General features: G+C 38.8%; 2 protein-coding genes across 2 annotated transcripts; both read left to right on the top strand.

The window, feature by feature from the left end:
* The first annotated feature begins 43010 nt into the window (after positions 1–43010).
* PURB (purine rich element binding protein B) lies at positions 43011–51952 on the top strand. Its single transcript, XM_053717814.1, has one exon. The coding sequence runs from the start codon at positions 43221–43223 to the stop codon at positions 44202–44204; it is 984 nt and encodes a 327-aa protein (XP_053573789.1). The 5' UTR covers positions 43011–43220; the 3' UTR covers positions 44205–51952.
* Positions 51953–105704: 53752 nt separating this feature from the next.
* Positions 105705–251050, top strand: LOC128664570 (histone H2A.V-like). The gene is made up of 7 exons (XM_053719388.1): positions 105705–105729; positions 112138–112287; positions 112370–112446; positions 232530–232595; positions 240250–240363; positions 240512–240641; positions 250934–251050. The coding sequence occupies exons 1-7, from the start codon at positions 105705–105707 to the stop codon at positions 250993–250995; spliced, it is 624 nt and encodes a 207-aa protein (XP_053575363.1). The 3' UTR covers positions 250996–251050.
* Positions 251051–288358: the final 37308 nt, after the last annotated feature.

Here is a 288358-nt window from a genome sequence, read left to right as displayed (position 1 = left end):
CAAGGTACCCATTTTATATTGGGGTACCTTGCATTCCTATTGGCTGAAAATGTCAAATCAGCCAATAGGATTAGAGCTACTTAAATCCTATTGGCTATTCAAATCAAATAATGCAATCCACTGTGTGGTGTAGAGTACACATAGGAATAACCTTTGTAAATAAACTAAGCTTTTGTGCAACCTGTGTCACGTTTTAGCAATGAATTCCATATCATATGCTCTTTTCTTTTTTAATTTGGTATGATCTTTACAAATGTCATCCACCATAAATGTGTTTATATATTTAATGAAAATAAAACTAGGTTGCAATATACATTTACTATTGTTATCTTGTTTTTGCTGTAAAATACTGTGTTTTTGTATAAAGCCCCAAACTCCCTAGAAAGTCCAAGTCTGATTCTGTAACTTAAAGGGACTCTGAACCCACATTTTTTCTTTTGTGATTCAGATAGAGCATGCAAACTTAAGTAACTTTCTTATTTACTCCTATTATCAATTTATCTTCATTCTCTTACTTTCCTTATTTGAAAAAGAAGGCATCTAAACTATTTTTTTGGTTCAGTACCATGGAAAGCACTTGTTTATTGGTGGGTGAATTTATCCACCAATCAGCAAGAACAACACAGTGTGTTCACCAAAAATGGGCCGGCATCTAAACTTACATTCTTGCTTTTCAAATAAAGATACCAAGAGAATGAAGAGAATTTGATAATAGGAGTAAATTAGAAAGTTGCTTAAAATTGCATGCTCTGTCTGAATCACGAAAGAAAAAATTTGGGTTCAGTGTCCCTTTAAGCATGCTGTAAAATACTGCATATTGAAACAAAAAAGTACTACACAGTAGAGCATTAAATAAAATAATTGATAGCTAGCCCTAATTGGCCACAATCAAGGGAAATAAGATAAATATACTCATCTGAGTTTACAAGTAGTTTGTTAGCACAATGTGTCACCATTATCATTTTACTTTGTTGAGTATAACGTACACAAAAGCTTCAGATACTATGGGTGTGTTTAAATTGTTAGTGTTTACTGTAAGATGTGAAGCATTAAATTAATAGCTTGATGTTTAAAGAACAGTAAACACCATGTAATGACAACATTTATCTTCCAATAGAGTCTGATCGTTATTAGAACAGATTTTTAACCCCATGTTTGCTGCAATTGTTTTTCCATGTTCAACCTCCACTTAACACTTTTCCTAATTTGTACATTAGTTTCAGATTCTAATTATCAGTAGAGATTGAGGTACAAGAATACTTCTCTTTACAACGCTTTGCAGTGATTCGCTAATACAGAGCTAGTACAAACTGAAGTCCAACTTCCAAGGCTTTTGAAACAGTACTCGATTGCGAGAAAGGCGAGTGCTGTCATTTTGTTTTGCGTAGTTTAGTCAGTTTACAGCATTGAAGTGCACTCTGTACGGAGCTTGAAGCTCTGTGTTTCTGGCGAGCCTTCAAAACTTCCTTGCTCCGCTTTAAGGCGGTTTTCGCTTTACAGTGATGCTCTGGTCCCCAACCTGCTGTATTAGGGCTAGATAACGAGTGGAGAGCTATTTTGAGGTCCTGCTTATGCGTTAACTTCGCTAGACAGAGGCTTTTTGCGCATGTCGGGTTGCATTCGCATTACAAGTTGAAAGAAGAAACAGTATAAGAGTAAAAACTTGATGCTGGCAAAAAGTTGAACTTTGAATATATTACAGGCACCTCATTTATGTTTATAATGCTATATAGTTTAACTGTTAGGGAGTTTATTATTTATAAAGGTAGTTATTCCAAATGAAAAAGAAAATACTTTACTGAATTTCTTAATGAATGCATATATTTCAATGTAGTGTTTTATTATGATATACATTAATAAATATAATAGTTTCAAATAAAATAAATAAGAAATCAAGTAAAATTATATGCTATTGTGAAATTAACTTCTTGTATTTTCCTCCTAAGTTATAAAATTGTTTATGTCTTATGGCCACTCTCAATGGCGCTAATATTCTATTTGTGTTTTAGCTCAAGGTTATAGAATTGTTGATTTTTTTTGTTAATTACTCATGATGTAATGCCAAAGGATTGTTTAAAAGGGGGCAGAAAATATTATCTGAACCAAAATGCTGTCAGGACTGTCTGGTATGGTATAATATTTATTTATATGCAAGCATAATTAAAGTATTGTAACTCTGTAACATTGGAATCTTATTTTTATATTTTCATTGTATTTATTTAGCAAAATACATTTTTCTTTTTGTAATATTATACTGCATATTTGCACAAATATATATATACAGTTGTGCTCATAAGTTTGCATACCCTGGTAGAATTTATGATTTCTTGGCCATTTTTCAGAGAATATGAATGATAACACAAAAACTTTTCTTTCACTCATAGTTAGTGTTTGGCTGAAGCCATTTATTATCAATCAACTGTGTTTACCCTTTTTAAATCATAATGACAACAGAAACTACCCAAATGACCCTGATCAAAAGTTTACATACCCTGGGGATTTTGGCCTGATAACATGCACAAAAGTGGACACAAAGGGGTTTGAATGGCTATTAAAGGTAACCATCCTCACCTGTGATCTGTTTTCTTGTAATTAGTGTGTGTATAAAAGGTCAATGAGTTTCTGGACTCCTGACAGACCCTTGCATCGTTCATGCACTGCTGCACTGACGATTCTGGATTCTGAGTCATGGGGAAGGCAAAAGAATTGTCAAAGGATCTGCGGGAAAAGGTAGTTGAACTGTATAAAACAGGAAAGGGATATAAAAAGATATCCAAGGAATTGAGAATGCAAATCAGCAGTGTTCAAACTCTAATAAAGAAGTGGAAAATGTCAGGTAGACCAACTAAAATTTCAGCCATAACTGCCAGGAAAATTGTTCCGGGTGCATAGACAAAACCACAAATAACTTCAGGTGAAATACAGGACATGTGGTGTGGCTGTTTCAAGATGCACAATAAGGAGGCACTTGAAGAAAGATAGGCTGCATGGTCGAGTCGCCAGAAGAAAGCCATTACTACGCAAATGCCACAAAGTATCCCCCTTACAATATGCCAATTAGAACAGATACAAGACTCAAACCTTCTGGCACAGTCATTTGGAGTGATGAGACCAAAATTGAGCTTTTTGACCACAACCATAAACGCTACATTTGGAGAGGAGTCAACAAGGCCTATGATGAAAGGCACACCATTCCTACTGTGATACACGGAGGTGGATCACTGATGTTTTGGGGATGTGTGAGCTACAAAGGCACAGGAAATTTGTTCCCTTTCCTGTTTTATACAGTTCAACTACCTTTTTCCCACAGATCCTTTGACAATTCTTTTTCTTTCCCCATGACTCATAATCCAGAAACGTCAGTGCAGCACTGGATGAAAGATGCAAGGGTCTGTCAGGAGTCCAGAAACTCATTGACCTTTTATACACACACACTAATTACAAGCAAACAGATCACAGGTGAAGATAGTTGCCTTTAATATCCATTCAAACCCCTTTGTGTCAACTTGTGTGCATGTTATCAGGCCAAAATCACCAGGATATGTAAACTTTTTATCAGGGTATATTGGTAGTTTCTGTGGTCATTATGATTCAAAAAGGGTAAACACAGTTGATTGATAATAAATGGCTTCAGCAAAACACTAACCATGAGTGAAAGAAAAGTTTTTGTGTTATCATTCATATTCTCTAAAAATGGCAAAGAAGTCATAAATTCTGCCAGGGTATGTAAACTTATGAGCACAACTGTATATTTAGACATGTGTATGTATGTATTTTAAAGCCATTTGCATGCATATCTTTGACCCCTTATAAATTTGTAATGCATTTTGTTTTAAAATGTTTTATCAGAAGTGTTAATATGAGTGTAACTGTTCTGTTAAATATATTTTTTATGTGTTTTGTGTAACTTTTTGGTATTTTAAGGTGAGCTAACCTGACAGGCGTTAAATTCGAACGCGTTTACTTTCAACATGTAATACGCGGCTATTTCTGTTGTGCACAAAAAGCTGAGAAATACCCCATATTGCTTGTGTGATACAGTTAGTACGTCACTCGTAATCTAGCCTTTAGCGGGGTATTCCAGTATTCTCCTGCATGTCAGCCACCATAGTTGGCACTAGAGATGAGGATGGGACTGCTTCTGACACGCTCCAAATTAAAAGAATTGGGACATTTGTACAGGTTTACTGTATTACTTTAGGTGATTAGCAGCATTAGGCCACATTTCAGCCTTTAGTCCAACAGGCAGTGCTATTTGCATTCTCCATGGTCCCTCTCCAACTGTAATTTCTCAAAAATCATTCTTCTTGTGATACACTAATTCACTTGCAGTAGATCCCTTCCTAGCAAATGTAGAAAAAGAGCAGGCACTACTTGGTGTGTTAAAAATAAAAAATACAATATTTATTCAGTTTCCTTAAAAGAAACTGGTACAAAAAACACACCAGACATATGGTGGACAAACAGAAAAGAGGGACAAACTGTTGTGGTTTTGTAATGCGCCTTTTCATATGCGGGGGAGGTTTCATCTGCCTGTTTCTGCTTTTCTAACCTCATCAACAATTCTAAACTGGGACCTTCTAACTTCCTGCACCTCCTCCTAGTTCAGCAGCCATACTGAGTCCCTAGTGGAAGCTCAGTAGAACACACAATCTCACAGGTGCAGCATTCACAGTGAAAAGTAGGGAACGTCCCTTTCCAAGGCACAGTGATCTCAAGGTGTCATAATCGGAGACCAATCGGAACCTTGTAGTGGGGTTTAAAAGGACATTCACTTACCACAGCCTATTACTCTTGAAAAAGCCGGGGTGCCACCGGCAAAACGCGTTGAGGACTTTTGGCTGTACCAGGCATCCGTAGATGAAGACGTAAGGCGGTCTGGTGACGTAGTTTGACAGTGTCATCATTATCCACTTTGCCGGGAACTTTTGAATATTGTATCCTGACGAACGCCTTCTCTCTGTTGTTGCCATCTGCTTTTTTTGGTGAAGTCGTTCACTTTGTGCTGTTTTATGCTGTTTTATTACTTACTTCTAGTGAGTTCATTACTAGCGTGTGTGTCACTGTACAATAAATATACCTCTACCTTGAATCGGATGTGCGCTGTCTCTTTCTCTGTTGCAGTCTTGGTGTTTGTCCGTGGACGAGAAACCTCCGGATTCATGTACAGCTGCACTCCGTTTTGATTCAAGCTTGTCTTCCCTTTGCTCCGTGGGACATTATTGTGGAAGAACCTTCTGATCTCTTTCTACCATACTCCTTGATTCACGTAAGCTGTTTAAGTTAAACTAAGCAGTGCAGCCTTCTATTATTCTTTTTATATGGTTCACATTAATCACACTCTATACGGCCTGCCATATCACATTTGTAACACATTTGGTCCTTGAACCAATCTTATTGACCATATGAATAAGCCATGACTTTCAAAGGTCTGCAGAACATTCAATAAGCAATTCCATAACGTTAATATACAAATTAGGATTGCTATCACCAATACTGGGTGAATTATCCAACTTAGCATCTTGAGTAGCTGATGGCAAATATCCCATAAAAATATCATACCAATGATGTTGTGTTGCTGTTTCAAGATTTGAGCCTATTTTAACTAAATCCTGTCCAATTATAGTTGTGTATATAACTTGATGTTGCAAAGTCTGATTCAATAATTTGATATGTGTCTTTACCAATTCTGATCTACTCATGATGTAGTGTAATGCTGAAAAAGATAAATTCCAATTGGGAACCACCATTATATTTGGTAGCCACAGGGAACTCACATTTATATGAAGTTCTGGATGTAATATGTAGGTCCTATTTTTCCATTTAAAAATAGTAAGATTAGATATACATCCAGTAAAAGGTAATTGCATATGAGGTATCACCCCCTCATTAGTAACTATACATAGTGTTTGTGAAGCTATTTCAATCAACATTTTCCATTGTACAGGTATATAGTATTTTGCAATAAACATGGTTCATATAGTCTGGAATGGACAGTACATACCAATCCTATCATCTATTCACATAAATTTAAATCATGTGTTAAATTATTAGTATCAATATGGGTACCTTTAAACCGAGGCATACAATATGCACATCATAAAATCATAGGTAAAGCTATCAATTTGCACATAATATCTATGTCGGTTATATTATATAATTGTACATTTCCTTTACATACTGTATTATTAAAATTGATTTAAGCACTTTCCAACTTTATCCACATGTTGGAATTTTTTATGTTCAATAATTGTTTTTCCATAATCCTAAATTACCAGTCATCAATCAAATTTGAGCAGCATTTTTTTGTTGGATTTGATTTAATGATTTAATACTACCCACTGTCCAATGAATAAAGGAAGATAAATTATGAGTTCAATCCTCCCCCAATAAGTCGTGGGATTAACTAAATCCAATACATCAAAACTAATATCTAATTGTATTGTTGTGTCTTAAAAGAATTAGGCATCCATCTAGCTTGATGTCTTAAAGCCTTTTTCATGCCTTGTCCCACTTTATGTAATCTATTTTCTAAAGTTTATATATTAAATCAATTCAGTATTCCTGCAATTATACCGTATGATCCTAACAAGGTATCATACCATGCCCTTCGGGTTCGTATTTTACACTCCACTTGTTGGTGGAAATCGAACGTCTACATCTACAAAGGTCTTTTGTACATTTAATCCAACCTTTCTACAAGTTGAGGGTATCCTTATAATTTTTCCTGGATCAATAACTGTACTATTCTTATTAATTAAAATAATATATTGTGCCCATAAATTTCGATTACTAATTTTGGAAGCACACACAAGTATTCCCTTGGTATACTTATAAGGTCTGTGGAACTATTTTGTGCTAATGTTTGTATAGTTTGTATTCTTTCTTGGACAGTTGTCCATATATACCCCAAATCAAATCCAGCACAGCGTATTGAAGTCAAATTTTGGATATGTATAGTTCCGGTATCATCATATAAACAGTAATTCGGTTGATACTTTTGTCCTGATAGGGGAGTCCAAAGATATCCTGGATTAACAGTCACATTGGCTATATTACAAAATGTGTTGCCATCACAAGTGCAAATATCCTGTTGTCAAATTAGATTTCGATTCACCCATCCCCACCTAACAGTTTGACTTTTTTTCTGTACAATCTCTTCTCCTGGTGTTACGGTTTGTGCCCCAAAAAGCTTTTCAAAAAAACTTATAGCTAGCGCTCCAACACCAGGAGCAAGTATAATATGGAAGTTATCAAAACTAAAGTACAATATATATATATATATATATATATATATATATATATAAAAGAGAGAAATTTCCAGTCTCCAATCTAACTGTCCGTTTATGCAAGTCACGATAATAATCTTATTATGTTATGTTAACCCCTAGTAGCGATCGCCCATAGCACTTCCTTATCAACAAACAGAAGAATAACAGTCCCTAATCAGGTGTACCAGGTATTAACAAATGCCTCCTATTAACTTATATAGCTGGTATGGGTCTTATTATTATAATTGAACTTCCATAGCCTTAATGAAAAGTTACCCGCTATGCGGTTATGCCCACTTACCGCTCATACAAAGGAGATATATATATATATATATATATATATATATATATATTAAACTACTTTTTCTTTTACAAAGATATGACGAGTCCACGGATTTCATCCTTACTTGTGGGATATTAACCTCCTGCTAACAGGAAGTGGCAAAGACAAGAGCACCACAGCAGAGCTGTATATATAGCCCCTCCCCTTCCCCTCCACCCCCAATCATTCTCTTTGCCTGTGTTATACTAGGAAGACATGGTAAAGTGAGGTGTTAGTTTTAGTTTCTTCAATCAAGAAGTTTTTTATTTTAAATGGTACCGGTGTGTACTATTTTCCTCAGGGGGATATGGAAGAAGATTTCTGCCCTGAGGTTTGATGATCTTAGCATTTGTAACTAAGATCCACGCTGGTTCCCACAAGACTTCTGAAGGTAACCATGAGACATCTTCAGTGTGGAGACCTGTTTCATGCTACAAGCAGCATTAAGGTGGAGACTTGGTGTATCACAACTGGCTGGCATTATTTCCCTGTATGGGAATGGGGTAAGCAGTAAAACCTATTTTAATAAGAGGGGTGTTACTGGAGTCCCTATTTTATATTTATCATTAGTTGATTTTTGGGCATTATGTGACATGGGAGACAATATAAAAAACAATGTTTTATGTTTTTTATTTTTGGCTCTTAAAACTTATTGGTTTTATGCTTGAGGGTTATATTGTGTGTGTATTTTTACTTTAGTGCAAAACTGCATTTCCATGCGGTGTTGTTTGGGCCTACTCCAACTTTTGACCTTAATTGGCGGAGCCTATTTTGGCGCAATTTCTTCAGGCTTAGCAGCAGCAAACAGTAACTCGGTGGCTCCTGGACTGTGTAGCTGGAAACTTGATTCGAAGTACCCTGGGGGCAGGTAGGCGCCACAGCAGAGCTGTGGCGAGGTGCAGAGTGTATTTTTATCTATCTTTTGACTACATGTTGATATAAGTACTTCTAAAGCCTTATTTCTGCCCTTGCTTCTGGGTGCAGTAATTTTTGGATTAACCAACGATATTAAGTTAAATTTGGGAATAATTTAAGATTTTTTGTGCATTTTGGAAAAATTGTAAACTTTTTCTGTTCTTAAAGGCACAGTACACGTTTTTTCTAATGTTTATTTTATGCTATAAATAAGTGTTTAAACGACTTTTGTGGTATTACTAGTCTGTTCAACATGTCTGACATTGAGGTTTCTCATTGTTCTATGTGTTTAGAAGCTATTGTGCAACCCCCTCTAACATTGTGTAACTTTTGTACTGAAAGGACTTTACAATGTAAAAAGCATATTTTAAATAAAGTAAGTGTGCCTAGGGATGATTCTGAATCTGAAGAGAATCAGGATATGCCATCCAATTCTCCCCAAGTGTCACAACCTTTTATGCCCACACAAGCGACGCCTAGTACTTCTAGTGCGTCTAATTCCTTTACTCTGCAGGAGATGGCTGCAGTTAAGTCAACTACCCTTACAGAGGTATTGTATAAATTACCAGTGTTGCAGGGTAAACGCAGTAGGTCAAGTATTTATGTAAATACTGAATCCACTGATGCTTTATTAGCTATTTCCGATGTTCCCTCACAGTGCTCTGAGTTGGGGATTAGGGAATTACTGTCTGAGGGTGAAATTTCTGATTCAGGGAATGTTTTGCCTCAGACAGATTTGGATGCTATGTCATTTAAATTTAATCTTGAACACCTCTGCCTGTTGCTTAGGGAGGTTTTAGCGACTCTGGATGATTGTGATCCTATTGTGATTCCTCAAGAGAAATTGTGTAAAATGGATAAATAATTGGAAGTTCCTACTTACACTGATGTTTTTCCGGTTCCTAAGAGAATTTCGGAAATTATTAGTAAGGAATGGGATAGACCAGGCATACCGTTTTCTCCCTCTCCTAATTTTAAGAAAATGTTTCCTATATCAGATACCATTCGGGACTCATGGCAAGCGGTCCCTAAGGTAGAGGGAGCTATATCTTCCCTAGCTAAGCGTACTACTATACCTTTGAGGATAGTTGTGCATTCAAGGATCCTATGGATAAGAAATTAGAGGATCTACTAAAGAAATTATTTGTTAATCAGGGATTTCTTTTACAACCTACGGCTTGCATTGTTCCAGTAACTACTGCAGCAGCTTTTTGGTTTGAGGCTCCATTAGATGACATTCTAGATAGAATTAAGGCTCTTAAGCTAGCTAATTCTTTTATTACTGATGCCGCTTTTCAAATTGCTAAATTAGCAGCAAAAAATGCAGGATTTGCTATTTTAGCACGAAGAGCATTTTGGCTCAAATCTTTGTCTGCTGATGTGTCATCAAAACATAAGCTTTTAGCTATTCCCTTTAAAGGTAAGACACTTTTTGGGCCAGAATTGAAGGAGATCATTTCTGATATTACAGGAGGTAAGGGCCATGCCCTACCTCAGGATAGGTCGGTTAAAATGAGGGGTAAACAGAATAATTTTCGTTCCTTTCGGAACTTTAAAGGAGGACCCCCCGCTTCTTCTTCTTCCACAAAGCAGCATGAAGGGGTGGCGCCGATCCAGGACCGGATCTAGTAGGGGGCAGACTTTCTTTCTTTGCTCAGGCTTGGGCAAGTGATGTTCAGGATTCCTGGGCACTAGAAATAGTGACCCACGGTTATCAATTGGAATTCAAGGATTTTCTTCCAAGAGGGAGATTTCATCTTTCAAAATTATCTGCAAACCAGATAAAGAGAGAGGCGTTCTTAGGCTGTGTAAAAGACCTTTTTACTATGGGAGTAATCTGTCCTGTTCCAAAATTGGAACAGGGACAGGGGTTTTACTCAAACCTATTTGTGGTCCCCAAAAAAGAGGGAACGTTCAGACCCATTTTGGACCTCAAGTGTCTAAACAAATTTCTAAGAGTTCCATCATTCAAAATGGAGACAATTTGAACGATTTTGCCAGTGATCCAGGAGGGTCAATATATGACTACCATGGATTTGAAGGATGCTTACCTTCATATTCCAATCCACAAAGATCATCATCGGTTTCTAAGGTTTGCCTTCTTGAACAAACATTATCAGTTTGTGGCTCTTCCTTTCAGGTTTGCCACAGCACCCAGAATCTTCATAATAGTTCTAGGGTCTCTTTTGGCGGTTCTCAGACCGCAAGGGATAGCGGTGGCGCCTTATCTGGGCGATATTCTGATTCAGGCATCAACATATCATCTGACAAAATCTCACACGGACACAGTGTTGTCTTTTCTGAGAACTCACGGCTGGAAGGTGAACATAGAGAAGAGTTCACGTGTTCAACAGACAAGGGTTCCTTTTCTGGGAACTCTGATAGACTCTGTAGCCATGAAAGTATTTCTGACGGAGGTCAGAAAATCAAAGATTTTGAATACTTGCCGAGCTCTTCTGTCCATTCCTCAGCCATCAGTGGCTCAGTGTATGGAGGTAATCGGATTAATGGTAGCGACAATGGACATCGTTCCGTTTGCTCGCTTTCATCTCAGACCACTGCAACTGTGCATGCTTGGTCAGTGGAATGGGGATTATGCAGATTTATCTCCAAAGATAATTCTGGATCAAGAGACCAGAAACTCTCTTCTTTGGTGGTTGTCGCCAGATCATCTGTCCCAGGGGACTTGTTTCCGCAGACCCTCGTGGGTGATAGTGACAACAGATGCCAGCCTTCTGGGCTAGGGTGCAGTTTGGAACTCCCTGAAGGCTCAGGGTGTTTGGACTCAGGTGGAGTCTCTACTTCCAATCAATATTTTAGAACTGAGAGCAATATTCAATGCGCTTCAGGCGTGGCCTCAGTTGGCTTCGGCCAAATTCATCAGATTCCAGTTCGACAACATAACGACTGTGGCATATGTCAATCATCAGGGGGGAACAAGGAGTTCCTTAGCGATGATAGAAGTATCCAAGATAATCAGTTGGGCAGAGGCCCACTCTTGTCATCTGTCAGCGATCTACATCCCAGGGGTAGAGAACTGGGAAGCAGATTTTCTAAGTCAACAGACTTTTCATCCAGGGGAGTGGGAACTTCACCCGGAGGTATTTGCCTCATTGATTCTCAGATGGGGCAGACCGGAATTGGTTTTGATGGCATCTCGTCAGAATGCCAAGCTTCCAAGATATGGATCCCGGTCAAGGGATCCTCAGGCCGAACTGATAGATGCCTTGGCAGTACCTTGGTTGTTCAGCCTAGCTTATGTGTTTCCGCCGTTTCCTCTCCTCCCACGCGTAATTTCTCGAATCAAACAGGAGAGAGCTTCAGTGATCCTGATAGCGCCTGCGTGGCCACGCAGGACTTGGTATGCGGATCTAGTGGACATGTCCTCTCTGCCACTGTGGAAACTTCAGTTGAGACAGGATCTTCTCATTCAAGGTCCTTTCCAACATCCAAATCTAATTTTTCTGCAACTGACTGTGTGGAGATTGAACGCTTGATTTATCGAAGCGAGGATTCTCTGGTTCAGTTATCAATACTTTGATACAGGCTAGAAAGCCTGTCACTAGAAAAATCTATCATAAGATATGGCGTAAATATCTTTTTGGTGTGAATCCAAGGGTTACTCATGGAGTAAAGTTAGGATTTCTAGGATTTTGCCTTTTCTCCAAGAAGGATTGGAGAAAGGGTTATCAGCAAGTTCCTTGAAGGGACAAATTTCAGCTTTGTCAATTCTGTTTCAAACATTTGGCAAATGTATCAGATGTTCAGTCTTTTTGTCAGGCTCTATATAGAATTAAGCCTGTATTTAGACCTATTGCTCCTCCCTGGAGTTTGAATTTAGCTCTTCGAGTTCTGCAAGGGGTTCTGTTTAAACCTATGCATTCCATAGATATTAAACTATTATCTTGGAAAGTTCTGTTTTTGGTAGCTATTTCTTCTGCTCAAAGAGTTTCTGAGCTTTCAGCATTACAGTGTGATTCGCCTTATCTCATATTTCATTCTGATAAGGTGGTTTTTACGTACCAAACCTGGGTTCCTTCCTAAGGTTGTTTCAAATAAGAATATTAATCAGGAAATTGTTGTTCCTTCCTTGTGTCCTAATCCTTCTTGAAAGAAGGAGCGTCTGTTACATAACTTGGACGTGGTCCGTGCCTTAAAGTTTTACTTACAGGCAACTAAGGATTTCCGTCAATCATCTTCATTATTCATTGTTTATTCTGGAAAGCGTAGGGGTCAGAAAGCTACGGCTACCTCTCTTTCTTTTTGGCTGAGAAGCATCATCCGCCTGGCATATGAGACTGCTGGACAGCAGCCTCCTGAATGAATTACGGCTCATTCTTCTAGGGCTGTAGCTTCCACATGGGCTTTTAAAAACGTGCATCTGTGGAACAGATTTGTAAGTCCCTTCACACTTTTTCCAAATTTTGCTTCTTCTGAGGCTATCTTTGGGAGAAAGATTCTTCAAGCAGTGGTGCCTTCCGTTTAGGTTCCTGTCTTGTCCCTCCCTTTCATCCGTGTCCTATTGCTTTGGTATTGGTTTCCCACAAGTAAGGATGAAATCCGTGGACTCATCATATCTTTGTAAAAGAAAACAAAATTTATGCTTACCTGATAAATTACTTTCTTTTACGATATGACGAGTCCACGGCCCACCCTGTTCTTTTTAAGACAGTTTTTCTTTATATTGTTTGTAAACTTCAGTCACCTCTGCACCTTTTTAGGCTTTCCTTTTTCTTTTCCTATACCTTTGGCCGAATGACTGAGGGTGAAGAGGAAGGGGAGGGGCTATATATACAGCTCTGCTGTGGTGCTCTTTGCCACTTTCTGTTAGCAGGAGGTTAATATCCCACAAGTAAGGATGAAATCCGTGGACTCGTCATATCGTAAAAGAAAGTAATTTATCAGGTAAGCATAAATTTTGTTTTTTTAATATTATTCTGGGTACCCCTGTTTCTTGGGTAATTAATTAATTGCATATGCTTAACCTTATATGACCAATCAATGTGTGGTTGTTTTTTCTTTTTTTGACTATTATCTTTTTTGCACATGATCACGAATTAATTAATTATATAATATTTACCAGTATCCCTAGTAGTGTTTATTTGTACCTTCCCACATACCTTGTGGAAGGAAGCAGATGCACAGTGGAACGGTCTATAGTTCTGTGTAATTCTGTGTTTACAGAGAATGTCACGTGATCGTAGTTCTCCAATGCCTGATAGGCTGCTGTACTCACGTGATTGAAAATTGAATAACTTGGCCGTCCAATAACTATACTATACTATAGAACTATAGACCGCTCCACTGTGCATCTGCTTTCTTCCACAAGGTATTTCACAAGACCTGGGGGTCTATTTATCAAAGCATCAATCTCAGTGCATTCACCAGCGTCAATACGCTCGCCAGACATCGCTGACATGGATCTGAATACGATACCCTTATTTATAAAAAAAGCCGTCAAAAACACGCGCGCCAAGTACGGTGCGAAGAGTATCGGACTAGTGTTAACTAACAGTCATCAATGTCACAGTTATTCGGGTTTTTCCCAACTTTATTTATACCATTTCATTACTGTCCATGAACAAGCACATTTCTTTAAAGCTAATCTTTTATTTTTCAACTGTTAATGTCCAAGAAATAGCTACATTTATATCTCAACAAACAATATCTCTTAGAAAGTTATTTTTATATTTATTTGTTATACAAAAAAATCTGTTATATGATACTTTCACATAAATTTATGTGTATTTGTATTTCTAGGAGTCATGATATGCTTTTATCTCATTTTTTTTTATAAATGATTATTAATGCTAGAATTTGTACATATATATTTGCACATACTTATATATATATATATATATATATATATATATATATATGTGTGTGTGTGTGTGTGTGTGTGTGTGTGTTATGTCAGAAATCTTTTGACATATTTACAGGTCCCTAAATTCATTTTTTTTCTCTAAACAATGCTGTCTTTCATATCTCTGTGTTTATTTATACCACTATTGTAAATGTATTATTATTCTGAGCAGGAATAATTGCAAATATAACATGTAATCAGAGTATCATATGTAATTATTTGCAATCAATGTATATTTTAAGAGCTGGGCCAGTTTTCTCTCTGTACCCGTGTAACCCCTCCTGATAGCAATCTAGTTTTAAAAACCACCCCTTCACAGGTGTTATAAAATGGGCTGGCATATAAAATGACATTTCTTAATGAAAAATAAATTCAAGAGAAGGAAGAAATACACTGAAAATAGCATGACAGTAAAGAGGTGATTTTAATTTCTGCTGTATCTGAATAATGACAGTTTAATGTTAGGTGGGCTATCCCTTTGAGCTATCAGATTAAGATTATATTATTATTAACGCCGTAACATAAAACTCTTAACTAAAGTGCTAAAAGTACACTAACACCCATAAACTACCTATTAACCCCTGAACCGAGCCCCCCCCCACATCGCAAACACTTAACTAAAATGTTTAACCCCTAATCTGCCAACCGGACATCGCCGCCACTTTAATATATATATTAACCCCTAAACCGCCGCACTCCCACCTCGCAAACACTAGTTAAATTTTATTAACCCCTAATCTGCCGGCCCTAACGTTGCCGACACCTACCTACATTTATTAACCCTTAATCTGCTGCCCCCAACATCGCCGCTACTATATTAAATGTATTAACCCCTAAATCTAAATCTAACCATAACACCCCCCTAACTTAAATATAATTTAAAAAAATAAAAATAAAATTACTACAATTAATTAAATTATTCCTATTTAAAACTAAATACTTACCTGTAAAATAAACCCTAAGGCCTAGATTTAGAGTTGGGCGGTAGCCGTCAAAACCAGCGTTAGAGGGTCCTAACGCTGGTTTTTACCGCCCGCTGGTATTTGGAGTTAGTCAGGAAAGGGTCTAACGCTCACTTTGCAGCCGCGACTTTTCCATACCGCAGATCCCCCTACGCCATTTGCGTATCCTATCTTTTCAATGGGATCTTTCTAACGCCGGTATTTAGAGTCTTGGCTGAAGTGAGCATTAGAAATCTAACGACAAAACTCCAGCCGCAGTAAAAAGTCAGTAGTTAAGAGCTTTCTGGGCTAACGCCTGTTTATAAAGCTCTTAACTACTGTGCTCTAAAGTACACTAACACCCATAAACTACCTATACACTCCTAAACCGAGGTCCCCCACATCACCGCCACTCTATTAAAAAATTTTAACCCCTAATCTGCCGCTCCGTACACCGCCGCCAGCTACGTTATCCCTATGTACCCCTAATCTGCTGCCCCTAACATCGCCGACCACTATGTTATATTTATTAACCCCTAATCTGCCGCCCCCGCTATCGCTGACAGCTGCATATTATTATTAACCCCTAATCTGCCGCTCTGTACACCGACGCAACCTACATTATCCCTATGTACCCCTAATCTGCTGCCCCTAACACCGCCGACCCCAATATTATATTTATTAACCCCTAATCTGCCACCCCCAACGTCGCCTCCACCTACCTACAATTATTAACCCCTAATCTGCCGACCGGATCTCACTGCTACTCTAATAAATGTATTAACCCCTAAAGCTAAGTCTAACCCTAACCCTAACACCCCCCTAAGTTAAATATAATTTAAATCTAACGAAATAAATTAACTCATTAAATAACTTATTCCTATTTAAAGCTAAATACTTACCTGTAAAATAAACCCTAATATAGCTACAATATAAATTATAATTGTATTGTAGCTATTTTAGGATTAATATTTATTTTACAGGCAACTTTGTAATTATATTAACCAGGTACAATAGCTATTAAATAGTTAATAACTATTTAATAGTTACCTAGTTAAAATAATTACAAAATTACCTGTAAAATAAATCCTAACCTAAGTTACAATTAAACCTAACACTACACTATCAATAAATTAATTAAATACAATACCTACAATTATCTACAATTAAACCTAACACTACACTATCAATAAATTAATTAAATACAATACCTACAAATAAATACAATTAAATAAACTAACTAAAGTACAAAAAATAAAAAAATATTTACAAACATTAGAAAAATATTACAACAATTTTAAACTAATTACATCTACTCTAAGCACCCAAATAAAATAACAAAGCCCCCCAAAATAAAAAATGCCCTACCCTATTCTAAATTAAAAAAGTTCAAAGCTCTTTTACCTTACCAGCCCTGAAAAGGGCCCTTTGCGGGGCATGCCCCAAAGAATTCAGCTCTTTTGCCTGTAAAAAAAACACATACAGTACCCCCCCCCCAACATTACAACCCACCACCCACATACCCCTAATCTAACCCAAACCCCCCTTAAATAAACCTAACACTAAGCCCCTGAAGATCTTCCTACCTTATCTTCACCTCGCCGGGTATCACACCGATCCGTCCTGGTTCCGATGTCTTGATCCAAGCCGAAGCGGGGGGCTGAAGATGTCCATGATCCGGCTGAAGTCTTCATCCAAGCGGGAGCTGAAGAGGTCCATGATCCGACTGAAGTCTTCTATCAACGGCATCTTCAATCTTCTTTCTTCCGGATCCATGTTCATCCAGCTGACGCGGAACATCCATCTTCACCGACGACTTCCCGATGAATGACGGTTCCTTTAAGGGACGTCATCCAAGATGGCATCCCTCGAATTCCGATTGGCTGATAGGATTCTATCAGCCAATCGGAATTAAGGTAGGAAAATTCTGATTGGCTGATGGAATCAGCCAATCAGAATCAAGTTCAATCCGATTGGCTGATCCGATCAGCCAATCAGATTGAGCTTGCATTCTATTGGCTGTTCCGATCAGCCAATAGAATGCGAGCTCAATCCGATTGGCTGATCCGATCAGCCAATCAGATTGAGCTCGCATTCTATTGGCTGTTCCGATCAGCCAATAGAATGCGAGCTCAATCTGATTGGCTGATCGTATCAGCCAATCGGATTGAACTTGATTCTGATTGGCTGATTCCATCAGCCAATCAGAATTTTCCTACCTTAATTCCGATTAACTGATAGAATCCTATCAGCCAATCGGCATTCGAGGGACGCCATCTTGGATGACGTCCCTTAAAGGAACCGTCATTCGTCGGGAAGTCGTCGGTGAAGATGGATGGATCTGCGCTGGAGGTCTTGAAGATCAGCCGGTCGTCATTGGATTGAAGAACATAGAAGATGCGGCTTGGATGAAGATGTTTGCCGGTCCGGATGTCCTCTTCTGCCCGCTTGGATCAAGACTTCAGCCGGAGGATGGACGTCACTCATCAGCCCCCGCTTGGGCTTGGATCAAGATTTCGGAGGCTTGGATCAAGACTTCGGTGGACAGATCGGTGAACCTGGCATGGTGAAGATAAGGTAGGAAGATCTTCAGGGGCTTAGTGTTAGGTTTATTTAAGGGGGGTTTGGGTTAGATTAGGGGTATGTGGGTGGTGGGTTGTAATGTTGGGGGGGTATTGTGTGTTTTTTTTACAGGCAAAAGGGCTGAATTATTTGGGGCATGCCCCGCAAATGGCCCTTTTCAGGGCTGGTAAGGTAAAAGAGCTTTGAACTTTTTTAATTTAGAATAGGGTAGGGCATTTTTTTATTTTGGGGGTCTTTGTTATTTTATTAGGGGTCTTAGAGTAGGTGTAATTAGTTTAAAATTGTTGTAATATTTTTCTAATGTTTGTAAATATTTTTTGTAACTTAGTTCTTTTTTATTTTTTGTACTTTAGTTAGTTTATTTAATTGTAGTTACGGTATTTGTAGGTATTGTATTTAATTAATTTATTGATAGTGTAGGTTTAATTGTAACTTAGGTTAGGATTTATTTTACAGGTAATTTTGTAATTATTTTTAGCTATTGTACCTGGTTAAAATAAATGCAAAGTTGCCTGTAAAATAAATATTAATCCTAAAATAGCTACAATATAATTATAATTTATATTGTAGCTATATTAGGATTTATTTTACAGGTAAGTATTTAGCTTTAAATAGGAATAATTTATTTAATAAGAGTTAATTTATTTCGTTAGATTTAAATTATATTTAACTTAGGGGGGTGTTAGTGTTAGACTTAGCTTTAGGGGTTAATACATTTATTATAGTAGCGGTGAGCTCCGGTCGGCAGATTAGAGGTTAATTATTGTAGGTAGCTGGCGGCGACGTTGTGGGGGGCAGATTAGGGGTTAATAAATATAATATAGGGGTCGGCGGTGTTATGGGCAGCAGATTAGGGGTACATAACTATAATGTATGTTGCGGCGGTGTACGGAGCGGCAGATTAGGGGTTAATAATAATATGCAGGTGTCAGCGATAGCGGGGGCGGCAGATTAGAGGTTAATAAGTGTAAGGTTAGGGGTGTTTAGACTCGGGGTACATGTTAGGGTGTTAGGTGCAGACTTAAGAAGTGTTTCCCCATATGAAACAATGGGGCTGCGTTAGGAGCTGAACGCTGCTTTTTTGCAGGTGTTAGGTTTTTTTTCAGCTCAAACAGCCCCATTGTTTCCTATGGGGGAATCGTGCACAAGCACGTTTTTGAAGCTGGCCGCGTCCGTAAGCACCACTGGTATCGAGAGTTGCAGTGGCGGTAAATATGCTCTACGCTCCCTTTTTGGAGCCTAACACAGCCCTTCTGTGAACTCTAAATACCAGCGGTATTTAAAAGGTGCGGGAGAAAAAAAGCCAGCGTAGCTAACGCACCCCTTTGGCCGCAGAACTCTAAATCTAGCCGTAAGATAGCTACAATATAACTAATAGTTACATTGTAGCTATCTCAGGGTTTATTTTTATTTTACATGCAACTTTGTATTTAATTTACCTAGGTACAATAGTTATTAAATAGTTAACTATTTAATAACTACCTAGCTAAAATAAGTACAAATTTACCTGTAAAATAAACCCTAACCTAAGTTACAATTACACCTAACACTACACTATAATTAAATGAATTACCTAAACTAACTACAATTAAATAAAATAAACTAAATTACGAAATAAACAAACACTAAATTACAGAAAATAAAAAAGAAATTACAAATTTTTAAACTAATTACACCTAATCCCCCTAATAAAATAAAAAAGCCCCCCAAAATAAAAAAATTCCCTACCCTATACTAAATTACAAATAGCCCTTAAAAGGGCTTTTTGCTGGGCATTGCCCCAAAGTAATCAGCTCTTTTACCTGTAAAAAAAAATACAATACCACCCTAACATTAAAACCCACCACCCACACACCCAACCCTACTCTAAACCCCACCGAATCCCCCCTTAATAAAACCTAACACTAACCCCTTGAAGATCACCCTACCTTGAGACGTCTTCACCCAGCCGGGCAGAAGTGGACCTCCAGAGGGGCAGAAGTCTTCATCCGATCCGGCCAGAAGAGGACATCCAGACCAGCAGAAGTCTTCATCCAGGCAGCATCTTCTATCTTCTTCCATCCGGAGCGGGTCCATCTTGAAGACATCTGACGCGGAGCATCCTCTTCCATCCGACGGCGACTGAAGAATGAAGGTTCCTTGAAGTGACGTCATCCAAGATGGCATCCCTTCAATTCCGATTGGCTGATAGAATCCTATCATCCTATTGGAATTAAGGTAGGAAAAATCCTATTGGCTGATGCAATCATCCAATAGAATTGAGCTCACATTCTATTGGCTGATTGGAACAGCCAATAGAATGCGAGCTCAATCCTATTGGCTGATTGGATCAGCCAATAGGATTGAACTTCAATTCTATTGGCTGATTGCATCAGCCAATAGAATTTTTCCTACCTTAATTACGATTGGCTGATAGGATTCTATCAGCCAATCGGAATTGAAGGGACGCCATCTTGGATGACGTCACTTAAAGGAACATTCATTCTTCAGTTGCCATCGGATGGAAGAGGATGCTCCGCATCGGATGTCTTCAAGATGGACCCGCTCCGCTCCGGATGGAAGAAGATAGAAGATGCCACCTAGATGAAGACTTCAGCCGGTCTGGATGTCCTCTTCTGGCCGGATCGGATGAAGACTTCTGTCCCACTGGAGGTCCACTTGTGCCCAGTTGGGTGAAGACGGCTCAAGGTAGGGTGCTCTTCAAAGGGGTAGTGTTAGGTTTTATTAAAGGGGGATTGGGTGGGTTTTAGAGTAGGGTTGGGTGTGTGGGTGGTGGGTTTTAATGTTGGGGGGTATTGTATATTTTTTTTACAGGTAAAAGAGCTGATTACTTTGGGGCAATGCACCACAAAAAGCCCTTTTAAGGGCTATTTGTAATTTAGTATAGGGTAGGGAATTTTTTTATTTTGGGGGGCTTTTTTATTTTATTAGGGGGATTAGATTAGGTGTAATTAGTTTAAAAATGTGTCATTTTTTTATTTTCTGTAATTTAGTGTTTGTTATTTTTCGTAATTTAGTTTATTTAATTTAATTGTAATTAACTGTAGTTAGTTTAGGCAATTAATTTAATTATAGTATAGTGTTAGGTGTAATTGTAACTTAGGTTAGGGTTTATTTTACAGGTAAATTTGTACTTATTTTAGCTAGATAGTTTATAAATAGTTAATAACTATTTAAAAACTATTGTACCTAGTTAAATTAAATACAAAGTTGCCTGTAAAATAAAAATAAACCCTGAGATAGCTACAATGTAACTATTAGTTATATTGTAGCTATCTTAGGGTTTATTTTATAGGTAAGAATTTAGTTTTAAATAGGAATAATTTAGTTAATTATAGTAAATTTATTTAGATGTGTTTAAATTATATTTAAGTTAGGGGGTGTTAGGGTTAGACTTAGGTTTAGGGGTTAATACATTTATTATAGTGGCGGCGACGTTGGCGGTGGCAGATTAGGGGTTAATAAATTTAATATAGTTGCGGCGACTTGGGGGGGGGCAGATTAGGGGTTAATAAATAAAATGTAGGGTTCGGTGATGTTGGGGGCATCAGATTAGGGGTTCATAAGTATAATGTAGGTGGCAGCGGTGTCCGGAGCGGCAGATTAGGGGTTAATAATATAATGTAGGTGGCGACGATGTCGGGGGCGGCAGATTAGGGGTTAATAAGTGTAAGATTAGGGGTGTTAAGACTCGGGTTCAGGTTAGGGTGTTAGGTGTAAACGTAAATTTTCTTTCCCTATAGGAAACAATGGGCCTCCGTTAGGAGCTTTACGCTGCTTTTTTGCAGGTGTTAGTTTTTTTTTCAGCCAGCTCAACCCCATTGTTTCCTATGGGGAAATCGTGCACAAGCACATTTTACCTGCTTACTGCTACCGTAAGCAGCGCTGGTATTGAGGTGAGATGTGGAGCTAAATTTTGCTCAACGCTCAATTTTCTGAGGCTAACGCCGGCTTGCAGAAAACTCGTAATACCAGCGTTGTCTTAAGTGAGCAGTGAGAAAAAAAGGAGCGATAGCACCGCACAGCCTTACCGACAAAAACTTGTAATCTAGACGATTTCTCCTTGATAATAATAAGCACCTATAACTCCTCCTAGTACTGATATACACCTCATAGCTAAGCTAGATCTTGAGGCTAATTGTCCATAGTGTTCAGGAGGTATCTGGCATCCTATTCCAGTTTTAACTATGCATCTAAGAATGAGCCTTTCTGGCTTTATACACACTTCCAATACACTATAATGAGAGCACCTGAGCAACTGGGTAGGGTGCTAGAAACCATGAAGATGGTTAGTCCTCCTTTAAATACAAATGTTTCTGCACACCTTACAAAATTATTTTATTAATATTACTTCTTAGGGGTGCAAGCAACCAATCAAATAATTACACAAAATAGAATACTGCCGCATATCCCCTTCTATATTATCAAAACATTTTAAATATTGCAAAATAAAAATAAAAAAAAATCACCTAAGCTCATATTTTGCTTAAACCAGTCACTAACTTACAAGGTGTCCCAATGTGGACTGGTCCTAACAATGCAATGTGATGCCTTTCTGGGCTGTAACATTCCTGCTTTAACCATATATTTCCTGATTTTAACTTTACTAACTTTCCCTTTTCGTTTTTTATATTTAGTAGCTACTACCTTCATCGCAGCTACTTCAGCTACATGTTGATAAGTACTCAACTTATCTGAAAGCAACCTATTTTTGCTTTGCGCTACCATAATATTACCCTCTAATTTAGCAATGTGTACTTCTAATTTTAAATTACACTTACGCCAATCTTCTTCTTTCTTATGTTGTTCCCTATATGCTGTACACACTATCCATAGCCTCTGTGCTAAAGTGGGCTGTTCTTTTCCTCTCTCAACAGGCACTTCCTCTAATGTTTTAACTGCATCAACAAGATTAGCTTCTTTAAGAGTTTTCTCATTGTTCACACAACCACGCTCCTTTAGCTAAATCATGTGCCACATCATTATACGGTGAATCATCCACCCGGGAATAGTAACATCTTTGACAACGTTAATTTTTTCTTTAAACATCATTACCCCTAAATAAAATGTTATTTTGTGAATAAGTTCGTTATTTATTTATGATTTAACAGCATAACACCCGCAACCAACACGGGTATTTCAACAGTCAAATACTTAAATACCCCAAACTCGTCGCCAAAGGCATGCACATTGCCCAAGGCAGATTATTAGTGAAAATAAGTTAACCATGTAACCATTGCTAATCACTAACAGGTAAAATCACTGCCTAACTCCATATACCTTCCATGTAGGCTTCTCCCTTGTATGTGTGATGACTGCTGCTCATAAACTGTGTGTACTCTGCACACAGTCTGCCCTCTATTTTTTTTATTTTTGAGCAATGTGTACAAACAAATGTGTGCGCGCATTTGAGGAGGTACAAAATTAGCTATGCACCTATCTCACAGTAAAATACAGATAAAAGTTACTCAATCATATAAAAATGCACACACTTACTCATAAATACATTACAAACACTCACACACTCTGTCATACACTCATACACACTCACACACATATACACTCAGACACACATATACACTCAAACCTACACACACATACACACTCTCACATACAACCTACACATACATATATACACACTCTCTAACACACACACACTTAGATCAGCGATGTTGGGGGGTAAGGGGGGATTCTACAGTGCAGAAAATATAAACAAAAATATAAAAAATAATTGCCTTAAATATGACTGTCTGTCAGTACCTAAGATGGTGGTGACAAGTGGATGTAAAGGGAGAGAAGAGAGCTGCTTGGGAGGGATCGAGTAGGGATCAGAGGGTGGGAAGTGCCAGGTGGAAGGGTAATCTCTACACTAAAGCTAAAATTAACCTTACAAGTTACCTGATTAACCCCTCCACTGCTAGGAATAACAGAAGTGTGGTGTGCAGCTTTTACCAAAAAGAAATGGCAAAGCCATATATGTCTATTTCAGAACAAAGGGGATCCCAGAGAAGCTTTTACAATCATTTGTGCCATGATTGCACAAGTGATATGTAAATAATTTCAGTGAGAAACCCAAAGTTTGTGAAAATGTTAACTTTTTTTTTAATGATCACATTTGGCGGGGAAATGGTGGCATGCAATATACAAAAATGGACTTAAATCAATACCTTGAGTTGCATACAAAGAAAGAAGCGCTCTACCAGGAACAAACAGCAGCTCAATAGCTTGTTCTATGGCGAGTTACCACCTAGGAGCAGCCTCTTTTAGTCCAGTTGTGCTTTTCACAGAGCAAAACTTTCCTGAAGAATATCAGTCTGATCCCACTGAGCCCCAAAATACCAGGCATTTCTCCTCCAAAAAAGATTTTCTGGGGCTGTCATGTTCCTTGTTCAGAGGAGATTTGCCTGATATTTCGGGGCTGGACTGACCTTACTCAGTGAGAACAGACTGTAGGAAGAGCCACAAACTGGTAATGCTTTTCCAGAAAAGAGAATCTCAGACATTGATAATGTTCTGGGTGGATAGGGATGTGAAGGTAAGCATCCTGTAAATCTATTGGGGACATAAAGTGACCTTGCTGAACAAAAGGCAGAATAGTCCGAATAGTTTCCATTTTGAAAGTTGGAATTCTTACAAACTTGTTTAGAGTTTTCAGAATTTTCCTTTTCGGCACAATGAAGAGATTTGAATAAAACCCAATCCCTTGTTACTGTTAAAGGCACTGGAACAATTACTCCCATTTTTCCTAGGTCTGAAACACATTTTAGAAAAGCTTGGGCCTTATAGGATGTTTTGGAATATGGGTGAGAAAAAATGTCACCATGGGAGGACGATTTTTGAATCCAATTCGATACCCCTGAGAAATTATGTATTGAATCCAGGGATTTTGGACAGATTCTAACCAAAATTCTTGAAAAAGTTTTAATCTGCCCCCCACCAGAATTACTGGATTGGGGGCTGCACCTTCATGAGGCCTCAGAGGCTGGATTAGGTTTCCAATTTGAAGAACGTCTCCAGACTGAGCCAGAGTATTTAGAGGGAGGGACAGTTTTCTGTTCTTTGTTCTGATGAAAGGAACAAAAACGTTTGGGAACCTTAAATTTCCTCTTAGGCTTTTTGCCTTGAGGAAGGAACACTCTCTTACCTCCAGTATTAGTCAAAATAACAGATTCCAGTTGAGGTCCAAATTAATTATTTCCTTGAAATGAGATAGTAATCTGGTCTTAGATACCATATGAGCATTCCATGATTTAAGCCATAAAGCTCTTCTGGAAAGAATAGCTAAGACATAGTTTTAATATTGATTTTCATGATATCAAATACTGCATCACAAATTTCTATCTACAGGGTCTTTAAAGGAAGTACTGTTGATTGACAACAGTTTTATACACTGAATTTAAACGATTACAGGGTCTATCATCAGAAGGTTTAGTTTCTTCAATACCTAAAGTAACTAAGACTTCTTTTAAAAGAGAATGAATGTGCTCAATTTTAACAAAAAAAGAGGAAATATCAGGTTCTGTATCTGATAAGGGATCCTCAGAATCAGAGGAATCCTCATCATTAGAGGATACTTCAGTATTTTGTTGATCAGTGCATATATTACTTGCAGAAAAAGTCCAGCACTCGCTCACAAGCTCTCAGCTAAGATTAAAAGCAAAACTGGAAGAGTCAGTTACCGCATTTGGCCAAATGGGACAAGCCCAGGTACCACGTCAAGGTCTCTTCCAAAAACCTGGGTGCCTAATACAGACACACAAATGAAGCCACGCACACAAATGTAAGCTCTTAATCAAACAAACTGGGAACTGAGCCTGTTTAGGGGTCATGGGATGTGTACCCGTTCCGGTCTGAGTGTGCTGTCCCCTTTTCCTTATTTTGCATATGCCTAGAGTGATTACATAAGTCTGTGAACACTGACATGTTCCCAGTTTGTCTGTTTTCTAATTTTCCCTATGGACAGACACCCAGGCAGGCCCGGGGTTAACTGCCTGTGACTCTGGAAATAGTGTAGCTTTAAGAGAGTGCTATAGCACCAAAAGCTGAGCCTGTTTAGGGGTCATGGTATGTGTACCCGGTCCGACTGAGAGTGCTGTCCCCTTTTCCTTGTTTTGCATATGCCTAGGGTGATTACATAAGTCTGTGAACCCTGACTTGTTCCCAGTTTGTTTGATTAAGAGCTTGCATGTGTGTGCATGGCTGCATTTGTGTGGCTGTATTAGGGACCCAGGTTTTTGGAAGAGACCTTGACATGGTACCTGGGCTTGTCCCATTTGGCAAAATGCGGTAACTGACTCTTCCAGTTTTGCTTTTAATCTTAGCTGAGAGCTTGTGAGCGAGTGCTGGACTTTTTCTGTGTGTTGCATTGTCTGTTTTGTAATTTTCCCTATGGACCTGCACCCAGGCAGGCCCGGGGTTAACTGCCCGTGACTCTGGAAATAGTGTAGCTTTAAGAGAGTGCTATAACACCAAAATCTGAGCCTGTTTAGGGGTCATGGGATGTGTACCCGGTCCGGTCTGAGAGTGCTGTCCCCTTTTCCTTGTTTTGCATATGCCTAGGGTAATGACAAAAGTCTGTGAACCCTGACTTGTTCCCAGTTTGTTTGATTAAGAGCTTGCATTTGTTTGTGTGGCTGCATTTGTGTGGCTGTATTAGGGACCCAGGTTTTTGGAAGAGACCATGACATGGTACCTGGGCTTGTCCCATTTGGCAAAATGCGGTAACTGACTCTTCCAGTTTTGCTTTTAATCTTAGTTGAGAGCTTATGAGCGAGTGCTGGACTTTTTCTGTGTGTTGCATTGTCTGTTTTCTAATTTTCCATATGGACCTGCACCCAGGTAGGTCCAGGGTTAACTGCCTGTGACTCTGGAAATAGTGTAGCTTTAAGAGAGTGCTATAGCACCAAAAGCTGAGCCTGTTTAGGGGTCTTGGGATGTGTACCCAGTCCGGTCTGAGAGTGCTGTCCCCTTTTCCTTTTAGTGCATATGTTACTAGTAGAAGGTAATACCAGAACTGACCTCTTACTTTTATTTGAAGGCGGTAGTGCAGTCAGGGCCTTCTCAATGGCAGTAGCAATAAACGTTTTCATTGCTGGGGGTACACTATCTGCATCCATCTGTATGGGAGAAACAGTTGGTGTACACATGGAAACATCATTAGATTGATCGGTATGCGATAAAAATTCTAAACATGAGTCACATAAATGAGCTGGAGAAGCTACTTTAGTAGTTTTACAATAAGCACACAGCTTTGGTAGAAAAGAGTTTAGTCAGCTCAGTTTCTATGGTAACTTCAGGGACAGGATAGTGCTTCGCCATTATGGTAAAAAAATTAAAAAAATGAAAATATGCAAAAAAGTATTAATATAATTCCCTTATTGTAAAATAATAAGCAAGCTTTGAGGTATGGAAAATATTGCTTTAAAAAAACATTTGCTAATACCACCTTAAAAACATATGTAATTTACAAAATTGCTATGTGAAGAAAAGAGTATCAAACAAAAAACATCTAGCTGATATGAAGCCCTTGATGTGTTTGAGGGCACACGGTAAAGAGGGGGCTGGTCTTTTAATGAAAATTTTTGGCGTCAATTTTTTGGTGCCAAAATGTTGCTGCAAAATTAAAAGCGCGCAGAATAATGACATCACAAAAAGACTGATATACTGTGTAACACGGCGAGCGTGCACGTGAGAAAAAAGTATAGAATCAGGTAAGGTGCCAAAAAAACAGCTCTTAAAAAGCCGGTACTTTTGGTGAATTTAATTTTTTTGTTATATTGTTTTTATTGAGGTAACAATGCCATACATGCAACAAAATATAAGACATTATAATGGCAACATGCCTAGATACATTTGTCAATTTTCAGATATCTAATACATAGACATGTCCTAGATGCTGTAATCAACCCTGAGTTCTTAAAACAGGAGGTTAGACCTCTTTTGTGTACTAACCTTTTAACATGAGGAAATAATTTTCTAACAAGCATAACATATGAGACCTATATTTCATGTAGCAAGTCTAACGAGAAATGAGTAGGTCTCTAGGTATTCACAAAATATATAAATCAGATTATAGTTAAATTGTATGTAAGCAATAACAATACTACATACCATATTTTCCCCCCTAAGTTCTAGAGAGCTAATGGAATCTTTTCTGCCTCCTATGCAGCTAGGCCCCCTCCAATCCAGCATACACAACAGCTAGTAGCACCCCCCGGAGGGGCCCAGAGTAGATCCAGGGTACAGGAAGACGTTGGGGCAGCAATAAGCTAATAACATTATGAAAAGCAATTTCCACTTACTGGATATTTATCCGAGGCAACAGAGCAAGTATATTAGTAAGGAACAGAAAAAAAAATCTGCTGGCCGCAAACTCTCTCAACTAGGTATCAGTGTGTTTGCCCTACTTGTCCTCTTCTTTCCCACTCCTCAGATCACCTATACCAATCCATGAAGTCCCAACCGGCCCTCAGATTTAAAGGAATATTCTTCCATTTTGCGAATATATTCAATTATCTCTCACACCATTTGGAACGAGATCAGGGAGGTTCCCAGCCAGTTTCTTGCAATGGCCAATTTTGTGGCCAGCAGAATTATAATGCACAGTATTCTGTCTGGTTGAGTCAGATTCCCCAGTCCTAAAAGGAAAAGGGCAGTGTCAGGTGTCAGTCTGCAGACTAGGCCTAGTTGAGCCAATACCCTAGCCACTTGGTCCCACGCTGTTCTCACTTTACTACAACTCCATCAAATATGTAAGTGGGACCCCTTCTGTCCACATCTCCTCCAGCACATGGCTGACTTCTGAGGAAACATTTTATGTAGTTGGACCGGGACCCTATGCCAGCACAACATTAACCTAATAAACAGTTCCAATAAAGTAACACAATGAATTGCGGTTTTTGTAATTTGTATGGCTTTCTGCCATTCTAGTTAAGTGTGAGCCTGCCCCATTTCCCGTTCCCAGTCCAAAACATGCCACGTCTTTGCAAACGTCTCCGAATCCAACAGTACCTGATAGTGAAACGTTAAAGCTTTACGGAAAGGTTTACCAGCAAGCCATCTACTTTCCCACTGTGTCAAGTCTCTAGGTTGGTCCTTCTGAAACCCCCAGGCCAAGATCATGGACCTTAGTCTGTAATATTCAAAATTATATTTCCTGGGAATGTCCCCGTTTAAAAGCCCCAAGGCTGAAACCACCAATTTCCCTGCTACATATAAATCTTGGATTTTTTTTATCCCCTACGAGGTCCACCCTCGTGGGTGAGAATCTGGAAGACAAAGTAGCAGTGCCTTAACAGAGTGAGCGGGGGGCTGGGTGAAATGGGGGGGGGGGAACCGGGATTGTGATTTAATTGTGATTTTATTATAAATTACTATAACACCTTAATTTTTCATTAAAAAAATTATTTAACACTGCAGAATCTTTAGACATACATATATATATATATATATATATATATATATAAATACACGAAGACAAAAGATGCACTCACAGGGCTTTCACAAGAAAAACAATTTAATGTTGGAACATTTTCGGGGTTCACAACCCCTTCATCAGCATGAACCCCGAAAACGTTCCAACATTAAATAGTTTTTCTTGTGAAAGCCCTGTGAGTGCATATTTTGTCTACGTATGCACTATCATTCTTGCACCCAGGCTGCTGACTACCCGGAGGGCTGAGCTGGAAGTCGTTTTTGTGTTTTTATATATATATATATATATATATATATATATATATATTATATTAGATGGGTAAGGGAGAAATACTATTAGTTAATCCAGAAGACTCGTAGGTGTCTGTTGGATAGAGTAACCCTTTATAGGGAATATTAGTGCAGACCCTTAAAAATATATATGTCAAAACTGGAAAGAGAGAAAAAGTAGGTGCACAATAAACAACTACTTACAAGACAGGGATTTCAGCACACAAAAAAAATGTATTCTTTAAAAAGACGTTATAGCAAGTATACTCAAGATGACTGCAGTGTACAGAATCTCAAGTGCATACATCATGAGGCAAAAGTACCAAATAAACCAGTAAATGAACCGTTATAGCATCATATAATATTGTGTTAGTACCATACGATACCAATGGTCAGCAGTACCTGTGAACACAGATAGTTAAAATGCAAAATTCATAAACATAGCAACACCTCCACTAGAGGATGGCTTCGCAATTATAGCGAAAAAATGGGCCACCATAGTGATCCTTGAGGATCTATGGCTGTTTAGAAAATTAAATGCAAGTACTAATATCCAGTATTCACTGTTGTAAACATGTAGATATAGATAGAAACATAATAAACATAGGTAAACATCAATGTAAAATAGTAAATGCAGACCACAGATTTAAGAAAACAGCACCTCCACCAGAGGGTAACTTCGCTTCTTTGGCTAAATACTGGTTACCAGGGTGATCCGTGAGGATCTATGCTTATTTACTTATGACTATTCACAACCTATATACATGCCTTTAAGATGCTTAAATTCTTTTACATCTTATTATATGTACCCTGACTAAGAGCGTGTACAACACCTGTTTCAGAGGGCACCACTAAATAATTATAGTATCCGGTGTTATGAAAGTACTACATTTATAGGATCTATGTACACTCCCCAAAATATAGTCAGGGTACTATCATTACCAGGGAAAATAACAGCTTGAAGGACAAATACAGATGTCAAATGTCAATTCCCATATACACAGTTGTTGTGAGTAAAAGTATTACATGACAGTCCAGCGTTTAGGAGAGTTAGGTAGTGCACATATAAAAGCAATATAGGATCCACCTTAAATCAATGACGGTAAGTATTGGTATTTACCACTTCCAACGCAAAAGTCCTCTGTCTTGTAAAGCCCCGCTGGGAAAAAGGATAAGCTAAAAAAAAAAAATTCCACTCGGCAAACGGAGGAAAACAAACTTCTGTAAAAAACACTTTTGGCAGATTCATGAAGGACACATGGAATACCCCACAAGCACAAAGATGCTTTAATTATATCTGTGTTTTCCGTTGCACATTTTGTCCGCTGTAAACCAAACGATCATTCAGGTAAAGTGCTGAGCCACCCGCTCAAGACACGTCACACGCGTTTCACCCCCTACATGACTGATCGATCATAGGGGCTTCCTCAGGGCAAACGTTCATTGGAGGAACGTCAAAGCTGTTCCTAAAAAGGCCTTGGCTGAGTTTGATTCGCTCATCCTGATATTAAACATCCAATTACTATTGTTCATTGGGTCATACCCCTGATTAGAAAAGGTGAAAATGTGAGTATTTAAATCAAATACAAAAGGAAAGTAAAGACAAAATAAATATGAACAATATACATGACTAACAAAAATGTTAACACCAGTTCATTGCAAAGTCAAATCATTCAATTTAAAATACCAGGTGTGCTAGTCTCAGGTTCCCCTCTGGCCACGGTCCCATAGCACTGGGCAAGGAATAGGAGAGAATACATTATACCAATCAAATAATTTCTCCCAATTTTTAAAGAAATACTGCAAACTCAAACTTTTCATTGAGTCCAAATGGTACTACCGTATTTAGCTTATACATCCAAGCTGTCTCCTTTATGAGGAGAATATTGTCAATATTCCCCCCTCTCCCATATAGGGAGCAACATTCGATACCAATCACTTTTAAGCCACTTGGAGAACAGGAATATGTAGAGAAAAATGCAGCGATACGCTGCTCTTAATCTCACCATCAAGGACATCCTTAATATTATCCCTTTGTTCAGTTACTCTATCTTTTAGCATGCGCCTGGTTTTGCCCACATAAAAAAACAGGCAGCTGCAGGACAGGAGGTAAATAACATTTTCGGTTTTACAATTTATAAATTGTCTTATCGGATACGTTTGAGAACCAGTAGAAAAGTGTTTTGTGCGCACTATCGCCTAGATTTCAAGTTTTGTCGGTAAAAACTTGCGGTGCTAACGTGCCTTTTTTTTCCAGCGCACACTTTAAACAACGCTGGTATTACAAGTTTTCTGAATGGCTGCGTTAGCCTCAGAAAAGTGAGCGTTAAGTAAATTTAGCGCCACTTCTACCTGTAATACCAACGTTGCTTACGGTAGCGGTAAGCTGGCAAAACGTGCTCATGCACGATTTCCCCATAGGAAACAATGTGGCTGAGCTGGCTGAAAAAAAAACTAACACCTGCAAAAAAGCAGCGTTCAGCTCCTAACACAGCCCCATTGTTTCCTATGGGAAAACACTTTCTAAGTCTACAACTAACACCCTAACATGAACCCTAAGTCTAAACACCCCTAACCTTACACTTATTAACCCCTAATCTGCCGCCCGACATCGTCGCCACCTGCATTATACTATTAACCCCTAATCTGCCTCTCCGGACACCGCCGCCACCTACATTATCCCTATGAACCCTTAATCTGCTGCCCCTAACATCGCCGACACCTATATTATATTTATTAACCCCTAATCTGCCGCCCCCAACGTCGTTGCCACCTACCTACAATTATTAAACCCTAATCTGCCGCCCCCAACGTCGCTGCTACTATATTAAATGTATTAACCCCTAAACCTAAGTCTAACCCTAACCCTAACACTCCCTAACTTAAATCTATTTTTAATAAATTTAAATAAAATTTCTATAATTAAATAAATTAATCCTATTTAAAACTAAATACTTACCTATAAAATAAACCCTAATATAGCTACAATATAACTAATAGTTACATTGTAGCTATTTTAGGATTTATATTTATTTTACAGGAAACTTTGTATTTATTTTAACTAGGTACAATAGCTATTAAATAGTTAATAACTATTTAATAGCTACCTAGTTAAAATAATTACAAAATTACCTGTAAAATAAATCCTAACCTAAGTTACAAATACACCTAACACTACACTATCAATAAATTAATTAAATATATTAAATACAATTATCTAACATAAAATACAATTAAATAAACTAAAGTATAGTACAAAAAAAAGCAAACACTAAATTACAAAAAATAAAAAAATATTACAAGAAGTTTAATCTAATTACACCTAATCTAAGCCCCCTAATAAAATAAAAAAGCCCCTCAAAATAATAAAATTTCCTACCCTATACTAAATTACAAAGTAATCAGCTCCTTTACCAGCCCTTAAAAGAGCTTTTTGCGGGGCATTGCCCCAAAGTAATCAGCTCTTTTACCTGTAAAAAAAGAAATACAATACCCCCCTAACATTACAACCCACCACCCACACACCCTTACTCTAAAACCAACCTGACCCCCCCCCTTAAAAAAACCTAACACTACCCCATTGAAGATCACCCTACATTGAGCCGTGTTCACCCAGCCGGGCACCGATGGGACAGAAGAGGACATCCGGACCGGCAGAAGTCTTCATCCTATCTGGGCAGAAGAGGACATCCAGACCGGCAGAAGTCTTCATCCAGGCAGCATCTTCTATCTTCATCCTTCCGGAGCGGAGGGGAGCCATCTTCTATCCAGCCGACGCGGAGCCATCCTCTTCAATCGAAGTCCTAACGCAGAATGAAGGTTCCTTTAAATGACGTCATCCAAACAAACTTGTTTGTTTATAAAGCAAATCATCTCCCTTTTCTTTTCTGGCCCTGTTTAGCGCATAGTTCAGATTTCTCTTGGAGTAGCCTCTATTCTCAAATCTACTGTACATATCGACAGCATGAGTATCAAATTTAGACTTACTTTAGCTATTCTTTCTCAGATGTAGGAATTGCCTTACCGGAATTCCTTGTATAAGCGATTTTGGGTGATGGCTAGATGCTTCCAAAATGCTGTTAGTGGCTGTACTTTTACGGAAGATCTCAGTCACCAGAGAGTTGCCTTCTTTTTTAATTTTAATATCAAGAAAGGATAACTCTTGTGAATCATACTCAAATATTATTAAAATGTTAAATTAATTTTTGTTGAGATTCACTAGTGCCCCTCCAAAGGAGGAACATGTTGTCAACATAGCGCAGCCAAATAAGAACATGTTTCTCTATCCAATCCTGTAGTTCATCAAAAACCACCAGGATCTCCCATAGTCCTAGATGCAGGCAAGCATAAGATGGAGCACAGATGGCCCCCATTGCAGTTCCTCTGATCTGTTTAAAGAATTTTTGGTCAAACTCGAATACATTATTTGTTAAAACAAACTCCAAGAGGTCCAAAACAAAGTTAGTGTGTTTTTGGAAGGGTGCACCTCTACTATCTAAAAAGTATTTGGCTGCTCTTAAACCAATCTAGTGAGGAATGGATGAGTAGAGACCCTCTACATCAAGGGATACTAATAATGTATCCCGTTCAACATCCAGACCATCCAATTTCCTCAGGAGATCACTAGTGTCTTTTACATAGGATGTTAGTCTGGGGAGGAATAGTTTTAGAAAAGTATCCACATAATTTCCCAGGTTCTCTGTAATGCCCCCAATGCCAGAAATTATTGGCCGCCCTGGGGGGCCCCCTCATATTTTTGTGGAGTTTAGGTATACAGTAAAAAAAAACTCTGGGAAATTTAGTGTAAAGATAATTAAATTATTTTTTAGCAATAATCCCTTCTTTTCTAGCTTTATTCAGAAGGTGCAAGAGTTCAGCTTGTACTCTTGTTATTGGATTAGACTGGAGCGGAAGGTACTGAGCTTTATTGCGCAATTGTCTCTTTACTTCATTTACATAATTTTTTTCATTCATTACCACTAAATTCCCTCCTTTATCCGCCTGTTTAATTATGATGCCAGTCTTATTTACTAATTCAGAGAGTGCAAATCTTTTCCTGCGGGTAAGGTTATCCTTTGTGATTTTATCAAATTAAATTTTGTTAATTTCCTTTTCTACCTCTTTCACAAAAAGTTGTACGGCTGGAACAAGTGCCAAAGCCGGCATGAATTCAGATTTCCTTTTTAAGCCAGATTGTATCTTGGCGGGTATTTCGGGTTGACTCCCTACTTCAAGAATCTGATAAGAGGGAGTTGGGACAATAGTGGGTTCATTTTCGTACAAAAAATGGACCAGAGTATATACAGTTTCCAAGTCCTCTTTATCAAGGGTCATTTCTTTTGGAACATCTAAAATATTTTTTGTTTTTACCTTGCTTTACATGTGATAAAACGACTTTACGTGCAAATATCTTTTATAACCATGAATTTATCTAGACCATTTGTTGGACAAAAGGAAAATCCTTTTTTCAACAGATTATTGTGTGCGGTGTTTAGGAGAAAAGAGGACAAGTTAACTATTTGGAGTTCATCATTTATCCCTTTTGGGGGGGTCACCTAAAATCCCCCTCTGTAGTCCCTCCTTGTTCTCATCCTCATCTCTCCTCCCCTTCTCATATTCCTTACTCTCCTTTGATATCTGCCTCTCTCTCTGATCTCTGATGTCCCCTCTAGGGGATCTATTTTTGTTCCTATTTCTTTTCCTTCCTCCACGTTTCCTTTCTTTTTTACCATAGCTCTGATAACCTTGTTTTTCTATTTAGATTATCCTTCAAAATCAGAGCCATCGGTACCTGAGTCATAGGAATTTCTATTTAAGAAATAAGTGTAGACTTGATTTTTCTTGTAATCATCCTGATCTCTTCCTAATTTTCTATAATTTCTTTGTTTAATTTCTTGTTGTAATTTAGACACTATTGTCTTAGTCTCATCATTTAGTTTGCTAAACTTAGAGTCACTTTTAAAAGTATTTACAATTTTCAAAGCTTCATCTATTTCCACTCTAATTTTATCCAGTTTTCTAATATCTCATATTTACCATCTATTGCATTAAATCTAGAGAACATTCACACAATCTAGTATTCCAATCGTATTTTTACTATCTGTGTTCACAGGTACTGCTGACCACTTGTATCTTATGGCACTAACACGATATTATATGATGCTATAATGGTTCAATTACTGGTTTATTTGGTACTTTTACCTCATGATGTATGCACTTGAGATTCTGTACACTACAGTCACCTTGACTATACTTGCTATAACGTCTTTTTGAAGAAGAAAAAAAAAATTGTGTGCTGAAATCCCTGTTTTGCACCTACTTTTTCTCTCTTTCAAGTTTTGACACACACACACATTATATATATATATATATATATATATATATATATATATATATATATATATATATATATATATATATATATATATATATAATCTTCAAAAAAACAGGAACCAGCCAGGATTTTTTCAAAAACAGGGGTCAAAATGTATTGACGTTTCGGGGAGTGAACCTCCCCTTCCTCAGAACATAAAGTGTACAAGCACACTGCACCTTAAATAAGCAAACAAATACAAAAACACCTCCCCCTTCCTGTTCAGAAAGAGCGCCAAAATCACACTACTTCCGGTTTAACATGCATGACCCGGAAGTGCTACATCAAATTATTTCAGTGTTCATAGTAACAATAGTGCCATAAAAATAAAAATAAATGCCCACACACTATGTATACATTCTGTGTCTCTTCATTGTATCCTTAACATATTTTAACAGTCTCATCACATATAAATATCGTCAACCATAGTGTGCATCATGACGATATGTGTTTACCCACGCCCGGAAGTTAAACAACCACTTCCGGTATACCGTGACTAACATTCTCTGTGCCTTTCTTCTAATTAACATATTAATCAAATGTGATGCCTTAATGTGATCTAATCCATGTGTCAATAGAGTCATAATCATCGTAATAGACCACGCTCACATCGTTGATGCCTACCTCTGTGTTCTCCTATGCTTACGTGTCCTGAGACCGCCACCGGAAGTAACCTCACTTCCGGTTCCGGTCATTACGCGTTACTCATGTTACAATGTCAAGCATGACATGTAGTGTTAATTTGATATATCATAGCCTGAACAGGTACCTTATATTTCACTCATACAAACAGGGTGTTAACTGCAACCATAGTGATAAAACAAAAAGCCAATCTATACATAGGAACCTTAAGTATTGGTTTACACATATAGTTACATGTGCTTACCAGACATATATTTGATAACCATATGTTTCATATTTACTTTGTTTCCATACATCTGAATGCCCTTAAATCTTACTACCACTGTAATTAACTGTTGCTAGAGATGAGAATACTCAGGCTGTCCCCATGCGTATAGTTAATAACCGCCACCATACATGCAGGTCTCAGGCAGAAAGACAAAGGGGAACGGCATGAGCCACAATGTGATCCCTGTCGTCCCCCACTTGCCCCTCAATCCACTCCATCACACTACCCCACCCTCCGGTGGGAGAGTGTACATGGAGGTCCCCGTACACAACCTACAGGTGACAGCAATCACCAACACAGAGAACACCAGCCCTCTCAATCCCACAAACACCATCATATTATATCAGAGTACCATAGTCTGGTGAAGAGTTCAGTCCTTTCGGATATAAAGTCCCCAATCGGAACATCCACTGAGCCTCCCGTCTCAGCAGTAGTTTGTTTCAGTCCCCTCCTCTCATTGGTTTGGGGATATCGTCGATCAAGATCAATCTTATTGCAGCTATTGAATGTTTCGCTGCTACCCAGTGGCGTGCCACCGGTTGATCCGCTTCTCCTTTCTTTAGAGCTGCTCTGATGACTGAGTGATGGTTTGCCATCCTCTCCCGTATGGTTCCTTGGGTCTTTCCCACATAATGTAGTCCACAAGGGCAGATGATCAAATAAACCACGAACGTCGTAGTACATGTTATGGGGAAGTTGATTGTATATACTTTATTTCCATGTGGATGGTTGAATTTCTTGGTTTCTATTATAGCACTACATGTGGTTCAATTCGAGCATCAGTAACAGCCCTTCTTGGTGTAAAACCGATCTCTGTCAGTGTAGCTTTTTATCGGATCTGAAATGATCAAAAGATCCCTTAGATTTGCGTTTCGTCTGTACCCAACCAGCGGACGTGCATTATCTACAAACTTCAGTTCTGGGTCTGAGAGCATGATGTGCCAGTTCTCTCTCAGTGTCTGTCCAACTTTAGAGGTGTTGGGGGCAAAGGTGGTTGTAAAGATGATTTTAGTTCACGCAGGGGCAGATAATGGAACATAATGATATCATCATCACTTTAAGTTTGCATACCCTTAATGAACATGAAAGGAGCCTGCTGAACAAGGGGCTGTCCTTTGTTCCTAACAAAAGGGTTAACAAACTTGATTTCATGGTGGATATGCATAGATTCTCGAGACAACTAAAGGTTAAGGAATTTTTTCAGGACCATGAGAAACCAGTTGGTAGAGGGTTTCACACTACAGGGAGTGAATCTAAATTTGAGCCTCAAAATTGTAGTTCCAATATTAAAACATTTGTTCGAATGGTACAGGAACAGGAACTAGAAAGATTTCCATCTATAAGATAGAAGGACAATTTGACTAGGAATCAACGAGAAGCAATCCAGAGTCTACGGAATGACAATACTTTGGTGATCCGCCCTGCTGACAAGGGCGGCACCATAGTGCTGTTAGACTATGTTGATTATCCTGAAGATATTCTATCACAACTTCAAGATTCAAATACGTACTTGAAATTGACCTTTGACCCCACTGACAAATTCAAGACACAATTGCAGGGCCTGGTGGATTCAGGGGTATCGCATGGGTATCTTACAGAGTCACTGGGCAGGCAGTTGGTGACTGCCTCCCCAGTGATTCCCATTTTATACATGATACCCAAGATACATAAGTCCTTGGACAAACCACCGGGCCGTCCAATCGTCTCTGCGCGTGACTCTCTTCTATAGCCGGTAGCACAGTATGTTGATTTCTTACTTCAACCGGTTGTACAAGATACGAAAGCCTTCCTTCTAGACTCCAGTGAGTTACTGAGATTATTAAAAGAGGTCCGTATAGAGAAAGATAATTTACTTGTAGTGTTAGACGTCAATAGTTTGTATACCATTATACCCCATCGGGTTGGTTTAGACACCTTGAAGGAACAATTGGTAGCTTCAAACAAATATGTTGGTCCGCCTATTGAGTACCTGCTTGAGTTGGCAGAATTCTGCCTATCAAAGAATTATTTTAAATTTGAGAAATCATTTTTTCTCCAAATAGCAGGCACGGCGATGGGGTCAAACATGGCAGGTTTATGGCAGGTTTTGAGAATCACCATTTATGGCAGGTTTTGAGAATCACCATTTGCGGAGCATCGATGTACCTCCGATAATTTTTTATAAGAGGTACATCGATGACATTTTTCTGATTTGGAGAGGGGACACGGACAGTCTGCAACAGTGGTACCACAGATTTAACAACACAGACACAACAGTTAGGTTCAAGATGACGATTAGTGATCAGCAAATAGAGTTTTTGGACCTTTTGATCATCAAAGATGTGTTGGGATTGCAGACATCACTGTATTCAAAGCCGACTGACCGCAATTCTTTGTTAATGGCTCATAGTTGTCATCCCCCCTCATTGTTGAGAGGTATCATCAAGTCCCAGTATATTAGGGCTATTAGGAACAATTCTAATAGAGAGATGGGGGTGTCACAGGTACTTGAGATGCAACATAGATTTGCCCAAAGGGGGTATCTGGCTGGTACCCTGGATGAAGTCAAGACACAGACACAGAACATGACACAGGAATCACTCTTAAATAAAGATGAAAAACTACAGGACCCTGTAACTAAAATCATCTTTACAACCACCTTTGCCCCCAACACCTCTAAAGTTGGACAGACACTGAGAGAGAACAGGCACATCATGCTCTCAGACCCGAAACTGAAGTTTGTACATAATGCACGTCCGCTGGTTGGGTACAGACAAAACACAAATCTAAGGGATCTTTTGGTCATTTCGGATCCGATAAAAAGCTACACTGACAGAGATCGGTTTTACACCAAGAAGGGCTGTTACCGATGCCCGAATTGCACCACATGTAGTGCTTTAATAGCAACCAGGAAATCCAACCATCCACATGGAAATAAAGTATATACAATCAACTTCCCCATAACATGTACCACGACGTTTGTGGTTTATTTGATCATCTACCCTTGTGGACTACATTATGTGGGAAAGACCCAAGGAACCATACAGGAGAGGATGGCGAACCATCGTTCAGTCATCAGAGCAGCTCTAAAGAAAGGAGAAGCGGATCAACCGATGGCACGCCACTGGGTAACAGCGAAACATTCAATAGCTGCAATAAGATTGATCTTGATCGACCATATCCCCAAACCAACTAGAGGAGGGGACAGAAACAAACTACTGCTGAGACGGGAGGCTCAGTGGATGCTCCGATTGGGGACTTTACATCTGAAAGGACTGAACTCTCCACCAGACTATGGTGCTCTGATATAATATGATGGTGTTTGTGGGATTGAGAGGGCTGGTGTTCTCCGTTTGTGTTGGTGATTGCTGTCACCTGTAGGTTGTGTACGGGGACCACCGTGTACACTCTCCCACCGGAGGGTGGGGTAGTGTGCTGGAGTGGATTGAGGGGCAAGTGGGGGACAACAGGGATCACATTGTGGCTCATGCCGTTCCCCTTTGTCTTTCTGCCTGAGACCTGCATGTATGGTGGCGGTTATTAACTATACGCATGGGGACAGCCTGAGTATTCTCATCTCTAGCAACAGTGAATAACAGTGGTAGTAAGATTTAAGGGCATTCTGATTTATGGAATCTGGTAAACACATGTAACTATAGGTGTAAACCAATACTTAAGTGCATTATGTAGACTAAGGTAGAGAAATATGTACACAGTGTGTCATTGGGACACAAGTAGATGTGTAATAGCCCTTAGTGAATATTTAATTCACATGGTATGGGCTGACTAAGGTTCCTATGTATAGATTGGCTTTTTGTTTTATCAATATGGTTGCAGTTAACACCCTGTTTGTATGAGTGAAATATAAGGTACCTGTTCAGGCTATGATATATCAAATTAACACTACATGGCATGCTTGACATTGTAACATGAGTAACGCGTAATGACCGGAACCGGAAGTGATGTTACTTCCGGTGGCGGTCTCAGGACACGTAAGCGTAGGAGAACACGGAGGTAGGCATCAACAATGTGAGCGTGGTCTATTACGATGATCATGACTCTATTGACACATGTATTAGATCACATTAAGGCATCAAATTTGATTAATATGTTAATTAGAAGAAAGGCACAGAGAATGTTAGTCACGGTATACCGGAAGTGGTTGTTTAACTTCCGGGTGTGGGTAAACACATATCGTCATGATGCACACTATGGTTGACGATGTTTATATGTGATGAGAATGTTAAAATATGTTAAGGATACAATGAAGAGACGCAGAATGTATACATAGTGTGTGGGCATTTATTTTTATTTTTATGGCACTATTGTTACTATGATATGTACACTGATGTAGGACTTCCGGGTCATGCATGTTAAACCGGAAGTAGTGTGATTTTGGCGCTCTTTCTGAACAGGAAGGAGTTGGTGTTTTTGTCTTTGTTTGCTTATTTAAGGTGCAGTGTGCTTGTACACTTTATGTTCTGAGGAAGGGGAGGTTCACTCCCCGAAATGTCAATAAATTTTGGCCCCTGTTTTTGAAAAAATGCTGGCTGGTTCCTGTTTTTTTGAAGATTGTTTACTACACAGAACCTTCAGGTGGTTGGCTCATGGAGGGCGGATTCACATTGTGTGTTTTATATATATATATATATACATACACACACACACACACACATATACAGTATATATATATATATATATATATATATATATATATATATATATATATAGTAGCAAAAACTTGCACTCGCTGGACTTTTTCAAACGCAAAAAACTTTTGATGTAACGTTTCGGAGACAAAGTGTCCCCTTCCTCAGACTGGTCTGAGGAAGGGGATACTTTGTCTTCGAAACGTTACATTAAAAGTTTTTTGCGTTTGAAAAAGTCCAGCGAGTGCAAGTTTTTGCTACTACTATCTAAAACCCACTAGCACCCTGGCTGTTGAAATTTGAAGTGAGAGTGCTCATCTTGGTACTATATATATATATATATATATATATATATATATAACCACTAGAATGTTTAGAAACCGGGAGGGGAATTAAAAAAACAACTGCACAGCAGTTAAATGTCGGTCACGGTGGCTGGCTTCTTCACTGAGTGATTAGGGATTACTCTACTGCAGAGGCGCTAAGGTTGGATTGCTAAAGTCAGTGCACGTCAGCAACCCCTTTAACCCCCATAAGCACCCCTCTGTAACCTACATAAGCCCCATCAGCTTCCACTGTAACCCCCAATAGCACCCCCTATGTAACCTACATAAGCCCCATCAGCTCCAACTGTAACCCCCCCAAAAAAGCACCCCCCTTTAACATCATAAGCACCGCCTGTAACCACCATCAGCCCCCAACCCACATAAGTCCCAGCACACCGCCCTCCCTGTAACCCGCATCAGCCACAGCGCTCCACGGTAAGTCGGCTCAAAGTCGCAAGGCGGGCACGGCAATTTTGCGGCGCGCAATGGAGCAATTTGGAACAGCTGATTTTAGGAGGATGGGCCTCTTGCACATGCGGAGTGACGTCACCGGAAGTGACGGGGTTCCAAATTACGAAGAGTTTGACAATTCGACACGACACCAGCCCTTCTGTACGTCATAGGTGACGTCAAAGGGGGCTGGTCTAAAAATCACATACTTTCTTGGTTTTAAAACCACTGCGATTAATCGCGGTTTTAAATTGCATATGCGATTAATTGTGCAGCCCTATCCCATACATTTATTTTAATCTATATGGATTTCAATAAAATTATTTAGAATTCAAATATAACATATGCCTACTTTTTGTTTGGTTATTGTTATTAAAAAAAGATGCAATCAAGAATAAAAAGGCTAGAATGTTACTCTAATATACCATTATAAAAACGTTGAAAATATGCACTGTATTTATTTATCAATCACTTCTAGTTCCAGAAATGTATCTGGTAAATAAAAAACTTTTTTTTTTTTTTTACTTTGAATAACTTAATCACCATTCTTCATGGTGAAATACTGCCTTACTATGCTTACTCTTTTATATTCGTATATAGTAAATGTGAAATAAAGGGTGATAATATGAGCATATTCTGCTACTTGCCCATATCTAAGATGGTGAGAGAAACCTAAAGATTTCAGAAGCGCTTTCCCGCATTTTGCCGTCATGATGAAACGCGTTCGCAGGAAGAGGAGTGGTTGGTTTTGGAGAGAGAGAGGAAAGAAGAGGGGGTGAGACAAGTGGAGGAGGGCGAAGGAAGGAGAGCGGGTGAGAGAGGCAGGTGCGGGCCATATCTAGGAGGTAGCCCGCGGGGAAGGTGCCCCGGGGCCTGAAAAGAAAGAAAGGAAGTCGATAATAGTCTGTGAGAGATACCCACAGTGTGAGGAGAAGATGGCGGACGGTGATAGCGGCAGTGAGAGAGGAGGCAGCAGTGGAGGAGGGGGAGGCCCAGGCGGTTTTCCGCAACACATGTCCCGGGATCAAGAAACCCAAGAGCTGGCCTCTAAACGCCTGGACATCCAGAACAAGCGCTTCTACCTTGATGTCAAGCAGAATGCCAAGGGCCGCTTCATCAAGATCGCAGAGGTCGGAGCCGGGGGCTCAAAAAGTCGCCTCACTCTCTCTATGGCTGTGGCTGCAGAATTCCGCGACTACCTAGGTGACTTTATCGAGCATTATGCCCAGCTAGGTCCCAGCAGTCCAGAGCAAATCGCCCAGTCTTCTGGGGAGGATGGATCCGGGGCAGGTGGACCACGTAGGGCCTTGAAAAGTGAGTTCTTGGTGAGGGAGAACCGCAAATATTACCTGGACCTCAAAGAAAACCAGCGCGGCCGCTTCCTACGCATCCGCCAGACCATCAATCGAGGCCCCGGCTTCAGTGGAGGAGCTGGAGGTGGCGCCGGGCTGCAGAGTGGTCAAACCATTGCCTTGCCCGCTCAAGGACTTATTGAATTTCGAGATGCCCTAGCCAAGCTGATCGATGACTACGGAGGGGAAGAGGACGAGCTGGGAGTGGGGCTGGGCCCCGGCAGCGGCGGAGGAGGTAGCGGGGGTCTCTATGGGGAGCTCCCCGAGGGCACGTCCATCACCGTGGACTCTAAACGATTCTTCTTTGATGTTGGCTGCAACAAATATGGCGTGTTCCTACGAGTGAGTGAAGTTAAGCCCAGCTATCGCAACTCCATCACCGTACCCCTCAAGGCTTGGGGCAAGTTTGGAGGAGCCTTTTGTCGCTACGCCGAGGAGATGAAGGAGATCCAGGAAAGGCAGCGGGACAAGCTGTATGACAGAAGAGGGCCGGGGGAAAGAGGTGGCGGCCTGGGACCCGGTGGAGGGGGGGAAGATTCTGAGACAGAGGATGTAGACGATGATTGAACGGAGGAGAGGAGGCAGAGGAGAGAGGTGGGGTGCGGGAGGGAGGTCAGTAACATACACATATAGACATAGTAACACGAAGGGTGCAGGGGGCATATGTGGGGTGTCATCAGACTCCAGGTGACAGTGCATGATACATCTTACTTTACAGAATCTAATGACATTAGGACATTATACACTAGATGGGGTGAATTTTGCAGTAACTGGGCTTTGGACCGGATTCCTCTATTGAAACATAACATTGACAAGCAAATATTTCCAGTTTTTAACTGGATCATAGAATGTTGCCTGTTTTATTCATTTTATGATTTAGTAATTTACTTGGAAAGTAAGATTTATTCTTTTCTCTGCAGTTAGGTTTGCCATTAAGCTAATTTGTTTTACATGCACACTTTTAATTAAGAAAAACACCAGCCAATTTTTTAAAATATATAAGGGGTTCCTATATGCTTGTTTCAGAAATGTAATATTCTGTGTGTAGATTTATTGGAGTATTATGGTGTTGTCATAAGTCACCTGGAGCCACAGTCTTACTACATATGAAATACTGTTCGGCCTGTAGTGCATTGCTTAGCATATATACACATGCTGTGTAATACAGTCCAAGCCTTTCTTGCAGAGAACTCACAGGAGATGAGGATATATACATTTTAAGGGGTGGCATTTACAGAAGCCAGCATTCATTCAGGATGGAAAGAATAGCCAGAATAGTTGGTATGCAGAAAGTGATTGCAAGCATATACAACTGTCATCATATTACAAAATAAAAAATAGCCCAAGGTGCAAGTTTCACTTACAGGATGCACATGTCTGAAGAATAAGTTACAGTGAATGTAAAGTTTCATCAAGTAGTGCCCGTTTTTTTTAAAAATACTATTAAAAACAGGGGTACTTTCATTTATGAAACTTTACATTACACCATATTTGTAGAAACACCTCTTCGTCTTGATAGCCGCTACAGTGCTTCGCCAGCCCGTCGCAAGCCTCTTCCTTCGTCAGAAATGACGATTCCGGCCTTCCTCCAATCACGGCGTTGCTTTAGGTAATGCTTCCCCCGGGGGGGGGGCATAATTGGAGGATGCCGGAATCATCATTGCTGACGTAGGAAGAGGCTTGCGACGGGCTGCAGCGGCATTCAAGACGAAGAGGTAAGTATTTCTACAAATATGGTGCAATGTAACGTTTCATCAATGAAAGTGCCCCTGTTTTTTATAGTATTTTAAAAACCGGGCACTACTTGATGAAACTTTACATTCACTTTAACAGGGAATGTGACAAAGATAGATGAAAGTAAATAAGGAATATCTGGGGAGGTCTCATTCCTTTCTCCCCTGCCTCCCTTGCTATCAGTTCTTCAGTTAGGGGAGTTTGCAGTGATACCCTTAAAGTGAAAAGATCCAAAGTTCTGTTCCTACCAAGCTCTGCTGTTGAGATAACCCATTCCTAAAGCACAAGGAAAGTTCATGGATTGATTTCAGATTGCTTTCATGTTCAGTGATAGGACCAGCTACCATTCCTAACAGAACTGGGATTCAAGCCAATTGTGGATTAATTGCGACTGCCATAAGTGAAATCTCAATACCAGCACTAACAAAGTAAGATAATTGCTCTTCAGAAAGAAGAAATTAAGAGAATACTGATTTAATCATAATACCTAATTTTGGACAGACAACGCTGAAACCCTTTTAAGGAAGATAAGAAGAACACTAAGGTTCTGCCTCATTCAAATGGACAATTTTCCTATAAGATTTATTCTCAGGTCCATGATAATCTAAAACAGGCTTTTTAGTAATAAAAAGATCTGAATTCAGTTCTCAGTACCTCTGAGGGTTATGGTGCCCCTAACCTACTCCTTGGCTAAAGTTGGCCGGAAAAAAACTTGAACCTATAGCAGTACAAGTTATGAAGATGGAGAAAAGTACTTCTTATAACAATCAGGCTTTCATCTAAGCAAAATGTTACAAATTGACTTATTGGCCACAATGATAGTCTTTCCTCAAAATACAATTTGAGGTCCTGTATTTTTAATATGAATTATCAGCAAATGGTTTTAACTATAGTGAATAGCTCCCTTAGATCTTTTAAAACAGAAATAAATCCTTTGAGGACAGGGTTGCATGACTATTGCGTATCTCTACCCCAAAAGAGTTTTAATTAAATATTTTAACTTTTTATCTGTGCACATATATTTGCTTTAATATTGTTTTCTCTGAAAATCAGAGGCATACTGTGGTTTAGTCACTAATGTTCTCAAACACCAGTGGAATTAGGTGGTTCCATAAAGGGGGAAAGCATTTTAACAACGTTGTTAGGGTTGTGAAACCAAGGAGCTGAAATGTTTGGTTTGCTTTTTTCTTCCACATAAGCTGCCTTTTTAGAACATACACCATTGTCTAAATTTCAATATTTAAACATTAATTATTGAATGTTCTGGAAGGCTTTTATCATGGCTAATGGTTTGAAGTTGAGAGAAAAGTTTCTGTCATAGAGGGGAGGCCACCTTGTTAGTGTTTAGTTCTATGCAGAGCAATTTATTGCAGGCTGCTGTAAAATGGGTGATGTGCAAACGTTTTGGTGATTTTTATTTGCTGCTGCTTTAAATTTTAGCCACTTCTGAGTCCCCAAGTGGTGTTTTTTTAACTAAATGGGAGCAATAGTATTTCTTGATGTTTTTATCACATCACTATATTGTACTGTATTTTTGTAACTAAGGCAGCTGTATAGCGTGTGTCCTGCTGTATCAAACTTTTATGTGTTTTTTTTTTCTTCTTCCTGTTTATGGCAGAGATTGAGAACTCAATTATTCATACCTACAACACATTTAGCCCATGCAGGGTTTACATACAATTTTCACAACTTTTATCATTAGTACAGAAATGCAAACAGTGGTATGTTTATTCCTATGTTCTCTTGTAAATACAATGCAGTAATTGCTTCTCAACTTACTCTGCCATTTGGTCTGAGTAACCAACACCTTACTTTGGGGTTGTAAATGTTTATCCAGACCTGCCTCTATCTTGCTGAGGCACATACAATTCAGTGCAGTGGCTTGCTGTTATATATAAGCTAAAATTAGAACTCTATAAAATATTAAGAAGTGAAGCATACATATCCCCACTGCCATATAACATTAGTTATTTTTGTTAAGGAAAGTCTTATGAATTTGGTTCTGTCGGTCTTTAAAATGGCAATACTTTTTGTGATCTACTTTATTATAAAATGGTAGAGAACTGAAAGTCAAAATCTGTAAATTAAGCCAAATTTTTGTTTTGTTTAAGTTACCAAACCAATATTAGAATGTTAATACTGAAGTAGCTGTTATGCAAAATGTGGCACATCCATAACGGGTCTTGAGAATTTCCAGGAGCCAGGAAGCCCATAGTTTTTAGGCGTAGTCTGCTCATGTTCATGGATAAAATAATTCCCTGTAACCCTAAAGTGTGTAATTGGCTATTTTATTTTTTTTAAAGGGATACTAAACCCAAATTGTTTTCTTTCATGATTCAGATAGAGTGTGCTATTTAAAGCAACTTTCTAATCTACTATTATCAATTTTTCTTTTTCATTCTAACTTTATTTGAAAAAGTAGTAATGTAAGCTTAAGAGCAGGCCCATTTTTGGTTCAGCACCTTGCTGATTGGTGGCTAAATGTAGCAAACCAATCAGCAAGCTCTACCCATGATCTGAACCAAAAATGGGCCATCTCCTAACCTTACATTTCTGCTTTTTCAAATAAAGATAGCAAGAGAACAAAGAAAAAATAATAGAAATTAGAAAGTTGCTTAAAATTGCATGCTCTATCTGAATCGAAAGAAGAAGAAACAATTTGGTTTAGTATCCCTTTAATATCAATATAATTTGTCAACACCTGATCTAATATATAAATGTAAGACCTGGTTTCCTAAAAACAAAAACTGACAAATCTGGTGCAGATGTGGAAATTGTAAGACACTTCTGCCTTTAAACACAATTCAAATAGCATAAATGGCAGGTTTCCTATTGTTTGTGAAGAGGCATTTTTCTTGGTAAATTAGAACAAGTAACCTCTTCACTGTAACATAAGCAAACCCTGGGTACAGTTATCTCCTATTTTTTTGGCCATGAAAGACAATAAAGGTCACATGACCCTGTGATCAAAGCTGGTTGTTTTTTTCAGCAAATATAATGCAATATTTTATTCTGACTTAAGGAACTGTTCAACAAACTTCAATTCACTTTCTTTAGTAGCTTCTCCATCAATTCAAATGTTTGTATAAAGAAATCGGAAAACGCAAATCTCAACTGTACATGTTGTATAGCTTCTTTAAAAATATATATGTGTACATATATATAAATATATCTGTATATAGATATACAGGGAGTGATGGTAATCTGAGTGTGTTTTAAAGATGTGCTCAGTTTCCTTCAGGTAGTAACTGTGGGTTTGTTTTTCAACCCCAATGAAGTCCTTTTAGAATATTATATCAACTCCCAGAGTCCAATTCCATATTGAAACTTTCAGCTGTCTTTACACGCTGGGATTGTGGGGATCATGAGAGATTGCATTCTGGATATTTGTAACACTTAAACCAAAGTATCCTGATACACGCCAAACAGCATTTTTCAGTTTCTAAATAGATTGTCAGACTGTAATCCTAATTCAGGGTTATTTTGGTTGTCCCACTACATATTCATGAATGAGCCTATCACTTGTCCCTCCTTAGTCTTGCTTTTACACAAGATGTTTTCTGAATTTGTGATGGTCAATTCCCCTGTGGGCTTGTAATAATTGCTCCTCACTTAATGCAGAATAATCAATCCCCTACCACGTATTCTCACCAAGCAAAGACTTATAAACTTCTGGACGTTCTTGTACTTTAAATATGTAAATTACATTTTTCTTAAAGTGCGTTTAAAGGAGTAGAATGTGCATTTTGCACATAATTTATAAATGGAGTGCAACATTCATTGGCCTTGTATCCACCATTTTTATTGTTACTAGTTGGATGGAGTAATCTAGTAGTGTGCAAATACATGTAAAACTAGGAACTGCCCACAATTGTGACCCCTCATGTTTAATATAATTATTCTTTCCAAAGATTTTCTATGAGACCATATCCTCAGAGGATGACAAAGTAGATATGACTAAAACCTTGTGTAATAAACCTGGTATAAAACATCTTGGTCATTCAACTCATAGAGGTATGAGAAAAAATAAACAGGATCTATTTTTATATACAGAGTATACATCTACAGTAATTCCTCATGGGTTACAAAATGCTTTGCCCTCATCTGTGTCTTATGGTCTTCTTAAAGTTGGTTTGAATGCCAAAGCAGAAAGAGAAGTAACTGAACCTATAAATCTTATATATTTTTTTTCACTTCATAATAAAATATAATTTGCTTTATATTTTCACTTTGAGAGGTCAAGTATTTTGCACAAAGCTGAGGTTCAGTATTTCAAATAAATGGGTGTAATCTTTTTACTAGATTTGTTCTATAATTTTCAGTCAAACACTAAATCTATTTTAAGAGAAGATTCCACATAAGATTTTATTTGCTGTACCCCTTGTAAACCCAAACAAATGTTAGCGAATGAACATTACATATAGTGATGGATGCGTTTATGCATTTTGTTTTTAATACTTTAATTTTTTTTTCTTCCTTTTTTTTTTTTTTTTTTTTTTTTTTTTTACACTTTGCTAAACAACTTTATTTTTAATGTAATCACACAACCTGTTCTAGTATAGAAAACAAGAATAATGATGGTTTTTATTAAATATTTTATCGTGGAAAGATCTCTTTAAAACTTTCTAAACCATTTATATTTCTTGTTTTGAACAGGTGTTAGATATGCTACAGAGATTATGCAAGATGAAAAAAATTCTAAAGTAGTTTATCTCAAAACTAAAAGCTTGAGACTAAAACAGGCTATATATTTATATGGATTTAAACATTTTAATATAAGCTAACTGGGAACATGTTACAACTTCGTACACACAAAGGGACCTGTCACACACACAGGTTAATGCATCTTTTTTCCCCCCTTAAATTACAACATAAAGAAGACCTACCGTATTTAAACCATTTTGTTTTTATATTCTGCAGTTCTGCAAAAAAAAACCATCTACTACTAAATTGTGGTATTGGCCTTTGGGCTACATTACTTTATACTAAATAAAATATGGCAAGTATAACTGATAAACTGTATTATTTTAGCCAATCTGTTAAAGGGCCATAATACCCAAATGTTTAAACACTTGAAAGTGATGCAGCATAGCTATAAAAAGCTGACTAGAAAATATCACCTGAACATCTCTATGTAAAAAAGAAAGATATTTTACCTCAAAAGTTCCTCAGTAGCCACCTCCCATTGTAAAGGATTTCTAAGCAGCATATTAGTCTGTCTGTCCCGGGACAACTGAAGGGATGAGCATCGTGAACTCTCATATTATTTCACCACTCAGGTAAAGGAAGCTTACTATGAAATCTCATGAGAGTTAAGTCAAATCTCATGAGATCACAGTAAGAGTTCATGACCTCAGCACTGCTGATGTTGATTGGCTGCTGTTCATTTTTTTTAATTTTTTTTACCTGCAGCTGGGAGCAGTTGAGTATAACGTTTTACACAGAACTTACTCTGCTGAGCTGAGGAGATTGTGAGGTAAAATATCTTCCTTTTTTACATAGAGATTCTCAGGTGATATTTTCCTGTCAGCTTTTTACAGTTATACTGCATCAGTTTCAAGTGATTTAGCATATGAGTATTATGTCCCTTTAAACACTCAAGTGCGTGTACAAAACTTGGGCAACGATACTGTTAAAATATGTTGTGCAAACTTCAACCACCACAACTGCAGCATATAAAGAAACTTGTTTGACCTCTTTGTACTGTCAAGGCAAGGTTTTATAATGATGCATGGTTTTTATGTCCCTTTTAAACTGCAGAAATGTTGGCAGTTAAGATTATAGTATAATGTAGGTTTGTGTATATAATGATCATTTATTTTATGTGAAGATTCCAATCTAGAGACTTTTGGTTCAGAGGAAGGATACTTGCAGTAAATGCATAACGTTTGGGGTGTTTGAGTGCACATGCAACATGGAATTTCTTTAAAAAATAAATAAATTACAAATGCATTTCTGCTCTAGGCATTTAACCAGTTTATTCTTCAAAGACATTTATGATACCTAAAAATAACTATATTAAAATATATTTTTATTTCCTTTAAAAGCACTTTAAACCATACAATTACCAGCCTGTGGAATCCTTTGTGCTTCATTAGGGTTATGGTTGGTAGCTTTTCCCTCTGCCTTCAATTATGCCAGCTGACAAGGGCACCAGTTTCAGTATTTCCCAGCTCTTCTCAGGACACACACCATCATTTGGGTATAAACAAATAGCCACACCCTGGTATAGTGTATGCTTTTAGTAATATATTGGTTATCCTTGATATGTGATCCTGCCCATTGCATCCACGAAAGGAGAGCTGAGAAAATGTTTGTCCCCCTGCTTATTAAAAGCAAAATAGCCAGCTACCAGGCATGGCACTGCTGTTTCTAAAAGGTCAGGTCCTGGATATACCACTACCTTACTAGCGGGGGGTGATAAAAAGAACATTCAGTGAAACTGTAAAATTCATGTCAGCACTCCTTACAATAACAGATTTTTGCAAATTGAGTTTTACAATCTATATATTTAAAAAAAATAAAATGTATGTTTGTAACAAATAAAGTATGCTGAAAATTGAATGAAAACTTATTTAAAATTTGTCTGACTCTTGTTTATTGTAAAATACTTTGATTCTTTTTGGTCTTCTGATTTTGTAGTTTAATCAAACATGGAACCTCAAAGAACTTTATATTACACTCAACACGTTTCTTTCATGTATATGAACACTAAACATTTCAATAATATATTTTTTATGATAAAAAAAAAAAGTCTTACCTTGGAGTTTAACTTACAGGAAGAGTGTGTATGCATAGCTGATCAGTGGGATATAAATTGAATGGCTGATAATGTTCCCACATCTCTATTGGCGAACAATGGCATGCTCCACAGGATAGCATAGATCTGTTCCTCAAAAAAAGTATTTTCCTTAGCCCTTACTCAATTCTTAATCATGCAGTGAGATTATTCTGAACATAGCAGAGAAAATAAGTTTTTTAAAAGGACATTGCTAGATAGAATGTGTCCAGAGCTGGAGTACAATATTCAGATGTATTTTTTAAGATTTATATTGTTTGTTTTAAAGGATAATTTACCCAAAGAAAATTTTGATAATAAAAGTAAATTGGAACGTAGAGTGCCGTATGGCTCGCACAGCTATTGGATAAGAGATGGAAATGCCACCTCATGGGGATGGTGGGCGGCTAGAGGGGGTTATTTTAATAGAACAATTAAAATAAAGGCAAGTGTTACCTCATAATCACTTAAAAATTGTGTATTAAGGTCCATGTTATTTATTCCATAGATACAGGTTAACGCTAACTTTTACCATCACTTTAAAACGGCACAATGTACATTACTCAAAAAATATGTATTCAAACAATATAATTATATCTGCATATTACAGGGTTAATTGTTGCTTTCAATGCATCCAATTATTTAGTGTTTAAAGGGACATGAACACATTTTTTCTTTTATAGTTCAGATAGAGAACACAATTTTAAAACGTTTCCAGTTTATTTCTATTATCAAATTTGCTTTGTTCTCATGTTTCTTGTTGAAGGGATATCTAGAATAGGTAGTGAGCATATTTCTGGAGCACTAAATGTCAGAAAATGTTGATGCTATTGCATAATATTACTAAACTGCAGACACTTGCACACACCTAAACTTACCGTCCTGCTTTTCAACAAAGGCTAACAGGAAAACAAAATTTGATGATAGAATTAAAATGGAAATTGTTTAAAATTGTATGTTCTATCTGAATCATGAAAGAAAAAAAATTGAGGTTTTATGTCCATTTAAAGAGGTATGGGATAACCATGAGCTTATTTTAAATTGTCTTTAGTTTTTTAACACTCTCAAATATCAAACTAATCATACAAACATAATGAGATCTAAAGATTGTATAGACAGCATAAGGTAAATCAGGACCTTAAAGGGCCACTTCATTTTTTTGATATCCTTATTTGAAGAAAAAGCAATGCACATGGGTGAGCCAATCACATGAGGCTTCTATGTGCAGCAACCAATCAGCAGCTACTGAGCATATCTAGATATGCTTTTCAGCAAAAGAATATCAAGAGAATAAAACAAATTAGATAATAGAAGTAAATTAGAAAGATGTTTAAAAATGCATTATCTTTCTAAATCATGAAAGAAAAAATGTGGGTATCATGGCCCTTTAACGCACCACAGTTGTCTTGAAATTTCCTTTTTTGTTTAATAGACAGTTGAAAGTGTGTAATACTTTTTTGGCTAAGTTCTGTGCTGGTCTGATTATGCCAGCTGTTCATATATCCACCTGTTTCCACACCAGCTGATGTCAAAGCCCTGCCTTGTGTTGAAGGGGGGAGGCCTCTAGAAATAAAGTTAAAAATTCAGTGTCCGTTGCATTATAGTGCACTCGAATGTTACGTGGAACTATTATAATTTAAATAATACATATTTGAAACATTTCTAAATTTATCACAGCCCTTCTGATTTCAATATACAACTTAAAAAAGCTCAAAATGATTAATGAAATTGGGATGGTAATATAGTATAAAAAGTTATTTCTAGAACCCTGAGTTTAGTGGTATTACATTTAGTGTTTGTTTGGCAAAATTGTTTTTATTTATTGTCCAAGGGGAATTAAAGTGACAAGAAGCTTGAGAATGAATCTCATAGTTTAAAGGACCAGTCAACACAGTAGATTTGCATAATCAACAAATGCAAGATAACAAGACAATACAATAGCATTTATTCTGAATTTCAAATAAGTAGTAGATTTTTTTCTAACAAATTTCAAAGTTACGTATATTTCCACTCCCCCTGTACCATGTGATAGCGTTCAGCCAATCACAAATGTATATACGTATATTCAGTGAATTCTTGCACATGCTCAGTAGGAGCTGGTGACTCAAAAAGTGTAAATATAAAATAATGTGCACATTTTTTTTAATGGAAGTAAATTGGAAAGTTGTTTAAAATCACAGGCTGTATCTGAATCATGAAAATTTAATTTGACCTGAGTGTCCCTTTAAGTAAAATAAAACTTTTTTTTTTTCCTGTTTTTGATGTAAAATACGTCTGAAATTTGTGCTTTTTCCACTTCTTCCCAGAGAGCCTTAAACTGAAAAAGACAGTCTACTTAAAAGATTTATTTTTAAAAATAATTACCCATTCCTCCGTTTTGCATAACCAACACTATATTAATACACATTTTTTACCATTGTGATTACCTTGTGTCTAAGCCTCTGCTGACTGCCCCTTTAGCTCAGTTCTTTTGACAGAAAAGCTTTTTAAGCCAATCGGTGCTGACTCATAACTCTACAGTAGTAAGCACAATGTTATCTATATGGCACACATGGACTAGCATGGTCTAACTGAATAACTCAAAATTCACTGAGATAAGAGGCGGCCTGCAATGGCTTAGAAATCAGTTTATGGCCTACCCAAGTTTAGCTTTTAACAAAGAGAACAAAGCAAATTTGATGATTAAAGTAAATTGGAAAGTTACATTTTGTAATACATTTGTACTGTAAAAATATTTATATTTAAAAGGGATTTGAAAAAAAAATATTATTTCATGATTGAGACAGGGCATACCATTTTTAATAACTCTCCAGTACTATTTGCTTCATTCTCTTGGTATCCTTTGTTGAAGAAGCAATGCACTACTGGGAGCTAGCTAAGCACATTAAGTGTGCTAATAAGAGGCATATAGATGCAGCCACGAATCAGCAGTTTGCTCCCAGTAGTGCATTTCTGCTCCTGTGTATGCTTTTTAACAAAATATACGAGAGAATGAAGTAAATTAGATCAAAGAAGTAAATAGGAAAGTTGTTCAAAATTGCATGCGCTAACTGAATCATAAAAGAGTATTTAATGCTATTTCACAAGAAACTATGATTATCTTTGATACAACTTATGTATCTAATGAGTTACTCAATATTTTATACAATTATACCCTCCTCCCCCCCCCCCCAAACTATTAAGGTTCTTAATTTGTATCTCCTAGCTGTTGGTTTATAAATATGCACTTATTGTTTTCTCGCCAATATCCACAAACTCTATAAACATGACCTTAAAATACAGGAAATGCTGTGTAATGTGTGACATAAAGCGATGGTGCCACAATTGCCTTAACCCTTTCATCTCCCTGGGGCTGCAGTTTTGTGTAAGCTGTGATACGTAGGTGGTACATATAATAGGATACTTCCGCACTCAGTGTGCTGTCACGCTGCTATGTGCAGGCACAGTTGCTGTGAAAGCTTTTGAGAAAGCAGTAATGTGCTAGTGTGCAGCTACAGAGATACATAATGCAGGTGGTACATGTTTAAAAAAACTTCTACCGTATTATCTGCCAACATCACCGGCAATCCCATTGAAACCTTGGGAGTGCCGACCAATAAGATACCAAAGATCAAGGCCTCTAGTGCTGTGGATCGCTAAAAATAGCTTCAGATCCCCCATTCATGACAACTGCATCGTCAGACACTCACAGCTCATGCATCAAAGAGCTCTCATTGTTATCCCACCCCTTTACTATCACTCAAGGCTGACGATCACCTGTCCTTAGTTATTGGCTTTATTAACACAAGTGCTTTCCCATATGCGCACTCTCCCCTTATTCACTGAATACCAGAAAACATCCCACCTTTATAAAGTTTTGTGATTACAATTAAAGGGACAGTCTACACCAGAATTGTTATTGTTTAAAAAGATAGGTAACACCTTTACTATCCATTCCCCAGCTTTGCACAACCAATATTGTTATATTAATATACTTTATAACCTTTAAATCTTTAAATTGTTACCTGTTTCTTAGCCACTACAGATAGGGTTGCCACCTCGGCCATGTTTTCCTGGACACTTATGCTTTATACATGCTGCAGGGTGTGAGGGGAGGAACATGTATTGTGTTTCTGTACAGCACTATATCTATTCCTCCCTGCACACCCTGCAGCATGTATAACTTTTAAGCGTTCTGTATTTTAAGGGACGGGTGGCAACCCTAACTACAGACCGCCTCTTATCACATGCTTTTTTATTAGCTTTTTACAACAGGGAGTGCTATTTCATGTGAGCCATATAGATAACATTGTGCTCACACCGGTGGTTTGTGGCAGACACTGCACTAATTGGATAAAATGCAAGTCAATAGATAATAAATAAAAAGTCATGTGATCAGGGCTGTCAGAAGAGGCTTAGCTATAAGGAAATCACAGAGGTAAAAAGTGTATTAATATAACAGCGTGGGTTATGCAAAACAAGGGAATGGGTAATAAAGGCATTATCTATCTTTTTAAACAATACAAATGTTGGAGTAGACTGTCCTTTTAAGTCTTGGGGTGTACAAGCCCTGATACATAAAAAAAAAGCTGAATTTATCCTGGGGGGAAAAAATCAAATGAAAGCTGAATTGGTGCTGAAAAACTATTTATAGTCTCCCTGTGTAAATCTACACTCAGGAACTCTTAAGGTTGCCACCTCAGCCATGTTTTCTTGGATGAGTTACACATGCTGCAGAGCATGCTGGGATGATCATGAATAATGCACTATTCATATGATGTCTAGAGCAGTGATTTTCAACCTTTTTTTTGCCGTGGCACACTTTTTTACATTTAAAAATCCTGCGGCACACCACCATCCCAAAATTTTACAAAATCACACATTGTATATATAAAAGTTATTTCACAAAAGGCAAGCACTCGCTGGTATTTTTTCAAACAACAGTATTTACAGTATGGACGGGCGGATGCCCGAAAACGTTCACTGATTTGCTGTACAGTAAATACTGTTTGTTGTTTGAAAAAATACCAGCGAGTGCTTGCCTTTTATGAAATAACTTCTCTATGTATGGATTAGGTGGGCACCCTGGGAGTTGGTACGTTATGAGTGTGCTGGGTTCTCCTGGACTAGGGTATATATAGTCATCATCTCACTCAAAATAAAAAAACGTCCCAGAATAAAAAACAAGCAAAATTTTTAAAAAAATATCACACTGTTGTCAGTCTGCCGTGGCACACCTGAGGATCTCTCAGGGCACACTAGTGTGCCACGGCACACTGGTTGAAAAACACTGGTCTAGAGCAGTGTTTTTCAACCAGTGTGCCGAGAGAGATCCTCAGGTGTGCCACGGCAGACTGACAACAGTGTGACATATTTTTTAAACTTTGCTTGTTTTTTACTCCCAGTGCAGGGGTAGTTTGTAGGAGGCATGGCATAACAGCACAATACATACAGTATGTGTGTGTTTGTGTGTATGTGTATATATATATGCTGAATTAGGCTACAATGTGTGATTTTTTTTTAAATTTTGGGATGGTGGTGTGCCACAGGATTTTTTAATGTAAAAAAGTGTGCCACGGCAAAAAAAAAGGTTAAATATCACTGGTCTAGAGGCATGTGCAGCTCATAACTCTACAGGAAAACATGGCTTATGTATTAACACAGGGACAAAGTGGCCTATCTATCATGAAAATGATGTCTGACCTCCAGTGGTAACATTTCTAAAACTCCTGGCACTGAGGGGTTATAAGGAGTATTTATTAAAGAGATAAAGGAATTGAACACATGATTGAGCCTAAATATACCAACTGTTATGTGTAATTTGTCACAGATTGAGTTTTTAATATATTGCGGGCTTCACTCCCCTTCTTTTCTCTCCTGTGTATGTGTGCTGGGAGTAACAGTGACAGCTGCAGACCTGTGCACATACGCAGCTGCAACAGATAGAACGCTATACTAAGACACCTAGATACTGCCTTATAAGATGAAGCAATGGTGAATGTTTTAAGTCTGCAACCTCTCACCTAACTACATATAATGTAGATATAAGGGGAAACCAGATCACACTAAATCCATGGAGTAACCTCACTCACCTGCTGCATGCCAATCACACAAAGCCCTCGTTTGATAGTTAATGAGTTTGATTGGCAGCAACAATTATGCAGTGTGGAAGGAGAGTTATGACAAAATACATGCATCCCTATATATTTTGTGTGTTAACATTTTTCAAGTGGGGGGGCAATGCAACAAGTATCTTTTACTTGTGGACTAATGATAAATTTGATTAATACATAGTCATACTTGTATAAAATGTTTTAGTAGCACGTCCCCCAATAAACTACATATAGACGATTCTACGGATCCACTGATTCCACGCACTCACGCAGCAGGCTAATCCTCTGACACTGATCTGCCAAGCAGGGATTCTCCGTAGAGTGTCTGAAAAATGAGATACAAGAATGAGAGGTATGGTAGTATTATCCCCCGAATATACTAATCATCTCTCCCAAGCTGTAGGATAAGCTCATTAGAAACAACAAAAAGGTGTCCTCCCACCCTTAAACAGACACAACCACCAGGAGTTTTCCTACCCTTAAAGGGACACTGAACCCAATTTTTTTTCTTTTGTGATTCAGGTAGAGGATGCAATTTTAAGTAACTTTCTAATTTACTCCTATTATCAAATTTTCTTCATTCTCTTGGTATCTTTATTTGAAAAGCAAGAATGTAAGTTAAAATGTCGGCCCATTTTTGGTGAACAACCTGGGTTGTTCTTGCTGGTTGGTGGATAAATTCACCCACCAATAAACAAATGCTGTCCAGTGGTCTGAACCAACAATTGGCTGGCTCCTTAGCTTAGATTCCTTCTTTTTCAAATAAAGATAGCAAGAGAACGAAGAAAAATTGATAATAGTAAATTAGAAAATTGCTTAAAAATTCATGCTCTATCTGAATCATGAAAGGAAAAATGTGGGTTCAGTGTCCCTTTAAGCAAACCCACCAGACACTCAACAAGTCTTATAGGCAACTTCCTGGCTCTCCTCTAACCTTACTCACATACATAGATTTCCCCTTTACAACTATGTGCACATGCCTTGTTGATATCTTTTATAGTGTTCATGCATATATTTTATGTACATTATATATTTATGTTATTGAACTGTTTTTAGAAGCTGCTCACATTTAAGCAGCATTTTTCAGTGAGAAACCCAAACATATTATATAATGTTTTAAGCAGACTCAAACTATACCATTATTTTATGTATATATCATGACATGTAAGAACTCAACAACAAAACGTGAGAAAAAAATGTATATTTTCATTAAGTGTTGTTGTTGATCCGACAATTTTCAGCAGACAGGTACTGCATTTATTGTTATTAATGCCAGACACTGCTGCAGAAGTGTCTACGGATTCAAAAGATATATAAATTGATGTGCCTACGCTTTTAGTGCTCTGGACTGGACCATTGAGTTTCTCATGGTGGTCTAAACAGCTCAATACCCTTGGAGTTGATTAGCTGGAGTAATGCAGCAAGTTTCATACTGCTGCAAATATCTACAATTCATCAGAACTCCATACTGGCTACTGCGGTAGATAATGATGGCTACAACTATTTTAATTGAGGAATTGAATATGCAACTCTGTGAATACCGAACAGCATTAACAGCAGAACTGTGCACCGCTTAACATCCCCTCAGTCAAAGTCACAACTATAGACCCATGCAGGAATTCTTCTGTGCATTGTGGAATTGACAACGCTCTAGGGCTCCATCGGTTATAGCTTGAACATAATAATGTTCAACCATATCCAGAAATGAAAGGTTTAACAAACACAGTGGAGCTTCCCACTTCTGACATACCTCTGTACAGCAGGGACATTATTTAAACGCCTAGTTCCCTGCTTGTGAACAGACCCAGGGACCAAAAACCAGCAAGGTACAATATAGGGAAGAGCTTTCATTCCAGATTTCCCTGAAACTTCATAGGTTCTGGACTGCTGGTAACTATGGAAAATTCACAAGCTTTGGATCCTATCTCAACCCCAAAAGAGCTGGTATAGGTTAAACCTTTCATAAAACCAAAGGTCAGTTTAATTATTTGGAAGCTGTCTAAATTATTAGCCACCTTGCTATTTATTTTACTGCACCTATGATTGTGGCTAGGAATATTCACCTATCTAATATTAATGATGGCCATCTGGACTGAGCCTCAGAAATGTTTTGTTTTCCGGTTATTTCATAGTTATTTAATTGTCATGTCTGGTTTATGTGTGGGGTTCTTATAACTTGTTGAATATTGTTGAAAGGTATACTTGAAAACTGCAAATGTTGTGCTTTAAGACTTTACACAGTTAAGTTAAATGGATTTGTTAACTATTTTCATGCTGGGACCTCTTACTATTTACAGTACCCAACTGCAATCTCTCCATCTAATGCTTCATGTTTTAGTTTATAGCCCTCATTGTCTTAAAGGGACACTCAAGTCCAAGGACGCCATCAGGGGGTGAATAGGGTAACTCCTGTCAGGGGCCCAGTGGGCCAGGCGGGCCCATAAGGCAAGCACAACTTTTTTTTTTTTTACATTTCGGCAGCCACTAGAGAGTGCTATTGAGCATGGAAAATGTCATTGCAAGGAGTAAAGCATTAGCATTTGAGAGGATTTCTCAGTGTGCACTAAACCACTATGCACAGTGTGAGACAGACTTGGCACTTCAGTTTGTACAGTGCATGCCTGAGTCAGACGGCAGATCACTTTCATTTGCAGAGTAGGTAGGACTTTCTTAGTAAAAGTGTTTTATTTATTTGTGCAATTTTGGATTGTAACTTCAGTGTGGTAGTTGTATGGTGGGGCCAGGGGTCCATACAAACACTTTTTTTTTACAATATGCAGCAGTGTATTTATGATTATTTGACAATAATGTAGAAATTCTATATTTAAAACCATGCAGAAATGTTTCCTCTTCAATACATAAATGGTAGGTGCCCTTTTGACTAGGGTTGCCAGGTGTCCTTCAAAAAAATACTGGACAGTCAAAGAGATAACCGGTGGGGGGGCACGGAGGGGTACACAGGGTTTAAAGTGTCAGTAGGGTCTTGTGCCAGAAAAAAGGCACACACATTATCTTAAAGTTATTTTATATATATATATATATATATATATATATATATATATATATATATATATATACACATATATAAACACACATACTGTATATACAAAATATACAGTATAAATATATATATAGTATATATATTAGTCATGTGACATTATAGGCAATAACTATATACATATTTATAGATAGATATATTTTGTATAAATACTTTGCACAATAAAGTGAGAAGTGTTCAAGAAATCCAGAGTTTCTGCACTTTGTATTGCATATTTATACACATAAACACAAATTTATAGAGTGTATATGTGTAGCTCTTTGTCATTTTGCCGCAGGGTTTAACTGCACTTTGCACTTTGCCCTTTGCTCAACCCTGCATCACATGGTAGTGAGAGCCAATCAGAGGCTGGCAGTTTTTCAGAGACTTCCTGTGAGGAGAGTTTAGTCAGAGCTGTTCAGGGCTGCTGAAAGATTGTGTGTGATTCTGCCTGGGATGATAAAGGCTGCATCCAGGACCCTGCATGCTGTGATCACTCAGCCTGATGTCACAGTAAGAAGCAGCTACAGTAGGACTAGAGTGAGCTGTCATTTCAGACTGTCAGCACTTAAGTGGAAAAGCAAGCAGCAGAGAAAGCAGCCAGACATTTTCTAGAACATTCTACAGGAGGATTCAGGTAGTGGAACAGTTAAAGTTATCCCTCACACTAAACAGATATCTGAAACTTACTAAGGGCTCCAACGTGCACCACCACTTAGCAGTGTATTTTGGGAAAAAGGGTACCCTGCAAAGTGTGGGACTGTTATGATATTTATATGTTGTTCTATTTGCATTTAAATATATTCTGTGTTACTTTATTATCTGCTTCTGTTTATTATTGCATGTTGTGGGGAACTCATTGTCTCAGTGTTGTGGGTTCCCTGAGAATTGTTATCACTGAGTGGAGGCACTGTACGTTACATTAATCAAGATGTCCCAGACTCCCTACTCCAGCAGAAACTTAGGTCATTCCTGTGAAGCCACAGCGTCAAAGGTGACCGTCCAACCTGTATAATTCTCACCAAAGATAGATAAGGAAGGGGTTACAGATGGAGGCAACGCTGAGATGAACTGGGACAGTAAGACGTGTTTAAGCAAGACCCCTGTTCCATCACCCAGAGATGTTAGAGAGTGGGCTAGAATAATGAGGGTTCCTCCCCAGAAGGTTGTGGCTGTGCAAACTCCTATTGGACTCAGCAGGAGGAAGTTTATAGATGCCCTAAAACTGATCCCTGGGTTGGAAAACCCTGCCATAGTTCAGGCTAAGAAAACAGGAACTCATGGTGTGACCCTTGTTCAGGGGGACCGGGATATAAATCCAGAAAAAGGAACAACTAGAATCCCTATACCTGGAGCAGACCCTAAAGGGTGCCTGATAGTATACCCAGAAGGAGATTCTGACCACGCGGAGGGTGATGATTCTGACCTGATATTTCAAAATAGTGACAGTGAGTCTGAAGATGATTTAAATGTAAATGATTCTGAAGGCAGTTCTATAGTAAGTGAAAGGAGACTAAAGAATGATTCTCCTAAGCAAGAGATTTCTTCTCCCATAACAAATGTACTTAAACAATTAGCGGTGGAACTGACCCAAGCTCAACACATTCACAATTACAAGAGATTGAAGATTTTCTCTGGGATGGACCCTACTCCTGTTGGAGAAGAGTGCTTCAAATCCTGGAGAGACACTACTTTGCAGCTTCTTAGAGAATGGGCTTGTTCTGAGGATGTGAAACGACAAAGGCTCATAGAAGGTTTAAAAGGTCCGGCCTTAGATCTGGTAAGGCACCATCAAATTATCCATCCTCAAGCTTCTGCATCACAGCTCCTTCAAATTATAATGACTGCATATGCAGAGGAAGAAGATGAGTTTGAGTTGAGAGAACGATATGCAAATACAATTCAAGTAAAAGGTGAAAAAGGTGAAACAGCTGCAAGTATCAGAGTTGGACCCAAGCCACTGGTATCACTTATGGTCGAGGGCATCCCAGCTTCTGCATTGCTAGACACTGGATCCCAGGTGACCATTATCTTCAGATCATTTTATGATGCTCACCTACGTCACTTACCTATTGCCACAGCTAAAGATGTCAGTTTATGGGGGCTAGGTTCACAAGCCTGTACAGTAGAAGGAGTAGTCAGAGTGCAGATTGTCATCCCACAACTGAACACTGGAAAGACTTGCTCCATGGATGTGGAGGCTCTGTTGTGCCCTACCCCTAATAATCAAGTTTCTCCATTCTCCTGGGAACCAATACTAGTATGGTTCGAAACTTGTTTAGATCCTACTTGCAAGAGGTAGGAAATGTATCCATTAATCAGATGGCTGAATTGGAGCCTGCCCTAAGACACGAATGTCACAAATTAGCTCAAGAATCACTGACTGGGCAGTTCCATTACTGGGGCCCCCAGCCTTTGACTTTACGACCTGGAGAAATTAAATCTGTTAAAGCTGTGCCCACCTTACAGGAGGGTATGATTAATTGTGCACAGATCTACTGTGTAGAATCTATTCCTGAAGAGGACATTCGAAAGGGCTGGATGATAATGCCTGAAGTCAAGGATTGGCAGAAAGGCACAACAGGCATTTTTGCTGTAACTGTCTGTAATCTGTCCCCAAGAGATGTCCATATTGATCATTGTCAAGAATTGGGAATCCTTCACCTTTTAGAGGAAATAACCCCTATTTCTGCCCTTCCCATAGAACCAGCAGTCAACTCATCAGGAGAATTGGAGTTTGATTTTGAAGACTCAAGTTTACCATTTGAATGGAAAGAGAGATTGCTTAAAGCTCTAAAAACCAGAAGAGGAGTTTTCTTAACTAAAGACATGGATGTAGGGTGTTGCAAGAGTGCACAACACACCATAAGATTGACGGACTCTGCTCCCTTTCATGAGAGGTCTCGACGTATAGTACCACGAGATGTGGAGGATGTGAGAAACATCTTGCAAGAAATGGAAGATACTGGCATTATCAAAGAATCTAGAAGTCCCTATGCTTCTCCCATTGTAGTGGTGAGGAAAAAGAATGGCTCTGTGCGATTGTGTATAGACTATCGAACTTTAAATAAACGAACAATTCCTGACCAGTATACACTACCCCAAATAGAAGATCTACTAAATGCTCTATCTGGTAGCAAATGGTTTAGTGTATTGGATCTCCGCTCTGGATATTATCAAGTTCCCATGAAAAAAGAAGACCAAGAGAAAACAGCATTCATCTGCCCTTTGGGTTTCTACCAGTTTACCCGTATGCCACAAGGGATTACCGGGGCCCCAGCAACTTTCCAGAGATTAATGGAAAAGACCCTTGGGGACCTTAGTCCAAGAGAGTGCCTTGTTTATCTGGATGATATAATAATTTTTGGAAGAACCCCTGAAGAACACAAAAATCGGTTGCTGAGGGTGTTAGATCGATTGCAAGCTGAAGGTCTGAAGTTATCAGTTGACAAATGCAAATTTGCAAGAAGCTCAGTGACTTATGTTGGACATATAGTTTCTGCAGAAGGTGTGGCCATAGACCCAGCAAAAATAGAAGCAGTGGTAAATTGGCCAAGACCAAAGAATATTGAAGAGCTACGTTCATTCTTGGGGTTCTGCGGTTACTACCGTCGTTTTGTAGAAGGTTATTCCAAGATAGCTAGAAGTCTTCACAATCTTCTGAAATTGGAGCCTGGAGAGAATGCCAAGCAGTAGAGCCTGCATTTCAAGAAACCCATAGGAGATAAGTGGACTAATTCCTGTGAAGAGGCTTTTCAACTACTTAAAAGTAAGATGACTGAATCTCCTGTACTGGCATATGCAGATCTTGAGAAACCATTTGTGCTTCATGTAGATGCCAGCATGGAAGGGCTTGGAGGCATTCTCCACCAGGCACATCCTGAGGGGCTGAGGCCTGTTGCCTACATTAGTCTGAGCTTGTCTAAAGCTGAAAAGAATTACCCAGTGCATAAACTAGAATTTCTGGCATTGAAGTGGGCTATCGTAGATAAACTACATGATTACCTGTATGGTGCAGAATTTGAGGTGAGGACCGACAACAATCCCCTCACCTATATCTTGACCAGAGCTAAACTAGATGCCACTGGACATCGCTGGCTTGCAGCTTTGTCCTACTATAGCTTCTTATTGAAATACAAGCCTGGATCTACTAATGTGGGAGCTGATGCTTTATCTCGGAGACCTGGACTTCCTCCAGAGACAGATAAAGAAGATTGGATTGAAATTCCTGGCCCTGGAGTAAGGGCATTGTGTCAGACCTCTATCACTGAAGATGGGTGGGTTAACTTTTCTGAATTGAGATGCATCAACTCACTCAGTTGTAGTGCTGAGGCAGTTCCAGAGGCTATGTGTTACCCAGTTAACCTACCCCAGTGGACAAGCATCAGTAATGAGGATAAACAACAAACTCAAGCTCAAGACCCAGCAGTGGGCCCCTTATTAAAAGCTGTTAAGAATGGGTGCCAAAAATACTTGAACTGTTTACCTGCTGAGTTGCAACAACTATTCAAGAGAGAATGGAGCCATTTCCGTATTGAGAAGGGACTTCTCTATAGGCTCATTCAATATCATGATCACCCAGGACGAAGACAGTTGGTATTACCAGAAAAGTATAGAGGAATGGTACTAAGATCCTTGCATGACCAACATGGACACCTGGGGGTGGACAAAACTTTTGGATTGATGCAAGATCGTTTCTTCTGGCCAAAAATGAGAGAGTCTGTGGAGAGGCATTGTCATAATTGCCGAAGGTGTATTCAGAGGAAAACTCTACCTACCCGAGCTGCACCAATGGGCCACCTAAAGAGCTCTGGCCCCATGGATCTAGTCTGTATGGATTTTCTGTGTATTGAGACTGATTCAGCAGGAGTAGGAAATGTACTGGTAGTGACTGATCATTTCACCAGGTATGCTCAAGCTTACCCTACTAAAGACCAGAAAGCCATCACAGTTGCCAAAGTGCTATGGCAGAACTTTTTCATTCACTACGGGTTACCTAGCCAATTCATTCTGATCAGGGTCATGACTTTGAAAGCCGACTCATAAAATAACTTTTGAAACTGCTAAACATTGAAAAGTCCAGAACTACCCCTTACCATCCTGAAGGGGATGCTCTTCCTGAAAGGTTCAACCGTACCCTGTTGGACATGTTAGGGACCCTTAACGATACAGAGGAAAGAACCTGGAGTAGGCATGTTGAAGCCATGGTTCACTCATACAATTGTACAAGACATGAATCTACAGGATATTCTCCTTATTACTTGCTTTTTGGTCGAGAAGCAAGGCTTCCAATAGATCTTCAGTTTGATGTCTCTTCTGATGGAATGGCCCATATCCCACATTACCAATATGTTTGCAACTTGAAACAGAGTCTACAAAGAGCCTATGACCTGGCAGAGAAGGCTAGTTCCCGGATTAACGAAAATAACAAAAGACGTTATGACGCTAAAGTCAGGCATAGTGAAATTCAGCCAGGAGATAAGGTACTTCTTAAAAACCTAGGTATTATTGGAAAACACAAACTCGCTGACCGGTGGAAAGGCACCCTTTTTGAAGTGGTTTCCAAGCTTCCAGGACTTCCTGTATACAAAATAAAAGGGCCTGAAGGCCGAATTAAGGCATGACATCGAAATCATTTGTTACCTGTTGGTCAACCGGAAGTGAAGGAAGCAGATAATTCTAGTGAAGGAAACCATGACAATTCAGGTTTAGATCAAGAGTGGTTGACACCTCCTGATGCTCAGCCAGAAGCTTTTGACCCTCCTGTTGCTTCTCCTCAGTCAGATCTTAATCCTGAAAGCCCCAACTTCATCCCTAGATCTACTGACACAGATGCACATTCTATGGGGAGACCTGGGCCTCAAGCTATAGCACCTTTTCCAAACAGAGCAGTGAGAAGATTTACATCTGGAGGAATTCAACAGTTGCCACAAAGAGACTCAAGAGGAAGTCAAAGACATAGGCGTCCACCAAGATTATTCACTTATGACCGAGTAGGGGAACCCACATACTGGCAAGAGTCCCACTCCAAGGTCATACAAGTATTACATGCCCTTGACACCTTGAATACATTGTTAGGTACAGGAACACAGCTGTATTAGATTAGTTGTTACTTGTGCCAGAGTGATGTTTAATTATTTAATGTATCTGCCCTGCCAGTGGAAGGCAGGAATTTTACAGGGGGGAGAATGTAGCCCTTTGTCATTTTCCTGCAGGGATTAACTGCACTTTGCCCTTTGCTCAACCCTGCATCACATGGTAGTGAGAGCCAATCAGAGGCTGGCAGTTTTTCAGAGACTTCCTGTGAGGAGAGTTTAGTCAGAGCTGTTCAGGGCTGCTGAAAGATTGTGTGTGATTCTGCCTGGGATGATAAAGGCTGCATCCAGGACCCTGCATGCTGTGATCACTCAGCCTGATGTCACAGTAAGAAGCAGCTACAGTAGGACTAGAGTGAGCTGTCATTTCAGACTGTCAGCACTTAAGTGGAAAAGAAAGCAGCAGAGAAAGCAGCCAGACCTTTTCTAGAACATTCTACAGGAGGATTCAGGTAGTGGAACAGTTACAGTTATCCCTCACACTAAACAGATATCTGAAACTTACTAAGGGCCCCAACGTGCACCACCACAAGGGACTTTACTTAGCAGTGTATTTTGGAAAAAGGGTACCCTGCAAAGTGTGGGACTGTTATGTTATTTATATGTTGTTCTATTTGCATTTAAATATATTCTGTGTTACTTTATTATCTGCTTCTGTTTATTATTGCATGTTGTGGGGAACTCATTGTCTCAGTGTTGTGGGTTCCCTGAGAATTGTTATCACTGAGTGGAGGCACTGTACGTTACATTAATCAAGATGTCCCAGACTCCCTACTCCAGCGGAGACTTAGGTCATTCCTGTGAAGCCACAGCGTCAAAGGTGACCGTCCAACCTGTATCATTCTCACCAAAGATAGATAAGGAAGGGGTTACATATGTATTAATATATATACTGTATATATAGTGTTTTTTATATCTAGATATATAAAATCAGTTACAATATATTTCATTATTCACAAAATATAGTTGGTTAAAGCTTTAAAATAAAATCATAGATAACACATTTATTCACTAATAAAACATGGATTGTAAGTTCTTATGGTTGTACAGTACTCTTCTCATATTCTTCCACTGTGAACTGTTTTGTGTTTTCATGTATCGTTTAATACTGTGTACAATTATTTTGCATGTATTTTTTTTTCCTGCACAGCGATACATATGGCAAGAACTTTACAAGCAAATAATATATAACTACCTCAGAAAACATTTTCGTTTAGGAACCCGGCGCCCGCAGGGAACTTGAGCAAGTGTGTCAGCGTGGGTCTTCTCGCTGATGTGAGTATGTGACGTCACATGCGTGATCACGTGACACCCGTCACAGTCACAGCAGCACGCACAGGATGCGTTGTAGTCCGGGGTCCTGACCCAGCTAAGCAGGCTATTAGGGGTGCCCCATGCTGGTTGTGGGTGCAGGAAGTGGAACACGGGCTGGGTGTAGGTTGGGTACACTACAGACGGATGCGGCCAGACCAATAAAAATATTGATACACATGGATTCTTAAGAGCTGCCTGTGTCCAGTTTTTTTGAATACAGATTACTGGGCAGAAACCTAAAATACCGTGCTGTCCGGTCAAATACCGGACACCTGGCAACCCTACTTTTGACAGATATGATTTTTTTAAATGTATATATATAAGATTGCACAGTGTTTGAAATGAGACAGTTACTGTTCAGGTTACACTACAGCTGACTTCATTTTGAAATACTTACAAACAAGCCTAAATCCTGCATTTAACCAGATCTAATGGTATGAAACTGCTTACCACAGCTTATGGTTCCACCAAGACCATATAGAGTACAGCATTTTCAAAATCCATAAGTACAGCTGAAAGATGGGAACATTTGTACACCAGAAGTGGTGCTCTTGGTTGGGGAAAATGGGGGAAACAAAACCCCAAAACATATGACAACCCTTCAAAAGTATGTTTCTTCATCTACCCATTCTAACAGATCATTAATGTACAATTATGAATTCACAGAAGTATTTTTGTTTGCACATTTACAAATATGATTCTTTAAAAAGTGATCTCTTAAAGGACCAGTCAACACAGTAGATTTGCATACTCAACAAATGCAAGATAACAAGACAATGCAATAACACTTAGTCTGAACTTCAAATGAGTAGTAGATTTTTTTTCTGACAATTTTAAAGTTATGTCTTTTTCCACTCCCCCTGTACCATGTGACAGTCATCAGCCAATCACAAATGCATACATGTACCATGTGATAGCCAACAGCCATTCACAAATGCATACACACTTATTCTTGCACATGCTCAGTAAGAGCTGGTGACTCAAAACGTTTAAATATAAAAAGACTGTGCACATTTTGTTAATGGCAGTAACATAGTAACATAGTAGATAAGGTTGAAAAAAGACTGAAGTCCATCGAGTTCAACCTATACAAATCTAAAATACTTACAAAAAGCTCCAATTAAGCTTAAATAACCCCATTAAAATGTGACCCATTTAATACTAGCAATCATATCCATGAATTTTGTTTATATATAGAAATTTATCCAGACTATTTTTAAATGTATCTATGGTATTGGCATTCACTACCTCCTTTGGTAATGAGTTCCACAATTTTATTGCTCTTACAGTGAAAAAACGTTTCAGTTGCAGGAGATTAAATCTCCTTTCCTCCAACCTTAAATTATGACCTCCTGTCAGAAACAATTTTCTTGGAATAAACAGAGCTTCTGCCATCTCTGTATATGGGCCTTGAATATATTTATATAAAGTAATCATGTCACCTCTCAAGCGCCTTTTTTCTAAAGAGAACAGACCTAGTTTGGCTAGCCTCTCCTCATAGGTTAATTTCTCCAATCCCCTTATTAGCTTTGTGGCCCTTCTCTGAACTTTTTCTAGTTCTGCAATATCTTTTTTAGCAATCGGTCCCCAGAACTGCACTCCAAACTCAAGGTGAGGTCTTACCAGGGCTTTATATAATGACAGAATTATGCTTTCCTCCCTTGAATCAATGCCTCTTTTAATACATGCTAGTATCTTATTAGCATTTGAAGCCGCTGCCCTGCATTGTGCACTCATCTTTAGCTTGTTATCTATTACTACTCCTAAATCCCTTTCCTCCTGTGTTTGGCTAAGTCTTGTCCCATTTAAAAAATACGTAGCCTGCTTATTTTTACTTCCAAAATGTAGAACCTTACATTTTTCCATATTAAATCTCATTTTCCATTCACTTGCCCATAGTTCTAATTTTAGCAAATCCCTTTGTAAAGAGAGTTCGTCCTGCTCTGACCTAATGACCTTACTTAACTTAGTATCATCTGCAAAAATAGAGCTGTCGCTATTTAATCCTTGCTCTAAGTCATTTATAAAAATATTAACAAGAACAGGGCCCAGTACTGATCCCTGGGGGACGCCACTGATTACCTTTGTCCAATCTGAGCATGATCCATTTACTACTACTCGTTGCTCCCTATCTTTTATCCAGTTATTTATCCATGAGCTAACATTTTCAGCTATTCCCAGTCCCTTAATTTTGTGCATTAATCTCTCATGTGGCACTGTATCAAATGCCTTTGCAAAATCTAAGTACACTGCTCAAAAAAATAAAGGGAACACTAAAATAACACATCCTAGATCTGAATGAATAAAATATTCTAATTAAATACTTTGTTCTTTACATAGTTGAATGTGCTGACAACAAAATCACACAAAAATTAAAAAATGGAAATCAAAATTTTCAACCCATGGAGGTCTGGATTTGGAGTCACACTCAAAATTAAAGTGGAAAAACACACTACAGGCAGATCCAACTTTGATGTAATGTCCTTAAAACAAGTCAAAATGAGGCTCAGTAGTGTGTGTGGCCTCCACGTGCCTGTATGACCTCCCTACAACGCCTGTGCATGCTCCTGATGAGGTGGCGGATGGTCTCCTGAGGGATCTCCTCCCAGACCTGGACTAAAGCATCCACCAACTCCTGGACAGTCTGTGGTGCAAAGTGAAGTTGGTGGATGGAGCGAGACATGATGTCCCAGATGTGCTCAATTGGATTCAGGTCTGGGGAACGGGAGGGCCAGTCCATAGCATCAATGCCTTCGTCTTGCAGGAACTGCTGACACACTCCAGCCACATGAGGTCTAGCATTGTCTTGCATTAGGAGGAACCCAGGGCCAACCGCACCAGCATATGGTCTCACAAGGGGTCTGAGGATCTCATCTTGATACCTAATGGCAGTCAGGCTACCTCTGGCGAGCACATGGAGGGCTGTTCGGCCCCTCAAAGAAATGCCACCCCACACCATTACTGACCCACTGCCAAACTGGCCATGCTGGAGGATGTTGCAGGCAGCAGAACGTTCTCCACGGCGTCTCCAGACTGTCACGTCTGTCAAATGTGCTCAGTGTGCCCCTGCTTTCATCTGTGAAGAGCACAGGGCGCCAGTGGCGAATTTGCCAATCTTGGTGTTCTCTGGCAAATGTCAAACGTCCTGCACGGTGTTGGACTGTAAGCACAACCCCCACCTGTTGACGTTGGGTCCTCATACCACCCTCATGGAGTCTGTTTCTGACCGTTTGAGCAGACACATGCACATTTGTGGCCTGCTGGAGGTCATTTTGCAGGGCTCTGTCAGTGCTCCTCCTGTTCCTTCTTGCACAAAGGCGGAGGTAGTGGTCCTGCTGCTGGGTTGTTGCCCTCCTACGGCCTCCTCCACGTCTCCTGATGTACTGGCCTGTCTCCTGGTAGAGCCTCCATGCTCTGGACACTACGCTGACAGACACAGCAATCCTTCTTGCCACAACTCGCACTGATGTGCCATCCTGGATGAGCTGCACTACCTTAGCCACTTGTGTGGGTTGTAGACTCCGTCTCATGCTACCACTAGAGTGCAAGCACCAGCAGCATTCAAAAGTGACCATAACATCAGCCAGAAAGCATAGGAACTGAGAAGTGGTCTGTGGTCACCACCTGCAGAACCACTCCTTTATTGGGGGTGTCTTGCTAATTGCCTATAATTTCCACCTGTTGTCTATCCCATTTGCACAACAGCATGTGACATTGATTGTCACTCAGTGTTGCTTCCTAAGTGGACAGTTTGATTTCACAGAAGTGTGATTGACTTGGAGATACATTGTGTTGTTTAAGTGTTCCCTTTATTTTTTTGAGCAGTGTATATCACATCAACTGATTCCCCTTTATCTATATTTTTACTTACTTCCTCGTAGAATCTAATTAGATTAGTTTGACATGATCTATTTCTCCTAAAGCCATGCTGATTAGAACTCATAATCTTGTTTACACGAATATGCTCATCAATATAATCCCTTATAATCCCTTCAAATATCTTCCCCACTATTGATGTCAGACTAACTGGTCCATAGCTTCCTGGATCATCCCTGCTTCCCTTTTTGAAGAGTGGTACCACATCAGCTTTACGCCGATCCTGGGGTACCATGCCTGAGGATAATGAGTCTTGAAAAATTAAGAGTAAAGGTTTGTCTATAACATTGCTAAGTTCCCTTAATACCCTTGGGTGTATTCCATCTGGGCCTGGAGTTTTATTTACCTCAATATTTTCCAGTTTTTTCCTGATATCCTCTAAACAAAACCCAGTTAGTGGTATGGACTGGCATGTTCTATTCTGTTCCAAAGTATCATTCAATGGTTCCTCTCTTGTGTATACTGAAGAAAAAAACTGGTTTAGTACCTCAGCCTTCTCCCTGTCATTATTTATCATGCTACCCTCCACGCATTTTAATGTACCTATATTATCCTTCTTAGATTTTTTGCTATTTATGTACTTAAAGAACCTTTTAGGGTTAGACTTAGAATTCTTGGCAATTAATTTTTCATTTTCAATTTTGGCTAATTTGATTGCTTTTTTGCATGCTTTGTTACATTCCTTATAAATATTGTATGCTGAGTCTGTACTATTTTCTTTTAATAATTTAAATGCCCTACGTTTTTTCCTAATTTCTCTTAACACATTTTTATTTAGCCATAACGGCTTAGTTTTTTATTTTTATTTTTATAACCATATGGTATGTGTTGATATGTATATTTATTTAACACATTTTTAAATATTATCCATTTATCCTCTGTATTTTTATTAGAAAATACATTGTCCCAATTTATATTATTTAATGATTTCCTAAAATCGTTGAATTTTGCTTTCTTGAAATTAAACGTCTTAGTTAAGCCTTTAAAACACTGCATATGAAAAGAGATTTCAAATGTGACCATGTTATGATCACTGTTACCCAAATGTTCTTTAACTTCTATGTTTGATATTATATCTGTATTGTTTGATAACACTAAATCCAATATAGCTTTACTCCTAGTTGGCTCCTCTATTAATTGTGACAAGAAGTTATCCCTGAGAACATTTAAAAATCTATCCCCCTTAGCTGAATTTCTAGTTTCATTTGCCCAGTTTATATCAGGGTCGTTAAAATCTCCCATAATTACAGCACTGTTATTAGCAGCCTTACCTATTTGGATAAGTAGTTGAGTTTCCTCTGGGTCACTAATGTTGGGAGGCTTGTAGCATGTTCCTAGTAATATTTTTTTAGGATGTTTCCCCCCACTCTTTATTTCAACCCACAGGGTCTCTACATTGTCACTTGTATCATAAATATCTTCCCTTATTGTAGGTTTAAGGTTAGGTTTAATATACATGCAGATTCCTCCACCCCTTTTGTTATTCCTGTCCCTCCTAAATAATGTATACCCCTCTAAGTTAACTGCCCAGTCATTGGAAAGTTGTTTAAAATGGCATGCTCTATCTGAAAAATGGCAATGTGCAGAAATGTCACCTCCTGTGAGTGTTTCTGTGGGTGTCTGTGTTTATGCCTTTGTGCTTTTGTTGGTGCCTCTATGAGCGTGTATGTATTTTTTTTCTGTGGGTCTCTCTATGAGGGTTTGTGTGTCTGTCTGTGCATTTTCTGTGGATGTCTCTGTAAGGGTGTGTGTGTATGTATGTGTTTGTGTGTTTTCTGTGGATGTCTGTGAGTATGTATGTCTTTGTGTGTTTTCTGAGGCTGTATCTGTAGGTGTTTCCTTGGGTGTATGTGCAAGTTTGAGTTTGTGTGTGTGTGTCCATTGTCTGTTCCTTTTTAGGACATTTTGACCATACTACTGATTATTCACATCTTTCTACAGACTTTGAACCTAATGAGACCTTTCCGGAAGTCACCAATCTACTACTTAAGCTTTAAATGATTGTTTAGGCAGTTCAGGGACCTTCCTTTCAGCCACTGCATGCTGTTGTCATCATATAGTTGGCATCTTCCTTGACAAAAGGGGGGGGGGGGGCGCTGATAAATGGTTAAGTAAGGGGCCCCAAAATTTCTAGTGGCGGCCCTGCTCAAGTCACAATTAAACTTTTATGCTTCAGATAAAGTATGCAATTTAAACAACTTTCCAATTTCCTTCCATTAACAAAATCTGCACAGTCTTTTTATATTTAAACTTTCTGAGTCACCAGCTCCTGCTGAGCATGTGCAAGAGTTCACAGAATAAACGTATATGCATTTGTGATTGGCTGATGGCTGTCATATGATACAGGAGGAGTGGGAATAGACATAACTTTGAAATGTGTCAGAAAACAATATACTACTCATTTGAAGTTCAGACTAAGTGCTATTGCATTCTCTTTTTATCATGCATTTGTTGATTATGCAAATCTTCTGTATTTACTGGTCCTTTAATACAATATTAAATATTTCTGTGTAATGTTGAAGCTAGCACCATATAAAGCATATACATTTATTTCAATATGCAGGTACCCTTCTATGCTGCATTAACGTATTCAAAGGTCCAAAAGTGGCCCAGACCTGCTCCAAGACCTCCTTAAAGGTCCAAGAGTGACCTCTTTATTCATATTAGGTCGATTATAATGCAACATTATACTTATTATTTCTTTACTACTTTTATAATTGGTTTTGGAGCTATTTATATTAAAGGGGCAGTCTAGTCAAAATTAAACTGTCATGATTCAGATAGGGCATGCAATTTTAAACAACTTTGCAATTTACTTTATTTATCAAAGTTGCTTTGCTCTCTTGGTATTCTTTGTTGAAAGCTAAAACTTAGATAGGGTTATATGCTAATTTCTATGCCCTTTAAAAGACCAGTCAACACATTAGATTTGCATAATCAACAAATGCAAGATAACAAGACAATGCAATAGCACTTAGTCTGAACTTCAAATGAGTAGTAGATTTTTTCATAACAAATTTCAAAGTTATGTATATTTCCCCTCCCCCTGTACCACGTGATAGCAATCAGCCAATCACAAATGCATATACGTATGGATCTGGTGACTCAAAAATTGTTAATATAAAAGACTGTGCACATTTTTTTTTAATGGAAGTAAATTGGAAAGTTGTTTAAAATGACATGCTGTATCTGAATCATGAAAATGTAATTTAACCTGAGTGTCCCTTTAAGCACGCTTCTTATCTCAGGGCATATTGACAATTTTTTATAGCTAGACAGCACTAGTCCATGTGTGTCATTTAGATAACATTGTGCTGAACTAAACCAAGGGGGCAGTATGCAGATGCTTAGAAACAAGGTAAACACAGAGGTAAAAAGTATATTAATATTGCAGTGTTAGTTATGCAAAACTGGGGAATGGGTAATAAAGGGATTATCTTTTTAAACAATAACAATTCTGGAGTAGACTGTCCCTTTAAAGGAGTGTACTGCAGCTCCCTGCACTTTTGTCTTCTCTATCAGGAAAACTCCAGAATCTTTACTAAAAAAACTTGGATATATTTAGAGAGCTTATTGTTGTAACAGATAAGTACAATATTTTGACCTTTTATGTATTTGTATAAATTACTCTTTTACAATGTGAGGGTTTCTCTAATCTCATAATCTGTAACTGTAATGATAGTGAATAATGCATACTGTTCTCCCTTTATTTGTAATTGTTGTTTTTATTTCCTCAATAAAAATATGAATAAAAAATATAATAAAGAAGGTTGTAAGCAATTGTGTATATCTGGGGGTTTTCCTAAACATTTTAGTTAAACGAAGAAGCAGTTATCCTTATGTAAATAAGGGCCTTTGGGTATCATTATATAACGTTGATGTGCACATAAGGGGTTCCATGAGACTGTACTCAAATAAATGCACATTTATTCACGCCAGATGATCACCTGGCTATTCAAACTTATGCAGGGGCTTTTTTTTTTTTTTTTTTTTAAAAAAGGAGCTTCTGAGATTTAAAACCCCCTCATAATATATATATATATAGCTAGCAATGAGCTTGCAAGAGAGTGCCAGACTTTATATTGTGTTAATAATTTTGTTTAGTAAATTTCCCTATGGGCTTTGCACCCATGCTTGTCTGGGGTTAACTGCCTAAGTCCCTGAAAGCTATGCAGCTGTCTGTGAGCTCTGGGCTGTGAGGTTTGCAGGGTTATATTTATATATACACACACACACACACACACACATATATATATATATATATATATATATATATATATATATATATACACATACACAGTATCTCACAAAAGTGAGTACACCCCTCACATTTTCATGTGACAACAATGAAGAAATCATTAACCCCTAAACTACTGGAATGCTATACTGATACTATATATATACTGATACTATATATACTCTGCTTGTATGACTACTCTGCTTGCTTAAACCCTGAACTACTGGATTGCTACTTTGTTGCTGAACTCTGCCAGTCTGATCATTCTATTGGTTTACCCCTGAACTGCTATACTGCTGGATATCCTTTTGTTGCTGACTCCGGCCTGTTCCCGGTCCTTCTATTGGTTTACCCCTGAGCTGCCATACTTCTGGATTACCTTTAATTTGCCGCTAATTACTGCCCTGCTTGCTGTGAGTACTGCTTACCTCATTTTACCAACTCTCTCTCTGCTCAGGGATATTTCCTATCATTCCACTTGACGCCTGGATAAGTAGACTACTGGACAAGTTTGGTCTGATAGTGGAATATCTCACGAGCATTACATCAAGTGTTCCCTAAAGACTCTACTATTCAGGGATGCATACAACCTACTCTAACCTTTCTAACTCCATTGCTTTCCCCTTGAACCCCTTAGAATGTAAGTCTATGAGCCCAGCTGTTTGTAGATTTCCTTCATAAGAGCCGACTACAACAGCACAACTCTCCGCAGGGCCCTCTACCCATCTGATCCCTATAAATGTATATGCCTATGTTTATAGCGCTGCAGAATCTGTTGGCGCTCTACAAGTACCTGATAATAATAATAATTCTTTAGCAGCGTGCATAGCAGAATTTAAGGACGATTCCAAACCTACTTTTGTCTTATGTTTATCTTCACCTTGGCAGGCTCAGACTACTCTGCTTGATTGACTACTCTGCTTGCCTTAATCCCTGAACTCCTGGATTGCTATACTGATACTGAACTCTTGCTTGTTTGACTAATTTGCTTGCCTTAACCCCTGAACTACTGGATTGCACTTCTCTGCCAATCCCTTCACTGGCTTCCTCTTGCCTCTATGATTAAACATAAAATCCTCACTCTGACATACAAAGCTCTCAACTGCACTGCTCCCCCCTACATTTCAGAACTTGTCTCCAGATACTCTCCCTCCCGTCCCCTTCGATCAGCTCAGGATCTCCTCCTCTCTTGTTACTTCCTCACATTCACGTTTACAGGACTTCTCCAGACTGGCCCCCATCTTGTGGAATTCCCTGCCTCGCTCCATAAGACTCTCCCCTAGTTTTAACAGCTTCAAGCACTCCCTAAAAACTCTACTATTCAGGGATGCATACAACGAACACTAACCTTTCCTAACGCCATTGCTTTCCCCTTGAACCCCTTAGAATGTAAGCCTATGGGCCCAGCTGTTTACAGATCGCTTCATAAGAGCCGACTACAACATGGAAACTCTCGGCAGGGCACTCTACCCACTTGACCCCTACAAAAGCTATCCTGTACACCGACTATGTTTACAGCGCTGCGGAATCTGTTGGCGCTCTACAAATACCTGATAATAATAATAAAATTGCTATACTGATACTGAACTCTGTTTGACTACTCTGCTTGCCTTAACCCCTGAACTACTGGATTGCTAAACTGATACTGTACTCTGCTTGTTTTACTACTCTGTTTGCCTTAACCCCTGAACTACTGGATTACTAAACTGATACTGAACTCTGCTTGTTTGACTACTCTGCTTGCCTTAACCCCTGAAATACTGTATTGCTATACTGATACTGAACTCTGCTTGTTTGACTACTCTGCTTGCCTTAACCCCTAAACTACTGGAATGCTATACTGATAATATACTCTGCTTGTATGACTACTCTGCTTGCTTAAACCCTGAACTACTGCATTGCTACTTTGTTGCTGAACTCTGCCATTCTGATCATTCTATTGGTTTACCCCTGAACTGCTATACTGCTGGATATCCTTTTGTTGCTGACTCCTGTCTGTTCCCGGTCCTTCTACTGGTTTACCCCTGAACTGCCATACTTCTGGATTACCTTTAAATTGCCGCTAATTACTGCCCTGCCTGCTGTGAGTACTGCTTACCTCATTTTACAAACTCTCTCTCTGCTCTGGGATATTTCCTATCATTCCACTTGACGCCGGGATAAGTAGACTACTGGCCAAGTTTGGTCTGATAGTGGAATATCTCACGAGCATTACATCAAGTGCTCCCTAAAAACTCTACTATTCAGGGATGCATACAACCTATTCTAACCTTTTCTAACTCTATTGCTTTCCCCTTGAACCCCTTAGAATGTAAGCCTATGAGCCCAGCTGTTTGTAGATTTCCTTCATAAGAGCCTACTACAACAGCGCAACTCTCCGCAGGGCCCTCTACCCATCTGATCCCTATAAATGTAATCTTGTATACTGCCTATGTTTATAGCGCTGCAGAATCTGTTGGCGCTCTACAAGTACCTGATAATAATAATAATTCTTTAGCAGCGTGCATAGCAGAATTTAAGGACGATTCCAAACCTACTTTTGTCTTATGTTTATCTTCACCTTGGCAGGCTCAGACTACTCTGCTTGATTGACTACTCTGCTTGCCTTAACCCCTGAACTACTGGATTGCACTTCTCTGCCAATCCCTTCACTGGCTTCCTCTTGCCTCTATGATTAAACATAAAATCCTCACTCTGACATACAAAGCTCTCAACTGCACTGCTCCCCCCTACATTTCAGAACTTGTCTCCAGATACTCTCCCTCCCGTCCCCTTTTATCAGCTCAGGATCTCCTCCTCTCTTGTTACTTCCTCACATTCACGATTACAGGACTTCTCCAGACTGGCCCCCATCTTGTGGAATTCCCTGCCTCGCTCCATAAGACTCTCCCCTAGTTTTAAAAGCTTCAAGCACTCCCTAAAAACTCTACTATTCAGGGATGCATACAACGAACACTAACCTTTCCTAACGCCATTGCTTTCCCCTTGAACCCCTTAGAATGTAAGCCTATGGGCCCAGCTGTTTACAGATCGCTTCATAAGAGCCGACTACAACATGGAAACTCTCGGCAGGGCACTCTACCCACTTGACCCCTACAAAAGCTATCCTGTACACCGACTATGTTTACAGCGCTGCGGAATCTGTTGGCGCTCTACAAATACCTGATAATAATAATTATAATAAAATTGCTATACTGATACTGAACTCTGTTTGACTACTCTGCTTGCCTTAACCCCTGAACTACTGGATTGCTAAACTGATACTGTACTCTGCTTGTTTGACTACTCTGTTTGCCTTAACCCCTGAACTACTGGATTACTAAACTGATACTGAACTCTGCTTGTTTGACTACTCTGCTTGCCTTAACCCCTAAACTACTGGAATGCTATACTGATAATATACTCTGCTTGTATGACTACTCTGCTTGCTTAAACCCTGAACTACTGCATTGCTACTTTGTTGCTGAACTCTGCCATTCTGATCATTCTATTGGTTTACCCCTGAACTGCTATACTGCTGGATATCCTTTTGTTGCTGACTCCTGTCTGTTCCCGGTCCTTCTATTGGTTTACCCCTGAACTGCCATACGTCTGGATTTCCTTTAAATTGCCGCTAATTACTGCCCTGCCTGCTGTGAGTACTGCTTACCTCATTTTACAAACTCTCTCTCTGCTCTGGGATATTTCCTATCATTCCACTTGACGCCGGGATAAGTAGACTACTGGCCAAGTTTGGTCTGATAGTGGAATATCTCACGAGCATTACATCAAGTGCTCCCTAAAAACTCTACTATTCAGGGATGCATACAACCTATTCTAACCTTTTCTAACTCTATTGCTTTCCCCTTGAACCCCTTAGAATGTAAGCCTATGAGCCCAGCTGTTTGTAGATTTCCTTCATAAGAGCCGACTACAACAGCGCAACTCTCGGCAGGGCCCTCTACCCATCTGATCCCTATAAATGTTATCTTTTATACTGCCTATGTTTATAGCGCTGCAGAATCTGTTGGCGCTCTACAAGTACCTGATAATAATAATAATAATTCTTTAGCAGCGTGCATAGCAGAATTTAAGGACGATTCCAAACCCACTTTTGTCTTATGTTTATCTTCACCTTGGCAGGCTCAGACTATTTGAACAACAACAACAAAAAATTATTTGAAAGGTACTTTTAAATACTGGCTACCAGAGACTACTGCAATTGTATTGCAGCCCTTTCTTGCAATTATAGGGTTAATTGGTCAACAAATTATAGCTACCTGGGCTATGTGGGTTATGTGGGAGGGGCTGTAACTCTGTGATTCACTGGTCATTTAATCATTGAAGTGCAACTCTTGCAGTAGTGAAAACCTCACATTATCAGTACTAGACTGACAGTTATGTACACTTGGGAAGCACTCGTATTCCTTACGGGCTATATAAGTATAGAGCAATGTGATTATGACAGAGCTACGCTATTTTAAAATCTAACCTTTTATTAGGATAATTTAAAAACTAGAAAACACACACACATTTACAAAAACACAAGTGAGTATAAGCTGGTAGAACAATGATTGTAATACAGTCTAAAAGAATAACTGGGGTGGTTATTATTATTATTATTATTATTATTATTATTATCGGTTATTTGTAGAGCGCCAGCAGATGGTTATGCAGATACAGACCTAGGATGTAGATATTAATCCATGGCCTTTAGCATAAGTTATATTATGCAGGTCTACTCATCTATGTATGAGATACAATGGTTACGCTGCAGGTAAGAGGTTGTATTCCACTTGTCGCTTCACAACAGTGTTGGATGGTAGCAGTATTTAGAATATTACGTAGCTTATCAAATAACTTGTTATTATCATATCCTTTTTGCTACTAGTTGGTTTTTGAGCATGATATTGAGCTATATTACCGCTATTATCATTGGTTTGTTTACTGCTTAACTAGCACTCTCCCACTTTGAGGGAGATATGGGGGCTGTCACCGGCTCCTACCCCGGCGATCGGGCCTGCATAGTGACAGGCATCGCCAGGGCTTCACGTTAATGTGGTGACATCACGCACAATGACGTGATGACGTCACAGTGCAACTTTATTTAACATAAGAGATAAACGTCCTGTTACGTCTTATGTACCCTATAATAATTAAAACAATAATCACACAACAACAGGTTTTGGGCTAAAGACCGGTCACGGTCACGTTTATTACAAAAATAAACCTCTTAATTTAGGCTATGTAAATATTCCAATTTAGGCAACTTAATAATAGCAATAACAAAGAACTGTATAAAGTTCTTAACAAACTGGTGGCGGCAATGAACTAGCTAGTTTAACCCCTACTGACAGACAGCCAGGGTCCTACACGGTGCTTGCAGCGCTGCACAGATTGCACGTGCCCAATTGGCAGAGAGAGAAAGCTGTTAGCTGGTAGAGCTATTTGGCCTATGATTCGTAGGGGGGAGTAATCCCTAGGTCGGCACCTAGCGGGCGTCGCCTCCCCCATCCTAGGGCATCACTCTTCTCTCTCCCTGCCCGCTCTCTGGGCCCTGACCGACCGCCAGCTAGGGCATATCAACCAGCCTAGTAAGGCGACCTCCTCAAACGAGTTGTAAAAACACGCCTGAAACAGGTGGAAGGCTATAATTAAAGCCTGGGCTTAGAGGGCTAGTTCACATAAACCTACCCACGCCAGGGAAACCCTAACCATTACCACTACGAGCCGCCACCTCTTCATCCAGGGGTGGGCGGGGAAAGCTCCCTTGAAGTCTGGAACCAGGAACAAAGAGGGCCGGATCCACTGCAGCCAGGACCTATAAAGGTAAGCAGAAACACCCACCCCCACACTTGCAACAATGTAACTGACCTAGTGCCTTCCAGACTTCAACTTAGTTATCCCTTAATTTTGTTACAGGCCCACTAGAGGGCCCTCCACGTTCATAAGAGATAAACTTCCTATTATGTCTTATGTACCCTATACTGATTAAAACAATAATCACACAACAACAGGTTTTGGGCTAAAGACCGGTCACGGTCACGTTTATTACAAAAATAAACCTCTTAATTTAGGCTATGTAAATATGCCAATTTAGGCAACTTAATAATAATAGCAATAACAAAGAACTATATAAAGTTCTTAACAAACTGGTGGCGGCAATGAACTAGCTAGTTTAACCCCTACTGACAGACGGCCAGGGTCCTACACGGTGCTTGCAGCACTGCACGGATTGCACGTGCCCAATTGGCAGAGAGAGAAAGCTGTAAGCTGGTAGAGCTCTTTGGCCTACGATTCGTAGGGGGGAGTAACCCCTAGGTCGGCACCTAGCGTGCGTCGCCTCCCCCATCCTAGGGCATCACTCTTCTCTCTCCCTGCCCGCTCTCTGGGCCCTGACCGCTTGCCACAAGAGTCAACCGCATCTTGCCGCCACAACTGACAAGCTCCTGTAACACAATAACTTCTTTTTATTATTATTTTTTATTTTTTTTAAACTATAGAGAGAAGAGCCTTACGTATATCCCCAAGGAAAATGTCCAAGCCCATATCTGTGAGATGGACGCCATCAGGGCGATAGAGAGCCTTGTTGTCAGCCGTCAAAGCATTGTGCCTAATGGCAAAACCGCCTAACGCCGTGACCATTCTCCCCATTTCCCTGTTCAGCTTCTTCTTCACATTGTATGCTGCCCTCTGTGTAACAATGTACCTCCAACACAGTTGTGCAACTATGTTGGACCACCCAATCTTTACATTCTTGAGCCATGCGCACACCCAACGTAGGTCCGAAGCCATTTTCCTAATCAAATCCAAAACTGGAACTGACCCCATGTCATTCCCCCCTAGGTGCAGCACAATAATGTGAGGTTGCCCCCACCTCCTATGAGCATCTTGAAGAATGACCGGCAACTCGTCCCATGTTAAACCCCTGTATCCTAGCCACGGAATGCTAGCTCTGGATGAGGGAAATCCCAATTGCTGCCCGTCTGGCAAACGCAGAGCCCTGATGGACGCCCAATGAACGAATGAGTGCCCTACTATCCAAACGCGCATCATGGGGGGGTTCGTGCCTGAAATAACATAGTATAATAAGCTGAGCCAAAAAGCTAACCTCTTGAAGCATAGATTTCACCAACCCCCTATGCCCCAACCAACGTTAGCACTGAGACCTCCCCCTGTTCAAAACCTTAGCCCTAATGCGGAGTGTCCCCTAACGGACGGATATACAACTTAAATCTGCCTGATTTCCACCGCCCTAACCTCTTGATATCCGACTCAGAGGACCCACTGCTAGCCGCACTCGTGGCTGCCCCAATCCTAAATGAATGGGGCGCAATTTTTGCCGGGTCAAGGCCCACTGCCGACACTGCCCTAGCTAGTACCTTCTTGAATTGAAATACCGACAGCGATGAGCCGTCCTCGTGTATGAATAATTGCGGCGGACCCTGTGGTCTCACTGGACAATATTCCTCGAAACTCCTTACTGGGCAACATTCTTGGAATTCGTGCCTTTGCAGCGAGAGCCAGGCTCCCCTACCTTCTTGATCCGTTGTGGACCTAGGGACTAGCAGTAACAACCCATTCTCAGCTGGCCATACATGCTCCCATTTGATACCTCCATCTGCCACTATCCTTGAGGAAGCCATCAATTCCCCTACTCTTAATACCCCTGCCAGGGCAAAAGAGAAAGCCGCCTGAAAGAGCAAACTTTGTACGCTGATGAGCACAGTGACTGCAGTGTCCCCACCAGCTCACGCAATCTCACCGGCGTGATGGGTTCCCTATGGTCCTTATGGCGCGGGGACAAACGCCCCCACCCTTTCAGGACCTGCCTCACCAGGAATGTACTCGAGCGGTCTGCTATCCCGAACGTTTTGTTAAAGAACAAGAGAGCGGCCAACCTACCCTGCACAGCCAATCTAGACACCCCCTGTCTACGCAAGCATGCCAACCAATCAAGAACATGTACCTGTGTCGCCGATTGGACCTGGAACCCTTGCTGGGTGGCAAAGCTGACCCAAGCCTTCCAGTGGTTTTCGTAAGTAGTCCATGTCTTAGGTGCCAAAGAAGTCCTCTCTAAGGGGATGACACTTTCCCAGCTCCCACCATCTGCCAAAGAAAAGGGGGGCAAATTAGACCCGATTGCGCGGCTGTCGGCGCAACCTTTCTAAACAGCTCCCAATTAAACCTATACAGAGCGTCTGCCACTACATTTTTCACGCCTGGCACATGCCTAACCGTAAAGCTAATATTTAACTGTAAGCAGCGCAACACTAGGTGCCTCAAGTAAGTGACCACCCTCGGGGACGATGCTGACAAATGGTTTATGGCATATACCACACTCATGTTGTCAGACAGAAATTACAACCTGATTAGCCAATTTGTGCCCCCACAGCTGGATTGCCACTGCGATTGGAAAAAGTTCCAATAGGGTCAGGTTCTTAGTCAAACCTGCCCCAACCCAATCTGCCGGCCAAGGAGCCGCGCTTCATTCGCCATTTAAGTAAGCACCGTAACCAAAAACCCCCACAGTGTCCGTAAATAGGTGCAGTGTTTGGTTCGAAATTGGGTCTTTCCTCCATAGGCAGACCCCATTGAATTTTCTCAGAAATTCTTCCCAAAGTTTGAGGTCCTCCCTCATCTCGGTAGATACCCTAATCCTAGCTCTATGTCCTCTAGGACCCTGCAGCTGACTCTCCAGCCACCTATTGAAGATTCTACCCATCGGTATTGCCCGCCCCGCGAAATTCAGCAACCCCAGCAGGGACTGTAATTCCTTTATAGAAATGGATTCAGCGTTAACCACGGACAAAACCACCTGCAACAGGTGGTCAACCTTGTCCCGAGGAAGCCTGCAGACAGCAGCCCGCGTATCTATTTCAATACCCAGAAAAGTCAGACACGTACAAGGGCCTTGCATTTTCTCATTCGCCAAAGGCACCCCAAATCTCCCCATCATGTCCTGCATGATCACCATCATGCAGGCACATTCCTCAGAATCGGCCTCTCCCACCAGCAAAAAGTCATGCAGGTAGTGGGCCATGGCCCCACCCCTTTTGTATTACCCAGTGTAAAAAGGAGCTGAAACTTTCGAAAAGCGCGCACGATAGCGAGCACCCCATGGGCAGACATTTGTCCACATAGAATGCCCCGTCCATCTTCATGCCCATGAGCCTGAACATGGACGGGTGCAGGGGCAGCAGCCGAAATGCAGACTCTATGTCCAGCTTTGCCATTAGCGCCCCCTCTCCTTTGCCCCTGACGATCACCAAAGCATCGTCAAAGGACTGGTAGTGTACTGAGCTCATTTCCGGGTCAATGGCGTCATTTACAGACGGCCCTTTCAGAAAGGACACACTGCAAAAATAAAAGAGATTGGGGAGAACTCTGCGCAGAAGAACACCCCCTGAGGGGGACCCTGCCATCCTCTCCTGTTCTCCCATCCCACACATACCCAGAGCAACAGCCACTGCCCTGCGAATCACATCTTCATTCACACCCTGGCATTGGCTCTGAGCCGGAATGACCACATCCCCAGATGACCAACAGCATGCCCTTGTGCACCAGCATTCATTGAATCCACAACCCTGTTTGCAAAAATGCAGGCCCCCACAGATGCGTCTCTAAAATGCATGCCCTCTTGTTCTTGCGCATTTATTCCCATGCGCCTCCCCTTACCAGCACTGCTGACAAGCATCTCTTCATTCCCCCTTGCTGCCCCCCTCCCCCCCCGGAGTCTTACCCTTAGCCTTCCTGCCCTCTCCCTCCCCTCCTATCAGGAGCGCGGTCGCGACCGACTCCTGCTCCTAGCTCCGGTTCTCTGCGTGTCTCTGCCACGCTCCTCCCCACTGGATGACTCATCCTGGGAGGAAGCGCGCATATGTGAACTGGAAGGGGCGGGGCCTATACCCAATTGAGGCCTAGGAGGACCGGAGGCCACGGGGCCCATACTGTTTACCCCACCGGCTCCAAACCCACTTGCACTAGCCATGCACGCCGGGGACAAGGTCTCCATAAATGCCTGGGACAGCACAAGCACGGATTGGATGGCTACCAGGGGTAAGGCCTGCAGCTGCTGCCAAGACGTTTCCCCGGCAGCAGCTGCAGCAAATGACGGCCCTTCAGTATCAGGGGAGTCATGAGGTGCTTCAGATGAATGAGAAGGGTGGGGGGGAATAAGGAAATCAGAGGCATGCTGCGACCTGGTAGTGGGCCCCAGGGCAACATGATCCCCAACCATCTGGCCATCTAGCACTGAAAGGGGGGCCTGGGGGACCCCTAGATCACCTGGGGCATAGTCTGGGCCGAAATCCATAGGAGGTGACTGGGGTCCAGGGTCTGGTGGCAGGTCCTGGAGGCCCAATTTACATTACTTCTAACTGCCTGCATGAGGGCTACCCGGGGCCTAGCTGGGGGGGTAGGGGCTACCACATCTTCAATGTCTGATGCTCCGCTTCCTCTTGCAGATCCCCGCATGCCCAGAACCTTCTGCACGACCTTGCGATACCGTTTAGGTGGCACAGACTTTCTCCTAGAGCGCTGCATCACTGGATCTCGATCACACAGGAAAGCTCCCTTGAAGTCTGGAACCAGGAACAAAGAGGGCCGGATCCACTGCAGCCAGGACCTATAAAGGTAAGCAGAAACACCCGCCCCCACACTTGCAACAATGTAACTGACCTAGTGCCTTCCAGACTTCAACTCAGTTATCCCTTAATTTTGTTACAGGCCCACTAGAGGGCCCTCCAAGTCCATTAACAATGTTAAATATAGGAGCAGGGGTCATGCTGCTTAGAAGCCTGTATCTCAGGCATCTAAGCAGCTACAGACCCCCAAGACCCACCGTTGGAAAGGTAATCGCCTAACCTTTCCAACAGTGTAAGTATTGAGGATCTGAAATAAAACAAAAAAAGTTTAAAAAAAATATTTTTAAAAATATAAAATAAAAAAAACCTTTAAAAAAAACCTTAGCACCCAGGTGGGAAAGTGCTTAGCACTCAAAGAATTAAATAGTATAAATATATTTGACTGTTGGAGTATTATATGCTGCAGTGACTAACTTTCAGCATACTAACTGCTCTCAGTAAGATGCTACTCAGGAGACCTACATAACCAACCCGTACTCGTAAGTAGACAAAAATTGCTCTTGTAAGCTACATAAGCCGAAAATTGTATTTTAAGTAACAGGTGGACGGGCGCACACATCTGCAGCAGTAATGTTTTGCCACTTGCTGGCTTTCTCTTCTTTTCTTGCAGTAGTGAGTCTGCTTTCACTTGTATTTTAGTTTACAATGATTTGCTTTTAACTACTTTTTCACATGTACATAGCATTGCATTTAAATATAATGCAGTAGTGAGTCTGCTAACAAGGTGAGGTTGCTGAAGACTGAGCACAGTAACACAAGGTAGTTATACTGCATCAGCAAGGTCTATACCAGGCAGAAATTTAAAAGCAGACAGAAATTTCCATATGTGCTGTCCAAGATTTTCTGAAGAAGCATAAAGAAACGGGCAACATTAAAGGGATTTTCTATTCAAAAATAAGCTTTCATGATTCTGATAGCGCATGCAATGTTAAGCAACTTTCTTATTTACTCCTATTATCATTATTATTATTCATACAAAAATGAATGTAAAAATTCCATTAATATTCAGTAAAACAAAACCAATACCGAATAGCACGGGCAACAATATTCGAAAAACAACTCAAAATAATTATTCTCCCTTTATCATTGTAAAGTAGATGCAATATACATAGAGCCTTCTTAGTTTCAGGTAAGTCTGAGTTTTGTATGGCAGCTCCCATTCTCTACCCTATCACAATGCAGCAGAGGTTTTGGATTCAACGTGAGATACTTCAGTCTGAAGCTCCTGACACTAATATAATGGCTATGAGCCAATCATCAGTCAGCTAATGTATCTGTCTTACGATGTGTTGTGAGCTGAGCAATCCTTAGAACAATCAAACCTACTTATGAGACAGAACCAATGAGAGATGATGCTGTGTGTGTTTACCCATCACTAAAGTTCTTAAGTTTGCTAAATCTGTACTTGGATACCCTGAACCCTGTTCCTCAATTCCAGCTGTTAAGAGCTCCTAAAGGACCAGTAAAATGCAGTGATCAGCCCAGGAAGGGAAATGCTTTTATGTCATTAAACTAAAAATAAAGTTATCATGCATATAAAAGAGCAGCAAACAGGATAACATATTCATTTTGCACAACAATATAAGTTAGAGATGTTTGAATTGATGTTGAAATTAAAAGGACATTGATTGTTATGTACAACTAATACTCAAGGATCAGTTACTAATTGATATGGACAAGTCTAGAAGATCTATGGAGGGATAGTTCCACATACATAAAAAGGATGTGTAACCAAGCACAAGAACCTACATGTTGGCAGCATTATCAATCTGCATCACATGACTTGCAGGCATACTCCCATGTGCACTGCACACTGGTTGATATCACAGAAAGTCCTTTGATATCCCAAGCCCTTTCCACTATACATAAGGTAAATTTAACAGAACATAAAAGTATAGAGGAGCTGTATAAATTATTGGAGGAAATGCTCCTTGAACTAAATTGCATATCAATCAAGCTAATGCTCTTATCAATAATCTGCTTAAATTGGCACTTTGGGGTGTTGTAGAGGCACAATCTAAAGCAGACAAGGGATAGCATGTTGGGGCTTTAAATTATTGCATAATATTGACTTTTATAACTATTTAAAGGAACAACAAAGTCAAAATTAAACTATCATGATTTAGATAGAGCATTGTTAAATAAATTTCCAATTCACTTCTATTATTAGAAAGTGTACTTTCTTTTTATATGCACGCTTTGTGAGGCATTAGCTCCTACTGAGCATATGCAAGAGTTCACAATATATGTGTATATGCATTTTGTAATTGGCTAACTTTGAAATTTGTCAAAAAAATATTTATTACTCATTTCAAATTAATTTGAAAGGGTTTTTGCATTGTCTATTTATTATGCATTTGTTGATAATGCAATGCTACCGTATTTAATTGTCCTTTAACATCCAGTTAGATAGCTACATTGCTTACAGAACTTCCAAAACTGCAAATTACCTAACGGCTAGATTTAGAGTTCGGCGGTAAAAGGGCTGTTAACGCTCCGCGGGTTTTTTTCTGGCCGCACCATAAATTTAACTCTGGTATCGAGAGTTCAAACAAATGCTGCGTTAGGCTCCAAAAAAGGAGCGTAGAGCATATTTAGCGCAAATGCAACTCTCGATACCAGAGTTGCTTACGGACGCGGCCGGCCTCAAAAACGTGCTCGTGCACGATTCTCCCATAGGAAACAATGGGGCTGTTTGAGCTGAAAAAAAACCTAACACCTGCAAAAAAGCAGCGTTCAGCTCCTAACGCAGCCCCATTGTTTCCTATGGGGAAACACTTCCTACGTCTGCACCTAACACTCTAACATGTACCCCGAGTCTAAACACCCCTAGCCTTACACTTATTAACCCCTAATCTGCCGCCCCCGCTATCGCTGACCCCTGCATTACACTTTTAACCCCTAATCTGCCGCTCCGTAAACCGCCGCCACCTACGTTATCCCTATGTACCCCTAATCTGCTGCCCTAACATCGCCGACCCCTATGTTATATTTATTAACCCCTAATCTGCCCCCCACAACGTCGCCGACACCTACCTACACTTATTAACCCCTAATCTGCCGAGCGGACCTGAGCGCTACTATAATAAAGTTATTAACCCCTAATCCGCCTCACTAACCCTATCATAAATAGTATTAACCCCTAATCTGCCCTCCCTAACATCGCCGACACCTACCTTCAATTATTAACCCCTAATCTGCCGACCGGAGCTCACCGCTATTCTAATAAATGTATTAACCCCTAAAGCTAATTCTAACCCTAACACTAACACCCCCCTAAGTTAAATATAATTTTTATCTAACGAAATAAATTAACTCTTATTAAATAAATGATTCCTATTTAAAGCTAAATACTTACCTGTAAAATAAATCCTAATATAGCTACAATATAAATTACATTTATATTATAGCTATTTTAGGATTAATATTTATTTTACAGGTAACTTTGTATTTATTTTAACCAGGTACAATAGCTATTAAATAGTTAAGAACTATTTAATAGTTACCTAGTTAAAATAATTACAAATTTACCTGTAAAATAAATCCTAACCTAAGATATAATTAAACCTAACACTACCCTATCAATAAAATAATTAAATAAACTACCTACAATTACCTACAATTAACCTAACACTACACTATCAATAAATTAATTAAACACAATTGCTACAAATAAATACAATTAAATAAACTATCTAAAGTACAAAAAATAAAAAAGAACTAAGTTACAGAAAATAAAAAAATATTTACAAACATAAGAAAAATATTACAACAATTTTAAACTAATTACACCTACTCTAAGCCCCCTAATAAAATAACAAAGACCCCCAAAATAAAAAATTCCCTACCCTATTCTAAAATACAAAAATTACAAGCTCTTTTACCTTACCAGCCCTGAACAGGGCCCTTTGCGGGGCATGCCCCAAGAAGTTCAGCTCTTTTGCCTGTAAAAAAAAACATACAATACCCCCCCCCCAACATTACAACCCACCACCCACATACCCCTAATCTAACCCAAACCCCCTTAAATAAACCTAACACTAATCCCCTGAAGATCTTCCTACCTTGTCTTCACCATCCAGGTATCACCGATCCGTCCTGGCTCCAAGATCTTCATCCAACCCAAGCGGGGGTTGGCGATCCATAATCCGGTGCTCCAAAGTCTTCCTCCTATCCGGCAAGAAGAGGACATCCGGACCGGCAAACATCTTCTCCAAGCGGCATCTTCTATGTTCTTCCATCCGATGACGACCGGCTCCATCTTGAAGACCTCCAGCGCGGATCCATCCTCTTCTTCCGACGACTAGACGACGAATGACGGTTCCTTTAAGGGACGTCATCCAAGATGGCGTCCCTCGAATTCCGATTGGCTGATAGGATTCTATCAGCCAATCGGAATTAAGGTAGGAATTTTCTGATTGGCTGATGGAATCAGCCAATCAGAATCAAGTTCAATCCGATTGGCTGATCCAATCAGCCAATCAGATTGAGCTCGCATTCTATTGGCTGATCGGAACAGCCAATAGAATGCGAGCTCAATCTGATTGGCTGATTGGATCAGCCAATCGGATTGAACTTGATTCTGATTGGCTGATTCCATCAGCCAATCAGAAAATTCCTACCTTAATTCCGATTGGCTGATAGAATCCTATCAGCCAATCGGAATTCGAGGGACGCCATCTTGGATGACGTCCCTTAAAGGAACCGTCATTCGTCGTCTAGTCGTCGGAAGAAGAGGATGGATCCGCGCTGGAGGTCTTCAAGATGGAGCCGGTCGTCATCGGATGGAAGAACATAGAAGATGCCGCTTGGAGAAGATGTTTGCCGGTCCGGATGTCCTCTTCTTGCCGGATAGGAGGAAGACTTTGGAGCACCGGATTATGGATCGCCAACCCCCGCTTGGGTTGGATGAAGATCTTGGAGCCAGGACGGATCGGTGATACCTGGATGGTGAAGACAAGGTAGGAAGATCTTCAGGGGATTAGTGTTAGGTTTATTTAAGGGGGTTTGGGTTAGATTAGGGGTATGTGGGTGGTGGGTTGTAATGTTGGGGGGGGGTATTGTATGTTTTTTTTTACAGGCAAAAGAGCTGAACTTCTTGGGGCATGCCCCGCAAAGGGCCCTGTTCAGGGCTGGTAAGGTAAAAGAGCTTGTAATTTTTGTATTTTAGAATAGGGTAGGGAATTTTTTATTTTGGGGGTCTTTGTTATTTTATTAGGGGGCTTAGAGTAGGTGTAATTAGTTTAAAATTGTTGTAATATTTTTCTTATGTTTGTAAATATTTTTTTATTTTCTGTAACTTAGTTCTTTTTTATTTTTTGTACTTTAGATAGTTTATTTAATTGTATTTATTTGTAGCAATTGTGTTTAATTAATTTATTGATAGTGTAGTGTTAGGTTAATTGTAGGTAATTGTAGGTAGTTTATTTAATTATTTTATTGATAGGGTAGTGTTAGGTTTAATTATATCTTAGGTTAGGATTTATTTTACAGGTAAATTTGTAATTATTTTAACTAGGTAACTATTAAATAGTTCTTAACTATTTAATAGCTATTGTACCTGGTTAAAATAAATACAAAGTTACCTGTAAAATAAATATTAATCCTAAAATAGCTATAATATAAATGTAATTTATATTGTAGCTATATTAGGATTTATTTTACAGGTAAGTATTTAGCTTTAAATAGGAATCATTTATTTAATAAGAGTTAATTTATTTCGTTAGATAAAAATTATATTTAACTTAGGGGGGTGTTAGTGTTAGGGTTAGACTTAGCTTTAGGGGTTAATACATTTATTAGAATAGCGGTGAGCTCCGGTCGGCAGATTAGGGGTTAATAATTGAAGGTAGGTGTCGGCGATGTTAGGGAGGGCAGATTAGGGGTTAATACTATTTATGATAGGGTTAGTGAGGTGGATTAGGGGTTAATAACTTTATTATAGTAGCGCTCAGGTCCGCTCGGCAGATTAGGGGTTAATAAGTGTAGGTAGGTGTCGGCGACGTTGTGGGGGGCAGATTAGGGGTTAATAAATATAACATAGGGGTCGGCGATGTTAGGGGCAGAAGATTAGGGGTACATAGGGATAACGTAGGTGGCGGCGCTTTGCGGTCGGAAGATTAGGGGTTAATTATTTTAAGTAGCTTGCGGCGACGTTGTGGGGGGCAAGTTAGGGGTTAATAAATATAATATAGGGGTCGGCGGGGTTAGGGGCAGCAGATTAGGGGTACATAAGTATAACGTAGGTGGCGGTCGGCAGATTAGGGGTTAAAAATTTTAATCGAGTGGCGGCGATGTGGGGGGACCTCGGTTTAGGGGTACATAGGTAGTTTATGGGTGTTAGTGTATTTTAGGGTACAGTAGTTAAGAGCTTTATAAACCGGCGTTAGCCAGAAAGCTCTTAACTCCTGCTTTTTTCAGGCGGCTGGAATCTTGTCGTTAGAGCTCTAACGCTCACTGCAGAAACGACTCTAAATACCAGCGTTAGAAAGATCCCATTGAAAAGATAGGCTACGCAAATGGCGTAGGGGGATCTGCGGTATGGAAAAGTCGCGGCTGTAAAGTGAGCGTTAGACCCTTTAATCACTGACTCCAAATACCAGCGGGCGGCCAAAACCAGCGTTAGGAGCCTCTAACGCTGGTTTTGACGGCTACCGCCGAACTCTAAATCTAGGCCTAGGTTTCCCAACTTTGAGACCTATACAGGTGGCCCTCGTTTTACAACGGTTCAATTTACACCGTTTCAGAATAACAACCTTTTTTTCCAGTCATGTGACTGCTATTGAAAAGCATTGAGAAGCAGTGCATTTATTAAAATAGCCAGTAGGGGGAGCTGTCCGCTTGTGTTGCAGCAAAGCCAAGCAAGCTGAAATTAATCAGTTTAACCAGACCTGAGCTATCGAGCAGATTTCAAAGGAACAAGATCTTCCTGTCTATAAATCAGTCCAGATTAGAATGCATAGAAAGAACTGTTTGCAGAAAAATGCAAGTGAAGTCTGTGTTGTGTGATTATATTATTAGGTTTATAATGCTGTTTAACAAATGTTTTTGTTCATTTAACTTCGTTTAATTATATATTCTGTGTTTTATTAGGTTTATAATGCTGTTTAGAATTTAAAGTCTTCATTTCAAAGCTTTAAAAATAATGTATTAGGTGTTATTTATGACAATTTTGAGAGTGGCCTGGAACCTATCTTCCTCACTTCCCATTGACTTACATTATAAACTGGGTTTCAATTTACAACAGTTTCGATTTACAACCATTCCTTCTGGAACCTAACCCCGGCGTAAACTGAGGGCTACCTGTATTCAGATATGTAAGGTGCCTTTACTACAGAATTTACTAGACAATTCAGATCTCATGGACAAAACACATCAATTTAAAATTAAATATGAAGGGGACAAAATAAACACTGCGGAAGATTAGTTTCAGCACAATTTCTTTTTGACACTTGATAATGTATTGTGTCATAAAACCCTAACTGAGAATAAGTACTTTAGACGTAACTTTGTTGCCTTACTGAAGTATTGCTCCCCTATACACATTTTCTTAGGGATCCTTTCCAACAGTGAACATGGATCACTATGGGCTATATTGCAAGTGGAGTGCAAAAATAGTAGCACTTTTGTGCCCTAACACCGCTCAAGTGAAATCAATAGCTCTTTTATTTTTTAGCTCATGTTACAATAGATTTTGATGGAGCACACTGAAAAACTCAAGTTGACTATCACTCTGGCGCTAAGCCAAAGGTCAAGTAGTGGAGTTCTTCACTAACTTTTAAAATATGGTTTTCTATTGAGATATACATTTAAATCACTGCATAAATACATACTTACATAAATGACAAGTTAAACACCTTATCATATACCATATCCCCTTAAATGGACAGTCTAGTTGAAATAAAAATTTCATGATACAGATAGGGCATACAATTTTAAACAACTTTCCAATTTACTTTTATCATCAAATTTGCTTTGTTCTCATGGTATTCTTTGTTGAAAGCTAAACCTATGCTAGACAACGCTATTTCATATGAGCCATATAGATTACATTCTGCTCACTCCTGTGGAGTTACTTATGTGAGGGCACTGATTGGCTAAAATGCAAGTCTGTCAAAAGAACTGAGATAAGGGGGCAGTCTGCAGATGCTTAGATACAAGGTAATCACATAGGTAAAACATATATTAATATAACAGTGTTGGTTGTGCAAAACTGGGGAGGGGTAATAAAGGGATTATCTATCTTTTTAAAGAAAATTATGGAGTAGACTGTCAATTTAACTCAAACATTTTTTTCAATATTACACCTTTATTTTGTATTTAATATGTATAAATATAAGCAAAATACTTTATTTGAAGATTTTATACATGTATTTTCTTCTGCATATATTCAAACAAGTGAAACAATTTAGATAAAATAAGTCAATTGGAACATTGTTTAACATTGTATTCTCTATCTGAATCATGAGCAATAATAGTGCACCCTGCAATATCCATTCAAATGTCAGCTACATTAAGATTCTCTGGTTTAACTTTTTACCATTGAGTACAAAAAAAGGGGAGCAACACTAAGAGTAGCAATTAGGGTATCTACTACAGGATATATAGGCCTCTAGTTATCAACGTGTCTACTTACCTGCCTTCGTCGGCCCCAATACGCCTGCCTAAGCTCGCCTCACATCGCCGCCGCAGACCTGAATACGTTTGCCAAAGTTATCAATAAAGCTGTCAAAAAGCTGCGCACCAAGTACGGGGCGATGAGGAGCGGACTGTGATAGTTATCAGTCATCTGATCTCACTGCTCTTCGGCTTTTTGACAGCTTTATTGACAAGCTGTCACTAAGCACCCAAACTAACTACACTGTTCTACCCCCTATACCGGTGCCCCCGGAGCTCCCCGCAACTAAATAAAGTTATTAACCCCTAAACCGCCGCTCCTGGACACCGCCCCAACTATAATAAATGTATTAACCCCTAAACCACCGCTCCCGGAGCCCACCGCCACCTACATAATACCTAGTAACCCCTATCCTGCCCCCCTATACCGCCCCCACCTATAATAAATTTATTAACCCCTATCCTGCCGATCCCGGACCCCGCCGCAACTAAATAAATTGTTTAACCCCTAAACCGCCGCTCCCGGACCCCGCCGCCACCTATATTAAACTTATTAACCCCTATCCTGCCCCCCCTACACCGTCGCCACCTATAACAAATTTATTAACCCCTATCCTGCCCCCCCCTTTACCGCCACAACCTATAATACATATATTAACCCCTATCCTGCCCCCCCTACACTGCCGCCACTATAATAAAATTATTAACCCCTAAACCTAAGTCTAACCCTAACCCTAACACCCCCCTAACTTAAATATTAATTAAATACATCTAAATAAATTTAACTCTTATTAAATTAATTATTCCTATTTAAAACTAAATACCTTTAAAATAAACCCTAATATAGCTACAATATAAATAATAATTATATTGTAGCTATCTTAGGATTTATTTTTATTTTACAGGCAACTTTCAATTTATTTTAACTAGGTACAATAGCTATTAAATAGTTATTAACTATTTAATAGCTACCTAGTTAAAATAAAGAGAAATTTATCTGTAAAATAAAAACTAACCTAAGTAACAATTACACCTAACACTACACTATACTTAAATAAGTTAATCCTATTTAAAACTAAATACTTACCTGTAAAATAAACCCTAAGATAGCTACAATGTAATTAATAATTACATAGTAGCTATTTTAGGATTTATATTTATTTTACAGGTAACTTTGTATTTATTTTAGCTAGTTAGAATAGTTATTAAATAGTTATTAACTATTTAATAACTACCTAGCTAAAAGAAATACAAAATTACCTGTAAAATAAATCCTAACCTAATTTACAATTAAACCTAACACTACACTATCATTAAATTAATTAAATAAATTACCTACAAATAACTACAATTAAATACAATTAAATAAACTAACTAAAGTACAAAAAATAAAAAAAGCTAAGTTACAAAAAAATAAAAAAAATAAGTTACAAACATTTCAAAAATATTACAACAATTTTAAGCTACTTACACCTAATCTAAGCCCCCTAATAAAATAACAAATCCCCAAAATAAAAAAAATCCCTACCCTATTCTAAATTAAAAAATTAACAGCTCAATTACCTTACCAGCCCTTAAAAGGGCCTTTTGCGGGGCATGCCCCAAATAAAACAGCTCTTTTGCCTGTAAAATAAAAATACAACCCCCCCAACATTAAAATCCACCACCCACACACCCCTACTCTAACCCAAACCCCCTTAAATAAACCTAACACTACCCCCCTGAAGATCATCCTACCTTTAGCCGTCTTCAGCCAGCCGACCACCGATGGAACCGAAGAGGAGATCCGGAGCGGCAGAAGTCATCATCCAAGGGGCGCTGAAGAAGTCTTCCATCTGATTGAAGTCATCATCCAGGAGGCGTCTTCAATCTTCATCCATCCGGAGCGGAGCGGAGCCATCTTCAGACGAGCCTGCGCGGAGCCATCTTCTTCCACCGATGACTGAACGACGAATGACGGTTCCTTTAAGTGACGTCATCCATGATGGCGTCCCTCGAATTCCGATTGGCTGATAGGATTCTATCAGCCAATCGGAATTAAGGTAGGAAAAATCTGATTGGCTGATCCAATCAGCCAATCAGATTGAGCTTGCATTCTATTGGCTGTTCCGATCAATAGAATGCAAGCTCAATCTGATTGGCTGATTGGATCAGCCAATCAGATTTTTCCTACCTTAATTCCGATTGGCTGATAGAATCCTATCAGCCAATCGGAATTCGAGGGACGCCATCTTGGATGACGTCACTTAAAGGAACCGTCATTCGTCGTTCAGTCGTTGGTGGAAGAAGATGGCTCCGCGTAGGCTCGTCTGAAGATGGCTCCGCTCCGGATGGATGAAGATTGAAGACGCCGTCTGGATGATGACTTCAATCGGATGGAAGACTTCTTCAGCGCCCCTCGGATGATGACTTCTGCTGCTCCGGATCTCCTCTTCGGTTCCATCGGTGGTCGGCTGGCTGAAGACGGCTAAAGGTAGGATGATCTTCAGGGGGGTAGTGTTAGGTTTATTTAATGGGGGTTTGGGTTAGATTAGGGGTATGTGGGTGGTGGGTTTTAATGTTGGGGGGGTTGTATTTTTTTTTACAGGCAAAAGAGCTGAATTCTTTGGGGCATGCCCCGCAAAAGGCCCTTTTAAGGGCTGGTAAGGTAATTGAGCTGTTTTTACTTTTTAATGTAGAATAGGGTAGGGAATTTTTTTATTTTGGGGGATTTGTTATTTTATTAGGGGGCTTAGATTAGGTGTAAGTAGCTTAAAATTGTTGTAATATTTTTGAAATGTTTGTAACTTATTTTTTTTTATTTTTTGTAACTTATTTTTTTTTTATTTTTTGTACTTTAGTTAGTTTATTTAATTGTATTTAATTGTAGTTATTTGTAGGTAATTTATTTAATTAATTTAATGATAGTGTAGTGTTAGGTTTAATTGTAACTTAGGTTAGAATTTATTTTACAGGTAATTTTGTATTTCTTTTAGCTAGGTAGTTATTAAATAGTTAATAACTATTTAATAACTATTCTAACTAGCTAAAATAAATACAACGTTACCTGTAAAATAAATATGAATCCTAAAATAGCTACAATATAATTATTATTTATATTGTAGCTATATTATGGTTTATTTTAAAGGTAAGTATTTAGTTTTAAATAGGAATAATTTAGTTAATAAGAGTTATAATATTTAGATTTATTTAATTAATATTTAAGTTAGGGGAGTGTTAGGGTTAGGGTTAGACTTAGGTTTAGGGGTTAATAATTTTATTACAGTTGCGGCGGTATAGGGGGGCAGGATAGGGGTTAATAAATGTATTATAGGTGGCGACGGTGTAGGGGGGGCAGATTAGGGGTTAATAAGTTTAATATAGGTTGCGGCGGGGTCCGGAAGCGGCGGGTTAGGGGTTAAACAATTTATTTAGTTGCGGCGGGGTCCGGGATCGGCAGGATAGGGGTTAATAAATTTATTATAGTGACAGCGGTGTAGGGGGGCAGGATAGGGGTTACTAGGTATTATGTAGGTGGCGGTGGGCTCCGGGAGCAGCGGTTTAGGGGTTAATATATTTATTATAGTTGTGGCGGTATCCGGGAGCGGCGGTTTAGGGGTTAATAACTTTATTTAGTTGCGGCGGTGTAGGGGGGAACAGATTAGGGGTTAATATGTATAATGTAGCTTGCGGTGGGCTCCAGGAGCGGCGGTTTAGGGGTTAAACACTTTATTTAGTTGCGGCGGTGTAGGGGGGGCAGATTAGGGGTGTTTAGACTCGAGGTACATGTTAGGGTGTTAGGTGCAGACATCTCCCATAGGAATCAATGGGATGTCGGGCAGTAGCCAACATGAACTTTCGCTATGGTCAGACTCCCATTGATTCCTATGGGATCCGCCGCCTCCAGGGCGGCGGTTTGAAAACCAGGTATGCTGGGCCGGAAAAGTGCCGAGCGTACCTGCTAGTTTTTTGATAACTAGCAAAAGTAGTCAGATTGTGCCAAACTTGTGTGCGGAACATCTGGAGTGACGTAAGAATCGATCTGTGTCGGACTGAGTCCGGCGGATCGAAGCTTACGTCACAAAATTCTACTTTTGCCGGTGTAAAGGGCTTGATAACTTAGGCGAATCAGCCTCGCCACAAATACGCTGCGGAATTCCAGCGTATTTGAGGTTGACGGCTTGATAACTAGAGGCCATAGTATTAATGGGGACCAAATAACTTGGTCTTAATAAACATAGATGCAAGTTGGTGGTCAATGCACTATAAGGCTAATACAGTGTATGAACAGTGTAAGATGTCTACATCCAGTGTAGAATATCTAGGAACCTATGTATACAGTACCATAAGAGACAACTGAATAGGGTAAAAACAATATGTTTATTTTGAACGCTCTTATCACAAAAAAAAACAGTGTTTATGAGATCCGTATCCTCTACAAATAAAATAAAAAATGCAGGTCTATAACAATATTATACAGACCAAGTGGTTAAAAAAAACAGAAGTCTGAAAAAATCTGAAAAAATATAGGCGAGATGTAAATATGTATGTATACATATACAGCTCTTAAAAAAGGGAAAAGTAAAAAGTGTCCAAGTGCTCATCCGTGATGAATACTGCAGTCCAGAGTAAGGGAAATAGTGATTTAGCGATATTGGAGTACCTTATCACCACTAGGATGTGTGAAAATTTCAATGTCCTGTGTGTCAACCTGTTAGCCGGTATAGCTGCGTAATCACACAGACATCTGTTGCTGGAACGTTGAATGTGTTCCTGTGTGTGGGAAGGGAGTTACTTAAAGGGCCATGATACCCAAATGTTGAAACACTTGAAAGTGATGCAGAATAGCTGTAAAAAGCTGACTAGAAAATATCACCTGAACATCTTTATGTAAAAAAGAAAGATGTTTTACCACAAAATGTCCTAAGTATTGACACCCCATTGTAAAGGACTTTAAAGTGAATGTAAATTTTTCGATATTAAATTTAACCTACTTGTTCACAATATTATATATATTCAAACCGCAATAATATTTTTTTTAAATAAATAATGTTTATATATTTTTTTCAATTCTAACTTATCTACGTTCTAAGCAGTGAACTCCTCCCAACCGTCTTGTTCCTGTATTTCCCCTGCATCATTTCAATCTTTACTGCCCACTCTATGACGTTGGTTTGAAGCTCGTTCACGATGAGGGGTTATATTTGCGCATGCGTTTAAAATTTGGATGACAATAAGCGCATGCGTACAGCACTCAATACGCTCTAAACCTCGGCACCTATAATAATTGATTAGATATTCGTATTGCGCATGCACGAATCGCGGACGAGCATTTTCTATGCAACGTCATTGAGTAGTTCACGCATGCGCAGTTACGTAGCGAACAACCGGCCTGACGCCCCTGGGGTGAAAAAAAGATTACGAAAGAAAAGTGTCAATCAAAAAACAAATGTGGGACCAAAATGGCAGGCGGAGGAATCGCCGATAAGAATAGCAAGTAAAACAATATATATTTACTTTTCAAATGAGATTTTAAAATTATGATGAATGAAACTATTTATTTTGGCAATTAAACACTTTGATGAAGAGCAAGTAGGTTGACTTTACATGCACTTTAAGCAGCAAATCAGTGTGCCTGTCCAGGGACAGACAAGGGAGTGAGCCTCATACACACTCATGTTATTTCCCTATACAGTTTAAGGAAGTTTACTATGAAATCTCATGAGAGTTAAGTAAAATCTCATGAGATCACAAACATGGTTGGTAAATCTTGTGACTTCTTTACCAGAAAGGTAAAAACAACAACAAGGTACTTTTTCTCTGCATATGTCAATACCAAGCAATGTTCTGCTAGCCTCATATAAGGTAATTTGCGTTTAATACTAATCGCACCAAGCCACCAACTGCACACTGCAACTGTCAGGTATGTAATATAGATTATATAATAAAGGTTATATTCTCAAAAGGTGTGTGCCTTATAGAAGCATAATAACTTCTTATTGGTGCATACCCATATTCAATTCAGTCAAACAAAAAATTACCAGATAGAGATTAGGATCTCAAAGTCTAGAGATACCTTTAAATAACAGGGAAAAGAGCATTCTTTTGTTTAATAAAAAAAAAACTATTTTATTTTATTTATTTCTACAGTTTAAAAATCAAGGACTGAAACCAAAAAGAATGTTGCAGATGCAGTAAAGGTTATTACTCATTTTTACATTCAAAACCAACCATATACAGTTAGACCATAAGATAGCATATATGTCTCCTTGTTATAACTATAGAGTCCACTACCCTTATCAGGAACAAAAAAAGTGTGCACACAAAAAGACACTGTTCATTTCAAAGTGGCCAGTGCTGGTACACAGTTAGAGAAAAAAGAGATTTCATTCACAGCGTATTTATTTAGTGTTAAACAGGAGCAAGTTTCTGTTCATACATGCAGTTATTTTTCAGTTCATATGTCAGCTTAGCTGTTGTTAATATTTAGATTTTAGTAAGTGCTTGCAACAAAGCATGTCCTGTGATAGGGAGTGTTACCTTCCGCAACTTGGCTTGTAGGTGCTTCTCAGTCCACCGCTTTAGCGGAGACAGAATGTGTTGTGTCCTACCTTGTTTACAGCCTTCGCTCCCTCCACTGCCTCTGCACTTTCCTGGGACAGACCGCGGCTTCTTGCCCTCCTTTGGGTCTTCCACAACACTTTTTGCAACGCTTCTTGTTAAAGTCAAGGATAGCTCCTTTCTGTTCAAAACTTCTGTGACTCGTCTCATGCAAACTGCATATGGTCTTTCAAGTTCAAACAAACCAGCCAACATGCGTTTCACCCATAATCCTTTGCAAAATAGGCTTCATCAGGGCAGTCATTCATTGAGTATGCCATTCTTTTATCAGGCTTGCTCAGCCTCTCTTTACTTACTGGCATTTAAGGTGGACTGTTATTATTACCATATACTTCACTTATTTCATTAGTCTTAATCCTTATTCATACAAATATATCATTGGCTTTCATACACTGGCATTCACACTGTATATACACAGTCATATCTACATATTTACATCTTAGTTTGGGAGATGAAACTCAACTTGGTCTACTTCTTATTTACCAGGGTATAGCTTATACAGAAAGAAAGTGTACTGTGAATCTACATTTCAATACTTGCATATATGGTTACACACCTTTTCATATAATAATACACATTTTCTAGAATTCTGTTTCTATGTACATATCTATTTTCATAATTTTTAAATATACATTCTTTAGTTGTTAGTAGAAACGGACTTCCGTCCCAGTACAATATTTCTTACATTTTCATATTTTATTTTTACACACATTTTTTTATAAATATATAGCCCAAGCAGGTTTTCAATATCAAGATAGGCCTCAGGTGGTTAGGTGGATATATCCTCCTTCACTCATCACAAGAATGATCTTTTATTTATTATTGATGTTACTAAAGTTTTAAAAGTATACATCCATTTAGTTTATTTTTGTAGCAGGCATTTATCATTGCCACCACCTCTTCCAGATGTTATTCCTCTATCAATACCAATAAACTTAATTAATTCTGGATTTGATTCATGGTACTCCAAAATATGCTTTGCCACACTTGTGTCCTTAGAGGACGTAATATCATCTCTATGTTCTCTTATACAATCCTTGATTTGTCTCTTAGTTTTTCCAGCGTAATAATTTGGACACAAACAATAGAGAAGATATACCACCAAAATTTCAGAAACTGTGCAAAAACTGAACAAAACTGCTAAAGTCAATAAAAGGTCTTTGCTATCAACAGTAGGACCTTGCATATAACATGAGAAATAAACAATGACAAAATAGAAATAAACAATAATATAGGAAAAGCGTAATCAGAATAAACAAATAACCATAGATACAGTATGAATGTTCATGTTGAAAGCTCTCAACCTACTCCAGCCCTGGAGGTACACGAGGGGCCAGGACATTGAGAGAGGAAAGTAAGTCTCCAGAATACGAACAATGTAATAGAGTAAGGGGGACAGATGTTCATGAGAACAGGAAGGCAGCTTTGATTGTCCCGCTTCTGTATGATAGAGACACCAACATATGAGGCAGGTATACACTTGTCTGTAGATGTACTCACACTGGCTGTCGGCAGGCACAGGTCACACTCTGGGTAGCCGGCCGCACTCCCCCAAATGCCAAACCACAACCCGTTCTGAGCACGCTCCTCTTCCACGACATCCCACCATATCAGCAGCTCCTCCGCCCTGCAGGTCATCATTCGCTTCCCCTGAAGCTGTCACTACTACAGCTGGGCTGCAACTCTGAAGGGCCTGGATAGTGGGGTTTCTCAGGTCACAACTCCGCTCACCCCGCTTCAAGTCATCATCCGATGATTTAGTCGGCTGTAAACAGGTAGGTAAGTTGGAAGACAATCGCCCAGGGGCTGTCGTCAAATTCAAAGCTGTGCCAATTGTTTTTTTGTTAGGCTTCAGTTCCTCTCGCGTCGCATCCACAGAGAATATGTCATCCAGCCTCTTGCAAAATTCTCTCTCAAACTCCTCCATAAGAGTCAGCAGGGCAATTGATAATTTCTCCATGATAGTAGATGAGAGGCACCAAAATAAATGGAAAATAGCACACACTCTATGTCTGCTTTACCGACGTACCAGGGAGTTGTTGAGAATAGATCTGTACAAAGGCCGCCACTTTAGGTCCAACGGCCCAGGTCAGTCTGCGAGAGGTGGAGAGCAGTAAAAGACATATATATATGTTTAGTACATGTTCATAAGTCCAAAATACTCAATTGCAGGATATGATGGTAGGGTATACTGATGATAATTAGCAGATTATCATTCACTCTTTTGCACTTCTAATTTTTCAGCCCGACATGGCTGCTGTCCAGACACGCGCCCCCTATTTTTCCTCTTTATTCTTTATTTACTTGGTTAATTAAAAAATATATATCATGGAATTACTCCAATTCTTTGAGCTTCTCATATAAAAAAAATCTAAAATGCCAAATTGTATATAAAGTGGGAAAAGTATAGAGTTACACTTAGTTGTATCTGTGTTTTGATATTTTCCCTAATTTTTCTCTGTATATTTATTGTCTGTCTTTATATTAATATATTAGTATGAATATGTATTCTCATAATTTATTATACATAGCATAATGCATTGAGGTCTAGTTCTGCGTTAAGGCCTGAAGGGTGTAGATTGTCAAATTGATTTATTAATCTTGCTTAATTTAGAAGAAGGGTTTGTTCGAAATCCCCCCTTTCTGCCGTCTGATTTTACTTTCTTTATTCCCCAGAATACCATGTCTTTAATATTTATTTTGTGGACTTCACTAACATGTCTATATAGAACTATATAGAACTGTCTATGTTTTCCCTTTTTCCATCTGCCAGATGTGTTCTCTAATTTTGTCTTTCAGTTGTCTGCTCGTTTGGCCTAAATATTGTAGACAACATGAGCATTGTAACATTTCTGTCTATACACCTAATAGTGTCTTTTATTGTAAAGGTTTTTTTTGGTGTTGGTCATTTCCACTGTTTTTGTTTTCTGGCTCAATTTGCAAGATTTGCAGTCTGCACAAGGGGGGGGGGGCTAGAATACTTTTAAGGTTCCTCGCTTTTCTGTAGATGAACTTGTGTTTGGGGTTCAGTAATTTGCCTATTAGGGGATCTTCTTTGACAAGATGCCAATGTTTGGATATGATATTGGTGATTGCTTTATGGTCAGTACTGTAACTCGTTAAAAATGTGACCTCCCATTCATTATTGGTGTGGTTTAGTCTCTTTTTCTTTACAACACCCTCCCTTTTTTGGTCTTTACTGGTCAATAACTCTTGTCTTTTCATAGACTGTACTCTCTGGATAGTGTTGTCTATCTTGATTGTGTCGTAGCTCCTTTCTCTCAAAAGTATTGATTGGGTGTCAAATTCGGTTATCTCAGTGCAATTCCTTCTTAGCCACATGAATTGGCCTTTGGGTATATTTTCTTTCCAGATGCTTAGATGACAGCTATCTGAGACGATATAGTTGTTTGAATCTGTGGTTTTTTTTTTAAATGTCTTAGTTTTCAGGCTATCATCTTCTAAATAAACTTTAATGTCCAAAAATGTATCTTTTGGCTACTGTAGGTGAAGTTTAGACCAAATTTGTTATGTGAAGTTTAGACCAAATGTGTTATATATTAAAGGGTTAACATTGTGAGCCGTATATAAGAGGTAACCTTAGAGCCAATCAGATACTCTTGATAAAGGCTCCTTGAGCTGAAATGCGTAGAGAACCCTGATTGGCTCAATTTTGAATTTTACTAGCTGACTAAATAGAGGAAGGCAAAGACTTTATCTCGAGGAACAGAGTGATGAGATTCACCACAACCACCAACACTGGCTGAATTTGGAGACATTAAAGGGATAGTAAACACCAAGGCCTAGATTTAGAGTTCGGCGGTAAAAGGGCTGTTAACGCTCCGCGGGTTTTTTTCTGGCCGCACCATAAATTTAACTCTGGTATCGAGAGTTCAAACAAATGCTGCGTTAGGCTCCAAAAAAGGAGCGTAGAGCATTTTTACCGCAAATGCAACTCTCGATACCAGAGTTGCTTACGGACGCGGCCGGCATCAAAAACGTGCTCGTGCACGATTCTCCCATAGGAAACAATGGGGCTGTTTGAGCTGAAAAAAAACCTAACACCTGCAAAAAAGCAGCGTTCAGCTCCTAACGCAGCCCCATTGTTTCCTATGGGGAAACACTTCCTACGTCTGCACCTAACACCCTAACATGTACCCCGAGTCTAAACACCCCTAACCTTACACTTATTAACCCCTAATCTGCCGCCCCCGCTATCGCTGACCCCTGCATTACACTTTTAACCCCTAATCTGCCGCTCCGTAAACCGCCGCCACCTACGTTATCCCTATGTACCCCTAATCTGCTGCCCCTAACACCGCCGACCCCTGTATTATATCTATTAACCCCTAACTTGCCCCCCACAACGTCGCCGCAAGCTACTTAAAATAATTAACCCCTAATCTGCCCTCCCTAACATCGCCGACACCTAACTTCAATTATTAACCCCTAATCTGCCGACCGGAGCTCACCGCTATTCTAATAAATGTATTAACCCCTAAAGCTAAGTCTAACCCTAACACTAACACCCCCCTAAGTTAAATATAATTTTTATCTAACGAAATAAATTAACTCTTATTAAATAAATAATTCCTATTTAAAGCTAAATACTTACCTGTAAAATACATCCTAATATAGCTACAATATAAATTATAATTATATTGTAGCTATTTTAGGATTAATATTTATTTTACAGGCAACTTTGTAATTATTTTAACCAGGTACAATAGCTATTAAATAGTTAAGAACTATTTAATAGTTACCTAGTTAAAATAATTACAAATTTACCTGTAAAATAAATCCTAACCTAAGATATAATTAAACCTAACACTATACTATCAATAAAATAATTAAATAAACTACCTACAATTACCTACAATTAACCTAACACTACACTATCAATAAATTAATTAAACACAATTGCTACAAATAAATAAAATTAAATAAACTATCTAAAGTACAAAAAATAAAAAAGAACTAAGTTACAGAAAATAATAAAATATTTACAAACATAAGAAAAATATTACAACAATTTTAAACTAATTACACCTACTCTAAGCCCCCTAATAAAATAACAAAGCCCCCCAAAATAAAAAATTCCCTACCCTATTCTAAAATACAAATATTACAAGCTCTTTTACCTTACCAGCCCTGAACAGGGCCCTTTGCGGGGCATGCCCCAAGAATTTCAGCTCTTTTGCCTGTAAAAAAAAACATACAATACCCCAACCCACCACCCACATACCCCTAATCTAACCCAAACCCCCCTTAAATAAACCTAACACTACCCCCCTGATGATCTTCCTACCTTGTCTTCACCATGCCAGGTTCACCGATCCGTCCTGGCTCCAAGATCTTCATCCACCCCAAGCGGGGGCTAGACATCCACTGAAGAAGTCCAGAAGAGGGTCCAAAGTCTTCCTCCTATCCGGCAAGAAGAGGACATCCGGACCGGCAAACATCTTCTCCAAGCGGCATCTTCTATCTTCTTCCATCCGATGACGACCGGCTCCATCTTGAAGACGTCCAGCGCGGATCCATCCTCTTCTTCCGACGACTAGACGACGAATGACGGTTCCTTTAAGGGACGTCATCCAAGATGGCGTCCCTCGAATTCCGATTGGCTGATAGGATTCTATCAGCCAATCGGAATTAAGGTAGGAATTTTCTGATTGGCTGATGGAATCAGCCAATCAGAATCAAGTTCAATCCGATTGGCTGATCCAATCAGCCAATCAGATTGAGCTCGCATTCTATTGGCTGTTCCGATCAGCCAATAGAATGCGAGCTCAATCTGATTGGCTGATTGGATCAGCCAATCGGATTGAACTATATTCTGATTGGCTGATTCCATCAGCCAATCAGAAAATTCCTACCTTAATTCCGATTGGCTGATAGAATCCTATCAGCCAATCGGAATTCGAGGGACGCCATCTTGGATGACGTCATTTAAAGGAACCGTCATTCGTCGTCTAGTCGTCGGAAGAAGAGGATGGATCCGCGCTGGACGTCTTCAAGATGGAGCCGGTCGTCATCGGATGGAAGAAGATAGAAGATGCCGCTTGGAGAAGATGTTTGCCGGTCCGGATGTCCTCTTCTTGCCGGATAGGAGGAAGACTTTGGACCCTCTTCTGGACTTCTTCAGTGGATGTCTAGCCCCCGCTTGGGGTGGATGAAGATCTTGGAGCCAGGACGGATCGGTGAACCTGGTATGGTGAAGACAAGGTAGGAAGATCTTCAGGGGCTTAGTGTTAGGTTTATTTAAGGGGGGTTTGGGTTAGATTAGGGGTATGTGGGTGGTGGGTTGTAATGTTGGGGGGGGGGTATTGTATGTTTTTTTTTACAGGCAAAAGAGCTGAAATTCTTGGGGCATGCCCCGCAAAGGGCCCTGTTCAGGGCTGGTAAGGTAAAAGAGCTTGTAATATTTGTATTTTAGAATAGGGTAGGGAATTTTTTATTTTGGGGGGCTTTGTTATTTTATTAGGGGGCTTAGAGTAGGTGTAATTAGTTTAAAATTGTTGTAATATTTTTCTTATGTTTGTAAATATTTTATTATTTTCTGTAACTTAGTTCTTTTTTATTTTTTGTACTTTAGATAGTTTATTTAATTTTATTTATTTGTAGCAATTGTGTTTAATTAATTTATTGATAGTGTAGTGTTAGGTTAATTGTAGGTAATTGTAGGTAGTTTATTTAATTATTTTATTGATAGGGTAGTGTTAGGTTTAATTATATCTTAGGTTAGGATTTATTTTACAGGTAAATTTGTAATTATTTTAACTAGGTAACTATTAAATAGTTCTTAACTATTTAATAGCTATTGTACCTGGTTAAAATAATTACAAAGTTGCCTGTAAAATAAATATTAATCCTAAAATAGCTATAATATAATTATAATTTATATTGTAGCTATATTAGGATTTATTTTACAGGTAAGTATTTAGCTTTAAATAGGAATTATTTATTTAATAAGAGTTAATTTATTTCGTTAGATAAAAATTATATTTAACTTAGGGGGGTGTTAGTGTTAGGGTTAGACTTAGCTTTAGGGGTTAATACATTTATTAGAATAGCGGTGAGCTCCGGTCGGCAGATTAGGGGTTAATAATTGAAGTTAGGTGTCGGCGATGTTAGGGAGGGCAGATTAGGGGTTAATACTATTTATGATAGGGTTAGTGAGGCGGATTAGGGGTTAATAACTTTATTATAGTAGCGCTCAGGTCCGCTCGGCAGATTAGGGGTTAATAAGTGTAGGCAGGTGTCGGCGACGTTGTGGGGGGCAGATTAGGGGTTAATAAATATAACATAGGGGTCGGCGATGTTAGGGGTAGCAGATTAGGGGTACATAGGGATAACGTAGGTGGCGGCGATTTGCGGTCGGAAGATTAGGGGTTAATTATTTTAAGTAGCTTGCGGCGACGTTGTGGGGGGCAAGTTAGGGGTTAATAGATATAATACAGGGGTCGGCGGTGTTAGGGGCAGCAGATTAGGGGTACATAAGTATAACGTAGGTGGCGGTCGGCAGATTAGGGGTTAAAAATTTTAATCGAGTGGCGGCGATGTGGGGGGACCTCGGTTTAGGGGTACATAGGTAGTTTATGGGTGTTAGTGTACTTTAGGGTACAGTAGTTAAGAGCTTTAGAAACCGGCGTTAGCCAGAAAGCTCTTAACTCCTGCTATTTTCAGGCGGCTGGAATCTTGTCGTTAGAGCTCTAACGCTCACTGCAGAAACGACTCTAAATACCAGCGTTAGAAAGATCCCATTGAAAAGATAGGCTACGCAAATGGCGTAGGGGGATCTGCGGTATGGAAAAGTCGCGGCTGAAAAGTGAGCGTTAGACCCTTTCCTGACTGACTCCAAATACCAGCGGGCGCCCAAAACCAGCGTTAGGAGCCTCTAACGCTGGTTTTGACGGCTACCGCCGAACTCTAAATCTAGGCCCAAAAATGTAATTGTTTAAAAAGATAGATAATCCCTTTATTTACCATTCCCCAGTTTTGCATAACCAACACTGTTATAGAAATATACTTTTTACCTCTGTAATTTCCTTGTATCTAAGCTTGTGAAGCCTCCTTATTTCAGATCTTTTGACAGACTTGCATTTCAGGCAATTAGTGCTGACTCTTAAATAACTTCACATGCATGAGCACAGTGTTATCTATATGAAACACATGAACTAACAACCTCTAGCTGTGAAAAACTGTCAAATGCATTCAGATGAAAGGCGGCCTTCAAGGGCTTAGAAATGAACATAGGAGCCTACCTAGGTTTAGCTTTCAACTAAGAATAACAAGACAAAGAAATCAATAACAAAGAAAATTTGATGCTAAAAGTAAATTAGAAAGTTGTTTAAAATTACATGCCCTATCTGAATCATGAAAGTTTCATTTGAACTTTACTATCCCTTTAAGTAACTCCCTTCCCACACACATGAACACATTCAATGATCCAGCCACAGATGTCAGTGTGATCACGCAGCTATACCAACTGACAGGCTGACACACAGGACATTGAAATTCTCACACATCACTCGTCTAGTGGTGATAAGGTACTCCAATATCGTTATATCACTATTTCACTTACTCTGGACTGCAGTATCCATCACTATAAGGATACAATCACGTACATATGCATATTCAGTTGGAGAATATAACTGATTTTCACCTGGGAATCCACACGGATGAGTACTTGGACACTTTTTTCTTTTCCCTTATTTAAGTGCTGGCTATATTTACATCTCTTTCAGATTTCTGATTTTTAACTACTTGGTCCGTATAATATTGTTATAGACCTGCATTTTATATTTTATTTGTAGAGGATCCAGATCTCATAATTACTGTTTTTATTGTGAGAAGAGCGTTCAAAATAAATATATTTTTTTAACCCTATTCAGTTGTCTCTTATGGTACTGTATACATAGATTCCTAGATATTCTACACTGGATGAAGACATTTTACACTGTATTTATTCATACACTGTATTAGCCTTATAGTGCATTGACCACCCACTTGCATCTATGTTTATTAAGACCTAGTTATTTGGTCCCCATTAATACTATATATCCTGTAGTAGATACCCTAATTGCTACTCTTAGTGCTGCTCCCCTTTCTTTGTACTCTTTGTTTTGATATTAACCCTTAGGGAGATAAGGTTTTTTTTGGAAGTCCCAGCTACATTAGGCATATAGTGTGAGTTAGAACCTTTTTACCATTCACTTGGAATTCCAGATTGTGCACTATTCTTAGAGCACCCCGCGCATCAGTTCTCTTTATTTAACTTAAAGGGACATAAAACCAAATATTTTTTTCTTTGGTGATTCAGCCAGAGCAAACAAAAAAAAAGAAAAAAGTTTCCAATTTACTTCTATTATCAAATTTGCTTTGTTCTCATGGTATTTTTTGTTGAAGAGATAACTAGGTAGGCAGCGAGCACATGTCTTGAGCACTACAACGCAGGAAAAAGTGCTGTTTTATGTCATAATTTTTTCTTTTCCAGGTAACATCAAACACTTATTGCTGTCTCTCCAAGGTTTGATTGTACATGGCTGGACCTTCAAGAGCACTGGTAGTCCTGAGACCGCCACTGATCCATTCAGCATTGCTAGGTGCCTCTCATCTGAAACAGTTGAACAGTTGAAAGTAAAATGTTAGTGCTCAAGTTAAAGCCTTGGACATCCTAATATCTAAAGGTTTGTTAGCACAGACACACTAAATCGCTCACCTAATAGACTCCTATAGGACACGCTCCAAAACTCAGGTACCGACTTTCACTCATGCGCTAAACCAAAGGTGCACTAATCTGAAGGTGCGTTAAAAAAATTAAATAGTTTTATTCTTTACACAGTTTGAAATGATATATATATATATATATATATATATACTGTATATATGCAGTATATATATATATATATATATATATATATATATATATATATGTACTGTGTATATATATATATATATATATATATATATACAGTATATATACAAATAGATATTTTTTATATAATAAAACTGTTAGATTGTGGTATATGACAAGGTGTTGGTTTGGGAAGGGTTTAAAGGTTTACATATTGGTGTGTGGATTTGTTTGTATATATTATTATTCTTTATTTATAAAACACCAACAGATTCCACACATATATGTGCATGTGTCGGTATAAGTGTATGTACAAACATAAGCATACACACATGCAAAACCCACACACATAATTATTAAGGTTGCCAACCCTCTTTATTTCCAGGGATCTCTTTTATTTGCCCACACTTTCATACAGTCTCCGATGGTCCCTTATTTATATGCTCTTAGAGCATTTTTCTCCCTTATTTTTTACATTTAATATTGTTCTCTTGTCAGTGTAATATATTTACTCCCACTGTGTCTTAAAGGGATACTGAACCCAAATGTTTTCTTTCATAATTCAGATAGAGCATGCAATTTTAATTAACTTTCTAATTTACCCCTTTTATCAATTATTCTTCATTCTCTTGGTATCTTTATTTGAAAAAGCAGGAATGTAAGTTTACGGACCTGCCCATCTTTGGTTCAGCACCTGGGTAGCGCTTGTTGATTAGTGGCAAAATGTAACCACCAATCAGTAAGTACTACCCAGGTGCTGAACCAAAAATGGGCCGGCTCCTAAGCTTACAAATAGAAAGTTGCTTAAAATTGCTTGCTCTATCTGAATCATGAAAGAAGAAAAAAATTGGGTTCTGTATCCCTTTAAATGAGAAATAGAATTAAGGGATTTGCTAAAAATTGTTGAATGTATTAAGCTAGACAGTGTGAATGAAGAGGATTTGAATGAAGATTTTTTTTGTATATTGAGTATAACACATTTCCACAATATTTGTTGTGCACCCTGTGCTATCAATAGAGCTCCACTTGTAATCTGGGTGATAATCTTTTATGGCCTTTTTATGTTGATCTGTTTCTGGATCAGTTATTTTTTTGCTTTGTATTTAATACTCGCTTATTATGCCTATGGGTTACATGGGCCTTTAAAGTTTAAGATAAGATTAATATTTTTTTAACTCTTCCTGCAACTGGTTTGTTCCAGACCAGTCCACTACAGGACATCCAGATATATATGTCTCCAACAGAGTTGGCAGCACACAAAATACTGGAAAATATCTAGGTGACTGGGCACGATGGTAGGTCGGGTCACAGAATGCCCCTTCAAAAGCTCCCACTCTTGATCGAACCATTTATATTTTTACAACTGAGCAGTCATTTCACCCCATTGGCTGCCAGTAACATACAAATCAATCATTTGTCCTCTTTGGTTGCCAGTAACACATGTAGGCAGAAGTGATTTTACCCCCTTGACTAACCCTACTTTTCCTGCTCCCTATTTGTAATGCATTGAGGCATAGGAAGTCTTCTAAATTTATCTCAAACTATTTTTGTAAAGATTTAACTGGACTGTCCAGTTGCATACTGAATACCTGGCAACCCTAGTCTCCGGGTCTATCATGCTAAAAAAATATAACTTAATATTATAAAAACACAAAGAAAACCAATCATTTCTACAAGCTAAACCAGAGATATAAACAAATCCTCATAACTACAGATTTAAAACGGATACCCAGCTACATGCTTGAAGTGAAGACACAAACACAAGTTTGTATGCTGTTTCATGAAAGATCCTTAGACACTGGCCAACCTGTACATTAGTACAGTGATATGTGATATTTATTTTATATCCTTTGTTTGTATTTTTAGCAGCACGTTTGGACAGTAGGTTAACCCTTTTGTGCCGGGGTTAACGTGTGTACATCGGAACAGTTGTTCCGATGTAATCAAACTGAAATCTCATGATCGTGCACGTGATCACGAGATTTCAATGATGGGATCGCATCAGGGGGGCGTCCCTATGATGCTAGGCACACCCCCCAGACTGCAATCCCATCAGGGAAGCGCCAGTGGCTTCAAGAAAGCCAAGCGGTTAGGACATTGTATTCCGTCATTTGCCGCTAAAGCCAAGCAAAATTCTGACGGAATACAACGCCCTAACGGCGTTAAAAGGTAATAAAGCAGCTATACCTGGTCAAGGGGTTTAAAGTTTACATATTCAGTTCAGAAATGGCTGGAACAAATCACAATTTGGACTCCTAAGGGTATGTACTAAGTCTGATACTTTGTATAAAAACTTTACAGTAACTCGTTGCACAGATTCCATTTTGTGGCAACCAGGATTATTTTATATGTTGACATCACATTGTTTTGTTTTTGGAGTGATTTTGTGTTTAGTGATTTTTTAAATTGCAAGGCATTTAGGATTATTTTAAAATATTTGTGGTGTCATATTTTTTGCAAAATTAATGTATATTGCAAAGGTTGTTCCCCCCCCCCCTGCAAATAAAACACTTAAAGTGATGGTAAACTTTCCTCTTTGTATAAACAGATCCAGAATGCTAGTTATATTTAAGATGCAGTTTAACCCTTTAAGCCAATAGGACGTATATATGTCATGCGGTACTTTGGCTTTCGTACCTCATAACGTATATATACGTCAGAGCTGCAGGAAGCTCCAGCAGTCTCGTCTGTAAAGTTACAGCCACGAGCTGGAGTTCCTGAGCGCCAGGCATCTGCCTGCATATGGAACTGGAGCACGATCAGTGCTCCAGTTCCATATGAAGGCAAATGCCAGATCTAAGTGTGTCACCATCTGTAACGCTCATCTGTTTGTGCCAGCAGGAGGTGTGGCAGGGAAACTGGGAGGCGGGTGGGCTGTCCAGCAGCGGAGGGGGGAGGAAGTTGGAATGGCCCTACACTGCAGAAAAATAAATAAGGGAGAGGGAGGGATGGGGAACTACACTACATAAAAAAATGTGGGGTGGGGGGCCCTAGACAACGATCCTTTTACAATTATTTGTGCCATGTTTGCACAAGCAGTATGTAAATCAAAAATCAAAGGTTTTTTTTTCCTGGGGGGATTATTTTATATGAATGAATTTGGCTGTGAAATGTAGGCATGAAATATACCAAAATAGGGCCAGCAAATGCAGCTTAAATATCAAATACATATCAGATCTAATCACAGCAACAACAACCCTTTTTAGAGTGGAGCTTTGGGAACATGTTATTTCAGTTTGTAATGCTGATTTGATGTGGCACATTTCTAGCTCCTGTTTAGTGCGTTAAAGCGATGGTAAATCGAAGCATTTAACAAACGCTAGGATTTACCATCACTAAAAATAATGAGATCATTTATTAAAAAAAGGGTGCTAAACTCACCCTGTCTCTTCTTCAATGAGGTGACTTTAAACCAATACCGTGCATGTCATCTGACAGTGTTCCGTATGCTAGCACGGCTATTGGTTTAGCAGTGGAATTGTCAACTCATTGGTAGATGAGCTCTGTCCGGGGGGCGGCTTTAGGCTCTGACATTACAGCTGCTGTGGCACAGACAGGGTGAGTTTAACACCCTTTTTTAATAAATGATCATATAAACTCAACATTATTTTTTAGTGATGGTAAATCCTAGCGTTTGTTAGATTTACTATTACTTTAATGGAGGCTTATTAACTGCAGATCACTATACATTAATGCACTTCTGTAACATGAACTGTAGCCAGCAACAGTCGGCTATTTATAGCACCTGGGCCCTACTAATATGAGGAATCCTAACTTTAGCCCTGAATTAACCATCTTGGTTTTAATTACATGTAATTGTGCCCTTGGAAATCCCTGCACCTGTCCCTACTCTGTTACTATGTGTATGTCCTCAGAGCCCTGAGACAGCCAGTAAAGATAAATAACAGTCTGCTAATTAGATTTTAGCACTGACAACAGGGTCTGATTTATCTCTGTGGAGCACTTAGGCCAGGGGTTGCAAACCTTTTTTAGAGCATGTACTGAAATCAACAATCATTTTCCAGAATATTTTCTTGATTTCCCGAGGTAATGTAAAAAAACAGATATTCATTTATTATTAGTATATCTGTATTTTATAAGGCACGAGAAGTAAAATGAAACAATTAGTAACAGTAATGAGTGAGCAATACCGACATCCTACATGAATTTTACTGTGCGCCCACATTTTAGTCTTTTATGTGAGAAATTGAGCGCTCCTGTGATATAACACATACAGATGTTAGCTTGCCCTAGACTATCACTTGATCGATACAAAATTACTTTGGACTAATATGAAAGCAAAAAAAGAAGTGCTATTGCTTGCACTCAAGTGATGTAGATGCACAGTAGTGCTAATATTTTTGTGCTTCACTTAGTATTTTATTTTTGCAATGCAGCACTTGCAAATGTTTTATACTAAGAGCTACAATGAAAAGTTCTGCGTACATAAAAAATGTTTTATATGAACAATATTTAACAGAATTTAAAGGGCCATTATCATGATAAAATGAAAATCTGTAATAAGAGTGACTCTGCAAAGCCCCTTGTGAGGCGAACTCTAGCTTTGCAATATCACTAGTGATACAATTACATGCTCTAATACATTAAAGAATTTCATTTTATCACTATACTGGCCCTTTAAGCCCTGCATTGCAAGAGGTTAGCATACAGAATTTATTTTATATATACATAGTATATATCAGCAGTTATTGTATGCACACTTTTGCAATGCTGCTCTTAAAGGGACATTAAACACTAAATGCAATTTAAAACGCATAGTATCGAGGTCATTCCCCACCTCCCTCTAGTCATGGGTGCCGTCCATCTTTCACTATATTCCAGTGCTTTTGTTTGCACATGTGTAGCATCTCTTCTTCAGAATGATACCTGGGGCCTGATCCGATATGCAGCTTCGCCTGCAAAAGCCGGCAACGCCAAATTTTGCGCTGGTTTGGTATCCTATATACAGCATAACCTAGAAGTTACGCTCGTATATTTCACCCTTCGGCCGTAGATTTTTGGCACATAGAGTGATATACCAAACCCGCGCAGTTTGGTATCCAATATAAAGCGTAAGGACTTACGTGGTGAAAATGGAGAAATCTTACTCCATTTTCACCTCACCACAAAATGCAGGTGTAGTAAGCCTTACGCTGAGAATTGGAGCCCCGTAACTCCCTAAACTACCTGCAAAATAAAACCTAACACCTAACGCATGCGCAATGTCTATCTACCTGTCAACCGCAATCCCCCGCCGCAATCCCTAATAAAGTGTTTAACCCCTAAACCGCCGCTCCCGGACCCCGCCGCCACCTATATTATATGTATTACCCCCTAATCTGACCCCCCTACACCGCCGCCACCTATATTATATGTATTACCCCCTAATATGATCCCCCTACACCACCGCCACCTATTTTAAATATATTACTCCCTAATATGATCCCCCTACATCGCCGCCAGCTACATTAAATATATTAACCCCTAATCTAATCCCCCTACACCGCCGCCACCTATTTTAAATATATTACCCCCTAATATGATCCCCCTACACCCCCGCCAGCTACATTAAATATATTAACCCCTAATCTAATCCCCCTACACCGCCGCCACCAATTTTAAATATATTACCCCCTAATATGACCCCCCTACACCGCCGCCAGCTACATTAAATATATTATCCCCTAATCTGAGCCCCCTACACTGCCGCCACCTATTTTAAATATATTAACCCCTAAACCTAAGTCTAACACCCCCTAACTTAATTATTATTGAAATAAATCTAAATAATATTAATATTAACTAAATTATTCCTATTCAAAACTAAATACTTACCTATAAAATAAACCCTAAGATAGCTACAATATAATTAATAATTACATTGTAGCTATTTTAGGGTTTATATTTATTTTACAGGTAACTTTGTATTTATTTTAACTAGGTACAATAGCTATTAAATAGTTAATAATTATTTAATAGCTACCTAGTTAAAATATTTACCAAATTACCTGTAAAATAAATCCTAACCTAAGTTACCATTACACCTAACACTACACTATCAATAAATTAATTAAATAAACTACAATTATCTAAACTAAAATACAATTAAATACACTAAACTATATTACAAAAACCCCCACTAAATTACAAAAAATAAAAAAAGATTACAAGAATTTTAAGCTAATTACACCTAATCTAAGCCCCCTAATAAAATAAAAAAGCCCCCCAAAATAATAAAATTTCCCTACCCTTAACTAAATTACAAAAGTAATCAGCTCTATTACCAGCCCTTAAAAGGGCCTTTTGCGGGGCATTGCCCCAAAGTAATCAGCTCTTTTACCTGTAAAAAAAAGAACAACCCCCCTCCCATTACAACCCACCACCCATGCACCCCTACTCTAAAACCCACCCGATCCCCCCTTAAAAAAACCTAAGTCTAACACCCAAGTGCTAATTACCTGTCCTGAAGACCGGCGGAGAAGGTCCTGTTCCAGGCGGTGAAGTCTTCTTCCAAGCGGCGACATCTTCTTCTTCCAGGAACCAGCCGTTGCGGAGCGGAGGAGTTGAAGACCGATGACCGTGGAGCTGAATACTGTCCACTCTGGAACTGAAGACCGGCGATGCTGGAACTGAAGATCGGCGACGCTGTCACACGTGATGCAAAATAGCACAACCTCTGCATGGCCTTAGTCAGGAAAATCATCAGTCCCGATATTCAAAACATCAATAGCCCGACAAGAAACTTCCCAGTTTGCAGTCTGTCAATATATTCCAAACTGAAGCTTAACCACAAAGTACTGATGAGTGGCATTGTGTCTGCCTTAGGAAATAATAGGGATCACGGCTTCAACAATTGTCCACCGCCACTCATCTGCACTACAAGGGGGGGGGGCTGTATTTAAAGTGGTCCCATACAGCACAGACAGTGCGTTCACCGAACAAAAAAAGAGGTTTCTGTGTAGCAACACTTTAAATAATACATACCTAACCTTACTTTTACTAAACCTACTCTACCTGCCTCACACTGAAAAATCTTGCCACTGAAAAGCTGGTGAGACAAATATGACTGAAAACCTGTACCTAACATGCAGGGCAGCCCTTGAACTATCGCACTACTGGCGATGTTTCCCCATTAAAATGCAGGTTGGAATGCCCAGCAAACTCCCACCAAACGCCTATCTCTACGTCATGTCTGTGATCTACCTTACTAATAAAGACAAAAAAATAAATCTTATTAAAACTGTAGGAGCTATGTCGATACATGCATATACAATGGTTCATGTATTTACATGTTCTTGTGTAATGCATATTATTTTTATTATTGCATTGAATTTAAATAGCTGTCTTTTTTTGCGTTTTTTTTTTTGTTAAACAATAATATTTATTTTTCATGATATAAATATGTTATTCCAATAAGCCAACAGAATTAAAGCTTTTTCTATTGACTGATTGGACTCAGAATTAAAAAATCAGCCAATAGAAATGCAAGGGCACCCCAATATAAGGGTGAACCTTGCATTCAATCTTCAGTGTGCTGCAGACAGCATAAGCTGTCTGCATTTATCATTGCACAAGGCAAATGCTTGTGCAATGCCGCCCCCTGCTCATTGGCGGCCAATCGGTCGCTAGCAGGGGCTGTCAATCATCCCAATCGTATCGGATGGGGATGATTTCAATCCGCCACCTAAAAGGTGGTGGACAGGTTAAGCAGCAGTCTTATGACCGCTGCTTTGCAACTTCCGTTTCAAGCTCCCCTGAAACAATGGGCTTCTGAAGCAGCATTTGCTGCTTCATAAATGGTGTCCCATGTGTTCAGTTAGCAACCAGTAGTGCATTGCTGCTCCTTCAACAAATTATACCAAGAGAATGACGCAAATTTAATAATAGAAGTAAACTGGAACATTATTTAAAATTATATGTTCTACCCAAACCATAAAAGAAAAATTTGGGGTTTTGTGTCCCTTTAAGTAGTGTAGGGCGTTTATTGTGTAGTGGTGGGGGGTTATGTCAGTTTAGGGGGGTTAATAGGTATGTTTATTAGGTTTCTTAATATATAAAAGGGATCCTTTACTTTACATCGTCAGTGGCGCGAGGCTGCTTGGAATATATCGTCAGCATCGCCACCTATTGCGATGTTTAGTAAACGCCTCTCAGAGAACCTGTCTTTAAACACTGATATCAGCTGCTTGGAATGTTTTGCCGGCTTTCTCGACATGGCGATGAATCCCTTTTGAATATTTCGCCGTCTCATGAAACTTTCAATCATCTGGGTTTTAGTGATAAAGAAGCAGCCGTTGTGGAGAAAAGGTGAGTGAGAGAGTTAAAGGGACACTGAACCCAAATTTTTTCTTTTGTGATTCAGATAGAGCATGCAATTTTAAGCAACTTTCAAATTTACTCCTATTATCAATTTTTCTTCGTTCTCTTGCTATCTTTATTTGAAAAAGAAGGCATCTAAGCTTTTTTTTTTTTTTGGTTCAGAAATCTGGACAGCACTTTTTTATTGGTGAATGAATTTATCTACCAAACCACAAAACCCCCACATTGCAATAAACCTATTTAATCTAGTAACTACTACTAAATTACAATTAAAATAAAAAATCCTAACATTAAATTACAAAAAATAAAAAAGTCTAACATTACATAAAAAAATAAACAAAATTATCAAAAATAAAAAAAATTATACCTAATCCCTATGAAAATAAAAAAGCCCCCCCAAAATAAAAACACGCCCTAAACTTAACTACTAATAGCCCTTAAAAGGGCCTTTTGTAGGGCATTGCCCTAATTGCATTGCCCTAACTACTCACCGTTCCTGAAGTCCGGCGGAGAAGGTCTTCTTCCAGGCGGCTCCATCATTTTCTATCTTCATCTGGAGTGAAGGCAGCGCGGAGCTGGCTTCCCTGATGCACGGATCCTCAGCGGTGGTCCTCAATGGCGGTGGTCCTCGGTGGCGGCAGTTCTCAGCGTTGTGGAGGCTCCTCTTCATGCGATTGTCCGTCGCACACTGAAGATTGAATGCAAGGTACCCCATATTTATTGGGGTACCTTGCATTCCTATTGGCTGAAATTTTGAAATCAGCCAATAGGATGAGAGCTACTGAAATCTTATTGGCTTATTTGATCAGCCAATAGGATTTCAGTAGCTCTAATCCTATTGGATGATTTCAACATTTCAGCCAATAGGAATGCAAGGTACCCCAAATTGAATGCAGTATCATGCATTTAATCTTCAGTGAATGACGAACATCGGATGGAAAAGAGCCTCCACGCCACGGAGGACCGCCACCATTGAGGATTGCCGCTGAGGATCCACGCATCGGGGAAGACAGCTCCGCACTTCCGCTCTGCACCACACCTCCATTCCGGAAGAAGACCTTCTCCGCCGGACTTCAGGGTGAGTACCTATTTGGGGCTTAGTCTTAGGCTTTTTTTTATTTTTTGGGGTGGCTTTTATTTTTAGATCAGTGTTTTTTGGCCTGGAAAAGAGCTGATTGACAAAGGATACACATAGGTTTAACAGAATATCTGCCCCAGAGTGAGGCTAGACTGGATGCTGAGATGTCCACTGATGACTCTGATATTTTATATCAACATTAAAAATTTTTGTGCAATAACAGCACTCGGTGTAGGTCAAGCAGCTGGATGTCACTGGTCCTTAAGCACAAATTTCCTTCTTGCAGACAATTCTCTTAAGTCTGATGCAAGACTTAAAGCCCAGGCCATAAGTGTGCCCTTTAAGTGGAAAGACTCAGGGCTGTCTAACTGAAGTTGCACCCTAAATTGGGAAATTTTTGCAACAAATAAACGGAAATGAAAACAAAAGGGATGCCTAATAGTGATGCCATGCATTCACATTAAGTATTGGAGATTGAACAACTAGAAAATTACTCACACGTGTGATGGCACCTAACGGTATAAGGTGCTAACAGGCAAGCTGACAATCACAGCAGTCAGCTTGCTGTAAATCAGGCATCTGCTCTACCCATGCACACTGACCTCAGGAAATGACAATCCACTCAGTGTGGAACCAACTGACATATGCGGCTTACAAATCAAAGAATGGATCCGGTGCTAGGAAAAGTGAGACCCATATGGTTGTTTTTTAAATGGGAAATGAATGACGTAGCAGATTCTGCATCCTACACAAAAAGGTCATCTATATAGCTGCCATAGAACACCAAGCTCATCCCCTATGGCAATAAGTATAAGTAGTGATGTTCAAAAAGTGCCCATATACAAATTGGCATAACTGTGGGTGAACCTGGTGCCCATGTCTGTCCCCTTGGTCTGTAAATAAAAATCTGTCATGAACAATAAAGTAATTGTTTTTTAAAATATATATTCAATGCTTTCTAGCAAACATTCCTTCTGTGCAGATAGCATATAAAAATCTTGACTCAAATTCTGAAATTGATGATAAACCTAGATGGTATGGTTTATTTGAACACAATGTTATCTATAACAATTGGTTGGCATTATAAATATTTTTCATTTTATTTCAGAAAAATCTGTGCTATCCCTGATACAGTGTCCTCCACTATTATTGGCACCCTTGGTAAATACGCAAAAAGTGCTGTGAAAATATGTCTTTTTTGTTTAACGTTTTGATCTTTTGTTAAAAAAATACACAAAAATACTCTGCTCTCATGGATATCAAACAATTATAAATACAACACAGGTTCATAAAAAAAAATGGCACCCTTTTAGTCAATACTTTGTGCTACCTCCCTTTGCCAAGATAACAGCTCTGAGTCTTCTTCTATAATGCCTGATGAGGTTGGAGAATACATGGCAAGGGATCAGAGACCATTCCTCCATACAGAATCTCTCCAGATCCTTCAAATTTTGAGGTTGATGCTGGTGGACTCTCCTTTTCAGTACACCTAACATGTTTTCTATAGGGTTCAAGTCAGGTGACTGGGATGGCCATGGCAGAACATTGATTTTGTGGTCACTATTCACTAAACCATTTTTGTGTTGATTTTGATGTATGTTTTGGATCATTGTCCTGCTGGAAGATCCAACCATAACAAATTTTAAGCTTTCTGGCAGAGGCAGTCAGGTGTTCATTTAATATCTGCTTATATTTGATAGAGTCCATGATGCCATGTAGCCTAACAAAATGTCCAGGTCCTCTTGCAGCAAAACAGCCCCTAAACATTAAAGAACCACCACCTTATTTAACTGTGGGCATATGGTACTTTTCCATATAGCTACCTCTCTGTGTGCTCCAAAACCCACTTCTGGTGTTTATTGCCAAAAACTCTATTTCTCTTGTTAAGTGTATCCAGTCCACGGATCATCCATTACTTGTGGGATATTCTCCTTCCCAACAGGAAGTTGCAAGTGGATCACCCACAGCAGAGCTGCTATATAGCTCCTTCCCTCACTGCTATATCCAGTCATTCTCTTGCAACTCTCAACTAAGATGGAGGTCATAAGAGGACTGTGGTGTTTTATACTTAGTTTATTTCTTCAATCAAAAGTTTGTTATTTTTAAATGGTACCGGAGTGTACTGTTTATCTCAGGCAGTATTTAGAAGAAGAATCTGCCTGCGTTTTCTATGATCTTAGCAGAAGTAACTAAGATCCTTTGCTTTTCTCACATATTCTGAGGAGTGAGGTAACTTCAGAGGGGGAAAAGCGTGCAGTTTTTCCTGCAATAAAGGTATGTGCAGTTAAAATATTTTTCTAGGGATGGAATTTGCTAGAAAATGCTGCTGATACCGAAGTAATGTAAGTAAAGCCTTAAATGCAGTGATAGCGACTGGTATCAGGCTTATTAATAGAGATACATACTCTTATAAAAGTGTATTTTAAAACGTTTGCTGGCATGTTTAATCGTTTTTTACATATGTTTGGTGATAAAACTTATTGGGGCCTAGTTTTTTCCACATGGCTGGCTTGAATTTTGCCTAGAAACAGTTCCCTGAGGCTTCCCACTGTTGTAATATGAGTGGGAGGGGCCTATTTTAGCGTTTTTTTTGCACAGCAAAAATTACAGACACAGACATCCAGCTTCTTCCTGCATGATCCAGGACTTCTCTGAAGGGCTCAAAAGGCTTCAAAAGTCGTATTGAGGGAGGTAAAAAGCCACAGTAGAGCTGTGGCAGTTGTGACTGTTTAAAAAACGTTTTTGTCATTTGTTATTCCGTTTTTGGTATTAAGGGGTTAATCATCGATTTGCAAGTGGGTGCAATGCTCTGCTAACTTATTACATACACTGTAAAAATTTCGTTAGTGTAACTGCATTTTTTCACTGTTATTTCAAAATTTGGGAAAATTAGTGTTTCTTAAAGGCGCAGTAACGTTTTTTATATTGCTTGTAAACTTGTTTTAAAGTGTTTTCCAAGCTTGCTAGTCTCATTGCTAGTCTGTTTAAACATGTCTGACACAGAGGAACCTACTTGTTCATTATGTTTGAAAGCCATGGTGGAGCCCCATAGGAGAATGTGTACTAAATGTATTGATTTCACCTTAAACAGTAAAGATCAGTCTTTATCTATAAAATAATTATCACCAGAGGGTTCTGTCGAGGGGGAAGTTATGCTGACTAACTCTCCCCACGTGTCAGACCCTTCGCCTCCCGCTCAGGGGACGCACGCTAATATGGCGCCAATTACATCAGGGACACCCATAGCGATTACCTTGCAGGACATGGCTGCAATCATGAATAATACCCTGTCAGAGGTATTATCTAGATTGCCTGAATTAAGAGGCAAGCGCGATAGCTCTGGGGTTAGGAGAGATACAGAGCGCGCAAATGCTGTTAGAGCCATGTCTGATACTGCGTCACAGTATGCAGAACATGAGGACGGAGAGCTTCAGTCTGTGGGTGACATCTCTGACTCGGGGAAACCTGATTCAGAGATTTCTAATTTTAAATTTAAGCTTGAGAACCTCCGTGTATTGCTTGGGGAGGTATTAGCTGCTCTGAATGACTGTAACACAGTTGCAATTCCAGAGAAATTGTGTAGGCTGGATAGATACTATGCGGTGCCGGTGTGTACTGACGTTTTTCCTATACCTAAAAGGCTTACAGAAATTATTATCAAGGAGTGGGATAGACCTGGTGTGCCCTTTTCCCCACCTCCTATATTTAGAAAAATGTTTCCAATAGACGCCACTACTACTCAGGACTTATGGCAGACGGTCCCTAAGGTGGAGGGAGCAGTTTCTACTTTAGCAAAGCGTACCACTATCCCGGTTGAGGACAGTTGTGCTTTTTCAGATCCAATGGATAAAAAATTGGAGGGTTACCTTAAGAAAATGTTTATTCAACAAGGTTTTATTTTACAGCCCCTTGCATGCATTGCGCCTGTCACTGCTGCGGCGGCATTCTGGTTTGAGGCCCTGGAAGAGGCCATCCAGACAGCTCCATTGAATGAAATTATTGACAAGCTTAGATCGCTTAAGCTAGCTAACTCATTTGTTTCTGATGCCATTGTTCATTTGACTAAACTAACGGCTAAGAATTCCGGATTTGCCATCCAGGCGCGTAGGGCGCTATGGCTTAAATCCAGGTCAGCTGACGTGACTTCAAAGTCTAAATTACTCAACATTCCTTTCAAGGGGCAGACCTTATTCGGGCCTGACTTGAAGGAAATTATTGCTGACATTACTGGAGGCAAGGGTCATACCCTTCCTCAGGACAGGGCCAAATCAAAGGCCAAACAGTCTAATTTTCGTGCCTTTCGAAATTTCAAGGTAGGAGCAGCATCAACTTCCTCCACTTCAAAACAAGAGGGAACTGTTGCTCATTCCAGACAGGCCTGGAAACCTAACCAGTCCTGGAACAAGGGCAAGCAGGCCAGAAAGCCTGCTGCTGCCCCCAAGACAGCATGAAGGAACGGCCCCCTATCCGGAAACGGATCTAGTGGGGGGCAGACTTTCTCTCTTCGCCCAGGCGTGGGCAAGAGATGTTCAGGATCCCTGGGCGTTGGAGATCATATCTCAGGGATATCTTCTGGACTTCAAAGCTTCTCCTCCACAAGGGAGATTTCATCTTTCAAGGTTATCAGCAAACCAGATAAAGAAAGAGGCATTCCTAAGCTGTGTGCAAGACATCCTAGTAATGGGAGTGATCCATCCAGTTCCGCGGACGGAACAAGGACAGGGATTTTATTCAAATCTGTTTGTGGTTCCCAAGAAAGAGGGAACCTTCAGACCAATCTTGGATCTAAAGATCTTAAACAAATTCCTCAGAGTTCCATCATTCAAAATGGAAACTATTCGGACCATCCTACCCATGATCCAAGAGGGTCAGTACATGACCACAGTGGACTTAAAGGATGCCTACCTTCACATACCGATTCACAAAGATCATCATCGGTTCCTAAGGTTTGCCTTTCTAGACAGGCATTACCAATTTGTAGCTCTTCCCTTCGGGTTGGCCACTGCCCCGAGAATTTTTACAAAGGTTCTGGGCTCACTTCTGGCGGTTCTAAGACCGCGAGGCAGAGCGGTGGCTCCGTATCTAGACGACATCCTGATACAGGTGTCAAGCTTTCAAATTGCCAAGTCTCATGCAGAGATAGTTCTGGCATTTCTGAGGTCGCATTGGTGGAAAGTGAACGTGGAAAAGAGTTCTCTATCACCACTAACAAGAGTCTCCTTCCTAGGGACTCTTATAGATTCTGTAGAGATGAAAATTTACCTGACTGAGTCCAGGTTATCAAAACTTCTAAATGTTTGCTGTGTCCTTCATTCCATTTCACGCCCGTCAGTGGCTCAGTGCATGGAAGTAATCGACTTAATGGTAGCGGCAATGGACATAGTGCCATTTGCGTGCCTGCATCTCAGACCACTGCAATTATGCATGCTAAGTCAGTGGAATGGGGATTACTCAGATTTGTCCCCTCTACTAAATCTGGATCAAGAGACCAGAGATTCTCTTCTCTGGTGGCTTTCTCGGGTCCATCTGTCCAAGAGTATGACCTTTCGCAGGCCAGATTGGACGATTGTAACAACAGATGCCAGCCTTCTAGGTTGGGGCGCAGTCTGGAACTCCCTGAAGGCTCAGGGATCATGGACTCAGGAGGAGAAACTCCTCCCAATAAATATTCTGGAGTAAAGAACAATATTCAAGGCTCTTCTAGCTTGGCCTCAGTTAGCAACACTGAGGTTCATCAGATTTCAGTCGGACAACATCACGACTGTGACTTACATCAACCATCAAGGGGGAACCAGGAGTTCCCTAGCGATGTTAGAAGTCTCAAAGATAATTCGCTGGGCAGAGTCTCACTCTTGCCACCTGTCAGCGATCCACATCCCAGGCGTAGAGAACTGGGAGGCGGATTTTCTAAGTCGTCAGACTTTTCATCCAGGGGAGTGGGAACTCCATCCGGAGGTGTTTGCTGAACTGGTCCATCGTTGGGGCAAACCAGAACTGGATCTCATGGCGTCTCGCCAGAACGCCAAGCTTCCTTGTTACGGATCCAGGTCCAGGGACCTGGGAGCAACGCTGATAGATGCTCTAGCAGCTCCTTGGTTCTTCAACCTGGCCTATGTGTTTCCACCGTTTCCTCTGCTCCCTCGACTGATTGCCAAAATCAAACAGGAGAGAGCATCGGTGATTCTGATAGCGCCTGCGTGGCCACGCAGGACCTGGTATGCAGACCTAGTGGACATGTCATCTCTTCCACCATGGACTCTGCCTCTGAGGCAGGACCTTCTAATACAAGGTCCTTTCAATCATCCAAATCTAATTTTTCTGAGACTGACTGCATGGAGATTGAACGCTTGATTCTATCAAGGCGTGGCTTCTCCGAGTCAGTCATTGATACCTTAATACAGGCTCGGAAGCCTGTCACCAGGAAAATCTACCATAAGATATGGCGTAAATATCTTTATTGGTGTGAATCCAAGAGTTACTCATGGAGTAAGGTTAGGATTCCTAGGATATTGTCCTTTCTCCAAGAGGGTTTGGACAAAGGCTTATCAGCTAGTTCTTTAAAAGGACAGATCTCTGCTCTGTCTATTCTTTTGCACAAGCGTCTGGCAGAAGTTCCAGACGTCCACGCATTTTGTCAAGCTTTGGTTAGGATTAAGCCTGTGTTTAAAACTGTTGCTCCCCCGTGGAGCTTAAACTTGGTTCTTAAAGTTCTTCAGGGAGTTCCGTTTGAACCCCTTCATTCCATTGATATTAAACTTTTATCTTGGAAAGTTCTGTTTTTGATGGCTATTTCCTCGGCTCGAAGAGTCTCTGAGTTATCTGCCTTACATTGTGATTCTCCTTATCTGATTTTTCATTCAGACAAGGTAGTTCTGCGTACCAAACCTGGGTTTTTACCTAAGGTGGTTTCTAACTGGAATATCAATCAAGAGATTGTTGTTCCATCATTGTGTCCTAATCCTTCTTCAAAGAAGGAACGTCTTTTGCATAATCTGGATGTAGTCCGTGCCTTGAAGTTTTACTTACAGGCTACTAAAGATTTTCGTCAAACATCTGCCCTGTTTGTCGTTTACTCTGAACAGAGGAGAGGTCAAAAAGCTTCAGCAACCTCTCTCTCCTTTTGGCTTCGAAGCATAATACGCTTAGCCTTTGAGACTGCTGGACAGCAGCCCCCTGAAAGGATTACAGCTCATTCTACTAGAGATGTGGCTTCCACCTGGGCCTTTAAAAATGAGGCCTCTGTTGAACAGATTTGCAAGGCTGCGACTTGGTCTTCGCTTCACACCTTTTCAAAATTTTACAAATTTGACACTTTTGCTTCTTCGGAGGCTGTTTTTGGGAGAAAGGTTCTACAGGCAGTGGTTCCTTACGTTTAAGTTCCTGCCTTGTCCCTCCCATCATCAGTGTACTTTAGCTTTGGTATTGGTATCCCACAAGTAATGGATGATCCGTGGACTGGATACACTTAACAAGAGAAAACATAATTTATGCTTACCTGATAAATTTATTTCTCTTGTAGTGTATCCAGTCCACGGCCCGCCCTGTCCTTTTAAGGCAGGTCTAAATTTTAATTAAACTACAGTCACCACTGCACCCTATGGTTTCTCCTTTCTCGTCTTGTTTCGGTCGAATGACTGGATATGGCAGTGAGGGGAGGAGCTATATAGCAGCTCTGGTGTGGGTGATCCTCTTGCAACTTCCTGTTGGGAAGGAAAATATCCCACAAGTAATGGATGATCCGTGGACTGGATACACTACAAGAGAAATACATTTATCAGGTAAGCATAAATTATGTTTTTTGTTTCATCTGACCATATAACCTGATCCCATTTGAAGTTCCAGTAGTGCCTCTTGGGTTTGTTTTTGAATGAGAGTAGAGGCTTTTTTCTTGAGAGCCTTCTAAACAACTTGTGGTGATGTAGGTGACGTAAGATTGTAGTTTTGGAGACTTTCTGACCCTAAGACACAACTAACCTGCAATGCTCCAGCTGTGATCCTTGGAGATATTTTGGCCACTTGAACCATCCTCTTCACAGTGTGTTGAGACAATATAGACACACGTCCTCTTCCATGTTGATTTATAACATTTCCAGTTGACTAGAATTTCTTAATTATTGCCCTGATAGTGGAAATGGGCATTTCCAATGCTTTTGCTATTTTCTTCTAGCCACTTCCCATTTTGTGAAGCTTAGCAACCTTTTGCCGCACATCACAGCTATATTCCTTAGTCTTACCCATTGTGATGAATGACTAATGGAATTTGGCCTATGTGTTACCTCATATTTATACCCCTGTGAAACAGGAAGTCATGGTTGAACAATTTCCTGTTCCTAGTCACCCAGATGTACTAAAACATGTAAAATATCAATGAGAATATACTTGAAATATAATTTTCTCATATGAATTCACAGGGGTGACAATAATTGAGCCACATATATATTTAACAAAGAATTATTATTTTTTTGATAAACCTGTGTTGTGTTTGCAATTGTTTGATATCCATGAGAACAGAGTATTTTTGTGTATTTTTTTTTAACAAAAGATCAATAGGTTAAAATTTAAAGGAAATTATTCACAGCCTGTGTGCTCATATTTACCAAGGGTGCCAATATAAGTGGAGGACATTGTATATGAGAAAAGCATGACAACACATTTTTGTAAAAATTGGTCTATATAGTAAGGAAGATTGTAAATTACCAATGACCGCAACAATTGGTCTACTAGAAGGATTCAGGAATTTTGGGCAAGTGGTAATAATGAGCTACACTAAGGTTAATAACCTTCAAAAATTATATTTCATTATTATTTAGAATACCTGCCTTAAAACCTTTATCTAATAATTTAAAAAAATATATTTTTATTGAGGTTTTAACTTGGCAAACATACAATTTGTGTATGATAGAAGTGGTAGGTAACATAATATAGAATGCCAATCGATATGTAAGCCTTCTAAATGTACCTCATAGGCCACTCTTGGACCTCAACTAAGTTGGCAATGAAAATAATAGAAGGTGTCATGACTTAATTAGACCGCTTTTAGGTCTCCCATTAGTGACCTCATTTTTAGAATGTTATTAGGAACTCTTATTTATAACTAATGTAAGATATTGTATGCGAAAAAGATAGAATATAATACAGTTAACCCCTATTTTCAATTATCAAGACTTTTAAAGAATATATCCCTGTAGTGAGAACATTGGCTGTTCTTGGACCTTTGACGTTACGGACTACTAATAAGGGGACCTGGTAGGGGGCATATAATAGATATTAAGCATAGAGGGCCACTCTTGGACCCTTAGGACTATATTACGTAACTGAGTATAGTACAAGGAATAAGAGTGCAATAACAGTATTGTGGTATAACACATAGGGGAAAGGGAAATATTGTTGTGCAGTTAACATAAAGCATATGTAGTTGGGAAAATTCTAGGATAGCACTGCAGAAAAGTGAAAACATATAACTTTAATTATGCCTCAAGAGGAGTATGTCATAACCAGTTATGGCGTAGCATGAATTAGGAGGAATAGTATAATATATTATCATGTCAAGTCATGTCATGACTGTCATTTGAGACTACACTAAAGCCCTGTGGTGAGATAGTCTAGTAGGTAATGGAGTATAACCGTAATAAAGAGCTATATGTTATGGTATAAGTGACTAGGCACATCTAGTTACATAAATATATTTATACATTCACCTTATCACCTATATCTAAGTAGAATAGAGTGCATTGGAGGCTCCACCTCTCACAAATCAAAGCAAGAAGGTAGATAGAGGACGGAGTAGGAGTACCAATGGGCTTCATCAATATGTATAGTGCTGTTAAAGGAAAGTAGCTACTGTTGGTTATGTGTAGCGACCACTAATCCTATGTCCTCACGGGTAATAAAAGATAGCATAGGCACTTTTAACGTATAGGCAGCATAACTTATAGATGCCAAGCCCTCAACCAGACAATATATTGGTAATGTGGTCAGAGCAATAGACTGAAATAATCTCCAATTGGGAGCGTCTTTAGGGAGTAAGACTCAAGTGCTCTAGTGACTATATTTACCAAATGTGCTGCATTTCGGGTCACTTAAAGTAGTGAGGTATCTAAAGATTTGTGGTAGTATAAACATATGGACTAGGAGAAGTTATATATACCCCCAGCTGTAGGTTGCAGTGAACTTACTCTATGTGAACTAAGATAGGGTACCATAGCACTGTTGGAAAGCTACGTACCTGCTATTGTGAGAATATCAGTTTTGATATAGAGACTCCCTTGTCCCGGCTACGGACAGTGGAGCCCATACATTTGTTTTATCTGACCATGAGTGTTTAACACCCACCATGTCAACATAAACCGCACGCACCATAGTAATAGTAAAATGAAAATATTATAAAAACTTTTACAAGAATAATGTATAAACCGTTCATAACAAAACCGCCAATTGATGAAGATTTAACATCAGATTTCCAGATCTTCATTAACCAGTCTTTAATCTTAGCTGAGGTAAACATCAGATCTCTTGGAAAGACTGAATGAGAGCTGTGACCTCATCCAGGTATACTATGGCATTAAAGCAGATCTGGGAGACATCGGCAGATCAAGTAGGATCACCCTGCAGCTTTAGCCAATTCCTCGTCTACTTGGAGATACTAGTGGTGCATGATATTCTGGTCGGTTGAAAGTCCCTGAAAAAGCTGAAAGGCAGGCAGCTGACTCTGGCAATAAGGGTGAATCTAGTCCGAGCTCAAATCTTTTCACAGCGTTGGATCTCCAGCAAATCATTTCCTTTTCTGCAGGTAGACTGAATAGGCTGTAATGTGCCAGTATGTAGGTTGATGGTTTTGTTAGGCCTCTATAGACCTTGTGGTTAGTAGTGCCACCTCTTAGAGGCCTTTTGCAGTTCACCCATACCTCGTTCTTTATAGGATGCGCATCCGCCGTCTTTAGGGTGCTCCCAGCACTATGTGAGCATGTCTCTTTAATTTTTGCAGGGGTTGTCACCTCCGGATTGTCAGAGACCAGTATCTCCCTTGACACTCTGACAGTTTTATGGTGGCAATCGTTTAAGCCCTACCTCTCCGCTATTCCCGAAAAGCAGTGCTCCACCAGCTGTTCCAGCTCAAAAAAGTGCTTCTCCAGTAGTTTGCAAAGAGTCTCTTCCCATATTTGTAACCTAGACTCCATCTTGAAAGCAGTTGTGAGACTATGTTTCATAGTCTGTTATAATTTTCTGCTAAGACAATGGTCGCTCTAATGGCAGTACCTATTCTTGCGAGGAGGGCTTTGTGCTGCAGCCTAAATCATGAGTTCCGTCGATCTTATTAAGTAGGTAGATAAGTCCCATCTACGTATTATAGATCATCTCATGGCTTCATTAAAGTGTGTAAGTCCGGTCTATTAGTTTAGCAGGAGTACCAAATCTTATCAGAAACCCCCCAGGATAAGGTAGTTTACTAAAATGCCTAATAAGGTTCTGAATGAATGCAAGTTTTCACGGATAAATACACATATCTAAACAGATTTTTAAGGAAGACATCCTACCGTTCCAGCAGTCGGCTCCACCCCCCCTTTATCTAATAATTTATTAAAAGTCTTAAGAATTTTCTCTAATTCTTCTAAAACCAAGTTTTGATATAATTCAATAAAATGGTTGTACTTATTAGATGGATTAAAATTGGATTTAACTTTAACATCCATGTGTATAAAATCAAACAATGTGATGTTAATGTTTCCAGTAGACATGTGCACATTGGAAAATTTTGTTATGTTTCGTATAGATTTGGTATTTTTTTTATTTTGTTTTGGGTGCATTCGGATTCATTTGATATAGCAGTCATTCGTTTCGGATGCATTCGGATTGATTCGATATCGGATGCATTTGGATGCATTAGTTTTAGATGCATTCGGAAATTTGTTATGTTATGTTACGTTGATGAAGATGGTTCCAACCAACACAAAAGGAATTATTTCACTGTTCTATCTCACTATATTTATAAAGAATAAAGATGGAATGGCAAATTAGTGATTAGTCCAGAAAGTCAGACTATCGCGCAATGGCCATTCAAATTAAACGAATGAATCCAAAATAATTTATATTTTCCGTAGCAAATTCATTCCAAATAGTTTAGTTTCATTACTAGGGTGATTCGGAAATTCAGATACATTCGAATCTCCGAATCACTCGAATTTCATTTGATTCGGAACGAAACGAATTGCACATGTCTAGTTTCCAGCCCAGTATATACAACTGGATCTGAAGCCTTACTGGGCATATGGTTTGAATGAGAATGTAGAGCTCATTGCCTTTAGTTAAGATCCAGTTTTTATAATAACCTATGACTATTATAATCAGTGCAGTATAAGCTTTGTAAAATGATCATGCTAATTATTAAACTGATTTTTATTTTTTAACTGATTTATTTTAGGTCACCTTACATATGATCCACACAATTAATGTGTTTTGGGACATTATTGGATGTCTAGTTTGCCAACCATTTTATATTTTGGAGATTACTATCTCTGCATATTGATTTTGTCTCTATATAATTCTAAATACAACTGATTTTTGTTTGTTTCAGTCCTTTATCTGTCGAACACTGTGTTTATGATTTCTTGCTTATATTCATAACCATTCACATACATTTCACTTGTCTCTTGTTTATGTCACTTCCAGAGGTTTTCTATTCTGTATATATTTATTTTTCAAATTGGCATATTATCATTTGACATCTACACATTTACACATATTATCATTTGACATCTACACATTTACACACATTATCATTTGACAGCTACATATTTTATTCACATACTCTCCATTCTTTTCTTTTTTTTGTCCTTCAAAAACATTCTTTTTCATTAGTGTACCATTTACATTCAGATTGATTCTAGACACAATATTTTTATTCACATCATGTTTTCTTTTTTACATACATTTTTAACATACATTTTTATGTTGTTAGAATTTGATTTAGACATGTCTTTTCAGATACTGGATTTACATAACTTTGAGAGCTATGCACTCCTGAGTCCTTTCACTAACATTTCACTACTGATTTTTCTAATGCACTATGGTAGTTTTCACACATAACACACTTCACAATTTTTCACATACTATGATTGTATGTGTTTGTTTGTTTTTACAAAAATGCAACAAATGTTGCATATAAAGATTGCTCTTTTCTTATTTAGCAAATATCTATTAGGTGCAGTAGTGATACAAAATACCCTAACTCGTACTTACTATGCATTCATTACAATTTAACAAAATTATATATAATACAGTCAAACACATCATACACACCCTTATGTTAAAAATACTAACTCTGCACCTTATATCGAAATGTATATATATATATATATATATATATATATATATATATATATATATATATATATATATATATATACAGTATCTCACAAAAGTGAGTATACCCCTCACATTTTTGTAAATTTATTATTATATATTTTCATGTGACAACACTAAAGAAATGAGACTTTGCTACAATGTAAAGTAGTGAGTGTACAGCCTTTATAACAGTGTAAATTTGCTGTCCCCTCAAAATAACTCAACACGCAGCCATTAATGTCTAAACCATTGGCAACAAAAGTGAATATACCCCTTGGAAATGTCCAAATTGGGTCAAATTAGCCATTTTCCCGCCCTGGTGTCATCTGACTTGTTAGTATTACAAGGTCTCAGGTGTGAATGGGGAGCAGGTATGTTAATTTTAGTGTTATCACTCTCACACTGTCTCATACTGGTCACTGAAAGTTCAACATGGCACCTCATGGCAAAGAATTCTCTGAAGATCTGAAAAAAAGAATTGTTGCTCTAGATAAAGATGGCCTAGGCTATAAGAAGATTGCCAATACCCTGAAACTGAGCTGCAGCATGGTGGGCAAGACCATACAGCGGTTTCACAGGAAAGGTTCCACTCAGAACAGGCCTCGCCATGGTAAACCAAAGAAGTTGAGTGCACGTGCTCAGCGTCATATCCAGAGGTTGTCTTTGGGAAATAGACGTATGAGTGCTGCCAGCATTGCTGCAGAGGTTGAAGGGGTGAGGGCTCAGCCTGTTAGTGCTCAGACCATACACCGCACACTGCATCAAATTGGTCTGCATGGCTGTCATCCCAGAAGGAAGCCTCTTCTAAGGATGATGCACAAGAAATCCTGCAAACAGTTTGCTGAATACAAGCAGACTAAGGACATGAATTACTGTAACCATGTCCTGTGGTCCGATGAGACCAAGATAAACTTATTTGGTTTAGATGGTGTCAAGCGTGTGTTGCGGCAACCAGGTGAGGAGTACAAAGACAAGTGTGTCTTGCCTACAGTCAAGCATGGTGGTGGGAGTGTCATGGTCTGGGCCTGCATTAGTGCTGCCGGCACTGGGGAGCTACAGTTCACTGACAGAACCATGAATGCCAACATGCACTGTGACATACTGAAGCAGAGCATGATCCCCTCCCTTCAGACGACCCCAAACACACCTCTAAGATGACTACTGCCTTGCTAAAGAAGCTGAGGGTAAAGGTGATGGACTAGCCAAGCCTGTCTCCAGACCTAAAGCCTATTGAGCATCTGTGGGGCATCATCAAACGGGAAGAGGGGGAGCGCAAGGTCTCTAACATCCACCAACTCTGTGATGTTGTCATGTAGGAGAAGAAGAGGACTCCAGTGGCAACCTGTGAAGCTCTGGTGAACTCCATACCCAGGAGGGTTAAGGCAGTGCTGGAAAATAATGGTGGTCAAACAAAATATTTGAACATTTCCTCTTAGGGGTGTACTCACTTTTGTTGCCAACGGATTAGACATTAATGGTTGTGTGTTGAGTTATTTTGAGGGGACAGCAAATGTACACTGTTATACAGGCTGTACACTCACTGCTTTACATTGTAGCAAAGTTTCATTTATTCAGTGTTGTCACATGAAAAGACATAATAAAATATTTGCAAAAATGTGAGGGGTGTACTTACTTTTGTGAGATACTGTAGATATATATATATATATATATATATATATATATATATATATTGCAAGTAAATTCATATATTGGGTAATCCTAGCATTACCCGGGTAATGCTAGGATTACCCAAGCGGCTGTGGGTAAAGCCCAATGTAACATCATAAATCCCCTCAGATTGATTGAGTCACTGCATCAAACATATATACGATGCACTGTAATTCACACATCTTTACTATCTTTTTTGCCTCTGTCTGGAGGGTTCAAGGGGGGGGGCAAAGCCCCCCTTGTAAACCTCATTCCTCAAGGTTCACTTGGGGTGGATGCCAGAGGATCGGTGGGGCAAAAATAAAAATAAAATAGTCTAGATGGGGGAATTACAGTACATCAGGCTTTACCCACAGCCGCTTGGGTAATCCTAGCATTACCCAGATCTCTGACTTTACCCGTAACATATATATATTTATTTATTTTTCTATTTTGGATTTACACCTGTTGGTTGCCTTGCCAGTTACTTAATTGTATAATATTATTTGTACACATAGTTGATTTTAAAATGTTATACAATACACTGTTCATTTTATGTACTGTTTAATATTACTTTCTTTGTTTTAATCTCTTATTGCTTTCATCTTGTATTTTAATTAGCAACAGATGTATCACTTCATACAGGCATTTCCTGCCCTTCTTTTAAATAGCGCACATCTTAATTATTTTATTTTATTCCTGAAAACGGCCTCTTTCAGCCAAGATACGCATTGCATTAAAGCTTTTGATTTTATATATAGAAACGCTTCTGCCTATCGCTGGGTCCTGTGGTATGCACTCACCTGTACTTTTTTGAGTATTTGTACAGGACTATCAGTGCTTTTCCCAGTACCAGATCCTATCTGTTTTGTGTAAGCTTCAGGTGTTAGTGAGTGTGGAGTGCCCAGATGGGCAGGGAACACAGTAAGTGGGTGGGACAATGGAGAGCACAAGAAGGCGGCAGTATCCCCCCCTCCATAACAAGTTGTAGGGGGGAGGGAGGGGGTAGCTGCAGGCAGACAAAAGAACTAGGCAGAGATAGGGGAGAGCTAGGGATAGGACTAGCGGAGGGACCAAAAAATGAGATAGTGATATTAGGGACTTACCAGGGCAGCAGGTTCAGTTCACAGCTTGTCTTCTTTGCCACCCTCCCACCCTAAAAAAAGAAGGTCATATAGCAGGTCTCACACCCTTTCTTGTCTTTTGTATTGCAGATTGTAAATCAACAATGAGGTCACGGAGGGCAATGAGTACAGATGGATGTAAAAGGAATGTTGTGCTATTCGGTCGACATGAAATTGGCAAATATGAAATTAGTATAAAACAGGGCTATCCCCATTTAACAGGTAATGTTCCGAATGGGCGTAACTATTAATTGGTGGAATGGCAAACCCCCCTGTGGGCGGCGGGAATTGGCAAACAGTGTTGGTGCACGGTTTGATCGAGTAACACACAGCACGTATGTGAAAATATAGGTCTACGACCCCAACGAGCAAGCCAGTAATGTTTCCACATGCGCAATGCAGCGTTTGGGGCAGTGTAAGTCAAGCACCTGGTAGGCTGGCTGGAAAAGCATGGGCTCCCTACCCCCCTTTTCAATTGCTGGTTTCCGGTTAAGGCAAGTTCAGCCACAATTACGGGGGGTTTAGTTAGGGGACTCATTGCCGTTACATAAGGATATGATTTAAATAAAGTGACCTTGTTAAATTTGCCACTACATTGGTGTTGTGTCTTTATTGGGGAGGAGTAAAAGAGGGAGGTGAAGTAATAACAAATTCTAGTGCAGGGACAAGTTGGCCCTACAACACTTATTTGTTTAACACTGAGTGAATTGTTATTTCTTAAGGTCACCATGCGTGGGAAGAGCAGATGCCTGTTTTAAAGTTAGCTGACGGCTGTGATTTCCAGTCTGCCTGTTAGCACCTTATACCGTTAGGTTCTACTGGTTCAATCTCCAGTACTTTATGTGAATTCATTGTATCGATATGAGGCGCCCTTTTGTTTTTGTTTATGATTTTTGGACTGAAAACCTCACCTGTTGTTTATAAGTGGAACTGCCTTATACCCCCTGAGCTAATTGTATTTGGATGACCAGATTATTATCATTCAAGACTGAACATATATGGTACTTTGTGTGCACAAAGGAATGTATGTTTTTTGAGACTGTTTAAATCCATTGTTATAGTTCTATGCTACAATCTAGTCTATATTGTTATTGCTGTGAGCATTTTCATTGTCATCATATTTGCTATATATTGTATTTTCAGACATTTTCAGATAGCATGTCCCCTTAGATATTTTCCTTCCAGGGTTTGTCAGTTAGTGGTCTTTTGTTTGGATAAGACATAATTAAAATAAACATTTATATATATTAAATGAATAGTCTAGTCATAATTAAACTTTCATGATTCAGATAAAGCATGCAATTTAAAGTAACTTTCTAATTTTCTCCTATTATCAATCTGTTTTAGTTCTCTTGGTATCTTTATTTGAATGTGAGCTTAGAAGCCGGACCATTTTTGGTTCAGCACCTTGGTAGAGCTTGCTGATTGGTGGCTACATTTAGACACCAATCAGAATGTGCTACCCAGGTGCTGAATCAAAAATGAGCCCGCTCCTATGCTTACATGCTTGCTTTTTCAAATAAAGATACCAAGAGAACGAAGAAAAATTTATATAGGAGTAAATTTGAAAGTTGCTTAAAATTGCATGCTCTATCTGAATCATGATAGTTTAATCTTGACTACACTATTCCTTTAATTTTTATTAAAATTGTGTGTTAAATTTACCTTTTAAAACCCCCTTCACATTGCTCCTTGGCCACCACCACAGCTGGTCTCTTTTTTTATTTTATTTTTTCTTCTGCAGAAGGTTCAGGCAATTACATGGCTACCAACCATAGTTGTCTAATATGCAGGTGCTTTAATCTCTAAGTCTCCCAATCCTTCCCAGCAGACATCTAGTGCATGTGCACCTTCCCTCCTCACTGACACACACAAACAACTATATCCTGTGGAAGCTGGACCGACTCTCTAGCTTGTGAGCATGCAAAATGGGCAGAGGCCGTAGCACTTGTTTTAGGTTTGAATGCAGGATCTGTTTGGCTATAGGAAGGCTATAAAATAAGGTAATTGTGATGCTGAAATAATGCAAATATTTAACTTTTATTAAAATATATTTCACATAAACATGAAATACAAACTAACAACTAGATTACGAGTTTTGCGCTAAACAGGGTGCGAAACTAACGCCAAAACATTTGCGTTATTGCACTCTCCATAGCTCTGTCATTACGAGTTACTGAAAAGTCTCCTTGTGCTGTGCGTTATGGTGCGTTAAACTCCATACCGCACAAAAGGTAAGGCCTGAGTTTACTTGCTTATGCACGCTTTCCCCATAGACATCAATGGGGAGGAAGTGTTAGAATAAAAACACCAATTCGCCGCCCCCAACATCGCTGATGCTAAATAAAATTATAAACCCCTAATCCGCCGCTCTCCGACATTAAAAACACTAATAAAAATTATTAACCCCTATGCCGCCGCTCCCTGAAATTGCTGACACTAAAAAAAATGATTAACCCCTATTCCGCCACTTCCCGACATCGTCAACACTAGTAAAAGTTATTAACCCCTATTCCCCCGCCCCTGACATCACTGACAACTAAATAAACCTATTAACCCCTAAATCGCCGGCCCCCCACATCGCCAACACTATAATAAAGTATTAACCCCCTAAACCTCCAGCCCCCCACATCATAACTACTTAACTAAACCTATTAACCCCTAAACCGCCTGCCCCCCACATTGCAAGACACTAAATTAAACTATTAACCCCTTAACCTAGCAGCCAACTTTAAATTAAAATTACAATATAATTATCTTAAATTAAATAATAAGTTACCTGTGAAATAACAAATAATCTTAGTTTAAACTATAAATAAAGCTAACATAACTATTCTAATAAAAAAACCTAGAAATTAAAAAATCTAAATTACAAATTTAAAAAAACCTAACACTACGAAAACAAATTAAGAAAACCTAAAATTACACAAAATAAACACTTAATTACAAAAAAAACTCTATGATTACAAAATAATAAACAAAATGATCAAAAAAAACAAAACAATTACACCTAATCTAATAGCCCTATAAAAATAAAAAGCCCCCCAAAATAAAAACACCCCTTAACCTACAATAAACTACAGATAGCCTTTAAAAGGGCTTTTTGTAGGGCATTGCTCTAAGTTAAACAGCTCTTTTACTTTAAAAAGTCCCCCTAAAAGTAAACCCCCCCACCCAACCAGCCCCTCAAAATAAAAAGACCTAACTCTAAAAAATCCTAAACTACCCATTGCCCCTAAAGGGGCATTTGTATGGGCATTGCCCTTAAAAGGGCATTCAGCTCTTTTACTGCCCTTAAAAGGGCATTCAGCTCTTTTGCAATTGCCCAAAGCCCTAATCTAAAAAAAAACACACTAACCCCATAAAATCTACTCACGGTTCCTGAAGTCCGGACATCCATCTTCCTCCAGGCAGCGAAAAGTCTTAATCCAGGCATCGACACCTTCATCCATCTCGGGGACGACTTCTATCTTCACCCCGGCAGAGCGAAGCTATCCTGGAAGACATCCTGTGTGGAGCATCCTCTTCATATGGTCACCATCGTGCACTGAAGTTGAATGCAAGGTAGCCGTTTCAAAATAGCGTACCTTGCATTCCTATTGGCTGATTTGATTCTTCAAATTCAAATCAGCCAATAGGATGAGAGCTTCTGAAATCCTATTGGCTGTTCAAAACAGCCAATAGGATGAGAGCTACTTAAATCCTATTGTATTTGAACAGCCAGTAGGATTTCATTAGCTAGGATTTCATTAGCTAGGATTTCATTAGCTCTCATCCTATTGGCAGTGGAGAAGGGGGGAGGGAGGGGCAGGGTTCCCTACACTGCAGAAAAGGGTTTATGAAGGGAGAAGAATGGATTGGGCTCAACACTACAACAGAAAAATATGCGCTGGGTAGGGGGGCCCTAATCTACAGTAAAAAAGTAATTGCTTGGAGAGGGGAGGTGAGAAGTGTGAGGGGACCCCTACACTACAAAAAATATACGGCTAGATTACGAGTTTAGCGTTAGAAGCTGTGCGGTGCTAATGAGCAGTTTATGCTCACCGCTCACTTACAGACAGCGCTGGTATTACGGGTTTTTCTAAACCCGGCGTTAACCGCAAAAAAGTGATCGTAAAGCAAAATTTTGCTCCACATCTCACCTCAATACCAGCGCTGCTTACGTTAGCGGTGAGCTGGCTGAACGTGCTTTTGCATGATTTCCCCATAGGAATCAATGGGGGAGAGCCGGCTGAAAAAAACCCTAACACCTGCAAGAAAGCAGTGTAAAACTCCTAACGCAGCCCCATTGATTCCTATGGGGAAAATACATTTATGTCTACACCTAACACCCTAACATGAACCCCGAGTCTAAACACCCCTAATCTTACACTTATTAACCCCTAATCTGATGCCCCTGACATCGCCGACACCTACATTATATTATTAACCCCTAATCTGCCGCTCCGGACACCGTCGCCACCTACATTATACTTATGAACCCCTAATCTGCTGCCCCCAACATCGCCGACACCTACATTATATTTATTAACCCCTAATCTGCCGCCCCCAATGTCGCCACAACCTACCTACACTTCTTAACCCCTAATCTGCCGCCCCCAACGTCGCCGCCACTATATTAAAGTTATTAACCCCTAAACCTAAGTCTAACACCCCCTAACTTAAATATAATTTAAATAAATCTAAATAAAAATTACTATCATTAACTAAATTATTCCTATTTAAAACTAAATACTTAAAGGGACATGAAACCCACATTTTTTCTTTCATGATTTAAAAAGAGAATGCAATTTTAAACATCTTTCTAATTTACTTCTATTATCTAATTTGTTTTATTCTCTTGAAATTCTTTGCTGAAAAGCATATCTAGATATGCTCAGTAGCTGCTGATTGGTTGCTGCACATAGAAGCCTCGTGTGATTGGCTCACCCATGTGCATTGCTTTTTCTTCAAATAAGGATATCTAAAAAATGAAGCAAAATAAATAATAGAAGTAAATTGTAATGTTGTTTAAATTTGTATGTTCTATCTGAATCATGAAAAAAAGATTTTGGGTTTAGTGGCCCTTTAAAAATAAAATAAACCCTAAGCTAGCTACAATATAACTAATAGTTACATTGTAGCTAGCTTAGGGATTATTTTTATTTTTATTTTACAGGCCAGTTTGTATTTATTTTAACTAGGTAGAATAGTTATTAAATAGTTATTAACTATTTACTAACTACCTAGCTAAAATAAATACAAAAGTACCTGTAAAATAAAACCTAACCTAAGTTACAATTACACCAAACACTACCACTATAATTAAATTAATTCCCTAAATTAAATTATCTAAAGTACAAAAAAAAAACCACTAAATTACTGTCAGGGTTTTTTCCCTGTTGTGTTTGCCATGTGCTGCTGGCAGCCATTTTACTCACCTCTCTTCCTGACTATGGTGCATTGTGGGGGATGCTGCTCATTTCCTTCACTTCCTTTTATGGCCAGACTGGTGTGCATCATCCATGTGAGACAGGATGCAGTCTCAGAATTGTGATGTCATCACTTATTATTTAAAGAGCCTCTGTTCAGTATGCTTTGCCTTTGCGTTGTCTCAGACCTGTTTGTGAGAGCTCCTGTGTATTACCTGGCTGCCTGACGTCCTTCCTGGTTCCTGATCCCTGGCTTGTTCCTGACTCTGCTGTTTTCCTTGTTCCTGATTCCGGCTTGTCTGACTATTTGCTATGGCTCCTGACTCGGCTCGTCTGACTACCAGCTCTGGTTTTGACTCCTGGCTTGTTATTTGACTTGTGGACTTTTTATTATTTTTTGCTATTAATAAAGGTGTGATTATTTTTGCACTTCTCGTCTCAGTCTGATTCCTGGCACCCTGACATTACGCAAAGGCCATGAATCCTGATGGTGCTAATAATCCACCTTTACCTGCAATCATTTCCAGGATGTATGAATAGGATCACCACTTGGATCAATTTGCACTAGCCCTGCAAACCCTGCTGACTCGCACTGCACATTTGGACCAAAGTGTCCCGCAAGTTATGGCTGCTCCTGTTTGCTGCACCTATGCCTACCTGGAGCATGTCCGGTTTTGCACCTCAGCGATATGGAGGCGATCCTATTCAGTGCAGAGGGTTTTTGAACCAGGTGGGCATTTACTTTGAGATGTTACCTCAGGCGTTTTGTTCTGACAGAGCTAAGGTGGGATTTCTCATCTTGTTACTCTCTGACACAGGGCTAATCCCTTATGGGAGACTAATAAACCTGTGATTTCAAATTACCCTGAATTTGTGGCCTCTTTTCGAAGGGTATTTGATGTTCCGGCTCGCTCCTCCTCTGCTGCTAAATGACTCATGTCCATTCAGCAAGGTACAAGATCTGTTGCTCAGTATGCTATTGAGTTCCGTACGCTTGCCGCAGAGGTAGGTTGGAACAATGAAGCCCTTGTTGCCGCCTTCCTTCATGGCCTCTCTGATGCGATTAAAGACGAAGTTGCTGCCAGAGATTTACCAGAGGATCTCGAGGCATTGGTGTCTTTTTTGATCCTAATTGACATCAGACTCAGAGAGAGGTCCTCTTTCAAGGAGCGCTTGCGGAAGCCTCCTGTTCCGTTGTCTCCTATGTGTTCGTTCCCACCCATGCCTCCCTCTCCTCCCATGCCTCCTGGTCCCGAGTCACCAGGTACTGCTGAGCCGATGCAGTTGGGATTCACACGTCTCTCCGCGGCGGAGAGGGCCTTTAGGAGGAGGGAGGGGCTCTGCCTCTATTGTGGGTTACAGGGCCACCTTTTGAAGTCTTGTCCTACACAGCCGGGAAACGCTCACACCTAAGGTCATGTCGGGGGCAGACCATGGGTGGTTTATCCTTGTCCCCGGAACCGCTTAAGGAGAAACCTTTATTCATGGTTGTCCTTTCCTGGGTGGACTCCTCCATAGTCACTCAGGCTCTTGGTGACTCCGGTGCTGCAGGCTATTTCATTGACAGTGCTTTTGTATCAAAGCACTCCATTCCTGTTTTGCCTCAGTCCGTTCTGCTTGCTATTGAGGCCATTGATGGCAGGCCCCTTCAGCCCGCACTCGTTACTCACGAAACTGCTCCGTTGTCCATGGCTGTTGGGACTCTCCATTTTGAAACCCTCCAGTTCCAGGTGATAAACTCTCCACATTTTCCGGTTGTTCTGGGTTATCCCTGGCTCCAAAAGCAAAATCCCAGTCTCGACTGGCGCAGGTCCGAAATTTTGTCGCGGTCCCTCCAATGTATTTCCACTTGTCTTCGGAAACCAGTTAAAGTCTTGTGCACTTCTTCGGTATCTCAATTGCCAGAGGAGTACCGAGAGTTCCGAGACGTGTTTGACAAGGTGCGTGCCGGTACGTTGCCTCCTAACCAGTTTTACGATTGTGCCATAGACCTGCAACCCGGAGCCATTCCTCCTCGGGCCGGGTGTACCCTCTGTCTGTTGCAGAGAATTGTGCTATGGAGGAGTATGTTGCTGATGCTCTGTCATGGGGGATCATCCGCAAATCCTGCTCTCCTGCAGGGGCTGACTTCTTCTTTGTGAAGAAAAAGGGTGGCGAGTTAAGACCATGTATCGATTATAAGGGTCAAAATCGTCTTATCTGTCAGTATATTTATAAGAATTTTCAGTAGTGCTCTTCAAATAATATATCAGCCTATGGCAGGGTTATAACACAATATATTTAAATAATTATCCTTTAAAATAAACCCTCAATCAATATGCATCTACTAAAAATTATAAAATGAATACAAATATCTGAATTCTTTTTATTTAGTTAATATCTATGAACATATTGAAATATATTTATAATACCAGAACATGAAACAATATTATTTGCATTTAAAACTATTAAGATATGCTATCCTTCTTACAAAGCCCAGAAAAGTTTACCTTTAAAAACCAGCCTTATTTACAAATAGCCTTTCATTCAGTTAACACAATGAGACTAAAATCTTTAACTTTTAACATCCAAGCAATACAATCCTAACAGTGCTTATAAACAATTGGATAACATATATATTCAGCTATTTAGTTGCAATTTATTCTAATACAATTCTAATTAGGATACTAAAAATGCATATATTCTTACTGTAAACAAATGCTTTAAATTAATTTCTTAGCATACAAAAGATAAACTTTTAACACTACACAGGCTTATGAAATACTAACTTGAAATACAAACGGCTTCTTTAAATCTGCTTAACTACAATTTGACTATGATATTACCAATAACCTTTGTTTAAAATATTAAAGTTAGAAATCATACATCACCAGTTTGAACCAAATTGTAATTCAATCTTTTCCAAATATCTTAGATCTCCTCATTTGAAGGAAAAGTTATTTTGCATAGATCAAGGTTAGTATTTCAGCTCCTTGCTTAGGTGACTGTGTCCCAAGTATGGCCACCAGTTATCAATCACCAGTGTAAGCAAATCACAAAAAAACTGTCCCTCTCACATTTAACTTCCCTGTTTTATAATCATTGGAGATCTGGTTTGGTTACGCCCACACGGAAACCTTGTCTCGGATTGACCCTTTGAGATTTCATTTTTAAAACAGCCAAAAAGCCTTCTGGCTGTAGTTCTCGCATTGTTACAAACAAAACAAATTCACCTTTAACATTTCTAAACATTTTTAACAAGTTAATTATTCTCATAAAATGGTTATTTAATCAGACCATAACTCACTGCATCAATCACATACAAACCCCAACTATAGATGGGTAGTATTAGATTATTTTTCTGATTATTCTGATACCAAATATGTTATATTATTAACATTGTATTGTATTAAAGTAACTTATATCGCTAATTATTGGCTTAAAATCCATTACAATTTTATTAGTATCCTGGCATTTATATACAAATAACAGCCTATTTTGAATTCAGTATTTTATTGTATTCCCACATGAATATGCCATATTTCACATTTCTAATGGATCTTGGAAGCATGAATCCTTTCTATGCAGATCTGAAATAAAATAAGTGTTATTAGTCATTTCTTTTTAGGTCCACAAATACTCTTAAATAATACAGATGCTAAGACATTTTATGCTTTCAAATATATATATATATATATATATATATATATATATATATATATATATATATACACATTCATTTCTATGCAGTATCTTGTATTTATCAATTTATTTATTTTTTAGCTCCATCTGGAAAACAGGAAAGCATGTTATATATATGTAATTCAAATATGGGATTATTACAAATTTCATTCAATCTTTTTACTTTCCATATATATATTCATGTGTTTATATTTAATATCACTTAAATAGTCTCATATCCATTAAAATATATATTTATTTATTTGAAATCTAAATACAGTTGTTTTAACAGTGAGATTTGTGATTACAATGTAAGCCATGTGTCTTCACTGTATGTTATCCTCCCCTAATGTCTACCTTACATATATTCAAGTGTTAGCAGTTACATCTTAACATGTTTTCTGCTCAGCTAGCACAGATGTGTATTTGATTTTCAGGGGTAATTAACACCTCTATGCTAATCACTGTGTACCCAGAATTTTACCTGTGTTAATTTTCAGTTCCTTGTGGTTATACAATTGCATAATTTAGCATATTGAGTGTGGGAGATCTCTTGGAAACAATCCTTTGTTCTCAGATGTGTGTTTAGAATAACTTTACATGCTGAGTGGGGGGGAACTAAAACATGATTGAAGTCAGTTTGTCTGAAAAAAATGAATCATTTTCTACTGACCAGTCAGATATTTGATTAAATATATATATTTATTAACCTTAAAATATATATATTTATTAACCTTACATATACCTTGACATATCATTAAGAATGCTTACCCTATTCCGCTCATTACGGAACTCTTTGACCGCCTCAAGGGAGCTACGGTCTTTACTAAACTTGATTTGAGAGGAGCGTACAATCTTGTTAGGATTAAGGAGGGCCATGAATGGAAAACAGCATTTAACACCAGGAGCGGGCATTATGAGTATCTTGTAATGCCCTTTGGCCTATGTAATGCTCCTGCTGTTTTTCAGGAATTTATTAATGATGTCCTACGAGATATGTTGCAACAGTGTGTTGTGGTGTACTTAGACGACATCCTCATACACTCACCCACACTTGAGGCTCATCGTTCTAATGTTACACGGGTTCTTCAGAGACTACATGAGAACGGCCTGTTTTTTAAACTCAAGAAATGTGAGTTCCATCAGACTCAAGTAACCTTCCTAGGTTATGTTATCTCCGTTGCAGGGTTCTCAATGGATCCTGACAAGTTGTCTGCAGTTCTGCAGTGGCCTCGCCCAGTTGGTCTTCGGTCTATTGAACATTTTTGGGGTTCGCCAATTTCTATAGAAAGTTTATTAAAAACTTTTCTTCCTTGGTCAAACCTATCACAGACATGACCCGTAAAGAGAATGATCTACTCCATTGATCACCTACTGCCATTAAGGCCTTTGATAGTCTTAAGACTGCCTTTGCTGCCGCTCCAGTTCTGGCTCATCCTTACCCTGTCCTGCCTTTCGTTCTTGAAGTCGATGCGTCTGAGACTGGAGTAGGTGCTCTCTTGTCTCAACGTCCTACGTCTGACGTTTCCTTGCATCCATGTGGTTTCTTCTCTAAGAAATTGTCTCCAGCGGAGTGCAGTTATGAAATTGGTGACAGGGAATTACTGACCATAATTTTGGCACTCAAGGAATGGAGGCATCTTCTCGAGGGTACTAGCATGCCAGTGCTCATTCTTACTGACCACAAGAATTTAACTTATCTATCTGAAGCAAAATGTTTGTCGCCCCGACAGGCCAGATGGGCGCTATTTTTGTCTCGGTTTAATCATGTGGTCTTCTACCTGTCTGGTAGTAAGAATGTTAGGGCTGATGCCCTCTCTCGACAATTTTCGCCTCTGTCCAAGGAGGAGTCTGTACCTATTTCTGTTATACCTCCTGACCATATTTTGGCTACTATACGTACTATTTTGACTACTCCCTTGGGGGAGGAGATCTTGGCTGCACAAACCAATGCACCTCCTGAGAAACCTAGTGGTAAGTGTTTTGTTCCTGAGACTCTTCGAACTAAACTTTTGCACACTTACCACTATCCTAAAGCCACAGGTCACCCAGGCAAGAACCAAATAATTTGGTCTGTCACTCAACAATTCTGGTGGCCAGCTCTTCATTCTGATGTTGCTGCGTATGTTGCCTCCTGCTCAGTTTGTGCACAGAATAAGACTCCTCGACGTCTTCCTGTGGGTCTTCTTCAACCTATTGCTAATGGTGAGCGTCCTTGGACACATCTTTCCATGGACTTCATTGTCAAGCTCCCTATTTCCAATGGCAATACTGTTATCCTTATGGTGATTGACCGTTTTTCTAAAATGTCACATTGCATTCCCTTGATGAAGCTGCCTACCGCTCAGGAGCTTGCTTCAATTTTTGCCCGGGAGGTCTTCCGTTTACATGGGTTACCCAAGGAGATAGTGTCGGACCGGGGTAGCCAGTTTGTCTCCAGATTTTGGCATTCCTTTTGTGCTCAAATTGGGATCCAGCTTTCCTTCTCCTTGGCATATCACCCTCAATCCAATGGGGCTGCGGAACGGTCTAATCAAGCTCTGGAACAGTTCCTCTATTGCTATGTCTCAGATCACCACAATAATTGGTCTGAACTGTTACCTTGGGCAGAGTTTGCTCATAATAGTGCTATTAATGCTTCCTCCAAGTTATCCCCGTTCATGGCGAATTATGGGTTTCAACCATCCTTGTTGCCCGATTCATTTATGTCTAAGGGTATTCCGGCTTTGGAGGAGCATCTCCGGCAACTCCGTTCCACGTGGGTGCAGATTCAGGATTGCCTTCATCGTTCTATGCAGCGCCAAAAGTTCCAGGCTGATCGTAGGCGTCTGCCCGCACCTTCCTACCAGGTTGGTGAGAGAGTTTGGCTGTCCTCCCGCAACTTGAACCTTCGTGTGCCTTCCAATAAATTGGCTCCCGTTATGTTGGTCCTTTTCGAATACTCCGACGGGTTAATCCTGTGGCCTACGCTCTTGACCTTCCTCCTGCTATGTGCATTTCCAATGTTTTTCATGTCTCCCTCTTGAAACCATTGGTTTGTAATCGGTTTACCACTATGTTGCCTCGTCCCCATCCTATCTTTGTTGACAACCATGAGGAGTATGTCAGCAGCATTATTGAATCTCGTATGTCCAGGGGCCATGTACAGTCTTGGGTTCCCTCCTCTGATGTTCATGCTCCCACCCTCCTCCGTGCCTTCCATGCCCGTTTCCCCAATAAGCCTTTTGTCCTCCCGCGGGGGAGGGGGTCGTTGAGGGGAGGGTACTGTCAGGGTTTTTTCCCTGTTGTGTTTGCCATGTTTCCGGCGCGGAGCGGGTCCATCTTCAAGACATCCGACGCGGAGCATTCTCTTCTTCCGACAGCCACGACTGAATGAAGGTACCTTTAAGTGACGTCATCCAAGATGGTGTCCCTTCAATTCCGATTGGCTGATAGCATTCTATCAGCCAATCGGAATTAAAGTAGAAAAAATCCTATTGGCTGATTGGATCAGCCAATAGGATTGAAATTCAATCCTATTGGCTGATGCAATCAGCCAATAGGATTGAGCTGGCATTCTATTGACTGTTCCAATCAGCCAATAGAATGCAAGCTCAAAATAGGATTTTTTTTCTACCTTAATTTCAGCCAATCGGAATTAAAGGGACGCCATCTTGGATGACATCATTTAAAGGAACCTTCATTCAGTCATAGCCATCAGAAGAAGAGGATGCTTCGCGTTGGATGTCTTGAAGATGGACCCGCTCCACGCCGGATGGATGAAGATAGAAGATGCCGTCTGGATGACCACTTCTGCCCAGCTTGGATGAAGACTTCTGCCCATCTGGAGGACCACTGCTGCCCGGTTGGATGAAGACGTCTCCTGGTAGGTCGATCTTCAGGGGGTTAGTGTTAGTTTTTTTTAAGGGGGGATAGGGTGGGTTTTAGGGTAGGGTTAGTTGTGTGGGTGGTGGGTTAATGTTGGGTGGGGATTTGTAATTTTTTTTACAGGTAAAAGAGCTGATTACTTTGGGGCAATGCCCCGCAAAAGGCCCTTTTAAGGGCTATTTGTAATTTAGTGTAGGGTAGGGCTTTTTTATTTTGGGGGGCTTTTTTATTTTGTTAGTGGGATTAGATTAGGTGTAATTAGTTTAAAAATCTTGTAATTTTTTTATTATTTTCTGTAATTTAGTGTTTGTTTGTTTTTGTACTTTAAATAATTGTATTTAATTTAGGGAATTCATTTAATTATAGTGGTAGTGTTAGGTGTAATTGTAACTTTGGTTAGGTTTAATGGCAGCGACATTGGGGCGGCAGATTAGGGGTTAATAAATGTAGGTAGGTGTCGGTGATGTTAGGGATGGCAGATTAGAGGTTAATACAATTTAACTAGTGTTTGCGAGGCGGGAGTGCGGTGGTTTAGGGGTTAATATATTTATTATAGTGGCGGCAATGTCCGGTTCAGCAGATTAGGGGTTAAAACATTTTCTTAAGTGTTTGCGATGTGGGGGGGGCCTCGGTTTAGGGGTTAATAGGTAGTTTATGGGTGTTAGTGTAAATTTTAGCACTTTAGTTAAGAGTTTTATGCTACGGCGTTGTACCATAAAACTCTTAACTACTGACTTTAAAATGCGGTACCAGTCTTGACAGGAGAGGGTGTACCGCTCACTTTTTGGCAGACTCGTAATACCGGCGCTATGCAAGTCCCATTGAAAAAAGAGGAAACGCAATTGACGTAAATGGATTAGCGGTATTTCCGAGTCTGGCCAAAAAAGTGAGCGGTACACCTGTACCTTGAAGACTCGTAATACCAGTAGGCATTAAAAAGCAGCGTTGGGACCGGCCAACGCTGCTTTTTAAGCCTAACGCCAAACTCGTAATCTAGCCGATAGAAAATAAATAATAATATAAAATAAAATACAAAAAAAAATCAAAGTTTGTTACTGGAAGACTGCCAGTAAGAAATATGGCGGTGGACAATGGGAGGGACGAGGGTAAGAGAGCTGTTAGGGGGGATCAGGGAGGTGGGAGGTTGAGGAGGGATCCCTACACTACAGAAAGAAAGAAAGAAAGAAAGAAAAAGCTCTAAACTGCATACTGGCACACTGTCTGCCAGTACTTAAGATGCTGGTGACCAGTGTTGGGGAGAGAGCTGTTTGGGAGGAATCAAGTAGGTATCAGGGGGTGGGAGGATACTATCTACACTACAAAAAAAATACCTTACAACCTAACCAATTAACCCTTTCAGAGCAGAGAATTTCAAAAGTGTGGTGCACAGCTGCAATTAGTGGCCTTCTAATTGTGAAAAACCAATAGCAAAGCCATGCATATTTGCTGTTTCTGAACAAAGGGGAACCCAGAGATGCTTTTGCAACCATTTGTCTTATGATTGCAGTAGTTGCATGTAAATTATTTCAGTGACCAATCCATAGTTTGCAAAAAGTTTCAGTGGCATAAAATGTAACAAAATGGGCCTAGATCAATACCTTGGGTTGTCTACTTTAAATATATATAGTTTTCATAGGTAAATAAACTCTTCAGTATTTTGGCCACGTTTTTCTCTGAAATTCATGGTAGCGAAGGAGTTAAAGGGACAGTATACACTCATTTTCATATAACTGCATGTAATAGACACTACTATAAAGAATACGATGCACTGATACTGCTATAAAAATCCAGTTTAAAACTGTTTAAAAACTTACTTAGAAGCTCTCAGTTTAGCTCTGTTGAAAAGGTAGCTGGAAAGCCCACTGCAAGTGGGAAATAAGACACTCCCCCTTCTTTTGCATATGAAAAGACCCTTTAAACAAACAGGAGCAAGCTGGAGAAGTTAGCTGATGGTATTCTCATATGTCAATGTTATTTAAAAATAAGCAAAACTATAAATTAAAAAAAAACAAAAAAACTTTATGGGCTATATAAATAGATAGTCTACAAAACATTTATGCAAAGAAAACATGAGTATATAATGTCCCTTTAAGTACCTTAGCAGGTAAATTTCCACTTGTATATTATTATTAATATTATGAAGAAACCCCCAATGAAGGGGATGTAATATATATGAAGATATAGGAGGTCATGGCCCAATGGCAAGTGTATGGCCTGATCTCTACATTTCAGATTGCTCTAAGAAGATATATTCTAAGGCCTAGATTTGGAGTTTGGCGGTAGCCGTGAAAACCAGCGTTAGAGGCTCCTAACGCTGGTTTTAGGCTACCTCCGGTATTTGGAGTCACTCAAAAAAGGGTCTAACGCTCACTTTTCAGCCGCGACTTTTCCATACCGCAGATCCCCTTATGTAAATTGCGTATCCTATCTTTACAATGGGATTTTTCTAACTCCGGTATTTAGAGTCGTGTCTGAAGTGAGCGTTAGAAATCTAACGACAAAACTCCAGCCGCAGAAAAAAGTCAGTAGTTAAGAGCTTTCTGGGCTAACGCCAGTTCATAAAGCTCTTAACTACTGTACTCTAAAGTACACTAACACCCATAAACTACCTATGTACCCCTAAACCGAGGTCCCCCCACATCGCCGCAACTCGATTACATTTTTTTAACCCCTAATCTGCCGACCGCCACCTACGTTATCCTTATGTACCCCTAATCTGCTGCCCCTAACACCGCCGACCCCTATATTATATTTATTAACCCCTAATCTGCCCCCCACAACGTTGCCGCCAGCTACCTACAATAATTAACCCCTAATCTGCCGACCGCAAAGAGCCGCCAGCTACATTATAGCTATGTACCCCTAATCTGCTGCCCCTAACACCGCCGACCCCTATATTATATTTATTAACCCCTAACCTGCCCTCCCTAACATTGCTGACACCTAACTTCAGTTATTAACCCCTAATCTGCCGACCGAATCTCGCCGCTATTGTAATAAATGTATTAACCCCTAAAGCTAAGTCTAACCCTAACACTAACACCCCCCTAAGTTAAATATAATTTTAATCTAACGAAATTAATTAACTCTTATTAAATAAAGTATTCCTATTTAAAGCTAAATGCTTACCTGTAAAATAAATCCTAATATAGCTACAACATAAATTATAATTATATTATAGCTATTTTAGGATTCATATTTATTTTACAGGTAACTTTGTATTTATTTTAACCAGGTATAATAGCTATTAAATAGTTAAGAACTATTTAATAGCTAAAATAGTTAAAATAATTACAAATTTACCTGTAAAATAAATCCTAACCTAAGTTACAATTAAACCTAACACTACACTATCAATAAATTAATTAAATAAAATACCTACAATTACCTACAATTAAACCTAACACTACACTATCAATAAATAAATTAAATACAATACCTACAAATAACTACAATGAAATAAACTAACTAAAGTACAAAAAATAAAAAAGAACTAAGTTACAAAAAATAAAAAAATATTTACAAACATAAGAAAAATATTACAACAATTTTAAACTAATTACACCTACTCTAAGCCCCCTAATAAAATAACAAAGCCCCCCAAAATAAAAAAATGCCCTACCCTATTCTAAATTACTAAAGTTCAAAGCTCTTTTACCTTACCAGCCCTGAACAGGGCCCTTTGCGGGGCATGCCCCAAGAAGTTCAGCTCTTTTGCCTGTAAAAAAAAACATACAATACCCCCCCCCAACATTACAACCCACCACCCACATACCCCTAATCTAACCCAAACCCTCCTTAAATAAACCTAACACTAAGCCCCTGAAGATCATCCTACCTTGTCTTCACCATACCAGGTTCACCGATCCGTCCTGGCTCCAAAATCTTCATCCAACCCAAGCGGGGGCTGGCGATCCATCTTCCGGCGGCTGAAGAGGTCCAGAAGAGGCTCCAAAGTCTTCATCCTATCCGTGAAGAAGAGTAGATCCGGACCGGCAACCATCTTCTTCCAAGCGGCATCTTCTATCTTCATCCGATGAGGACCGGCTCCATCCTGAAGACCGCGGACCCATCTTCATCCGGCGACGTCCAACTGAAGTATGATGGTTCCTTTAAGGGACGTCATCCAAGATGGCGTCCCTCGAATTCCGATTGGCTGATAGGATTCTATCAGCCATTCGGAATTAAGGTAGGAAAAATCTGATTGGCTGATTGAATCAGCCAATCAGATTGAGCTCACATTCTATTGGCTGATCGGAACAGCCAATAGAATGCGAGCTCAATCTGATTGGCTGATTGGATCAGCCAATCGGATTGAACTTGATTCTGATTGGCTGATTCCATCAGCCAATCAGAATATTCCTACCTTAATTCCAATTGGCTGATAGAATCCTATCAGCCAATTGGAATTCGAGGGACGCCATCTTGGATGACGTCCCTTAAAGGAACCGTCATTCTTCAGTTGGACGTCGCCGGATGAAGATGGGTCCGCGGTGGAGGTCTTCAGGATGGAGCCGGTCCTCATCGGATAAAGATAGAAGATGCCGCTTGGAAGAAGATGGTTGCCGGTCCGGATCTACTCTTCTTCCCGGATAGGATGAAGACTTTGGAGCCTCTTCTGGACCTCTTCAGCCGCCGGAAGATGGATCGCCAGCCCCCGCTTGGGTTGGATGAAGATTTTGGAGCCAGGACGGATCGGTGAACCTGGTATGGTGAAGACAAGGTAGGATGATCTTCAGGGGCTTAGTGTTAGGTTTATTTAAGGGGGGTTTGGGTTAGATTAGGGGTATGTGGGTGGTGGGTTGTAATGTTGCATGCCCCGCAAAGGGCCCTGTTCAGGGCTGGTAAGGTAAAAGAGCTTTGAACTTTAGTAATTTAGAATAGGGTAGGGCATTTTTTTATTTTGGGGGGCTTTGTTATTTTATTAGGGGGCTTAGAGTAGGTGTAATTAGTTTAAAATTGTTGTAATATTTTTCTTATGTTTGTAAATATTTTTTTATTTTTTGTAACTTAGTTCTTTTTTATTTTTTGTACTTTAGTTAGTTTATTTCATTGTAGTTATTTGTAGGTATTGTATTTAATTAATGTATTGATAGTGTAGTGTTAGGTTTAATTTATGATAATTGTAGGTATTTTATTTAATTAATTTATTGATAGTGTAGTGTTAGGTTTAATTGTAGGTAATTGTAGGTATTTTATTTAATTAATTTATTGATAGTGTAGTGTTAGGTTTAATTGTAACTTAGGTTAGGATTTATTTTACAGGTAATTTTGTTATTATTTTAACTAGGTAACTATTAAATAGTTATTAACTATTAACTACTAGGGGTTAATAATTGAAGTTAGGTGTCGGCGATGTTAGGGAGGGCAGATTAGGGGTTAATACTATTTATTATAGGGTTAGTGAGGCGGATTAGGGGTTAATAACTTTATTATAGTAGCGCTCAGATCCGGTCGGCAGATTAGGGGTTAATAAGTGTAGGCAGGTGGAGGCGACGTTGTGGGGGGCAGATTAGGGGTTAATAAATATAATATAGGGGTCAGCAATGTTAGGGCAACAGATTAGGGGTACATAGGGATAATGTAAGTAGCGGCGGTTTACGGAGCGGCAGATTAGGGGTTAATAATAATATGCAGGGGTCAGCGATAGCGGGGGCGGCAGATTAGGGGTTAATAAGTGTAAGGTTAGGGGTGTTTAGACTCGGGGTACATGTTAGAGTGTTAGGTGCAGACGTAGGAAGTGTTTCCGCATAGCAAACAATGGGGCTGCGTTAGGAGCGGAACGCAGCTTTTTTGCAGGTGTTAGGTTTTTTTTCAGCTCAAACAGCCCCATTGTTTCCTATGGGGGAATCGTGCACAAGCACGTTTTTGAGGCTGGCCGCTTGCGTAAGCAACTCTGGTATCGAGAGTTGAAGCTGCGTTAAATATGCTCTACGCTCCTTTTTTGGAGCCTAACGCAGCCTTTATGTGGACTCTCAATACCAGAGTTATTTTTATGGTGCGGCCATAAAAAAGCCGGCGTTAGCTTTTCGGGTCCTTACCGACAAAACTCTAAATCTAGCCGTATGATAGCTAGATTCATAGCTGCATATGACAACCCCAGGTTTTATCCTAGTCTCCACTTTTGTTGAGTCTGCTGCCTAATATTATTATTGGTCTTTTATCTAACTCTATAAAGCCATTTTCCAGCCCATTGCACTACAGGGCTTTAAATATTTCAAAATGGCTTCCCTCAATTAGAACCCCTCTAAATGCTAATTTAGGAAGCTCATCTAGAGAGGCACTAGTGGTTATCCCACATAGAGACTTGGAAGAGCACAGCTATTCTAATTCTGTTTTTCTTTCCTAAGATATGGTGAGTCCACGGCATCATCAATAACTGTTAGGAATATCATTCCTGGCCAGCAGGAGGAGGCAAAGAGCACCACAGATAAACTGTTAAGTATCACTTCACTTCCCAAAAACCCCAGTCATTCTCTTTGCCTTCAGTGCAAGGAGGAGGTGAAGTTTTTCAGGTTCTAGTTAAACAAGTTCATCTCAGTGGTTTATATTAACCACACGTGAAGAACATGGAGTTCCTTTGCCATGATTGGCATGGATTGTTCGGTGGGCGGACATTCACATTCCTGGTTTATCCGCTATTCACATTTCAGGGGTGAATACCGGGAGCAGACTTCTTGAGCAGTCAGATTTGACATCCCGGGGAGTGGGCGCTTCTCCCGGAGGTGTTCTCCGGGTTAACCCTCAAATGGGGGAGGCTGGAGTTGGAGGTGGCAGTATGCCAAGCTTCCTAGTTATGTTATAGGTTAAGAGATAAGCAGGCTACTCTATAAAATACCCTGGCGGTTCTTTGGGATTTCAGTCTGATATCCCTGTTCCTCAAATTTGTTCTCCTTTTACGAGTCATTGCTCATGTCAAATGGGAGTGAGCATCGGTATCTCTATAGTTCCTGCATAGTCTTGCAGGTTCTGGTATTCAGACCTAGCAGAGATGTATTTCTTCCACCTTGGTGGTTGCTCCTGAGGATGGACCTTCTAATCAGAGTCCACTCTTTCATCCAACTTTCGTTTTCTCTGAAGCTTTCTGCTTAGAGAGTGAATGCTTAGTTCTGTCTAAGCGTGGTTTTTCTGTATCGGTCATTGAGACCATGATTTAGGCTCGTAAGCCTGTTACTGGTAACTTTTACAGTAAGGTATGGCCTAACTTTCAGAATGCCAGGACTACTCTTGGAAGTAGGGTCAGGATTCCTAGGGGTTTTGCCCTTTCTCCGGGAAGGTCTGGAGGTCGGTTTGTTAGTCAGTTCTCTGAAGGGTCAGATTTCTGCGTTATCCTTTTTTTTACACAAGTGTCTGGCGGATGCACCAGACATGTAATGTTTTTGTCAGATCCTGGTTAGTATCAGGCCTGTGTTTAAGTCTGTTACTCCTCTTGGAGTTTTAACTTTGTTTTAAGGTTTTGCAGCAGGCTCAGTTTGAGCCATAGCTTTCCATAGATTTAAATTTTTTATCTTGGAAGTTTTCTTTTTTTGCTATATCTTCTACTTGGAGAGTTTAAGTACTCTTGGCTTTGCAGTGTGATTCACTTTATCTTATTTACGGATAAGGTGGTTATTTGTCCTAAATGGAATTATTGTTTGGGAATTTGTGTTCCCTCTCTGTGTCCTCATTCTTATCCCTTGAGGAACGTGTGTACAATTTAGTTGTTGTGCGTGCTTAATATTTTTTCTTCTGTTTTCTGTAACCGAAAGCTGTTACTTCTCCTTTCTCTGGTTAAGAAGTCTAATTTGTTTGCTTTTCAGACTGCAGGGTTGCGGTCTCTTAAAAGAGTCATGGTTCATTCCATGAGGGCTGTCTCTTCTTCTTGGGCTTCACAGGTGAAGCTTCTGTGGATCGGTTTTGCAGGGCTGCAACTTGGTCTTTTTTGCATTCTTTTTCCAAATTTTATTGATTTGATTTTTGTGCCTCGGGCGAGGTTTCTTATAATGAAAGGTTCTTCAAGCGCTGGTGCCTTCTGTTTAGGTTACCTATCTTGTCCCTCCCTAATCATTAGGTATTGATTCCCAACAGTAATTGATGATGCTGTGGACTCACCATATTTTAGGAAAGAAAACTAAATTTATGCTTACCTGATAAATTTCTTTCTTTCCGGATATGGTGAGTCCACGGCCCGCCCTTTATTTTAAGACAGTTATTTTTTACTAAGACTGCAGGCACCTCTACACCTTGTGTTACTGGTTTTTCTCCTTTACCTTCGGTCAGATGACTGGGGTTTGTGGGAAGAGAAGTGATACTTAACAGTTTATCTGTGGTGCTCTTTGCCTCCTCCTGCTGGCCAGGAGGTAATTGATGATGCTGTGGACTCACCATATCTGGAAAAAAAGAAATTTATCAGGTAAGCATAAATGTAGTTTTTATGTTTGAGTCAACCAAAGCAAGAGGTGGTGCTTGGCCAGCTTTAGAGTTGGATTCCATATCAGTTGTTTGAAATTGTTAGATAGTTCCTTTGCTCTCCAGAGCTTTGCGAACTGCAAATTTTCACTCCCATTGTTCCTTTTTCTTAATAATGAAAGACAACTTTTTACTTGGTTAGCAGGGATTTTTTACATTTGCAATCTGAACAATCTTGTCATGGATTGTTTTTCATGAAATTGGAGGGATCCCAATAACTGGAGCCCATTCCAGATCTTTTCATGTCCTTGAGCAACTTTCAAGTGGAGCAATTTTTCAGTTGGCTCCCAGGTCCTCTTAGTCTGACTGCAGACATCTTTTTAAAAGTGTGGCCTTAGATATAAGCTTACGCTCCCTCCCCCTACTCATGGATCTCTTTACAGTCTCTTTTTTTAACCATAGTTTATTTTCTCTCTGAACGTTTTCACAAGGGAAGGCTTAGTAAACGACTAGCGTTCACATGTGTGCTATCATGGTCATGTCCCCGTTCAGGGCACTTCTGTTCATCAGCATCATTTTGTGTATCATGTTTTGAAGGATATTAACCCCTTAACGACTGAGGACGTGCAGGGTACGTCCTCTAAAGGATGTCAGTTAACGACCAAGGACGTTCCCTGCACGTCCTCAGTCTGGAAAGCAGCTGGAAGCGATCCTGCTCGCTTCCAGCTGCTTTCCGGTTATTGCAGTGATGCCTCGACATCGAGGCATCCTGCAATAACACTTTCTGGCCATCCGATGCAGAGAGAGCCACTCTGTGGCCCTCGGTGAGCTCTGGAAGGTGGAGGGGGCGGGATCAGGGGCGGAGCCTTCGGGGGCGCGCGCGTGCACGGTGGTGGCGGGCGGGCGCGTGCACGGGGCGGGAGCGGGTGGGAACTGCTACACTACAGAAAAAAAGTTCAAAGTAAAATGTAAAAAAAAATGAAATACACTTTTTTTTCAAAAGCATCTAAGGGATCTGGAAGGGGTGGGGGGTTGGTATTGGGGGGGGGGAAGCTACACTACAGAAAAGGGACATTTTTTTAATAAAAAAAAGTATATTATTCGCTAAAATGGGTACTGGCAGACAGCTGTCAGTACCCAAGATGGCGCACATTAAGTCAGAGGGGGAGGGTTAGAGAGCTGTTTGGTGGGGGATCAGTCAGGTTGGGGGCTAAGGGGGATCCTACACAGAAGCATATGTAAATATGCTAAAAAAAATGCACAAAAAAGCCCAAATTTTCCTTTTATTTTAGTACTGGCAGAGTTTCTGCCAGTACTTAAGATGGCGGGGACATTTGTGGGGTAGGGGAGGGAAGAGAGATGTTTGGGAGGGATCAGGGGGTCTGATATTTCAGGTGGGAGGCTGATCTTTACACTAAAGCTAAAATTAACCCTGCAAGCTCCCTACAAGCTACCTAATTAACCCCGTCACTGCTAGCCATAATACACGTGTGATGCGCAGCGCCATTTAGCAGCATTCTAATGACCAAAAAGCAACGCCAAAGTCATATATGTCTGCTATTTCTGAACAAAGGGGATCCCAGAGAAGCATTTACAACCATTTGTGCCATAATTGCACAAGCTGTTTGTAAATGATTTCAGTGAGAAACCTAAAATTGTGAAAAATTGAACGTTTTTTTTAATTTGATCGCATTTGGCGGTGAAATGGTGGCATGAAATATACCAAAATAGGCCTAGATCAATACTTGGGGTTGTCTACTACACTACACTAAAGCTAAAAATACCCCAAAAAGCTCCTTACATGCTCCCTAATTAACCCCTTCACTGCTGGGCATAATACACGTGTGGTGCGCAGTGGCATTTAGCGGCCTTCTAATTACCAAAAAGCAATGCCAAAGCCATATATGTCTAATATTTTTGAACAAAGGGGACCCCAGAGAAGAATTTACAACCATTTATGCAATAATTGCACAAGCAGTTTGTAAATAATTTCAGTGAGAAACTGAAAGTTTGTGAAAAAATTTGTGAAAAAGTGAACGATTTTTTGTATTTGATCGCATTTGGCGGTGAAATGGTGGCATGAAATATACCAAAATGGGCCTAGATCAATACTTTGGGATGTCTTCTAAAAAAAAATATATACATGTCAATGGATATTCAGGGATTCCTGAAAGATATCAGTGTCCCAATGTAACTAGCGCTAATTTTGAAAAAAAATGGTTTGAAAATAGCAAAGTGCTACTTGTATTTATGGCCCTATAAGTTACAAAAAAAGCAAAGAACATGTTAACATTGGGTATTTCTAAACTCAGGACAAAATTTAGAAACTATTTAGCATGGGTGTTTTTTGGTGGTTGTAGATATGTAACAGATTTTGGGGTTCAAAGTTAGAAAAAGTGTGTTTTTTTTCCATTTTTCCTCATATTTTATAATTTTTTTTATAGTAAATTATAAGATATGATGAAAATAATGGTATTTTTAGAAAGTCCATTTAATGGCGAGAAAAATGGTACATAATATGTGTGGGTACAGTAAATGAGGAAGAGGAAAATTTCAGCTAAACACAAACACCGCAGAAATGTAAAAATAGCCTTGGTCCCAAACGGACAGAAAATGGAAAAGTGCTGTGGTCACTAAGGGGTTAAAGGGACATGAAACCCAAAATGTTTCTTTCTTGTATCAGATAGAGCATGCAATTTTAAACAACTTTCCAAATTACCTCTATTATCTAATTTACTTCATTTTCTTAATATCCTTTGCTGAAGAAGCAGCAATGCACTACTGGGAGCTAGTTAAGACATTGGGGCAGATTTATCAAGCTCCTGAAGGCTCGCCGGAAACAGCAGTTATGAAGCAGCGGCCTAAAGACTGCTGCTCCATAACTTGTCCACCTGCTCTAGGGTTGCCAAGTGTCCAGTATTCAACCGGACAGTCCAGTATTTTAACAGGCTGTCCTGTAAAATCTGTACAAAAATACTGGACACTTAAATGTCCAGTATTTTTAAAGACCCCTGTCAACTAAATGTAAAGGACCTTCTAGGCCTTTATGCATTAGAAATATGGCTCAAAAAGAAGTTACACTGTGCATTTTCTATTATATGTCTTACAGGCAACCATGAGGGTGGTCAATCATTGCTGGGTTGGTTACCTTTAGCATCCAAGGGGGTTACATCACTGCTCTGTACATGTGTTACTGACAACCAAGGGGATAAAATGACTGCTTAATTATTTTTTCCTCTCAGAGTTTCAGGCTCATATTACGAGTTGAAAGTAAAAAGTTTGCTCTCTCATGTTCATAACGTCACAGTAAAAAATAGACTTTGAGAAGTTGCGAATACAAAATCGCATTCCCCCCATAGACTTCAATGTAGCTGAAAAATACCTAGCACCCACAAGTCACACAAACACGATGGCAGTTATTTAAAAGCATAACCTAAGAAGATAATATTGCATCTTTCATAATCTATGCGGATAGCAGAATATGTTCTATGTATTCTTAAAGAGATATTTAAATGTATATCTGATGGATATTTGCACAGATATATATTTATACATACATATACATATATATATATATATATATATGTATGTATATAAACTTGATTATATTTAGGTCTAGATGTATACAGATATATAGGAATATCTATTTAAAAATACATAGAACATATTCCCCATTGTCCAAAAACTTTGGAATGTGAAATTTATATAATAAATACATAGTTAAACACTTATGAATATTGCATAAATATGTTTTTCATGTTTTCATCTACTTAAAGGGACAGTCAACCATAGAATTGTTATTGTTTTAAAAGATAGATAATCCCTTTATTACTCATTCCCCAGTTTTGCATAACCAACACAGTTATAATAATATACTTTTTACCTTTGTGATTACCTTGTATCTAGGAACCTTCTTCCAGCCCCCTGATCACATGACTGTGACTGTTTATTATCTATTGTCTTGCAGTTAGCATTGTGTTGTGCTAGATCTTAAATAACTTTCTGTGCCTGAACACAGTGTTATCTATATGGCCCACGTGTACTTTCTGTCTCTTTGTGTTGAAAAGAGATTTAAAAAGCATGTGATAAGAGGCAGCCCTCAAAGGCTTAGAAATTAGCATATGAGCCTACCTATGTTTAGTTTAAACTAAGAATACCAAGAGAAAAAAGCAAATTTGATGATAAAAGTAAATTGGAAAGTCAATTAAAATTAAAAGTCCTATCTGAATAATGAAAGTTTAATTTATACTTGACTGTCCCTTTAACTGCAAAGGGCTCCAATGCACTTATATATATGTCTATATATGTATGCATATGTATTTAAGTGTTTATATTCTGTAAATACGTATATACAAATATAAATACATATGTACACACATATACATACATATACATATTTAGCCATGTGTATGAATGTACAGTATCTCTATGTTAAAGCCCTTTGCAGTCTTTTTTTTTATATAGAACACCTGAGACCTCATATCTTTGAGCCCTTCTAACTTTTTAATGCAATATTTTTATTTAATATTTTTGTATCAGATATTATGAGTGTAACTGTACTTTTAAATGTTGATGTGTTTTGTAATTTCAGCAACGTATATCAAGGGAATTAAGCACATTTGATAATAGGAGTAAATTGGAAAATCATTTAAAATTGCATGTAATATTTTATCTGAATCCGGAAAGAACAAAAATGGGTTTTATATCCCTTTAGTAGGTCCCATACGATGTAACCTGTAGTGTACTGCAAACATTTAACAATAAATGCTCTCAAGAATTAGAACATTATATTTTTTATCAAGGCAAAGTATTTACTAGACATGTGCAAAAATGCATACTTTATTATTCAGTTTGTAAACAAATAATGTAGTTATCCTCTTTCTTTGGCAATTATTTTGATCTGACACCAGATAAAAGAGCAATTTAAAATATTTAAATAGCTGATTTCTAAGTTTTAATAGGGCTGTTTTTCAAGTTCTCAATACACTGTAAATAAGCCTTCTTTACTAGGTGTGTTACAGTATGATGAGCTTGTAGGCAACTTCGTAAATGGAGGCCTGCACTGAATTAACAATGGACATAAGTGCTAGAGGTTTTTGGGTGATCCAGGGTGATCCAGTTGTTGCTGGGTGATTTGGGTGATCCAGTTGCTGCTATCATTAAGAGATATTCTTTGTGTCCTCATATTTAAATGTACAAACATATTTATTGCAGATATGTGCAGAACATCTGTCCATTTAATAGTTTTAGGTAGGAACACTTTTACTATGTCAAGGGCACTTGGCAATCAGGCAAAATTTTGAATCTTATGATATATGGAAGCCTTATTATTCTGTAATAGTTCTGCTTACATACAAACCCAGTACAAAAGGAGTGGTGTCTTGCAGGGGAATAATATATTGTAATACTTCAAAGTGTTTTTTCACTATAGGCAGGTTGTTTCGCCCTTGTTGGGGCTCTTCAGTATGATGTAGGTGCTATGTTATTGAACTCAAGCATTGATTTTAGGTTTACGGCTATATGCCAGTTTTGGTGATGATTACATTAATTTTTGTAACCACACTTTCAAAGCGTGAAATTAATGCTTGAGCAGAACAGCAGTACCAACCATAGACAGCCTGTTTGGCCCAGTTGGGGCTCATTCCTCCATTGTATTAATCCTAGCAAAAATAAATGTATTTATCTGTGCAAAATTGCAACACTTACAATTCAAAATCCATTTCAATATAATGGGCAGCCCTGTAGCAAAGGGTGGAATGCTCGAGGACATCAGCATCAACCATAATGACTTGAGTGAGAAAGAGTCCCAAAGTAGCGAAACAGGCTGCCTATGGTTGATGCTGTGTTATTTAAGCCTCATGTATTTCACAGTTTGCTATACTACTGGTTTAAACTGACAGAAGGATAAGGGGTGCCATATTAAAATGCATTTTGAATTAGTAATACTCTGTAGGATAATTTGTATATTATATGCATTGTATATTTATTCCTTGCTGAACTAATTAAATGGAGGGTTTATCTCACTCTATTAACAACAATACATTTATTTGGTACAATGGGAGTCCCTGCTCTAAAGGATTTCCATGAGTGTAAGTACAGACCCTGTTCCAAGGAGCTTACAATCTAGTGTTTCAGTGCTTTGCTCAAAGAGCTTACATTCTTGTATTTAAGGAGAACTTACCTCTGGGTACTTACAGTGTAGTGAAATAAAAGAAATCCCTGATGTAAGACTGCACTCAGCATGTGACATAACACTAGTCCCTCTGAAATCTTCAATCTTCCTGCCACTGCCATAGAGTATTCCAGTCTTCGTTATACTGCTTGCCAGATATGAATCAGTCTATGCACATCTTGTAAGGATTTTTCATCCAGTGCAAGAACATAGGTGCATGACACACTGTACCTTATAATGCAGTTTTTTTTTTCAATTTCTAATCTGAGGTATAAAATACAGGACCATCCCATGACCTATCAAATCGTGTGCTTCACTAGGACTCTCTGCTTCAAAAATCCAACAGTAGTACTTGTCCCACAGTGACTGTAGACATTCAAGTTTAGTTTCACAGATATAGTAGTCCTTGTTCCAGGTTGCTGCAGTTCTCAGATAAAATTGTAAACCAGCTGCAAGGTGCTTATTAGTGTCCCTATGTCAAGGCATTGCATTGAGGATATAAGTGCAAACATATTAATCATATCATTGTATTCTCTTCACCAAAATCCTTAACATTATTACATTAGACAGATATGTGAAGTAAGAATGAATTTAAGCCATTCAATATGATTTAATATCAGTTTATTAAAGTTATAGCAGTGTAAGTGTAATTATGCTTTATTGTTGGTGTTATGACTCAAGTTCTAGTGTCACAGAGATGATTTGTATATTGTATATCAATAAGCCTTGAAAAGTACAGAAAACTTTAAACATACAGAACCAAATTAAAGCTAAAGATTTCTATGAAATGGGAAAATAAAGAAAAAGTGTGACAGAAATGTGAGAAATGATCTGACCTCACTGCACATGTCTGTAGGCTCTTGGAGCAGGATCTGTATTTACAATCTAGTGTGGTAATGAGATGTCTTGCTCAAAGAGCTTACAAACTTGTTAATCTTAGAAAATCTTACCTTAGATACTTACAGTTAAGTAATATAATAATCCTTGAAGGAAATCTGCCATCAGCGCATATACTGCTGGCCAGATGCGCAGAAGTCTGATCTGAATTTATTTCAGATCGCCAGTTGTCTTTTCTTCATCCGGGTCAAGCAGAACAAACAGCTGCATCAGATGCTGCACCTTACAGTACAGTGTTTCATGAGGTTCCCAGCACCAGTGAGTTTGCAGCGTGAGGACATCTGCCATCAGCGTTAATACTGCTGGCCAGATGCGCATCAGTCTGATCTGAATTTATTTCAGATCCCCAGTTGCCTTTTCTTCATCTGGGTCAAGCAGAACAAACAGCAGCATCAGATACTGCACCTTACAGTACAGTGTTTAATGAGGGTCCCAGTACCAGTTGGTTTGCAGCGTGAGGACATCTGCCATCAGTGTGAATACTACTGGCCAGATGCGCATCAGTCTGATCTGAATTTATTTCAGATCCCCAGTTGCCTTTTCTTCATCTGGGTCAAGCAGAACAAACAGCAGCATCAGATGCTGCACCTTACAGTGTAGTGTTTCATGAGGATCCCAGCACCAGTTGGTTTGCAGCGTGAGGACATCTGCCATCAGTGTGAATACTGCTGGCCAGATGCGCATCAGTCTGATCTGAATTTATTTCAGATCACCAGTTGCCTTTTCTTCATCCGGGTCAGGCAGAAAAAAAACAGCTGCATCAGATGCAGCACCTTATAGTACAGTGTTTAATGAGGGTCCCAGTACGAGTGAGTGTGCAGCGTATAAATTGTAGACCCATGCCTTGGGGTTTATATTCTAGGCCTTTACTAGAAGTCCTTGCTTTAGAGCATTTGCAGACTAATGATGCAGTAATTCTTACCATCCTTAAAGCTGGTTTAAAGCCTTTACTGCCAGCTGCAAGTCTTATAAAGATATGTAGAGGAAGCACAGAAAGGCATTGGTGTGCCCTACAGTTTTGGCTATAATACTTATAATGCTATAATATGTTTAAAAAATATATTTATAAATATTATATTTATTATATTATATTTAATAAATTATATTTATTTTTAAATAAAGGTGTGAAGATAATATTAATTATTATTATGTAAGGTTTGTATGCTATAGTACCCATAGGAAGCTACAAAGTTTAATCTATTACTTCTGTAATTTATCTGTATTATTTTACAGTGTATAAAAAGATGACATTATTCAGTTACTGAGTTGGGGTGATCATGGTAACACTACCTGTAGTAATTGGTGTTCATACCTGCAGCTCCCACCGGATGCCATTTGCATTGTGTTGGAGGTAGTTACTGTTCTTCTCACCAGCACATATACAGAGCTGTAGTTGTAAAGTTTAGCCCAGTCAATACTGAAGCTCAGCAGGATCAGTCTGGCAACTCTAGTAAAGTTAGCATCAGTTATGAGGGTGGTTGCATTGTGTTGTCAGTTGGTTTTGTGACATAACTGCTGCATCACATAAGCCACTCCCCTAAGACTGTTACCATGACAACCAGGCATCACATTATACCATGACTGTCAGTTTAGTCTGTTATTAGTGTAGCTTTAACATAAGATATTTAATTATGCATAAAAAAACAACTTTGGAATATACTCATTATTTAATTTGCCCCTTTTCATGTAATTAGCTCTGAAAATTGTACATTGAGTTGGAACTGCATCCTGCTGACTTTTCAGAGCTAACTCTGCAACAAATATTTTCCTAATTGGCTTTAATAGATAACAACTGAAAAAAATAATCACTTTATACTAACTTAATGGCAATGTTTAGCCTTGTTGTCTGCCGACTCAAACTTATTTGGCTCCTCCAAATAAGGTGAGTATTGGGTGCAGTTTTTCTATTGAAAACCAATTGCAGTAAACAGGATTTTATTTTGATAAACAAATGTTTACACTTGTCTGATATGTTATTCTATAGGACAGTAACAGAAATGTCTCCTAATTACAAGGTGTTTACTGTCCCTTTAAGTTCTAACAAAACTCCCATTATAAATCCTGAGTTTCCAGTGCTTATAGGTTGGGAATAGATTATTAAAATGACATGAACTGCTTTGGTCTGGTAATAGCTACAGAGCTATGACTGAGTCTCAGGATCATGTCATGTGATTACCTCTGGGGTTACCAGCCATACTAATTAGCATATGTAATTGTGCAGGTCTGTAGGAAACTACAGGTGCTAGGTCTGTCATTATTTAATAGTAGAGTCCCCACATTTAGAAGTCTTTATGTCTGTATCAATTTATATTAATTATAGCTGATCTGAACCATATAAATAGGGTGTCCGGTATTTTAGCAGGCTGTCCAGTACAATCTGTACTAAAATACTGGACACTTAAAGACCCCTGTCAGCTAAATGTAAAGGGCCTTCTAGGCCTTTATGCATTAGAAATATGGCTCAAAAAGAAGTTACACTGTGCATTTTCTATTATATGTGTTACAGGCAAACATGGAGTTTGTTCAATCATTGCTGAGTGTTTACTTCTGGTAGCCAAAGGGATCACATCACTACTACGTACAGATGTTACTGGCAACTAAGGGGATAAAATGACTGCTTAGTTGTGAAAAATATATGTGGTGGGATCAATGGGGTGCCTAAGGTTGAGCTTTTGTGGAGACATTGTGTGGACCCAGCTACAACCCATGTCCAGTCACCTATAGGTTGTCCGGTATTTTTATAGCACACAGCTGGCAACCCTAACCTGCTCTGAAGCCGCGGACAGAAATCAACCCTATTGAATACGATCGGGTTGATTGACACCCCCTGAATCTGCAGGGGGCAGCATTGCACCAGCAGTTCACAAGAGCATTGGAGTAATCACGAAAATACATAGCTTTATTCCTTGAAAATATGGCCGCCAAACTCTCCCCACTATTACCTATAAACCTTCTTTTTAATTGAATTCTCCAATCACAATGAAATCCTCGGTTGGTTTGCGAGCATGCAGAGGATAATGCGCATGCGCATTATCAAAACAGAACCATCACCCTTTGAAAAATGAAAGAGCATGTTAAAACATTAGAGAAGGGGATGAAGTAGGAGGGGGGAGGAGTTTGGCGGCCATATCTTCATGGAATAAACCTATGTATTTTCGTTGATTACTCCAATACCGTTAGAGCTCATCGACATGTGATGCGGTGTAGCTGAATCTTCTATTCCTGATCTAAGGTATGGCCTTAAGTTACATTTGGTGTTGACTGTCCCTTTAAAGTGCACCTGTAAATGGGCAAATTTGCCCGTTTACGGGTGCACTTTAAATAACCAGTAATTACGAGTGGATGGTTAATGCTACCGCAAGCTCGCTGTAGCACTTTGTGTAAGTATTCATTAACCAGAGATCAGATACATATATATTTAAACTTTGCTGCCCATTGCTGTAGCCTATGGAAGCGCGCTCTCATGAGGGCAAAGCTTCAATGCGATGCAAACATTAATAGTGCTTGTGGAAGCTCAATTTTGGGCTCCACTTGTAATCTAGCCAATATATATATATATATATATATATTTGTGTGCACACCAAATGTTGGGCACAAGAGGTAGCATTTAATATTGCTGTCTAGCCAGTAGAGGGTTAATAACACAGCAATACAAAACATTTTTATGTATACGATTTAGGTAAAGCTTCAGTGCAGCTGATATTACTGTGTGATTATGCACAGCACCAGACTGGATGAGATTTTTGTATTATTTAGTCTGACAGCAATTTTCATATTTTTGCACTGTGTGTAAGAAGTGGTGTATGTTTAAAACTCAAGCTAAAATCAGTAAGCTGCAGACAATACAGAGTGCAAAAATATGAAGAATGCTGTCAGACTAAATAATGCAAAATGCAAACAATTATCTACAGCAGTAGCCAACTAATGCCCCCTCTTTTACAACGAATCAGCACAGCTCCTTACCTAGTGTGGAGGGGCTGTTTTTGTTTTATCTTCTGATTTGTGGCAGTTTAAACATTGATCATTCAGAGAAGGTGCAGCAAGGAGTCCGTGCCTAGACCTGCTCTGACTGATCAAGCAGAGTACTTGCTGCACTCACAGTCTCATTAGCAGCTCCTCCCCATTAATTTGTGTCACACATGTCCCAGCTCAGCTGCAGCCCTCCAGGGACATTTCCAGGGACAAAAAAATTCAGGGACATATAATAAAATTCAGGGACTGTCCCTGGAAATCAGAGCCTGCTGGCAACTATGGGTGTCTGTTCCTACATTGGCTCATTAGGTTCACTCTGTTAAAGCATGTTGGCTGCTGCAACTTTTATGACAGTGGATCTGTACAGCAAATTCTGGATGCTGTTGACTGGGGTTCTGATTCTGTTTTCTGCTCCTTTAATTTCAAAACAAGTGCCTTGTGTTCTTTTCTGTTTTAAATACTTTTTTTATAAAAAAAAAAAAAGCAAAATCTGAAGCCTCTTTTTTTTCTAATAAAAAGGAGATTGTTTTAGATTCAGTGACCAAATCAGGTTATTATTAACCCCTTAACAACACGCGTCGCACAGGGTACGTCTTGCACAAACTGGTCTTTAAAGACCAGCGACGTACCCTGTACGACGTTGGGGTTGAAAGCGGCTGGAAGCGATCCTGATCGCTTCCAGGCGCTTTCCGGTTATTGCAGTGATGCCTCGATATCGAGGCATCACTGCAATAACATTTTTTTCATCCGATGCAGAGAGAGCCACTCTGTGGCCCTCTCTGCACCGGACATCGGTGGCCGCAATCGTTGGTGGGTGGGAGCCGACGTGGGAGGCGGGTGGGCGGCCATCGATGAATTTCTAAGTGCAGTGGTGGGCGGGATCATGGGCGGATCAGCTAGGGGGTGCGCACGGACACACGCACGTGCGCGGGGGAGGCGGGCGGGCGCATGCACGGGGAGGGAGCGGGTGGGAACCATTACACTATGGAACAGTTAGTTAAAATTTAGAGGGAGAGAGGGGGAATAAATATTTATTATAAATAATCGAAGTGATCTTGGAGGGGGTGGGGGTTTAGTCTTTAGGGGGGGAGCTACACTACAGAAAAGTGGGGGAAAAAAATTAAAAATATATATTTTTTTGTAAACTGGGTACTGGCAGACAGATGGCGCCCAATAATGTAGAGGGGGAGGGTTAGAGAGCTGTTTGGGGGGGGGATCAGGGAGGTTTGGAGCTAAGGGGGATCCTACACAGCAGCATATGTAAATATGCTAAAAAAATAAAAAAAATAAAAATGAAAGATACCTTTTATTTTAGTACTGGCAGACTTTCTGCCAGTACTTAAGATGGCCGGGACAATTCTGGGGTGGGGGAGGGAAGAGAGCTGTTTGGGAGGGATCAAGAGGTCTGATGTGTCAGGTGGGAAGCTGATCTCTACACTAAAGCTAAAATTAACCCTGCAAGCTCCCAACAAGATCCCTAATTAACCCCTTCACTGCTAGACATAATACACGTATTATGTGCAGCAGCATTTAGCAGCCTTCTAATTACCAAAAAGCATCGCCAAAGCCATATATGTCTGCTATTTCTAAGCAAAGGGGATCCCAGAGAAGCATTTACAACCATTTATGCCATAATTGCACAAGCTGTTTGTAAATAATTTCAGTGAGAAACCTAAAATTGCGAAAATGTTTTAGTTTTTTTAAAATTTGATTGCATTTGGCGTGAAATGGTGGCATTAAATATACCAAAATGGGCCTAGATCAATACTTTGGGTTGTCTACTACACTACACTAAAGCTAAAATTAACTCTACAAGCTCCCTACATGCTCCCTAATTAACCCCTTCACTGCTGGGCATAAAACACGTGTGGTGCGCAGTGGCATTTAGCAGCCTTCTAATTACCAAAAAGCAACGCCAAAGCCATATAAGTCTGCTATTTCTGAACAAAGGGGATCCCAGAGAAGCATTTACAACCATTTATGCCATAATTGCACAAGTTGTTTGTAAATAATTTCTGTGAGAAACCTAAAGTTTGTGAAAAAGTGAACAATTTTTTTTATTTGATCGCATTTGGCGGTTAAATGGTGGCATGAAATATACCAAAATGGGCCTAGATCAATACTTTAGGATGTCTTCTAAAAAAAATATATACATGTCAATGGATATTCAGGGATTCCTGACAGATATCAGGGTTCCAATGTAACTAACGCTCATTTTGAAAAAAAGTGGTTTTGAAATAGCAAAGTGCTACTTGTATTTATTGCTCTATAACTTGCAAAAAAAGCAAAGAACGTTAACATTGGGTATTTCAAAACTCAGTACAAAATTTAGAAACTATTTAGCATGGTTGTTTTTTGGTGGTTGTAGATGTGTAACAGATTTTGGGGGTCAAAGTTAGAAAAAGTGTGTTTTTTCCATTTTTTCCTCATATTTTATAATAATTTTAATAGTAAATTATAAGATATGATGAAAATAATGGTATCTTTAGAAAGTCCATTTAGTGGCGAGAAAAACGGTATATAATATGTGTGGGTACAGTAAATGAGTAAGAGGAAAATTACAGATAAACACAAACACCGCAGAAATGTAAAAATAGCTCTGGTCCTTAAAGGGACATAATACTCATATGCTAAATCAATTGAAACTGATGCAGTATAACTGTAAAAAGCTGACAGGAAAATATCACCTGAGCATCTCTATGTAAAAAAGGAAGATATTTTACCTCACAATTTCCTCAGCTCAGCAGAGTAAGTTCTGTGTAAAAAGTTATACTTCACCTGCTCCCAGCTGCAGGTAAAAATAAAGAAAAAATGAAGAAATGAACAGCAGCCAATCAGCATCAGCAGTGCTGAGGTCATGAACTCTTACTGTGATCTCATGAGATTTGACTTAACTCTCATGAGATTTCATAGTAAGCTTCCTTTACCTGATTGGTGAAATAATATGAGAGTTCACGAGGCTCATCCCCTAAGCTGTCCTAGGACAGACACACTAAAATGCTGCTTAGAAATCCTTTACAATGGGAGGTGGCTACTGAGGAACTTTTGAGGTAAAATATCTTTCTTTTTTACATAGAGATGTTCAGGAGATATTTTCTAGTCAGATTTTTACAGCTATGCTGCATCACTTTGGGGATTTCAACTAAGTTCAAATGGATCTCCTGTAAGAAAGCAATGTCCAGTCTAGACCTACCGAGATGATTAATTATAGATTTCCTTTTAATTGGGGAGCTAATTCCCCCTACATTCCACAAAACTATTTTAAAAGTTGATATCTTAGCACTTATTTAAAAATAGAAAGTAGCTTGGATTGTAGACACGCGCTCTGTATGCGTTTTTGACTTCTGTTGACCTTTTTTTTGGTGGCACATATAGGCCTTTATTTTACCTCTTAACACCGCTTTGGCTGCTTCCCAAAATACCTCAGGTCTGTCTCTATAAGACCTATTATCTTTAACATATTCTCTCCATTGCCCATTCAACCAATTTTGATAGTTAACATTATTTGCCAGATACTTGGGGGGAAAAAAGGACCGATTACTTGAAGAATGTAAATGTGATGCATTAAGTGGTACTGAAACAGTAGCATGATCCGAAATTATTATATCTCCAATATCTGCTCTCCATTTCAAGCCAACCAAAGCCTCTGCAATCAGGAATAAATCAATCCTAGATAATGATTGATGTCCTTTGGACATACATGTATATGCTCTTAAGTCTGGATTCTGAGACCGCCAGATATCTGTCAGTCCCAATTGGGAGCAGAATTTCTGGAGAATACAGACTTTCCTATCCCTAGTGATTATTGGGTTTCTATTTACTCTAATCTAATTGAGGTACTGCTATTAAGTTAAAGTCGCCTGCTACTATAAGATTTTGGCCTATATACTTATGTAGTCATAATGTCAAATTATTCCAGAACTCCCTGTTGACACTATTAGGGCCATAGATATTACAAAGAATAAATCTTGTTTTATTATATAGCATCTCTATAATCTGAAAGCGACCTTCCAGATCAAGGAAGGTGGATTCAATTTTATATTCTAGTGATTTATTGAAAATAATCACGACTCCCCTCTTATGAGAATTATATGGAGCAGCTATCACTTCTCCGACCCATTTAGACTGGAGTTTGGGGATTTCAACTAAGTTCAAATGGATCTCCTGTAAGAAAGCAATGTCCAGTCTAGACCTACCGAGATGATTAATTATATATTTCCTTTTTATTGGGGAGCTAATTCCCCCTACATTCCACAAAACTATTTTAAAAGTTGATATCTTAGTACTTATTTAAAAATAGAAAGTAGCTTGGATTGTAGACACGCGCCACTGTGCCCAGCATTTTTACACCTGAATATCACGCCTGAGAAGAGGGCCTGAAGTGGGGGAGAAGATGGGGAGAAGAGCAAAGGGAAGAAAAAAACATAAAAATGAGAAAAGAAAAAAAAAAAAAAGGGAGGGGTCAATGGAGCGAATAATCCACTATCTGCATAAATGACATGTCTGGTCTTATACTTCCAAAAAAAACATATGGCACATCACACTGAATTATATACATTATTTATAATAGTAAATTTTTAAGTATCCAAGGTAACGAAAGAAAACGAAAAAAAACATATTTATTGCCCTATAACTTGCAAAAAAAGCAAAGAACGTTAACATTGGGTATTTCAAAACTCAGTACAAAATTTAGAAACTATTTAGCATGGTTGTTTTCTTTCATGTAATTAGCAAGAGTCCATGAGCTAGTGACGTATGGGATATACATTCCTACCAGGAGGGGCAAAGTTTCCCAAACCTTAAAATGCCTATAAATACACCCCTCACCACACCCACAATTCAGTTTTACAAACTTTGCCTCCGATGGAGGTGGTGAAGTAAGTTTGTGCTAGATTCTACGTTGATATGCGCTCCGCAGCAAGTTGGAGCCCGGTTTTCCTCTCAGCGTGCAGTGAATGTCAGAGGGATGTGAGGAGAGTATTGCCTATTTGAATGCAGTGATCTCCTTCTACGGGGTCTATTTCATAGGTTCTCTGTTATCGGTCGTAGAGATTCATCTCTTACCTCCCTTTTCAGATCGACGATATACTCTTATATATACCATTACCTCTGCTGATTCTCGTTTCAGTACTGGTTTGGCTTTCTACAAACATGTAGATGAGTGTCCTGGGGTAAGTAAATCTTATTTTCTGTGACACTCTAAGCTATGGTTGGGCACTTTGTTTATAAAGTTCTAAATATATGTATTCAGACATTTATTTGCCTTGACTCAGAATGTTCAACATTCCTTATTTTTCAGACAGTCAGTTTCATATTTGGGATAAATGCATTTGTTTCAATCATTTTTTCTTACCTTAAAAATTTGACTTTTTCCCTGTGGGCTGTTAGGCTCGCGGGGGCAGAAAATGCTTCATTTTATTGCGTCATTCTTGGCGCGGACTTTTTTGGCGCAAAATTTTTTTTTCTGTTTCCGGCGTCATACGTGTCGCCGGAAGTTGCGTCATTTTTTGACGTTTTTTGCGTCAAAAATGTTGGCGTTCCGGATGTGGCGTCATTTTTGGCGCCAAAAGCATTTAGGCGCCAAATAATGTGGGCGTCTTTTTTGGCGCTAAAAAATATGGGCGTCATTTTTGTCTCCACATTATTTAAGTCTCATTATTTATTGCTTCTGGTTGCTAGAAGCTTGTTCACTGGCATTTTTTTCCCATTCCTGAAACTGTCATTTAAGGAATTTGATCAATTTTGCTTTATATGTTGTTTTTTTCTTTTACATATTGCAAGATGTTCCACGTTGCAACTGAGTCAGAAGATACTTCAGGAAAATCACTGCCCAGTGCTGGAGCTACCAAGCTAAGTGTATCTGCTATAAACTTTTGGTATCTGTTTCTCCAGCTGTTGTTTGTATTGCATGTCATGTCAAACTTATTAATGCAGATAAAATTTCCTTTAGTACTGTTACATTACCTGTTGCTGTTCCATCAACATCTAATTTTCAGAGTGTTCCTGATAACATAAGAGATTTTATTTTTTAAATCCATTAAGAAGGCTATGTCTGTTATTTCTCCTTCTAGTATACATAAAAGTCTTTTAAAACTTCTCTTTTTTCAGATGAATTTTTAAATGAACATCATCATTCTGATACTGATAATGGTTCTTCTGGTTCAGAGGTTTCTGTCTCAGAGGTTGATGCTGATAAATCTTTGTATTTGTTCAAGATGGAATTTATTCGTTCTTTACTTAAAGAAGTATTATTTGCATTAGAAATAGAGGATTCTGGTTCTCTTGATACTAAATGTAAACGTTTAAATAAGGTTTTTAAATCTCCTGTAGTTATTCCAGAAGTGTTTAATCTCCCTGATGCTATTTCTGAAGTAATTTCCAGGGAATGGAATAATTTGGGTAATTTATTTACTCCTTCTAGACGTTTAAGCAATTATATCCTGTGCCATCTGACAGATTAGAGTTTTTTGGGACAAAAATCCCTAAGGTTATGGGGCTGTCTCTACTCCTGCTAATATACTACTATTCCTACGGCAGATAGTACTTCATTTAAGGATCCTTTAGATAGGAAAATTGAATCCTTTCTAAGAAAAGCTTACTTATGTTCAGGTAATCTTCTTAGACCTGCTATATTTTTAGCGGATGTTGCTGCAGCTTCAACTTTTTGGTTAGAAGCTTTAGCTCAACAAGTAACAGATCATAATTTTATAGCATTATTATTATTCTATAACATGCTAATAATTGTATTGGTGATACCATCTTTTGATATCATTAGAGTTGATGTCAGGTATATGTCTCTAGCTATTTTAGCTAGAAAAGCTTTATGGATTAAACTTGGAATGCTGATATGTCTTCTAAGTCAACTTTGCTTTCCCTTTCTTTCCAGGGTAAATAATCATTTTCGTTCCTTTCCTCACAACAAGGAACAAAAGCCTGATCCTTCATCCTCAGGAGCGGTATCAGTTTGGAAACTATTTCCAGTTTGGAATATATCCAAGCCTTATAGAAACCTATAGCCAGCTCCTAAGTACCTATGAAGGTGCGGCCCTTATTCCAGCTCAGCTGGTATGGGGCAGATTACGTTTTCTTCAAAGAAATTTGGATCAATTCCGTTCTCAATCTCTGGTTTCAGAACATTGTTTCAGAAAGGTACAGAATTGGCTTCAAGTTAAGGCCTCCTGCTAAGAGATTTTTTTCTTTCCCGTGTCCCAGTTAACACAGCAAGGCTCAGCATTTCTGAAATGTGTTTCAGATCTAGAGTTGGCTGGAGTAATTATGCCAGTTCCAGTTCTGGAACAGGGGCTGGGGTTTTATTTTATCTCTTCATTGTACTAAAGAAGGTCAATTCCTTCAGACCAGTTCCGGATCTATCATTATTGAATCGTTATGTTAGGATACCAACATTCAAGATGGTTTCTGTAGGACTATCCTGCCTTTTGTTTAGCAAGGGCATTATATGTCTACAATAGATTTACAGGATGTGTATCTGCATATTCCGATTCATCCAGATCACTTTTAGTGTCTGAGATTCTCTTTTTAGACAAGCATTACCAGTTTTTGTGGCTCTACCGTTTGGCCTAGCCTCAGTTCCAAGAATTTTTTTCAAAGGTTCTCGGTGCCCTTCTTTCTGTAATCAGAGAACAGGGTTTTGGTATTTCCTTATTTGGACGATATCTTGGTACTTGCTCAGTCTTCTCATTTTCGAAGAATCTCATACAAATCGACTTGTGTTGTTTCTTCAAGTTCATGGTTGGAGGATCAATTTACCAATCAGTTCATTGATTCCTCAGACAAGGGTTACCTTTTTAGGTTTCTAGATAGATTCAGTGTCTATGACTCTGTCCTTGTCAGACAAGAGAAGTTTAACATTGATATCAGCTTGTCAAAACCTTCAGTCACAATCATTCCCTTTGGTAGCCTTATGCATGGAAATGTTAGGTCTTAGGACTGCCGCATCAGATGCGATCTCCTTTGCTCGTTTTTGCATGCGACCTCTTCAGCTCTGTATGCTGAACCAATGGTGCAGGGATTACTCAAAGATATCTCAATTAATATCTTTAACCCGATTTTACGACACTCTCTGACATGGTGGACAGATCACCATCGTTTAGTTCAGGGGGCTTCTTTGTTCTTCCGACCTGGACTATAATCTCAACAGATGCAAGTCTTACAGGTTGGGGAGCTGTGTGAGGGTATCTGCCGGCACAAGGGGTTTGGGAATCTCAGGAGGTGAGATTTCCAATCAATATTTTGGAACTCCGTGCAATTTTCAGAGCTCTTCAGTCTTGGCCTCTTCTGAAGAGAGAGTTGTTCATTTGTTTTCAGATAGACAATGTCACAACTATGGCATACATCAATCATCAAGGAGGGACTCACAATTGGAAAGCGGATTATCTCAGTCGCCAAACGTTGCACTTGGGCGAATGGTCTCTTCACCCAGAGGTATTTCCTCAGATTGTTCAAATGTGGGAACTCCCAGAAATAGATCTGATGGCTTCTCATCTAAACAAGAAACTTCCCTGGTATCTGTCCGGATCCCGGGATCCTCGGGCGGAGGCAGTGGATGCATTTTTCACTTCCTTGGAAGTATCATCCTGCCTATATCTTTCCGCCTCTAGTTTTTCTTCCAAGAGTAATCTCCAAGATTCTGAAGGAATGCTCGTTTGTTCTGCTGGTAGCTCCGGCATGGCCTCACAGGTTTTGGTATGCGGATCTGGTCCGGATGGCCTCTTGCCAACCGTGGACTCTTCCGTTAAGACCAGACCTTCTGTCGCAAGGTCCTTTTTTCCATCAGGATCTGAAATCCTTAAATTTAAAGGTATGGAGATTGAACGCTTGATTCTGGGTCAAAGAGGTTTCTCTGACTCTGTGATTAATACTATGTTACAGGCGCGTAAATCTGTATCTAGAGAGATATATTATAGAGTCTGGAAGACTTATATTTCTTGGTGTCTTTCTCATCATTTTTTGGCATTCTTTTAGAATACCGAGAATTTTACAGTTTCTTCAGGATGGTTTAGATAAGGGTTTGTCCGCAAGTTCCTTGAAAGGTCAAATCTCTGCTCTTTCTGTTCTTTTTCATAGAAAGATTGCTATTCTTCCTGATATTCATTGTTTTGTACAAGCTTTGGTTCGTATAAAACCTGTCATTAAGTCAATTTCTCCTCTTTGGAGTTTGAATTTGGTTCTGGGGGCTCTTCAAGTTCCTCCGTTTGAACCTATGCATTCATTGGACATTAAATTACTTTCTTGGAAAGTTTTGTTCCTTTTGGCAATCTCTTCTGCCAGAAGAGTTTCTGAATTATCTGCTCTTTCTTGTGAGTCTCCTTTTCTGATTTTTCATCAGGATAAGGCGGTGTTGCGAACTTCTTTTGATTTTTTACCTAAAGTTGTGATTTCCAACAACATTAGTAGAGAATTTGTGGTTCCTTCATTATGTCCTAATCCTAAGAATTCTAGGGAGAAATCGTTGCATTCTTTGGATGTTGTTAGAGCTTTGAAATATTATGTTGAAGCTACTAAGTCTTTCCGTAAGACTTCTAGTTTATTTGTTATCTTTTCCGGTTCTAGAAAAGGCCAGAAAGCTTCTGCCATTTCTTTGGCATCTTGGTTGAAATCTTTATTTCATCATGCTTATGTCGAGTCGGGTAAAACTCCGCCTCTAAGGATTACAGTTCATTCTACTAGTTCAGTTTCTACTTCCTGGGCGTTTAGGAATGAAGCTTCGATTGATCAGATTTGCAAAGCAGCAACTTGGTCCTCTTTGCATACTTTTTCTAAATTCTACCATTTTGATGTGTTTTCTTCTTCTGAAGCAGTTTTTGGTAGAAAAGTACTTCTGGCAGTGGTTTCAGTTTGAATCTTCTGCTTATGTTTTTCATTAAACTTTATTTTGGATGTGGATTATTTTCAGCAGGAATTGGCTGTCTTTATTTTATCCCTCCCTCTCTAGTGACTCTTGTGTGGAAGATCCACATCTTGGGTAGTCATTATCCCATACGTCACTAGCTCATGGACTCTTGCTAATTACATGAAAGAAAACATAATTTATGTAAGAACTTACCTGATAAATTCATTTCTTTCATATTAGCAAGAGTCCATGAGGCCCGCCCCTTTTTTGTGGTAGTTATGATTTTTTTGTATAAAGCACGATTATTCCAATTCCTTATTTTATATGCTTTCGCACTTTTTTCTTATCACCCCACTTCTTGGCTATTCGTTAAACTGAATTGTGGGTGTGGTGAGGGGTGTATTTATAGGCAATTTAAGGTTTGGGAAACTTTGCCCCTCCTGGTAGGAATGTATATCCCATACGTCACTAGCTCATGGACTCTTGCTAATATGAAAGAAATGAATTTATCAGGTAAGTTCTTACATAAATTATGTTTTTTGGTGGTTGTAGATGTGTAACAGATTTTGGGGGTCAAAGTTAGAAAAAGTGTGTTTTTTCCATTTTTTCCTCATATTTTATAATAATTTTAATAGTAAATTATAAGATATGATGAAAATAATGGTATCTTTAGAAAGTCCATTTAGTGGCGAGAAAAACGGTATATAATATGTGTGGGTACAGTAAATCAGTAAGAGGAAAATTACAGATATACACAAACACCGCAGAAATGTAAAAATAGCTCTGGTCCTTAAAGGGACATAATACTCATATGCTAAATCAATTGAAACTGATGCAGTATAACTGTAAAAAGCTGACAGGAAAATATCACCTGAGCATCTCTATGTAAAAAAGGAAGATATTTTACCTCACAATTTCCTCAACTCAGCAGAGTAAGTTCTGTGTAAAAAGTTATACTTCACCTGCTCCCAGCTGCAGGTAAAAATAAAGAAAAAATGAAGAAATGAACAGCAGCCAATCAGCATCAGCAGTGCTGAGGTCATGAACTCTTACTGTGATCTCATGAGATTTGACTTAACTCTCATGAGATTTCATAGTAAGCTTCCTTTACCTGATTGGTGAAATAATATGAGAGTTCACGAGGCTCATCCCCTAAGCTGTCCTAGGACAGACACACTAAAATGCTGCTTAGAAATTCTTTACAATGGGAGGTGGCTACTGAGGAACTTTTGAGGTAAAATATCTTTCTTTTTTACATAGAGATGTTCAGGAGATATTTTCTAGTCAGATTTTTACAGCTATGCTGCATCACTTTGGGGATTTCAACTAAGTTCAAATGGATCTCCTGTAAGAAAGCAATGTCCAGTCTAGACCTACCGAGATGATTAATTATAGATTTCCTTTTAATTGGGGAGCTAATTCCCCCTACATTCCACAAAACTATTTTAAAAGTTGATATGTTAGCACTTATTTAAAAATAGAAAGTAGCTTGGATTGTAGACACGCGCCACCGTGCCCGGCATTTTTACACCTGAATATCACGCCTGAGAAGAGGGCCTGAAGTGGGGGAGAAGATGGGGAGAAGAGCAAAGGGAAGAAAAAAACATAAAAATGAGAAAAGAAAAAAAAAAGGGAGGGTCAATGGAGCGAATAATCCACTATCTGCATAAATGACATGTCTGGTCTTATACTTCAAAAAAAAAACATATGGCACATCACACTGAATTATATACATTATTTATAATAGTAAATTTTGAAGTATCCAATTTTATTTTGCAGATCCACCCACAAAACCCCCATAGAGCGCCTTTTGCCTACAGACCTCTAGAGTAGTTTTTTTGCTTAATAAAAATATCATATGTAGTTTTTGCATTTGAATAATTAAGCCACCTTAAGTTGGAACGATCCCCCAAATATGCTCTGTATGCGTTTTTGACTTCTGTTGACCTTTTTTTTGGTGGCACATATAGGCCTTTATTTTACCTCTTAACACCGCTTTGGCTGCTTCCCAAAATACCTCAGGTCTGTCTCTATAAGACCTATTATCTTTAACATATTCTCTCCATTGCCCATTCAACCAATTTTGATAGTTAACATTATTTGCCAGATACTTGGGGGGAAAAAAGGACCGATTACTTGAAGAATGTAAATGTGATGCATTAAGTGGTACTGAAACAGTAGCATGATCCGAAATTATTATATCTCCAATATCTGCTCTCCATTTCAAGCCAACCAAAGCCTCTGCAATCAGGAATAAATCAATCCTAGATAATGATTGATGTCCTTTGGACATACATGTATATGCTCTTAAGTCTGGATTCTGAGACCGCCAGATATCTGTCAGTCCCAATTGGGAGCAGAATTTCTGGAGAATACAGACTTTCCTATCCCTAGTGATTATTGGGTTTCTATTTACTCTAATCTAATTGAGGTACTGCTATTAAGTTAAAGTCGCCTGCTACTATAAGATTTTGGCCTATATACTTATGTAGTCATAATGTCAAATTATTCCAGAACTCCCTGTTGACACTATTAGGGCCATAGATATTACAAAGAATAAATCTTGTTTTATTATATAGCATCTCTATAATCTGAAAGCGACCTTCCAGATCAAGGAACATAGAAACATAGATATTGACGGCAGATAAGAGCCATAGGCCCAGCAAGTCTGCCCCACCTTACCTAACAGTATAAACTTATCTAGTTCGTAGGATAGCCCTATGCTTGTCCCATGCATTTTTAAAGTCCCCCACAGTGTTTGTTGCTACTACCTCTTGAGGAAGTTTATTCCATAAATCAATCACTCTTTCTGTAAAGAAGTGCTTCCTCAAATTACTCCTGAATCTACTACCCTTTAGCTTGAGCTCATGACCCCTTGTTCTTGAATTTTCCATTTTATGTAAAATACCCACAGCCTCAGTTTTACTAAACCCTTTAATGTACTTGAAAGTTGCTATCATATCACCTCTTTCCCTTCTCTCCTCTAAGCTATACATATTTAGGTCATTGAGCCTATCCTGGTAAGTTTTATTTTTTAGACCATGTACCATTTTGGTAGCCCTCCTTTGCACAGATTCAAGTTTGTTAATATCCTTCTGAAGATATGGCCTCCAGAACTGCACACAATACTCAAGATGAGGCCTAACTAATGATCTATAAAGTGGCATAAGAACCTTACTATTTCTGCTGCAAATACCTCTACCAATACATCCAAGCATTCTGCTAGCCTTACTCGCTGCCTTACTACATTGTTTACTAAGTTTTAAATCATCTGAAATAATAATTCCCAAGTCCTGTTCCTCGTCTGTAACAGTCAGTAAAGTGTCATTGAGTCTGTAATTAACATTTGGATTTTTCTTCCCTAAATGCATTATTTTACACTTTGCTGTGTTAAACTTTAGATCCCAGTCGTTTGTCCAATCCTCCAATTGTTGTATATCACTTCTCATTTTGTCTACCCCCCCTGGAACATCCACTCTGTTGCAAATTTTTGTATCATCTGCAAAGAGACATACTTTCCCCTGTAGCCCTTTGCTGATATCGCAGATAAATATGTTAAACAAAACAGGCCCCAGAACTGACCCCTGAGGAACACCACTAGTAACAGCCCCCTCTGCTGAATGAACTCCATTTACTAAGACACTTTGTTTTCTGTCCTTAAGCCAGCATTCCACCCAGTTCACAATTTTTGAATCTAGACCAAGGAGATATAGTTTGTGAATAAGTTTATTGTGTGGGACGGTGTCAAATGCTTTGCTGAAATCTAGATATGCTACATCAACTGCTCCTCCCTTGTCTAATACTTTTGTTACATAATCAAAGAAGTCAATTAGATTAGTCTGACATGATCTCCCTGAAGGAAGGTGGATTCAATTTTATATTCTAGTGATTTATTGAAAATAATCACGACTCCCCTCTTATGAGAATTATATGGAGCAGCTATCACTTCTCCGACCCATTTAGACTGGAGTTTGGGGATTTCAACTAAGTTCAAATGGATCTCCTGTAAGAAAGCAATGTCCAGTCTAGACCTACCGAGATGATTAATTATATATTTCCTTTTTATTGGGGAGCTAATTCCCCCTACATTCCACAAAACTATTTTAAAAGTTGATATCTTAGTACTTATTTAAAAATAGAAAGTAGCTTGGATTGTAGACACGCGCCACTGTGCCCGGCATTTTTACACCTGAATATCACGCCTGAGAAGAGGGCCTGAAGTGGGGGAGAAGATGGGGAGAAGAGCAAAGGGAAGAAAAAAACATAAAAATGAGAAAAAAAAAAAAAAAAAAAGGAGGGGTCAATGGAGCGAATAATCCACTATCTGCATAAATGACATGTCTGGTCTTATACTTCCAAAAAAAACATATGGCACATCACACTGAATTATATACATTATTTATAATAGTAAATTTTTAAGTATCCAAGGTAACGAAAGAAAACGAAAAAAACCATGACGTATATACATTACACATCTTAGCATATGTTCCGAAAAATATGTTAGATATTTAACCTTGGATTATATTTGACTAGACAATTCTGTAGAAAAGGGAGAAGAAGAAAAAAAAAGGAGGGCAGGGGAACAAGCAATTAGGACAAAAAACAGTAGGGATATTTTTTTAAAAAAACAAAAACTAATAAAAGCACACACCATATAATATGTGTGGGTACAGTAAATGAGTAAGAGGAAAATTACAGATAAACACAAACACCGCAGAAATGTAAAAATAGCTCTGGTCCTTAAAGGGACATAATACTCATATGCTAAATCACTTGAAACTGATGCAGTAACTGTAAAAATCTGACAGGAAAATATCACCTGAGCAGCTCTATGTAAAAAATGAAGATATTTTACCTCACAATCTCCTCAGCTCAGCAGAGTAAGTTCTGTGTAAAAAGTTATACTCAGCTGCTCCCAGCTGCAGTTAAAAATAAAAAAAAAAATGAAGAAATGAACAGCAGCCAATCAGCATCAGCAGTGCTGAGGTCATGAACTCTTACTGTGATCTCATGAGATTTCACTTAACTCTCATGAGATTTCATAGTAAACTTCCTTTACCTGAGTGGTGAAATATTATGAGAGTTCACGAGACTCATCCTTTCAGCTGTCCCAGGACAGACATACTAAAATGCTGCTTAGAAATCCTTTACAATGGGAGGTGGCTACTGAGGAACTTTTGAGGTAAAATATCTTTCTTTTTTACATAGAGATGTTCAGGTGATATTTTCTAGTCAGCTTTTTACAGCTATGCTGCAGCACTTTAAAGTGTTTAAACATTTGGGTATTATGGCCCTTTAATGGAGAATTCAGCATCAAGATAAACCAAACTCCTTACAGAGAGCCGTAGCTTCTTGAGGATTATTTAAAGTATATGAAGTCCCTGCCTTCGAAGCTAAGAGTTTAGCTGGATAGACTAATCTGACACTGCAATCTGCTTGCAAAAATTTTGAAAAAAAGGGGACATTTCTCTTCTTTTTGTTAGGGTCTCAGACGAAAAATCTTGAAAAAAGATCTTATGGGACCCAATAAGAAGAGTGTTAAGTTTCCTATAATGTTTTAAAAAAAGTAATTTATCTTGGTAATTCATGAATTTAAGAATAATTGGCCTTGGTTTGGCATCAATATTATTCTCTCTCCGAAAACCGATTCTGTGAGCCCTTTCTATCACAAAGGGTGTCTGAGGGGGTGGGATCAAGAGTGCCTGAGGTAGAGTAATTGCAGCAAAGGACAGTAGATCTTGGAACTCTATCAATTCAGGGAGACCTATTGTCTCCCTGAATTGATAGAGTTCCAAGATCTACTGTCCTTTGCTGCAATTACTCTACCTCAGGCACTCTTGTCTCCACCTCCTCCATTCTAGCATTAAACTGCCTAATTTCGCTTGTCAAGGAAGCAATCTCGTTTTTAATTTTTTGATTGATTGTGTCTAGGTGGGGAGTTATCATTTTGGCTACTTCAGATGCCAATTCAGATATATCATTGAGAGCTATACCTGCAGCGCCTCGCTCATGGGATGTATCTAGGCCAGATCTGCATTTTTGGTATTACCTTTCTTGTCTTTATATTTGGGGGGCATGATAGGGGAGGAACCTTTCTGATGTGAAATAAACCTGTCCATTCACCGATATAAATGGAATATGAATATATAAGTGAGAAAAACCAGAAACACCACAATAATGCAAAATCATTTTTTTTTTCTAAATCTATAATATAGGGATCACTAAAAAATAATGCTCTAGTGAGTGTGAAAGCTCAGTGTGGGTCCTACTTGTCCCAACAAATCAATTACATTAAATATACCTTATTTATTAACAAATATCCGGGGAGAGAAAAAAGAAAAAGAAAAACAATTGTGGATTTTACATCAAACCATTAGTGCAATAAAGGTGAAGTAGGGTATCCTCCAAGAAATAGCTAAAAAAAAACAAAGCCCACAATTAATTAACTTGAAAAAAAAAGACAAAAATTTTAAAACGAGAAAAAGCATATACACAATTCAAACATACAATGTACAAATGTAATAGAATCCTAGCTGGAAGATACTAAATATCCCTGGGACTTTACAGTTATGGAAACAAAAAAACAAATGAGAAGTTACCAAAACTCTACCTATTTAAAAATATTTGGGTGATACTATATTTAAAGATACCACTTAATTAGAACATTCAGCTCTAAACAGAGGGGGCCCAGCTTTTACAACTGGCCCATTTAACCTGTATAAGAGATTAAATCTGTATAGGATAATGAGCAAAAAATACAGATTAGTTGCTTATAATTCAATCTTATGTAGATTTAAAGAGCACTGTTCAGGGTTGTGTTAACTACCATTGGCTACCAGACAAAGGTTATAGTCATCCTGTATATGGCCGACAGTCATATACAGTACATACAAGAGCCAGTATCCACTATTAACTTTGTGGGCCTGGAAATTCAGAGGCTGTAGATGTGGTGTTATGCCTCACTCCTGACCAGCCGGCAACCACAGCCTTAACAAGACATACAATGTCAATCATGACCTCAAAAGAGGTAAACTTATGGAACCGGACCACTTCTACTTATATTGATGTAGATACTTGGATAGCGTCCAGAACACCTTCTGCGGAAAGCCAGAGCCGACAGTAGAGATGCTTCAACCGTCACCATCAACAGCCACTCTGACCATGTTAGAGCCAGCAGGAGGTGTGTGCACAATTAGAACCAGGATTGGTCCAAATCTCTGACTTCAGATACAGACCCCCACAATGGCTGACTCTGCGATGACCACAGAATTCACCAGAAATAACACTTAACTTTTGCGGAAGGCCGTAGAATATGACTATCCCTCCATCTACAAACAGTGAGTACGGGTTTCTTCCTAGCCAGCGGGAGGTGTGTGGGCTATACCCACCAGGATTGGTCCGAGCCACTGATGTCGGGTACACACCCACTCAAAGAATGTCAAATCTCAACAGCGATCACCGAGCACCCATACAGAAAGACTTCACTTTTATGGAGGGCCGTGGGATTGCCCATCCCTCCGTTTGTACACAGTGGATACGGGTTTCTTCCCATTCAAGGTACTTGCTCACAGTGTCTGTCTCGCTGCTCCAGTTACACTCCCCAGCAAATCGGAGTTCCATACAGGCTCACCATCAGCTGTTTCAGCACGATAGACACCTCCCCCGTGAAAGACAATAGGGGCTCTGGCTCCGTTTTCCAGACCTTCAAATAAGGTTAGTTTTTAGAAGGAAATCAAGTTCAGCATGCCGATTAGGGGCTGTATATACAAATAAGTCGGTCTGTGTGCAGAGGTGTGCATAAAAGAATGCTATAGCAACATAGCGTGTTACTGCCACAGCGGGACTTCCATTCTGAGATCCAAGGATCCTGTACCGGCCTAAAGAGCAAATTAGGACAAGGTATGCTTCAGAGGGCTGGAGAATAACGCAGTTCCCAAGAATGGAGAGGTGAAGTCGACGGCAGCTACCTGCATGCTACCTGTTGGCTCTGCCCCCAGCTGGAAATCCAAAAACGCTCAACAACCGTGCAGTATCATATTTATGGTCTGTATGTTTTTTATTATGTTTTTATTGATATAACATCAATCACCTATGTACATATTATTATGTCCTAATGTTTATTATGGGATTGAAATAAACTTTTAATATTTTGGTTTCTTCACATTTTAATAACTTTATTATAGTAGCAGCGACGTTGGGGACGGCAGATAAGGGGTTAATAATTGTAGGTAGGTGGCGGCGATGTTAGGGCAGATTAGGGGTTAATAAAATTTATTATAGTGTTTGCGAGGCGGGAGTGCGGCGGTTTAGGGGTTAATACTTTTATTATATTGGCGGCGATGTCCGGTCGTCAGATTAGGGGTTAATAAGTGTAGGTAGGTTGCGGTGACGTTGGGGGTGGCAGATTAGGGGTTAATAAATATAATATAGGTGTCGGCGATGTTAGGGGCAGCAGATTAGGGGTTCATAGCTATAATGTAGGTGGCGGCGGTGTCCTGTCGGAAGATTAGGGGTTAAATATTTTTATTATAGGATTTGCAATGTGGGGGGGCCTCAGTTTAGGGGTTAATAGGTAGTTTATGGGTGTTAGTGTACTATGTAGCACTGTAGTTAAGAGCTTTATGTTCCGGCATCAGCCCATAAAACTCTTAACTACTGACTTTTTTTTGCGGTTGGAGTTTTGGAGGTAGAGGCTCTACCGCTCACTTTCTCCAAGATTCATAATACCAGCGTTAGGCAAATCCCATAGAAAAGATATGATACGCAATTGACGTAGGGGGAATTTGCGGTAGCCTCGAGACGCGGAAAAAAAGTGAGGGGTAGACCCTTTCCTGCCTGACTTGTAATACCAGCGTTAGATAAAAAGCAGCGCTGCTTTTTAAAGCTAACGCAGAACTCGTAATCTAGGCGATTGATTGCACTAATAAATATAATAAAGCACTAATACCCAATAATTAATAAATTTAAGAACAATGTGAAGAAACCAAATTCATCAGAAAGTGAACCCCAAAAAGTTAAAAGTTAATTTCAATCTCATAATAAGCATTAGGACATAATAATATATACATTGGATTGATGTTATATCAATAAAAACATAATTAAAAAAACACAGACCATAAATATGATACTGCACAAATCTGATCCTAATCTTACAAATGGAAACTTAAAAGAATACTAATTAAAATGGAAAAATACATACAATAATGCTAAAAATAATCTAATCTTTCTCTGCACCAAAGTCAATAAATATCAGAACCTAAAAGGATTATAACCACATAAGTATAGTCAAATTGCAACAATAGCAAAAATGTATTGATCACACATTAAAAGTAAAAGAATCAATGCATAGCACGAGAATGTGAATATGATCAACCAATGAGAACGAAACAGGAAATACTTCTAAATCCTGATTGGTCAATATAAGGATGACGCTATTCGCAAACAATAGACATTCCGAACATTGAACAATGGAGGGATTTGTATGTCAATAAATAGCAAACAAATGGGCCAACGCATTATGTGAAATGCGCGTCAGGGGCACATATGTTTGGAGCTCAGTCTCCTTTTTTTTTAATCACTTACTCTTTTGCTTTATAAAAAAACTAACTGGTAGACAAAAGCTAGTATAATGTTAATTATAGCTCCCGCTATAGAAGGAGCTTAGCCATAGACAGATATTAGAAAAACATTTCATAATAGCAGCTCCTCTTGGCAGAGATAAAATAACAAACTAAGCATTATATGTCTCCTGATAGCATTTAATAATTATTTTGCGCACAAAGAGATCAAGTATTTTGCGCCGGTAGATACAATAAAAATGAATGAGAATACAGTATGAAAATATCTTTCTATCATGTACCTGCACTTTAAAAAATTATAAGTAAAGGCACAGAAATCTTTTTTGGCACATATCTATGTGCTTTTAGGCAAATAAAATGGTACTTCACTGCTGGTAACCCTTTCAGAGAAATCAGTCAATAATAAATATAAAGGAGCAAAACAGGTTTCTCAAAATATAAAGTGCAAAAACCCTAACGATTAGTAAAAAAAGATTTAGACAAAGTAGCAGGGTAACGTCCATCTGCCACCCCAAAGCAAACCATTTTAGTTATGCTTTTTCCCAAGAGCACAAAAACTATTGCACATATTCTTAGTTCTATGACACGTTTTTGTTTTGCGACAACAGTTAACCAGAGCTCTGAGGTCGATGTAACCCAACGTGTGTTAACTTAAATTGCGTTCAAGTGATAGCGTTTACTTTCAACTTATAATACAAGCAAAGAAATCTGATGCATGCAAATAGCTCAGATAAACCCATTTTCACTCGCGTGCAACTATTAGCGCCCTTCTCGTAATCTAGCCCTAAAGGGGAGAAAATGTTAGGGTACCATGTCCCTTTAACATTCATGCAGTATTTTAGAAACATGAATTAATAGAAAACATTAAATGCATGTTCTGTCTCACTGGTTTTCAACCCTTTCCTTAGGCCTCCCTAACAGGCCAGATTTTGAGGATATCTGAACTGGAGCACAGGGGGAAAATCAGCTAATTAATAAACATAGATATTTTACCTGTTCTCTTCCAAGGTAATCCAGAAAATCTCCTGAGGACAGGTTTGAAAAACGGTGGTTGGTCTGAACTAAAAAATTGTAATGTCCCTTTCATTTATTTTAATTTTATATGCTACTCATATTTAACCCCTTCAGTATCAGGACTTTCAGAGAAAAACTTGCCCAAAACACTCCATTTAAACAGAAATAGAGCCTTGTTTTTTTTTTACTTACCTTTCAAAACTATATATATATATATATATATATATATATATATATATATATATATATATATATATATATATGTAGATCTGGGGTCCAAGCACTCACTGTAAGTGTGTATTGCCTGGGTGCACTCTATGGTAGATAGGTAGAAACTTCAAGGAAAGAAGAGCCACTCACAGGACTTGGTTAACTTAAATTTTATTAGTTTGTCATCAATATGGGTTCAGTCAACGTTTCAGTCCTCACAGGCACCTTTGTCAAGACTGTTTATCAATACAAGTGTGTCTGATATGTTCAGCGCTGAACATATAAGACATGCTTGTATTGAGAAACAGTCTTGACAAAGGTCCCTGTGAGGACTGAAACAATGACTGAACCCATATTGATGACAAACTAATACAATTTAAGTTAACCAAGTCCTGTGAGTGCCTCTTCTTTCCTTGAAGTTTATATATATATATATATATATATATATATATATATATATATATATATACTGTATATATATATTAAGTAGACAACCCAAGGTATTGATCTAGGCCCATTTGGGTATATTTCATGCCACCATTTCACCAATCGTAAATGTTTTCACAAACTTGGTTTCTCACTGAAATTATTAACATACTGCTTGTGCAATCATGGCACAAATGGTTGTAAAAGCTTCTCTGGGATCCCCTTTGTTCAGAAATATCAGACATATATGACTTTCCCATTGGTTTTTGGTAATTAGAAGGCCGCTAATTGAAGCTGCCCAGCAGTGAATGGGGTTAATTAGGTAGCTTGTAAGGTTAATTTTAGCTTTAGTGTAGAGATTACCCTCCAACCTGACACTTCCTACCTCCTGATCCCTCCCAAATAGATCTCTTCCCTCCCCCACCCCCATTGGTCACCTTCATCTTAAGTACTGGCAGACAATCTGCCAATATATAAATGTAAGACTTTCTTTTTTTATTATTATTATTATTATTATTATTATTATTATTTCTGTGGGGTAGGATCCCCCCTTACTCTCCAACCTCCCTGATCCCTCCCAAACAAGTCTCTAACCCTCCCCACTCTAACTACTGCCGCCATCTTAGGTAGTGGCAGCTGTCTGCCAGTACCTATAAATCCCCAATTGTTATGTCATTTTTTTTAAAAAAAATGTTTCTTTCTTTAGTGTAGTGGTCCCACCACCTCCCCCCTCCTCCTGCAATTGCCACTCAGTGACCCCCCCAAACCCCCACACCCCTATTTCTGTAGAATAGCTGCCCCATCCCTCGCTGTCCCTTTATACATTTTTTCTGTAGCGTAGGGCCCTTCCACTCCCTCCCCTCTCCACTGCTGGGCTGCCCACCCTTCTACCGCCCACACCTCCCGCCGGCACCAGCAACGATCGTTACAGACAGTGACACACACAGTGTCACTGTCTGTAATGATCAGGCATCTGCCCTTATATGGAACCGGAGCACCAATCGCACTCTGGTTCTATATGCAGCAGATGCCTGGAGCTTCAGGAACTCCAGCCAAGACTGTTGGAGCTTCCTGAAGCTCAGGCATATATATATATATATATATATATATATATATATATATATATATATATACGTTGTGCGGTACGATAAGCAAATTACCGCACAACGTATATATACGTTGGATTGGGTGAAGGGGTTAAAGGGATAAAAAGGTAAAAAAATAAATGTGCATAGGTGCATTTCAATGTGAAATAGAAACATTTTTGCAATATACTTTCATTAGCAAAAATGCTTCTAGTAAAAATGATTACTGTTTTTTGTGGCATACGCACATATCCTGTGAGGACCTGTGCACAGTATTCAAACACCATGCTTGCTCAGAGAGTCAGTAGTGTTTTATATGACACAAATTGTATCTTCAGAAGCAATACACACCACCTTCAGATCTATGAGAAGGAGTAGTGTTTGAATACTGTGCACAGGCCCTCACAGGATACGTGCGTATGCTGCTGAAAAATAGTAATAACTTTTACTAGAAGCATTTTTGCTAATCAAAGTATATTGCAAAAAATGCTTCTATTTAACAATGAAACACAAAGATGCACATTTCATTTTTGACCTTTCTATCCCTTTAAAACATTTCGTACACAAATGATTATTATTAATATTATTTATTTGTAAAAGCAAGACTAAATTCTGTAGCATTGGGCACAAGTAGGCAAAACAGTGACAACTTGATATAATGATACATTTGAATAGGTTAAACAGACAGGTTCAAATTGGCTAAAGGGTTGTATTGGAATTGTATTCAGAGCAATGGTGTAATCTACATTACATTAAACTATAAAGTTTAGTTAGTATGTCAGTTCGGCTATATCCCAATGTTCTGCTTCTTTATTGCTGTGATCCTGAGCTTTGCTCCTAGTTTACAGCAGGTGGCACTAGAGGACCCATTAACTGATTATTTTACTCTACAAAACCCACTTGTTATAAAATGTAAATATTAGTTGTAAAATATATTTCTAATGCAAGTTTACTTACTATATTACACTCTAGTGATTTTCTACTGATCTCAGTACTTTTTATTCAAATCCCATCAGAATTTTTTTAAACATTTTACTAATTTAGAAATAAGATTTAAGAAACACAAATGCCAAAAAGCACACAAACTAAATATTATTTCAGATTCCCCAACAGGACGGCTCATTAAAGGGATATAAATTAGTTATAAGAATATGTTCATACGTGTTAAAGTATTTTTCTTTTGCACTATGTATTGCACAGAACAATGGGTTTACCACGGCAAAAGAACTTAACACATATGGGACGATTTATTAACAGTCGGACAGACATGATCCGCTATAGTGGATCATGTCCACCCAACATCGCTGAATGCCGACAGCATACCCTGTTGGCATTTAACATTGCACAAGCAGTTCTAGTGAACTGCTTGTGCAATGCCGCCCCATGCAGATTCGCAGCCAATCGGCCAATAGCAGGGGGTGTCATTGCACAAGCAGTTCTAGTGAACTGCTTGTGCAATGCCGTCCCATGCAGATTTGCGGCCAATCTGCCAATAGCAGCAGGGGGTGTCAATCAACCCGATCGTATGCGATCTTGCGAACTGATGTCCCCAGCCTCAGAGGCGGCGTAGGAGTTAAGGAGCAGCGGTCTTAACAGGGGCATTCAGGTCCATTCGGCCTTAAATAAATTGGCCCCATAGGGCTAGATTAGGAGTGGCGCACTAATGATAGCAAGCCCGCAAAACTGCATATACACGCCCTTTTGAACGCAGTGATAAGACCGTTTGTATTACAAGTTGAAAGTAAAAGCAAACACAAGCGCACAATCGCATTTAACATGTGTCGGATGTCGTGACTTCAGAGAGCTGGTTAACTGTTATGCAAGTCAAAAAAGTGTCACAAAACACATAAAAAAACATTAAAAAGTACAGTAACAGTCATAATAAAACTATCTGATGATCATTAATATTTCAAAATAATATTGCCTGCAAAAGTTATAAGGGCTCAAAGTTATGATATGTCAGGTACACATATAAATACATAAATATATATGTACTATATATATATATATATATATATATATTTATGTATATATTGAAGTATTCCTGTCTAAATGCCAGATCGGGTTACTGTGGGTGTTAGTTTTTTAAAATCCTGCTCCATTGAAGTCTATGGGGAGAGTGCGATCTTGTGATCTCAACTTCTCAAGTCCTAGGAGTAACGCACAAAATCTTTCATTTCAACCTGTAATATGTGGGCTACTCGACGCGCAAAGTAAATTCACTTCTACCGCGATTAGCGTGCTAGAGGCAGGACAAATTTGTGCTCCAACTGTATTCTATCCCACTGTTAGACAGTCACTCACTGGCAATACACACCCTTTAGCAGAATGCAGACAATAGTGCAACAAGAAAATGCTTTAAAATTAGAGCACTTTATTATGACACTTTATATCCCTTTAATATATAAAATTACTATTGTTGCACATATGTTTGTGATATCCTAAAATAGCGCAATTAAAATGTCGTTTTAACTATAACTAAATCTAAAATCATACAAAATCCTTTGTAAGGCCTACTATTAGAAGTTGAAAGTAAACATGTTTGCTTGAGCGCAATTTAATTTAACGTGCGTCGGGATAGTGCAACCTCAAAACTCTGGTTAACTGTTAAGGAAGTTAAAACAGTTGCACAAAACACATCAAAAATATGTTTAAAAGTACAGTTACACTCATAATAACACTGTCTAATAAAAAATATTTTAAAAATTGCATAAAAAAGTTATAAGGGCTCAAAGATATGAGGTCTCAGGTGTAAGGAAGAAAAAGGCAGGTCAAAGGGCTAACATACATGTTTAAAGACGGCCACTCTTTGGCTTATCTGCAATTTCGGTTTCTCCTTCTTGAAACTTCTTAAATCAATGCCTAACATTGCTAATGTCCACTACAGCGTCCTCATAACACCTCTTTAGCGGATTATGGATTTCCATAGGTGCGCAACCCTCTTTCGTCAGAAATTCAAAGACAGCTCTTTGTTTTACCCTCAGATCCATGGTTGTATTCACTCAATATGAAAACCAAAAGTATACATTAGTACGGTAAGGACACCTCTATAACATCATACATGAACATTCACAGTCACTCTAATAGATCAAAAAATACAGGCTCAGAGGCATTTGTTTTTTATTTACCCTTGTATATACACATATAAACACATAAATACAATTGTACACACACCTCCTAACACCACATTTACTAAAGACATTCCACCAAATAGATAGTGGAGGTTTTCTCCCAGACAAATGCTCCAAGCTTATGTAAGTGTTCTCCCCAAACCTGGGGGGAAAAAATGACATACCTGTCAATTTTCTACCAATTTCTCTCTTAAATATAGACCTGAAAATATTTGCCAAAATACTAGCTAAAAGACTCAATGACAATAGACTTCTGCCAACATTAATTTCTCCGGACCAGGTGGGTTTTGTACCGCTGAGAGAGGCTAAGGATAACACTGTTAAAATCCTAGACATTATAGAATATATAAACAAAAACAACACACCATCACTTTTATTATCCACAGACGCCGAAAAAGCATTTGATAGATTAGATTGGACCTTTCTAGAAGCCACACTAACTAAATTTAACTTCCCACTTCCATTTTTAAATATAGTAATGGCTCTTTACTCCTTTCCCCCAGCTCAGATCCGTATCAATGGCACTCTCTTGGAACAATTTGAAATTAGAAATGGTATGATACAAGGCTGCCCACTTTCCCCTTTATTATTTATCCTCTCCTTAGAAACCTAAGCCATCAAGATCTGACATAATAGAGACATAAGAGGTATAACAAATTAAGCAAAAAGAATACAAATTATGTATGTTTGCTGATGATATCCTTATGACTCTGTCCTGTCCTTTAAACTCTTTCTCCACGTTATTGTCAGAGCTAAGATCATACGGTGAGGTCTCAAATTTCCTAGTCAATATAAATAAGTCAGACCTACTACCTTTAAATATGACCGACAAAAACATATGTAAACTCAAGAACAGCTGTGTTTTTGCTATACAACAGAAATATATTAAATACTTGGGAATACAACTGACTGACCAAATTGACAGCATACATACTCTTAATTATACAAAACTTCTCTATGATATTACCAAATTTGTTTCTTGTTGGTTCTTCTTGGATAGGAAGAATAAATACTATAAAGATAATGATACTACCAAAAAATGTATATATATTACAAACACTTCCCCTCTGAAATACAGACATATATTTACATAAATTACAAAAAAATATTTACAACTACATATGGAAAAACAAACCACCACATATAAATAAATTAACTATGTATGCCCATAAAGAATTACGAGGATTGGGAGTTCCAAATTTATTTTTATACAAAAAAGCGATTTCTCTAATTGTTGAGTGGAGCAGATTTGACACTATCAATTTAAAACATTGGATACAAATTGAACACGACCTGTCGGGCATTCCCCAATTGGGGGGTGCATGTTGGATGCATAAAATACTATCTACTATACAAAACATTGGAATATCCACAATCTCAGAAACATTCTCAGACTGAAAATATATTTGTAATAACACCAAAGGCATATCAAGCTTATATTCCCCCTTGACACCAATTCTAGCAAACCCTGAATATAATATAGAAGGATTGAAATACCCTTTAGGAAAATATCTTAGTATAAAAGAGCTCATTCCTATATCTATAATAACTAATTTGAACAAATTAAAACCTAACTCAGAAATTGAAGATATAGGTAACAGGTTTTTTTAAACACTGGATGCGTTACCACCAAGTTAATCATTACATAAATACACACAAAGACAGAATAAAATTAACAAGACCTCTTACAAATTTTGAACAAACATGTAGCTCTAACTTCCCACTAAAAGGGATTATTTCCATCAGCTATAATTAAATTATTTCTGCCACTTCACCTAATTCCCATAAATATAAAGGAGGGTGGAAAAGAGAACTTGTAGAAAGATATTCCCAAAAAGAATGGAAGAGTATCTTTAGGAACATAGCGCACTCTGCTCATTCAACATGCGCACTAGAAACTAATTATAAAATACTGTTTCGCTGGTACTTAATACCAAGTCAAATTAAACACCTCTTCCCAGAAGCTTCAGACAGATGCCGGAGATGTAAATCAGAGAAAGGTAATATGGGTCATATTTGGTGGTCATGCAATATAGTAAAAAACTTTTGGAGTACACTATTAAAAGAAATTAATCTAATCCTATCCAGCAGTATCTCACTCACTCCACAAGGACGCCTCTTTTATACACATACAGCTAGATTACGAGTTGTGCGTTATGGCTCTTAAAGGGACACTGAACCCAAATTTTTTCTTTTAAGCAACTTTCTAATTTACTAATTTTTTCTTTGTTCTCTTGCTATCTTTATTTAAAAAAAGAATGCATCTAAGCTTTTATTTTGGGTTCAGAACTCTGGACAGCACTTTTTATTGGTGGATGAATTTATCCACCAATTAGCAAGAACAACCCAGGTTGTTCACCAAAAATGGTCCGGCATCTAAACTTACATTCTTGCATTTCAAATAAAGATACCAAGAGAATGAAGAAAATTAACCCCTAAACAGCTGCCCTCCCGCATCGCAAACACTATTTAAATATTATTAACCCCTAATCTGCCGTCCGCCCACATCGCCCCCACTGTACTATAGTTATTAAGCCCTACTCCGCCGCCTCTATAATAAACCTATTAACCCCTAAACTGAAAGCCCCTACACAATGAAATATAATAAATTAAACTATTAACCCATAAACCAGAAGCCCCCCACATCGCAATAAACTAAATTTAACTAGTAACCCCTAAACCTAATGCCCCCCTAATGATATATTAAAATTAAATTTCTCTATCTTAAATGAAATTTAAACTTACCTGTCAAATTAAAAAACTAAGTTTAAACTAACAATTAAACTAATATAATTATTAAACTAAAATTAAACTAACTACCAATTAAATTAAACTAAACTACACATTAAAAAATCCTAACACTACTCTAAGAATTACAAAGTATCTAATTACAAAAAAAAGACTAAATTACAAATAAAAGCAAAAACAATAAATTAAGGAAAATACCAAACGAAAGTATCAAAAATAAAAAAGAATTACACCTAATCTAATAGCCCTATCAAAATAAAAAAAGACCACCCAAAATAAAAAAAAACTAGCTTACAATTAACTACCAATGGCCCTTAAAAGGGCCTTTTGTGGGGCATTGCCCCAAAGATAATAGCTCTTTTACCTGTAAAAAAAAATACAAAGACCCCCAACAGTAAAACCCACGTCCCAACCATCCCCCCAAAATAAAAAACCTAAATCTAAAAAAACTAAGCTACCCATTGCCCTGAAAAGGGCATTTGTATGGGCATTGCCTTTAAAAGGGCATTTAGCTCTTTTAATGCCCAAACCCTAATCTAAAAATAAAACCCTTAAAAAAATCTAACACTAACCCAAAGATGATCCACTTACTGTTTTTGAAGTTCCGCTTGAACGATCTTCATCCCGGCGGAGAAGTCCTCATTCAGGCGGCGCAAAGTCTTCATCCAGGCGGCCTCGTCAATCTTCATCCCGACGGAGAAGTCTTCATCCAGGCGGCCTCTTCAATCTTCATCCGGGTGGCTTCTTCTATCTAGATCCCAGTGGAGCGGGTCCATCCTGAAGACATCCGGCGCGTAGCATCCTCTTCATACGGTCGCCGCCGTATACTGAATCTTCAATAGAATTAGAGCTGCTTAAATCCTATTGGCTGATTTGAACAGCCAATAGGATTTTAGCAACTCTCATTCTATTGGCTGATTCATCATCCAATAGAATTAGAGCTGCTAAAATCCTATTGGCTGATTGATAAGGGTTAGGGTTACGTTATGGTTAGGGTTACGTTAGGGGTTAATAGTTTAATATAGTTTGTTGCGATGTGGGGGGCTGGCGGTTTAGGGGTTAATAGGTTTATTTAGTGGTAGTGATGTAGGAGACCAGAGGTTTAGGGGTTAATAGCTTTATTTAGTTGCGGCGATGTTGGGGTGCGGTGGAATAGGGGTTAATAGATTTATTATAGTGTGGGCGATGTTGGGGTGTGACAGAATAGGGGTTAATAACTTTAGTATAGTGGTGGCGAAATCGGGAGCGGCAGATTAGGTGTTACTAACTGTAGGCAGGCATCGGCTATGTCGGGGGCAGCAGATTAGGGGTGTTTAGACGTGGGGTTTATGTTAGGGTGTTAGGTTTAAACTGTATTTTCTTTTCCATATAGACATCAATGAGGCTGTGTTACGGAGCTTTCTTTCCATGATCGCAGGTGTTGTAATTGTAGGTATTTTATTTAATTAATTTATTGATAGTGTAGTGTTAGGTTTAATTGTAACTTAGGTTAGGATTTATTTTACAGGTAATTTTGTAATTATTTGAACTAGGTAGCCATTAAATAGTTATTAACTATTTAATAGCTATTGTACCTGTTTAAAATAATTACAAAGTTGCCTGTAAAATAAATATTAATCCTAAAATAGCTACAATATAATTATAATTTATATTGTAGCTATATTAGGATTTATTTTACAGGTAAGTATTTAGCTTTAAATAGGAATAATTTATTTAATAAGAGTTAATTTATTTCGTTAGATTTAAATTATATTTAACTTAGGGGGGTGTTAGGGTTAGGGTTAGACTTAGCTGATCGCAGGTGTTAGGTTTTTTCTGACCCGCTCTCCCCATTGATGTCTATGGGGAAAGCGTGCACGAGCACGTCAAATCAGCGCTTGTTTTTGGTGCGGTATGGAGCATATCACACGCACAAGCCTATTTTTTTATAACTTGTAATGGCAGCGCTATAGGGGGTTAAATAACGCCACTTTTCGTTTTCGTAGGATAGCGCTCAAAACTCGTAATCTAGACGTAAATGAACTAGAATGCGCAATAAAAAGAAACCTTGGGCAAATATTGTTTTAATGCAGCTAAACAACTTATAGCTTCATATTGGAAATCAACCAACATCCCATCTATAGATATGTGGAAGGAAAGTGTTGAAAACACATTAATACTGGAGCGATACTATTATTTTAAAACAATTCAGTTAAATATTTTTAAAGATATGTTATTCTATTGGGAGTCATACAGGGGATAATGAATCCCTTCATATTGCATAAGCTACTCAGCTATATAATAATTTAAAAGTAAAGTTTAAACATACTAACGGCTAGATTTAGAGTTTGGCGTTAGCCATCAAAACCAGCGTTAGAGGCTCCTAACGCTTGTTTTGGGCTACCGCTGGAATTTAGAGTCAGTCAGGAAAGGGTCTAACGCTCACTTTGCAGCCGCGACTTTTCCATACCGCAGATCCCCCTACGCCATTTGCGTATCCTATCTTTTCAATGGGATCTTTCTAATGCCGGTATTTAGAGTCTTGGCTGAAGTGAGCGTTAGAAATCTAACGACAAAACTCCAGCCGCAGAAAAAAGTCAGTAGTTAAGAGCTTTCTGGGCTAACACCGGTTCATAAAGCTCTTAACTACTGTGCTCTAAAGTACACTAACACCCATAAACTACCTATGTACCCCTAAACCGAGGCCCCCCCACATCGCCGCCACTCTATAAAAAATATTTAACCCCTAATCTGCCGACCGCACACCGCCGCCACCTACGTTATCCCTATGTACCCCTAATCTGCTGCCCCTAACACCGCCGACCCCTATATTATGTTTATTAACCCCTAATCTGCTGCCCCCAACGTCGCCTCCACCTACCTACAATTATTCACCCCTAATCTGCCGACCGGGCCTCACCGCCACTATAATAAATGTATTAACCCCTAATCCGCCTCACTCCCGCCTCAATAACCCTATAATAAATAGTATTAACCCCTAATCTGCCCTCCCTAACATCGCCGACACCTAATTTCAAGTATTAACCCCTAATCTGCCGACCTGACCTCACCGCTACTCTAATAAAAATTTTAACCCCTAAAGCTAATTCTAACCCTAACCCTAACACCCCCCTAAGTTAAATATAATTTAAATCTAACGAAATAAATTAACTCTTATTAAATAAATTATTCCTATTTAAAGCTAAATACTTACCTGTAAAATAAACCCTAATATAGCTACAATATAAATTATAATTATATTGTAGCTATTTTAGGATTAATATTTATTTTACAGGCAACTTTGTAATTATTTTAACCAGGTACAATAGCTATTAAATAGTTATTTACTATTTAATAGCTACCTAGTTAAAATAATTACAAAATTACCTGTAAAATAAATCCTAACCTAAGTTACAATTAAACCTAACAATACACTATCAATAAATTAATTAAATAAAATACCTACAATTATCTACAATTAAACCTAACACTACACTATCAATAAATTAATTAAATACAATACCTACAAATAAATACAATTAAATAAACTAACTAAAGTACAAAAAATAAAAAAGAACTAAGTTACAAAAAATAAAAAAATATTTACAAACATTAGAAAAATATTACAACAATTTTAAACTAATTACACCTACTCTAAGCCCCCTAATAAAATAACAAAGCCCCCCAAAATAAAAAAAATGCCATACCCTATTCTAAAATTAAAATAGAAAAGCTCTTTTACCTTACCAGCCCTTAAAAGGGCCCTTTGCGGGGCATGCCCCAAAGAATTCAGCTCTTTTGCCTGTAAAAAAAACCCATACAATACCCCCCCAACATTACAACCCACCACCCACATACCCCTAATCTAACCCAAACCCCCCTTAAATAAACCTAACACTAAGCCCCTGAAGATCTCCCTACCTTGTCTTCACCACACCGGGTTCACCGATCGGTCCAGAAGAGCCTCCGAAGTCTTCATCCAAGCCCAAGCGGGGGCTGAAGAGTGACGTCCATCCTCCGGCTGAAGTCTTGATCCAAGCGGCGGCTAAAGAATTCCATCTTCGGGCAGAAGTCTTCATCCTATCCGGGCAGAAGAGTAGATCCGGACCGGCAAACATCTTCATCCAAGCCGCATCTTCTATGTTCTTCCATCCGATGACGAGCGGCTCCATCTTGAAGACCTCCGGCACGGATCCATCCTCTTCTTCCGACGACTAGACGACGAATGAAGGTTCCTTTAAGGGACGTCATCCAAGATGGCGTCCCTTGAATTCTGATTGGCTGATAGGATTCTATCAAGACTTCAGCCGGAGGATGGACGTCACTCTTCAGCCCCCGCTTGGGCTTGGATGAAGACTTCGGAGGCTCTTCTGGAATCAGCCAATCAGATTCAAGTTCAATCTGATTGGCTGATCCAATCAGCCAATCAGGTTGAGCTCGCATTCTATTGGCTGTTCCGATCAGCCAATAGAATGCAAGCTCAATCTGATTGGCTGATCGGATTCGTCATCTAGTCGTCGGAAGAAGAGGATGGATCCGCGCCGGAGGTCTTCAAGATGGAGCAGCTCGTCATCGGATGGAAGAACATAGAAGATGCGGCTTGGATGAAGATGTTTGCCGGTCCGGATCTACTCTTCTGCCCGGATAGGATGAAGACTTCTGCCCGAAGATGGAATTCTTTAGCCGCCGCTTGGATCAAGACTTCAGCCGGAGGATGGACGTCACTCTTCCGGCGCGGGTCCATCCTCCGGCTGAAGTATTGATAGAATCCTATCAGCCAATCAGAATTCAAGGGACGCCATCTTGGATGACGTCCCTTAAAGGAACCTTCATTCGTCGTCTAGTCGTCGGAAGAAGAGGATGGATCCGTGCCGGAGGTCTTCAAGATGGAGCCGCTCGTCATCGGATGGAAGAACATAGAAGATGCGGCTTGGATAAAGATGTTTGCCGGTCCGGATCTACTCTTCTGCCCGGATAGGATGAAGACTTCTGCCCGAAGATGGAATTCTTTAGCTGCCGCTTGGATCAAGACTTCAGCCAGAGGACGGACGTCACTCTTCAGCCCCCGGTTGGGCTTGGATGAAGACTTCGGAGGCTCTTCTGGACCGATCGGGACCCGGTGTGGTAAAGACAAGGTAGGGAGATCTTCAGGGGCTTAGTGTTAGGTTTATTTAAGGGGGGTTTGGGTTAGATTAGGGATATGTGGGTGGTGGGTTGTAATGTTGGGGGGGAGTATTGTATGTTTTTTTTTACAGGCAAAAGAGCTGAATTCTTTGGGGCATGCCCCGCAAAGGGCCCTTTTAAGGGCTGGTAAGGTAAAAGAGCTTTTGTATTTTAATTTTAGAATAGGGTATGGCATTTTTTTTATTTTGGGGGGCTTTGTTATTTTATTAGGGGGCTTAGAGTAGGTGTAATTAGTTTAAAATTGTTGTAATATTTTTCTAATGTTTGTAAATATTTTTTTATTTTTTGTAACTTAGTTCTTTTTTATTTTTTGTACTTTAGTTAGTTTATTTAATTGTATTTATTTGTAGGTATTTGTATGTAATTAATTTATTGATAGTGTAGTGTTAGGTTTAATTGTAGATAATTGTAGGTATTTTATTTAATTAATTTATTGATAGTGTAGTGTTAGGTTTAATTGTAACTTAGGTTAGGATTTATTTTACAGGTAATTTTGTAATTATTTGAACTAGGTAGCCATTAAATAGTTATTAACTATTTAATAGCTATTGTACCTGTTTAAAATAATTACAAAGTTGCCTGTAAAATAAATATTAATCCTAAAATAGCTACAATATAATTATAATTTATATTGTAGCTATATTAGGATTTATTTTACAGGTAAGTATTTAGCTTTAAATAGGAATAATTTATTTAATAAGAGTTAATTTATTTCGTTAGATTTAAATTATATTTAACTTAGGGGGGTGTTAGGGTTAGGGTTAGACTTAGCTGATCGCAGGTGTTAGGTTTTTTCTGACCCGCTCTCCCCATTGATGTCTATGGGGAAAGCGTGCACGAGCACGTCAAATCAGCGCTTGTTTTTGGTGCGGTATGGAGCATATCACACGCACAAGCCTATTTTTTTATAACTTGTAATGGCAGCGCTATAGGGGGTTAAATAACGCCACTTTTCGTTTTCGTAGGATAGCGCTCAAAACTCGTAATCTAGACGTAAATGAACTAGAATGCGCAATAAAAAGAAACCTTGGGCAAATATTGTTTTAATGCAGCTAAACAACTTATAGCTTCATATTGGAAATCAACCAACATCCTATCTATAGATATGTGGAAGGAAAGAGTTGAAAACACATTAATACTGGAGCGATACTATTATTTTAAAACAAATCAGTTAAATATTTTTAAAGATATGTTATTCTATTGGGAGTCATACAGGGGATAATGAATCCCTTCATATTGCATAAGCTACTCAGCTATATAATAATTTAAAAGTAAAGTTTAAACATACTAACGGCTAGATTTAGAGTTTGGCGTTAGCCATCAAAACCAGCGTTAGAGGCTCCTAACGCTTGTTTTGGGCTACCGCTGGAATTTAGAGTCAGTCAGGAAAGGGTCTAACACTCACTTTGCAGCCGCGACTTTTCCATACCGCAGATCCCCCTACGCCATTTGCGTATCCTATCTTTTCAATGGGATCTTTCTAATGCCGGTATTTAGAGTCTTGGCTGAAGTGAGCGTTAGAAATCTAACGACAAAACTCCAGCCGCAGAAAAAAGTCAGTAGTTAAGAGCTTTCTGGGCTAACGCCGGTTCATAAAGCTCTTAACTACTGTGCTCTAAAGTACACTAACACCCATAAACTACCTATGTACCCCTAAACCGAGGCCCCCCCACATCGCCGCCACTCTATAAAAAATATTTAACCCCAAATCTGCCGACCGCACACCGCCGCCACCTACGTTATCCCTATGTACCCCTAATCTGCTGCCCCTAACACCGCCGACCCCTATATTATATTTATTAACCCCTAATCTGCTGCCCCCAACGTCGCCTCCACCTACCTACAATTATTCACCCCTAATCTGCCGACCGGACCTCACCGCCACTATAATAAATGTATTAACCCCTAATCCGCCTCACTCCCGCCTCAATAACCCTATAATAAATAGTATTAACCCCTAATCTGCCCTCCCTAACATCGCCGACACCTAATTTCAAGTATTAACCCCTAATCTGCCGACCTGACCTCACCGCTACTCTAATAAAAATTTTAACCCCTAAAGCTAATTCTAACCCTAACCCTAACACCCCCTAAGTTAAATATAATTTAAATCTAACGAAATAAATTAACTCTTATTAAATAAATTATTCCTATTTAAAGCTAAATACTTACCTGTAAAATAAACCCTAATATAGCTACAATATAAATTATAATTATATTGTAGCTATTTTAGGATTAATATTTATTTTACAGGCAACTTTGTAATTATTTTAACCAGGTACAATAGCTATTAAATAGTTATTTACTATTTAATAGCTACCTAGTTAAAATAATTACAAAATTACCTGTAAAATAAATCCTAACCTAAGTTACAATTAAACCTAACAATACACTATCAATAAATTAATTAAATAAAATACCTACAATTATCTACAATTAAACCTAACACTACACTATCAATAAATTAATTAAATACAATACCTACAAATACATACAATTAAATAAACTAACTAAAGTACAAAAAATAAAAAAGAACTAAGTTACAAAAAATAAAAAAATATTTACAAACATTAGAAAAATATTACAACAATTTTAAACTAATTACACCTACTCTAAGCCCCCTAATAAAATAACAAAGCCCCCCAAAATAAAAAAATGCCATACCCTATTCTAAAATTAAAATAGAAAAGCTCTTTTACCTTACCAGCCCTTAAAAGGGCCCTTTGCGGGGCATGCCCCAAAGAATTCAGCTCTTTTGCCTGTAAAAAAAACCCATACAATACCCCCCCAACATTACAACCCACCACCCACATACCCCTAATCTAACCCAAACCCCCCTTAAATAAACCTAACACTAAGCCCCTGAAGATCTCCCTACCTTGTCTTCACCACACCGGGTTCACCGATCGGTCCAGAAGAGCCTCCGAAGTCTTCATCCAAGCCCAAGCGGGGGCTGAAGAGTGACGTCCATCCTCCGGCTGAAGTCTTGATCCAAGCGGCGGCTAAAGAATTCCATCTTCGGGCAGAAGTCTTCATCCTATCCGGGCAGAAGAGTAGATCCGGACCGGCAAACATCTTCATCCAAGCCGCATCTTCTATGTTCTTCCATCCGATGACGAGCGGCTCCATCTTGAAGACCTCCGGCACGGATCCATCCTCTTCTTCCGACGACTAGACGACGAATGAAGGTTCCTTTAAGGGACGTCATCCAAGATGGCGTCCCTTGAATTCTGATTGGCTGATAGGATTCTATCAAGACTTCAGCCGGAGGATGGACGTCACTCTTCAGCCCCCGCTTGGGCTTGGATGAAGACTTCGGAGGCTCTTCTGGAATCAGCCAATCAGATTCAAGTTCAATCTGATTGGCTGATCCAATCAGCCAATCAGGTTGAGCTCGCATTCTATTGGCTGTTCCGATCAGCCAATAGAATGCAAGCTCAATCTGATTGGCTGATCGGATTCGTCATCTAGTCGTCGGAAGAAGAGGATGGATCCGCGCCGGAGGTCTTCAAGATGGAGCAGCTCGTCATCGGATGGAAGAACATAGAAGATGCGGCTTGGATGAAGATGTTTGCCGGTCCGGATCTACTCTTCTGCCCGGATAGGATGAAGACTTCTGCCCGAAGATGGAATTCTTTAGCCGCCGCTTGGATCAAGACTTCAGCCGGAGGATGGACGTCACTCTTCCGGCGCGGGTCCATCCTCCGGCTGAAGTATTGATAGAATCCTATCAGCCAATCAGAATTCAAGGGACGCCATCTTGGATGACGTCCCTTAAAGGAACCTTCATTCGTCGTCTAGTCGTCGGAAGAAGAGGATGGATCCGTGCCGGAGGTCTTCAAGATGGAGCCGCTCGTCATCGGATGGAAGAACATAGAAGATGCGGCTTGGATAAAGATGTTTGCCGGTCCGGATCTACTCTTCTGCCCGGATAGGATGAAGACTTCTGCCCGAAGATGGAATTCTTTAGCTGCCGCTTGGATCAAGACTTCAGCCAGAGGACGGACGTCACTCTTCAGCCCCCGGTTGGGCTTGGATGAAGACTTCGGAGGCTCTTCTGGACCGATCGGGACCCGGTGTGGTAAAGACAAGGTAGGGAGATCTTCAGGGGCTTAGTGTTAGGTTTATTTAAGGGGGGTTTGGGTTAGATTAGGGGTATGTGGGTGGTGGGTTGTAATGTTGGGGGGGAGTATTGTATGTTTTTTTTTACAGGCAAAAGAGCTGAATTCTTTGGGGCATGCCCCGCAAAGGGCCCTTTTAAGGGCTGGTAAGGTAAAAGAGCTTTTGTATTTTAATTTTAGAATAGGGTATGGCATTTTTTTATTTTGGGGGGCTTTGTTATTTTATTAGGGGGCTTAGAGTAGGTGTAATTAGTTTAAAATTGTTGTAATATTTTTCTAATGTTTGTAAATATTTTTTTATTTTTTGTAACTTAGTTCTTTTTTATTTTTTGTACTTTAGTTAGTTTATTTAATTGTATTTATTTGTAGGTATTTGTATGTAATTAATTTATTGATAGTGTAGTGTTAGGTTTAATTGTAGATAATTGTAGGTATTTTATTTAATTAATTTATTGATAGTGTAGTGTTAGGTTTAATTGTAACTTAGGTTAGGATTTATTTTACAGGTAATTTTGTAATTATTTGAACTAGGTAGCCATTAAATAGTTATTAACTATTTAATAGCTATTGTACCTGTTTAAAATAATTACAAAGTTGCCTGTAAAATAAATATTAATCCTAAAATAGCTACAATATAATTATAATTTATATTGTAGCTATATTAGGATTTATTTTACAGGTAAGTATTTAGCTTTAAATAGGAATAATTTATTTAATAAGAGTTAATTTATTTCGTTAGATTTAAATTATATTTAACTTAGGGGGGTGTTAGGGTTAGGGTTAGACTTAGCTGATCGCAGGTGTTAGGTTTTTTTCTGACCCGCTCTCCCCATTGATGTCTATGGGGAAAGCGTGCACGAGCACGTCAAATCAGCGCTTGTTTTTGGTGCGGTATGGAGCATATCACACGCACAAGCCTATTTTTTTATAACTTGTAATGGCAGCGCTATAGGGGGTTAAATAACGCCACTTTTCGTTTTCGTAGGATAGCGCTCAAAACTCGTAATCTAGACGTAAATGAACTAGAATGCGCAATAAAAAGAAACCTTGGGCAAATATTGTTTTAATGCAGCTAAACAACTTATAGCTTCATATTGGAAATCAACCAACATCCTATCTATAGATATGTGGAAGGAAAGAGTTGAAAACACATTAATACTGGAGCGATACTATTATTTTAAAACAAATCAGTTAAATATTTTTAAAGATATGTTATTCTATTGGGAGTCATACAGGGGATAATGAATCCCTTCATATTGCATAAGCTACTCAGCTATATAATAATTTAAAAGTAAAGTTTAAACATACTAACGGCTAGATTTAGAGTTTGGCGTTAGCCATCAAAACCAGCGTTAGAGGCTCCTAACGCTTGTTTTGGGCTACCGCTGGAATTTAGAGTCAGTCAGGAAAGGGTCTAACACTCACTTTGCAGCCGCGACTTTTCCATACCGCAGATCCCCCTACGCCATTTGCGTATCCTATCTTTTCAATGGGATCTTTCTAATGCCGGTATTTAGAGTCTTGGCTGAAGTGAGCGTTAGAAATCTAACGACAAAACTCCAGCCGCAGAAAAAAGTCAGTAGTTAAGAGCTTTCTGGGCTAACGCCGGTTCATAAAGCTCTTAACTACTGTGCTCTAAAGTACACTAACACCCATAAACTACCTATGTACCCCTAAACCGAGGCCCCCCCACATCGCCGCCACTCTATAAAAAATATTTAACCCCAAATCTGCCGACCGCACACCGCCGCCACCTACGTTATCCCTATGTACCCCTAATCTGCTGCCCCTAACACCGCCGACCCCTATATTATATTTATTAACCCCTAATCTGCTGCCCCCAACGTCGCCTCCACCTACCTACAATTATTCACCCCTAATCTGCCGACCGGACCTCACCGCCACTATAATAAATGTATTAACCCCTAATCCGCCTCACTCCCGCCTCAATAACCCTATAATAAATAGTATTAACCCCTAATCTGCCCTCCCTAACATCGCCGACACCTAATTTCAAGTATTAACCCCTAATCTGCCGACCTGACCTCACCGCTACTCTAATAAAAATTTTAACCCCTAAAGCTAATTCTAACCCTAACCCTAACACCCCCTAAGTTAAATATAATTTAAATCTAACGAAATAAATTAACTCTTATTAAATAAATTATTCCTATTTAAAGCTAAATACTTACCTGTAAAATAAACCCTAATATAGCTACAATATAAATTATAATTATATTGTAGCTATTTTAGGATTAATATTTATTTTACAGGCAACTTTGTAATTATTTTAACCAGGTACAATAGCTATTAAATAGTTATTTACTATTTAATAGCTACCTAGTTAAAATAATTACAAAATTACCTGTAAAATAAATCCTAACCTAAGTTACAATTAAACCTAACAATACACTATCAATAAATTAATTAAATAAAATACCTACAATTATCTACAATTAAACCTAACACTACACTATCAATAAATTAATTAAATACAATACCTACAAATACATACAATTAAATAAACTAACTAAAGTACAAAAAATAAAAAAGAACTAAGTTACAAAAAATAAAAAAATATTTACAAACATTAGAAAAATATTACAACAATTTTAAACTAATTACACCTACTCTAAGCCCCCTACTAAAATAACAAAGCCCCCCAAAATAAAAAAATGCCATACCCTATTCTAAAATTAAAATAGAAAAGCTCTTTTACCTTACCAGCCCTTAAAAGGGCCCTTTGCGGGGCATGCCCCAAAGAATTCAGCTCTTTTGCCTGTAAAAAAAACCCATACAATACCCCCCCAACATTACAACCCACCACCCACATACCCCTAATCTAACCCAAACCCCCCTTAAATAAACCTAACACTAAGCCCCTGAAGATCTCCCTACCTTGTCTTCACCACACCGGGTTCACCGATCGGTCCAGAAGAGCCTCCGAAGTCTTCATCCAAGCCCAAGCGGGGGCTGAAGAGTGACGTCCATCCTCCGGCTGAAGTCTTGATCCAAGCGGCGGCTAAAGAATTCCATCTTCGGGCAGAAGTCTTCATCCTATCCGGGCAGAAGAGTAGATCCGGACCGGCAAACATCTTCATCCAAGCCGCATCTTCTATGTTCTTCCATCCGATGACGAGCGGCTCCATCTTGAAGACCTCCGGCACGGATCCATCCTCTTCTTCCGACGACTAGACGACGAATGAAGGTTCCTTTAAGGGACGTCATCCAAGATGGCGTCCCTTGAATTCTGATTGGCTGATAGGATTCTATCAAGACTTCAGCCGGAGGATGGACGTCACTCTTCAGCCCCCGCTTGGGCTTGGATGAAGACTTCGGAGGCTCTTCTGGAATCAGCCAATCAGATTCAAGTTCAATCTGATTGGCTGATCCAATCAGCCAATCAGGTTGAGCTCGCATTCTATTGGCTGTTCCGATCAGCCAATAGAATGCAAGCTCAATCTGATTGGCTGATCGGATTCGTCATCTAGTCGTCGGAAGAAGAGGATGGATCCGCGCCGGAGGTCTTCAAGATGGAGCAGCTCGTCATCGGATGGAAGAACATAGAAGATGCGGCTTGGATGAAGATGTTTGCCGGTCCGGATCTACTCTTCTGCCCGGATAGGATGAAGACTTCTGCCCGAAGATGGAATTCTTTAGCCGCCGCTTGGATCAAGACTTCAGCCGGAGGATGGACGTCACTCTTCCGGCGCGGGTCCATCCTCCGGCTGAAGTATTGATAGAATCCTATCAGCCAATCAGAATTCAAGGGACGCCATCTTGGATGACGTCCCTTAAAGGAACCTTCATTCGTCGTCTAGTCGTCGGAAGAAGAGGATGGATCCGTGCCGGAGGTCTTCAAGATGGAGCCGCTCGTCATCGGATGGAAGAACATAGAAGATGCGGCTTGGATAAAGATGTTTGCCGGTCCGGATCTACTCTTCTGCCCGGATAGGATGAAGACTTCTGCCCGAAGATGGAATTCTTTAGCTGCCGCTTGGATCAAGACTTCAGCCAGAGGACGGACGTCACTCTTCAGCCCCCGGGTGGGCTTGGATGAAGACTTCGGAGGCTCTTCTGGACCGATCGGGACCCGGTGTGGTAAAGACAAGGTAGGGAGATCTTCAGGGGCTTAGTGTTAGGTTTATTTAAGGGGGGTTTGGGTTAGATTAGGGGTATGTGGGTGGTGGGTCGTAATGTTGGGGGGGAGTATTGTATGTTTTTTTTTACAGGCAAAAGAGCTGAATTCTTTGGGGCATGCCCCGCAAAGGGCCCTTTTAAGGGCTGGTAAGGTAAAAGAGCTTTTGTATTTTAATTTTAGAATAGGGTATGGCATTTTTTTATTTTGGGGGGCTTTGTTATTTTATTAGGGGGCTTAGAGTAGGTGTAATTAGTTTAAAATTGTTGTAATATTTTTCTAATGTTTGTAAATATTTTTTTATTTTTTGTAACTTAGTTCTTTTTTATTTTTTGTACTTTAGTTAGTTTATTTAATTGTATTTATTTGTAGGTATTTGTATGTAATTAATTTATTGATAGTGTAGTGTTAGGTTTAATTGTAGATAATTGTAGGTATTTTATTTAATTAATTTATTGATAGTGTAGTGTTAGGTTTAATTGTAACTTAGGTTAGGATTTATTTTACAGGTAATTTTGTAATTATTTGAACTAGGTAGCCATTAAATAGTTATTAACTATTTAATAGCTATTGTACCTGTTTAAAATAATTACAAAGTTGCCTGTAAAATAAATATTAATCCTAAAATAGCTACAATATAATTATAATTTATATTGTAGCTATATTAGGATTTATTTTACAGGTAAGTATTTAGCTTTAAATAGGAATAATTTATTTAATAAGAGTTAATTTATTTCGTTAGATTTAAATTATATTTAACTTAGGGGGGTGTTAGGGTTAGGGTTAGACTTAGCTGATCGCAGGTGTTAGGTTTTTTTCTGACCCGCTCTCCCCATTGATGTCTATGGGGAAAGCGTGCACGAGCACGTCAAATCAGCGCTTGTTTTTGGTGCGGTATGGAGCATATCACACGCACAAGCCTATTTTTTTATAACTTGTAATGGCAGCGCTATAGGGGGTTAAATAACGCCACTTTTCGTTTTCGTAGGATAGCGCTCAAAACTCGTAATCTAGACGTAAATGAACTAGAATGCGCAATAAAAAGAAACCTTGGGCAAATATTGTTTTAATGCAGCTAAACAACTTATAGCTTCATATTGGAAATCAACCAACATCCTATCTATAGATATGTGGAAGGAAAGAGTTGAAAACACATTAATACTGGAGCGATACTATTATTTTAAAACAAATCAGTTAAATATTTTTAAAGATATGTTATTCTATTGGGAGTCATACAGGGGATAATGAATCCCTTCATATTGCATAAGCTACTCAGCTATATAATAATTTAAAAGTAAAGTTTAAACATACTAACGGCTAGATTTAGAGTTTGGCGTTAGCCATCAAAACCAGCGTTAGAGGCTCCTAACGCTTGTTTTGGGCTACCGCTGGAATTTAGAGTCAGTCAGGAAAGGGTCTAACACTCACTTTGCAGCCGCGACTTTTCCATACCGCAGATCCCCCTACGCCATTTGCGTATCCTATCTTTTCAATGGGATCTTTCTAATGCCGGTATTTAGAGTCTTGGCTGAAGTGAGCGTTAGAAATCTAACGACAAAACTCCAGCCGCAGAAAAAAGTCAGTAGTTAAGAGCTTTCTGGGCTAACGCCGGTTCATAAAGCTCTTAACTACTGTGCTCTAAAGTACACTAACACCCATAAACTACCTATGTACCCCTAAACCGAGGCCCCCCCACATCGCCGCCACTCTATAAAAAATATTTAACCCCAAATCTGCCGACCGCACACCGCCGCCACCTACGTTATCCCTATGTACCCCTAATCTGCTGCCCCTAACACCGCCGACCCCTATATTATATTTATTAACCCCTAATCTGCTGCCCCCAACGTCGCCTCCACCTACCTACAATTATTCACCCCTAATCTGCCGACCGGACCTCACCGCCACTCTAATAAATGTATTAACCCCTAATCCGCCTCACTCCCGCCTCAATAACCCTATAATAAATAGTATTAACCCCTAATCTGCCCTCCCTAACATCGCCGACACCTAATTTCAAGTATTAACCCCTAATCTGCCGACCTGACCTCACCGCTACTCTAATAAAAATTTTAACCCCTAAAGCTAATTCTAACCCTAACCCTAACACCCCCTAAGTTAAATATAATTTAAATCTCACGAAATAAATTAACTCTTATTAAAGAAATTATTCCTATTTAAAGCTAAATACTTACCTGTAAAATAAACCCTAATATAGCTACAATATAAATTATAATTATATTGTAGCTATTTTAGGATTAATATTTATTTTACAGGCAACTTTGTAATTATTTTAACCAGGTACAATAGCTATTAAATAGTTATTTACTATTTAATAGCTACCTAGTTAAAATAATTACAAAATTACCTGTAAAATAAATCCTAACCTAAGTTACAATTAAACCTAACAATACACTATCAATAAATTAATTAAATAAAATACCTACAATTATCTACAATTAAACCTAACACTACACTATCAATAAATTAATTAAATACAATACCTACAAATAAATACAATTAAATAAACTAACTAAAGTACAAAAAATAAAAAAGAACTAAGTTACAAAAAATAAAAAAATATTTACAAACATTAGAAAAATATTACAACAATTTTAAACTAATTACACCTACTCTAAGCCCCCTAATAAAATAACAAAGCCCCCCAAAATAAAAAAATGACATACCCTATTCTAAAATTAAAATAGAAAAGCTCTTTTACCTTACCAGCCCTTAAAAGGGCCCTTTGCGGGGCATGCCCCAAAGAATTCAGCTCTTTTGCCTGTAAAAAAAACCCATACAATGCCCCCCCAACATTACAACCCACCACCCACATACCCCTAATCTAACCCAAACCCCCCTTAAATAAACCTAACACTAAGCCCCTGATGATCTCCCTACCTTGTCTTCACCACACCGGGTTCACCGATCGGTCCAGAAGAGCCTCCGAAGTCTTCATCCAAGCCCAAGCGGGGGCTGAAGAGTGACGTCCATCCTCCGGCTGAAGTCTTGATCCAAGCGGCGGCTAAAGAATTCCATCTTCGGGCAGAAGTCTTCATCCTATCCGGGCAGAAGAGTAGATCCGGACCGGCAAACATCTTCATCCAAGCCGCATCTTCTATGTTCTTCCATCCGATGACGAGCGGCTCCATCTTGAAGACCTCCGGCACGGATCCATCCTCTTCTTCCAACGACTAGACGACGAATGAAGGTTCCTTTAAGGGACGTCATCCAAGATGGCGTCCCTTGAATTCTGATTGGCTGATAGGATTCTATCAAGACTTCAGCCGGAGGATGGATGTCACTCTTCAGCCCCCGCTTGGGCTTGGATGAAGACTTCGGAGGCTCTTCTGGAATCAGCCAATCAGATTCAAGTTCAATCTGATTGGCTGATCCAATCAGCCAATCAGGTTGAGCTCGCATTCTATTGGCTGTTCCGATCAGCCAATAGAATGCAAGCTCAATCTGATTGGCTGATCGGATTCGTCATCTAGTCGTCGGAAGAAGAGGATGGATCCGCGCCGGAAGTCTTCAAGATGGAGCATCTCGTCATCGGATGGAAGAACATAGAAGATGGCGTCCCTTGAATTCTGATTGGCTGATAGGATTCTATCAAGACTTCAGCCGGAGGATGGACCCGCGCCGGAAGAGTGACGTCCATCCTCCGGCTGAAGTCTTGATCCAAGCGGCGGCTAAAGAATTCCATCTTCGGGCAGAAGTCTTCATCCTATCCGGGCAGAAGAGTAGATCCGGACCGGCAAACATCTTCATCCAAGCCGCATCTTCTATGTTCTTCCATCCGATGACGAGATGCTCCATCTTGAAGACTTCCGGCGCGGATCCATCCTCTTCTTCCGACGACTAGATGACGAATCCGATCAGCCAATCAGATTGAGCTTGCATTCTATTGGCTGATCGGAACAGCCAATAGAATGCGAGCTCAACCTGATTGGCTGATTGGATCAGCCAATCAGATTGAACTTGAATCTGATTGGCTGATTCCAGAAGAGCCTCCGAAGTCTTCATCCAAGCCCAAGCGGGGGCTGAAGAGTGACATCCATCCTCCGGCTGAAGTCTTGATAGAATCCTATCAGCCAATCAGAATTCAAGGGACGCCATCTTGGATGACGTCCCTTAAAGGAACCTTCATTCGTCGTCTAGTCGTTGGAAGAAGAGGATGGATCCGTGCCGGAGGTCTTCAAGATGGAGCCGCTCGTCATCGGATGGAAGAACATAGAAGATGCGGCTTGGATGAAGATGTTTGCCGGTCCGGATCTACTCTTCTGCCCGGATAGGATGAAGACTTCTGCCCGAAGATGGAATTCTTTAGCCGCCGCTTGGATCAAGACTTCAGCCGGAGGATGGACGTCACTCTTCCGGCGCGGGTCCATCCTCCGGCTGAAGTCTTGATAGAATCCTATCAGCCAATCAGAATTCAAGGGACGCCATCTTGGATGACGTCCCTTAAAGGAACCTTCATTCGTCGTCTAGTCATCGGAAGAAGAGGATGGATCCGTGCCGGAGGTCTTCAAGATGGAGCGCTCGTCATCGGATGGAAGAACATAGAAGATGCGGCTTGGATAAAGATGTTTGCCGGTCCGGATCTACTCTTCTGCCCGGATAGGATGAAGACTTCTGCCCGAAGATGGAATTTAGCTGCCGCTTGGATCAAGACTTCAGCCGGAGGATGGACGTCACTCTTCAGCCCCCGCTTGGGCTTGGATGAAGACTTCGGAGGCTCTTCTGGACCGATCGGGACCTGGTGTGGTAAAGACAAGGTAGGGAGATCTTCAGGGGCTTAGTGTTAGGTTTATTTAAGGGGGGTTTGGGTTAGATTAGGGGTATGTGGGTGGTGGGTTGTAATGTTGGGGGGGTGTATTGTATGTTTTTTCTTACAGGCAAAAGAGCTGAATTCTTTGGGGCATGCCCCGCAAAGGGCCCTTTTAAGTGCTGGTAAGGTAAAAGAGCTTTTGTATTTTAATTTTAGAATAGGGTATGGCATTTTTTTATTTTGGGGGGCTTTGTTATTTTATTAGGGGGCTTAGAGTAGGTGTAATTAGTTTAAAATTGTTGTAATATTTTTCTAATGTTTGTAAATATTTTTTTATTTTTTGTAACTTAGTTCTTTTTTATTTTTTGTACTTTAGTTAGTTTATTTAATTGTATTTATTTGTAGGTATTTGTATGTAATTAATTTATTGATAGTGTAGTGTTAGGTTTAATTGTAGATAATTGTAGGTATTTTATTTAATTAATTTATTGATAGTGTAGTGTTAGGTTTAATTGTAACTTAGGTTAGGATTTATTTTACAGGTAATTTTGTAATTATTTGAACTAGGTAGCCATTAAATAGTTATTAACTATTTAATAGCTATTGTACCTGTTTAAAATAATTACAAAGTTGCCTGTAAAATAAATATTAATCCTAAAATAGCTACAATATAATTATAATTTATATTGTAGCTATATTAGGATTTATTTTACAGGTAAGTATTTAGCTTTAAATAGGAATAATTTATTTAATAAGAGTTAATTTATTTCGTTAGATTTAAATTATATTTAACTTAGGGGGGTGTTAGGGTTAGGGTTAGACTTAGCTTTAGGGGTTAAAAAATTTACTAGAGTAGCGGTGAGGTCCGGTCGGCAGATTAGGGGTTAATACTTGAAGTTAGGTGTCGGCGATGTTAGGGAGGGCAGATTAGGGGTTAATACTATTTATTATAGGGTTATTGAGGCGGGAGTGAGGCGGATTAGGGGTTAATACATTTATTATAGTAGCAGTGAGGTCCGGTCGGCAGATTAGGGGTTAATAATTGTAGGTAGGTGGATGCGACGTTGTGGGGGGCAGATTAGGGGTACATAGGTATAATGTAGGTTGCGGCGGTGTACAGAGCGGCAGATTAGGGGTTAATAATAATATGCAGGGGTCAGCTATAGCGGGGGCGGCAGATTAGGGGTTAATAAGTGTAAGGTTAGTGGTGTTTAGACTCGGGGTACATGTTAGGGTGTTAGGTGCAGACATAGGAAGTGTTTCCCCATAGGAAACAATGGGGCTGCGTTAGGAGCTGAATGCTGCTTTTTTGCAGGTGTTAGGTTTTTTTTTCAGCTCAAAATGCCCCATTGTTTCCTATGGGGGAATCGTGCACGAGCACGTTTTTTAAGCTGGCCGCGTCCGTAAGCACCGCTGGTATTGAGAGTTGCAGTGGCTGTAAATTATGCTCTACGCTCCCTTTTTGGAGCCTCACGCAGCCCTTCTGTGAACTCTAAATACCAGCGGTATTTAAAAGGTGCGGGGGAAAAAAGCCAGCGTTAGCTACGCAAGGTCGTTACCGACAAAACTCTAAATCTAGGTGAAAGTTAATATACGCTCCAGATATCCTAAATGAGAAATTATGTTTTTCTTATAGACCAATAGAACCGGTACTGTTATCTTTTCAAGCGAATGTAATGCATCAAAACTTTGCATATGTTACTTGATAGTTTTGAATTTAAAGTTTTATGTTATTTGTTATTGTTATTTGTTTTTTATTTTATATTATATGACTATTTGAATATCACTGTGTCTCACACTATCTTATATGATGCTCCCATACAAAGGAAATGAAGAATTAGCAAAAGTGATTATCTTCAGTATGGACTTTATTAAAGTTAATGTAGAAAATTGTATAGAGATATATGGACGTTATGTACACACATAAGACATATATATATTAGTGCAATAGTGCCCTTTGCAGTTAAAGGGCCAGTAAACATAGAAAATAATGTTATATAATTCTGCACATAGTGCAGAATTATATAACATTATATTAGTGCTAGCTTTATAGAACCTAATATTCCCTGTGAAATTTTATAAAAAAATAGTGTTTTCCAGACCCGCTCTCTGTGCTCTACTGAGCAGGTCTGTTTTTTACACTGAGCCCATCTGGCCAGTTGTCTAGTCACAGCCCGACCCGACCACGCCATTACACTCAGTGCAGCTTGCTCCCGCTGTCAGACAGAACAGGAGCGAGCTGCACTGAGTGTAATAGCGCGGTCGGGCCGGGCTATAACTAGACAGCTGCCCAGATGCGCTCAGTGTAAAAACCAGACCCGCTCAGTAGAGCACAGAGAGCGGGTCTGGAAAACACTATTTTTTAATAAAATTTCACAGGGAATATTATGTTCTATAAAGCTAGCACTAATATAATGTTATATAATTCTGCACTATGTACAGAAGAATATAACATTATTTTCTATGTTTACTGGCCCTTTAAGTAGATGAAACCATGAAAAATATTCATTTTTAATAAAGTTTTTAACTATGAATTTACTGTAAATATTTGACATTCCAATGTTCTCCACATAGAATATGTTCTAAGTATTTCTAAATAGATATTTATATATTCCTTGTTTTCTGTGTGAATTGTACTCTTAAGTCTCTCTTTTGGTACTTGAATTGAGTTCTGTATTCAACCCCTGCCAAAATCCTTGTTTTCTGTTTGAATTGTACTCTTAAGTCTCTCTTTTTGTACGTGAATTGAGTCCTGCATTCAACCCCTACCAAAATCCTTGTTTTCTGTGTGAATTGTACTCTTAAGTCTCTCTTTTGGTACATGAATTGAGTCCTGCATTCAACCCCTGCCAAAATCCTTGTTTTCTGTGTGAATTGTACTCTTAAGTCTCTCTTTTGGTAAGTGAATTGAGTCCTGCATTCAACCCCTGCCAAAATCTTTGTTTTCTGTGTGAATTGTACTCTTAGGTATCTCTTTTGGTATGTGTCGGTAGTATGTGAAATGTTATGTATTTACTCTGCTGATATCTTGTCTTTATCTATGTGATGTTCAAACCTTGTCAATACTTGTGATACTTCCTAAATTTATAATTTCACTAATTGTATAACCCCAGCCTCCTCCAAATTATATTGTCTGTTTTCTCAACTTATCTCACACTAAATCAAATTTTCCCAATTGGCCTTTTGACTGTCTTTGATCATGTCATTATCTAATTTGATGCAATCAGCTGAATGCTCCAGACTATACATTTAACACTGGTATGGGGAAAGCATTGCTTGGGTGAGCATTGCAGTATTGTAACATCATCTGTTCACATCTCTTAAAGGATTACTTTCTGTTATAATTTTTAAGCTAAACAACTAACATATTAAAGTTAATAAACATTAATTAAAACCTACTGACCTATATTTTCTCCAAAACGAAGTTTCATAACGATCTAAAAGTTAAATCTTTTATTCTCCGATGATGTCACGTTATCCTGCCCACTATTTTCAGCACTGCATGTTCAAAATACTTAAACCAATAACTTTGTGTTTAAAGCGCCATTTTGAAACCTAGGTATTGTAAGCGGATTGGTACAGAGCAAAGGATACCCACGGAGTGGGTTTGGAAAACAATTAAATTTGCAGACAAGATTTCTGATATACGGTAGAGATATGTTAATGAAATGCTATTGATAAAAAGCGTATTTGGGGTAGTTAGTTAGTAACAGGCATAGAAAATATTTACTTACAGTGTCCCTTTAAGTGAACATTTATAAGTGAGACACTAAGAATTGGGAAAAAGACTTATACAAAAATTGAACAAGGGACAAGGCAAGTTCTGTTGTAATTCTGTGTTTTATCCACTCATTGACTATTTTGTAAAAATGTTCAATATCTTTATATTCCTTTTTGCCACCTTTTGTCTCTACAATAAGCTACTTTACTCAATTACTGCTTCCCCCTCACCACCTGCACTGCTCATTAGCCCATCTCTCTTAACCTCACCTTACTTTTGTATTCATGAACTTCACACATTCCTAAAGACTCTTTCTCCCCCCGCAACTCATCCCAAAAACAGTCTTATTACTGCAAATCTGCATCTCATCACATGTCACTCTCCCTCTTGCTCATACTAGCTGCTGGTGACATCTCTCCTAATCCTGGTCCCCCACAACTTCCTAGCCTTGGACACCCATGTGGGCCTTTCAATAGAAATCAAAAACAAAACTCTGATAACCTTAATCTCATTCCTCTTGCATCTAAACCCTCCACCCCCTTCACTTTTGCACTCTACAACTCTCGCTCTGTTTGCAACAAGCTCACTTCTATCCATGACCTCTTTATTTCCCACTCTCTCAATCTTCTGGATCTCACAGAAACCTGGCTCTCTCCTTCAGACATAGCTTTCGCCTCTGCACTGTCACACGGGGGTCTTCACTTCAGCCACACTCCTAGGTCTGATAATAGACAAGGAGGTGGTGTTGGTATTTTACTTTACTCTCTTAGCACCTTTCAATAAATACAGCCCTTCACTTCCCTCACATTTTCTTCATTCGAAACACACACGATTCGCATATTCTGTCCCCTCTCTATACGTGTAGCAGTCATATACCGCCCCCCTGGCTTATCAACTTTATTTCTAGATCACTTTGCTACCTTATTTCCTTTCCTCAGACACCCCTGCCCTCATTCTTGGCAACTTCAACCTCCCTGTTGACAACCTCACTGCCTCCTCTGTGAAACAACTTCTGCAACTTACATCCTGTTTTGGCCTGTCTAAATGGACTGACTCTCACACTCACAAAGATGGTCACTTCCTTGATCTGATTTTCAGCTATTGATGCACTCTCTCAAACTTCACAAACTCCCCTTTTCCTCTTTCGGACCATCATCTCCTCACTTGCAATATCACATTCCTCCCTACAACTCTCCCTCCTTCTAACCCTCAGACCAAATTTCACAGATGCATCAAGTCATTAGATCAGAAACAGCTCGCTAGCTCTCTCCAACCTCTCCTCTCTTCCATCCCCTCCCTTTCCTGCCCTGATGAATCTATCTTCCACTATAATGCCACCCTTACATCGGTCCTTGACATTCTGGCCCCACCTACCATAGCTCGGAAATCATATACTCTTCCTCAGTCCTGGCATACTCCTCTGACACGGTACCTAAGCAGATGTTCCCGTACTGCTGAGCGACACTAGAGAAAATCTCGAAGTTCAGCTGACTTTCTTCATTACAAGTTCATCTTTAACTCTTACTATTCTGCCCTTAATCTATATAAGCAACATTACTTTGCCACTCTTATCTCTACTCTTTCTTCAAACTCAAAATGTCTGTTCTCCACGTTCAATACTCTTCTCCACCCACCTCCACCTCCTACTACAACTTCTCTCTCAGCTCAAGATTTTTCCAGCTACTTCAATAACAAAATAGACTCCATCAGAAATGAAATCAGCTCTCCACATGCTACTGGTCTCAAACCCCATCAAAACCTCACTATCATCCAAAACCCACATAGCCATAAATGTATCTCTTTTGCCCCTGTTACAGAGGATAGAGTTTCTGCCCTTATACTATCCTGTCACCTCACTACCTGTCCCCTCGACCCCATCCCCTCACAGCTATTCCCCGCCCTCTCTTCTACCCTTACCTCTATACTCACACACATCTTCAACCTCTCCCTCAGCACTGGTATATTTCCCTTAGACTGTTAACAAATACAGGGGTTGATCACAATCTTGTGCATTTTTTGGCAGACAATTATTTTTTAAACCTTATCCAGTATTGTCAATGTGTTTTTTTTTTTCCTCCAGTGATCATAACCCTAACATGCTTCTACCATTAGAACCCCTGAAGCTTGCACTTTTAACCTTTCAGAAAATAACAAAGGCTAGATTACAAGTGGCGCTGTATTTATTTTACTGTGATCGTGAAAACTCCACTAGAGTTAAGTTTTTTGTGCTAGTCAGGTTGCATTCGTATTACAAGTTTCAAAAAACTTACTTTGTGCTAGTGTTAACCCGAATAACGCAAAAAAACAAACTTAATTTTCCGCGTGCGTGTTCATGTATTCCCCAATAGAAATCAATGGAGAGAAAAAAAAGAAAAAAAAACCTAAAAGCCTTGATCGCGCAAGCTCCATCGTATTTTCGCATTCCCCATAGAAGTCAATGGAGAAAAAAAATTGCCAGAATTGCCTGTCAGCTACCGGGTGTTGCTCTCTATAGCTTGCAGCTTTCTTTGCAACTCACTCCTCCGCATTTCATATCATCTGGGAGCTAACTCCTTTTGTTTTTGCAACTATACCTCTACATAATTACCTAGGAATCTTGTCTCTTTGTTTTACCGAGCACAGACATTGGCTCCACCCCCAAACTTCATCACTTGAAGGATACTGCTAAATCTACATTGCTCCTACTCCTGTGCCTCCGCAACAGCGACTAAGGATTTTGACACCGGTCCCAATCATCATCACCATGAGCAACACTACAGTATAGTTTGCAGGTATATTTTTCTTTCCGTATACCGGACACTGTTTGTGGCTCTGCCCCTTACCATCGGCTCTCCCAAACCAGCTTCAGTTCAGAGTGCTTGTGTTATTCCTGCAGCTGCAGCTTACCATAACTTCCTCCTGCTGCTGCTATTATTATCAAGAATTGTTACTTATTTACCAGGCTTGAATTTATTATAGTCTGGTTAAATGCAGCTTAAATATATGTTATCTAAAGCATGCTAAGTTTAAATTTTTCACGTTTGCCATTTTGCTACTTCCCTCATAAGTAGCATTTCAATCAGAAGGGATACATACCCTATTCTTAGTTATAGTAATTCTCAAGTTCTGCAGTTGAGATCTTATCAAGTATTATATTATATAATATTCCTCACATAATTCTAAGCTAAAAAACAATGGATCCAGCAGAATTCCCACAAGTGTGCACAATCTGGCACAGACGGTAGACCAGATGGCACAAAATCTCAGAGATCTTGAAGTGGAGAATCAATCTTTACGTAAGGTTATCAGAGAATCAATAGCATTAAAACCAAATCTAATTGAGACTACTCCAGAACCACAAGTCTCTCTTCCTGAACCTTTTTCTGGACAAAGGAAAAAGTATAGGCAGTTAAAAAATGCCTGCCTCTTATTGTTTAATTTAAAGCCAAAGACATACTGCACTGAACGGGTGAAGGTTTTAACATTGATACCCTTCCTTAGGGATGAACCAAGGGTCTGGGCTGACTTATTTTATGGAAATGAAGACCCAATTTTAGGCTCTTTACAGGATTTCTTGAACCTCATGGATGAATTGTATCAGGATACTAATGTACAAATGACAGCAGAAGCCACCAAGCGTACCCTACGACAAGGCAAGCGGCCTGTCGAAGAGTACATAACAGATTTCAAGCAATGTGCCACTGATTCTCAATGGAATCCTATTGCACTTAGGAACCAATTTAGATTAGGCTTCTCAGAATCCATTAAAGATGAACTTGCCCACACAGACTTACCTAAGACTTTAGATTCTTTGATGAAACTTAGTATCCAGATTGACAGAAGATTAAGAGAAAGGAAATCGGAACGCTTTCATTCTGAGACTCATTAAAGGAGTTATACCAGTAGCAGCACCACCCATTCACCTTCCACCTCTAAAACCAATGAAGAACCTATGGAGGTTGGGGTTATCAGGGGTCCCTTGACCTCTGAAGAAAGGAACCGTAGGAGAATAAAGCAATTATGTATGTATTGTGCTAATCCGGCACATACTGTAAAGGACTGCCCCATTCTTCTGAAAAATAAGAGAAGTAAGTTCCAGTCTATATACTCTTTTCAAACCACTGTTAATATACCTTCTTACTGTCTTTTGTTTCTATTTTTGCAGTGGGAACAAGACAACCTGACTACTGAGGCCATCATAGATTCAGGAGCATACCGCAACTTTATTGATAAATCTTTAGTTGTAAAAAATAAAATACCTTTGATTTTGAAGCATAAACCTGTCTCAATACGAGTCATTGATGGTTCCAGAATAAAGACTGGGCCCATTACTCACCAAACCATTCCTATATTAGTTAAGACACCTGATGGACATGTTGAGTATATTACATTTGATGTTTTACCATCTCCTCTTTTCCCTATTGTTTAAGACTACAATGGTTATGCCTTCATCAACCACATATTGAATGGAACACATTACAGATATCTTTCAACTCACCTTATTGTCAACAGACATGCTATCCCCAACCTGTACTACTACAGCTTTCCGATAATAACATTGGACTTCCAGATGAATATGAGGATTTTCTGACGTTTTCAGTAAAAAAGAGGCATAGACACTTCCACCCCATCGTGTATATGACTGCCCTATTGACTTACAGCCAGTTGCTAAAATTCCATATGGGCATCTATACCCTCTGAGTGAACCTGAATTAGACCATCTAAAAACCTATCTGGAAGAGAATTTACGCAAAGGCTTTATTAGGCCATCTACTTCACCTGTGGCTGCAGGACTTTTCTTAGTCAGGAATAAGGATTCTTCACTTAGACCAATAAAAGATTATAGGGGGTTGAACAAAAGAACCATTAAGAATAGGTATCCTCTCCCTTTAATTCCGGAACTCATAGAACGGTTGTGCCATGCCAAGATCTTCAGCAAGCTTGATCTGCCTGGTGAATATAATCTCATATGCATTAGAGAGGGGGGTGAGTGGTTCACAGCATTCAGAACATGATATGGCTTATACGAATATCTGGTCATGCCATTTGGGCTATGCAATGCTCCAGCAACCTTTTAATATTTCATAAATTATGTATTACTGGACTTATTGGACATTTGTTTGGTGATATACCTTGACGCTATCCTTATATTTTCTAACAATAAATTAGACAATGTTAAACACGTTTGATGGGTACTGTCTAGACTTAGAGTTTATAATTTATATGCCAATTCCATGCAACTGAAATTTCTATCCTTGGCTACCATATTAGCCCAAGAGGGATTTGTATGGAAGACAACAAAGTTCAGACTGTAATCGATTGGTCTATAACCACAAATAAAAAGGACCTTCAACGGTTCCTTGGTTTCTGAAACTATTACAGGAAATTCATTAAAGGGTTCTCTAAAATAGTAAAACCATTAACTCAGCTCACAAGTTCTACGAAAACATACCAATGGTCTGAGGAAGCCACAAAAGTCTTCAACTCCCTCAAACATTGCTTTACCACAGCACCCATTCTACTGTATCCTGACCCAAAACTGCAATATATTTTAGAGGTTGACTCTTCCGACTATGCCTTAGGTGCCGTCTTATCTCAACACAAATCCTGTAGCTTACTTTTCCATAACTATGAATTCAGCTGAGCGGAATTATCCAATTGGTGAGAAAGAACTCTTAAGTATCAAACGTGCTCTTGAACATTGTAGACATCTTCTTAAAGGGACACAACTACCTATTGTTATATATACTGACCATGAGAACCTACAGTACCTACAAAACAATAAAACCCTTTCTTCCAGGCAGGTAAGATGGAGCTTATATTTTACCAGATTCAACTTTCATATAATATACAGACCTGCATTAAAGAATGGAAAGGCAGGTGTTCTCTGCAGAAAGGATATAAAATCTGAATTTCCTACTACTCCTAGCATCATACCAACAGAAAGATTTATTGGTCTTACTTCCCATTTCACTCAAGAATTAAAACTCACTTTAGCTTCCGATAATGACATACCAATACAATACGTATCTAAAGAAGACAATGGTTTGTACTACTATCAGAACAGATTATATATACCATCACAGTTGAGATCCAAGATACTCGAGTTTCATCATGACTCTCCTCTATCTGGACATACAGGTGAACACCAAACTTTGGCTACTATCTCAAGATATTTTTGGTGGCCTGCTCTTAGAAGTTCTGTTAAAGAATATGTGCAGTCTTGTGCTATCTGTGCCTCCTCAAAATCTGAGAAAAGACCACCCTATGGTTTACTCATGCCATTACCCATTCCTGAGAGACCCTGGTACATTGTCAGTATGGATTTTATAGTTGAACTTCCTACATCAGACAACCAAAATACCATTCTTGTGGTCATAAATCTTTTCAGTAAGATGGCACACTTTATACCCTACCATAAGCTTCCTACAGCGTCTTAGATAGCTCAGCTATTTTTAAAAAACATCATAAAACTTCATGGCGTACCTTTCATTTTAACCACAGACCGAGGCTCGCAATTCACATCCCTCTTCTGGAGGAAACTATGTGAAAATTTTGCAGATTGATCACCGTTTTTCTATCTCCTTTCATCCTCAAACCAATGGTCAAGCTGAGAGACTTAATCAGTAGTTAGAGCAATACCTACGATTTTATTGCTCTTATAAACAAGGTGAATGGGTAAGGTATCTCCCAATGGCAGAATAAGGTTTTTAATAATTCTGAAAATTCCTCAACGAAGATGACACCTTTTTACGCTAATTTTGGCTTCCACCCAACATCTTCATTGACAACCACCTTAGAGCTTTCCCCTCTCCTATCTTTGATAACTTGTCCAATTCCTTATTGAAAAACTTCAAGATTCTTTGCTGAAACATTATAGAAGCACAGCAAACCCAAAAGAAGTATTACAATCTTTGCAGAAGGACTCCTCCAATATATGCAGTTGGTGATCTAGTTTGGCTAATCACAAACAACTTGAAACTCCAGATTCCCAGTAAGAAGTTGGGAGTGTTTTTTATTACACCTTTTCCTGTACATAAAATTGTTAATGCTAATGACATCACACTCCGACTACTTCCGTCTTTAAAGATACACCCTACCTTCCATGTGTCTTTGCTAAAACCCTCAAGCTCCTTGAGATCCTCTGAACCTATTCTGCCTCCCTCTCCTCAACTGTTGGACTCTGATGAATATGACATTCATTTAATCCTTGATTCCAGGTTCTACAAGGGTCAGCTACAATATCTTGTCAGATGGAAGGGATACCTACCTGAGGAAGATACTTGGGAACCACCCACTAATATCAAGGCCCCAAGATTGGTATCTCTTTTTCATCGGAGGTTTCCTGACTGCCCATGGCCCCAAGCTGTGGATCAGCTTGTTTGAAGAGGGGGGTTATATCAGAAACCTTTCTGCCTCTGGCCCACTTATCTTTTGAAAGCTTGCATGCACCTTCTCTCAGGTGCTTAGAATTTTGTGATTATTGCTACTCGCAAGCTTATTCCTAAGCTGTAGCAGCCATTTAATGTTTGTTCCTGTATTTCAAAATTTCTGATTCAAGTTTCTCTTTGTTTTCTCTGGATTATCTATTTCTTGACTGGAAGAGACTTTACCTGCCTAAATTTCAGTTTCTATCTCCACTACTACTGAGCCGGAATTGCCTGTCAACTGCCGGGTGTTGCTCCCTATAGCTTGTAGCATTCTTTGCAACTCACTCCTCCGCATTTCATATCATCTGGGAGCTAACTCCTTTTGTTTTAGCAACTATACCTCTACATAATTACCTAGGAATCTTGTCTTTTTGTTTTACTGAGCACAGACATTGGCTCTGCCCCCAAACTTCATCACTTGAAGGATACTGCTCAACCTACATTGCTCGTACTCCTGTGCCTCCGCAACAGCGACTAAGGATTTTGACACCGGTACCAATAATCATCACCAGGAGCAACTCTACAGTATAGTTTGCAAGTATTTTTTTCTTTCCGTATACCGGACACTGTTTGTGGCTCGGCCCCTTACCATCGGCTCACCAAAACCAGCTTCAGTTCAGAGTGCTTGTGTTATTCCTGCAGCTGCAGCTTACCATGACTTCCTCCTGCTGCTGCTATTATTATCAAGAATTGTTACTTATTTACCAGGCTTGAATTTATTATATATGCAATACAGAAAGAGAAGCAGTCTGCCAGGAATGAACAGCAGCATCAATAGCTTGTTCTATGGCCCGGTTGCCACCTGGGAGTAGCTTCTCTGTGTGTATGAATTTATTATAAAGTGAAAAGTAGAAAAACGGCTGCACACTGCAGGGTTGTCAAAGTTAAAAGATAACTTTAATGAATACACTAGTAAAAACATAGTACAAAGAGGCAGCAGAGATGAACATAGAAATTTCTATGATTACGTGCCAAATGCAGGCACGAAACATATAAGGATATTCATCTCTGCTGCCTCTCTGTACTATGTTTTTACTAGTGTATTCATTAAAGTTATCTTTTAACTTTGACAACCCTGCAGTGTGCAGCCATTTTATCTACTTTTCAATTTTGGTTTTTCTGCGGCGGAACCCGGCCACTATTGCGGCGTGCACCCCCTGAGCTTCACACCCTCATCATTCCCCAACATTTCTGGTGGCGTCTTCAGCCTATACAGGATCTTGGAGCGGTTCAAGTTCGTGGAGTTGTATGAATTTATTATAGTCTGGTTAAATGCAGCTTAAATATGTTATCTACAGCATACTAAGGGGCATATTTATCAAGCTCCGATTGGAGCTTGATGCCCCGTGTTTCTGGCGAGCTTGCAGGCTCGCCAGAAACAGCAGTTATGAAGCAGTGGTCACAAAGACCGCTGCACCATAACCTGTCCGCCTGCTCAGAGCAGGCGGACAGACATCGCCGGAAATCAACCCGATCAAGTACGATCGGGTTGATTAACACCCCCTGCTGGCGGCCTATTGGCCGCGAGTATGCAGGGGGCGGCATTGCACCAGCAGCTCTTGTGAGCTGCTGGTGCAATGCTGAATACGGCGAGCGTATTGCTCGCCGTATTCAGCAAGGCAGGTCCGCCAGACCTTAATAACTAGAGGCCTAAGTATTAATTTTTACACTTTTGCCTTTTTGCTACTTCACTCATAAATAGCATTTCAATCAGAAGTGATACATACACTATTCTTGGTTATAGTAATACTCAAGTTCTGCAGTTGAGATCTTATCAAGTATTATATTATATACTATTCCTGACAGTAAGTGACTGTGCAGCACATGCTAGATATCTGCCTTTTTACATAGAGATGTTGAGGTGATATTTTGTAGTCAGCTTTTCATTATTATACTACATCACTTTTAAGTGATAGATTATGATCAACCATCACAGTCAGAATTTTCAAGGAAATAGAAAAGAATAGAATTATTGTGTGATGTTTAAGGTTTTGACATATATACTTATTGTATCCCAAAAACAATGTATGAGATAAGTATTGTGAATTGTGTGTTGTTTTCCTGGGCTCTTAAAGGTCTACTCCAGAATTGTTATTGTTTAAAAAGATAGATAATCCCTTTATTACCAAGTAACAAAATATATCTTCACACTCAGAAGAAAAGCAGGAGTCCAAGCGAGGATATCTTTTGTTACTTGGTAGTTCTGTTCTTGGAGGTGTTGGTGAGGCTTTCTTTTATTGGGCACCCGAAGTAAGGAGCTTTTTTCCCGAAGGGACTTTTTCTGTGTAACACGGAGCACACTGTATGAGGAGTGGGGGCGGTGTTTGGATCCAGAGCGCATACCATGGACTACATGTTGGATTTATTCCTTTATTACCCATTCCCCAATTTTGCATAACCAACACTATTATATTAATGCACTTTTTACCTTCGTGATTACTTTGTATCTAAGCCTCTGCAGACCGTCTCCTTATTTCAGTTCTTTTGACAAGCTTGCATTTTAGCCAATCAATGCTGATTCATAAATAATTCCACGGGAGTGAGCACAATGTTATCTATATGGACTTTGTTACTGCAACCTACTGAAGTATTCTGAACTTTGTATTGGACTTTAGTGCTCTGCATTGGGCCTATGTTCAAACTTGCTGTTTCTGTGATCTTCAATTTGAACTACCAACTGTTCTTTTTCTTAGCAATCAGTAAAGCTTTTAAAAAGACTTTCATTATTCTGTGTATCTGTTCCTGCATTCTGAGTTCCACACACAATAATCTCCTCACAATATGAGCCTGCCTAGGTTTAGCTTTCAATAAAGAATACCAAGGGAACAAAGCCAAATTGATTATAAAAGTAAATTGGAAAGTTGTTTTAAATTGCATGTCCTTCTACTGTCCCTTTAAGCTTTAGTCTTTCATGAGCATATGAGCTGTTTCTCTCTCAGCCTGTTGCTCACAGAGCTAGAATGAGTGATGTCATAGGGATCGTTAGGTCATAGCCTTGTGCTAAGCCCATAGCAACCTCAGATGGTCATCTAGACACAACCTGATTTACCTGCACTAAATAACTATCTGATTCTTAATTCAGCATGAGTTACTTAAAGGGCATCTGGGAATGGGCAATGAGATCTACTTCACTATTGCCCAGAATTGCAAGACCACAGGTATGTGCAGAAAAAAAATCTATGTGTGTCATATATAGTTTCCATGAGTGTCATATATAGTATTCTTCGTTTAAAGCTTCAGAGCTCTTGAAGTGATCTATTTTTCTCCTCAATAACCTTATATCTCTTCCCATTTAGTATTCTAGCGCTGCAGAATCTGTTGGCGCTCTACAAATAACCAATAATAATAATAATAATAATAATATTAATTACTTACAATTGCTGAGATGCCATGAACCATGTATTATCATTATTATGTTTTGTTATTATTATTATTATTATTATGTTTTTAAAAATACAACTTATACAAAACAAATTGCAAACAATATTGCATAAATAATTAGTATTGATCAATTATATATCTATCATAGAGACACAATGAAAATGTTTTTTCAAAAACTGTCCTTTCCTAGGTAATACGTTTCTTCCAGGTTAAAGGGCCATAAATAGTAAAAAAAAAATGACATGCTGTAATTTGTTATAGGATGTAATTTTAAGACTATCAACCCTACACTAATTCATAGTAGAAGTGCAGCTCGTGACATACAGAACATTGCTGGTCTCAAGCAGAACCCAATGCTGATCCAATCAGCAGCGCTAGTCTCACGACTCAGATTTGCAACTAGCACTGCTGTTCCCGAGTGGTACTTCTACTGTGTGATTAACCCCATTGCGGGAGATAACGCACAGAAGTGTAGGGTTGACAGTCTTAATGAATTGGACCATGTCATTTTTCAACTATTATGGCAGTTTATACTGTACAATTTATCTTACATATTAAAAACAGTCATAAGAAACAATTTTATGTACCATGCTTTACAAAACCCATAATGATCAAAAATCTATTCTGTTTATTTTACAATATGATCTTTGTTGTAATTCAAATTAAATTGAAGTCACCAAACAGTTTAGCAAACTTGTTAGTTATAAATGAATTTCATATATATTTTAGATATTGTAGATTGGTCTAATTACCTTTAATACGGCTTACACAAGTTTATCAATGCTACTTATTTATTTTGCTTAAAGAGACAGTAAAGTCAAAAAATTTCTTTTATGATTCAGACAGAGCATGTAATTTTAAACAACTTTCCAATTTACTTCTGTTATCATATTTGCTTCATTCTCTTGGTATCTTTTACTGAAGTGTAAAACTAGGTAAGCTCATTAGAACTCAGGAGTGTGCACGTGTCTTTAGTACTCTATGTCAGCAGTGTTTTGCAACATTGTATAACAAAGCTACAAATATTATTGCAAAACACTGCTGACATAGACTACTAAAGACACGTGCACAGAGCTCTTATGAGCCTACCTAGTTTTACTCTTCAATAAAAGATACCAAGAGAACAAAGCAAATTTGGTAACAGAAATGCATTGAAAAGTTGTAAAAAAATGCATGCTCTGTCTGAATCATAAAAGAAAAAAATTGACTCTACTGTCCCTTTAACTAATCGTGAAGATCCATTCACATTTGTATCTCTTGCGATGTAATTGGTAGTCAATATTGGCTTCATTCATTTATTAGGACATAATATTGCATTAAAATTATCAGTACTTGAAAATCTAAAATGATTTAAAAAAAAAAAAAAAGACTAATTTAGGTTCAAACATTTGTTTGTTTGTTTTTTCCCAGACTGGGAGAAAAGTTGTCAAAAGCAGAAGGAAGCCTGTATCACACTCTAAACGAGCCGGACTGCTGGTAAGGACCAGACATGCTGATGTCATTTACTGGCTTTGCACATAATTCATATACAGTTCACGCTATCATAAAATAATCCGCCTTTCATTCTCAAAATCCTTAAAGGGACAGTTAATACCTTGGGATTTTATATAAAATGTTTAGTTATGCATAATGAAACAACTTTGCAATATATGTTCATTATTTATTTTGCCCCGTTTTCATGTAATTAACCTCTGAAAATTGAGCAATTTCTAATTCTCAGAACTTAAAATGCACCCTGCTGACTTGTCAAGGCTAACTCTGCTCCATATCTCTCCCCAATTGGATTTATCAAATAACGACTGCACAACAACATACTTTATAATAACTTTATGACTCTGGCTAGCCTTGTTTTTTGGAGACTAAAGCCCAGATTGGCTTTAACAAACACGACATATGGTGGGTGGAGTTTGGCTATTGATAAATAACTGCAGTAAAACGGATGTTAATTTGTTTTAACAATGTTTAGACTTGGCTGATGTGTTATTCTATGACAACATAACACAAATGTCTTGTAATTACAAGTTGTTTACTCATCAAGTTTAAAATGTGCTATATTATGCATCAATTATTCACAATTCTATAATGAACCATAATACTGGCTTCACATTGCCTACTTTGGCTACTTTAAGGGACCACTTAACACAGTGGAATAACATAATCAATTAATGCATAATAAATGGATAATACAAAAACACTGTTTGAATGAGTAGCAGATTTTTTTCTGACTAATGTCAGTTAGTAACATTTTCCTTCTTAATGCATCATGTGACAGAAATCTGCCAATCACAAAATGCATGTACGGATATCCTGTGAATCTTGCCGATGCTAAGTAGGATCTGGGCCTCCATTACATATGCAGCGTCGCTCGCAAAATCCTCTGCCGCCAGATTTTACGCGATTTTGGTATTACAAAGACGGCGTAGCATACAAGTTACGCGCGTATATTTCACCCTTCGGACGTATTTTTTTTACCCATAGACTAACATAGAACAGCCGCGCAATTTGGTATTCAATATGCAGCGTAAGGACTTATGTGTGCAGAATTCAAATCTGCTCCATTCTCATCTCGCCACATATTGCAGGCGCAGCAACCCTTGCACTGACTAAAAAAGCAACGTAACTCCCTGGAAGCCTTAACAAACACATACATTTAAGCAGCATCTCAAGATTAAAGGGACAGTATACTATAATATTGGTGTTTTAAGGTTTATTTGTGTATTTGAAATAGTTTGAAGCCACAACATAATCAAATGGATTGAGCTTGTAGGTAGAATCAGATCTCATCACTTTATCACATTGTGGACATATACTTGCTTATTTACTTTAAATTTCTTCTCAAAACAATCAACAATACTTGGAGGAGAGAACAATGGGAAATCATAATTGTATTACCTTCACCTTATTATAATGCTAACACAGCTTGGCATTGATGCCAAAATATATAAAGGGACAGTCAAGTCCAAAGAAAACCATCTTGTTTTAAATAGGGCATGTTATTTCAAACTACTTTCAGATTTAATCCTAACACTTGCTCTGTTTTCTTGTTATTCTTAGTTGAAAGCAAAACCTAGGATGGCTCATATGATAATTTCTAAGACCTTCTTGAAGGCTGCCTCTTTGCAATTGTGTCAAACCAATCACAGACAACACACCCTCTCACCTGCAGCCTTAAAACACCTGATAATGCCCACCCTATCAGTAACATCACTACTATATATACCAATGTGTCAATTTATATTGAATGTGAGATACAATGATTTACATTTTAGAAGTGAATATTACTATATGTACCCTTCATAAACAACTATTGTGGATATGAGTTATAGTACAAGAATATATGTCATAAACATGATAATATTACCTTTTTTTTTGCCATTTCCACACAGGTCTTATTATATGTTTTATCAATATCAGTGTACTAAAACACACCTCACATGGATGTGGATGACAATTATATGGTAAATAACAGAGGACAAGATTTATGGTGAACTATAAGAATATTTATTTATTTTTTGGCTTCTTGGATGAGGGAGCTAAGGTAACTGTAGTGGATTGCCTTGTTCTCCTGGTTTGAGAAGCTTCTGCCGTTTCTGCTGGTGTGCTGGCAACAGATGATAGGCTGGAGGCAGTGTCCTGCTGGTGTGTAAAGTGCTCAACCAACACACCCAAGAGTAGATTTTGTTCTCTCCATCTATTGTCCATTTGCATCTGCATATCAGACAGAATTTGCATCATCTGTGATTGGTTATGAACACTTGCACTTAACGATGCTGCCATGTCCCTCTGTAGCTCTATGCTACGTTGTTGTCTCCTCTCTTGGCTCCTGATGAACCTTTCATGGTTCCTGAAGAACCTCTCTTGGCCTCTTTGTTTGTTCTCCATGCTTGTTATGAGCCTCCTCTGGAGTGCAATGTATTCCTCACCCAGGGGTGAATACAATGCATCCACAGGCTCTTGAGCAGCAGGGCTTCTAGGTGCTTGTGGGGCAGGGTCACCTGCATCTGCTGTTGCTTGAGTTGCAGGGCCTGCTTCAACTGCTGGTTCATGTGGGACAGGGCCAGCTTCAACTGCTGGTTCATGTGGGGCACAGCCAGCTTCAACTGATGGTTCATGTGGGGCAGGGCCAGCTTCAACTGATGGTTCATGTGGGGCAGGGTCACCTGGATCTGATGGTTCTTGAGGTGCAGCTGTAGACTCTGCTCTATTTCCATCTGCCAATGGTGGATCTCGTCCAATTGCTGAGGATGGTGGAGCTCATCCAATTGCTGAGGATGGTGGAGCTCGTCCAATTGCTGAGGATGGTGGAGCTCGTATGGTTGGTTGATAGTCCCACTGATGACGAGTGTGTGACCACTCAGCCTGTCCAATTGGAACTTCCTGTGACATTGTCTGTGGGTAAAATCCCTGACTGCCATGAGATTGTGTTGTGGGGGGGGTAAAAGCATGGACCCTTTGTGGCTGTCTTGGCTCCTCCTCAAAGCCAAAGGGAGGATATTCCTCTGGCCAGGAATCTTGCCAGGGGTCATATGGCAATGATGGTGGCATCACTCCCGGGTCCTCAACTGAAGCCATCCAACCATGCTCATGAGTGGGAGAATACTGTTCTTGTGGTTGCCTGAAGGGTGGTGATGGTGGTGGCATGGATGTTTGTATCCTTGTGACAGGAGGTTCTGTGAAGGAGTCAAAGGATGAGATGGATTAGTAAAGTCAGATATATGTCCACATGGGCATACAATATACATTGATACATGCTAGGGCCTATACTGATTCTCATGTCAAACTCTATAACATGTGTCCTGTGTTAATCTGAGACATGTTAGTATTGCACTATTACACCTCATATCATGAATTGCATTGTGTTAAGTAGCATTAATGTCAAATATAATTGTAGATGTTTTTGTTAGTAGGCCAAATTCCATGCTTCTCATTGTGTACATGAATGTGTGATATTAAAGGATGTTATATATCAAATACATATAATACTGGTGTGTGTGATGTTACTCACCAGCATGATGTGCTGTGTTTGCAGCCCCTGAGTCACGAGCCCCTGGAAGTCCACGGACTGCTGTGATACTCAGGGACCTGCGTATCATCTCCTGCCAGGTGTTATACTCAATATCCAGGGATGGACCACCGCCTGTTCCCCTCTGGTGCATAGCTTCCTGCTCCATATTTTCTTTGACCCGCCTCTTGCAGTCATTCCACCGCTTTTTCAGGCCCTCAACAGTCCTCCTCTGTGGGGCCACACTGTTGACGGCATCCTGTCAGGGTGCCAGGAATCCGACTGAGACGAGAAGTGCAAAAATAATCACACCTTTATTAATAGCAAAAAATTATAAAATGTCCACAAGTCAAATAACAAGCCAGGAGTCAAAACCAGAGCTGGTAGTCAGACGAGCCGAGTCAGGAGCCAAAACGAATAGTCAGACGAGCCGGAATCAGGAACAAGGAAAACAGCAGAGACAGGAACAAGCCAGGGATCAGGAACCAGGAAGGACGTCAGGCAGCCAGGTAATACACAGGAACTCTCACAAACAGGTCTCAGACAACGCAAAGGCAAAGCATACTGAACAGAGACCCTTTAAATAATAAATGATGACATCACAATTCTGAGACTGCATCCTGTCTCACATGGATGATGCACAACAGTCTGGCCATAAAAGGAAGTGCAGGAAGTGAGCAGCATCCCCCACAATGCACCAAGTCAGGAAGAGAGGTGAGTAAAATGGCTGCCGGCAGCACATGGCAAACACAACAGGGAAAAACCCTGACACATCCTCTACCGCCAACCATGCCATTTTTCTCCTTTTGGCAATGCCTTTGCCCTTCTCCTGCCCGAAGAGGGCACTGTAATTGTCCATGATGGCCTGGACTAGGGCAACATTTTCCTCAAAAGAGAAGTTGGGACATCTCAGCCTCTCATCCTCCATGGACACCTGGCTTCCTCCCTGTGATGTCCCTGGTGTGGGTTCCTCCCTATCCTCTCCCTCCTCCCCCCTTCTGTCCACATGTGCACCCTCTGTCCCTCTCCTAGATGTGCCTGCTCTCTGGGGCTCTCGGGCATCTCCCCTCCCATCATCCCTTCTAGCTCTCCCTCTCCCCACTCCACTTACTCCCTGACGGGGACCCCACTGCTCCTCCTGTCCTCTCCAATACTCCTCTCCCTGCCACTCCTCTCCCCTCCTCCCTACCTCTCTGTGCCATCCTCACACTAAATCACACTACACACACTCACACTCACTCCCAGTTCAATCACACACAATCACAACCAAACACTCAGCCTATCACACTGTGAAATTGAAATAAAATGTGTGAGGTGTTAGAAAAAAAAGTGTGGTGTATTTGTATATGTATGTATGCAAAATGTGTGCAATATGTAAAAATATGTGTAAGTGTACAAGCTTAATCAAACAACAATGCGACCTAACTAACTCCTCTGTTTGCGCCTCTCTCTCTACTCTGACTAATCCTCCACTTCAGTGTAGTGTGCTGTAGCTCAAAGAACAATCCAAATACACTGAAGAAAATGGCGGCTGCGCATGGGTTTATATATGAATTTTGAATAGCGTAATTACGTGTCGCATTTATATTTGAAATTGCGGTTCATTTATACGAGTGTTAGCCTAATTTGCATAAAACTACTCTTTATTGACACTTTCCGTGGACAAAATACTGGCGTAAGTTACTTGCGGCGACTAAAATGTGTATTTGCGCACATTTCAGAAGATCGCCAGTTTGTCCTACTTACGCCATTTTAGCATCTAACGGCGCAGTATATGTACTACCCCGATGTGCGAGATGAAATTACGGGTGGCGCAGGTTCCCACGCTTGCGCCGAAACCTGCGCTGTATGTGATCGCGCCCCTGGTGTCTCAGAAAGTGTTCATATAAAAAGATTGTGCACATTTAGATAATGGAAGTTAATTGGAAAGTTGTTTAAAATGTTGTGCTCTATTTGAATCATAAAAGTTTAATTTTTACTTGAGTGTCCCTTTAAGTTTAAAATGGTCTATTATATTACAACAATCCTGTGCTTGTTTTCAGCAGATGATTACTGAATGTCAGCCGGTATTAGCAGTTTTTTTCCCCCCAGTGATCACAATCCTTCTGCTGTTAAAGGGACATTATACACTAGATTTTTCTTTGCATAAATGTTTTGCAGATCATGCATTTATATAGCCTATACAGCTTTTTTTTAAATAAATGTATTGTTTTGCTTATTTTTAAATAACATTGCCCTGATTTTCAGACTCCTAACCAAGCCCCAAAGTTTTAAAGTATACTGACGTACACCTACTCCAGCTTGCTCCTGTTTCTGTAAAGGGTCTTTTCATATGCAGAGGAAGGGGGAGTATCTGTTTTTTTTGTTATACGCCCACTTTTAGTGGGTTTTACAGCTAACCTATTCAACAGAGCTAAACTTGGAGCTTCTAAGTAAGTTATTAAACAGTTTTATACTGGATTTTTAGATCAGTATCTGTGCATATTATTCTTTGTAGTAGTGTCTATTACATGCAGTTATATTAAAATGGGTGTATACTGTCCCTTTAATACTCCAGAGGCTCGAAAATGTTACCTCCCAAAAAACAGCACAAAATAACTATCTGCATCATTAATTTCTAAATGTTGTGATGTAAAAATCAAACGTGCATGATTAATGACAAATAATTTGGTGAGTTTGGTGAATCTATCACAAGCTGAACGGCCTGCATGTTAATTCCTTAGATTAGTGTGTAGTGATGCTAATACGTAGCATGTGTACAGTTCTCCTGCTGCGCTCCATCACCATAGAGATTTGTCTGTGCGCTTTTAAGGTACATTATCAGTATAGGGGACATGTGTGTTTGTTGGGTTATGGTTTTGGCTAATGTTTATTGATTGATAATAGTGATTGTATCTGATGATCTTGTTTCCTATGGTGGGAGGTCATTGCAGTGTGTTTTGTGAATACTACAAACATTTTGGGGTACTTGGTAATTAGTGGAAAAGTGTTGTCTGAGGGTTTAGGTCCTTTTTAAGTGAAAAATGTCCCCGTATTTGTGTTATTAAAGTGAATGTAAATTTTGATGCTAAAGTGCCCGGTTTTTAAAAATTTGATTAAAAACAGGGGCACTTTAATTCATAAAAATTTACATTTCACTCCTGTTGTGACAAAAAACTTACCTTTTAAACTTCACAGCAGCTCCAGCTTTCTCCGGTCTCACAAGCCATTTCTGATGTCAGAAATGATTGATAGGTCATTCTCCAATCACAGCTTCCCCCCCGGGGGATTCAGTGTCTGATTCACTGCTGTGATTGGAGGAAGCCGATGCCTCATTTTAGACCCAGGAAGAGGCTTTGAAACAGGTGGAGGAAGCTGGAGCTGCTATGAAGATTAAAAGGTACGTTTTTTTTCACAACAGGAGTGAAATGAAAATTTTTATGAATTAAAGTGCCCCTGTTTTTAATCGAAGTTTTAAAAACCGGGCACTTTAGCATCAAAATTTACATTCACTTTAAAGAGATATAAAAGCTAAAAAAATCTGTAATATGTTAGATCATTTTATTATTTCACTGTCGCTTGTATATAACTATGTGTTTAACCCCTTCAAAAGGATTAAACACATAGTTAAATTCAGCTACAGAGCAGCAATGCACTACACGATGCATATGTGTGCAGCCACCAATAACCAGCTAGCTCCCAGTATTGCCCAAAGCATATGTACTTGTGCTTTTCAACAAAGGATACCAAGAGAACAAATTAAATTTGATAATAGATACATTCATTTAAACATGTCTTAAAATTGCAAGGTCTTTTAAAACATAAATCATCAGTCTCATTTTGAGTTTCATGTTTTTTAAAGAACTGCATGGGAAAGTTCCAACTCACAAGTTTATGTGTATAAAAATAAAAAAAAACATTTTATTTTAATACTAGCATTCCCCTTTAATTTTGGTGAGAATGTTTAATTTACATAAGGTAATCATGTATCTTTAGTCGAAGTAGACAAATTGTCTCAAATATAACATAGATATGGGTCATAGACTAGAAAATGCTGTAAATAAAGTGTATCAAGCGCTGAAGAATCTGTCGGCGCTCTACAAATACCTGTTAATAATATCAATAAAACGTTGTGTACTTACTTTGCAGTTCCCAGTGGGCCGTATCCACAGATACTTAAAGAATCGCATAAGGACCAATGGTAGAGTTTTTGCTACAGCTGCAGTTTACAGTTCTGCCATTTTAGAATATCTTACGGCTGAGGTAGGGAGTCATTATATAAAATTAGAAGACATCTGTAGATTCCTTACTGCTGCTTTATATTTTCTTAAAATGTTAAATATTTATTGATTTTCTAGAAGATGATTATTCTTTGTAGTGCCCCAATTACACTCTCTTTCTTGATTCTCAGGTACTGGAACTGTCTGGGAATGTCTGCAAACAATTTAAGGTAAAAAGAATTACTCCTCACCATATACTGCTAGCCATCAAAGGAGACAAGGAGATGGCCTCTTTCATCAAGGCTACCATTGCAGGTGGAGGTATGTTTTTCATTTTTATTTGTGTCTTATATTTCATTTATTTTTTATTTTACAAGCTATGTTAATCTAAAGTGATGCAGCATATCTGTAAAAAGCTGATTAAAAGGGGGAACTCCTGCAGTGATGATCTGGAACTACATTTGAGGCTGTTTGTATCATTATGTGTAAATGCGTGTTTCATCAAGTATAACTTGCCAGAATTTTTTGTTATTTAACCTCAGTATAAAAAACAAACTGCTGGCTAAAAAATATCACCTGAACATCTCTATGTAAAAAAAGAAGATATTTTACCTCAAAATGTCCTCAATAGTCATATCCTACTGAAAATGAACTTTAAAGGGACACTGAATCCAATTTTTTTTCTTTCGTGATCCAGATAGAGCATGACATGTTAAGCAACTTTCTGATTTACTCTTATTATCAAATTTTCTTCATTCTCTTGGTATCTTTATTTGAAATGCAAGAATGTAAGTTTAGATGCTGGCCCATTTTTGGTGAACAACCTGGGTTGTTCTTGTTGATTGGTGGATAAATTCATCCACCAATAAAAAAAAGTGCTGTCCAGGGACTGAACCAAAAAAAGCTTAAATGCCTTTTTTTAAAAATAAAGAGAATCAAGAGAACGAAGAAAAAATTATAATAGGAGTAAATTAGAAAGTTGCTTAAAATTACATGCTCTATCTGAATCACGAAAGAATAAAATTGGGTTCAGTGTCCCTTTAAGCATCCAATTTGGAAACTAGTCGTCCTGGGACTTGCCAGGGAGTGTGCATCTGGCATGTGCAGGCAAAGTCACTTTAATTTCTACCTTGGTTTAATGACATTTACTATAAAATCTTGCAAGATTACAGTGAAATCCCACAAGACGCAGTAAAGATCAAAGTGTAACTCGGCACTGATGATGCTTATTGGGTTTTTCACCATCCAGATGACAGTAAAAAGAGTAGCTGAAGAATAACTGCTCAAAGAGCACTTACTCTGAAGAGTGGAAGGAGTTTTGAGACAAAAAATGTTTTTTTTCTAAATAGAGGGGTTCATGTGCTTTCTAACAAATGCTATGAAAGAGCGCTAAAAAACCCCCAGTGGGGATAAATGGCAAAAGGTGGAGTCGGTAGGTATAACAGATGCGTCAGTAAAAAAGTAAACTAGGGTCGGATATGCGAAATTTAAAAATACAATTTAATTCAGAATCCTAAAAAACAGATGAGTGTATATATCACAGTAATTAAAAACACAATAATAAAAAACAATTGAACAATAAATTAAAACAATCGATTGAAACCATAAAATTCCTCTTATGATCTAAAAAAGGGGTCTATGCCAAACTCATTGTTGGTCAGCAGTCGCAGACGTTATAAGTAGCAATACAATGCGCTAAAACTGAGTGATGAATGCTAGGAATGATTAACAAAATTAAGTTGCGTTCATTGAATAATGCAATATCCTATATAAAACAAACTGTATTGTAAAATAGCTTATCAGCTGATTCAATATAGTGAATTGCACAGTATCCTATATAAACAACCTATATAGGTCAACCTCTATAAAATGTTCTTAATAAAACATCCTTTGTGTTACAAGAGTCCAAAAAAAAAATAATAATAATAATATGATCCAAATGTGAACGTGATTATCCAAATTAGTCCAATGGTGAGTCCAATAAGGTGTGAATTAATCCGTGTAAAATGGTGAAAACATATAAAATATATTAAATATAAAAAATGAGTATAATAAAAATAAAAATATGTGATAACAAAAAGTGTCCGTGAACAAAAAATCAGGTGTACACCTAAAAAATGTTAAATAATTTCACTAAAAAATGTGTTCATTCTTGTGCTGTATAGAGTTCTTTGAGTGATCCCAAAATGAGTGGTATCCTAAAGTGAAAAAATGCCTTAAGGATGAAGTGCTTTAAAGATGTTTTTTCTCTAGAGATATTTCTCTTTCAAGTGAGGTTTTCTCAGAATGTAGATTATCGCCAGTGTCCTATAAAAAATAAACATACATAGTGCAATATTGCTACTATAAATAAGAGAAATAGGTATTAAACTTACCAATAAAAAGAACCTGAGCCGTAATACCAGTAGTGTCTACGCGTTTCGATCCCGGAGGCCCTTTCTCAAGACTGATAATGGCTTATAGTAATCATACCTTAAATAAGGTGTCCCAACCAATTGATGCGCCTCTAAAGATCGCACCGAAAAACTTGCGCCAAAAATATTCAAATGGTACATCAAAAGGCTAATGTGTGCCCTGGATATGTTACGCCAAAAGGCTAATATGTGCCCCGGATATAATACTCCATCTCTGTCGGCATCCGCCCAATGCCCCACCTGAAACCAAACTCCAGAATCCATCGCAACCGTAGGAGGAATGAAACCGGAAGTGACATCATATCCTGTTTCCGCACTTCCGGACTTTCGCTATCGGTTCATGGAGATGGTTTCCTGTTCGGCATAATGCGCTGAAAAGCAAAGATGGGAAATAGAACAGAAATAGAAATCCACACAAACAGTGGATAAACAATGATAACAATAACAAATTTCAACATCATAATGAAAGTAATGTTTATGAAAGACACTACCCAAGATTTAGGGAAAGGTACCATAAGGATCCACCTCACCCTAGGGATTACAATAGGGAAGAGTATAGAGGATATAATAGATCCCGGGATACAGATAATTGGGATCAGGTACAATACCCATATAATAAACCCTCACAACACAGACACTATCCAAATCACCATCTGAACCATTACCAAAGCAATGAGAATCAATCTCGACATGGGTACTATAGGGACAGATCACCGAAATATCCAACAAGAGATGAAGGGTTTAGGGGTAGGTCACCAACACATTTGGGTAACAGATTCCAGACCAAATTCCCATCATATGAAGGTAGAGGTGACTATACCATGGACAATGGATATAGACAGAGTTATAGGAATACGTACCATAAAGTACATTTCAAGGATAAAACAGAAAGATTTCCCCAAAGAAATACATACAATACAAGATCCAGACAACACTGGGCGAATACCCATACACCCACTACAAACAGATTTGAACATCTGAGAAATAATGAGGATATAAATAACACCATCCCTATAACTCCAAGACAGACAAATAACACCCTATCAGAAATTACAGATTGTCAGAACAACCACCATTTTTTAGGGGAAGGAAACCTGGCACTGATAGACAGAAACAAACAATCAAAAAGGAAAAACAGAATACAGGACACAGAAGAATCCCCAGTCTTAAAAAGAAAAACACAGAGGTAGCAGAGCAGGGTTAAAGATACAGCGGAAGAATAGAAAGAATATACATAAACACAAAGAACAGCAAGAGATTGAATCCACTATAACCCCTTCTACCAGTGACCAAAAACAAAAAGGGATATAGAATTTGAGTAACACCAACTTAAATCCCAAAGATATTGAAGTTTTATCTTTAGGTCTATCATATGCTCCATCCAGAGGCCTGGATAAATTCCAGGCCTATACACATGTAAAGCAGCTAGTAAGGAAACTGACTCTAAAGAGATTTTTTGCAAATCTGCATTGGAAAAATTAAATCACCAACAGATCAATAGTAGTAATACAACTTCCAAGGTGATAGGAGACGTCTCTCAGGAAAAGTCAACATATAGAGACTTGAAACCCAAATCCACCTTTTTTCCAACTACACACAAAGGACCACATATTGAAACATTTGAAAACATAGTCTGTGATGAAATAAAGAAACTAAATAACACACATCTTGAAATATTTCATCACAATCTGACAAAAACGCAAATAGACACTATTAATAGTTTGGAGAAAAATAAAGACATCATAGTAAAACCAGCCGACAAAGGCAGAGGTATTGTGATCTTAAACAAAGAAGATTCCAATAACGAGTCAAACAGGATTCTGGGATATTCTGAAACATACAAAGTTTTAGACAAAGATCCTATAGAAGTCTTTAAAAGAAAATTAGATTGCATGCTTTTGTCCGCAAAAAGGAAAGGCACACTTAACAATCAAGAATACAGGTATATAGCTACTAAACATCCTAGAATACCTGTATTCTATTACCTCCCCAAAATACATAAGAGGTTGGTAAACCCTCCAGGGAGGCCTATAATATCATGCATTGGATCAATCACTTGCAATCTATCCGAATACATTGATAGGAGAATTCAAAAATACGTAAAGAACCTCCCATCCTATTTAAGAGACTCGACTGAGATCCTGAACATACTGAATAATTTGGAATGGTAGGACGATTACATCCTGGCTACCTGCGATGTAACTGCTCTCTATACGAGTATTCCACACGATTTAGGTATAGAAGCAGTCAGACATTTTTTGGAGACAGATGGCGAAATGAGTCCAGATCAGAGAGATTTCATTTTGGATGGCATTCTTTACATCCTTACACATAACTATTTCTATGATGGAGGGAAATTTTACAACCAAATATGTGGAACAGCCATGGGGACCAGGTTTGCGCCTAGTTATGCCAACTTGTACATGGGCAAATAGGAGAGCATATTCTGGGACTCCTGCCCAGCAGGTGCAGACCTGGTCCTCTATAAAAGGTACATAGATGACATCCTTATAGTGTGGAAGGGATCCATTGAGGACCTTAAATACACCATAAATGTGATGAATACCAACATAATGAATCTAAATTTTACATATGAAATAAGTAAAATTAACATCCATTTCTTAGATCTAAATATCAGTGTAGAGAAAGGAAGGCTCTCAACTTCAACATATTTCAAGGAAGTTGACTGTAGTAATTACATTCACCAAACCAGTTGTCACCATCACAGATGGAAGTCAAATATCCCAAAAGGCCAACTCATGAGAATTAGGAAAAATTGTTCCGACATTGAAAAAATGGAAGGAACAATCAAAAATTCTAAAAGAGAGGTTTTTAGATAGGGGATATGACGAGAACATCATAGACAACACAATACAGGAGGTTGAAGTAATGGACAGAGAATCTATGTTGAAGTACAAGCAGAAAAAACATGATGAGGGCACAACAATAGAGGTGCTTTTTTTTTTTTTAATTCTTTATTTATTTTGTGGAAAGGACATGATACAGACACCTTCTCTCAAGATAAACAAAGATTCAGTGAGATACATTTACATACATATTGTTACGTACATAACATTAGATATGAGGTATTAAAAGACCCCCAAACAAGAATAGTAGTTGAAAGAAAAACCTGTACTCAAATATGTCCGCACATGTCCCCCCACATTTTCTATAAATACATCTCAATCAACTAGTCGGCTCCTCCCCCCAGGGTGTCAAATTCTCTTCCCGATATCTTTACCTACAAAGTTCCAAAGAGCTACTGTATCATTCAAAAACCAGTCTCCACTCGCCCCTAACCTGGGCCTCTAGAATGTATTCTGAGTTGCGTATAGGTGATAGTATCTTCACTTGCTGTGAGGTTTCTAGAGACTTAATATACACTCCCCATTTTTTCATAAAGCGGGCAGCACGTGTGGCTATGTCTCCCAAGGTGTCTACTTGCTCATACAAGAGTTGTGTAAGTATTTCTTTTTTCAATTGCGTTAGTGTTGGCGGCTCGCTATCTCTCCATTTTCAAAAGATAATTTTCCTAGCTAGCGGTATGACATTGTGTACAAATGCTGTTGTGTTTCTATCTAGGCTTTGACAGTCTAGTAATGCGATCATTGGAGGTTTGAGTGCGCCTATTGGGATGTTTAAGGTCTTCAGCCAGTGGTGTGTCATACCCCAGAACTTGGTCAACTTGGGGCAGGCCCAAAGCATGTGCATTAAATCTGCCTGAGTCTGCGTGCATCTAGGACAGTTTCCAGTGTGTTCAGCTTCCCATTTTCTATAGAGTTTTGGAGTAATGTAGGCCAATTCGAGCATTCTAGTATGCATTTCTCTAAGATCCATTGATAATGTGGCTTTTCTTACTCTTTAAATGCTCTCCTGAACCTGCTACCCATTTATTTGTGTTCCCAGTATCTCAGTCCATTTTGTGCTTATATAAGCCGTCGTGTTTTTGTTATCTGGCGCCTGTAACACTTTGTAGATAGGGTAGATAGACGTAACCCCTTGTAGAGGTGCCTTTTATCACTGAATACAGTGAGAACAGATTCCTAATAGAAAGAATCATAAGAAAGCACTGGCACTTCCTCAAAGAGGATAATATTATTGGGAATAACTTAAATGAATCTCCCAAGTTCATTTTCTCGAAAAACGAAAAATCTAAAAACTATTATTGCACCGAGTATCCCTATGACCTTTAAAAGTAAAACGAATGACATCTTTGGTAAACAATTGAAAAGCTTCTTTCCATGCTATTCATGCAAAGCGTGTAAACATGTTAGAAAACGCATACTTTTAAATCAAAGGTCACAAAAGAATCTTTCGTTATGAAAGAAATGATAAGATGTCAAGACACTGGTGTTACATATCTGATTGATTGTGGCTGCGGACTCAAATATATAGGGCAAACATCTAGAAAACTCAAAGATAGGATACGTGAGCATCTGCTCCAGATCAAATGGGGAAAAGAGGATTTCTCCCTATATAAACACTTTAAAGAAGTCCACAACAGCAACAGCAAAACTCTCAGATACATGGGTATAAGCAAACCTAGGAAGAACTGGAGAGGGGGGGGATTTTGAAAAGCAGCTCCAGAAAGTAGAATCTAAATGGATTTTCAATCTGGACTGCATATTCCTAAAAGGCTTTAATAGTAGCACAGAGATATTCCACCTGCTATGAAAAACTTTCAGACAGCTTTCACATGACATCCCTCATGCTATCCACCCCACAGAATTTCTATAGGTATCCTGTAAAAAGGTATACAAATAATCAGACCATAAGTGGATCTCTCTGAGATGGACACCATTTACGATTCTTATCTCCAGTCCATCTATACTTAAGGTTAGGTATCATAATACAGAATTAATATGGTCCCAATTACTAACAACTTATTTATAATATTATAAACTGGTTAGAGATGTTATGTTTACTACAACTCATCTATATATACAAATTTGATAAAATGTTATACAATTTTATGACATTCAAATAATCTCCAAAATTGTACCTGGTTGGAGATGTAATGTTTCACTTTATATATGATTACATTTTTTATAGCATCGTTTATAACTCTATGGTATTATATTATTTATGGGTTTATATTTTTTCTCTTTATTTTATTTTATTCTTTTATGTCAATTACCATGGATTAACATTGTTTTAACATTCGATTTTACTTTATGTATATTATGTAAAAACATTATCCATAGTTGTACAAGTGCTTTTATTGTCCAGCACTTAAATTGTTTTTGTAAAGGTATTAACCCAATATTACTGAACCTGGGTCTAAGATACGCTGCCCCAAATTAGCTCATAAACAACCGTATCCCGTCTCTGCTTTTCAGCGCATTATGCCGAACAGGAAACCATCTCCATGAACCGATAGCGAAAGTCCGGAAGTGCGGAAACAGGATATGACGTCACTTCCGGTTTCATTCCTCCTACGGTTGCGACGGATTCTGGAGTTTGGTTTCAGGTGGGGCATTGTGCGGATGCCGACAGAGACGGAGTATTATATCCGGGGCACATATTAGCCTTTTGGCGTAACATATCCGGGGCACACATTAGCCTTTTGACGTACCATTTGAATTTTTTTGGCACAAGTTTTTCGGCGCGATCTTTAGAGGCACATCAATTGGTTGGGACACCTTATTTAAGGTATGATAACTATAAGCCGTTATCAGTCTAGAGAAAGGTCCTCCGGGATCGAAACGCATAGACACTACTGGTATTACGGCTCAGGTTCTTTTTATTGGTAAAAGAGAGAAGAGGGCCCAATGGCACCACTGGTTGTAAATAAGGAATATAGTTATTGATACTTATATGATAATAAAATTAGGTGGAAGATAAAAATCTTGTATTCCACTTATTGTGTTTATAGTATCATTGTTAGGTGCTGTGTACTACTAGACTGGGAACAGAAATTGGGGATTGACATCTCCAAAAGAATGTACACTTGATTAGCACTCTAATTCCCTAATATGGAATTGTTTGCTGAGTTTCAGGAATGCGGATCAGTGAATTAAATTAAAACATAACTTTTATTGGACTATATATTAAAATTAAATGGAACAGATAATACTTTAAAAACCCAGGAATGAGTCAACTTTGATAGGAGTATGAAATAGAGCTATAATAAACCAAATAGGTAGCTGCTATAAGATAAATCTTAAGATATATTTCGACTAGAATTCTGCCAACTCTCTGAGTTATCCGTTTCTAATAAAAGTAGGAGTTAACCTAAAAGATTGTTAGGACATTCATAGTTCCAGTTAGTTTACTGAAACAAATGTCAGATTATGTAGAGTAGTGATTATGGTATCTTGTGGTATACCATGTACTTGAATATGAGGTTCGGTGTATTTTGGTTGCTTTTACAATGTTAACCCCTTTTAGGGTGTAATAAGTTAACTATTGTTGCACCCTAATGCTAATATCAAAATCTCACTAGCAGTACATAACTATTGTTGCACCATAAGGCTAATATCAAAATCTCACTAGCAGTACATATATATTTTTTCTTTTAAAAGATTTGTATTGGATAACGTTCTTCAGCTAGCTAATAAATAACACTGAATAAGTGAATTCGTCATATATTTATAAACACCTTTGTATGGGTCTCATCAGTGTATTTGTCACTAAGTCTAGATATTCTAGATTCAGGCTATTATCAAAATTTGCTGCAGTATATTTCTGATTTATTTGCTCTCTGAATTATTCCTAATGTAGGTAAACCATTGGATTTTAGCTGCAGCTGTTGTAACATAGCATAAGGTTTGCTGATATGGCTTGTTTATGAAGCTAAAGGTAGTATACAAGGTTAATCACCAGAGTTCTGATAGTACTCTAGATTCTAAGGAGCTAAGTATAGATCGAGTAACTTTCAATCATTAGTTAAACTGTGGTACTCAATATATGTGGACCTTATATAAAGTTTGCTTATTGGTAAGTTTAATACCTATTTCTCTTATTTATAGTAGCAATATTGCACTATGTATGTTTATTTTTTATAGGACACTGGCGATAATCTACATTCTGAGAAAACCTCACTTGAAAGAGAAATATCTCTAGAGAAAAAACATCTTTAAAGCACTTCATCCTTAAGGCATTTTTTCACTTTAGGATACCACTCATTTTGGGATCACTCAAAGAACTCTATACAGCACAAGAATGAACACATTTTTTAGTGACATTATTTAACATTTTTTAGGTGTACACCTGATTTTTTGTTCACGGACACTTTTTGTTATCACATATTTTTATTTTTATTATACTCATTTTTTATATTTAATATATTTTATATTTTTTCACCATTTTACACGGATTAATTCACACCTTATTGGACTCACCATTGGACTAATTTGGATAATCACGTTCACATTTGGATCATATTATTATTATTATTATTATTATTATTATTTTTTGGACTCTTGTAACACAAAGGATGTTTTATTAAGAACATTTTATAGAGGTTGACCTATATAGGTTGTTTATATAGGATACTGTGCAATTCACTATATTGAATCAGCTGATAAGCTATTTTACAATACAGTTTGTTTTATATAGGATATTGCATTATTCAATGAACGCAACTTAATTTTGTTAATCATTCCTAGCATTCATCACTCAGTTTTAGCGCATTGTATTGCTACTTATAACGTCTGCGACTGCTGACCAACAATGAGTTTGGCATAGACCCCTTTTTTAGATCATAAGAGGAATTTTATGGTTTCAATCGATTGTTTTAATTTATTGTTCAATTGTTTTTTATTATTGTGTTTTTAATTACTGTGATATATACACTCATCTGTTTTTTAGGATTCTGAATTAAATTGTATTTTTAAATTTCGCATATCCGACCCTAGTTTACTTTTTTACTGACGCATCTGTTATACCTACCGACTCCACCTTTTGCCATTTATCCCCACTGGGGGTTTTTTAGCGCTCCTTCATAGCATTTGTTTGATTCCTTCATTTGAGATCTGATTGAGAGATCTTGCACATTGGGGAGGAGCTTGTGTGGTAGCATTTTTGGGGCTGGTGATATCTCCTTTGTTCAAGTCTTCATGTGCTTTCTAGGCAGCTTTTTACAGATATCTACATTACTTTTAAGCAATTTAACATATGGGTGTCTTTAATATTATTTCTAAATAGTTATGAGACTGCTACAACACAAATTAAACTATTCTTTCTTCGATTTTGCAGGTGTCGTTCCTCACATCAACAAAGAACTACTGAGGAAGAAGGGACAGCAGGAGTTTTCTTAACAGCAGCCTATTACCATTTATTATTAAAATTCAAAAAAACTTAAATGGAAATTAATTATATGATGCCTATGGATTTATTTAGTTGCATAAGATTTTTCAGACTTATTTTTTTTTTTTTTTTTAAATGAGGTCCGCTATTCCTAATGTCCTGCAGACAATCAACTGACACCCATAAGATACTAAAACATTGATAACTTAAGAAAATGTTATTGTAACTATACATTAAAGCTAGAAAGGCGAGATTAAAAGTGGAACACAATCAATAGCACAGTGTATGTTACCTTTTACATGACGTCACTACAAGTGGATGGATAAATATTTAACACAAAGCATCATGGGCAATTTTATCATTCATGATTCAGATAGAGCATGCAATTTTTCGAAATGTAGCCACCAATCAGTAAGCGCTACCCAGGTGCTGAACCAAAAATGGTCCGGCTCCTAAGCTTACATTCTTGCTTTTTCAAATAAAGATACCAAGAGAATGAAGAAAAATTGATAATAGGAGTAAATTAGAACGTTGCTTAAAAGTGCATGCTCTGTCTGAATCATGAAATAAAAAAATTGGGTTTAGTATCATTTTAAGTGCTCAAGCGCAATTTAAAATACCACTGTAAAACTGATTATAAATAGTAGAGCACAGAACTACATAAATAACTATTTCTTGTGCACAATCAGCTTAGCTCACCCTTGGCTTAGTGCACCATCGGCTTACCACTCAAGCAAGATCTAGTATGACTGTTTCTGTGCACCCCTATAGAAGTCTATTGTGTGAGACATTTTGCACACCCACTGCCCGCACTATCTGACATGCAGATGTTAATACAGTACACTATTACTCGAGCGGTAAAAAATAATGGGCTAGATTAAGAGTGGAGTGTTATAGTTTATGCATCAAGTTATATTCCGCTTTTATTACACGTTAAAATTAAATGTGAATGATCACCACAACTTCAGAGCTCTGGTTAACTGTTACACTCGAATAAAAAGTGTCACAAATCACATCAAAAATACATTTAAAGTAAACACTATCTATTAAAATTATTGACAAAAAAGGCATTAAAAAGTTCTAAGGACTCAAAGATATGAGGTCTCTGGTATAAGAAAAAAAAAGGACTGCAAATGGCTTTAACATAGAGATACTACAGTACATACATACAATGTCAAAATATGTATATATATGAATATTTATATATGTATATATATGTTTATATGTGAGTACATATGTGTTTATATCTGTATTTATGTATTTACAGACATATACAGTATACACATGTAATTCCATAAAGCTACATATTTATACATATAAGTAACTACAAAATGTAGGGAGAGATTAATATATTTACGTATCAACACTAGATATTTGATCAGGATACTAAGATATCAATTAACTGAGCTCAGCAGGTGACTAGGCTGCAAATGAGCTCTGGTGCAGACCCTCAAATTTAAAAATAATACTGATACAAAAGAAAAGGTCTTCAGAATTCACAATAAAATTCTGAAAAATGAGAGTGACTTCAGCACTCTTATGTATCCCAAAAATGTGAAAATAGAATGGAAAACCTTTCAAAGAAGGACCAGCGCAGGCACAGGTAAGCACAGAAATAAAATTTTATTTAAAAAACACACACAAAATACATATAAAACCTGCCTCCCTGGGTGTGCTACACACCAAAAAGCTAGACCGCTGCGGTTAGAAAGTCATTGCAAGTAATGAGAAAAGCCAGTATGATCTTTGGAAAGGCAAACACTGTTCCAACGATAATATCACAAGCAGATATGCCATAGAATTATAATGTCCAGAACAGGTAATCGAGCATCATGTTACCCATTTGCCGTAATACATCAACAAACGGCTGGAAAAAGTGGCTTGAATCAACATCATATAAGCAGCAGATAGATATGTGTGGAAATCAAGTATACAACCTGTTTCGGGAACGTTGAGGGCACTTGGGAATTTATTTGCTCCGGTTGTTGATTCCGGGTGACTCAGGTCAGAGTGCAGGTCACTACTGCTTAAGCAGCAAAAGGTTGAGGTAAGAACGTCCTCTATACCAAACGATCAGGCTCTCCAGAGAAACACCCACGAATACAGATGCAATGCTGACCCATTGTTAGATCCACAACAGACAAGTAGTGTGTAGACTTTTCTCCCACAGGTGCAGTTATTCCAGAAGGTAGCGACTTGATTGTAATCTCTCGCCTATAGATTCTCACTATGGCAATCAAAGTAGGTGTAAATGGATTCTGTTGCCAGCATTTTACTTAGAGACATTTCCTCCTGCTCAAAGAAACAAATAGCAAACTGTTGCTCACAAGGTATCCAAACCACCGAGGCTTCAAAACAAACAGCCAGCTACAAAGTTGCAGTCGCCGCACGTTATGCCCCACAATGCTGAGCGAAAGCCAGGGCCTCGTCTTGACTGTCCATTAGTGTGACAACATCGCTAGACATTGGATCAGATTGCCAAACCTTTAAAAGTACAACAATATTTTAAGTCTAAAGAGTACACAGAAATTGTCATATTTTGTGCTTACCTGCAATTGCCCGGTACTTAGAATGACATGGCTATACTAGAAATGTACATAGTCCTGCTTGTTACACTATACCGTTGTACATAAATCTATGCAAGGTTTCAATCTTATTATTGATAAAACCAAAAATCTGTACATTTAATAGAACTGGTTTATTACATGCAGATAAGGAACACCAATATCTAAAAAAGTATATATATGTAGCTGTTTCATACTTGTGTTTTCCAACAATTGTATCTATAGAAACTATTTATATTAAGGTATTTAACCAAGAAAGGATGCATACTCAATTCTTTCATTTAGGCCATTGGGTGATACTGTATTTAAGAGATAGGTCCAGCGAGCTTCTTTTCTCAGGAGACATTTATTTTCATCCCCTCCTCGCCCATTTAAAATTCCCCTATCAATGCCAATTGTGATACTGCGTGAAGTGTCTCTCCACACTTGTGTCCCTAGAATAGAGTTTATCATCTTAATGCTCTTGTATCCTGTCTTTGAACAATCTTTTGTTTTTTCCAACATAAAATTGGGCACAGGATCATTGTAGTAAATAAACCACTCCAACTGAATTGCAGTTGGAAAAAGTTCTAATTTGATATTCTCTGCTATTATTAGTGGAAAAAGTTTTGCATTTAGTCATGTATGGGCAGTACACACAGTGTCCACATGGGTAGTTACCTTTAACCTGTTGATAGTTTGCTAACCAATTTCTTTCTGATTGGGACCTTATAAATCTGCTTTTCACCAGTTTATGACCGCAAAAAAGTCTCCTAGTTTGAGGGATAATGTTAGGATATGCCAGTTCTGGGCTAGTATATTTCTGATATTTTGCCAATGACAGTTGTAGGTCATGATAAACCTCACTTGTTGGCTTAGTCACATTACAATAGAGTAGTGTATCCCAATCTAACTTTCTTACTTTCTTACTTAGTTTGTTTAATCAATTTGTGAGAATATCCCCTTTTAATAAATAATTTAATTAATTTCTTTAGCATGGAATTCAAGTTTAGTTCTAGACGAACAGTTCCTCTTCAGTCTCAGAAACTGACCATATGGTATCCCCTTTTTAAGTGGTTCTGGGTGACTACTAGATGCCTCTAGTAAGCTATTAGTGGCTGTTTCTTTTCTAAAACTATCTGTTAATATGGAGATTCCTTCTTTCTTAATAAGAATATCTAGAAATGGCAAGTGTTTATTACTGTGGGCATATGTCAGGAATATGGTGCAACTATTATGATTTAGATTTGACACAAATTGTTGCAATTAAACAACAATATGAAAAACTATCTCGTAATCCCCTATCCTTTATTCAGTCAAAATTTATTAAAATCCTTCAAAAAGCAAAGTCTGAAGGTTTAATATCTCTGAAAGAATATCAATATCTGTACCCCACCTGCCCAGCAATGCCAACGTTCCATATCATAAAGAAGCTACATAAGAGCATGTCCCATCCCCGAGGGAGACCTATTGTCTCTGGGATTGGGAGCATTAGTGAACATATAGGAATGTATGTGGATAATTTCTTACGTCCCTTTCTGACCTCGCTCCCCTCCTATGTAAAGGACACTCCTGACTTGTTACGGAAACTAGACAGCCTAATGGTTAACCCCGAGACTGTTCTGGTTTCGCTAGATGTTGACGGCATCTATTCCTCTATCCCAAATAATATAGGGATAGAGGCCTGTAAGCATTTTCTTGCGACACGTGGGCCAGATTGTGATACATACCACCTTTGTTTTGGAGTTGTTGCGATTTATTCTTGAAAATAACATTTTTCAATTTAACAATACCACATACAGATTAGAGGTACAGTCATGAGAGCTGTTTGCACCCCCACATATGCATGTCTCCATGTGGGAGCATGGGAAATCTTTTATGTCTTTGAACATTTTAGTGAAATACTGGAATCCCACATCTCCCTTTGGATTAGACATGTGGATGAAATCCTGATGTTTTGGGATGGACCTCTAGAATCTTTGCAACTATATGTGTCAAATCTAAATCAGAATAGTCACAATATATTCCTGACATATGCCCACAGTAATAAACAATTGCCATTTCTAGACATTCTTATTAAGAAAGAAGGAATCTCTATCTCAACACAGATTTTTAGAAAAGAAACAGCCACTAATAGCTTACTAGAGGCATCTAGTAGTCACCCAGAACCACTTAAGAATGGGATACCGTATGGTCAGTTTCTGAGACTGAGGAGGAACTGTTCGTCTAGAACTAAACTTGAATTCCATGCTAAAGAAATTAATTAAATGATTTATTACAAGGGGATATTCTCACTAATTGATGAAACAAACTCTAAGTAAAGTAAGAAAGTTAGATAGGGATACACTTCTCTATTCTAATGTGACTAAGCCAACAAGTGATAAAATCAGGTTTATCCCGACCTACAACTGTCATTGCAAAATATCAGAAATATACTATACCAGAACTGGCACATCCTAACATTAGATGAGAAACTGGTTGACAAAATGGGGGAAAGCCCTCTTATGACCGCAACAAAGTCTCCTAGTTTGAGGTATAAACTGATAAAAAGCAGATTTATAAGGTCCCAATCTGAAAGAAATTGGTTAGCAAACTATCAACAGATTAAAGGTAACTACCCATGTGGTCACTGTGTGTACTGCCCATACATGACTTAGTGCAAAACTTGTTCCACTAATAATAGCAGAGAATATCAAATTAGAACTTTTTCCAACTGTAATTCAGTTGGAGTGGTTTATTTACTACAATGTTCCTGTCCCCAATTTTACGTTGGAAAAACCAAAAGGTTGTTCAAAGACAGGATACAAAAGCATTGAAATGATATCCTCTATTCTAGGGACACAAGTGTGGCCAGACACTTCATGCAGTATCACAATGGGAGTACAACTTCTTTGAAATTCATCGGCATTGATAATGGGAATTTTAAACGGGTGAGGAGGGGATGAAAATAAATGTCTCCTGAGAAAAGAAGCTCGCTGGACCTATCTCTTAAATACAGTATCACCCTATGGCCTAAATGAAAGAATTGAGTATGCATCCTTTCTTGGTTAAATACATTAATATAAATAGTTTCAATAGATACAATTGATGGAAAACATAAGTATGAAAAAGCTACATATATATACTTTTTAGATATTGGTGTTCCTTATCTGCATATAATAAACCAGTTCTATTAAATGTACAGATTTTGGTTTTATCATTAATACGATTTAAACCTTGCATAGATTTATGTAGAAAGGTATAGGGGCCTATCTATCAAGCTCTGAATGAAGCTTGATGCCCTGTGTTTCTGGCGAGCCTGAAACAGCAGTTATGAAGCAGCGGTCACAAAGACCGCTGCTCCATAACCTGTCCGCCTGCTCTGAGCCCATTGGCCGCGAGTCTGCAGGGGGCGGCATTGCAAAAGCAGCTCTTGTGAGCTGCTGGTGTAATGCTGAACACGGAGAGCGTATTGCTCTCCGCATTCAGCGAGGTCTGTCGGACCTGATCCGCACTGTCGGATCAGGTCCGCCAGACTTTCTTGAATAGGGGCCATAGTGTAAAACCTTGTGAAACAAGTGGTAGTATGTACATTTCTTTTATAGCCATGTCATTCTAAGTACCATGCAATTGCAAGTAAGCACAAAATATGACAATTACCATGTACTCTTTAAAATATTGTTGTACTTCTAAAGGTTTGGCAATCTGATGCAATATATAGTGACGTTGTTGTCGTTAGTGAACCCCTCCTACCTACTAGTTCAAACCAATATAGGTGCCGGTATCACACTAATGGACAGTCCTGATGAGGCCCCGGCTTTCACTCAGCATTGTGACAGTTTGCCATTTGTTTCTTTGAGCAGGAGGAAATGGCTCTAACTAAAATGCTGGCAACAGAATCCGTTTACACCTGCTTTGATCGCCATAGTAAAAATCTAGAGATTACAACCAAGCCGCTACCTTCTGGAATAACCAGTGGGAGAAAAGTCTACACACTACTTGTTTGTTTGTTGTGGATCTGACGATGGGTCAGCATTGCATCTCTATTCGTGGGTGTTTCTCTGGAGAGCCTGATCGTTTGGTATAGAGGACATTCTTACCTCAACCTTTTGCTGCTTAAGCAGTAGTGACCTGCACTCTGACCTGAGTCACCCGCAATCAGCAGCCGGAGCAAATAAATTCCCAAGTGCCCTCAACATTCCTGAAACAGGTTGTATACTTGATTTCCACACATATCTATCTGCTGCTTATATGATGTTGACCGAAGCCACTTTTTGATCTATTACTGCAAGTGGGTAACATGATACTCAATTACCTGTTCTGGACATTATAATTCTATGGCATATCTGCTTGTGATATTATCGTTGGAACAGTGTTTGCCTTTCCAAAGATCATACTGGCTTTTCTCATTACTTGCAATGACTTTCTAACCGCAGCGGTCTAGCTTTTTGGTGTGTAGCACACCCACGGAGGCAGTTTTTATATGTATTTTGTTTGTGTTGTTTGATTAAAATTTTATTTCCGTGCTTACCTGTGCCTGTGCTGGACCTTCTCTGAGGGGTTTCACATTCCTTTATTTTTTAACATTTTTGGGGTACATAAGAGTGCTGAAGTCCCTCTCATTTTTCAGAATTTTATTGTGAATTCTAAAGACCTTCTCTTCTGTATCAGTATTATATATGTATACATATATAGACAAATATTTAAAAAAAAATAAAGGGAAAGGTAGGTAAGGGGTGCTACACTACACAAAAATGAGGGGGGAGGGGGCCCTAACTAATGATTGTGGGAGGGGGAGGTAGGGGGACCACTACAGAAAATAAAATAATATATATATATACATATATTAATGTTTTATAGGTACTTGCAGACAGCTGCCAGTACCTAAGATGACGGACATAGTTAGAGGGGGGAGGGTTAGAGAGCTGTTTGGGAGGGATCAGGGAGATTGGAGGGTAAGGGGGGATCCTACACTGAAGAAAATATAAAAAATATATATTTAATTTTAAAAAATTGCCTTTAATTTTCATATTGGCAGACTGTCTGCCAATACCTAAAATGGGGGTAACTAATGGGGGTAAGGGAGAAAAGAGAGCTGTTCGAAAGGGATCAGATAGGGATCAGGGGGTTAGAGGTGTCAGGTGGGCGGGTAATCTCTACACTAAAGTTAAGTTAACCTTACAATCTACCTGATTAACCCCTTCATTGCCAGGAATAATAGAAGTGTGGTGCGCAGCTGCAGTTAGCGGCATTCTAATTACCAAAAAGCAATGGCAAAACCATGCATGTCTGCTATTTCTGAACAAAGGGGATCACAGAGAAGCTTTTACAATTATTTGTGCTATGATTGCACAAGCGGTATGTACATAATTTAAGTGAGAAACCCAAAGTTTGTGAAAAAGTTAACATTTTTTTTAAATGATCGCATTTGGCGATGAAATGTTGGCATGGAATATACCAAAATGGCCTAGATCAATACCTTGGGTTGTCTACCTAAAATATATATATATATATATATATATATATATATATATATATATATATATATATATATATATATATATATATATATATATATATATATAAATATATAAAATGTTGACAGGTAAATAACAAGGCTGTATTTTTGTTTAAATGGAGTGATAGCAAAAATGCTAAAAATTCTCCAGTATTTTTGCCAAGTTCTTCTCTGAAAGTCCTGGTAGTGAAGGGGGTTAAAGGATTGCACAAATCGGAATAGGTAACAGATACTGCAGTGTGCTGTAATTGAGAGCATCTTAGAAATAATGGCAAAAGACACAAAACATAGGTCGTAATGATCAAAAACTCACTAGCATGTAGAGAAAAATCTTTGGGATCTTTTAGACCTTATATTGTAATACTAGTTCTAAAGCCCGTGTACACGGGCCATTTTTTTGCAGTACAGCGGTTCCACCCCTTGCTCTCTCTCTCCCCCTCTTCTGCTCTCTATCTCCCCCTCTCTATTTTTCTCTCTCTCTCTCTCCCCCTCTCTATTTTGCGCTCTCCCCCCTCTCTTTTGCTCTCTCTCCCCCTGTCTTTTCCTCCCTCTCTTTTGCGCTATCCCCCCTCTCTTATGCTCTCGCTCTCTCTCCCCCTCTCTTTTGCTCTCTCTCTCCCTCTCTTTTGCTCTCTCCCCCCTTTCTATTGTTCTCTCCCCCCTCTCTTTGGTTTTCTCCCCCTCTCTTTTGCTGTCTCTCTCCCTGTCTTTTGCTGTCTCTATCCCCCCTCTTTTGCTCTCTCTCTCTCCCCCCTCTCTTTTGTCCTCTCTCTCCCCCCTCTCTTTTGCTCTCTCTATCCCCCTCTTTTGCTCTCTCTCTCTCCCCTTTCTTTTGCTCTCTTTCCCCCTCTCTTTTGCTGTCTTTCTCCCCCTCACTTTTGCTGTCTCTCTCTCCCTCGCTTTTGCTCTCTCTCCCCCTCTCTTTTGCTCTTTTTCTCCCCCTCTCCTTTGCTCTTTCTTTCCCCCCTCTCTTATGCTCTCTCTCTCCCCCTCACTTTTACTCTCTCTCCCCCTCTCTTTTGTGCGCTCTCTCCCCTCTCTTTTGCTCTCTCTCTCTCCCCTCTCTTTCCCCCCTCTCTTTTGTGCTCTCTCCCCTCTCTTTTGCTCTCTCTCTCCCCTCTCTTTTGCTGTCTCTCTCCCTCTCTTTTGCTCTCTCTCTCTCCCTTTCTTTTGCTCTCTCTCTCTCCCTTTATTTTGCTCTCCCCCCTCTCTTTTGCTGTCTCTCTCCCTGTCTTTTGCTCTCTCTATCCCCCTCTTTTGCTCTCTCTATCACCCCCTCTTTTGCTCTCTCTCTCCCCTTTATTTTGCTCTCTTTCCCCTCTCTTTTACTCTCTCTCCCCCCTCTCTTTTGCTCTCTCCCCCCTCTCTTATGCTCTCTCACCCTCTCTTTTGCACTCTCTCTCCTCTCTCTTTTTCTCTCCCTCTCTGTCTCTCCCCTCTCTTTCCCCCTCTCTTTTGCGCTCTCTCTCCCCTTTCTTTTGTGCTCTCCCCCCTCTCTTTTGCTCTCTCCCTCTCCCATCTCTTTTGCTCTCTCTCTCCTCCCTCTCTCCCCCTCTTTTGCGCTCTCTTTCTCTCCCCTCTTTTGCCCTCTCTCCCCTCTCTTTAGTTCTCTCTCCCCTTTCTCCTCCTCTCTTTTGCTGTCTCTCGTTTGCTCTCTCTATCTCCCCTCTTTTGCTCTCTCCCCTTTCTTTTGCTCTCCCTCCCCCCTATCTCTTTGCTGTCTCTCTCCCTCTCTTTTGTGCTCTATCCCCCCTCTTTTTCTCCCTCTACCCCCCTCTTTTTTGAGCTCTCTCTCTATCCCCCCTCTTTTTTGAGCTCTCTCTCTATCCCCCCTCTTTTTTTGAGCTCTCTCTCTCTCTCTGACATCAGCCTGGCCCTGCCCACGTTATGCCTGGCCCCACCCATGTCACATCGGCCCCGCCCATGCCACGCCCGCCCCCGCCCCCATCACACACTGTCGTCCCAGATGCCAGCCAGGTCAGTCTTCTTGAAGGCCAGATGTGTTTGTCCTCACGCAGTTTCTACTGCGCATGACAGCTTCGGACAAACACACTTGGCCTTTTATATAATAGGATAGGTATCTCTCCTTCACAAACAGAACCTGCATAGTGAGAAAAACAATTCTCAAGGTAAAATTTGTTCTTTTGAAGGTTTTTGAGAAACTACTACGTACTTTACTGACGAGACTTCTTAGATCATTTCGCCTCAGCAGAGAACTTAGATCATAAGGCCCATAGAGTCCCCTTTGGGAACTATTCTCATTTGAGAAAATCTCAGTCTGTATGAGTTTAGATGAGCCAGGGAGCCATAAAGTTGATGCCTCCTCATCTAAGTCTCATTCTTCTTACCTTTTTCTCTGAACTCCAACTTGTGGCCAGATTAGAAAAAGTGTGCAAGGATGGAGAGTAATTAATGCTACTCCACAATTCAAACCACTTGCATTTCTGCTGGTATTACAAGTCCAGAGTTAATATTTTTCATCTCTGCAGTAGTATCATGTGTGGTACATTATTTATAGCACAGGTGGCTAATTTCCTACATGTATTTCTATGAGAGCCTGCACTAAAAATGATTTTGTATATTCATGTTGCTCAATAGTCGAGTTTTCAATAAAGTTATTTGCTATACACCTTCCATGTTTTTTAATTCAAAATGGCAAACTACAGTTAATACCTGGTTTTTAAAAGCCAGTTTTTCTGATTGTAATTCGAGCACAATGAGAGCTCTACACCCACTTCCCATTGAAAGTATAGGTAGCACTATATAAGTATAAGGGGTGTTAAAACAATTAAACCAGCAACTTGTTTACACAGTAGTGTGTTTTTGATTGTGCATGTCTGAGCACCAAATAACACACCATATATTATCAGTTGTGTTCCACTCCAAAGTGTTTTTTATAAAGATGTCCAATTTTATTCATTTCAAAGAAATAGAAATCCTTATTAAACTGTGAAATGCATGTCCGTTTTTTATATAATATCAGTGAAATACTATCGAGCTTCCTCCTTTTTCTGGACTCTCCAGATTAAATTTAGTACTGATGATGATACACAAAGCCCTGAATGCGGAGGATACAATGTGTCGTCATCCTGGGGGATACCTGCAGATTCTTTTCTGATCAACTGCTGGGGGCAGTGGTGGATCTATGGGGGTGCTATACATCTCCTAATGCATATTAAGCACCCCCCGTTAAGCTGCGAAGGGCTCCATATGTTATGTGTTCTGTGTCTTTTAACATTTTCACCACCTTTCTTAGCCCCCCAGTTATCCCCCCTAAATATTAAAGGGACACTGAAACAAAAAAAATTGTTCGTCGTTCAGATAGAGCATGACATTTTAAGCAACTTTATAATGTACTCCTATTATCAAATTTTCTTTATTCTCTTGGTATCTTTATTTGAAATGCAAGAATGTAAGTTTAGATGCCGGCCCATTTTTGGTGAACAACCTGGGTTGTCCTTGCTGATTGGTGGATAAATTCATCCACCAATAAAAAAGTGCTGTCCAGTGGTCTGAACCAAGAAAAAAGCTTAGATGCCTTCTTTTTCAAATAAAGATAGCAAGAGAACGAAGAAAAAATGATACTAGGAGTAAATTAGAAATTTGCTTAAAATTGCATGCTCTATCTGAATCACAAAATAAAAAAATTGGGTTCACTGTCCCTTTAAGTTCTAGAACCGATGCTGGCTAGGGGCGGCACACCAGTGCCATCACGACATGGGGGTGAAGTGATGTCATAGACAAATAGGAACTCTCTTCTCTCTGAGTAATGGAGTTTCCTGGTTGACAGTCTGTGGCTGGGGGGAGGGCTTTGTAACACCTTATTTGTAAGATGTGGGTTATCGCTGTGGCACCATGGCAATTACCTGTGGCAGCACCCTTAAAATTAAAAAGGGTAGACTCCTCTCTTTTTCACCTTTATTTATAACCAGCAGTGGATACAGAAAAATCAAATTAGATATCTTACGCCACGCAGGGCCCGATATCATATATTGTAAATAACAACATAAAAAGAAAATAGAAACAGTGACAATAAAAAAAAAAATCAAGATTGTCAATATTACACAAAATGATGTCACAACATAATATTCAAAATGAGTTGTATACACTGCTGGGATTTTTTTTAGATCTTTTTTTTTTCTTAAACAACACAAATGGATTAAACACTCTAATGCACAATAACCCAGAAAATTAAGAGTTATAAAAATATATATATTTATATATATATATATATTATATCCTCTCTTGGAGGCAAAAACATACTCTCAAGTACCTCAATTTTGTAATCATTTATCACTTCACTTTAAAGAGAGAAAAACAAAAAAAAATAAAAAATAAAAAATTGTTCTCTCAATTCCCTCCCCGCCCCCACCCTCATTACCTCTATCCAGAGCAGTCCCCTTATGAGTTATAACTTAACCCTTGCCTTCAATACTCATGGCCTACCCTGGTCATTTTCAATCAGACTTATCCTACCTTACTAAGATTTAGCCATCTATCTCCCTAACTGATGTCAACCATGCTGAAGGGAAAAGGTTGGCAATCACAAGCTCAGAAAACGAGATAGAGTTTAAAAAAGGGGATAATATACGTCTTTGAATAAGGAGTGGGAAGGATTTAATAAGCGGTAGGCCAATCCAAGAGGAACATTCCTATCCTGGGTTCAGCTAGAAAATTTGTATAATAAGATTCAAATAGTATCTGATATTGTATTTATTTAAGAAATAGTGAAAAGCTAGGTGCCACATGATCTTTCCAGCTTTTCAATATTAAGTGTCTTGTAGTGAGAATAATAGTATTTAGAGCTTTAATCATTCTTTTAGATCTAAGATCAGAACATGTAAGAAAAAAAACATCTTCTGCTGTATAAACATTATAATCTTGGTACAGTTTACTATACCAGTACCAAATATTTTGCCACAACAGATATATTTTCGGACAGGACCAAAATAACGGCTAGATTTAGAGCTTTGTCAGTAAAGACCCGTGTAGCTAACGCTGCTTTTTTTCCCAACGCACCCTTCCAACAACGCTGGTATTTAGAGTTGTCTGAGGGGCTGCGTTAGGCTCAAAAAAGGGTGCGTTGAGCCTAATGTAGCTCCACTTCAACCCTCAATACCACCGTTGCTTACGGTAGCGGTAAGCTGGAAAAACGTGCTCGTGCACGATATCCCCATAGGAAACAATGGGGCAGTTAGGGCTGAAAAAAAACCTAACACCTGCAAAAAAGCAGCGTTCAGCTCCTAACGCAGCCCCATTGTTTCCTATGGGGAAACACTCTCTAAGTCTGCACCTAACACCCTAACATGAACTATTGCTGACACCTGCATTATACTATTAACCCATTAATCTGCCACTCCGTACACCGCCGCAACCTACATTACCCCTATGAACCCCTAATCTGCTTCCCCTAACACCGCCAACCCCTATATTATATTTATTAACCCCTAATCTGCCCCCCCAACGTCGCCGCTACCTTACCTACACTTATTAACCCCTAATCTGCCGACCGGACCTCGCCACCACTATAATAAATGTATTAACTCCTAAACCGCCGCACTCCCGCCTCGCAAACACTAGAATAAATAGTATTAACTCCTAATCTGCCCTACCTAACATAGCCGCCACCTACATACAATTATTAACCCCTAATCTCCCGCCTGCACCGGCGCTGCTACTATAATAAAGTTATTAACCCCTAAACCTAACTCTAACCCTAACCCTAACACCCCCCTAACTTAAATATAATTTAAATTAAACAAAATCATATTCCTAAAATTAACTAAATTAATCCTATTTAAAACTAAATACTTACCTATAAAATAAACCCTAATATAGCTACAATATAAATAATAATTACATTGTAGCTATTTCAGGATTTATATTTATTTTACAGGAAACTTTGTATTTATTTTAACTAGGTACAATAGCTATTAAATAGTTAATAACTATTTAATAGCTACCTAGTTAAAATAAATACAAAATTACCAGTAAAATAAATCCTAACCTAAGTTACAAATACACCTAACACTACACTATGATTAAATTAATTAAATAAATTACATACAATTACCTAAAATAAAATACAATAAAATAAACTATACTATAATACAAAAAAAAAAAAACACTAAATTACAAAAAATAAAAAAGAATTACAAGCAGTTTAAACTAAATACACCTAATCTAAGCCCCTCTAATAAAATAAAAAAGCCCCCCAAAATAAAAAATTCCCTACCCTATTCTAAAATACAAAAGTAATCAGCTCTTTTACCAGCCCTTAAAAGGGCTTTTTGTGGGGCCTTGCCCCAAAGTAATCATCTCTTTTACCTGAAAATAAAATACAATACCCCCCCAACATTACAACCCACCACCCACATATCCCTACTCTAACCCACCCAAACGCCCCTTAAATAAACCTATCGCTAACCCCCTGAAGATCATCCTACCTTGAGTCGTCTTCACTCAGCCGAGCCAAATTCTTCATCCAAGGTGCGCAGAGGAGGTCCTTGATCCGGTAGAAGTATTCATCCAAGCGGGGCAAGAAGAGGTCCTCCATCCGGTAGAAGTGTTCATCCAGGCGGCGTCTTCAATCTTCATTCAGCGGCGGTTTAGGGGTTAATACATTTATTATAGTGGCGGCGAGGTCCGGTCGGCAGATTAGGGGTTAATAAGTTTAGTTAGGTAGTGGCGACATTGGGGGGGAGCAGATTAGGGGTTAATAAATATAATATAGGGGTCGGCGATGTTAGGGGCAGCAGATTAGGGGTTTATAGGTATAATGTAGGTGGCGGCGGTGTCCGGTCGGCAGATTAGGGGTTAAAAATTTTTATTAGAGTGGCGACGATGTGGGGGGGCCTCGGTTTAGGGGTACATAGGTAGTTTATGGGTGTTAGTGTACTTTAGAGCACAGTAGTTAAGAGCTTTATATTCACGTGTTAGCCCATAAAGCTCTTAACTACTGACTTTTTTTGGCGGTAGGAGTCTTGTCGGTAGAGGGTTTACCGCTCACTTATCCCAAGACTCCAAATACCGGCGTTAGGCAGATCCCATTGAAAAGATAGGATACGCAATTGGCGTAAGGGGATCTGCGGTAGCCTGGAATCGCGGTAGGGAAGTGAGCGTTAGACCCTTTCCTGCCTGACTCTAAATACCAGCGGGCGGCCAAAAGCAGCGTTAGGACCCCTTAACGCTGCTTTTGATGGCTAGCGCCAAACTCTAAATCTAGGCGTAAGTGTATAATATCTGCTTTGGGAAAGGAGCAACGTGAGCACAAAAAACTTTGAGAAGGATAGAATATAGACATTCTCTCCGGTGATAGATAATAATTATTGATAAGTTTCATATGAGATTCTCTCCAAGACATTGGTATCAATAACTCCTCCAAGAAGGGAAAGTACCTCATACAGAAATTATGTAACTTAATTGCATGTAATTCTCCTTGCTTAGCCAACATAATATCATATATCAGGGATATAGAAGTGCATCCTAAAGAGAATCTATGTATTATTTTCATGATATCGGACCATTCAGACAATACTTTAGTATTCCATTTCTGGGGAAAAACAAAATGGCGCAGTTGGAAATACGCATATAAGTTCGATCTCGGGAGCCAAAACTTTTGAGACAGCGATTCTGAGGTCATTATTTGATTGGAGCTAAAAATTTGATACACATATATTAAACCGAGATCCGCCCATCTTCTGAAAACTTCCTGCGATATACTTGGGATAAATTCTGGGTTACCCATTATGGGGAGAAACTCAGAAAAAGCCGGAGACACTTTAAGTAAATTACAGATTTTCTGCCAGGCAATAATGATATTTTTTATGGAGATCAATTTAGACATATTCAAGGGAAGTTTCTTTACTGGGCAATGTAACATAGCCTTTAATGAAAATGGTATTACTAGAAATGTCTCTAAATCCAATAATATATATTTTTTTAACTCTGTAATTCATTCTAGAGCAACCTTCGCTAGAGCACCCAGTTATATAACTTATATGATATATATAAGTTATATATATAGGTCTGGGAGGGCCAGTCCCGCTATCTGTCGATTTAGCATTCATTTCTTAAGCGCAATCCGGGGTTTTCTTTTCCCCCAGATAAAGTTAGATTGCCAGGCCTGTAAATCTGAGATATCTTTATTAGATAGTAATAAAGGAAGATTTTGAAATAAATATAATATTCGAGGAAAGACAATCGTTTTTATCAAATTAACCCTTGCTGAGAGAGAAATTAGTAAAGAGGACCAGGAATCTAGGTCAGACTTAATTTTTTGCAATATTGGACCATAATTCAACTTATACCATTTTTCTGGATTCCTATGTAGAACTATACCCAGATATCGAAAGGAGTCAACTATTTTAAATGGGTGGAGGAATGGCCTAAGTCTCCCTTCGGAGAGTATTAGAAGTTCACTCTTACTATAATTCATTTTATATCCCGAGAAAGATAAAAAGAAGTGAAAAAGCCGCAAGAGCTGTGGAATAACTTTATATACATTATCCAGAAAGATAAGCAGATCATCTGCATAAAGCAGAATTTTTAACATATGAGAACCCATTAGTATCCCCAAGAGATTGTCCCTCAGCCAAATAGCAAATGGTTCCAGTGCCAAGTTAAAAAGTAGAGGGGAGAGAGGGCATCCCTGACGGGTCCCTCTTTATAGATAAATCTTGGGGGATAGGGCACCATTGATACATAAATATGATATAGGAAATTTATAAAGATTTCAAACAAATTGAAGGAATTGATTTCTGAGTCCAAATTTCTCTATAGCTCTGAATAAATAATTCCAGTTAATTGCATCAAATGCTTTTTCTGCATCAACAGTAAGTATAGCTCCTTCTTTATATTTTTTAAACTCATCTTTACTACGATCCAAATTCCATACATAATCTAGCAATTATGTAACTTGTCGAATATTTCTAAATGAATTTCTGTTTTTCATAAATCCTGTCTGGTCAGGGTGAATGATTTTATCCAGCAGTACCGCTAGTCTAGAGGATATAATAGACGTCAATATCTTGTAATCTGCATTAAGTACCGAAATGGGTCTATAAGCCCCTGGATCTAGAGGATCTTTACCTTTTTTTAATATTAGAGAAATACGTGCTGCGATAAAATAACTTGACATTTAATTTCCGAAATTAAAGTTAAAATTAAAAAAGACTAACTAGAGGAATTTTTATTTGTTCAGACAATACTTTATAAAATTCAATTGGAAGGCCGTCCGGGCCTGGGGCCTTATTTCTGCTAGCTGATTGGATAGCTTCTAAAATCTCGTCCTCTGCTATTGGTTGATTCAAACCTTGAAGTTCCTCATTGGGAATCATGGGTATTTTAATTTTAGTCCAGAAATTTGTAAAATTATCCATATCTACCTGTGATTCTGAGTATAACTGCTGAAAGACCTTAAAGAATACTTTATTAATGTCCTCGGGATCAGTGTAGGTTATATTTTTGTCTTTAATAGCTGGAATAAGATTCTTATTCTTTCAGATTTTTGCTAACTTGGCCAAATATTTGGCAGAGTTACCGTAGGTTCCTCTAAACTGCAGATTGATTTTTGTTCTTCTTCATGACATCTTTGTCTTAAAAAAATATCCCTTTCTCTTCTAGCTTTACAATATTTATCCGAATTACTGGAAGATCTATGTATATAATAATTTCTAAAAGCATTTGTAACTTGAGCAGCCAACTCTTTTAAATGAGGGGTCACTAAATACATGTTGGCTGTTAAGCTATAAATATATCACTACAGATTTGTGTGCATAGCACTGCATTTAACATGTAAAACTTTAGATATTTTTTTCAAACAAGAAAACATATGTGAACACTTGTATGATTTCTGCATGAATTGGTCGTAAAATTTGATCTGATCTTCAACTCTTCAACAATAAGCACAATCTGCATAAGGGGACATAAAACAAGTTGGGATAAAGACAAAATATAATAATATGTACTTTAAAGGGACAGTCTACCATAGAATTGTTATTGTTTTAAAAGATAGATAATCCCTTTATTATCCAGTTCCCAGTTTTGCACAACCAACACAGTTATATTAATATACATTTTACCTCTGTGATTACCTTGTATCTAGGAACCTTCTTCCAGACCCCTGATCACATGGCTATGACTGTTTATTATCTATTGTCTTAAATGTAGCATTGTTTTGTGCTAAATCTTAAATAACCCCCTGTGCCTGAACATAGTGTTATCTAAATGGCCAGCGTGTACTTTCTGTCTCTTTGTGTTGAAAAGAGATTTAAAAAGCATGTGATAAGAGGCAGCCCTCAAAGGCTTAGAAATTAGCATATGAGCATACCTATGTTTAGTTTAAACTAAGAATACCAAGAGAAAAAAGCAAATTTGATGATAAAATTAAATTGGAAAGTTGATTAAAATTAAAAGTCCTATCTGAATAATGAAAGTTTAATTTATACTAGACTGTCCCTTTAATTACTTTACCTGCAAATTTATACTGCAGTACCTCGCCATTAACCCTTTCCTTTTAGTTTCTGAATTGTAAAGCTCTATCTCCCCACACACATGTCCTTCTATGGCTGTATCTGTGGGGGGTAGTTATCAAGCCGTCAACCTCAAATACACTGGAATTCGCCTTAGTTATCAAAGGCTACAGACCGGCAAAAGTAGAATTTTGTGACGTAAACTTCGATCCGCCGGACTCAGTCCAACACAGATCGATTCTTACGTCACTCCAGATGTTCTGCACACGAGTGCGGCACAATCTGACTACTTTTGCTAGTTATCAAAAAACTAGCAGGTACGCTCGGCACTTTTACGGCCCAGCGTACCTGGTTTTCAAACCGCCACCCTGGAGGCGGCGGATCCCATAGGAATCAATGGGAGTCTGACCATAGCGAAAGTACAAGTTCGCTGCTGCCAGACATCCCATTGATTCCTATGGGAGCTGTCTGCACCTAACACCCTAACATGTACCCCGAGTCTAAACACCACTAATCTGTCCCCCCTACACCGCCGCAACTAAATAAAGTTATTACCCCCTAAACCGCCGCTCCCGGAGCCCACCGCAAGCTACTCTATACATATTAACCCCTAAACTGCCACTCCCGGAGCCCACAGCAACTATAATAAGTGTATTAACCCCTAAACCGCCGCTCCCGGAGCCCACCGCAAGCTACTCTATACCTATTAACCCCTAAACCGCCGCTCCCTGACCCTGCCGCAACCTATATTAAATTTATTAACCCTTATCCTGCCCCCCTACACCGTTGCCACCTATAATAAATTTATTAACCCCTATCCTGCCCCCCACTACACCGCCGCCACTGTAATAAAATTATTAACCCCTAAACCTAAGTCTAACACTAACCCTAACACCCCCCTAACAAATATTAATTAAATAAATCTAAATAATATTTCTATTATTAACTAAGTTAATCCTATTTAAAACTAAATACTTATCTATAAAATAAACCCTAATATAGCTACAATATAAATAATAATTATATTGTAGCTATCTTAGGATTTATTTTTATTTTACAGGCACCTTTCAATTTATTTTAACTAGGTACAATAGCTATTAAATAGTTATTAACTATTTAATAGCTTACCTAGCTAAAATAAAGAGAAATTTACCTGTAAAATAAAAACTAACCTAAGTTACAATTACACCTAACACTACACTATCATTAAATAAATTATTCCTATTTAAAACTAAATTCTTACCTGTAAAATAAACCCTAAGATAGCTACAATATAATTAATAATAGTTGATCGTAGCTGATCGGAACAGCCAATAGAATGCGAGCTCAATCTGATTGGCTGATTGGATCAGCCAATCGGATTGAACTTGATTCTGATTGGCTGATTCCATCAGCCAATCAGAATATTCCTACCTTAATTCCGATTGGCTGATAGAATCCTATCAGCCAATCGGAATTCGAGGGACGCCATCTTGGATGACGTCCCTTAAAGGAACCGTCATTCTTCAGTTGGACGTCGCCGGAAGAAGATGGGTCCGCGGTGGAGGTCTTCAGGATGGAGCCGGTCATCATCGGATGAAGATAGAAGATGCCGCTTGGATCAAGATGGTTGCCGGTCCGGATCGCCTCTTCTTCCCAGATAGGATGAAGACTTTGGAGCCTCTTCTGGACCTCTTCAGCCACCAGATGATGGATCGCCAACTCCCGCTTGGGTTGGATGAAGATTTTGGAGCCAGGACCGATCGGTGATACCTGGTGAGGTGAAGACAAGGTAGGATGATCTTCAGGGGCTTAGTGTTAGGCTTATTTAAGGGGGGTTTGGGTTAGATTAGGGGTATGTGGGTGGTGGGTTGTAATGTTGGGGGGGGTATTGTATGTTTTTTTTTACAGGCAAAAGAGCTGAACTTCTTGGGGCATGCCCCGCAAAGGGCCCTGTTCAGGGCTGGTAAGGTAAAAGAGCTTTTAACTTTAGTAATTTAGAATAGGGTAGGGCATTTTTTATATTGGGGGGCTTTGTTGTTTTATTAGGGGGCTTAGAGTAGGTGTAATTAGTTTAAAATTGTTGTAATATTTTTCTTATGTTTGTAAATATTTTTTTATTTTTTGTAACTTAGTTCTTTTTTATTTTTTGTACTTTAGCTAGTTTATTTAATTGTATTTATTTGTAGGAATTGTATTTAATTAATGTATTGATAGTGTAGTGTTAGGTTAATTGTAGGTAATTGTAGGTAGTTTATTTAATTAATTTATTGATAGTGTAGTGTTAGGTTTAATTGTAACTTAGGTTAGTATTTATTTTACAGGTAATTTTGTAATTATTTTAACTATTTTAGCTATTAAATAGTTCTTAACTATTTAATAGCTATTGTACCTGGTTAAAATAAATACAAAGTTACCTGTAAAATAAATATTAATCCTAAAATAGCTATAATATAATTATAATTTATATTGTAGCTATATTAGGATTTATTTTACAGGTAAGTATTTATCTTTAAATAGGAATAATTTATTTAATAAGAGTTAATTAATTTCGTTAGATGTAAATTATATTTAACTTAGGGGGTGTTAGTGTTAGGGTTAGACTTAGCTTTAGGGGTTAATACATTTATTAGAGTAGCGGTGAGCTCCAGTCGGCAGATTAGGGGTTAATAATTGAAGTTAGGTGTCGGCGATGTTAGGGAGGGCAGATTAGGGGTTAATACTATTTATTATAGGTAGAAGCAATACAGAAATCCAGCACTTCAATCCTTGATAGGGTGCATACTGCAGTAGGATTACTGCAAAAATCCTCAAAGTAATGTGAAACAAAAAGTAGCAGACGCACCACAAAGTCCTTATGTAGAGGTTCTCTTTATTGTCACAAACTGGGAGCCAGAAAAGCAGAACAACGTTTCGGGCTACAAACCCTTATTCATGTTCATAACTTGTACATCACACATAATCACCTTAAATACCTACAACCAGGTAAAACCACACCTTTTTAATTTAACCCTTTGCAAGGCACAAAGAAGGCCTGTCATACTGACCTCTAGTGGTTCATACCTGAAAATACATATTTTACACCACATTTATTTAAAAACATTTTTTTAAAAAAATACAAAGTTAAAAAAGCATTTAACAGATGTCATAGCAAGATATTATATAAAGAATTCAAAAAGTCAGAGAAACAAGGATTATCACATAATTCTTAGTATTATTACACCTCTTAAAGGAACACACTCAAATCCAATTCTCTATTCATTCCATTGGGAGCCAGTGTGTTTAACTTATTGATCCAGAAAGCCTCACGTTTTTGTAACAATAATTCCCTATTACCACCATGCCTAGGGCTTTGTACAAAATCTATAATTTGAAAGCGCAGTTGTGCAATTGTGTGGTTACAGCTCAAAAAATGATAGGCTACTGGTGCATTTAAATTATTGGTCCTTATGTTAGATTTATGCTGTATAATTCTATCTCTGACCCGCTGGGTCGTTTCACCTATATAAATTAACCCACACGGACACTTAATTAAGTATATTACAAAGTTTGCATTACAATTAAAGTAGCCCCTAATCCTGAATTTCTGACCCGTTTGGGGATGTATAAAAAGATCACCTTTTATCATATTGTTGTAATTTGAACAATTCAGGCAAGGGAAGCAACCATTATTTTCTGATGTAATAAAGCCTTGTTTAGATTTCTTATTTGACCCAACATCAGCTTTAATTAATTTATCCCTAAGACTGGGTAATCTAGTATAGGCTGGCATAGGAGGCTGTTGGAATGCTGCAACCTCTGGATTACATTCCTTCAAAACATTCCAATGTTTACGAACTATTTTTTGTATTGCTGCACTGTTAGCACTGTATTCTGAGACAAAAACCAATCTATTAGGGTCCTTTTTCTTTTTGACATCTGTCATATTGACCCTACTCTTTGGTATCTGTAGAACTTTTCTCAAAGTTGTCTGTATCATATCATAAGGATACCCACGCTCTATAAATCTTACACCCATTTCTTCTAACCTTTGCAGGGCCAATTTTTCATCTTTAACAATACGTTTAACCCTAAGCATTTGACTATATGGTAGTGACTGGATTAGAGAAGGGGCATGGGCACTAGAAAAGTGTAGAAGGCTATTCCTGTCTGTTTGTTTCCTATATAAATCTGTCTTTAGACATGAACCATCCTTATAGACTTTAGTGTCCAAAAAATTAATAGATTCTTCACTCCAAGATAGGGTAAACTTAATACATCTAGAAGCCATATTGAGATCTGCAACAAACTGCTGAAGGGAGCCAACGTCGCCCCACCAAATGCCAAATATGTCATCTATGTAGCGCCACCAGGTGGCGCCACACAGATGAAATAATTTGTTCTCATAGACAAACTTCTCCTCGAATACACTCATAAAAATGTTGGCATAGGTAGGGGCGACGTTGGACCCCATAGCAGTACCCTGCTTCTGTACAAAATAAGAGTCTTCGAACAAGAAGTAATTACAGTATAACACAATCTCCATCAGTTCAATAATAAATTGTTGCTGCATAACTGTAAATTTATTACTTCTAGCCATCATTAACCTAATAGAATCTAACCCACTAGAATGGGGTATAGCAGTGTACAGACTCACAATATCCAGACTATACAAAATACATTTATCCATATTGCCTGGTAAGCTCTCAATTTTAAATAGAAAGTCATCTGTATCTTTGATATATGACATTGCTTGTGACACAAAAGGTCTCAAGAGCTTATCCAGGTAGATGGATATGTTTGTGCAGATAGAATCAGTGCCAGCTACAATGGGGCGTCCTGGTGGTGCCCCAAGGTTTTTGTGAACCTTGGGCAGTGTGTATAATACTGGAACAATAAACTCATTTTTAATTAAAAATTTCCTTGTTTCGCTGTCAATCAAACCATTCAGGTAAGCTCGCTCAACACATTTTTTTATATCACACTGGATCTTGGAGGAGGGATCATATGTTAAAGGCATATACACATCAGTTTTAGCAAGCTGACCTTTTATTTCATTCACATAATAATCTCTCTCCATGATCACAGTGGCTCCGCCTTTATCGGCCTGTTTACAAATTAACCCCTTGTTATCAATCAGTGTTTTTAAAGCCACATTATCTTTTTTAGACATGTTTGGTGTAAATTTTTCCTTTAGTTGTTTTTTCTTTAAAACATCTAAATCACGTTTTATTAATTTCATATACACATCAATACTCGGGTCATATGCTGTTGGAACAAAACCACTTTTATTTCTCAATCCAAGATTCTTAATAGTTAACATGTCATCAGTTCCCTGCACTTGCTTACTAAACACTTCTCTGTTATCTGTGTTGGAAAAAAAAGATTTTAGCTTTAAACTTCTATTAAATTTGTACAGGTCTTGTTCTAATTTAAACCAGTTACATCTCTCTTGTTTACAGAAGGATAGTCCCTTTTCCAATACCTTACTTTGATCTTCAGTAAGCACAGTGTCAGAGATGTTGATAACTAAAGTCTCTTCCCCTGGCGGGTCTTCCTTATGATATGATACAGACAACTTTGAGAAAAGTTCTACAGATACCAAAGAGTAGGGTCAATATGACAGATGTCAAAAAGAAAAAGGACCCTAATAGATTGGTTTTTGTCTCAGAATACAGTGCTAACAGTGCAGCAATACAAAAAATAGTTCGTAAACATTGGAATGTTTTGAAGGAATGTAATCCAGAGGTTGCAGCATTCCAACAGCCTCCTATGCCAGCCTATACTAGATTACCCAGTCTTAGGGATAAATTAATTAAAGCTGATGTTGGGTCAAATAAGAAATCTAAACAAGGCTTTATTACATCAGAAAATAATGGTTGCTTCCCTTGCCTGAATTGTTCAAATTGCAACAATATGATAAAAGGTGATCTTTTTATACATCCCCAAACGGGTCAGAAATTCAGGATTAGGGGCTACTTTAATTGTAATGCAAACTTTGTAATATACTTAATTAAGTGTCCGTGTGGGTTAATTTATATAGGTGAAACGACCCAGCGGGTCAGAGATAGAATTATACAGCATAAATCTAACATAAGGACCAATAATTTAAATGCACCAGTAGCCTATCATTTTTTGAGCTGTAACCACACAATTGCACAACTGCGCTTTCAAATTATAGATTTTGTACAAAGCCCTAGGCGTGGTGGTAATAGGGAATTATTGTTACAAAAACGTGAGGCTTTCTGGATCAATAAGTTAAACACACTGGCTCCCAATGGAATGAATAGAGAATTGGATTTGAGTATGTTCCTTTAAGAGGTGTAATAATACTAAGAATTATGTGATAATCCTTGTTTCTCTGACTTTTTGAATTCTTTATATAATATCTTGCTATGACATCTGTTAAATGCTTTTTTAACTTTGTATTTTTAAAAAAAAATGTTTTTAAATAAATGTGGTGTAAAATATGTATTTTCAGGTATGAACCACTAGAGGTCAGTATGACAGGCCTTCTTTGTGCCTTGCAAAGGGTTAAATTAAAAAGGTGTGGTTTTACCTGGTTGTAGGTATTTAAGGTGATTATGTGTGATGTACAAGTTATGAACATGAATAAGGGTTTGTAGCCCGAAACGTTGTTCTGCTTTTCTGGCTCCCAGTTTGTGACAATAAAGAGAACCACTATTTATTATAGGGTTAGTGATGTGGATTAGGGGTTAATAACTTTATTATAGTAGCGCTCAGGTCCGCTCGGCAGATTAGGGGTTAATAAGTGTAGGCAGGTGGAGGCGACGTTGAGGTGGGTAGATTAGGGGTTAATAAATATAATACAGGGGTCGGCGGTGTTAGGGGGAGCAGATTAGGGGTACATAAGGATAACGTAGGTGGCGGTCGGCAGATTAGGGGTTAAAAAAATGTATTCGAGTGTCGGCGATGTGGGGGGACCTCGGTTTAGGGGTACATAGGTAGTTTATGGGTGTTAGTGTACTTTAGAGTACAGTAGTTAAGAGCTTTAGAAACCGGCTACTACTGACTTTTTTCCTGCGGCTGGAGTTTTGTCGTTAGATGTCTATCGCTCACTTCAGAAACGACTCTAAATACCGGAGTTAGAAAAATCCCATTGAAAAGATAGGATACGCAATTGACGTAAGGGGATCTGCGGTATGGAAAAGTCGCGGCTGAAAAGTGAGCGTTAGACCCTATTTTGAGTGACTCCAAATACCGGCGGTAGCCTAAAACCAGCGTTAGGAGCCTCTAACGCTGGTTTTCATGGCTAACGCCAAACTCCAAATCTAGGTCATAGTATGTTATTCTGTTAGAATAAAAGGGTGGAATGTAAGAATATATATAACCATAATGACACCATTTTGTCTCTAGTAATACATTGTGTTTTAGACTCCATTTTAAGATGAGTTTATTATATTTCATTATAAGGTAGTTATTATGCTGTGAGAAAAATATGAAGGTGAACACGTTATCTTAAAAATTTGTCTGATGGCCTTGCTATGTCCTGGCTATGCGCCCAGATACACGGTTATCTAAAACCGTTAGTTTCACAGTAAACTCCTTATTCCTCCTTATTTATATTATTTTTAATGAAGTTCTTAATTCCAAGCATACTGTGTGAAATGGTGTGATTATTATTACGTCATTGTTTAACCCCATATACTGTAACCATTGTCTATAAAAGTATGTTATGCCTTATAATAAACAGAACAGTGATTGGACTTTACTTGCTGGCTGTCTAAATCCTATTTACCGAGATATCTTGTCAAGTAACCCATTCAGTTCCAGGTGAAGGTGTAGAATACTGCTAAGTGTCAAGTGATACCCCCGGCTATAAGATAATGCCTAGCACCTTCTTTACATAATTTCTTAATTTTCATATTTAAAGGTATGTGAAACTCAAACTTTTTTTTGTGATTCAAAAAGAGCATACAATTTTAAAAACGTTTTCAATTTAATTCTGTTATCAAATTTTTTTTGTTCCCATCGTATTCTGCGTTAAAGAGATATCTAGGTAGGCGTCTGGAACACTACATGACAGGAAATAGTGCTGCCATCTAGTGCTCTTGCAAATGGATAACATTTTTGCAAAATAGCTGCTATATAGTGCTCCAGTCACACGCACACTCCTGAGGTTATGTTCCTGCGTTTTAACAAAAATACCAAAAGAACCAAAAGAACAAAGAAAATGTTATAATAGAAGTAAATTATAAAGTTGCTTAAAATTACACATTCTATCTAAATCATGAAAAATGTGGAGTTTTGTGTCCCTTTTTATTTATTTATTTTTAGGGTTTTTTAATATTCATTTAACATATGTATTTATATATATATATATATATAAACACAAAAAGAGCATGGATGGCACTCACATATAAATATAATAAGCAGATAGATGAATAAATAGCAATATTAGTGCATATACACAACCTAGAAACATATACACAGGTAGCATTTTAGTAAAAATAAAATAAACAAATTGCATATAAAAATGAGTAAAAATAGAACAAAATGGTAAAAGTTCATATAAAATATTTAGAAATGTTGGATGGGGCGCATTGCCTCCATTAAAATGTCCTTTCTTCCTAAGCTTACCTACCTTTTCAGATGTCTCCCAATTAGAGTCCCCATGCAACTTTTATTACAGTTCCAGAGCGAGATATCAAAGTTCATTTGGCAGGGGAAGACTCCCCAAATTGCCCAAAAAAAACTTAAATTCCCTATTCATTTAGGTGGCCTAGCATCTCCCTCAGTGGTAAAATACTATGAGGGTGCTATGCTCACTCATATCTCCCAATGGGAAATTGAACAAGCCTCACTGCCCCACAATGTCCTCTTGAAGGATGTAATCTGGACTCCACCACATAGTCGCAGGAATTTAGGAATCAGCAATTTGGTTATTATAGAATGCCTTCAGGTATGGGATAGGATTCGGCATCGCCAATTAATTGCTCCTCACCCCTCTCCCATTACCTCGATAGCTGGCCTCTTCACAGGGCTGGCAGAGACTCATCCTAATACCTGGGCTAGATTGGGGATTAAGCAGGTCTCGGATTTCTGGTCTGCTTCGCAACCGGATGGATTCATAGACTTGGCACAATTGGAACCACCCAAAGGTATTCCTTTGTTTCTTTATTTTGAGGTCATCAGGATTAAAAGTTTCTTGAGAAGCTGGGGTTTCCTCCCCGCCTCCTCTGGAGGGCAGGTTGCAGACTTGTCAGGCCTTTGTCAATTCATTATAGACTACTGGATGGTTCAGTTCCGCCCGAAACCACCTTGCATTTGATGAGGTGGGACACTTTGTTGCACTCTCAAATTTCCGTAGATTCTTGGCAAAGGGCTATCCTACTGACAAAGAAAACCCTTCATTGTGTTACAATGTTTGAAACCTATTATAAGGTTGTCTCTCATTGGTATCTGGTCCCTTCTCGTCTATCCAAGATGTACCCAGGAGTTTCACCCCTCTGTTGGAGGAATTGTGGTCTCCAGGGCACCATGCTCCATATTTGGTGGGAGTGCCCTAAAATCAATCTTCTATGGGTAAAAGGGCTTCGCACCCTCACTGACTTTGGAATCAGAGTCCCGACCGGCCCGGCCACAGCACTACTACACCTAGGCCTACTCGACTTACCCAAGCACCAAAGCATTTTCAGTATTTACCTGTTAGCCTCTATTAAAACTAACTTAGCTAAATCCTGGAAAAAAGACTCCCCCCCCCCCTCTGGTTTTAAGACATTCAAGGTGTTGTATTGATTACTCTATGGTCTTCCACTATTGCTCAACTTGGCGTAAGCACATATCTCTACATTTGTGGTGACCATCCTGTTTTTTGCTTGATTTTTTTCCCCACATATTTATCTTGGGACCTTTGGTCCGTTTCACTATTGTATATTTACGACTGAAATTGATGTGTGTGTTGGGAACCTGCATGTCCCTCATTGTTACTTTAAAAAAACTTTGAAATTAAATAAAAATTTATTATAAAAAAAAAAACATGTTTATATAGATTATGCATAAAGTTACACACTGCTTTGGAACTCAAATAAGAAAAGTTCCCTTTCAGTTCCCTGTCCCCTGTATCACATGACAGATCACCAGCCAATCACATATATGTACATGAGAAGTATTTTAACAATTAATTCCAAGAAAAGAAAGTAAATTTGAAAATGGAATTAGTGGGGGTTTTTTGTTGTTGTTTTATTTATATTTTTAAAATTGCATTACTCTATATAAATAAATAAATGTTCAGTTTGATGTAGGTAATTGGTGTAGTTATCAGTATGCACTGTAATACCATTTTCTAAAGGAAATATGTTTAATGCTGTTATTCATGGTAGCACAATATATATATTTTTTAAGATATTTGTTTTGTTCTCCCTCTAAAATCAATCTTATCTGAAAGGCATCCAGTTCTGCAGCTTGCGTGCAATAACAACAATTATACTTTTCTACTTCAAAAAAAAAAAAAAAAAAAAAAATATTTAGAAATGTTGGCTGGTGTGGAATCTCTTTATATGATACCCCCACTCAGATGTGCACTTACTTCAATAACCCTCAATCATATGAGGTAAGGATGATTCGTGTCAGTGAAATGCTTAGCACCTCCCAGAGTATGGAACCGGACCACCGTAGCTGTATATCCCCTTGATGTACGTCGAGAAGATCACTGTTCAGCAACCAGTAGTCTGTATTAATTTGAACTTGCACGCTTGTTCCGGTGAAACTCCCAATCACAGATTTGTTTATTACCCGCCAGGATCCCGAGGAACTAAACCTTCCGCAACTCACCCACGTCTTGTGTTCCGCCTCCTCCAGAGAAATCTGTGAGAGTGTTTATTTCAGGTGGTTTGTGGATTTCCCTTTTTTAGATAGCGCTGGTAGGTCTTTCAGTTGATTTATCTCTCTGATTGATCGTAAACACCTCTTTTTGTTGCTATATATATATATATATATATATATATATATATATATATATATATATATATATATATATATATAAAATTTACGTTTTTTGAGGTTCTTAAACATACAAAGTAAAGAAAAAAATATTACATACAAATAACAGATATAATATAGTGCATATGAAAACTAGACTTATATATAATATCTAAGACCTCAATTTTCCTTTTTAAACAAGATGAAAGACCACTTTTGGGTATTTATATAGCTCAATATAAAGATATATATGTAATTCAAATAATATGAATAAAGCAAACAAGATAGGGCCATTCTAGGGCCTTTGTCGGAATATATAGCAAATGATGTAAAAACTGATTGGAGGATTTTATAGATGGATAAATCTGTATCATAGGGGGTTGAGAAGCGAGGTATCAATGAGTAGGTTTACTCCGAGGGGGTTTGCCTGACGAAATTAAACAGAGTCAGGCTAGTTTAGGGGCCTATGCATATATTCTAAACAAGTCAATCATTTTGTTCAACAGGTATACAAAATCTATCTCCAGAAATTACTATAGCTTTTTCCAAGAACTCTCTAAAAAAACTTTTATAATTTTTAAACTCCTATGTGACATCTCAAGTAGCAGGAAACTGTATATCACACTCAATGGGGCCTAGTTATCAAGCCGTCAACCTCAAATACGCTGGAATTCCGCAGCGTATTTGTGGCGAGGCTGATTCGCCTTAGTTATCAAAGGCTCGAGACCGGCAAAAGTAGAATTTTGTGACGTAAGCTTCGATCCGCCGGACTCAGTCCGACACAGATCGATTCTTACGTCACTCCAGATGTTCCGCACACAAGTGCGGCACATTCTCACTACTTTTGCTAGTTATCAAATGACTAGCAGGTACGCTCGGCACTTTTACGGCCCAGCGTACCTGGTTTTCAAACCGCCACCCTTGGAGGCGGCGGATCCCATAGGAATCAATGGGAGTCTGACCAAAGCGAAAGTACAAGTTCGCTTCTGCCAGACATCCCATTGATTTCTATGGGAGCTGTCTGCACCTAACACCCTAACATGTACCCCGAGTCTAAACACCACTAATCTGTCCCCCCCTACACCGCCGCAACTAAATAAAATTATTACCCCCTAAACCGCCGCTCCCGGAGCCCACCGCAAGCTACTCTATACATATCAACCCCTAAACCGCCGCTCCCGGAGCCCACCGCAACTATAATAAATGCATTAACCCCTAAACCGCCGCTCCCTGAACCCGCCGCAACCTATATTAAATGTATTAACCCCTATCCTGCCCCCCCTACACCGTTGTCACCTATAATAAATTTAATAACCCCTAATCTGCCCCCCCTACACCGTCGCCACCTATAATAAATTTATTAACCCCTATCCTGCCCCCCACTACGCCGCCGCCACTGTAATAAAATTATTAACCCCTAAACCTAAGTCTAACCCTAACCCTAACGCCCCCCTAACTTAAATATTAATTAAATAAATCTAAATAAATTAACTCTTATTAACTAAATGAATCCTATTTAAAACGAAATACTTACCTTTAAAATAAACCCTAATATAGCTACAATATAATTAATAATTATATTCTAGCTATCTTAGGATTTATTTTTATTTTACAGGTACCTTTCAATTTATTTTAACTAGGTACAATAGCTATTAAATAGTTATTAACTATTTAATAGCTTACCTAGCTAAAATAAACTGAAATTTACCTGTAAAATAAATCCTAACCTAAGTTACAATTACACCTAACACTACACTATACTTTAATAAATTATTCCTATTTAAAAATAAATACTTACCTGTAAAATAAACCCTAAGATAGCTACAATATAATTAATAATTATATTGTAGCTATTTTAGGATTTATATTTATTTTACAGGTAACTTTGTATTTATTTTAGCTAGTTAGAAGAGTTATTAAATAGTTATTAACTATTTAATAACTACCTAGCTAAAAGAAATACAAAATTACCTGTAAAATAAATCCTAACCTAAGTTACAATTAAACCTAATACTACACTATCATTAAATTAATTAAATAAACTACCTACAAATAACTACAATTAAATACAATTACATAAACTAACTAAAGTACAAAAAATAAAAAAAGCTAAGTTACAAAAAATAAAAAAATAAGTTACAAACGTGTTAAAAATATTACGACAATTTTAAGCTACTTACACCTAATCTAAGCCCCCTAATAAAATAACAAACCCCCCCAAAATAAAAAAATGCACTACACTATTCTAAATTAAATAAAGTTCAAAGCTCTTTTACCTTACCAGCCCTTAAAAGGGCCATTTGTGGGGGCATGCCCCAAAGAAAACAGCTCTTTTGCCTGTAAAAGAAAAATACAACCCCCCCCAACATTAAAACCCACCACCCACATACCCCTAATCTAACCCAAACCCCCCTTACAAAAACCCAACACTAATCCCCTGAAGATCATCCTACCTTGTCTTCACTCAGCCGAGCAGCGATGGAACCGAAGTGGACATCCGGAGCGGAAGAAGTTAATCCTCCAAGCGGCGCTGAAGAAATCTTCCATCCGATGAAGTCATCATCCAGGCGGCGCTGAAGAAAAGTCTTCGATCCAGCCGATGTCATCTTCAAAGAGGCGCTGAAGAGGTCTTCTATCCGGGCGATGTCATCTTCCAAGCCGGGTCTTGAATCTTCCTCCCGCCGACGCGGAACCTCCTTCTTCACCGACGGACTACGACGAATTAAGGCTCCTTTAAGGGACGTCATCCAAGATGGCGTCCCCTCAATTCCGATTGGCTGATAGGATTCTATCAGCCAATCGGAATTAAGGTAGGAAAATTCTGATTGGCTGATGGAATCAGCCAATCAGAATCAAGTTCAATCCGATTGGCTGATGGAATCAGCCAATCAGATTGAGCTCGCATTCTATTGGCTGATCGGAACAGCCAATAGAATGCAAGCTCAATCTGATTGGCTGATTCCATCAGCCAATCAGATTTTTCCTACCTTAATTCCGATTGGCTGATAGAATCCTATCAGCCAATCGGAATTGAGGGGACGCCATCTTGGATGACGTCCCTTAAAGGAGCCTTCATTCGTCGTAGTCCGTCGGTGAAGAAGGAGGTTCCGCGTCGGCGGGAGGAAGATTCAAGACCCGGCTTGGAAGATGACATCGCCCGGATAGAAGACCTCTTCAGCGCCTCTTTGAAGATGACATCGGCCGGATCGAAGACTTTTCTTCAGCGCCGCCTGGATGATGACTTCATCGGATGGAAGATTTCTTCAGCGCCGCTTGGAGGATTAACTTCTTCCGCTCCGGATGTCCACTTCGGTTCCATCGCTGCTCGGCTGAGTGAAGACAAGGTAGGATGATCTTCAGGGGATTAGTGTTAGGTTTTTGTAAGGGGGGTTTGGGTTAGATTAGGGGTATGTGGGTGGTTGGTTTTAATGTTGGGGGGGGTTGTATTTTTATTTTACAGGCAAAAGAGCTGTACTTTTTGGGGCATGCCCCCACAAATGGCCCTTTTAAGGGCTGGTAAGGTAAAAGAGCTTTGAACTTTATTTAATTTAGAATAGGGTAGGGCATTTTTTTATTTTGGGGGGGTTTGTTATTTTATTAGGGGGCTTAGATTAGGTGTAAGTAGCTTAAAATTGTTGTAATATTTTTAAAATGTTTGTAACTTATTTTTTTATTTTTTGTAACTTAGCTTTTTTTATTTTTTGTACTTTAGTTAGTTTATGTAATTGCATTTAATTGTAGTTATTTGTAGGTAGTTTATTGAATTAATTTAATGATAGTGTAGTATTAGGTTTAATTGTAACGTAGGTTAGGATTTATTTTACAGGTAATTTTGTATTTCTTTTAGCTAGGTAGTTATTAAATAGTTAATAACTATTTAATAACTATTCTAACTAGCTAAAATAAATACAAAGTTACCTGTAAAATAAATATAAATCCTAAGATAGCTACAATATAATTATTAATTATATTGTAGCTATCTTAGGGTTTATTTTACAGGTAAGTATTTATTTTTAAATAGGAATAATTTATTAAAGTATAGTGTAGTGTTAGGTGTAATTGTAACTTAGGTTAGGATTTATTTTACAGGTAAATTTCAGTTTATTTTAGCAAGGTAAGCTATTAAATAGTTAATAACTATTTAATAGCTATTGTACCTAGTTAAAATAAATTGAAAGGTACCTGTAAAATAAAAATAAATCCTAAGATAGCTAGAATATAATTATTATTTATATTGTAGCTATATTAGGGTTTATTTTATAGGTAAGTATTTAGTTTTAAATAGGATTAATTTAGTTAATAATAAAAATATTATTTAGATTTATTTAATTAATATTTAAGTTAGGGGGGCGTTAGGGTTAGGGTTAGACTTAGGTTTAGGGGTTAATAATTTTATTACAGTGGCGGCGGCGTAGTGGGGGGCAGGATAGGGGTTAATAAATTTATTATAGGGGGCGACGGTGTAGGGGAGGCAGATTAGGGGTTAATAAATTTATTATAGGTGACGACGGTGTAGGGGGGGCAGGATAGGGGTTAATAGGTTTAATATAGGTTGCGGCGGGTTCAGGGAGCGGCGGTTTAGGGGTTAAACTATTTATTTAGTTGCGGAGAGGTGCGGGATCAGCAGGATAGGGGTTAATAACTTTATTATAGAGGGCGACGGTGTAGGGGGGGCAGGATAGGGGTTACTAGGTATACTGTAGGTGGCAGCGGTGTCCGGGAGCGGGGGTTTAGGGGTTAATACATTTATAAGAGTTGCAGCAGGGTCTAGGAGCGGCGGTTTAGGGGTTAATACATTTATAAGAGTTGCGGCAGGGTCTAGGAGCGGCGGTTTAGGGGTTAGTAACTTTATTGAGTTGCGGGAGGCTCCGGGGGCGCCGGTATAGGGATAGAACAGTGTAGTTTAGTGTGGGTGCTTAGTGACAGGCTAGCAATAAAGCTGGGAAAAAGCCGAAGAGCAGCGAGATCGGATGAGTGATAACTCTCACAGTCCGCTGCTCATCGCCCCGCGGCTTTTTGACAGCTTTATTTGATAACTTAGGCGTATTTCTTCAGGTCCGCGGCAGCGATGTGAGGCGAGCTTAGGCGGGCGTATTGGGCCGGCGAAGCCAGAAAAGTAGACGGCTTGATAACTACCCCCCAATGTGTGTACCTATAACATGGTGACATTACTCCTAGGGGGTTACATATAAGGCTCTTATAGAATATAAATATACACTATATAGCGTCTATATAGCAATTATACAATAGGAGAAATGAACTTATTTAGTATAAAGATCTGAGATATATGAGTATAAAGGTTTCACTATTATGTAATATTTTGGTTTATCTATGGGTTCAAGTGCGTAATTGTATTGGTGAGACATCAATTAAGGCTCTGGAGTTACACATCATGACCTATGAGAATATGGGAATATTGAAAGAAATATGCTCTAACTAATATTACAGCAATAGCATAATGACTTACAGCTATAGAAAAATAGAGGCAAATACCTCAAAAGGAACTCAGACCATTAGATCATCATAGACTATAGTTAGTATTCATAGGTTGATGGAGATAAACTGTGTTAATACTCAACTAGAAGCATAAGCTAGAGAGATTGATCTATTCATAATTCAAAGAGTACAAAATATAAAGTCAGTAATCAGCATATAGATAGTCTAACTAAATACAAGATCTAACACCGTATATTAATAAAAACAAGATTTGCAGAGCTGGCATCAACTCCCCTATAGAGTATACAGTCACTTAGCCTACACCATGCGTAGGTATTATTAAAGTTTCTCCTAAAAAAAGCCAATCAGAATCAAGTTCAATCCGATTGGCTGATGGAATCAGCCAATCAGATTGAGCTCGCATTCTATTGGCTGATCGGAACAGCCAATAGAATGCGAGCTCAATCTGATTGGCTGATTCCATCAGCCAATCAGATTTTTCCTACCTTAATTCCGATTGGCTGATAGAATCCGATCAGCCAATCGGAATTGAGGGGACGCCATCTTGGATGACGTCCCTTAAAGGAGCCTTCATTCGTCGTAGTCCGTCGGTGAAGAAGGAGGTTCCGCGTCGGCGGGAGGAAGATTCAAGACCCGGCTTGGAAGATGACATCGCCCAGATAGAAGACCTCTTCAGCGCCTCTTTGAAGATGACATCGGCCGGATCGAAGACTTTTCTTCAGCGCCGCCTGGATGATGACTTCATCGGATGGAAGATTTCTTCAGCGCCGCTTGGAGGATTAACTTCTTCCGCTCCGGATGTCCACTTCGGTTCCATTGCTGCTCGGCTGAGTGAAGACAAGGTAGGATGATCTTCAGGGGATTAGTGTTAGGTTTTTGTAAGGGGGGTTTGGGTTAGATTAGGGGTATGTGGGTGGTTGGTTTTAATGTTGGGGGGGGTTGTATTTTTATTTTACAGGCAAAAGAGCTGTACTTTTTGGGGCATGCCCCCACAAATGGCCCTTTTAAGGGCTGGTAAGGTAAAAGAGCTTTGAACTTTATTTAATTTAGAATAGGGTAGGGCATTTTTTTTATTTTGGGGGGGTTTGTTATTTTATTAGGGGGCTTAGATTAGGTGTAAGTAGCTTAAAATTGTTGTAATATTTTTAAAATGTTTGTAACTTATTTTTTTATTTTTTGTAACAGCTTTTTTTATTTTTTGTACTTTAGTTAGTTTATGTAATTGCATTTAATTGTAGTTATTTGTAGGTAGTTTATTGAATTAATTTAATGATAGTGTAGTATTAGGTTTAATTGTAACTTAGGTTAGGATTTATTTTACAGGTAATTTTGTATTTCTTTTAGCTAGGTAGTTATTAAATAGTTAATAACTATTTAATAACTATTCTAACTAGCTAAAATAAATACAAAGTTACCTGTAAAATAAATATAAATCCTAAGATAGCTACAATATAATTATTAATTATATTGTAGCTATCTTAGGGTTTATTTTACAGGTAAGTATTTATTTTTAAATAGGAATAATTTATTAAAGTATAGTGTAGTGTTAGGTGTAATTGTAACTTAGGTTAGGATTTATTTTACAGGTAAATTTCAGTTTATTTTAGCTAGGTAAGCTATTAAATAGTTAATAACTATTTAATAGCTATTGTACCTAGTTAAAATAAATTGAAAGGTACCTGTAAAATAAAAATAAATCCTAAAATAGCTAGAATATAATTATTATTTATATTGTAGCTATATTAGGGTTTATTTTATAGGTAAGTATTTAGTTTTAAATAGGATTAATTTAGTTAATAATAAAAATATTATTTAGATTTATTTAATTAATATTTAAGTTAGGGGGCGTTAGGGTTAGGGTTAGACTTAGGTTTAGGGGTTAATAATTTTATTACAGTGGCGGCGGCGTAGTGGGGGGCAGGATAGGGGTTAATAAATTTATTATAGGGGGCGACGGTGTAGGGGAGGCAGATTAGGGGTTAATAAATTTATTATAGGTGACGACGGTGTAGGGGGGGCAGGATAGGGGTTAATAGGTTTAATATAGGTTGCGGCGGGTTCAGGGAGCGGCGGTTTAGGGGTTAAACTATTTATTTAGTTGCGGACAGGTGCGGGATCAGCAGGATAGGGGTTAATAACTTTATTATAGAGGGCGACGGTGTAGGGGGGCAGGATAGGGGTTACTAGGTATACTGTAGGTGGCAGTGGTGTCCGGGAGCGGGGGTTTAGGGGTTAATACATTTATAAGAGTTGCAGCAGGGTCTAGGAGCAGCGGTTTAGGGGTTAATACATTTATAAGAGTTGCGGCAGGGTCTAGGAGCGGCGGTTTAGGGGTTAGTAACTTTATTGAGTTGCGGGAGGCTCCGGGGGCGCCGGTATAGGGATAGAACAGTGTAGTTTAGTGTGGGTGCTTAGTGACAGGCTAGCAATAAAGCTGGGAAAAAGCCGAAGAGCAGCGAGATCGGATGAGTGATAACTCTCACAGTCCGTTGCTCATCGCCCCGCG

Source organism: Bombina bombina, chromosome 6 (assembly GCF_027579735.1).
Source record: "Bombina bombina isolate aBomBom1 chromosome 6, aBomBom1.pri, whole genome shotgun sequence".
Taxonomy (NCBI): domain Eukaryota; kingdom Metazoa; phylum Chordata; class Amphibia; order Anura; family Bombinatoridae; genus Bombina; species Bombina bombina.
This window is presented reverse-complemented; position numbering and strand designations above follow the sequence as displayed.

What these genes read in the sequence shown, in the direction of transcription:
- PURB (XM_053717814.1), top strand. Translation starts at nt 43,221, where the DNA reads ATGGCGGACGGTGATAGCGGCAGTGAGAGAGGAGGCAGCAGTGGAGGA.
- LOC128664570 (XM_053719388.1), top strand. Translation starts at nt 105,705, where the DNA reads ATGCCAATGTTTGGATATGATATTG. An exon ending in TGAACAGTTGAAAGTAAAAT is followed by an intron (nt 112,288 to 112,369) that starts GTTAGTGCTCAA and finishes CTCACCTAATAG; the next exon opens with ACTCCTATAGGACACGCTCC. An exon ending in GGCTACCATTGCAGGTGGAG is followed by an intron (nt 240,642 to 250,933) that starts GTATGTTTTTCA and finishes TCGATTTTGCAG; the next exon opens with GTGTCGTTCCTCACATCAAC.